Below are 288,358 nucleotides of genomic sequence, written 5' to 3' on the forward strand. Positions count from 1 at the left end.
AAGATTCTACTTTCTCCCCACTCTGAAAATTTAGATAGATAGAAAGATTGATAGATAGATAGGTGGATGAATGGATGAATGATGAATGGATGGTTGGATGAGGTTTGGATGGATGGATGGATGGAGATACAGGCAGATAGAGAGATAGATAGATAAACTCCTATCAAGAGTTATTTTGTCCCTGTAACCTTCTATCCATGATAACTCATTGCCTTATTCTATAGAGCTGAGTAAAAACTAATTTATTACATCTATCTTCTAGATGACAGGTCTACAAATAATTAAAATAGCTATCATATATTTTCTTCTGAAGGATAAATGCCCTTCATTTTTTTCTCAATGAGTGGAGAGAGAGAGAGAGAGAGAGAGAGAGAGAGAGAGAGAGAGAGAGAGAGAGAGAGAGAGAGAAACAGAGAGAGAGAGAGAGAGAGAGAGAGAGAGAGAGAGAGAGAGAGAGAGAGAGAGAGAGAAAGAGAGAGAGAGAGAGAGAGAGAGAGGGAGAGAATGATGATATAGATATAGATATAGTTAGATGTACATTTCTGTCTATAATCTTGAAGAACCTCTCCAGATATCTAGAATTTCTTAAAGGTCACTAATAGCTACTCAAATTTCATGTAGGCAAGTTCTTTGAGTATTTTGGCTCAGAATTTGTTTTGGAGGTGAAGACTTGAACTCATTGAAGGCAAGTAAGTCCTTTTTTTAGTCCTTTCTCACTTATTTGGGGTTTCAGATTTATCATCCCATCTACCCCAAGTAGCAATACTATTTCTCAACTATAGCATCGATAGCCCTTTTAATTATATTTAACATTTTAGAAGTGTTGAGGTGGTACAGGTATGGAATCAAGACTTGAATTCAAATTCAGTTTCAGACACTTACTAGCTAGGAGACCTTTGGCAAATCATTTAACTGCTATCTGTCCCAAACAGACAATTATAACACCAATCTAGAAGGATTTTTATGAAGATAAAATAAGATAATATTTGAAGTGCTTCCAAGTCATAAGGTATATACAAATGCTAGTTCTTATTTATTTAATGAAAATTTAAGCTAAATACTATACTTTAACCTTACCAAAAGTATTGTTTCTGAGCTTAGCAACTCATTTGTATTATCTTTAGTTACCATTTCTTACTGCCATCACATGGTCTTTTAGTATCTGAATAAGTTGGTGAAGTAGTTGTATAACTGCACCGGACTAAATTAGATTGCTGTCAGAAAGACCAGAATTCAAATCTCACCAAAACTAATTACTAACTGGGAAAATACCTTAACTTTTCTCAGCCTCAGTTTCCTTATTTGTAAAAAGAACAAACATAATAGCCCCTACATCACAGAACTGTTAGGAGAATCAAATGAGTTAAATATATAGTGTTCTGCCAACCTTAGAATATTTTATGCATTCTATTATTTGTTGCTGTTGTTTTTATAATTATCATTTGTTGTTAAGATAAACATAATTTGTTTTGTTGTTGTTTAGTCATTTCAGTTATGTTCGACTCTTCATGACCTCATTTGGGATTTTCTTTGCAAAGATACCAGAAGGGTTTTCCATTTCCTTTTCCAGCCCATTTTATAATTCAGAAGACTGAGACAAATAAGGTTAAGTGACTTGCTTAGGGCCACACTGAGTGTCTTAGTAAGTGTCTGAGGCTGAACTTAAACTCAGTTCTTGATTCTAGTATCCACTGCACTATTAACTGCTAGTAGTAGTAGAAGCAGCAATAGTAGTAGCAGCAGCAGCAGGAGCAGCAATAGTGATATTCAAGATCCTTTAGTTCATCTCACACATTTTACAGAAAAAAACTTTGGCCTATAAATAGAAAGATATTTGCTTAGGGTCATCCAGCTAATTAGTGATGGTTAATTTGAACCAAAGTCCTGAACTATTGACTCCCAATTCAATTCTCTTTTCATTATGCTTTTTCCAACCTTAATACCTTTCATATATCTACGTAGTCAAGAAATGATGAAGAAAAATTCTACATATCATGAGCCATTGAAGAACCTTGTTCAACCTGTTAGTCTAAACATAAGGGCCATCTCTGGACCACAGGTCACTTGGTACAATTTTCTTATTGTTGCTACATAGCCATTCATTAAATCACACATATGATAGCAGAAAGAGACTATGAGTCAAGAAAACAATGGAATAAAGGTACAATATTTTATGATCCATTCAGAGGAAGAAAGACTTTGCTCATGTCTGATTCTTTAAGACAATAGTCATTGGCTTGAGATTCTTGTTTCTTCTGAAGATTATTCATCTCCCCTTTCATAATCACTGTTAGGATAGGGGAACTAAGTCAATAATATTTCTACAGACCTTTGATTTCTAGAAATAAGAGTTTACTCTTTGAATTCATGCGTGGGCCATTGAAGCTTCAATAACACTGGTTTTGTATTTAAAAATAGTCATCACATTCATTTCAGGTACCATAGAAATATCTTATTTAAAGTGGGTAAGTCCACATTGTGGACAGACAAGAAGCCAAAAGGGGCTAGTCCTACTTGCCAGTAGATAACAGGTATCAGTAGCATGTACGTCAATAGTTCTTCTCCAACTAGTGGCCTAGCATAGGATCTTCCACATAGTGGATGAATTCTGTGAAAATGTCTCTCTTCTCTCATCCATAAGGCATAAGAATCTTAGAGCTAGAAGGCATTCCAGAAGCCATGTAGTCCAGCTTATAGTTTAAATGTAAAACTCCTCTACAGAAAATTTCAGGAATGACTGCTATAATCCATACCTGTCATATCAGAATAAAAACACCAAATGCTCTTGTATTAAGAATAACAACACCAAAAAAAACCAGACTCAGGGAGGGTCAATGACTCTTGCTTCCAAAACTTCCATGATAGACTTCATTAGCACTGTCAAAAATGAAGTGGTTCTATTCATTCATTCCATGGGAATCCATTAGAATATCAAGGATTTGATCTATTCCTCTTCTCTTTTTTTTTTTTTTTATTCACCCAGATCTTATCATTCTGCTGGATCCCCTTAGAAGATTTCAGTTCAGTTCTGGTCCACATCTGCTTTTATCAGTGATATTTGTTCACTTCTCACAGAGGCCTCTTCTCTCTCTTGCAGACTTTATAAGGATGTTTCAATTTCATGCATCTAAAACAAAGCAATGAACTCAATATCAATTCAACAACTGCATATAATTGTAGAACAATCTAAGACTGACAGAAATTCAGTTTTGAGTTTTCTTTAAACGGGAAAGATAATGGAGATCTGTTGCATTCAATTTCATACACCTAAAACAAAGTAGTGAATTCAATATAATTCAACAACTGCTAGACACATGTAGAATAATGACATAATAAGATCTAGATTGTAGATCTACATTAAAATGTAGAATAATGTAAACTGTTATAAATTCATATAGTAATAGGTCTTACATTATCCTCTTGGTTGTGCCTTAAATAGGACAATAGAGATCTTTTACATAATCTACAACTGATACTTATGTGAAATAAGCAATAAACTTTATCTTTTGCTGAGTGAAATGAGCAGGACCAGGAGATCATTATATACTTCAACAACAATACTATTCTGATGGACGAGGCCCTCTCCAACAATGAGATGAACCAAATCAGTTCCAATAGAGCAGTAATGAACTGAACCAGCTACACCCAGCAAAAGAACTCTGGGAGATGACTATGAACCACTGCATGGAATTCCCAATCCCTCTATTTTTGTCCGCCTGAATTTTGGATTTCCTTCACAGGCTAATTGTACACTATTTCAAAGTCTGATTCTTTTTGTACAGCAAAACAACTGTTTGGACATGTATACATATATTGTATTTAATTTATACTTTATGGGAAATGAGTGTAAACTGTGAGCATTGTTTTGTTTTGTTTTGTTTCTGTTCCCAGATTATTTTTACCTTGTGAATACAATCCTTCCTTTGCAACAACAACAACAACAAAATCGGTTCTGCATATATATATTGTACCTAGGATATACTATAAGATATTTAATATGTATGGGAATGCCTGCCATCTAGGGGAGGGGGTAAAGGGAAGGAGGGGAAAAACTCGGAACAGAAGGGAGTACAAGGGATAATGTTGTAAAAAAAAATTACCTATGCATATGTACTGTCAAAGAAAATGTTATAATTATAAAAATTAATAAAAAAAGAAAAAATTATACTTTAACATATTTAACATGTATTGGTCAACCTGCCATCTGTGGAGGGGGAGGGGAAGGAGGGGAAAAATAGAACAAAAGGTTTGGCAATTGTCAAGGTTGTAAAATTACCCATACATATATCTGGTAAATAAAAACTATTTTAAAAAATTTATATATATATTAGAAGTGATATGACACAGCCTCAGAGAATATATGTGAAAGAGAGTCAGATTTAACATCTTTATTCCACTAAGCTATCCTTCAAGGACATCTGGGTTGTCACCTAAAACTCTGGGGGGCTATCTTGCATCTGGACCCCCCCAAATAAACACTTTTTTAATTCAAAAAAATTTAAAAAATAAATAAACTTTATATTCCCTTCCTTTTTCTCTCCACAATGGTAAAACAAAATCAGCTCTGTCCTCTACTTCTAAATCTTCATGTGCTGGCATTGAGATTGAACCTGTGATTTCATAGATGGAAGGAGCTCCCCAGATGAGAAAATCCATGAATGTCTTTTCCTTTTTTGCAACTTATATTCTTAAGAATTTGGCTAGAGTACTGAAAATTTAAGTGATTTATCTAGACTTAGAGAGCAAGTATATATTAGAGGAAGGCTTTACACCTAAATCTTCCTCGTTCTAACCCAGCTTTTTTCCACTATACCAATAATAAAAAGAAAGTGCATAGTTCAACATGTGGTTTTGTTTTCAAACATCCATTAGTTATTGTGACTGTGTAATCTTAGTCATGTTTTTTTTTTCTTTGTTTTTTTGAGGCTGGGGTTAAGTGACTTGCCCAGGGTCACACAGCTAGGAAGTATTAAGTGTCTGAGACCAGATTTGAACTCGGGTCCTCCTGAATTCAAGGCTGATGCTCTATCCACTGCACCACCTAGCTGCCCCTTAGTCATGTTATTTAACTGCCTTGTGCCTCATTATCCCCATCTTTAAAATTGCGATCTTTTCCTCCTATGATTCTATATGTTCTAGTATAGTGCTTGAGAGATGGGAGTAGGAAGAGACCTACTAATCCTCTCGCCCCACTCACCAAAAATTACACTGAACAACAAAAGAGTAGGATCTTCTTCCAAGAACTACAGGATACCAATCTAGGAAAGAAGACTTTAGAGTATATGAGAGAGATGGGGAGGGAAAGTATCATGTGATCATAGAGGCAACAAACTTAACACTTTCTTCATGATATGACACCGACAGTACAGTACTCTGTTTATGAATTCTGACTTTTGCAATGTTGTTTCCATAATCCCAAAGCAGGGATACTACTTTGACCATTATAAGAGTCTGTTCATTTTACCTCTGATGGGAGTAGGAGGACAGAAGGTAGTAAAAGCTGGAATTTGCAGCTATATACTGCCAACTGAGGATTCAATTTAAAAAGATATGCTAAAAGTGAACTTTTCCAGGGCAGTAAAGTAGATATTGACATGCATTTTCATCTCCTTTTCTTAGAATTCATAGTGTGGGGAGGAACAAAAACAAAACAGAACAAAAGGTACCAGAACTGTTGTCATGAATGGTCCTGCTAGATTTCTGGTCTGAATTTCAATGCAATGCTGTCCATGCCATATTCCTTCTTGATCCATACCTCTTTCTTACATAACAGTAGATAAAAGCAAGGAAGAGACTTAATAGCAATCCAACACCGATTCCAACTGCAATATATTTTTCATTAGAATCCACAGCATATGAAGTTAATGTTAAGTGCTCACATCTTTCTCCAGTATAACCTGTAGTGCATCTAAAATAAACATGTTTAAAAATATTAATGGTAAAGGTACAAAAGAATTAATTTTCAATGAATTAACAAATGCTTGAAATATAAGAAAATTTCTTGAGCAGGAACTATAGATAGGAAATAATTCTCAATCTATCAAAAGAATTTGAAATCATTTTATCAAGGTCTCAAGTATGCTTTCTTTGATCAGAAGGAAAACTTAATGTTCGAATAAAAATCTGGTATCTAGTCGATGATTTCACTCTCATAAGGAATTCTTGGCTGAAGAAAAGTGCCCTCATCAGTGCAGATATCCAAGTTCTCTAAAACCTAGTCTTAGAGAATGACTTGAGTCAACATCCAGTCTAATCTCCTCATTTTACAGATAAAGAAACTGAAGACCAGAGATAAGTGTCATACTCAGGGTCAAACACACTACATAAGTATGAGTTGGGACATTTCGTAGCTCAGAAAATCATAGATTTGGAGCTAGAAAAGACCTCAGAGGTCACTGAGCCTAATCATCTTATTTGACAGATGGGGAAACTGAGACCCAAAGAAAGAAGAGGTGCCTTCATCAAAACTCACCCAAATAAGAAATGGTAGACCAGGATTCAAATCCAAGTCATTTGGCAGCAAAGCTATCCACTATAAATATTCCTCCAGATAGAGAGATGAAAACTCAGAGAAAGGTGAAATAATTTTGGACTCATAGAATATATACTTGCCTCTGTGAGACATTGGTTGAATCATTTCTTTTACCTCAATACACCTCTGTTTCCTAATTTGTAAAATGAACAGGTGAGATTCAGTGACTTTTCTATCTCTTATCTATGATTCTACAATCTCAGGAGCTTGTTCAAGCACCAAAAAATACAACTAATAGCCGATTATCTCTTTAAATTTCCATCCACTGCTTGTTTCACTATACCAAAGGAAGCTCAGGGTCTTCAACTGTACATTAATAGCTGCTGCCTGACTACTTTAAAAAAACTACCATTGATGGTGTAGTGGCTAGAGAATTGGCTTTAGCAGCATAAAGTTTTGGGATTAAGTCCTAGTTTTATAACAAATGTTGAATTCATAGTGGGTATTTAACAGATATTTATTGAGTTATACAACTGATTCTTAGAAAATCACTTAAGCTCTCAGTGTTTAATGCCAGGCAATTCTCTAAGTTAGAAATTAGAGATAAGTTGCTGATGCTCCCACAAGAAGAAATCGTAGGTCTGAATTTCCCCCTCTCCATCCCTAACTCACAAGGGTAGTTGGGAAATGGCAGGATAGCAAAATGCTCTTGGTCATTGGGAAAAGGTACTGTAGAAATTCACTCTAAATCAAATTCCTGATTTCTTTTTTTGCATCTCCTTATGTTCCTTTGAGTAGACAGGTTTGCCAGTTGATATAAAAGACCACCAATGGAGCATGATGTTATTATGGGGTGGGAGGGAGGAGAAGTAGGATTGAGGGTTGTGTTCATTGCCTTTACCTGCATATGGCTTTCCTGAGCTCATGATGGAATGCACAGATACCATTGATACAATAGCTATGATGGTCTGCAAGACAAGGGTGAGAGAACTTCAAAGCTATGGGCCCTTCTGTGTATTCAGCTGAGAGAAGGAAATATGAAAATAAGATTAAGGGTTAGAAAGTCAGAGAACCGAGGAAACCCCCTCCCCTTCACTTACCTCCACCCCTTTTAAATTTCCTTTGGCTATCTCATCTTTTGAACAAGTGATCTTGTAACAAGTGGTGCTCAGAGGGTGGCAATAATCCTATCCAGGCTAGTCTTTCAACAACTAAGGATGGGGATGGATTGATTTTTCTTTCAAGTTCAAGTTCAGAATGAAAGGCACTTAAAGTGTGTGTGCACAGACTCACCAATAGATGGCACCATTGATTCTAAAGTGGTACTGAAGACCACTTTACTAATTATTTTCTTTATTAAAGAAATGGAAATTAATGTGATAACAGTTTTCTTCTCTTTTTATTTCCATATATCAAAATCTATCACTCACTATAATATGAGATGTTTAGTTCAGTTCCATAAATCTTCTAAGAAAAGGACAAAGTACTCTTAAAACTGCAAGGGGGAATTCTTCTAGGAATTGACTCTGAAATGAGGACTAACATGTCTTATTTTTCTTCTCCTTTCTTTCTTCTTTAACCCTCCCCCCTCTGTCTCTGTACATCTGTCTCTCTGTGTGCCTCTGTCTCTCTGGCTATCTCTCTGCCTGCCTGCCTGTCTGTCTCTGTCTCTGTCTCTCTGTTTCTGTCTGTCTCTGTTTCTCTCCCTCCATCCTTCCCTTCCTTCTTCCCTCTTTCTCTGTCTCTCTTTCTCTCTCCTTCCCTCCTCTACCCCCACCCATACTCATAAACATTCAAGATATTACAATAAAAAGTAGAAAATATCTAATTTTTTCATGGAAACCATTATTGTGACCTAAAGAGCTAAACTTCATGAACTGGTGTAACTATGAAAAGAAGCAAAAAAAAAAAAAAAATTATTGGAGATTCACACTTCTACACAGAATAAATGAGTATATTGCTTTGCAGTGTAGCAAATGCAACACAAATAATAGCAGGGTACAAATTTTTCTTTTGAGCCTGAAAGAACTATAACATTGTATTCCCTGAGGAAGAAGATAAGCACAGAACAGACTATTTCTGTGCTTTTGCAATATTTTCTAGATAACTCCTGGATAGGATGGAGAGGGACCACTCCCAATAGCAATAGTTTGCTCATATCATTCAAGGAAAAGCAGAGGATTTGACAAAAAGGATAATCATTGGCCTGGTGTGCCTACTCAGAAGAATTGTTATAAGACATAGCTCACATCACATTGGCTTTGGAGTCTGGGAATCAGTATTCCAATATCATTCTATCATTCACCACCTGTGTGACTTTTCAACAAATTTCTTAACTTCTCTGGATTTCAGTTTCTCTTTTGAGGAAAATGAGGGAATTGAACTAAATGATCTCAAAGATCCCTTCCAGCTCTGACTGCTATCATCCTAAGTTATAAAGTTATTAGTAGAACTTTGCCTTGATCCATGTCCTCTTTGAGAGCACAATCCTCATTTACGGAAAGGAAACTTAAAAGTGTTTTTTTTTTCCTAAGAAACCTTAGAACCATGGTCCAATTCTTTAAGTTCCTTCAAATCCAAAAAAACCTCACTCAGTGAATATTACCTTGGGGTGAATTCTTTGGAAATAGGTGACACTATCTTATACATGAGATCTTTCTGAAAAATCACTAGTGAAGCTATCTTTGAATATTATTATACATAATAATATACTATATATAAAGATATAGATATATTTCTTAGTTATTAGATAGAAAAAATGCCAGACCAAGTTTTGTTTTTATTTTTGTTATTTTTTCTTGAAATGTTTAACATGATGAAGGTACTAGTAAAGTCTCAATTATTGTCTCCTGGGGTAGGTGTGGGAGTTTAAAGGAATTGGGTCTCGAAAACACAGGTTGTATGATTGCTCACAGATATCAATCCCTTTAAAAAGATGCTGACAGAGGTGTATCTGAAAATTACCTTTAAAATACTTATAAGTAGTTTTGTCCAGTGAGGATAATCTGTGCTTCCGATCTAATCTTTTGATTTGATGTTTAATTTTGAGGAAAGGGAAACTGTTCTTATAGGAGACATTGTACTAGAAAGAACATTAGGCTTAGAGTTCAAAGTCTGAAACATTCTTGATAACTATATGAAGATGGCTAATTTGCTTCAACACTCTGAACTGACTAGATGATTTTCCAGTGCTTTCCAGCTCCATTATTTTTGTAGCAACACAGACATATCAAGAACAGTAGCTCAAAACTACCTAGTTCTTGTTAGGTGATTGAGAATGGGAAGGAGAAAATTAAAGAAAAGGAGGTATCACTCTTCTGGAGCATTGGTTCTCAAAATGTGAGCAAAGAGACCCCAAATGTCTGCAGCATCTAAATTATTTTTATAATATAAGTAAGAAATTTTCCTTTTGAAAACAGTAATAGATATAATCTATATAAAAGCTCTATCGGGAGTTCTTAATATTTTTCAAAGTTCAATAAACATACAAGTTGCTTCTCTAGAGAAAGAAAACACATAAGAAAGATGGATATATATTTCTTTTTTAAGAGCCAGAAAACACCAGTGCTCTAAAGTAAGACAAAATATTGCCAACTTTTCTTCACAAATGACACAAAGCATTGTATTTAAAGAATAGTCTTAGGACTGCTATAAAATCATAAAATGGGCTATCACTGACTAAAACTGAAGCATACTGCTGGTTATTTGAGAATTTTAGATGAAAACCAAGATCTATTTGAACAAAATGGTCTCCATTGAGAAAAACAAAATGCTGCTGCCTACAAAAATGTATTTCTTGCAAAAATAACAGGTTATTGTCATGTTTGGGTGTTTAAAAGGAAAAAAAGACAAAAGCAAAGAGTTTAAAAATAGGTTTTTATGATGTTAAACTATTGGTAGAGTCTAATAAGTGTTTATTTTGGGTTATATGTGAATGAGTGTATAGCAATATACATGCATATGTAAGTTCATGTACACACATGAACTCATATCTGGTTACATCTGTACATGTATGTGCCCTGACATGAAGGTATAATTTCATAGGTGAGGGGATTTCCCAGGAAGGAAACTGCTACAAATCAGAATGGTGATTTTCTACTTCAATATTAGGAATATACATATTCCGAAACCAAATATTTAGAAAGACCCTCCTCTTCTACTTGCCTGCCAAGTTATGAGATCAGGATATGGTGTTTCCTCTCTGCTTGATAACATCACTAACCTTCAAAGCAGCATGGAGAATGTGGCTTGCGTGAGAACCATAAAAACTTGTGCTCAGGTCTTGGCAGGTAACAAGCGTTCCAAGTTCACCTCTGAGAGTTCAAACAGGTTTGAAAAAATGCTGATGCTCAGAAGCTGCCAGTAGTTATTGTAATCATAATTAAAAGATACACGGGAGGTTGGGTAGTTAGGGAGCTCTGCAGACACTAAGAGTACTTTCTGAACATGAGGAGAAAGTGGATTCAGTTGCTGACTTTCTTCAGAGTACCTTGGCTGCAGTGTTTCATCCCATACTAAGTTGTGATGCCAGTTACACAGAACGCTAAAATGGTAAAGGTCTTTGCTCACCAAGAGAGAAGACTTGGAGACATCCAAGTTTTAAGGGAACTACTGGTTTCAGATTTTCAGTAGGCAATTGTGCAGCCCTTCACCGCCAGGTCAGTGATTTAAGCTAAAATATGATGTTCTTTTCACATGTTTTGCAGCCCTTTGCTCTAAATAGAATAGAACACTCCCAGAAGACAATATCTGGCCAACCCGCCTATTAAAGGAAAGTATTGAACCTTAAATAATTGACTCTGCTTTCATCAGAAGTCTGCTTTCTTTAACAGTAATTAAACTATCACTTGAAATACAAATATAAGGAAGAAAATACCTTCTGTTTTGTTAACTGTCCAGTTACTTTGTTGGCTTGTAATGGGTGTAGTTACAGTAACAGCTGCCTCTTTACTCAATGATACCATGGCTGTGTTAGGGGGAAAAAAGAAAAAGAAATCTGACATGTTAATTTCCCAAAACAACTTGTTTTATGTCTATGAAGGACATCTTGGAGTTATTCTCATTCAGAGTGTTTTAGAGTTACTAGGAATTCACTTGAAATTGAAGGAAAAAGACGCAAACAAATTAAAATGGCCTTATGATTTTATTCTTTTATTTGAAAAATATAAAATGATCATTCTAATAACTCTATATACTATGTAAGTATAGATATATATCTCTCTATATATACATATATACCTTATATGTATCTGTATAACTAGGCATATATAGACATAGCTATGCATAAAATACCTATATTTATATATACATAATATAAAATATACATATGGAGCTTTACATAGGTATAGATATAGTTATCTCTATATATGTATTTAAGTATCTATTTCTATATAAACATATAGAGGTATAGGTACATATATTTGGTGTGTAGAAAGATATAATATTTGCATGTACTAGTTATGAACTGATTCAGGTACCTGAGTACAGTTATATTGAAATAAGTTAAATTACTGACATTATTTTAAAATAGAATCAGAATAGGTTTTGAAAGAAAAAAGTCAAAACATCAGGAAAGCCACATTCATCAAATTAAAACTGAGTCAGTTAGTTCCCAGAGTCCCTGCCCTAATCTTTGTCACAAGCAAAAGTTATTGGAAGTTAACTTCTTTTTAATTAAAAGAAAATTAATCCCAGGCATATTTCAGACACACAGAGAGACTGAAGTACAAGAATGCCTACCATTTAGCAGAATGTACAATGGAATTCCAAGTGCCATCTCTTGCCGTTGATTAATAATCTCTTTTCCTTTTCTTTCCCGACTGACAGGTTGTTCTTTTTATTGGCCTCTCTCTGTCTTCCTTGTTTTTATATTTCATGAAACGTCACCTGGCAGTTCTTACCAATCAAAAAAATGTATGTCTGGCAACAACATAAAGCCTTCAGGCACTCATGCATTATTGAGGAAACCAGCATTATCTAGCTGTGGGATCAAGTTTTCTTTTGAAACATTGGTTTCCTGTTGCCTATGGGCATAATTGCAAATGTAAAGCCAGTTTTTAAAAAATTTCTCCATTTTCAAGTGAAACTGAACATCGTTTGAACAAAATGCTGTTTGTGTGAAGGAAGACAAAATGATGCTGTTGCCTGTGAATATGGATTTCCTGAAAAGATAGACCACGGTGAGGGTTATTATCAAGTTTGGAAACTCTAGAAGTAGAACAACTTGCCCATTAAACTATCCAAATGAAAAAATAATAACTTACATTAAGACCCACCAATAACTAGGAGTCCCATAGTTCATTCAAGCATACAGTGCAAGCACTTTAATATTTGTGAATTAAATGGAACTATCAAAAATTGTCAATGTGTTAAGACAGAACAAACCAAAATTTTAATTTTATTTTTAGCCAATTTATTTTGGCAGAGACTATTTTAAATTCTCTAAGCTTCAGATATAAATATATTTTACATATAAGCAAACTATTTTACTGTATAGATGTTTTATAAATACAGCAACATCTATCTTCATACCATAATTTTTCTCTATTATGATCAATAATAACAACAAATATTTTATGATTTATAAAACTCTTTCCTCATTAGAAGCTTAATTACTCTTTTTTGGAAACAGAACAGGATACTAGATTCAGATGTCAATAGTGACTAAGTATGCATCACAAATATTAGCATGGAGAGAAGCAATGAATCACTAAAGAGAAAAAAAAGATCTCATTAAGATACAATTAATAGCAATATTCGCTGATTCATTTACTACAGAAGTACTTGAATCAGAACTTTTAAAAAATATTTTGATAACTGTATTTCAATAGAATCAGCTTCCTTCATATATTTTTTTATTTTATGAATTTAAAAATATTATTCTCAGAAGCAGTTCATCAATTTCCCTAGGCTGCCAGGAATTCCAGATTTGGTGTTTATTCTGGAATTCTTCATTTAGCTATAACATTCAGATTATCATTGGTGTTGATTTCACCTAAATGACTAAAAATTTGCTCTTACCATCCAAAGCATTGATTGAAAAACAATTCTGCCATGATCTCTCATCATTTTAAGGATTTTCCATAAGTTCTCTTTTAATTCCATCCAACTGAACAAATGTTTATTAATAAGTGCCTATGTCTGAGTAAACTACAAAATCCATCCTAAACCTAGAAATAGATTGATAATTACACAGTTAAGAGTAGTTTTATTTACCTTGTAAGAGTACACTTGTCAAAAACAGAAATGATACAAGCTGATGGTTCTGGTTGTGATGAGTTCTGGCCTTCTGTGGCACCTTCCCACCCAATAAAAGCCACTGTGGTGGCTTTTATTCCTGCTGTAGGCTAAGGCTTTTGCCAGATCCGAGGAGGAAATGAGAGCCCTCCAAGCTGGAAGCTTTTATATGAGATTGATGGGTGCTGCCAGGTGTTGTCATGAGTAGAAAGTCTTACATTACTATTTTTGTGTGTTTGTTAATTTTTTGTGAGGCAATCTGGGTTAAGTGATTAACACAGACTTATACTTACAGATAATAAGTGTCAAAAGTCTGAGGCTATATTTGAACTAAGGTGGTCCCGTTTCTAGAGGTAATGCTCTATTCATTGCACCACCTAGCTTCCACAGTTTTCCATTATTCTTGAAACAAAGACACATTTGTGCTCTGGTTACATAAATGGCAAGGCCTGCTGTGCAGTAGTATCCATTTGTTCCCACATGTCTTGAATTGCTTACTGTGCCACAAGATCTGCTTAAACACAAGTAGTGTATATAGGACTGACTATTTTGATTGGAGTCATCTTTAGTAATGCAAGACTCAGAACTCTAATCTAGGTTGAAATACAATGTGTAAAGATTTGAATTAAAATCCAGCCTCAGATATTTAATAGTTATGTGATCCTGGGCAAGTCACTTAACTTCTATCTGACTCAGTTTTCTCAACTTTAAAATGTGCTAATAATAATACTTTTCTCAAGGTTGTTATAAGGATCAAATGATCCTTATAATAAATCCCTTCCTTCCTTCCTTTCCTTCCTTCCTTCCTTCCTTCCTTCCTTTCCTTCTTTCCTTCCCTCCTTATTACAAAAATGACTATCACTGCTTCAACTAAACCCTGGACCAAAACCAGAGATTTTACACTCTTGCTCCTGGATCTTGTGGAAGTTATTCCAAGACTCCTCCCATAGTTTATTATCTTTCCTGAAGGTACCTTCTCTTAAGGGAATGAAACTTTCTCAAACCATTGTCTATGATAGAGTTCTGTCCACTCAAACATAGGACTCTAAACTTTCAGTTAGTGTTCTGGACTAGGCCTAGTTCAATCTAGTCTTACAATTCAGCTTCAGAATTGGAACATGAAGAAGCATTTGTGAAACACATAAAATCCAAATAAAAATAAGTTTACTTTACAATAAGATTTTTTATAGTGCTTCTTTTTAATATTTTTTTTATTTTTTTACTTTATAATTATAATTTTTTCCCACAGTATATATGCATGAGTAATTTTTTTATAACATTATCCCTGGTATTCATTTTTCCAAATTATCCCCTCCCTCCCTCTACTCCCTCCCTTAGATGGCAGGCAATCCCATACATTTTAAATGTGTTACAGTATAACCTAGATACAATATATGTGTGTAAATCCAATTTTCTTGTTGCACGTTAAGTATTAGATTCCATAAATTTTTTTCCACAGTATATATGCATGAGTAATTTTTTTATAACATTATCCCTGGTATTCATTTTTCCAAATTATCCCCTCCCTCCCTCTACTCCCTCCCCTAGATGGCAGGCAATCCCATACATTTTAAATGTGTTACAGTATAACCTAGATACAATATATGTGTGTAAATCCAATTTTCTTGTTGCACGTTAAGTATTAGATTCCAAAGGTATAAGTAACCTGGGTAGATAGACAGTAGTGCTAACAATTTACATTCACTTCCCAGGTTCCTTCTCTGGGTGTAGTTATTTCTGTCCATCATTGATCAACTGGAAGTGAGTTGGATCTTCTATGTTGAAGATATCTACTTCCATCAGAATACATCTTCATACAGCATTGAAGTGTACAGCGATCTTCTGGTTCTATTCATTTCACTCAGCATCAGTTGATGTAAGTCTTTCCAAACCTCTCTGTATTCATCCTGCTGGTCATTTCTTACAGAGCAATAATATTCCATAACCTTCATATACCATAATTTACCCAACCATTCTCCAATTGATGGACATCCATTCATCTTCCAGTTTCTAGCCACTACAAAAAGAGCTGCCACAAACATTTTGGCACACACAGGTCCCTTTCCCCTCTTTAGTATTTCTTTGGGATATAAGCCCAATAGCAGCAATGCTGGTTCAAAGGGTATGCACAGTTTGATAACTTTTTGGGCATAGTTCCAAATTGCTCTCCAGAATTACTGGATTCTTTCACAACTCCACCAACAATGCATCAGTGTCCCAGTTTTCCCACATCCCCTCCAACATTCATCATTATTTGTTCCTGTCATCTTAGCCAATCTGACAGGTGTGTAGTGGTATCTCAGAGTTGTCTTAATTTGCATTTCTCTAATCAGTAGTGATTTGGAACACTCTTTCATATGAGTGGATATAATTTCAATTTCATTATCTGAGAATTGTCTGTTCATATCCTTTGATCATCTATCAATTGGAGAATGGTTTGATTTCTTATAAATTAGGGTCAGTTCTCTATATATTTTGGAAATGAGACCTTTATCAGAACCTTTAACTGCAAAAATATTTTCCCAATTTGTTACTTCCCTTCTAATCTTGTTTGCATTAGTATTGTTTGTACAGAAACTTTTTAGTTTGATGTAACCAAAATCTTCTATTTTGTGATCAATAATGATTTCTAGTTCTCCTCTGGTCATAAATTCCTTCCTCCTCCACAGGTCTGAGAAGTAGACTATCCTCTGTTCCTCTAATCTGTTTATGATCTCATTCTTTATGCCTAAATCATGGACCCATTTTGATCTTATCTTGGTATATAGTGTTAAGTGTGGATCCATATCTAATTTCTGCCATACTAATTTCCAGTTTTCCCAACAGTTTTTTCCAAATAATGAATTTTTATCCTTAATGTTGGTATCTTTGGGTTTGTCAAAGACTAGATTGCTATAGATGTACCCTTTTTTGTCTTTTGTACCTAATCTGTTCCACTGATCGACTGGTCTATTTCTTAGCCAATACTAAATGGTTTTGGTGACTGCTCCTATATAATATAGTTTTAGATCAGGTACACCTAGACCACCTTCATCTGACTTCTTTTTCATTAGTTCTCTTACAATTCTCGACCTTTTATTCTTCCATATGAATTTTGTTGTTATTTTTTCTAGGTCACACAATAAGATATTTTGAAAGGATATCATCACAGATTCAAATGAATGGTGCTTTTTGTTCACTTCATGTTCACTATGTTGACAATACTAGGTCAGAATGACATTTTGTACCACAGTGGGAACTACACCAGATTATTTTTGAAAACACTCAGGCAAGAAGGATCAACCAATCAAATCCTAAGGACAGTTTCTCTGCTCCCTTATGGACAAGTGGCCATCATAACTTGGATACCATACCTACCAACATCTGACTAAAATAGACTTCTGGGGACCTAAGCATAACATACCTATGAATTCACAATAATAGAAATAGAAATAGTATATTTGGTATTTGGTTTGGTTCATTTTTAACTTATATATCCCTCTAATGTGGATTCTGCACACTAAGTCATCAGAATTCATCATAAACCATTAGCATGCCTGTCATCATGGTCAAAAGATTTTTCTGTGAAAGTAAGATGAGGCTATTACTGTAACAGTGACAGTGTTAAGCAGCATAATGGATGAAATGCTTGACCTGGAATCAAGAAGACCTGATAGCCAAAGGGCTATCAAACTGTGCGTACTCTTTGTCCAATAGTGTCCCTACTGGGCCTGTATCCCAAAGAGATCATAAAAAAGGGAAAAGGACCTACATGTGAAAAAATGTTTGTGGCAGCTCTTTGTATAGTGGCAAGGTATGGGAACATGAGCAGATGCCCATCAGTTGGAGAATGGCTGAATAAGTTATAGTATATGAATGTTATGGAATATTATTGCTCTATAAAAAACAATCAGGAGGATGATTTCAGAGAAGCTTAGAGAGAGTTATATGAACTGAAGCAAAGTGAAATGAGGAGAACCAAGAGAACACTGTACATGGCAAAAAAAAAAAGATTATGTGATGATCAACTCTGATGGACTTGGCTCTTTTCAACAATGAAGTGATTCAGACCCATTCTAATAGGCTTGTGATGGACAGAATCAACGGCATGAAAAAAGAGGACTGAATGTTGTGGATCACCACATGATAATTTCACCTTTTTGTTATTGTTTGCTCTCTTTTTGTTTTCTTTCTCATTTTTTCACTTTTTGATCTGATTTTTCTTGTGCAGCGTGGAACTATATACAGAAGAATTGAAAATGTTAACATATATTAGATTGCTTGCTATCCAAGGGAGAGGGGTGAGAGGAAGGGAGGGAGAAAAAATTTAGAACATAAGTTTTGCAAGGGAGAATGTTTAAAATTTTCTTTACATGTATTTTTTAAAATAAAATATATTATTTTACAAAAATTAAATTGAAGGAAAAAAGAAGACCTGAGTTCAAATCTGATCTCAAATCCTAGTTGTATCACTTTTAATGTGCTTGTCTTAGTTTCCTCAATTCTAAAATGGGGATAATAATAGCACTTACCTTACAGGACTTTTATGAAACTTAAATAAAATGATATTTATAAAGTGCTTGGCACAGTGGCCTGGCATATGGTACATAAATGCTTATTCCCTTCCTTCCTCTTCCTCAAGGGGTGCCATAGATGAAATGATATACTTTGAGTGAGAAAGATATATTCAAATCCAGCTTTAGACACTTACCAGCTTTATGTCTGTGGGCAAAAATTACCTATCTTCCTCAGTTTTTCCTTATCTATAAAATGTTAGTAAAAAAAAAAGTACCTATCTTCCAAGGCTGTTTTGAAAGGAAAAATGAAATAATATCAATAAAGTATTTTGGAAGCTTTAAGGGCCATATAAACAGTAGATATTGAAATTGTTATCTCATGAATCTAAACTCCAATTTCTTCAAGGATGTTACATCTAGGCCAACAGCATGAAAGATAGGAAACTTTTTCAGAAGGAAGACCCTGATATTTTCCATCACAATGCCATTATTAATAGTTTATCCATCAATCCATATTCATCTGGAATTGACCATAACATTTGAAGAGTCTGGGCATCTTACTTTACAAGATGAGCTGTGGCTTCTGCATTACCTGAATTCAAACAAAGATGGACCCAAATTAAAATCCCAAATAATAAATCTCATGACCTGACTTAAAGCAGGAAGAAATTATTTCTTAACTTAACTTTAATAACAAAAAATTCATAGTTTCAGCATAAGACATAAAAATCATCAAAAAATACACCCATTAAATAAGGTCTTTTCTAAAAGCCTCTAGCTTTTTTATTTCCTCTTGGCTTAAATAAAACTATCACATTCTGAAATTCTATACTATAGGTAAAAATGCCAATACAATTTTTAAAAATTGATTTCTGTTGCTCCAAGATCGAAAGTCTCCTTGTTTAATAGCAATTCTAATGGTCTAGGGATCTAATTAAAGTCTTTTTCCTAAGAGGGCCATTTCTCTCCTTGATAGGGAGATTCTAGGCTTGAGAATTAAAACATTAACACTTGCAACATCAGTATATTACAGCACTTGAAAACCCTATCCCCAAAGATCTGCTGATAGTTTGCTATTTCCTTATTCCCTTCCATTTCTCAATATTATATGACTAGTAAATAGTGCAAATAGACTTTGGAATGTATTATTTAGTTTCCAATTGTCTTCTTACTGTTCACAGATTCTCTTATGATCAATAATATGTATATGATAAAAATGATTATGAACTGAATTGCTTTCAAGTCATATTTATAACTAAGTGCTAAAGAATTGTCTAGGGGAGGTAGTAGAGGCTTTTGGATTGTGGTGAGTACTTTAAGTTCTTTCTGAGTAATTGCTCAGCTTACTATCCAAATAACAAATTCAGGAAAACTATGTATCCTTTCAGGATGCATGTCAATCTATAACATTGAAAAATGCAAAAAGCATTTTCTTATTTATTATAGACTATATTCTCAGGTTAAAAATTGATAAAGCCTTTCTTGTTCTATCATATATTCTTACAAAATATGAGGATTTTTTTTCTTTCCCAGAGGGTATAAGATTGTAAATTTTCACAGAACTTCCCATAGATATTCAATCACAGCAGTGGAGAATACAGATTACAGTATTTGTGAACCATGGAAGGTTCCCCAAATATCTGGTAATTATCTGGGGCCAGGGGCTGCCCTGACATAATTAAGCAATAAACATTCTTCACTTAGGAGTGCAAGGGTATGTCTAGGTTAATTTATACACCATTCCATAATATTTCTATTTACATATTTTAGGAGATTATATCCACAAAAACTAATTCCATGAAAATATTAAGCATGTAACATAATAAAAATCAAACCCATAAATTTATAAATCCATAAAATAAATCATGTCTGACTTCTTTGAGTCATGAATTCCGTCCCTTCTTAGTGTCCATTGCAATTTAAATATATACAGATGGAGTAGGATAGAAATGAACTTTTCTCCTTTATCTCCCCTCTTTTTGCTGTAGAAGTGGTAATATTAGAATGTGGAGGGAAAAAAACTCTGTCCTGTTCAGGTTTAGAAGCTTCTTACTCAGAATCTCTACTTCTTTATTCTTCTGTTTCTCAGAAGAAAAATTGCTCTCCCCCCACACTCATGACTGATCAGAGATAAAAAGAATTCTGTTTAGATCAAGTGTTTTTAATTTTTTTGTGTTGTTGATCCTTTTAGCAGTCTGATGAAATCCATGACTCCTTCTCAGAATAATGTCTTATGTCTTCAGATGCATAAAATGAAATACATTGGATTACAAAGGAAATATATTATGATACAGTTATTAAGCTATTTCAAGTGCTTTTAGACTTTAAATTGAGAACCTGTGGCTGGATAATCAAACTTAGAATGCAGAAACAAACATTTCTTTACCAAAAAAAATGTGGAATCTATTATTTTGCTTTGAAAAGCAACCCTTTCCCCCAAATAAATATAAAAACAATTTTTAAAGTTTTGAGGTTCAAATTCTATCCTTTTCTACTCCCTTCCACCCATCCCTGAGAAAGTAAGCAATGTGATATGGGTTATACATGTGTAATCATGTAAAACATATTTCCATATTCATCAGTTTGTAGAAGAAAACTAGAACAAATCAAAATAAAAGAAGGAAGAAAAGTAAAAATAGTATGCTTTGATTTGTATTCAGACACTGTCAGTACTTTCTCTTTAGGCAGAAAGTATTTTTCATTATGAGTCCTTTGGGATTGTCTTGGAACACTGTATTGCTGAGAATAGTTATCAGCACAATTGTTCATTGTAAAATAGTGCTGTAACTTTGTATAATGTTCTCATGGTCCTGATCACTTTAGTCTGCATTTGTTTATGCAAGTTTTCCCCAGGTTTTTCATCCTGCTTGTCATTTCTTACAGCATTATAAGATTCCATTATAATCTTATACCATAATTTGTTCAATCATTCACCCATTCACATGGATGGGCATGCTCTTGATTTCTAATACTTTGCCACCACAAAAAGAGCTGTGATAAACATTTTTCATACAAATAGCTTCTCTCTTCCCAATCCCAACCCCATCTTTAAAAAAATCTTTTTGGGATACAGATCTAGTAGGGATATTGCTAGATCAAAAGGTATGCACACTTTTATAGTCCTTCAGGAATAGTTCCAAATTGTTCTTCAGAATGGTTAGATCAATTCGCAATCCCACCAATTAAAAAAAAATTCTGACAGCACAGCAAATACTTATTATATGGCAGGCACTGTACAAAGCACTGGGAATATAAAGGGAGAAATAGCATTCATTTATTAAACACTATGTGTCAGTCATTGGGCTAAGTGATTATAAATATCATCTCCTTTGATCCTATCAACAACTTTGTGAAGTAGGTGCTATCATTATTCCCATTTTACAGTTGAGGAAACTGAGGCTACAGAAGTTAAGTGGCTTAACTATTACTATAAGGTCCAAGACTGGATTTAAGCTCTGATACCTAGCTGGAAAGTTTTTTTCTCTTCTGTAAACCTTTTTAGTTTAAAATTTTCTAATCCTACTCCTACAAATACTCCCATCCCCACCCTTTTTCTTCTCTATCTACCATACCATCTGGGAAAGCTTGTTGGGTCACCCAATCTTATCACACAGGTGGGATTTGTCTTAATCTGTTCATTGATCCTATGCTCCCAAAGGGCCATGAGCTAGTACTGGGCAAATACAAAATACATGTTTAAGGTTCTAGTGTGCTCTATATCTTCTCTTTTCATCCATGTAGAACCATTTTGGTTGGTAAGTTTTTTTTCCCTAAACATGGTTTGGAACATGCTATTCTTGAGGGGACATAAAAATATTTCATGGCCCTGGAGACACAAAGACAAACCAAAATTGTCTTCATCCTTGAAGAACTTGAATTATCACTGGGACATTATCACTGAGGGGAACAAGAGGGATTATACACAAACAAGAAAAAAGCAAATAGGTTCAAAGTAAGGCAGGGGAATTTCAAAAGTGATAAAAAACTAATCATAAGCAGAGGGGTTAGAGAAAAGGCTTCACTGATGATGTGGCACTTTAGCTGCCCTTCAAATAAATCAGGGATTGATTCTACAGGTAAAGAAGAGGGGGTCTTAATCTCCTGATATATGGGACAGTTCATGAGTAAAAGCAAGAGAAGCAGAAGGCATGAGATCACATAGGAGGAATAACTAGGAATAACAGTATGACTAGGATGAAGATATGGTGAGTAATATGAAATAAGACTGGAAAGGTAGGTAGAGGCCAGCCTCTGGCTTCCATCAGTCCCTCTCCTTTTTTGGTGACTTGTACCATCAGTTTTAATGAAACACAGTACCTTTCAACATAGGAATTTCAATTGCTCATATCTCCTGTCTTTCTCTGGAACCTGTTCAAGTCCTGATAGGTTATTGCTGGCATCAAGAATGAACTTGTTAAACCCTCTGTCACTTGGCAAGAACAAGCTGCAGGAAGTTAAAGTAATATAAAATGCTTGCTCATGTTAAACATTCCTTTTTTCCTGTTGACATTTCCACATTTGATCTCTATGTTTTGTCAGTACATGATGGTCATTTCTAGGATACTTATTACTGGCAAATACCATGCTGAACTGTTATGAAATGGCTAGAATTGATGAGTTAGAACTAAAAATCATTTGCAAGCACTGAATAGAATCTCAGATGTCCTGACAGGTCCAGGAAATAGATAGTAAGTCTGAGATATGTATTTTCATTTTAAGCTAAAGAAACTGGCACAGAGAATCAAGGATATCTCTGTATGCAAAACCCCTGAATCCTAAAACTCAATTAAGATAAAAAAGCCATCAGATGAAACTTCTTCAGTTCTTCAAAGATCATTAATGAAGGTATTTGTAGCATTGACACAGATGAAAATCTCTTTCACACATTAATTGGCAAATTTTCTGAGATGTCATGGTAAATATTAATGGTAACAATGATAACCATCTTTGGTTATCTCTGAATTTAATGAAGTTAGTCCTTGAATGAGAGAATCACAGTGCACTTTTGGGTTGACACTCAAAATCTTTTCTAGTTGGTTTCCAGTAATACAAATGATAAATCAGGAAGTCAGGAAGATCTTAGTTCAAATTTTACCTAAGTTGATTACTTAACTGCAAAATTGGGCAAGTAATTTAACTTTTTCCAATCTCATCCAGAAAATGAGGAAAATAATAGCATCTAACTCATATAGTTGTTGTGAGAATCAAATAAAATTAATGTAAAGTGTTTTGCTAACTTTAAAATACTCTATGAAGTATTTTATCTTTTATCTTTATTGGTTTTTTTCTCCTTTATCATTATTGTTGTTTACAATATATATTGGTTCCAACATAGTACTATCATTTTGATCCTTTTTTGAGAATGAAAGATAATAATCAACCATTGTTTCCAGCTTGACACAATCTGTGCCCTACAATCACTACTTTTGAGAGCCCAATCTATATTATATTCAGAAGGTATAACTCCAAAGCACCACAAAACTCTGGACTTTGTCCTGAGCTAGATTAAAATTTAACTAGGAAAATATTCAACAAAATAAAGAAAAATATAGTTTAATTTAGAGAATGTTAGTTTGTGATTTTCTAAGTCAATATGAAAAAGGCAGGAATTCATTTCTATTTGAGTTTGACACCACTTAATGATGATTGGTCAAAAGAACTAGGCATATTTATCTTGGGGAAGAAAAATTAAATGGGAAATGATAGTTGTTTTCATACATGTTTGGTCTTTAAGATCATGGAGCAATTCATAGAAATAGCAAGGAGGAAAATGTGGGCCTGATGTCAGGGCTGAGGGATGGGAAGGAAATTCCTAACAATGAGAGCTGTCCAAAATGGAAAGAAGCATCCCAATTAATTCTATTACAGAAATCTCCATCATTTTTCATTTTTGAAATCATGATAATAGATTTAATGAGATTAAAACATCAACTTCATTAAAAAAAGCCAAAGAAATTAAAAATCTTAACAAAAGTGGTCCTCTTCAATGGAGGTTCTTTAGCATTTTTGTGGTATTTTTAATTAATATTTTAATCAGTATTTTTATGGTAGGGATTCCTTTCCAGTGCAAGATGGCCCTTCTAACTGTAAAGTTCCATGATTTTGTAAGAGTTGATAGTCAGAGAGAGGAATTTCTGAATTCAGGGACAAGAAAGATCAGCATTTAGGAAAAGAAAACGTTGTTGTTGTCCTTGACTCCTCAGTCTAATCCATATACACAATTGGTTGTCTAATCTTATTATTTTTATATCCACAATACCTTTCTCTCTTCACTACATCTATTCCTTTTCTCCCCATGTACACAACTACTACCATAATTCATGTCTTTATCACATTACCTGAATTATTGCAGTTACCATCTCATTGGTGTTCCTACCTCCAATCTCTTTCAACTTCAATTGTTCCCTCATCCAGCTGCCAAAAGAAGTTCCTAAAGTGAAAGTGTAACCATGTATCTCTTCAATAAACTGTATACACTATTACATCTGGGATCAAGTACAAACTTCTTTGGTTAACTATAAAGCCCCTCATAATCTGGCCCCATACTCCCCTTTAAACTTTGTTACACGTGGTTTTTTTAAACATACTTTTTTCCATATGCCTGTCCCTGTTCCTGACACAATGTATTGAGAAATATGAGAGAAGGGGAAGGCAGTATTGGAGAAAGTGATCAGGGAATCATTGTCTTCTGAGGGAAGCCAATTTTCTATGAGTGCAATAAAGAAGGGATTTCAGAGGAAGAATTTTAAGAGAAAGGGAAGTTTATTAATAATAAAATGCAGCTTCCAGAGAGTACAATGTAAAAGAAGAGGAGAACAAACATACGATTGAAGAGGGTTAGGGTTAAAATGGATGGGAACAAAGGAGTAAGAACCAGTAATAAAAGAAAAGAGGTTTTGCTTAGGGATTGTGATTGAATCAAAGGAATAAGAACATATTTAGAAACCACAGGAGCTAGGTAGCATAGTAGATAGAGACCTGGACTTGGAGTCAGAAAGATTTGAGTTCAAATATAGCTTCAGATTACTTACTAGTTGTATGTTACTTACTAGTTACTTAACTGTTACTTACATTTACCAGCTATATCCTCAAGCAATTATCTTCATCTTCTTCCTTTACTTCCTTCATCTGTAATATGGGCATAATAATAGCACCTACCACAGAGGGTTGTTGTGAGGATCAAATGAAATAATATTTGTAAAGCACTTAGCACAGTGCCTGTCTCCATGCTGACTATTAGGTATCATTTGATTGGGACTATCATTCACAAAGATTCCGGAAAATAATAGAGATTGCCATCCATGTATTCTCTTTCTTTTAAACATCCAGCACAAAGGGAAATAGGTATGAGATCTGAGATGATTAAAAAAAAATTATCTCAGGCCACAATGAATTCCCATTTAGCATCAATTTATTTTCCTCATCTTGATCAGCAGGGGATGAATGATGCATCCAGAAGGTATTGTGCACCTGGTTCCTGTTTGGTGCTGGTATCTCAGGTCTTGCAAGTCTGACATGGGGCTCTTATAGTAGGAAGTCTTGTTTCTAAGTCTCTAATCAGTGCTGTCTTATTATTTTTTGTCTTACTATTTTTTAATGGTTTCCCTGATGACTGTAGCTCCTTCTGGGAAGGCTCTCCTATGATAATTATGAAAGATTGGCTAAAAAATGATTGGTAGACATATTTAGAAAAGAACAGGGAAAAACTGAGTGTATAGCTATGACTGGGTCTTATTTCATCTTACACATAGTTTTCCATTAGAATATTTCTTCTTTTAAAATTATATATTAACTGATAGCTTTAAAATAATATTAATAAAAATAACAGATTCATAAATTTAGAACTGGAAGAAACCTTCAATATAGTCCAATATTCTTATTTTATGAATGAGAATATTGAAAAGTAAAGTGACTTACCAAAAATTATATATCAAATTTGACAGGATTTAAACCATGGTCTTCTTTAAATCATGACAGAGAAGTCATATTGACTCCATAGGAGATTTCTTGATTAGTCCTATCTTGAATTTAAGAGAAGAAAAAACAAGTCATAGTGGAAAGCTGTCTTTCATCCATCCATTCATTCACTAACTTAATAAGGATTTGTTATTGTTGCTGTACATTCTTCATTCTTAAAGAGGACCAATGACATCATGAAGGTGATGTCTTGACTTGCAAGTGAATTGGATTTGTGAGGCAGAGCTGTGCATAATCATTAGCATCTCTTCCAGAGTCACCTGAATCCAGTGACAAGATATAAGCCTAGATGACTGCTGATGGCCCCAACTGGTATTTATTGAATTTATACAGTGTACTCTTTGCTGCTCCAGGTGGTATAGGGAAGGCAAAAGAAGTTTAAGACATGGTGCTTTATCTCAACTATCTTAAACAAATAATATTAAGTATCCACTTAAAAAGGCCAAGATCTCCTGCTTTATCCAGAACCATTTCCAGTCATCCTAACCTGTATCTTACCACTGGATAAAGAGAGTTCTGGAGGAGAAAGTGAGGCTGGTGATTTTATACAGATCATCCTCATTTAAATCCAATTCACTTACATGCATTTTTTTTTAATTTTTTAATTGCATTAATGCAATTAAATGCATTATAGCATTACCTCCCTGATGTCATGATACTCCTCAAGAATGAAGGACAAATATCACCATAAGGAATAGGTAGCTAGGTAGTGTGGTGAAGAGAGCACTGGTCATAGAGTCTTCCTGAATAAAATCTGGCTTCAGACACTTATTAGTTGTGTGACCTTGGGTAAGCCACTTGACCCCAATTGCCTCAGGGAAAAAAACCAAATTGTTACTCAATCTATAGTGATAAGTGAAGCATCAACCAGACTAACAATGTTATTTCTTGGCTAATATAGGAAAAGTCAGATAACAGACATCAAGTTCTAGTCACAAATAATTGCTCTTTAGATACCTTAATTCATAATGTCTGGTGACAAATACCAGATCAGTTATCTCTACAGCATCCCAATTAGCCACTTTGGTCATTATAATTTATATACACTTTCAAATGTCAAAGTCATGCTAACTTCTTCCATCATAATCACTTTATATGCTCTTCTCTGTGCTGGATTAAAAATCAAGTTTTAATAAGAGCCAAATCCTCTTTAACCCATGATTTTCTGGTGCTTTTATATGAAAAATATGTGTGTATATATATATATATATATATATATATATGTGTGTGTGTGTGTGTGTGTGTGTGTGTGTGTGTGTGTGTGTGTGTATAGTTATGTGGTTAAGAAAACACATGGATTTTTTGACATTGTATTTTAAATTCTCTCTCCGTGGTTAATTTTTGATTCATATTTGTAGCTGCATTGCTTTACACATACATATATATATACATACATATTTATACATATATATGTACATATTTATATGTATGTGTACATGTCTGTATATAACCTTCTTCACTATTACCCTAGAGAAAACCCTCATTACCTCTTTCCTGTTCTATTGTAATAGTCTGCCAGTTGGTCTCTCAGTCTTCCCTCTTTTAATCCATCCTCCACTCAGCTACTGAATTAATATTCTTAAAAGTCTGACCATGTTACCTTTCTACTCAACAAATTCCCTATTAAATCTAGGATTAAATATAAAATCCTCTGGTTAATGCTACACATAGTCATTAGAGAAATGCAAATTAAAATACCTGGGAGGTTCCACCTCATACCTATCAAATTGGCTAATAGAACGAAACAGGAAAGTAACAAATGTTGGAGGGGATGTGGAAAAACTGAGACACTAATGCATTTTTGGTGAAATTGTAAGTTGATTCAACTATTCTGAAGAGCAATTGGGAACTATACTTAAAAGGTTATAAAATTTCCTGTTTCCCAGCAATACCAACACTACATCTATATTTCAAAAAGATCAAAGGAAAAGGATCTAAGTGTACAAAAATATTTATAGTACTCATTATTGTGTGGTGGCAAGGAATTGGAAATTGAGGGAATATCTATTAATTGGGAAATGACTGAATGAGTTGTAATATATGATTGTGATGAAATACCATTTGTGCTATAAGAAATGACAAAGGAAATAGTTCAGAAATCCATGGCATATCTTTAATGAACTGATGCAAAATGAAGTGAAGTGAGCAAAACCAAAACAACATTGTTCTTAGTAACAATGACAATGTGTGATGATGAGTTGTTAAAGATTTAGCTAATCTAAACAAAACAATAATCTAAGACAATTCCAAAGGACTCATGATGAAGAATGCTATCTACCTCCAGATAAAGAATTATGGAGTCTGAATGCAAAACAAAGATTATTATTTTTACTTTATTTTTCTTGGATTTTTTGGTCTGTCTTCTTTTGTAACATGGTTAATATGGAAATATTTTACATGATTGTATATATATATATATGTATATATACATATATATATATAATCTATAGCAATTTTTCTTCTTGATGAGGAGAAGAAAGGGAGAAGGAGAGAGAATTTTTGGAACTCAAAATTTTAAAACATGAATGTTAAAAATTGTTTTTACAATTGAGGGAGGAAAAGATGGAAAAAATAAAGCCCATCACAGTCTGCATTCTTCTTACCTTTCCAATCTTATATTTTATCCATTCCACATATTCTATGATCCAGCAATATAGGCATTCTTCTTGTTTCCCACATACAATATTCCATTTCCTGACCCCCTGCCTTTTCAGTAGGTGTCCCTCATGACTTTATTTTTCCTTGCCAATATACTTGATGGCCCCTCTTTACAAGAATCCCTTCCTTTTGTCTTTCTATTCTCTTTCATGACTCTAAATTCCATATATATATATGTATGTATGTATATATATACATACATACATATATGTGTACATATACATATAATTATTTTCTATTTTTCCTTTATCCCCAACTAATAATCTTCTCAATGGTAGGATCTTCCCTCTCTCCCTGGCACAATGAAGGGTGAGGATTTGTTCATTTATTTATTCAAACATATGTATATCATTTCTTTAAATAAATATTTATTGATTTAATAAATCAATTTCTTTTAAAAATCAGTTTTTAAAAGAAATTTTGAATCAGTTTCTTTAAAAGAAATCCTTTTGTTTGACTATGCTGCCTCTTATAGACGTACCAATGAATTTCCTTCTCACTTTTTTTTTTTACCAGATTCTTTGAACACCAAATGTTTCCATTCCTTCATTAACCCTCTGCAAAATGATTCTTTTCCCCCCTCCCACCACTCTGGGAAAACTATTCTCCCAAAGGTCAATACTGTCTCTTTCTATCTATATTCAGTCTTTCACTGTGTGTTTCATAAAGCTGTAACTAAACAGTCCATGTTTGCAGCAAATACTTGAAAATGAAGGAGAGATATAAAAGGCAGAGAGGAAGGCACCACAAGGGAGTTGCTTGAGGAAGTCACCAGAGGAGGGGTGATGATGGATTGACCAAGGAAGACCAGCTGAGGAAGGGTTTGGGGTGCTTACCTCGATCACATGGGCTTTTGAGGTGGTCTCTGTCTTGTGCAATATGTGTTGGCCAGCTAAAGTCAGTGAAGGGGAAGCATAGCCTGGTGCCCATGGAATCTAGCCTTTTGTCTGAAACAAATGACCCCTGGATGCTTAAACTCTTAAAAAAAAATAGGCAATACCTGTAAAATATGGGAGAGGAGGCTGTGAACTCCTTTGAACGGGAAGGTGAGGAAAAGAAACATTTATATTTTCCTCCTATGATGTCAGGTACTATGTAAAATTTTACAAATATCTCATTTGATTCTCTTAGCAACTCTGAAAAGTAAGTATTGTTATCCCCATTTTGCTGTTGAGGAAACTGAGATTAAACAATGTTTAAGTGATTTCTCCAGAATGACAAATTAGTAAGTGTCTGAGTCTGAATTATAAATTCATGTCTTCTGATTCTAGGCTCCATCCATTTTGTACCTAAGAGCCCTTGCTTTTGGGATGCTATCCCAGTGATCACTAGATTTTGGAAGAGTGATATAATTGTGGTGGGATCCTTGTGGATGACAATTTAAGGTTGACTGAAGGGACAGAGATATTTATAACAGAAATGTTTATACTATGGATGTGAGGATCATAAAATGGAGACCACAAGGTGCAGGACTGATAGACCAGAAGACCCCTAAGAAAGAAACATGTTCTTCTAAACTTTGGTACCCTGGAGCAAAATCCCAATCATTCTACCCTTGTTAAAGCTCTATCTAGTTAATCATTCCTTAGATCTGGAAATTCTTCCTTTGGTTTCTGTGATTCTTTCCTTGGTTTCTGTGCTATCCTATTATACTTATTCTCTTCTTTCTTCTAATCACCCTTAATTATATTTCCTTATTCTTTACCTTCTTTTTTCTTCATTCAAGTTACTAACACCTTCAGCAAAATGCACTCTCATACATAGAAGCAATAACCCTGTGGATATAAAACATTCACAGGCAGAGGAAGAGATCTTAATACTCTTAGACCTACATTTCTATGCCTCCAAGTTATCATTCAGCTGTTTCAGTCATGTCCAACTCTTCATGATCTCATTTGGGATTTTCGTGGCAAAGGGTTTCCCATTTCCCTCTCCAGCTCATTTTATAGATGAGGCAAACAAAATTAAGTGACTTGTTCAGGGTCACACAGGTAGTAAGTGGCCAAGTCCAGATGTGAATTCAGGAAGATAAGTCTTTCTGATTCTAGACCTGGCACTCTATTCATGGGACCATACAGCTGCTCCTCTACTTCCTAGTACTCCATCCCTATATATAGAACTGGATTTTGTCATTCCCTCAAATAACACATTCCCAAACTGGACTCATTATAGAATTTCAATGATGAGAGAGATATTATGGATAATATAATTAGGGATTAAGAATAATATTTTTCAGATGTGAAAACAGTTTCAGAGTAGTGAAATTTCTTGCTCTAGGAAGTATTAATTCATTCTTTTTAATGTTGGGGCAGCTAGCTGGTGCAATAAATAGAGAGGTAGGCCTGGAGTCAGAAAGACTTGAATTTAAGGCCTAAGACACCTATTAATTGTGTGATCTTGGGCAAGCCTGGCCAGTTTATCTCAGTTTCATTAATAGTAAAATGGGGATAATAACAATATTTATCTCTCAGGGTTATTAAGAGGATCAAATGTAAAGCCATTAGTAGTGTTTGGCACATAAGAGGTGCCATATGATAATAATGAGGTTTTCTCTTATGCTTTATTCATTCTATTTATAGGAGCATTACCGTATTGTAGCTTTTCTCCTCAAATCTAGATTTTAGCAGCCTCCTAGCTGGTCTCTTTGCCTCTACTTTCATTTATTCTAATCTATGTTATAAAATGTTTCCTTCTTAGCTTTTTTTCGGGAACACCATTTTAATCATGTTATTATTCTGCTCCAGACATAGGGAATGGTTCCTTGGGTTATCGATGAATTAAAGTTGAAACTGTCTGGCATCCAGGGCCCTCTGTAATCCAACCCCACCCTACTCATCCAATTTTATTTCCCAATAATGCCCATACATCCTCCAATCCAGTCAGTCAAGCTGGTTTTCTCACTATCCTACAAACATGTCAAGTTCATTCTTGCCTCCACCCCCCCCCACTCCCTGAAATGTTCTACTGCTCTTTCTCTGAGATTATCCAAATCCTGTCCATCCTTTAAAGCCCAGATCAAATCAGTTAATAGAGATCTGAAAATTAGTTTCATCAATGTAGAGAAGAATAAAGGTTCCTTACATAGAGCTATACACTTCTAGCTTCTAGACCTCCTCAGCTAGGGCAAAATTCACAATGGACTCGATCTAAGTCCTTTTGGGGTTATTGTCAAAAACTAGATAAAATGCCCCTAAAAGATCAGTGATCAGCAATATTGATTTGAGAAACAGGTTGAAATACAAGCAGAATGACCTAAAAGCTGGTAAGTGACCTTTCTCTGAAATTATAAAGTTTCATATTTGAAAGACACCTCAGGAAGGGTTTAACAAACCTCAAACCAAATTTCCTTCCTTATATGTTGCAGGGAATGGCAGCAAGAACACACAATTTGGAGTTAAGAAAACCTGAATTCAAATCCAGTCTTAGAAACTTCTTAGCCATGTGACCTTGGGCAAGTAACTTAACTGTGTCTGCCTTAGGTTCCTCAACTATAAAATGGGGTTAATAATTGCATTTATCTCCCAGAGTTGTTGTGAAGATCAAATTTTAAGGCACTTTGCACAGTAGTAGGTATTTAATAAATGCTGTCCCCCTCTTTATTCCCTCTTCCTTTTGGCACTTTGACTTCGTCATCTAGAAAAGCAATTTGAACTAGATGACCTCTAAAATCATGGTTGATGTTACAAATATCATCATCCTTTCATTTAAATACCTTCAGTAAGCAGGAACCAACTATTCACTGAAGCAACATATTCCATCTTTGGATAGATGGAAGGGAAGCCTGAAGAGGCAGGGTATAACAGAGGAAACCCGAGCTACTGCAGCCACAATTTTGAAGGTGTAGAGGGATCAATTCTCACAAAATCTGAAATGCAAAATGATACTGAATGCTTGGTGGGATAGCCATTATTATTCCCTTCCCCCCCAAAAAAATTAGTGATCAAGACAATATCAGTAATAATTGACTCATATTTCTTTTTTTTTCCATTTCTACAAAATCTTTAATTAGCTACACACACATTTTGACAGCATCTCTGAAGAAGGCATGAGAAGGGAACAGTCAGGCTTTCATAAATGATATTCCATAGGAGACCACATCTTAATAGTTACACAAGAGAAAGAAAACAAGATCCTATTGTGTAGACTGTTGGCTATAAAAGAAAGCATCTGATTCAGTAGAGCAAAACTCTCCCTTAAATGCTGTCCTCTGACTAGGTGTCTCCCATGTACATGATGAACTCATCCAAGATTCCTTTAAGGACATGGCTGTGAATATTCTCAGAAACCTGTCACCTGACTGTAAATCCTTTATTATTTCAGCATCCTGAATCTTAATCTTTTTAGTGAACCAGTGTTATTCACAAGGCAAGAGCAGTCACTGCTTGTTTTTTATTAAATTAAAATTAAAAGAATAATCCATTAGCAGAGAATGCACAAGGTTTTGTGAGCTGCCCAATTCAGAACCATTCCAAAAATGAAAAATAAATATGATGTAGAAATAAATAGCTTTGTAGCAAAATATAGAGGTTTTAATAAATAAGCCACATAACATCAGTCTTATTTTGGTGCCTTGTACCAGGAGCTGTCTAGTAAATGATCTTCTTGGCTGCCAGAAGCGTATTCCTCAGAAGCATTGCCACAGTCATAGGCCCCACACCACCTGGCACTGGAGTGATAAATTTAGCTTTCTTCTTGACTTCTGATGAAAGAAAGAAGACAGAACATAGGTTATTGTAACATTGTTTTGGTCATGTTGCATGTTAACATAAAAAGACCAAAGAAAGGGACTTCAATACGTTTTACAGATACTTCTTGTGGCATGAAGCATCTCTGTGTATAGAGAGGGAAGAGGAGAGAGAGAAAAAAGAGAAAAGAAAAGAGAGATAAGAGTCAGAAAGCAGAGGTAGAAAAGAAAGAAAAAAAGAGAGAGAAGAGAGGAAAAAGAAGAGATGAGAGAGACATAGTGAGAGAGAGAGAGACAGAGACAAAGAGAGACAATTCAAAATAGGCTTAAAGTTTCCCTCGGTCCTCTGCAGTGATCCATTCATTTAGAATAAACACTTGTTCATAATACAATTAAAAATAGGTTTTTCTTTATCTGGAGATAAAAGCTGGCCCCAATGTTTGGAATGCATTCCTTCTCACCTCTACTTCTTAAGTTCGCAATTTTTTTTTCAGGGCTCAGCTCAAATACCACCTTCAGCATGAAGCATTGCCTGATTCCCACAATTGCCATTACCTCTATCCATCAAATTACCTTGTTTTTCTTTTGTATGTATTTTTATAAAGCTAGTTTATAAAAAACAATATAAGGTTTATAAATCTTATAAAATAAAATCTAAGGTTCTTGAGAGCAGAAATTGCTTTTTTATGTCTTTATATCTCTAGCATCTTGTTGTTTACCCATTTTCTAGTTGACTCTTTCTGACTCTATTTGGGATTTTCTTGGCAAAGATACTGGTATTTTTATTTTTATTTCTATTTTCTATACTTCTCTAGCTTCAGCTTTGGAAAGTAAGGCAAACAGGGTTTAGTGACTTGCCCAGGGTCATACAGCCAGTAAGTATTTAGGAACAAATTTGAATTCATGAAAATGAGTCTTTCTGATACTAGGCTTAGCACTATATTCACTGTACCACCTAGCTACCTTGCATATAGAAGGCACTTAATATAAATTTGATTGCCTCCTCATTTCCTACTGTTTTTTTTAATTGAATACTTCCTCCCATAACAAACATTGTCTAATAAAATCCCAAACACTCTCCTTCCACAACCATAAAATGTATTTTCTGATATTAATTTGTTAACAAAAAAAAGGATACCATTGGGTTTCCAGCCTTTAAAAGATAAAAGTATATAATTGTAAGGAAAAACAATCAAAACTATATCATTGTATTAATCCCTTTTATTAGGAGAGAGAAAGAAGGAAGAAAGACAGTTGACCCAAGGTTGGAGACAACTGGGACAGCCCAAAGTCTGAACATTTCCAAGAGAGAAGTGTCCCAGCCCATTGGGATAGTTTTTCCAAGTCATTTGTCCCAGAAAATAGTTTTCCAGCATTCTCCATGTCTCCTGGAGAGAAACTAACCATCCCTATAAGTCACAATTGGTTGCCAAGCAATTTAGATTCTTTTGTCTAAACTTTAGATTCAGACTTCATTAAAGAATGCTGGGGCAGGGGTGGGAAGAAGCATCAATAATAATAGCTTTCCATTTGCTGGTCTACCATCATGAAGTTTGCAAACTAATGAGCATTACTGTTAACAGTTCAGGGAGTAGTTAAAAGGCAGAAAAAATTAGCTGCACCTTTTGGAAGGGAACATGTTCCAATTATGAAACAGAGAAATCAATAGTAAGACTATCTGTGATAATCAGGAAAATTAAAATGATACTTTTCACATATTACACATCTGAAGATATTTGTATTTCTTTACTTAATAAAGCCCTTTGTTGGCCATTGACATCCCTTTATCCAGAGCCTTTCCTTCAAGATAGGACCTATAGGACTTTGAATCTTTTCTGACATTAACTTCTAAGAATCCAGAGATACTTCCATGCCAAAATGAGTTATCAGAGCAAGACTTTAATGGAGGATTATTTGAAAATAAAGAGATAGAGAGAGCAACTTTTTAAACCTTAGAAGAACATTTTCTGAAAGTATTTTTTATCCAAACATGATATCCATAATCCAATATATTTTTAAGGAATGGGACTAATCAACCATGACTGGTTGCATGTTTTTTGCTTGATTAAGGATCAAAATCTATGAATAATAACAATTTTGACATTTTAAGCATTCTATTTAAATAATTCCATTCACTAAGAAATTATTAATTTTATCCTTACTGCTACTGGTTTGCTAAGTGCTAGGAAAACAAAGACAAAAAAGAAATAGTCCCAGATGTCAATCAGCTTAAGTAGATGTGTTCATATAATTGGAGAAGAAAAAGGCAAACCACTCTAGGACTTTTGCAAGGAAAACCATCCAGTCTATATCCAGCCTGCCTCTAAAATTTTTAGCTCTATTCTTTTTTTCAACTATGAATGATATTTAAAATGATGTAGTTTTTGATTTAATCCATATAGTAAAATCTTGCCTATCAGATAAAATGTACCATGAAATGACTTTAATTATAAAATAAAAGTGGATTTATATATTAAAAAGGACTAAATCATCATCATTCATGAAAGTAAAATTTTACCAAGGACTACACTAAGATTATATCTTTATTCTTCCAAAATTAGGGGAAGCTTCTTAGAGGAAAAGGGTATTAGACAGAATGCTGAAGAAGAGGAAAGCAATGGGGCACTGAGAAGAAAAGCACTGTCTCTAGAATCAAAAATCTAAGTTCAATTCCAGTTTTCCAACTTAGTAATTATATGATCTTGGGAAAATTATTTTGACTGTCTCTGATTTTTATAAGAGGATTGAAAGAGATGATCTCTGAAGTAGCTTCTAGCTCTAAATCAATGATATGATGATAAGTAGAAGAGTGAAAATAGCCTCTAAAGCAAGTTAAATTCTCTTAAATATCACAAGGTAACTCTAACTACAAAGTAAAGAAACCGAGGGAATGAGATTTAAAATATCACATCAGAACCACAATGCTTTTTTTTTTTTCATTTTGTTGAGTTCTTTTTTCACTTATCAAAAGGCAAGTTGGGTGAATGAAAACAGTACTAAACTTAGAGGGACATGAATTTAAATCCTGACTTTAACATGCATTATCTGTGTGCCTTTGGACACCATCATTTAGTTTTTCTTGGCTAATTCTCCATTTTGAAAAATGAGTCACGGAATGGTGGTGTGAAGTCAAGATGGTGGAATAAAAATAAGTCTTTTTTTTCTAGTTTTTCTAGTTGTCCCAACAACCTAGAAAATACTCCAGACCACACTTTGATGGGAAAAACTGAGTCATTTTCCAGCCCAGGACAGTTTAGAAGATGTACAGAGTTCTGCAGATAATACAATGAGAGCTGACCAGGAGCATATCATGGCAGCAAGTGGAATCAGCATTAGCAGCAATGTTGGTAGAAGCTCAAAAGCCAACAATTATAAGGGACTGAACAAGTGTGTAGGAAAAAAATGCCAGAGGACTCCTGTTTTAGCTGTGAATGGATCCAGACATTCTGGAGAGCAATTGGAACTGTACTTAAAAAGTTATCAAACTGTGCATACTCTTTGACCCAGCAGTGTTAATACTGGGTTTATATCCCAAAGAGATCTTTAAGGAGGGAAAGGGATCCACATGTGCAAAAATGTTTGTGGCAGCTCTTTTTGTAGTGGCAAGAGAATGGAAACTGAGTGGGTGCCCATCAGTCGGAGAATGGCTGAATAAATTGTGGTATATGAATGCTATGGAATATTATTGTTCTGTAAGAAACAATCAGCCAGATGATTTCAGAGAGGACTGGAGAGACTTACATGAACTGATGCTGAGTAAAATTAGCAGAACCAGCAGATCATTGTACAGGGCAACAACAAGACTAAGACAATCAATTCTGATGGGCGTAGTTCTCTTCAACAATGAGATGATTCAAACCAGTTCCAATTGTTCAGTGATGAAGAAAGCCATCTACACCCAGAGAGAGGACTGTGGGAACTGAGTAGACAACAACATAACATTCTCCCTCTTTCTGCTGGTGTTTGCTTGCATTTTTTTTTCTTTCTCAGATTTTTTCCCCTTCTTTACCCAATTTTCTTGTGCAGCAAGATAACTATAATAAATATGTATATATAGATATTGGATTTAACATATTTTAACACATTTACCATGCATTGGACTACCTGCCATCTAGGGGAAAGGGTCTGGGGAAGGAGGGGATAATTTGGAACAGAAAGTTTTACAAGGGTCATTGTTGAAAAATTACTCATGCATATGTTTTATAAATAAAAAGCTTTAATAAAAATAAATTAAATAAAAAGAGAATATGATATAAAGAATTGTAGTTCTTTCAAAAAGAATGATTTTTAAAAATCCTTATTTTTAAGAAAAAAAGAGAACATAATGACATGAAAATATCAAAAGCCAAAACTTCCAAGAAAATTGATTACACAGAAGACCCCAGAAAAGTTTAAAGATATTAAAAAGAACAAAACACTGGGAAAAGAAATGAGAACAATAAAAGAAAATTATGAAGAAAGAATTAACATGAATAGAGCATCAGCTCTAGAATCAGGAGAACCTGAGTTCAAATCTGGCCTCAGACACTTAACATTAACTAGCTGTATGACCTTAGGCAAGTCATTTAACCCCAATTGCCTAGCCAAAAAAAATGACAGCTTGGGCAAATAAATACAGAGAAAAATAAAATTGGATTTGCCAAGTGGACATTAATGACTTCATGAGGCATCAAAAACAATTTTAAAATAAACTCAAAAGACTGAAAAATAGAAGAAAGTATGACATATCTCATAGGGAAAAAAGTGATATGGAAAACTGATCAAAAAGGGATAATTTAAGAGTCACTGGACTATCTGAAATATCTGAAAGACACGAATAAAAAAATATCTAGACATCATATCTCAAGAAATTATGAAGCAAAACTGCCCAGATAATGTGAGAACTAAAGGGAAAACTCAGAAATATCAAAAAATCAAAGAAAAAGAAAAAGCACATAAATGTATAAAAATATTTTTAAATAGCTCTTTTTATATTACCAAAGAACTGGATAATGAAGAACTGCTCACCAACTGAGGAGTAACTGAATAAGTCATGATACTTGAAGGTAATAGAATAATACTGTGTTGTAAAACCTAATTGAATTGCATGTATTCTTAAAAAATTAAATGAATGCTCAAAATTGTTTTACATGTAATTGGAGAAAATAAAATATTAGATAGAAAAAATAAATAAATGATGCAGGAGATGGTTTCAGAAAGACCTGGAAAGACACATATCTCTACAGAGAAAACTGATGGACTTAGATAGAGTATAGATTGAAGCTTTATTTTTCTCTACCTCTTTTTCATTTTTTCTTTAGCTAATGTTAAAATTTGTTCTGTGTTACTTCATATTTGTAATGAATTGTGCATTTCTTGCCTTCTTAATGAGCAGGAGTACAAATTGGGGGGTGATATAATCTGGAGCTTAAAAAATTGAATTTTAAAAAATCTTAACCCTGATTTTAAATGAAGTAAACTTAATAAGAAACACTTGCAAAATGGATTAGGAAGGAAAGTCCAAAACTATCTTGTTTAAAAGAAATACTCTTAAAACATAAATATTCCCTTTGGATAAAAACAACAAAAACAAAACAATGAAGGAGTTAGACTACATGACTTCTAAGAGTCCCCTAGATCTAGGATAATTCTTCCCTTCATTTATGACCTCTACTTAGTGTTTCACAGCTAGTCTTATCAAAGTAGCACTCTTCTTAGGTGTCAGCTACAATGAACATTACTTCAGAAAATCTGAGGTGTAGCCATATAACGGATACCTAGACATGCTGGTGTGAGTGGGTGAAACAAATATTAGGAAGCAAGATTGTATGACCATGGCTTGGGGCTACACTTAGGAATAGAAATACAGTTAAACATTAGCAAAATCATAAATATAATAAATTATATTGATAAAAAATGAAAGATAGTAACAAGGAGGAGAGCCAAAGTCATATTTCTCATTAGATGTACCACCTGCTTCTTTTTCAACTAGTGTATATTTTCTTGGCAATCTACTTTCTTTCCAAATGTAACCAATTTGAAAATCATTTGAACAATCAGAGATTTTTACAGTGGAAAGTTAAACATTTGCCTAAGTGTGTGATTTAATTAGCTTGACTGACACTACTAGATCTTTTTTTAAATTTTCTTTAGGAGCTCTAGCATAGGTGGTGATAATGCCAGAACTCATACAACTTAAGTGAAAAAGAAAAGTACAAGATAATGTCAAGACAACAAATATTTATTAAGCACTTACTATTTGCTGGATACTGTGCTAAGCACTTGGATTACAAAGAAAGGCATAAACAGTTTCTACTCACAAGCAATCTAAAGGGGAAGACAACCGAAACCGACAAAATGCAATAAGTAATATATAAGAAAAAAATTGGAGATAACTAACATCGGGAAAGTACTAGAATTAAGGGAGATCAGGAGATGCTTCTTGTAGAAAGTGTGATATTAATTTGAATTTCAGGGAAGCCAGTAAATAGAGATGAGGAGGCAGATAATTTTAGACAGGAGACATAGGAGATGGAGTACCTTGTGTGAGGAAAAGAAAGGAGATCAATGTCTCTAGATCACAGAGTACATGGAGATGTATAAAGAGTAAGAGCTATAAAAGTGTACAGGGTTTAAATGCAAAATACAAGGCTTTTATATTTATTCTTGGAGGTAATAAAGAATCACTATAATTTACTTATGGGAGAAGAAGATGACAGAATAATACCTATGCTACAAGAAGATCAGTTTGACAGCTGATCAGAAGATGGGTTGGAGTGAAAAGTTACTTGAGACAGTAATACAAATGAGTTTGCAGTGTCAGAAGACAAAAGGGTGAATATGAGAGAGACTTTATAAAGGTACATTCAAATGGTCTTGGAAGCAAATTGGATATGGGAGACTGAGATAAGGTGAGAGAGAATAAAGAATTGAGGATGACACTTAGTAAACAACTACTCTTTATCATCAATTTCAAAAAAAATATCATCAGGTAAAAGTGAAGAAACACCAACAAATATTATTTTAAACCATTGTTATTTCCCCATTCCCCTTTTTAAGCAAAATCATTTAATCAGTGGGATAGGATATGGCAGCAGCAAGCAGCAATTAAGTTTTTTCCCTAACAGGAAATGTAATCATCCATTAATTAAATTGATTTAAGGATTGAGGACTGAGTGTACCAAGAGTTAGCTCCTCTTCATGTCTGACATAGTCTTTTGACAAGATATTTATTATAGAAAATGGGAAAGTGAGACGGAATCAATGCTTTTGCTAACCAAACCTTTTGCTAAATATTTTATGAAAAATAGTATAGTATAATCATGGATAGAGAGCTGACTACTATACCAAGATCTGGATATAGATTCTGCCTCTGGTGAATTGGGGCAAGTCAGGTAAGATCTTAATGCTCTAGGCAATTCTCTAGGATTACAAATTGAAGTGAAGATGTCAACTTTCATTGGTAATGAGAGTTTCCTCATCTGAGAGTTCCCTGAATGAATGAAATCATAGTTTCAGTTCCTAATTCCTAATAAGAAGTGATTATAATGAGATGATTTTATTAAAAGACTGTGAGATTACATTTAATGAAATATAACATTCATTTGGGTTGGGCTTTTTTTAAAGAGCATACACATTTAAAAGATCTTTCCTTAATATGACCGATTTTATTTATCTAAAACCATGGATATTATTTGTAATTGAGAACAATAGGATCAGGACTATGGGAAGAATACCCACTGTCTCCATTTTACTTGACATAGCTAGTATAATCTAAATATGGGAAAATAAATCAAAGCAATAAAGATATGAGAATTTTAAAAGTAAATAAATAAAATTAAATTAAAAGTTGCAAGGAAACTTTGAGATCAGTCAATCCCCTCACTTTATAGAAGAGAAAAATGAAGTACAGAGAGTAGTTCAAGTGACTCACTTAAAAGGATTCTGGGAAGATTGCAGAGTAGGTAAAAAAAAATTCCAAGCTCTTCAGATTTCCACCACACACAATACAAAACTGTGCTTCAGGGTGAACACAGACCAGTTAAAAATAAATAAGGATTAGGAAAGAACAATGGTACTCCTGGGACAATCAGAGAAAATCTGAAGAAAGACACTAGGACTGAGGTTTGGCCCTGTGAAGTGTAAACATAGTTAGGCTCATTCTCCTGAAACAACAAGCAGCAAGCCCTGGGGTTAGCTGGGTTGAGAGGTAGCCTCTGCCCCAACCACTGGAACTTTCACTTCCTAGACAGCGTGAGGTTTCCAGTATGTGACTCAGAAAAGATTGAGGGAACTTCTGCTGATAAGGAATGACAGTCCCAACTGTGCTGTAGAAACATGGCCTTGGGTGAGAAGGAATCAGCATACACAGGGTGAATGCAAAAGCAGTCTGGCAGGGAGACTGTTGACTGTAGGCACTTACAGAAGGGGTGAGTTCTTGTTTTAAGACTGGGAAGGGGAAGGAGGACTAAAGGAGGACCTGAGGCCATAGATAACATCACTAGGACTAGGGATGATTACAAAGAGCTTATTAGCTCTTATTTTTAAAAATTAGAAAAGAGAAAGAACCCAACCATAGAAAATTACTACAGAAATAGGGAAGATTTAGGTCTTCAGAATAGGTCTCTGAAGTAAAATTAAAATAATGAGAGTTGAAAGAAAAAGAAGGAAGAAGGAGGAAAAAGAGGAAGATAGAGGAGGAGGAGAAAGATAGAAGAGGGGGAGGAAGAGGAAGACAGAGGGGGAGGAAGAGGAGAAAGATGGAGGAGGAGGAGAAAGATGGAAGAAGAGGAAAATAGAGGAGGAGAATAAGGAGGAAAAAAGGAGGAGAAGAAGAAGGAGAAAGAGAAGGAAAAGGAGTAAAAGGAGGAGGAGGAGGAAGAGGAGGAGGAGAAGGAAGAGGAAGAGGAGGAGGAAGAGGAGGAGGAGGAAGAGGAGGAGGAGGAGGAGGAAGAGGAGGAGGAAGAGGAAGAGGAGGAGGAGGAGGAAGAGGAAGAGGAGGAGGAGGAGGAAGAGGAAGAGGAGGAGGAGGAGGAAGAGGAGGAGGAAGAGGAGGAGGAGGAAGAGGAGGAGGAGAAGAAGAAAGACAATCCAAGAAAAGAAAGATTATAAAAATAAAATCAACCAACTAAAAAATGAGATCTAGAGTTTTAAGAAAAAAATTGACTCTCTTAAAGTTAGAATGGAGCAAGGGGGGAGCCAGTGAACTTATAAGAGAACAAGAAATAATAAAAATATAAAGAATGAAAAAATAAAAGAGAATTTGAGGCATATATTAAGAAAAGCAACAGATGTTGAAAATAGATCAAGAAAAAATAAGAATAATTAGACTATCTGAAAGAAACAATCAAAAAAAAAAGAATCTTGATACAATAATACAAGAAATAATTAAAGAAAATTGTTCTGCAGTATTAGGAGAAAGTAGACATAGAAAAAAAAATTCACTAATCACCCCTGAAAGGGATCCTATGAAGAAAACCTACAGAAATATTATTACTAAATTTGGAAACCCCTAAATTAAAGAGAAAAACTTAACAAGCATTAACAATAACAACAACAAAATAATTCAAATATTCTGGAGTTACAATTAGAATTCCACAAGACTTATCAGCAGCAACAATAATAGACCGAGGATCTTGGAATACTGCATATCATAAATCAAAAGAACTAGAGTTGTGGCCAAAAATATCGTATCCAACAAAACTAACCATAATTCTTAATTAAAAAAAAGAATATTCAATGAACTGCCAAACTTTCAGAATTTTGTTACAATCCTGCCCCAGGTGAAATTAATAGAAATTTTGACATATAAGAAAGAACAAAAAATATTAGGTAAACATCAAAGGCTAGTTTCAAAGGGCTCAATAAAGACAAACTGTTTATGTTTTATACATGGGAATGTAAACCATGTGTCTAAGACTATCATAAGTAATTGGATAGTTCAAAAGAAAGATTGGGCTAGAGCTGAGTGTGATATGATTCTAAAAAACATGTAGGAAAAAACAAAAACAGTAATTATGTCACACAAATGAGGTACAAGAGAAAGAATTAATACAGAGGAATTAGATGAGGAAGAGGGCTGATAGGTCTGAAATCCTACTCACATAGGGAATGGGTTAAAGAGTGGCTAATCTAGAAAGGTATAAAACTTCAAATTATATTTTAAAAAAATTAAGAGGATAGGAAATAAAATAAGGTAAGGTATAAAAAGCTGTATAGATAAAGGGGAATGGGAAAAGGTATATAAATTAATGAGAATTAGATAAAGAGGGAAGGAAAGAGTGGGAAGAGAGGATAAAGGAGGGACCTTTGGGGAGGAGGGAAGTTAATTAATGGCAAAGTAAATAGAAGCAGCAAGGATAAGAAACAAGATACAAACACAATAATAATGATCAGAAGCAGAATATATTAGGGGAACACGGGTAGTAATAATTGATCTCAGGCAAATTAAAGTTAAAATAGAATCTGTGAAAAGAAAAAAATTAGGGAAATTACAGGATGTCAGCCATTGTTTTAGCCCATTTTAAAACAATTAGATAGTATAAGGTTGAAATATTGCTGTGGCATAGGAAATGATGAGTTGATAGATTTAGGGAAAAAATGGAAAGACTTGGACCTGAGAAGGATGATGATTTATCCATCTTTTGAGAAATAGAGAACAAACAAGTACAGTACAACCTTACATAGAAGTATATGTATATATTTGCATATGATCATAGCTATCTATATGTATATGTATATATATATATATATATATATATGTATATATGTAGGTATATATATACATAAACATATCTGTACTTAATTGTAGCCTGCTAGGGGGTGGTAGGATGTGGGAGAATATGAAAAAAAAGAATAAAGTAAAAAGTATATAGCTGAGAAAAAAAGTAAACTCTCAAGGAAGCAAAGAAAAGAAGGATAGTTCTGGATACAATCTGTTCTATTATTATGTATACTTTCTTGAAATGAAAAATTATTTTTACACATTTTGAATCCTCTCATATTCTGCTGCACATTTGACAATTTTTTGATTTTTTTCTTATTTTTGAATTTAAGTTTTAAACAAATAAATGCATTTTTTAAAAAAGTGACTTACATATGGAAAGAAGGAAACAAGTATGTACTAAGCACTTACTCTATGTCAAGCACTATTCCTATACACTTTATAAGTATTGTCTCATTTAATCCTCACAACAACCATAAAAGATAGATGCTATTATTATCACCATTTTACAGTCTGAAGAAGCTATCACAGTATCATATAGCTGGTAGGTGAGGACATATTTTAACTTTGGTTTTTGTTTGTTTGTTTTATTCCTTACCCACTTTTCTATCTACTTTGTCACCTAGTTGCCTGAAGGTCACACAGGAATTAAATGACAGAAGCAGAATTTAAAACTATGTCATCTAACTTCAAGTACATTTTTTCCTACACCTAAATGCAAGGATAAATCTCCATTTGTATAGAGTAAAAATATAAAACCCAAATAGGCAAATGAGGAGGGAAATGAAATAACTAATGGCCTTGGCACACTAGTATATACAAAATAAATTCACAAAATTATCACTCTTTTCCTACTAATAGAAAAAGATAATAGGGAAATTTCATAAAGAAAACAACAAATGATTTTAAATAACTGATAACTAACTAAATCCATGCAGAATTTTAAAATAAAACCATAAAGCAATTTTTATAGAAAGAAAAAAAGGACCTAAACAATAGAAGAGAGATTTAATGTTAAAACTTGGCCTGTGTCACCATAACAAAAATGATAATACTATCCAAATAATCTAAAGATTTTGTGGCATATTGAATTATCAAAGCCTAATTTATGGAGTCAAGAGGACCTGAGTTCCTCCAAATAAAGAAGGTAGAAAGGATGATCTAATTCATAAAACCAGAAAAAGTAATCATAAGATTCATTTGGAGCAATATCAAGGGAGGAGAAGTAGGAAGAAGGGCACTTGGCACTAACAATTCTCAAAATATACTACCAAGCATTAATGATTTAAAAAAAGAAGAAGAAGAAAAAATCTATCAGTGGAATATATAAAGCAAAATATAGATATAAATGAGATCAACTTAGAGTGTGACAATACTACAAATACAAATAACTGGGGAAGGGACTCTGCCTTTGACTCTAACTACTACTACTATGTTGTTCCAACAAATATGTTTAGAAAAATATCAGAGCTGATTTTCAACTACTATTATTCAACTGAGAAAACTGATTTCACTTCAGGCTGCTACTAAGAAAAACACAGATGCTTTCTCTTCTGCAGTACAATAAGTTAGCAAATATTACATTATCAGAATTCATTTTTATTGGCCAGTCTTTCCCTGAGGGCAGACTGACTTCCATCTGCTTGAGTTTAAGCATAGCATATGAGTTTTCTAAGGATCAATCTAAGTACAAAGAGGTTCATGATTAATAGGCTAGTCACATTTTTGGGGGGAAATGAGGAAAGGATGGTAGCATATATATAATAAAGTCCCTCAGTTTCCAAAATGCAATAAATAAAGACATTAAAAAAATACATGAGTCATTTTGTTGGAATGAAACCAGTGGCAGTAGCCAAAGGCCCTTTCCTAGCATCAATGAATTTGAATATCAACTAGATAACAATTTCTCAGAAGACTTCTCCCCTTCCCCAGCATGAATCAGCACCCATCCCCAAGTCCAGGTTCCTCTTTCCATAGTTGCAGTGCTCCTTCCCTCCCCTCCCCTCCTCTCTCTCTCTCTCTCTCTCTTTATATATATATATATGCATATATATATGTATATATATATGCATATATATATGTATATATATATGCATATATATATATAAAATTTACACATACAAATTTTAAAAATATTTATATTTTCTTTCTATATTCCATGTATCCTTGTACTAAACTAGGGATAAACACTGCACATGAATTGAGCTGTCATGAAACAAAGAAAAGTATTAAATGTTCTTCAGTACAGAATGGCCCCCTTTCACTTTTGAAAGTAACAAGAGAGCAAGGCAAAGTTCGAAGAAGACATTAAGAATCACCCAGTTAGAGTATTGATGAACTTTAGTGGGTTATTTGTAATCTAAATATGAGCTCCTTATCAGATGACTAATTGGTGAAATTATTGATGGAGAAGATGAATTTTATCAATCTTGACATTTTGCCATAAATTAAGTCAGAAGAAAGGCGGAAATTTCAGGCAAATGGGAGTATGCTTCATAGATTTTCCTTGTAGAGAAAAGAGTTATGAAGGTGTTTTATGGGAACTCTCAAGATGATATGATCTAAAGAAAAATCTACTTTCCTGGCTTGTGCTCTGGTCTGTGAGTGACTACAAGCACTCTTTTCTGTCCTGGAACTGTGAGGAGAATTCCCTGCTCCACTGTGGCTATAAGTTATGACTAGTTGTTTAATCCCTTTTTTCATCTGTGGACTGAGACCTTGAGGAGCTGCTGCTGTTGTTGCTGTTGATTTAGTGGCCCCCAAGATCTATTTCTGGTTTGCTGGTTTCCCAAGGCTCTCTCACCCTAATGCAACAGACTTTCCTACAAATTTTCTAAGTTTGATGAATGTAGGCTAAGAGATATGATTAACTGACATTACTCCCATTGATTCAGAGGCTCTCAAGGAGTGCGTTTCATTCTCCCCCAGTGTAACAAAACTTTTCTGTTGACCTTTTAAGTTGTCTTCAGCTGGAAAATTGTTTCACTCCATGTTTTGTGGATTCTGTAAAAGTACTTGTGTTTGCTCACAAATTAGTACACAATACAGAAAAGTAGTAAACACATCTCAATTTAGATTATACCTGCTTGGAATAGCTCAAAACTTACAGGTCCCCAGAATTATCTCTCAAAACAACTGCACAAAAAACAAAACAAAATAAAACAAAAACCTGATACTTGGGCAGTACCACCTCCACTTGAGAAGTAGAGCCCCATTTTAGCATAAAATTAAAAATCAAGTAATAGGTTGGAAAATTAGCCAACAGAAAATAAAATTCTGACCATAGAAAGTCACTGTGGTGACAAGGAAAATGAAAACATATACTCAGAAGAAGAAAACAAAGTCAAAGCTCCTATAATCAAAGTCTCCAAGAAAAATATGAATTGGTCTCAGGCATGGAAGAACTGAAAAAAATGGAAAATCAACTAAGAGAAGTAAAAGGAGGAAGAGAAATGAAAGTGATGCAGGAAAATTATGAAAAAAAAGAATCAATACCTTGGTAAAAAGGGCACAAAAATACTGAAAAAATAACATCTTAAAAATCAGAATAACAAAATGTCAAATGGCAAAAAAAAAAAAGGCACAAAAATTCAATGAAGAGAGGAATGCTTTAAAAAAGGAGAATTGGCTAAATGGGAAAAGATATACAAAAATTCACTGAAAAGAAGAACTCTTTAAAAATCATAATTGGTTAAAATCAGAATTACACAAGCCCACTGAAAATATAATTCCTTAATTGTGCAAGTAAAAGCTAATAAGGAAGCTAATGATTTAAAGAGATGTCAATAATCAATCAAATACAATCAAAAGACTAGAAAAACAAAAGCAAACCTGAAACAGCAGACCTGAAAAATAGTTCCAGGAAAGAACATTTAAGAATTAATGGACTATCTGAAAATCATAATAAAAAAGAGCCTAGACAACATCTTTCAAGAAATTGTCAAGGAAAGATGGCCTGATATTGTAGAACCAGAGGACAAAATAGAAATGGAAAGAATCTACCAATCACCTCCTGAAAGAGATCCTAAGATGCAAATTCCCAGAAACGTTATAGCCAAATTCCAGAGCCCCCAGGTCAAGGAGATACCATAAGAAACTAAAATGAAACAATTCAAGTATGGTGGAGCCACATTCAGAATTAGAGAACATTTAACAGCTTCTTCCTTAAAGGATCAGAGAGTTTGGAATATAACATTCTGGAGAGCAAAGGAGCTAGAATTATAACTAATAATCACCTACTCAGTAAAACTGATTGTAATCCTTCAGGGGAAAATATAGATATTCATTAAAATAGAGGAATTTCAAGTATTCTTAATGAAAAAACCAAAGCAGAATAGGAAATTTGATTTTCTTTTGTGTGCGCTTGTGCGCGCGCATGTGTGTGTGTGTGTGTGTGTTTGACAGAAATAATTTTTAAAATTAATTTTATAATTATACCATTTTTTTGACAGTACATATGCATAGGTAATTTTTTTTTACAACATTATCCCTTGTATTCTCTTCTGTTCCGAGTTTTTCCTCTTCTTCCCTCCATCCCCTCCCCAAGATGGCAGGCACTCTCATAAATATTAAATATCTTACAGTATATCCTAGATACAATATATGTGTGCAGAACCGAATTTTGTTGTTGTTGTTGTTGTTGTTGTTGTTGTTGCAAAGGAAGAATTGTATTCGGAAGGTAAAAAGAATCTGGGAAGAAAAACAAAACAAAAACAAAACAAAATGCTCACAGTTTATACTCATTTCCCAGTGTTCTTTTCTGGGTGTAGCTGATTCTGTCCATTATTGATCAGTTGGAATTGGATTAGCTCTTCTCTATGTTGAAGATATCCACTTCCATCAGAATACATCCTCATACAGTATCATTGTTGAAGTGTATAATGATCTCCTAGTTCTGCTCATTTCACTCAGCATCAGTTGATGTAAGTCTCTCCAAGCCTCTCTGTATTCCTCCTGTTGGTCAATTCTTACAGAACAATAATATCCCCTAACATTCATATACCGTAATTTACCCCACCATTCTCCAATTGATGGACATCCATTCATTTTCCAGTTTCTAGCCACTACAAAAAGGGCTGCCACAAACATTTTGGCACATACAGGTCCCTTTCCCTTCTTTAGTATTTCCTTGGGATATAAGCCCAGTAGTAGCACTGCTGGGTCAAAGGGTATGCACAGTTTGATAACTCTTTGGTTATAATTCCAGATTGCTCTCCAAAATTGTTGGATTCTTTCACAATTCCATCAACAATGCATCAGTGTCCCAGTTTTCCCACAGCCCCTCCAACATTCATCATTATTTGTTCCTGTCATCTTAGCCAATCTGACAGGTGTGTAGTGGTATCTCAGAGTTGTCTTAATTTGCAAGTCTCTGATCAATAGTGATTTGGAACACTCTTTCATATGAGTGGAAATAGTTTTAATTTCATCATCTGAAAATTGTCTGTTCATATTCTTTGACCATTTATCAATTGGAGAATGGCTTGATTTCTTATAGATTCTCTGCATATTTTGGAGATGAGGCCTTTATCAGAAACTTTAACTGTAAAAATGTTTTCCCAATTTGTTACTTCCCTTCTAATCTTGTTTGCATTAGTTTTGTTAGTGCAAAAACTTTTTAATTTGATGTAATCAAAATTTTCTATTTTGTGATCAATAATGATCTCTAGTTCTCCTTTGGACACAAATTCCTTCCTCCTCCACAAGTCTGAGAGGTAACCTATCCTATGTTCCTCTAATTTGTTTATTATCTTGTTCTTTATGCCTAAATTTTGGATCCATTTTGATCTTATCTTAGTATATGGTGTTAAATGTGTTTCCATGCCTAGTTTCTGCCATACTAATTTCCAGTTTTCCCAGCAGTTTTTGTCAAATAATGAATTCTTATCCCAAAAGTTGGGATTTTTTGGTTTGTCAAACACTAGATTGTTACTTTTATTCACTATCTTGCCCTGTGAACCTAACCTATTCCACTGATGGAAATTTGATTTTCAAATACAAAATAGAATAGGATAGTATTATTATCTAAAATAATAACATTAAGAGATGAGAAAAAACTCTGAGAGAAGGGAAAAAGGAAAGGTGGAATGGGATAATGACATAAAGATGTCTGAAAGAAATTTTACTGTGGAGGAGAAAATAGAGAAAGCACATGAATCTTACTTTCACAGGAACTGGCTCAAAGAAGAAATAAATACACACTCATTTGGGTGTAGAAATCTATCTTACCATATAGGAAAGTAGGGATGGAAGAAAATAAGAGAAAGGGGGGCTGATAGAAGGAAGAACAATTTTGGAGAAGTATAACTCAAAAGCAAAAAAAAAAAAACAAAAACAAAAAAAAAACTTGAGAATGGACTGGGTAAAAGGAGAAATGAGTAGGTTAAATAAGAGGAAAATAGAATGGAGAAATAGAATACACAGTCGGTAATCATTATTGTGGGGGAAAAATTACAGTGAGTTTTCTAATAAAGACTTCATTTCTCAGATATACAGAAAACTAAGTCAAATTCGTAAAAATAAATAAATAAATGAAACAGCCATTCCTCAATTGACAAATGGTAAAGGATATGAACAGGCAGTTTTCAGACAAAAAAAAAAAAATCAAAGCTATCTATAGTCATATGAAAATGCTTTAAATCACTATCGACGAGAGAAATGCAAATTAAAACAACTCTCACCTACTACCTCACACTTGTCAGATTGATTAATATGACACAAAAGGAAAAATGACAAATATTGAAGGGGATGTAGGAAAATTAAAACATTAATATATTAATAATGAAGTTGTATACTGATTAATTCTATAGAGCAATATAAAACTATGCCCAAGAGACAATAAAACCATGCATACCCTCTTGATAAAACAATACCATTACTACATATGTGTATCCAAAAAAGGTGAAAAAAATGAAAAGGAAAAGGACTTAGTTGTGAAAATAAATATGACTGCTCTTTTAGTGGTGACCAAGAACTGGAAATTGAGGGGATGTCCATGAATTGGGGAATGGATGAACAAGTTCTTGTATATGATTGTGATGGAATACTATTGTGCTTTAAAAAAAGATGAACAGGACTCTCTCAGGAAAACATGGTATAACATATGAATTAATGTGAAGTGAAATAAGAAGAACCATGAGAACATTGTACACTCTAGCAGCAATATTGTATGATGTTCTACCATGAATAATATTGTTATTCTCAACAACACAATGACTGAAGAAAATTCCATATGACATGATGAAAGATGCTGCCTATTTCCAGAGAAAGAATTGGTAAAGATATGTTGATTTTTATAGCTATTTTTGGTATTTTAATTTTTCTTAGGTTTTTTTTTGTCTGTGTTTTCTTTCACAGAATGAATTATCTGGCAGTGTATTTTGCATAATACACATGTATAAATTATATCAAGTTACTTATCTTCTGAGAGAGGAAGATTAGGAGGGAGAGAATTTAGAAATTAAAATTTGGAGAAAAACAAATTTTAAAATGTTTTATATATATCTGGAAAAAAACAAAATATTAACTAATGTTGAAGAGAACTCAGAAAAGACATTCAACTAAGCAGTCATCCCAAGACATTTAAGGATGAAAATGGGACTTGACTACTTTTCTGACCTAGACCTTATGTTTAGGTTTGATATTAAAACAAAATGAGACATTTATTAATAATGAATAGATCACATTTTATTATTTTGAAGTTGATTAAAAATAAAGAGAATAAAGACCCCCAATGTCCTTATTGTGACCTGATGATGAAAAGGAATGCAAATCTGCTACGTTGTTGGTGGAATTGTGAATACATCAGCCATTCTGGAGAGCAATTTTGGACTATGCTCAAAAAATTATCAATCTGTGCATACCCTTTGATCCAGCAGTGTTACTACTGGGCTTATATCCCAAAGGGATCTTAAAGGAGGGAAAGGGACCTGTATGTGCAAGAATGTTTGTGGCAGCCCTCTTTGTAGTGGCCAGAAACTGGAAACTGAGTGGATGCCCATCAATTGGGGAATGGCTGAATAAATTGTGGTATATGAATGTTATAGAATATTATTGTTCTGTAAGAAATGACCAACAGAATGATTTCAGAGAGGCCTGGAGAAACTTACATGAACTGATGCTGAGTGAAATGAGCAGGATCAGGAGATCATTGTATACTTCAACAACAATACTATATGATGATCAATTCTGATGGAAGTGGCTGTCTTCAACATTGAGAGGATCCAAATCAGTTCCATTTGTTCAATAATGAATAGAACCAGCTACACCCAGTGAAAGAACTCTAGGAAATGAGTATGAACTGCTACATAGAATTCCCAATCCCTCTATTTTTGTCCTCCTGCATTTTTGATTTCCGTCACAGGCTAATTGTACACTATTTCAAAGTCTGATTCTTCTTGTGCAGCAGAATAACTGTATGGACATGTAAACATATATTGTATTTAATTTATACTTTAACGTATTTAACATGTATTGGTCAACCTGCCATCTAGGGGAGGGAGTGGGGGGAAGGAGGGGAAAAGTCGGAACAGAAGATTTTGCAATTGTCAATGCTGAAAAATTACCTATGCATATATCTTGTAAATAAAAAGCCATAATAAAAAAAAAAAAAGAATGCAAATCGGTTTAGGAAAATGTTTCCTCATAGGCACTATTTTCAAGACTTTATGTTAAGAGCTGGAAATATAATGGCAAAAAATAATCCCTATCTTCAAGACAATTTACAAATTATCAGGGATAAATATTGGTATCATAAATTGAAAATAATATTAGAGGAAAAAGATAACATTAATAGGACAGGGAAAGTGTTATTTTAGAATGTGGGACTTTAGCTGAAACTTAAAAGAAGCCAAGGAAGCCAGGAAGTGGAGGTGAGGAAGGTTCTTTCTAGTTCTAAACTCTGATAATCTTGTAATTTGTAGCTTTACTTATTATATTCATTATAAGCAATGCAAAACAATATAGCCAATGGACCATAAAATGATAGTGATATTTCTAGCCTTAAGCCATAGTGAAACAAATTGACCTGACTTTTTTATTTACAAGGCATGGAGAATCTATGACTTTTCTTTCTATTTAGCTGAAACTTTTTTCTTTTTCTTTTCTTTTTAAATTAATTATTAATGCTTTTTATTTACAAAACATATGCATGGGTAATTTTTCAATATTGACCCTTGTAAAACATTCTTTTCCAAATTTCCCCCCTTTCCTTTGTTCCCTCCCCTAGATGGCAGGTAATCTAAAACATTAAGTATGTTAAAATATATGTTAAATCCAGTATATGTATACATATTTATAGTTATCTTGCTGCACAAGAAAAATCAGATCAAGAAGGAAGAAAAAAACTGCAAAAGAAAACAAAATGTAAGCAAACAATAACAGAGTGGAAATGCTATGTTGTGGTCCACACTATGATCCCACAGTCCTCTCTCTGGATGTATATGGCTCTCTTCATCACTGAACAAGTGGAACTGGTTTGAATCATCTCATTGTTGAAGGGAGCCACATCCATCAGAATTGGTCATTTGTATAGTCTTATTGCTGCTGTGTACAAAGATCTCCTGGTTCTGCTCACTTAATTTAGCATCAGTTCATGTAAGTCTCTCTATGTCTCTCTGAAATCCTCCTGTTGGTCGTTCCTTTCAGAAAAATAATATTCCATAATATTCATATACCATAACTTACTCAGCCATTATCCAATTGATGGGCATCCATTCAGTTTCCAGTTTCTTGCCACTACAAAAAGGGCTTCCATGTGGATCCCTTTCTCTCCTTTAAAATCTCTTTGGGATACAGGCCTGGTAGAAACACTGCTGAGACAAAGGGTATGCACAGTTTGATAACTTTTTGAGCATAACTCCAAATTGCTTTCTGTTCACAGTCCTACCAACAATGTATTAGTATTCCAGTTTTTTTCACATTCCCTCTAATATTCAATGTCTAGTTTCTGCCATACTAGTTTCCAATTTTCCCAGCAATTTTTGTCAAATAGTGAATTCTTATCCTAAAAGTTTTTGGGTTTGTCAAACACTAGATTATTAAAGTCATTGACTATTTTGTCCTGTGAACCTAAACTATTCCACTGATCAACTGCCCTATTTCTTAGCCAATACCAAATGGTTTTGATGACTGCTGCTTTATAATATAGTTTTAGATCTGGTACTTAGCTGAAACTTTTAATTATGTCTTTTGCTTTTGTCTGTAATAAAAATGTTAACATTAATATGATTTAGTCATCCAGTAGGGTAGAATGACTCATAGGTGATTGGATAAGGATTTAAGATTTTTTAAGAGTATCAAGAGTTCAATTAAATTGAGTGTGTAAAAATAGTGTTATTTTTGCCTTTTTTTCCCCCTTCTATTGAACCACCAGTTCGATGAAAAATTAAAAGGAATCCTTCAGGCACTTTGATTTTTTATCTATTCCCTACATCATCATCATGGCAAAAAGAATTAATAACTTAGCAGTCAGCTTTTTTGTGGTAAACTTCTTCATACATGGAAAAACACACACACATAATCTTTCACTGGGCTTATTTTCCAAACAGCAGATAGAACCTTAGAAATCCTGCAATTTAGACTACTACTTTCAAATAACTTAACTAGGATTAAGAGATTAAGCAATTTTTCCAAAATCAAATAGGGAGTAAGTAGTTGGAATGGGGTTTGAACCCAAGACTTCTGATTCCAGATGCAATTTTCTTTTTACTTTATTACACTATTTTTAATAATAAACTTTTATTTTCAAAATATATGCAAAGAAAATTTTCAACATTCACCCTTGTGAAACTTCGAGTTCTGATTTTTCTTCTCCTCAGTCCTTCCCCTAGATAGTGATAGTAAGTAATCCAAAATATGTTGAATGTGCAATTCTTCTATACATATTTTCACAATTATCATGCTGCACAAGAAAAATCAAATCAAAAAGGAAAAAAATGAAAAGAAAACAAAAAGCAAACAACAAATAAGGTAAAAATACTATGTTGTGATCTACATTCAGTCCCCAACAGTCCTTTCTCTGTATGCAGATGGCTCTCTCCATCACAAGTCTATTGCAATTGGCCTGAATCGCCTCATTATTAAAACAAAACAAAACAAAACAAAAAACATATCTAACAGAATTGATTGTTTCTCTATCATGGAAATTCCAAATAATGAGTCTCTTTTTATCAATGTAAATTCCAAATAATGAGTCTCTACTGATGTAAACCAATATTTTCTCTGAAATTTAGTCTTAGAAAATGGTCTAGAGAACTGAAGGTATAAATGAGGGTCACACTTACAGTGGTGAGATTTGAACCTACCTCTTTATGGCTCTGAACCAAGCTTTCTATTCATTACATCGCATTGCTTTTCTTTGATTATTTTCAGCTCATCATACTAAGATAATTTCCTAAGATCAGGCAATTTCTCTCATAAATATTTAACTAAATGTAATATAAATATTATTATGTGACATTTAACTAAGTAAAACATCAAGTGCTGAAATAAATGTAAAAAACCACCTGATCTAACTAAAATATGATGTTTCATTACATACAATATTGAATGTTTTACATAAAGATAATATAACATGATATTTAATTAAATTCAATACTAAATACTTCAAATAATTATAAGAAATTGCCTGATCTAGGAAAAAAACAATGATAAAAGATGGAAATCTGGTCTGTTATGTTTCTGTTTTGTCTCCTTACCAAAAGCTGGATACCATTCTTTTCTGAGACTGTTTCTAAATTTCTAATTAGAAAAAATTAGATCAGCCTCTGCTTCTAGAAGCAGATGATACAAATCATTTTCTTCTAAAAGATAAGAGAAAGATATAACAATGGAAGTCAGTTTAGGCTTAAACTATGAAATGATAGGAATGATGGGCGAACAAAAAACTACAAGATTACACCAATGCCTAAATTAAATAACAAAATCTAGAAGTCACATACAGTCACAGGATGTAGCTAGATTACTCATGAAGGATACTAATAGGGTCCATTTCATTTTAATATTATTTTATTTTAGTTATTTTAATAATCCAATTGGGAGCAAAAGAAAATGAATATGATCCTCAACCATTTAGCATTCTCTTTAGTGCCTCATGACAGGGCATTTAGGGCTTAGGTATCATGACTATTCTGGGGACCATATGTTGCCACCTTTTTATACCATGGTATTTTAATTAGCCTCAATAAGTTATTTACTCCCTTAGTAAGTTGCTTTGACTCTTAGCAGCTAATGTGGGGTATAATGGTTAGAGGGTGGAACTTGGAGTCAGGAAACTCTGGGTTCATGCCCTGCCTATGATGTTTCCTAGGTTAAGTCACCTCCCCTCTCTATAGCTGTTTCTTCATCTGTAAAATGGCTCTAATAATAGCTATTATATCTACCTCAAAGGATTATCTTATGACTCAAATGAGATAGTGTACACAAAGTACTTTACAAATCTTAATGTATTCTATAAATGCTAGATATCACTATTAGTTATCATATCATCTTTCTCATTTTTGATGATGTGCCGATAGAAACAGTCCTGTGAGAAGTTGCTATCCTATTATTATGACTTATTCAAATTCAGTGTTCTATGGATAACTAGCTACTTGGATGGATATAACTGCTTAATATAGTTGAACAAAAATATCAGGATGAAAATGTAGGCTTTGTGGCTCACCTGCCAGCATGTGATTTTGAACTCCTCAATCATTTCTCTATCACTTGAATCAGATACGGAACACTTCCCCATGTTCCATATAATAAGAATAAAAATGTTTGCATAGAGAAGCAAATGATAAGGAAGTTCACTTAATGCTAAAAGCTCATGGAAGAAGTCCTATAAGCATGTTAATAAGGTTCCCTATAGAAAAGTTATTCTCTTTTCCTCAAAATTCTAACAGGACCTCCTACTCTTTATCTGGTGGCCATTCAGCAACCTCATCACCATCTGTTAGGAGCTCTTTCTTCTTTAAACACTTTCCCTTTTTTGTCTCTAAAAATAAAGTAGCCATTCCCATCTCCCCCATTCCACTTATGCTAATTCCCTCACTACCAATCATCTCAAGAAACACTGCCTTCTTAACTATTCCCTTTCTTTCTCTCATCTTCAATAAGTGATCAATCAATCAATAATTTAAGTGACTTCTATGAGATAAGCACTAGGAATATAAAGACCAAAAAAAAAAAAAAAAAAAAAAAGAAAAAAAAAAAAAGAAAAAAACTAAGTCCTTGCCCTCAATTTTCTTATAATCCACTAGAAAATGAGTTCCTAGTGGATTTTTTAAAATCACAGATCCCTTTGGAAATCTGGTGAAATCTATGGATCTTTACTCGGAATGTATTAAACACATACAATAAAATATGTAGTACAGCATATATGTTTGTATGCATGTGTGTGTTGCCCATGGCGGTCATATTATGTCCATATTGGTTTTGTCTAAACATGGTTTGAGGTGATCAATATTGCTAGAATCGCACCCCCCTCTCTATAAGGGAGATTTCAATTCCTATCAAGATGGGAATAAGAGATTGGAGCCTCAAAGCTGGCTCACATCCAAATAAAAAAAATCTATCAATCTTCCCTCCTAGGTAGGTATTGATGGTCTAGGGAAAATGACAAATGCTCTAAGCTATAAAAGGCTTGTTCCCATGTATCTTAGCTATTAGCATTAGAGAAATTATCTACAGTAGAATATTACATATATATAGTAGTAAATACTATATATATATATGTATATATATATAAAACCTCTGTATATGGCTGAGATACACAGATTCACAGATAAGTATATACAACATACAAAATACTCTAGGTACTAAAAACTGGGGCATCAGAAAAGATATCTTGAAGTGGGGGGACATTTCACCTAAAACTTGAAGGGAACCACTCCTCTAAGAAACAGAAGTGAGGAGGGAGAACATTCCTTGCATGAGGCACAACCTCTTAAAAGACATGCAAGCAGAAGTTAGACTAGCATATATGAGGAACAGTAGGGTATGTTTGAGGAGAATAGAATGTGTGAGGATAAATAATATTTAATCAGACTGGAAAGATTCAGTTAATGTCTTGGCTGATTTTGCTGAACTTTGCTTTGTTTTTTGTTCTTTGTTACAAGGCATTAACTTGGTATGGGAGGAGTGATATATTCAGAAAATAAGGGGATATAAAAGATGAATCAATATTTCTGGAACAATATTGAGAAGAATGTTAAATAGCAAACAGATATTGGAGTACAACTCTGAAAAGTGATGAAAATTAGATATTTGGGGTCATCTGCAGAAGGATTATTGTTCTGTACATGAGAACTAATTAAGTCAGCAGAGAAAGTAGAAAAAAAGTAGAAAGAAGGTCAAGGACAAAACCCTGGGACACTCCAAGTGGCCAAAACATGGATGCTAAATTTATTAATTTGATAAGTACATAAATAATTCTTGTCTTCTACATTCTACCTTAACCACTGCCTCCTAAAAACATGCCTAGAACTCCTCATTGTAAAACAAATGAAACACTCATTTGCCTGTATCTTTTACTTAATTTATCACATATCTCTTCTCCTCCTAACAGTCAAAATCCTTATTTTAAGGGCCATTACTCATTATTTCTGTTTCCTATTCATGTCTTCTGAATAGCCTCATTTCTTTCCAGAACTCCATTATTACCACAGTCACACCTGCTCACAAGCTCTAAGTGTTATCCTTGACTCCTTTTTCTCTTACTCCTTATATCCTATTACTTGTCACATCTCATAAATTCCCCCTTCAGAATATCTCGCAAATCTATTCCATTCTGTCCCTTCACACAAACACGACTTCCACAGATTATTCCAAAAGCCTCCTAATTTGTCTTCCAGCTTCAAGTCTGTGCCTTTTCCCATCTATTCTCTATCTAGCTGCAAAAGCTCTCATTGTGTCACTTTCTTGCTTAATAAATTCTAGTGGCTCTCTAATACTCTAGGATCATATATAAACTCCTTCATTTGTCATTTTAAATTATTATTTTTTCTATTTTTTACATTATACATGTGCATTCTTTTTTGCATATTTCCATGTAATATGGAGAGAGAAAAATCAGAACAAAAGGGAAGAACCATGAGAAAGAAAACAGAAAAGAAAAAAAAGATGAAAATACTATGTGTTGATCCATGCTCTCTCCATAGTTCTCTCGCTGCATGTGGACAGTGTTTCTATCCAAAGTTTACTGGAATTTCCTTGGATCACTACACTACTGGGAAGAACCAAATGTCTCATAGCTGATCTTCACACAATCTAGTTGTTGCTGTGTATAATATTTTCTTGGTCTGCTTGCTTCACTCAGCATCAATTTATATAAATCTTTCCAGTCCGTTCATCATTTTAATAGAACACTTTGTCATTTCAGTCTTTTCACAATTCCAATCTACCTTTCTGGGCTTATTATGCATTACTCCCCTTCACATATTTCAGTTTAGTCAAATTGGCCTATTTGCTGTTTCCCTCACATGATATTCTATCCCATCTCTCACACTGGCTGTACAATCTGCTTAGAATGCAATCTCTCCTCACCTCCACCTCTTAAAATCCCTAGCTTTTTCCAAAGTTTATCAGGATTCATTTTAATAAGTGTGCTGGCATCTCCATTTGGGTATCCCATCAGCATCTCGAACTCAATGTGTAATAAAGCAGGACTTCTCTTTCCCCCTAAATTCATACCCTTTTCATACTTCTCTCTTTCTCTTGAGGTTAATACCATCTTTCTAGTTAATGGATTCATTAACAGTTCTTACCCTCTATACTGAATCAGTTGTCAAATACTGTTCTTTCATAATTCTATCTCCATAATGCTTATCATATGTATCCCCTTCCCTTCATTCACATAGCCTCTGTCTCAGTCCAGGCCCTTATTACTTTGGAATCGGCCATTTCAATCCTGATTGATTAGTGACCCTACTTCTACTCCCTGCATCTTTGATTCCTAGGTCCTCCCAACTCTAAAATTTGATGTAGCTACTAAATTGATATTGTAAAGCAATGCTCCTCCTTTACTAAAAACAAAACACACAAAAAACCCTTCAGTGTCACCATTTTACTACTATACCACCATAACAACTGCTACTGATGATGATGATGATGATGATGATGTCAATTTTTTCTGCCTCAGCATCCTCAACTGTGAACTTCACAGGGTTGTTGAAAAGATCACATGAGATAATATTTGTAAAGTAAAAGTAAAACACAGTGCCTGGAACATTGATAAATGCTTATTTGCTTTCCCCTTCTCTCTCCTTTTCCATATGTTCCTTACCAGCATTGAAAAGTCTTTTATGAATGTAGACATATTAGTTTCTTTTCTTGATCAATTCACATATTGTTATCCTGTAAAAGTGCTATAGCAGAATTCTGCTCAAGAAAGGGGTCCTATAACCTTTTTTGATGTAATAGACCTCTTTGCCAATATGACGGTCTATGGACTCCTTAAATATTTTAAAATAACTTAAAGAAATGTTAAATTTTAGTTGGAGGTCAGTGAAAATAAAGATGTGATTTTTTTCTCCATCCAGGTTCACAGACCCCCTGAAATCTATCCAGGAATCCCATTTTAAGAACTCTTATTCTACTATTCCCAAAGGGCTATAAAATCATATATATCCTGTGACCTAGCAATATTATTAATAAGCATGAATCCCAAAAAAACTTTTTGGAAAAAAGTAAGAGTAATTGTTTGTACAAAAATGTTTTAGCAGTTCTTTTCTCAGTGCAAAGAATTGGAAACTACGTCAATTGGGAAATGGCTGAATAAATTGTGACAAATTATGATGGAATATTATTATTCTATAGAAAATGATGAACAGGATGCTCTCAAAAAACCTGGAGAGTACTTCATGCACTCAAGCAAAGTGAAATGTATTGTATGCAAAGTAATAATGTTGTGAGATGATCATCTGTAAATGACTTTGCTATTCTCAGCAATACAATAATCCAACATTACTCTGAAGGACTGATGATGAAAAAATGCTCCCAAAGAAAGAACTGACTGTGACTGACACAGATTGAAGTATACTTTTTTTTAAACTTTATTTTTAGGGGGTGAGGTGGGAGGGAAGGGAGAAAATATGGAACTCAAAGTTGTCCATGTAACTAGGGGAAATAAAAACAAAAATAAATAAACAAAAACAAAAACAAAAAACATTCCTTCTCTAAGGACTTGATATGATGGAGGAAAATGTGTGCTGAACTGAAATGTATTATCCAATAGTGTTACATTAACATGATATTATTAGAACCTGGTTACTTCCTGAGATACCAAGAGTGGGTAGACTCTCACGGTAGAAAGCTAAAACACATGACTGGAGTTCCTCTTCATGTAGTACCATAAAATGAAAATTGAATTCCTGGTAAATCTTGTATTTGTTTTGGATGAGCTTGGTATCCTTACATACTCCTGAAAAGCAAAGGATGGCTGCCAAGGACTTTCCTAACCTTCTCTGTGTGTGTTTCAGGCCCTCAGGCTGACCACTTGTTGAGCCAGACCCTAGAGTGAAAGGGAAGGGCCTTTGGCACTGCAAAGCTTGGCGGCGACTAATCTTATGACACATGATATGTTAATTTCCCAATGGAGAAACTGGACTCTTAAATTAAATATAAACTATACTTTTTCCTAAAATGTGGCTTAACTCCTGAACATAGTTATAATTGGTATTCCCCCCATATTCTTCCTTTCAAATAGGTTTCATTCCAGCCCATATGCCAGTATATTTAGACCAAGATGGTCTAATCTTTATTGACAGTGAAACATATGGGTTCCAACTCAAGAAATGTGTGAGCTGCCGTCATTGCTCCAATGTTGTGTATGTATGCCTTCGTATAAACTGTGTGTCTCAAGTTTTAACTTTTTAAAGCTAAGGGAAATAGGTATGGGATATATCACAGGAATCTGAATCATATTTACTTTTTTTTTCTTTTTTGTTTCAAAGAACATCAATTTTATGATCACCATCATAAATGACTGATGAATAAACCGAGGCCCAGTTCAAATTAAATGCTGGGATGAAATGAGGCATTCACACATCATTGAACACTTTAGAACGGGAAGTGTACTTTACCCTAAAATAGCAGGATATGAAGTAAAAATATAGTGACACATTTTTTCTACCTGTGGCCCCCTTTATCTCCATATGGAAATGAGTGTGTTATCCAGGTTGCTCTCATTTGTTTCAGAAATTCCCCACATTCTCATGTTATAAATGAGGAAACTGAGTCTCAAGAGGAAGTTATTCTCATATATTTTAGAAGAGGAAACCAATGGCTAAGAAGGAAAAAATGACTTTTTTCAGGAGAGATGGGATTTGAGCCTTTATATTCTGATTTCAGAATTAGTATTCCTTCCCTTATAGCATGTCTCCATCATTGACTTTTCTCCATAAATACATACTTTCTAACTTTATAGTTTGCTTCTATCATCCCCATGATAGATCATTTGAAAGGGAATTCTTTGTACTTTTCTTGACTGCCTCATCTGGAGATTGTTATTGGAGAGCACACACTATTTGTTGGTAGCCAGCCCTCTTTAATTCCTATGGGCAGGACATTTCAGTGCCCAGGCAATAATTTCATGCCTGTGAACTCATCTCTCCTCATATGACCTCTGAGGAATCCCTTGATTATATATAATAATTGAAAATAAAGATATGATGAGAGTACAGAGATAGAAGGTGGCTCATATTCATACTCACTGCCTCCACCCCTATAGCACTGTATGCTTGCTTTCTGTATACGAATTTAAAAATTAAGTCAGGCTTAAAGCATTTATTAATTACTAACTCCTCCCTTCCATGTTGGTAGATACTTCCTATCTATGAAGTAATTTATTGACTCAGACTTGGGTTTATATGCTAACCTTGAATTCTTCTTTCTCTCGATTCCCTCCTATTTCCGCCAGTTAAGGATCTTATGGAAGTTTCCATGATTATAGTACACCTTCATGGAAATGTCTCCATTTGCAAATTCAGTTCTGGTAACATTCCCACTTATTAGAAAATGAGATCATCTATTTATTACCATGATAGACTTCATATACTTGAAATTTTTATTATTTTCCATATGAAATCACTTTAAATTTTTTTTAATTTTCTTCATTGATTTTTAAACCTTTTAATAAATTAGCTCTGTAATTTTGGGCCAGTCACTTCACCCTTCACTCCTCTGATTTTGAGTTTTTTATTTGTAAAATATAGAGAATATGTTCTCTAGAGAAGAAGGGGATGAACAGAAGTGATTAACAGTTCCCAACATTTTTGTTCTATGAATACCCTTCAATTAAAAATATTATTTAGTATATTCTTTAGTCATGATATTCTTTACAGTTAATTGCCGCTTAATATACCAATAAAGAATTTTTAGTGCCAACCTTTTGGACTATTACTATGAAACTTCCAGAAGCTCATCAGTCCCTAAATCAGAATCAACAGTTTCAGTGGTCTTCTGATGTTTCTTCTAGATGTAATTAGCCCCTTCAAATTTATCTGTATTTGTCATATATTCTAGACCCTTGTTCTAAATTTTTAGAGTCCTGATTACTGATTAGACTTCTGACTGGCTCTAAGGAGTAAAACTAGGAGCTCTGGGCAAAAATACTGCCTCACAATTAGAGAAATATGTAAAGTAGAATTAATGAGTTCAGAAGATATTTGCCTTCTTGGCACTGAAGGTCAACCAATTAATCAACAAATGTTTATTAAGCACCCACTAATATCAAGAACTGAGCTAAGTACCAGAGTACAAGATAAAACATTAAACAATTCCTGCCTTCAAGGAGTTTTAGGGAAGACAACATATCTATATAGATCTAGATCTAGATCTATCTATATATCAAAAATATATGTGATAAATTCAAGGTAATTAGAGGGAAAAGGTACTAACCACTGGCATGGATCAAGAAAGGCTTCATATGGAAGGTGAAGTCAAGTCAAATCAATAAGCACATATAAAATATTTACTGTGTATCAACCATTGATTGGTTATTGATCTGAATTCTAAAAGAAACAAAACCTTAAAGAAACACGGATCCCTCCTCACTTGTGTTCTTGAGTATATTCTTGAGTCCCAAGTGTGCTTTGGGATACATGTGCTATGAAGTTCCTTCCAACTTTCAAATGTGATCCTTTTATTGATTAATTGACTGATGAACCTAAGAATTCCCTTATTCCACATTCCTATTTATATATGTTATTACACTTTCTTTTATAAAAGCACTACTAAATTATTTGTGGTAGTTGTTCTTGTGTTGTTTCAGTCAAGTCTGACTATGACCCCATTTGGGGTTTTATTGGCAAAGATATTGGAGTGGTTTGCCATTTCCTTCCCCAGATAATTTTACAAATGAGTAAGCTGAGGCAAACAGGGTTAAATGACTTGCCTAGTAGGTGTCTAGGGCCATATTTGAACTCAGAAAGATTAGTCTTTTTGATTCCAGGCATGGCTCTACATCAACTATGTTATCTAACTGTAACTATTCAATTATTTACTTATATTTAACTCAGTTCAAACATTATATTTTACATCAGCAGTGTTAAATATACATCCCTCTGGCTGTTTTTTAAGATCTAATTTGGAAATATTTAATGAAGTAAATAAAAATATAGAACACAGATGATAATATATTGTGATTTTCTAAGTCAATATACAGTCTACAGATACCTTTGTAGATGGTTTAATGGTCCCCATTTCTATTTGAAGTTGATACCATTGCTCTCCACAAAGCCTTTTTTCATTTCCTCAACTGAAATTCCTTCCTAATTACTTCATTTTTTTGGTATATACTTCTATACATGTAAATTTTAGGTCACCTAGTTGAATATTGTCCTTGCAAGAAGAGATTGATTCATTTATTTTTTGCATACCTAGTGTGTAGAAGTCAGTTAATAAACTTATATTAAGTGCCTACTGTGTGACCACATGCTAGACTCTGTAGATAAAAAGAAAATAAGACAATCTCTGCTCTCAAGAAAATCACAGCTTAAGAAATGCTTGTTGCTTACTGGAATTAATGGATGGATGAATAGTTGGTTTATTTATTCACCTGACTCTATGAACTCTGAGTTCATTTTTTCCTTACTCACTATTTTCTTATTAAATTAGATTTCTTTTCTTATAAAATGAACTAACTGGCCTCTCTTAAACAGTTTTCTTTGTTTCTTCTCATTTTTCAACTTGTCAAGACCTTTTTCAATTCCAATCTCAGATTTGCAAAATCTTGTTAATTAGTTGGCTCAATAATAAAAGAATATCAGCTGATCAGTATCTCATATTATCCCGAAACATTGTGCACATACACAGAAAAAGACTTTTTATTGAAATTACATAAAATTCCACAAAGATAACAAATTCAGAGGGGGTGATCATAAAAGAATTATTCAAAGGAGGGGGGATGCAAGAACCAATGATTATGGTCTGAGTTAGATGAAGAAAGGAGGACAAAGGAGTAAAAGAAAAGGATCAAATAATTTCAATTACAGTATATCTGAATTAATCACATTATTTCTCTTTCATTCTTTTTCCCTTTGTAAAATGGTAGGGAAAAAACATATGAGAGGATGTGATAGAAAGAATAGAGTTAATAATCATAAACTTTTTATGTAAAAGAGATTAATTTACCCATAAAATGGAGAAGGATAGAATAATAGATTAGATACATCAATGAACTAGTATTTACATGGACCCTATTATATACCAGGACAACTAGTTGAGATAATAGATACAGTGCCAGGTCTAGAGTCAGGAAGACAAATTTGATTAATTTGGGACAAAACATTCTAGAAAATATACCTTCAAATGTATCAATATGAGTAAATGCAGCCAAAAAGAATTCTGCTTTTGAGTGCTCTGTTTTTAACTAGCAGGACCTGTGTGTCTCTGCTGCAGCCTGGTTTCTCATACTGGTATCAGGAAGGCATAGATCAGTAGGATCATCCTAGTGCCCCCAAATCCATCCGTGAATTGATATCCCCCAAAGACCCTCCCTGGGAATTGTCCAACTTCTTCAAGATAATCTCAGACATAAGAGAAGTTTTACTATTAACAAGGTGTGCTTCAAATTCTCTGCCACTCATCTTAGATGAGTTGCCAGGCTTACAATTTTGGAAGTCTATTTTGTCCATTACTCCTCCCTATACTGATATGTCCTTCAACTTTTACACTGGGAAAATGAGTTAATATCTTTGAATGTGAAAGTAGCTGAACTAAAGAGTAATTTCATAACAAAATCAGAGATTTAGAACTAGAAAGGAACTTGCATGTTATCTGGTTTAAAAACTCTTATTTAATAGATAAATAAAGATTGATCATATACATAGAGTAATTTTTTCCTAGGTCATACAGATGGCAGAATCCTGATTGAAACCCAAGACTTTTGTCTCCAAATCTAGTATTCCTTTACCTACACTTCACGGACTTTATACATTGTTTTCTTTCTCTCTTAGTCTTCTCATTTTAATAGCTCAAAACCCCCCCACTATCATCAGTGTGGGATATTCTCTCCCCTCACTTGCTGTGGGCACAGATCAGGAACCCTTCATCTTTTAGTGATGACTTTCATGGGTTACTGTGGCCAAAATATATCTTCAAGTGATGGACAATTTTTAGTGTCAATTTTGCTGGATCACTCCTTAAAAGATAGTTCATCTAGGGCTATACTTTAAGCATTTTTAGCTTAAATCATCCCCAAACAAATGTATTATTTTTATTTCTAGATCTATTCCTTCTTCTGACTTCATTATTTCTGTTTATAGCACCACCAAGTTCAGTTGGAATCCTATATTAAAAATATTGAATTTATCTCTCTCCTTTCCTCTTCTCTCCTCTCCTTTTCTCTTCCTCCTCCTTCTTTTCCTTATTTCTCTTCCTCTTCTCTCTCTTTCTTCTCCCATCTCCTTCTCAAATAGTTACTAAATCTTAGCCATGACACATTCTGAATATTTTTTCATCTCTTCCCTCCTTTCTATTTTCATTACCACTATCCTAGAATCTACCTTCATTATCATCTCTCTGATTATAACAATCCAAGCCTAATAACCTGTTATTGTTAAATGCCAGATAGTCTCATTTTATTTAAATTGAATCTAAACTACCAGATTTCTCAGTCAAACCTGGGACAGAAATATATCAGGGAAACTGAAGTTGAGAGATTAAATGCTTTCACTAAAATCATATGGTTAGCAAATGTCAGTGCTGAGACTCAAGTTCAGATCTTTCAATTTCAGAGTGGTGGTATATACATTTAACTACATCTGTTTTTAATTTCTTTTTTTTTATATTCATTTTTTTGAAACACATTTGGGGTTAAGTGACTTTCCCAGAGTCACACAGCTGGTAGTAAGTATTAAGTGTTTGAGACTAGATTTGGTCACATCTTCCTGATTCCACGGCTGATGTTCTATTCATTGTACCATCTAGTTGCCCCTGTTTTTTATTTCTTTTAAGGAAAAATAGAATATATTCATTCCTTCACCTTATTAGAACTGTGTTAGACAGAGTCATATTTACCTTAGTAATTAATATACCATATTAACTTTAAAATCATTTAAAAGTGTTTCTATATAGTGTTTTCCCTCTTTAATCAGAACCATTTTAGACTGGTTTTTCATTAAATAAAGCTGTACTTAAATTGATTATCAAATAGTCCAAAACAAAACATTTTACTATTATGCAAGAGAGATTTATTCTGCTTATTACCTTCAAAGTCCACATCACCTACTAATTTTGTCCTTCCTGTTACAGGGTCACGGATATGGTTGATACCTACATCAATTACAGCAACACCTTCTTTTACCATATCTGAGGTAATTATCTTTGGAATGCCTGAAACAAAAAATACACAGTTGCAAAAATAAAGTTAATTTAGGCTTTGTTTTCAATTAAAATAGCAATGCTTCTAATGATTTTTTTTTAGTTCATAGATTATGATACTCTAAGTAAATGTTTCAAAAAAAGTAGATTTAACATATAGGTTACTTTTCATGGTAGGAAATTGGACTGTAGGAATAAATTTTAATGGTAAAACCTTGGTAATACCCAAGGTGGCAGCATGATATTCTAAAGAATAAACAAAATTTTTAATTTATGGCATAGACATGGGGTTATTTATAATGTAGTCTTTGTATAGAAGTATGTCCTATTTATAGAATTGGGGCATTCCTGAAAAACTGACTACAAAGAAAATTACATTCTCACTAATTTCTATCATAATTCTGTCTCTGAAAGCTGTTCTATAAAACAGTACAATTTCCCATATATTTTTAATTATGAGGAATTTTAGCAGCATTCTACATATTTTTCCTAATCTCACTAGAGAGAATGCATAAACTGTTGCTTTCCCCACTGACTTGGCAGTAAATTGGGATGAGAAAGTGGCAGGTATGGCTGTTGCTGTGATGGAGGTTCTGAAGAGACATAGTTGCACCACTGGAGAAGTCCTTATCCACCCTAAGCCTTCTCAACAATTGCTAAAGTTAATACCTTTCTCTACTTGCCACATGAAGACATGGGAAATAGGTATACAATGGAATCAAGTTGGGGGACATTCAGGAAATTAGTCAAAGCCTCTCAGATGGATAATGGTGCACATCTCAACATAACTCAAAGTTTTCAATAGTATTTTCTAAACTGCTTGGCTATTTTCCTTAATTTATTCTATTTCTTATCACCATAGTAGTAGATGACTCTAAATTAGTAAATGATAATTTTTCTACATCCTAAAAAGGCCATTATTTACCAAAAATCACCCCAAATATAAAATAATTTTCCACCATCTGATAAATTCAGTTGATGGAACAGAATTAATTATAGAGTCAACTTCACTTATATCATCTCACTTTGAGTGTCAAGTAAACTTTCCAGTGCAAATGAATAGAATATAGTAAAATGCATAGAAAGAAAGAAAGAAAGAAAGAAAGAAAGAAAGAAAGAAAGAAAGAAAGAAAGAAAGAAAGAAAGAAAGAAAGAAAGAAAGGAAGGAAGGAAGGAAGGAAGGAAGGAAGAAGGAAGGAAGGAAGGAAGGAAGGAAAAAAGAAAGAAAGAAAGAAAGAAAGAAAGAAAGAAAGAAAGAAAGAAAGAAAGAAAGAAAGAAAGAAAGAAAGAAAGAAAGAAAGAAAGAAAGAAAGAAAGGAAGGAAGGAAGGAAGGAAGGAAGGAAGGAAGGAAGGAAGGAAGGAAGGAAGGAAGGAAGGAAGAAAGAAAGAAAGAAAGAGAAAGAAAGAGAGAGAGAGAAAGAAAGAGAGAAAAAGAAAGAAAGAGAGAGAAAGAAAGAAAGAGAGAGAGAAAGAAAGGAAGAAAGAGAGAGAAAGGAAGAAAGAGAAAACAAGCAAGAAAGAGAGAAAGAAAGGTGGATGACATCTTATTTTCCTCATTGTCCAATGAGAAGATGAAATAACTTCTTCTATCTAAAAATGGCACAAAATATCAACTTGAGACCCTCTCAGCAAAGCCAGCACCAGGACAAGGTCGCCCGACAACATGGTCAGAGATGATCAGGGATGTCTCTCACAGGATTCTGTATCTGGACGCAGGAAGAGTAAAGAAAATCCCAGGTTGAGGACCTTGGAAGTACCAGTCAATGGCAGTAGCTAATAAATACTCCACATAATACCATCTAGCATGGTGCTGGTGCCATAACATTGAAACCATATCGATCAAGCCTCGAAAATCATTATAGAATCCTCTTTGTCTTTTAAACTCTGGTCCTTCCTACCTTTCCAGTCTTCTTGTACCTTAGTCTCCTCTGTTCATCCTGGGATCCAATGACACTGACTTCCTTGCTGTTCCTTAAACAAGACATCTCCTGACTCCAGGTATTTTTACTGGCTGCCTCCCCATACCTGAAATGCTCTTCCTCTTCAACCCCACCTCTCAGCTTCCCTGGCTTCTTTTACATCTCAGCTATAGTTCCACCTTCTGCAAATAAGCCTTTCTCAATCCTCTTTAATTTTAGTGCCTTCCTTGTGAGATCATCTCCAATTTATTTGAATGCATTCAGCTCATTCTTCTATAGGTTGCACTCCAGACTTTCTCTACCATGGCCTTGTATCCTTTGTGCTGTCTTACCTTATTAGAATGTAAGTTTCTTGAAGGTAGAGATTTTATTTCTTTGGTATTTGTATTCTTAATGCTTAGTACAGAGCCTGGTACATGGGAAGAACTTAATACTTGCTTGTTGACTAACTGACTACAGTTAGGTCATGATTAAAATTGAGTTTAAACAATACAAAATTTGATTTAATGGAAATTATTAAATAATACCAGGATTCATTGAGTGAGAGCCAAAATCCAATTGTTGTGATACATGTGAACTAATTGTATATTTTTGTTATTATATGTGTATATGATGTGCTCTTAATACCATCAAAAAAGAGCTCTTAGAAAATAGAAAAAAAAACTAAGAATACTTCATATGGAAGTATTGCTAGCTCAAGAAGAGGCTGGTTATTAAATTAGTAGAAAGATTATACTGTAATTGAACAGCATTTGTGGGGGCATAGTGAAACATTATAAAATAAGGAGATGAAAAAAATAAAATAAAATAAAATAAGGAGATGAAATACAAAGCTGTAAAACAAGAATGAAACAAAAAAATTATTCCTCTTAGCAAAGTAGCCATTGAGACCAAATCTTCAAATTTATTTAAAATACTGTAAGAGCTGCTTGTTTGGATAACTTTAAAAAATAATTTAATTGCATAACATTAAAAATTTTCATAGAGGCAGATAAATAATCTAATGCTTTGAAAAGAAATAATAAAAAATGAATACACTGACCAACAGATTTTAATGAAAATGAAACAGGTTCATTTTGAGAAAGAATGCCTTCCAAAATTTACATTTCTAAGAAAAAACTCAATTTGGATTTAAGGATCATCTACTACTTTTATTGGGATTGCTGAAGGAGATTTTATTAAAAATCAGTGTTCATTTATCAGTCATGAAATCATTATGCTCTAAGAAGCTATAACAATGACTCCCAGTTCTATGATAGTCAAATTAGAATGCATGGATGACTAAAGCTGTTTTCAAAGACTGCTTTTCAAACTATTTTAGCTCAGCTATTGAAAATATTGCAAAGTCCAACAATATCACATTTAAATGATTTCTGATTGTAGATAATTTTCCAGGATATCTAACTATACTTGGTTCATTATGTGAGGATGCATATTCACCATATTACATATAGTTTTCTGCACCAACCCATAGACATATGAATATTTAAAGAGAGACAATTCAGTATATGCTATTAAATATTTTAAACAATAACAGCATCTTCATCATATCATCATTGTGATATTTTACCTTTATGTGTGTGTGTGAGATAAATTACCTTTATTGAAATATTCAGTCATTTTATAATTTTGCTTTCTATAACTATTCTATTACAAGAAACTTGAATCAGTAATAGATTTTTTTATACTTTGTTGTTATATTACATGTAAAAAGAGATGCAAACTTTAAAAAAGTTTTCATTCTATATTCCATTGGGCTGGTACCAATGATTATTTTATATATAAAGATAGATAGATATAACTTCAAATAAAGTGGTTTGCAATAATGTGAACCATTTCACAGCATTCATTCATTCACACTCAATGGGACCTGGCTGTATGCCATTCTTAAATCTAGTCTCCCTCTTATATCTAATTCTTCACTTTCTCTGTCCCTACCTGTTTCTCTTGTTCTAAATCAAAGTGTGTATGTTTGTGTGTGTGTGTGAGTGTGTATATGTGTGTGTGTGTATTTCAACATTCTTTTATATGATTCAAATAAAAGTGAAATTGTAAAAGGCTGCCTCCTTTACCCCATTTTCCATGTTGGTATATTCTTTTTTCTCTGCATCCCATTCTTGTGAATCATCAAGTTACTCATGTCTTCCTCCTTTTGTCCCTATGTCCTGCTTTATATTTCTCTTTCCCTTCTTCCCTTATATTCAAAAACAGAATAAAACTACATACAGGCTTCTGTTTCTCTTATTCAACACATTCTGAAATACTTGAATACTAATGTCTTCAAGTAGGACACTTTTCTCCTTTTTACCCCCATGCCATCATAAGCACTATATTACTGTTTATTCATACTCTTACAATTGCGCAAACTTACTCTTTCTAAGTATTCCTTCTGATTTCTTTATATGCATTTCAAGTTTTCTATTGAATTTTGATCTTTTCATCAGGAATGCTTAACAAATCTATTTTATTAAGGATTTACATTTTACTAAACTTTACATGATAGTTTGTCTTTTGGAATATGGTATATATTGTGTTACTTTACCTCAATTTGCCCTAGATTTCCTGGTGCGACTCCTCTACCAATCTGATTGATCTAATCAAGAGGTTATTCACAGAAAGGTATAATCACAATATAGAGAACAGGAATTCTACATAACCTTGATTTTTTTCCTCTTCTGTATAAAAATAATCTAAATCTAAGTTCTTTGGACTGTAGTTTTCATTTAGGAGACTCTGCCATTTTCCAAAGCTTGACAAAATTAAGACAAAAACATTCACAGACAAGAAGCATCTAAAGGATCTTACTTTCTCTTAGTGATCCTTCTTGCATTTATACTATGAATATCTTCCATGACAATAAAATCACATAATTCTACAATCATATATTTAGCACTGTAAGGGCTCTTAAAGGCTATTTATGTAATCTCCTTATTTTACATTAAACCTCATTTGACAATAATATTCAAAGGAAGCTATAATATCTTTCAAGGAATCTTGCATGATTCCATCGCCTTGTTGGAGTTCTTAAGGTATCATTTTACTCTACTGAATCGTGTGTGTGTGTGTGTGTGTGTGTGTGTGTGTGTGTGTGTGTGTGGTTTCTAACTTCAACAAAAATAAAAATCAAAGGAATGACTTTGTATTCTAAATACTCGAGACAAACATGCCAATATAATGATCTGGCATATGGGATAAAGTTAGTAACCTTTTCTGGGACTCAGTGAATCATTTTATTGAAAGATGATCTCCAAGATCTCCAAGTCTAAATATATGATCCTATCTGGTTTACTTGAGAATATCATTTGCAAAAGTTTGCCTTTTCACTTTTACATTTTCAGCAAGGGTCCTCTTAATAACTTCTGAATATTTTGTAGAGATAGGAAAGTAGGACTGTATATTGATAAGTGTTGATTCTTCTTTCTTTAAGAAAAACTGAAAATCTGTCTTCCAGTATCTTTAATATTGTATGGCTTTCAGCACAGAGCAACTTTGTATAAATTTTATCTAACTGAGCTATTATTTTATCTTTTTAAAAAATTTCTATTTCATCAAATAGTATATGGGGAAATGTAATCTTATAGTTCAACTATGTTGCATCTATTGTCATTAAGGTTTGTTATAGGTATTTTAATAGATCATTTCCATTTTTAATGTTTATTGTTCTCCTTATAGAAGCATCCTTAAATACATTCAAGGATATCTAATCTAGTTAGGTTCCTTGCCAAGTTTTCTATATAGTTATTTTCCCTCCATTTTAAGTTGCTATTTTATTAATACAATAGTCTTCAACTATTCTATACCATGAGATTTCACAAGAGTTTCTATTACAAACCAATGCTGCTCTTAGAAGCCAAATATATTTACTTTGAAAGAAAATAAGATATTCATTGCCTAATGTTATTTCTAGATCTTTTTGATCTCCCTTTTATGATTACTAATCTTTAATTTGAAAAAAATTACAAACTTTTATGCAATGATTCAAGACAATTTCAATAGACTTGTGATGGAGAGAGACATCTGACTATAGGGACTAAATGTGGATCACAACATAATATTTTCATGTTTTTGTAGGTAGTTGTTTTTTATTTCTGATTTTTTCTTTCTTGGACAGCAATGATAAATGTGGAAATATATTTAGAAGAATTACTGGAGGGCAATCTGGAACTTTGCCCAAAGGGTTATAAAATTGTGTATACCATTTGACTCAGCTGTGACATTATTGGGTCTGTATCCCCAAGGAAATTATAAAGGAGGGAAAAAGACCCACATGTGCAAAAATGTTTCTAGCAAGCTTTTTTTGTGGTATTGGAATTGGAAGACAAGAATTGGAAAACAACTAGTTGCCCATCACTTGGGGAATGGCTGAATAAGTTATGGCATATGAAGGTAATGGAATATTATTGTTCTATAAAAAACAATGAACATGCTAATTTTAGAAAAGGTTAGGAAAGATTTACATGAACTGAAGCTGAGTGAAACAAGCAGAACCAGGAATACTTTGTACACAATAACAGCAATGACCAACTATGAAAAACGTGGTTCTTCTCAGTGGTTCAGTGATTCAAAGCAATCCCAATAGACTTTGGACAAAAAAATACCATCTGCATCCAGAAAAAGAACTAAGGAGATGGAATGTAAATCAACACATACTATGTTCACTTCTTTTTTCAGTTTTTATCTCTCCCATTTTTTTTCCTTTTGCTCTGATTTTTCTTTCCCAACGTGATTCATAAAGCAATGTGTGTTAAAATAAACAAATTAATTTAAAAAAGAATTGCACATGTTTAACCAATATTGGATTATTTTCTGTCTAGAGGAAGGCAGGACAGAAAATTTTAAAATAAAATAAAATGCAAATTTTCAAAATATAGCTATTTCTCTTCCTTTATTTTGTAAGCCATCTTTTTGTAACAAAAATTTTAAAAATATGAATGATTTATAGTCATTAAACTTTTTAAAGAAATAGTAAATGAATGTATCAATGTCTGTTATTTTATCCATTTCTCATTTTTTATGCCAAGAGGTCAGTTTGAAGTTTGCTTAATTGTGTACTATATCTTCTTTTCTGGCTTATTCTTTTTTTTTTTATTTGAAAATCATTTTGATCTTTGATTTAACAATTCAGTAGTCTGATGACACCTAGAAAACTGATTCAGAAATGGTCCCATACTACTTAGTCACTTCTTTCTGTTAAAATATAACTAATTCCAATTTTTTGTGTTGTTGAGTGATTTCCACCTCTTGTAATTAGGACGAATAGATTTAAAGCATCTGTATAATTTATAAATCTTTGGCATTTGTCAGCCAATTAACACTAGCATTTATTAAGCAACTATTATATACTTCATTTCTTTCTTCAAAACCATGTTTTCTAACATATTTTAAACTTCATAAATCTAACTTTGCACTAAAGTTTTTGAATATTCAATTGGGGGAAGGGTTATCAAGTGCTTCCTTTCATTTTTCTGCTTCTTTATCCTTTCTTACTGGTCACTTGTGATTTTTTTTTTTATGTTGCTCTTTCTATAAATGAGGATTATGAGTACCACAATATATGGTGACCAGCTGTCCTGAATAATAACATTTCATTTATATTCCAATACCTCATCATGGATTAAAGGTAACCCTGACTTCTTGAAGACCATACCAACAAAGCAAAATTCCATAAAGCACCATTATATTGGAAAAGTTTTAAGTATAGACAGTAATTGAGTGATTCTCTTTTCAAGAACCATCTAAGATAAATATGGAGAAGCACATCAACAAGCAACTTAGTAAGGAAGCTTTTCTGGCTCTGACAACTCATGGAAAAGGAAAAAATAAGAAATGCTCTTAATCTTGTGCTATTACCTCTGCCTCTGTAGTAATGACAGCAGAACATTTGGAAAAGGGGCAAAGAAGTTAAGAATCATAGAGTTTTTAGATCATCAACAAACTTTCATGTGACATTGGCATCTAAATGTTGGATTCTTCTCCAGTAACTAGAGAGTAGACATATTGTCAGAGAAGCTGAATCTTGTTATAAATGAAGAAGGAAGAAGGAAGTTATAGATAAGTGAGTGGATAACTCGCAGGTATTGTATAAAGTAGCAAAAGAAAAGAATTGGAAAAGTGAATTTTATTACACACCCAGAAGGTACAAAACATATTACTTCATGAGACATTTGGCCATCATATATTATAGCAGTAATGTTATATAATTACAGAAAGGCCACCATGAAAATAATTGTTCATCAACCTTAGGGGTTGATGACTAAGTAGTAGAAAAATTCTATGAAGTACTTGATAAGACTGTCTAAATCATATCAACATCCACTCTGACACTTAGTGACTTTGATGCAAGAGTAGCAAAATGTGAGGATAGGGAGAAATATATAGCAAAATATGGTCTATGAGAAAAAAGTGAGACTTGTATTTTAACCAAAATTTTGTGTTACTGAATAATTTTATTTTTAAAAAGTTAGCAACAAACAGAAAAAAATGAAATCAACTACATTATAAAAGATAAGAAAACGCTTATCATAAATGCAGGTCTTCCCCATAGTCTAGTCTGGCACTTACGCACACTCAGACCTCTGATTCATTGAAACAAAGATCAAATTTGTAATCATGAAGAGAAAATAGTAATGGAAAACAAATACACCCTACAAATGGAGAAAGCTAAGTGGTATGGTAGTAGGGCCTGAAGTAAGAAAGACTTGAGTTCAAACAGTTCCAGACACTTACTAGCTCTGGGATCTTGGATAAGTCACTTACTTAGTCTGTACCTCACTTCCCTCATCTGTGAATAAGGATAAAAGCACCTATATTATAAGGTTTTTGAGACTATGAAATGAGACAATATTTATAAATAAATGTTTCTTTTTCTTATTAATTGTTATTATTAAGCTTTAGCCTTGAATTATCTAAATAAACCACTGAAAATTAAAAATGGAAAATGGACAATATGAATAATATCAACACTAAAATAATTTTATCCAGAAGTTAAATGAGTGTTAGTTAATTGCTGCCACAAGGAAACCAAAAGAGTTCAAAAATTGCCTTAATCAGGAAGCATTTTATTTGATTGCCAAAAGGAGAGAAATGACTGCCAAGGGTAACATTATAGTCCCTGAGGTGCTTACAGAGGAAGTGGGAAAGGCACTAAAGAGAACAAAGGTGGGAAAAGTTATTAGATTTGATTGTTTATTTAGAGGACATCCAGGTTGGGAATGATACAATAGGACATAGAGAGACTGATTTTTAGGTTATTTAAAAGAAGAGAAGGTACTAGAAATATGGGGAAAAAATCTTGATCGTTTTTTATTTAAAAAGAAGAGCAGGAAAAAGAAAACAATAACTACTGACTTGTGCACCTTCTCTCACATATGTACAAAAATCTTTATGAGAATCATGAATAAAGAATATACTCTATTAAGATATTAATAGGGAACAAGCTGGCTTTTGCAAATATTACTTAACAAAAGACCATATCTTTACATTATGGGACGTATTGTTTGTTGATTACAAATATATATACATACATATATGTGTATATATATATATGTGTGTGTTTATATATATATATACATACACACACACACATATATATATGTATATATATATATACACACACACACATATATATATATATATATATATATATATATATATATATATATATGTATGACATGATCTTAAAGTTTATTTCATAAAAAAAGGTATTTCCCATCCATGGATCATGACCATTTAGGATTCTAGAAGATATATCAACAGAAATAAGCTTATTCTCTCACCCTTTAATATTAAACATCAGGGGAAGGGATCTTTATTTTTATTCCCTTTAGGAAGATATATGCTCACCAAAAGTATAGGAGAGATTTAGCTAAAAATTCATGTTGAGGATTCTCTATGGCTGGTCAGTCTACAAAATCAGGGTTTCTTAAACTTTTTTTTCCATTTACAACCCCTTCTCACCTGAGAAATTCTTATGCATCCCCAGATACATAGGTATATGAGGTATAGAAACAAAACATGTACTCATAAAAAAATCATAATTTTGTTATCTTCTCCTTCAATGACCATATGGAGTTGTGACTCACAGTTTAGGAAGCTTTGGTCAAGATAACTTCATTTGTAGACAGCACTATGCTGATCTAGTCCCCAAGACAGTGCAGAACCTCCTGGAATAGGTCTGTAATTGTCCAAAAGAGTGTAGTACATCCATTCATATAAAAAAAGATCAAGTGAAGGAAGTTCATTCATCACCCAGATTTCAGCATGAATCAAATGTGCCTCCAGTAGAGCTCCTTCAATAGTACACATATGGCCAATTCTCAGTATTTTTGCTCACTTAACTTTTGTGACTTTAAACATTCACGTGATTTTATTAGTAATATTTTTTTCACTTTTGCATCAGCAACACATTTCAATTTACTATGCTCAGTAAAGAACAACAACAACAAAAAAAGCAGTTTGGTGAACATAAGTTTGTGGAACACCTGGCATCCTGCTAGACATTTCCTGATCTTGTTTATCCTACCACTATAAAGAGCTCCCTGTGCATTTGTTGCATATTTATATTGTTTGTCATTAAACTTCAAGTTTTGTGTTACATTTATGTTCCCAAAGCATAATTTAAGTCCTTTGGGTTCTAAAGTGATTTCAAGACCTCATCAGTTTCAGTATCTTCCAACAGAATCAACTAAAGGCCCAGTAATCTAAGAGGAAGACCCATGGTAGAGAGGTTTACAGCAGCATAGTATATAAGACAATACCTTCATACCACTATCTGACACAATGAAAGGGAAGATTCAGATTAAGAAATGTTTTATTTTAAGAATTTTTTATTGGCTGTATAATATTTCTAGAATAATAGATTTCATGTGTTACAGAAAATGAATATTGTCTAAAATTAAAAATGTTGAATTGTTAGCAAAAAAGATAATTTTAGGTAATTACTAGTAAGAAAAAAATGTTGTATATGTAACCAATTTTATTTTGTATACTACATTTTATGAGTTATTTCTATTTCTATCTAATCTATTTCTAAAATAGGAAAAATTCCTATTATTGGAATTAATGCTTTATTACAAAGAATTACATGCAGAAAAGCATATTTTCATCAATCTTTAGTGAAAGATTACCATTTTAGATAGTTGTGGATACTGAACCTTTTATTTTGTATAGGTTCAATGTATCAATATTTGTGATTTTTATTTTTGCATTGTTTTCTAGGAACATTATACCCTCATGAGAGTTGAAGATTAATTGCATATCTTAACCAGATAATATGAACAGTTATCTGGGCCAAGATTTGAAAATGAGAAAGATTGATAAACTGCTTTGGGAAATTCTGAAGTACCACAATTGACACCAAATTTTCCCATAATAGGCAAGTTTTTAATCCAAATAGTTTAATGGTTTTGTATGACAAGATATGAAACCTGGCTGATCTTGAAAAAAAAAATAACCACCATACAGAGGACAATAGAGAAGTACATAGTAGGTGTGAATAGGCTGCAGCATCTAAACAATGAGGATCACTGAAAAAATAGAGATCAAGGATGTCATCAAAAAATTATATGACAGAAAGGGAAGGGTTGGTCTCAAAGAATGTGGCCGGATAAACAAAAGATTCCACTATAGTCCTCTGAAATTGTGAGAAAGTAAAGAGGACTCCCTTAGGAGGATTTTGATGAGTTCACATGGGGATGGGCTACAATCTGCATCACTGAAGGAACTCCCAAATTGAAAAAAATCACAAGTCTTTTTGAATGTCTGCCTTTATTAGAACTGACAATATATAGAACTCCTTAAACCCCATTGTAGAGAGGTCTAGCAGTGCTCTTTTTAAAAATCTAATTCTTTTCTTTAAAAGCAAAATACTGGAGATTTAAGTTATACAAGAAAACATTCTCTTTGGAAAGATTTTATGTAGTTTCCTATAACCATGTAACAGTTGAATGGCACAGAGAGTCAGCAGGCTGCTTTCTGAAAAGTTCAAATATATGGTAAAAAGGAAAAAGATAATAGCAACCTGATACAGTGTTAAAATAATTTCTAAATCTCTATTGATGAAAGCTAAATTGTAAATTTTGATCTCTAGTGGAATGGAGTCAACTTTAGTTTTTTCTGCTCTCATCTTCTGTCTTGGAAGAGAGTGAGGGCTCAAGTAAAAGCAATAATTTTGGAGTTGAAATTAAGAAGGCCTGGTCTCACTCTTCCCCCAGATAATTACTAGCTTAACCTCTGCGAGAATCTATTTCTATTGTAGATGACTACAAAACAGAGTTGATCATCCTAGGGCCTATATTGTACATCTCAGAGTGACTGTAAAGAATAAATGAGGGAGTGTAAGTAATGTGTTTTGCAAACCCTACAAGTCACATGAATTCCACTGTTATTATATATATTTTTGCACCATGAAGTATTCTGGAAGGCACACCCACAGCTCTACCTATCTTCCTAATGGAGGTAGTTATCTTTTTTTTTTATTTCTAGGGATCTACAGATAGGTAGAGTTTCAGAAGTCATAAATCAGGCTCCTAATTTGACATTAATAGCATTTCAAAGCAGTTTGCATTTGTAGAGGGCCAGAATCAGATCCCCAAAGTGCTTAGCAAGAGAGAAGAATTTCAAATAGGGTTCCTCAGCTGTTAAATCTTGCCATAGCCAATTACTGCTGTCTCCAGAAAACTTCCTCTTTAATGTCTGGCCATCTAAACCCATCCCACAGCAATCATTTCCGTTTCTAAGCAAAAAAAATAATGCAACGTGGATTCTGGGCCTATTCACCTAGTGAATTTGGTAACATCTGCATTAAAGTCATGCATACCTTTAATATTATAATTGAAAAAAAGTCTCACATTACGAATATAATTATATGGCAAAGCCCAAGGCAGTTTTATGTAGGAAGGTTTGTTTCTTTTTTTCCCCAAGCCAATTAATTCATCTATGAATTTATTTCTGGCAGAGGAAAGAGGTCTATTAATTTGGAATTTCAAAAGTAATTGTGGTAATTATTATTGGGCGGCATCTTTTCATTGAGGAAACCCAATAGGAAGATGCCTATAGTAGCCAAAAATGTCTCTGGATGAATGAGGCAGCTGGTGGAGATTTCTCTGATTGCAGGACAGTCACCAATGGCAGAGTTTCTCTGAATCATATGCCCTTAAAGGTAAATGCCTCTCTATTAGGAAAGTGTATACTTGGGAGTCTTACAGCAGCATCTAAAAACTAAAAAAATAAAGGGGGGGGGTGGGAATCTTATATTGAGATCAAGAAATCAGAATGTGAAATCCAGAGCCCTCTGTCCCTCACTCTGGGCACCCTGGGCTATCTGTTCCTTGAGTAATAAGGATCCAAATCAGACATCTTCCATGACAATTCAGCAGGTTCAGAATGATGAAATAATGAAATGAATCTCCAAGGAAAGACTGCCCTTGTAGGATCTCCCAAGAAGGCCACCTTTGCTGCCACCAAGTGGCTCAATTAAAGCCTTCCTGACCATAGGAAGCCCCATATTTACCTAACAATTTAATTAGAGAAGCTCAGAGTTGTGCAGGCATTATCTAATTAACCTCCACAATAACTCTGTGAGGTAAGGGGAGGATTACTTATTATCCTCATTTCACAGAAGGGAATTTTAAGGAGCTGAGAGGATGGGTGGTTCTTGAGCTCCCAGGATGATTCAGAAGTGAAACAAGGAATAAGATCCAGGACTCTCAGGCAGGTGATAAAAACAGCATCTAGACTTACCATGATGGCTCACTCAGGTGAGATGGTCCCAGGGAGTGAGGGTTAGAAACAATGGGAAACGGATGAATGTCACCTACAGAGATGCTCATAATCTCACCGCCCACTGGAGGAACTGCTTTCTGTATGTGCCTTATGGGTTGCTCCAAAGTATTTCAGAAAGCAAAGAAACCCTAAAGATCATCTAATCCAACCTCCCTCACTTAACACAGGAGGAAACCAAAGCTAGGGAGTGGGGTGTGGGAGGAGAAGGGCAGATGACCTACATATGCTTTTGTAAATTCATTTTATCTCACTAGCATGAAACTGACTTGTAGGTTCTCCTTATCTTATTAGAAATGCTAAAACACACATTTATATGCAGAAAGCTCTTTCAGTGCCCAGCACACGGTAGGCACTTAATTAAAATGTTTATTGACTGAGAGGCAGCCTGGCAGGATGGAGTCATGGACAGAGAGTTGATCCCGGAATCAGAAAGAGCTGGGGTTTTATACCTGCCAGACTCCTATGGGCTGTAGGATCCTGGGGAAATTAATTTTGGTGCTCTAGGCATTTAGCTAAGGCTGTAAGTTTCAGAGAAGCTGCTGGTCTTTGTCTATAGTTTCTTCAACGAAGAATTCCATATACCAATGAAAGTACAAGTCCAGTACACACAAATGTAAACATATATTTGTATATGTAATATACAATTACATATGCTATACAGAGAGGAGGGAAGGAGACAGGAGAAAAGTAGAGAAAGGTAGAGAGAAGGAAAGAAAAAGTGGAAAGAGAGAAAGAGAGGGAGGGAAAGAGGAGAGAGATAGAAAGAGAATGAGAAGAGAGACAGGCAGACAGAGAGACAGAGACAGAGAAGCACTAGATAATTAAACAGATAAAGAGCTAGACCTGAAGTCAGGAAGACCAGAGGTAAAATCCAGCCTCAGAAACCTATTAGCTGTGTGATCTTGGCCAAATCATTTATTTTTATTTACCTCAGTTGTCTTACCTATAAAATAGGAATAATATCCACCTATCTCCCAAAGTTTTTGTGAAGATTAAATGAGATATTTATAAAGTATTTTACAAACCTTAAAGTGTTATTACAAATGCTGTTATTAATATTAATTATTAGAATCTGAAGGCACAATATGCTATAGTAAAAGAATGTAGCTCTGTAATTAGAGGAACTAGATTCAAATACTGCATCTAATGCTTACTTCTTGTGACTTTTTGCAAATCTTTTAACTCCCTGGGACTTAATTTCCTTTTCTGTAAAATCAGTGAATTGAAGGTCTTTTAAGGTCACTTTCATATCTTCATCTATAGGGAATCCTTTTATTTGAACCTTATTGAAGATATCCTCCATGAAGTTCCCTTTTTTATGCCTTTATTGACATTACTAAACAGAAAACTATTGAAAGAATTAGCTCTTCAATTCCATTCATCAAGATTCTTATATCATCTAAACATATGAATGAGAGATAATTTGTCAAAGGATACTCATCAAGGCTGAATTTTGTTCTGCCAAGTCAAATGCCATTTTGTAATCAATGAACAAAAATCACAATGTTATTCTAGATCCTCTGCATTTTTCAGGCAGTTACATAACAATACAGTATGACCTGCTGTGGAAAATGATTTGTGTTAACTTGGGTATTTCCACCTCATAAGATATCCCGAATATCTGTATAGATCATTTTATAAAATTCAGAAAAAAGACAAATGAATTGGTAGCTATTGTTGCCCTATTTATCGTCTTTGTAGGAAATATTGTCTGTTATTTTTTTCTATTCTTTTGGTTATTTTTCTTTCCTTGAGATATACCATAAAATAAATATATCTGCAATGCTTTCAAACTTTGTGTGTTTGGTTTAGTTTAATGTTACTGACTTCCTCTTAAGTGACATTTTGGGACCTGAGATACTAAAGTTCAATTGTGATGAATCCATTGTCAGTGATAATGCAAATCCATACTTATAGTCATACAAAAAATCTGTTCCACTTTGTGCCTATTTGTTCTCTTTCCCCAGTTTTATCTTTAAATGCTTTTGAGAAGGTTTGGCTTAAGTTGAGTTTAATATAGATTTATTTTCATTTCTATCACTTTTCATTATTTTCTAAAAACAATTTTGCTCATGATCTTCTATTATCTTCATCTGTAACTTTTTTGCAAATGAATTTGCAAATTCACCTACTGTTTCTTTCAATAGTTGTATCTTTCCTCTTGGCAAAAAAGGTAATACATTTGCTGGCAAAGGAAATTTCTGGATTCATTTGATTCCTTCATCTTGACCACTTTCTACCAGTGATAACCAAGGCCAACAGATGTGCCTTTTTCCATTCTCAACTTTCAGTAGGGATGACTCATTGGATTGAGTCAGGCTTAAGCTGTTGTAATTATAGGATGTCATTTTATCTTTATCCAGTCTTTTAATTTGATGTTGATTATGACCTTTGTTCTAGGCAGTCAATTGTCTCATGGCACAAACAATTGAGAAGTATGATTTTAACCAATGATTTTCTGTCTGTTAAGGCACGGACAATTTCACTTTGTTTTCGTGATGTAGTTTATTGTTCACCATGTCTAAGTATCATGTCCAATAGGAATGCTATGCAGACATGAGCCTTTTGAAATCTATAGTTTTCATTTCTCAGAGCTGAGCCATATTTTCCAATATCCTCTCATCATCCTTCCCTGTAGAACCTTCCTAATGAAATCATCAAGTGATAATTTATATGTTAAGTCGTTTTAAGTATCTTGTCAGGTGTTTCATTGACTTTTTTTTTTTTTTTTTTTTTTTTTTTTTGCTTCATTGACTTTGAATGAATTGCTGAATGAAAAACCATTTATAGTACTATGTTAATTATGTGAATATCCATAGGAAAAGTGAAACAGTTTCTGCTCTTAAAGAGATCACAGTCTAATTTAGTAAGATAATACATCAAAAAAAAAAATTCAACTCCAGGGCAGATAGAAGGGGCAAGAAGTCCCACATGCGGCCCGCTAATGACGTTTATGCGGCCTGCCAGGTTCTGGCAAATGGGCTGAGGGGCGGAGACAGAGCGTGAGGTTTTATTTTTACTATAGTGCGGCCCTCCAACAGTCTGAGGGACAGTGAACTGGCCCCTAATTGAAAAGTTTGAGGACCACTGAGCTAGAGAAAGCAGAGTTAACATTATGAAAAGATTATTGTTGGTGATTCTCTTTTCATCTAATTAGTGTTAGCAGTCTTGGTACCTTATCTGCTGATCCATAGAGTCTAGATTGGTGGGGACAGACAAGAAGGGAAGACAACCTCTGACATCTGGGATGCCCCAGGGTCAAAACAGAGAGAAAAAGGAAGAGAAATAGGGAAGTTGCCTCCATTGGCAGATTACACCCATTTTTCATTTCTTTTTTGGGTGCATGAAGAAATCAACTTCTTGGTTAGTCTCTCAAATAAAGATCTCTGAGCCACCCAGGTTCCCTTTCCTCACTAAAAAAAAATATTGGAGTGAAAAACATTGAATCCTGATGGTTAAATACTGAAATGACTTGTAAGTCCATAGGATAATATTTACATTTTAGTAAAACATCAATTCCTTAAAGCTCATAATTATGATGCTTTAATTTTAGCTTCAGTATCTGACATATTTTCATTTTATTTGATTTGCTTTGGACTAAACCCATCTTTTTTCCAATGGGGATACTCCTTTCAACAATGCAGAGCAGCAACTATTCTGCAACTTCTCTCCTTAGAGACTTTCCTGGAAGATTAGGAAACTTGCCCACAATCTCACTGTTGCCTAATACTAAATGCCCTATGTGGAAGTTGTATTCTTCCTGACTCCCAAGAATAGTTCTCTGTCTTCTATATGATGTTGCCTTACTAAATGTTTACTCATTAATTAATAATTAGATCATGCTTTTAAACAATTTAGATTCTCCTAGTAGAAATTGAAAAATGCTTATTGATTGATATTCAAAAACTTTTGGCAACAGAGAGTCCATTACCTTGGAATAGAGTAGGTGCCATTTTTTTCTACATTCCTAATTGTAAGAAAATTGGTCCTTGTATATTGAGTGTTCCATTTAAACTTCCTAGATTGGCACTGACAATACTTCCTTGATTAATCTGATATGTTGCTCTTTTCTTCCAATTGGCTTGAAATCCTTATAGTTATAACCTGAGGTACCTTTGCTTTCCAACAGAGACAAGCACAAAATCTCTAGAAATGTCTTTGTTTAACTGCATCTTCCTACTCACACATACTTTAGGATGGAAGAGGATTGTTGTTATTCTCTCTAGCCTTTCCTCAATCAACCACTGCTCAAAGTCCAAGGATAAAAAGAACTCAAGTAAAATGAACATAACATCAGAAGTAAAAGCATTTTGGGGGAGAAAAAAAATTAAAGAAAGATGGGACAATCACGTAATAGTAAAAGTTGTGTTTTGGTTTTTTTTCCATGTATAGTCAAAATGGTGGAAAGGAGTAAAAATATGTTGAGGAATCTTTTCTAGATTTTGATATGTACCAGAAAAAAATATATTTAGTACAAAACTTGAACCGCCTATCAAGCTTCCAAATTTTTTTGAAATTCTGAGGCTTTTCTTTGAAAGAGAAAATACATGTAAAATTGAAACAAGGCAGAGAACCCCAGAATCTCAAATTTGGAAGGAATCCTGTCTATTCAAGCCTGTACCTAGGGAATAAAAATCCCTCAATCACCAACATATAAGTAATGGCTCAGCCTTTGCTTAAATATTTTTGAAGGGACCAAAAAACCTTTAGTCCCTGAGATAGTTCATTCTACTTCCAGTGATCCATAACTGTGAAAAGGCTTTTCTTTACATCAAACCAAATTCCTCTTTGAAACTTTTACACACTGTTCCTGGTTCAGGCCAATCAAAACAAATCTAACTTCTCTTCAATGGGGCTGTCAAATACCTAATACCTAATACCAAATACCAAGTGCTAAATACCTAAAGAAAATTATTATGTCTGTTGTTCTCCATGCTAAACACTACCAGTTCCTTCAAATGAATCTGATGCGCCATGAATCCAAGGCTCTTTTACAATCCTAGTTGCCCACTTTTAGCCACTTTTTAGCTAATCAACTTTTAAATTAAAATGTAGTATACAGAAGAAGCTATAAAATTCCATATGTGACTAAATATACTTCTCCCATTTTCTATTTGTGGAAATAATTTTTTTTTTTGAACTTAGCCCATGGATCTAACTTGGGAAGATCTGTTGGAATCTTTGTTCTGTCATTTGTTCTGTGCATTAGGTATCCCTCCCACCTTCCAGTCATTGGCAAATTGGATAAGCATTATCTAGACCTTTATCCAAGACATTGATTAAAATGTTAAACAACACAAGGTTAAAACACAGTTCCCTAGGGCATCCTTCCAAGTTGAAGGATTACTTTTGCAGTCTACCATTCAGCCAGCTTTGAATTTATCTAATTGTGCAGTAGTCTAGCCTACATTTCTCCATCATTTGGTGAAAATATGAGAAATCTTGCCAAATGCTTTGTTAAAATCTTGGTAAATACTCTCCTGACCCACTAACCTCAGCGTTAGCAAACTATGGAATGAAGACCAAATCCAGATTGTTTTTTTAAAAATATGATCCAATCACTTATACATGACTATTAGCCCACTGGAAAAAATGAATCTTGTCTGACATCACTTGCTATTGATGAAGCAATATTTGGTTCTCTGTGATCACTGTTTCCTTTTCTAGATGTTGTCTAACATTAAGTGACACATTCATTCTAAGATGTTCCAGAAAGCTCCCATCATCCCAAGGGAAACTCCTCAGCTCTTGCCTCTTTAAACATTACAGTTTGGTGGAACAGGAATGAAAACTTTACTGGGTATAAACAAGAGATGACTGAAAATTAAGCAAATGAAGACACATCTTGAGAATTCAGATCAGACGCAAGAGGAACTCCAAGCTTCTTCTGGGAACAGTTTGTTCCCAAAGAAGAAAAGAATACTCCAGAGAACATCATTTGAATAGTCTAAGTTGTTCATTTCTAAATTAGTTGGCTGGCATTAGAGCATGGTAGAAAAAGAGACGGGCTGGGCCCTGATTTAAGCATCAGGTGAAATACCTGGGACTGTCACAGAGCTAGGGAGTGGTTCCCCAGGGTGGGGCTGCAGAGAAAAAGAAAAAAAAAAATTAAACAATGAGCAGACTTTATGAATACAGTAGTCTTGATTTTTCCTTATCTGCAAAATTAGTCCATTTGACTAGATTTTTAAGTCCCTTCCAGTCAGGAAAGCATGTCCTTTTGTAATTTGGTTAATCTATAATGTTCTAAATTGTTAAAATGAAAGAAAATTAAATGTGTCGCTATGGAGAGCACAGACTGGCTCAAAAGCTTTCTCCTTCTCCCCAAGAGATGGATAGTCATATCTAACCCCTTACAGATTATACCTGTATATAACAGCTACAGTGGCATAGTACACATAGAAAGGTGGACTTTAACTGAAGACTGAATTAAAATCCAGCTTTAGTCACTAGATGTGGCAAGTCATGTAATCTCCGTTTGCCTCAGTTTCTTCAATTATAAAAATGGAGATAATAGCACCACAGGATTGTTGTGAGAATCAAATAAGATAATATTTAGAAATTTAACACAGTCCTGGTATGTAGATAAATACTTATTTCCTTCCTTTCCCATTCCTTTTTCCCCATGGTTGTTTCAGGGTATATAGCAGTGGTCCTCAAACTTTTTAAATAGGGGTCCAGTTCATTGTCTCTCAGACTGTTGGAGGGCCGGACTATAATAAAGACAAAAACTCACACTCTGTCTCCATTCCTCAGCCCATTTGCCATAACCCGGTGGGCTGCATAAGCGTCCTCAGCCTGCCACATCTGGCCTGCGGGCTGTAGTTTGAGAACCCCTGGTATATAGTCTTCTTTCTGTCCAGAAAAGAGTTGGACCTCAACCCTAAATATCAACTCTCTCTTTCCCCTTCCCATCCATTAAGGAATAGAAAATTTGCTTAAAATACTAGTGAGTACAAAGTTTTAGTCTAGGGGTAAAGACTTTCGGTTCCAAGTGGATATATTTCTCTGCTCTCTGGAGAAGGTAAAAAAATTATACAGGCTATTAACAAAATCATAACAAGATCCTCTTATAGACATGTAAAAAATCAAGCCTCCAAATCGTAAATTAAGTCCAATTGCTTAGAGCAGGCTTGGATCCCCTAACATATCTTAGTTTTAAGTATCCAATCTAGCCACTAAAATCTTTCCATTTGTTCTTCTTTTATGCAATTAAATATACACATAATTCAAAGGCAATTGATATGGATCCTGTTTTTAGCTAGGGCAGGTCAGTATAACATTATTACTGAAAATGGAAAATAGACAGTTTAAAAAGTTTAAATCTCCAACTTTTCAGGGGAAAGGGAGAGGAGAAAGAAAGATCAATCCTAAAAGCCACTTGCATCCTCAGGGTAAAATTGATTTACAATATTTCAAAGGATTCCTTCAAAGTGCAAAGAAGAGTAGTCCCAGTCACTCACAAGACTCACCAGTAATCCCCATTGAGATCTTCCCATTCAACTACTGCTGTTGCTGATGCTATTCTCTAACTCCAGTGACAGAATCCCTTTCTGGATGTCTCCCTTGTTCTTTTTAAACTCATAAAGAAATTCAAAGACATTCACTTTGGTAGAAATCCTACCTCCAGCTTAGAATTTTTAATAAATAGTTCAGTCTCTTCTCAGGTTGGGAAGATTACAAATCCTAGAAATCCATTTAGCTATTGTAAAAATCTCCCTTTCTGACCTGCAGGAATTGATTCCAAATATACAGTGGTATCTTCTCCACTGAAAGCATTTCCTAGATTTGGTATATGTATGTATCTAAACTTATATAGTAGTATATAATCATATAGACAGTGGAAAAAACCATCTTATTAAACCTAAGAAACTTGGTGGAAACCTACAGGTACCAGGTTTACTCACTCCCATTCAATTATATCTTATACACTGAGTCATGAACAACAATGCTTGGGAGCTCAGTCATGATAACTTCCTCTTCTTTTTTTCATAACGTTCAGTTTATGATACTATGGAGGAGAGCAAGCAATCTTCCTTAGTGTTTCAATAATTTTTTTTTTCTTTTTAGTTGGACCATTCACTGTTAGATCCTGTTTTTGCCCATCTAGTGGTAAGCTTCTTCATGAATTCTCACAGAACCTAAGCTGGAAAATTCCCATAGTGATACAAATATTACGGGAGCACAGTCATGTCAAAATGAAATAAAAACAGAGGTCACTAAGTCATATATGGACTTAATAAATCACATACTTTACCTGTTCCTTTTTTTTAATAAATAAAAGCACATGAAAATAAGATAGGAACTACATTTTCACATGATTCTGACTGCACTTGAGATTACTGTTGAGATTATATAGTTGACATCTCTGGTGTATTTATTCAGTATATAGGCCACTTCTTCCACCTTAGACAATTTTCTGTTGTGAAGTCATGGGCATGTCTAACTCTTTGTGATGCTATTTGGATTTTTCTTGATAAAGTTACAGGAGTGTTTTGCCATTTCCTTTTTTAGTTCATTTTACAGATGAGGAAACAGAGGTAAACAGTGGTAAACAGAGGTAAAAAGTGTCTGAAGCTAAATTGGAACTGAGTCTCTTTCAGTCTCCAGACCTATCACTCTATCATCTAATTGCCCCTTAGTGAAATTGAGTGAGACATTTAACCATTTCGTGCCTTAGTTTCTATATATGTAAAATGGAGGAAGCAGACTTGATACCCTTAAAGGCCCTTACTTGATCTAAATCTATCATATTATGATCTTATTCTTCCATACGCAGGTGTTTTGTTTTTTAACCATAACAGAACTAAAGTTTCTCATTGTTATTTTTTAGTAATTCCTTTCTCTTGACAAGTAATCCCATTTATCTTATTGAGTGTGACTGTATGAAGTGAGTACAACCCTCATACCTAAAGTTCAAAGGACCGTGTATAATGAACTAAAATTGCCTTCATCCTAATAGCCCAAGAAAGTCCCCATTGTTATCTGACCATGGCCTCCAGCGGATTCCCGAGGAGCCCATTGTCAGAATCAGTGAATCATTCTTTTCTCCACTACAGAAAATGTTCTCGTTTACATAATTACCCTTGGATTAGAAGTGCACCAACTAGTTTTCATCTAGAGTCCACACTTCAGACTCCCTAAGGGAAAGGAGGTGAAACGAGATTGTGAGAAAATAGTTTATGAATATGCAATAATAAAGGGCAGGTACAAAGATTTAGATTTGATCTGCAAATTAATTCCTGGTCATCAAAGTCATATAACAAATGTCCCAAGAGTCTGGGTCTGTTCCAAAGAGCCAGTTGAACTACATTTTTGGCTAGAAACCCATCTGGGACTCTGTCAGAAAGTTGTGGAGATGAAGGGATAATTTCTTCTCCTTTACATGAATTATCATTTCTTCTGCATGGCTTGATGAGAACAAGCTTTTCATGCTTGACACACATTACGAGAAGAAAAATCCAACAGAGTGGACTTGATGGGGATGGGGAAGAGGAGGGAGGGAATAAGCATTTATGCAATGTCTACCATGTGCCAGAAACTGTGTTAAGCACTTTCTACAAATATTATCTCAGTTCATCTTCACAACAGCCTTGCAAAGTAGGTGCTATTATTGTCTTCATTTTATAGATGAGGAGACCGACGCAAAGGAAGGTTCATTGACTTGCACAAAGTCATGGAGCTAGTGTTTGAGACCAAATTTGAACTCTTCTTGACTTCAGTCCAAGTGTCCAATATTCATCATTTCCTCACCTCTTTCCTCCTCTTCTCTCTTAATTACAGAATTCCCAAGAACATCAAAAGTTACTCTTTATGGACATTGGATAATGAGACTAGAAACTATGCCTGTGTAAACACACTTTGCCCCTTCAATCTCCCCCTTTTCTTCCCAAGTTGGAGAAAGAAAACCTTAACCAGTTGGTGCCAAGGAAAATACCTGCATCTTCCAAAAGTCATGACGGCAAAAATCAAAATATGGGTGGATTACTCTGAGCAATCACTGGAAATTAGACTCATCATTTCTCCTGTGAGAGGTCTGAACTTGATCTCTATGGTTAGCTTCCAATCTTAAAATTATATGATCCAATGAATAAGAAGTGACATCTTATCTCCCCCTTTTCCAAGATGATTCTATCTAATTCTTCTTTTTTTTCTTTAAAGAACTGAACAAACATCCACCATCATGAACATTTGATTCTGATCTTTTAAAAAAATTAACCAACATTTTGGAATTGGGGGAAAAAAAACATGACATGTTCAGAAAGCCTGACAGCTGTTAAAGCTTAGAAAATATATAGGAAAGGAAGGAAGGGATATGTTTTTATATAATCTTTCAAAAGCCCTGCAGCCTTCAGTATCTTAATTTATGCTCATTTATAAGTAGTAGTTCTCAAAGGAATGGGTCCAAGAGACCCTCTGGATGTCCTTTTTACTTTCAGGGAGTTGATTAGGTTAAAACTACTTTTATAATTACAATAATAATATATTACTTACTAATTAAAATACTTCATCTTTTCCCAACTCCATAGTTATGTGAGGCTGTGTTTATTCATATACTTAATTTAAAACAAAATATCACCGTAGTTAGAATGCAGAAGCAGATAGGGAAAATCCAATTCTCCTCTATTCAGCCAAAGAGATTTACCAAAATGTGACAAACACAACACCACTTTTCCCTCAATATTTCGAGGGAGAGAATACAGGTAGTTTTCATTAAATTGTTATTTATGTTCACATACAAATGATTTGTTATTGTTATTTTAAATTAATAAATAAAAATTTAAATATATCACTTAAAATTTTTAATACCATAAATAATAAAGAGATGTAACCCATAAATAAAAGTTCTTTGGAGTTCTCAACAATTTTTTAAGAAAGTAAATGGGTCCTACAACTAAGCAAGTTTGAGAAGCACTAACAAATCACATAAGAGGGAGAGAGTCAGAGGCAGTTGTGGCAGAGAAAAGAAAGACCCAGACTCAAGTCCTTCTGCCCACTGGCTACAGGATCCTGAGCAAGTCATTCAGACAGACAAACAAACATATATGCCTACAGAGAGATCGATAATCTCATCAATTTATTTATTTATTTATTTCTCTATTCATTTATTTATGCTCCCATGGCAAATTATATAGTAAAGTATCATGAGATGGTTTTTCAGGAGTGCATAGATCTATATATACCCACACATACACATATGAAGGATATATACACATACACACATATGTGGGGATATATTCACACATACATGTGTGTATGCATGCAAACATGTTCATATACTCATATATGTATGTATATATAACTATTGCATGTATACATATATGCCCTTGCTATATATATATATATATATATATATATATATATATATATATATATATATATATATATATATATATATATATATATATATATATATTCACACACATACATGTATTCACTTACTGGTGGGTATGTATTTATGTGTAGATAAATACATGCATGTACACACATGTTTATACATGTACACACTTCTTTATATATGTATCCACATTTATGTATGTATATGTCTTGATTATATGTGTATACACATGTGCATGTATACATACATATACATATGTATGTATATATATATTCTATAGAATGGTTTTGAAATTGTTGTGGGAATCATATGGGATATTTGTAAAGTCCTTTATAAGCCTTAAGATGTTACAGAAATACTTACTATTATTGTTATTTTTGCTGTTTGATCATATCCCCATCCCTATTTGTATAAAGAAGCCACAGATGCTTATCATTTTCACTGAAGGCATTTTCTAAAATTAAGAGACATTAACTCACAGAGAACAGAAATTATAGTGAAGGCATTCAGGGGAAATTTTCAGGGTCAGCTGGAAAGCTCTCGAAGGCTACAAAAAGGTGGTAAGAAGAAGGGTTTCTTTTTCCTCTTAGAGAATTATCTAAGTTGAAGAAGGGGCAGGATCCCAACCTGGCTCTTGAAATGCAGGCAACTTCATGAATTTCTTCCAGGTGTGAGAGGCCCAGATAAAGTTGTCATTAAACAATCATGCACCATGAGACTTCCACATCCTACAACAAAGATATTCCTTTCAAGCTAGCTGCCTATGAATTTTCCTGTGTGAGCTATTAACCAGAACTCAGATGCTTTTCCAAGAAAAATAACGCAATTGGTACCAAACCTGTGGCTCAGGGAGCGAATGGTGTTCATAAACCTCATCCCATTGATGACTGATTGTAGGTCTGATGAAATCATTTCACTTTCTGCTAGTTGTTACATGTTAGGAAGTTCCATTCAGCACTACACAATCTGGATATACTGCAAGAAGGATAACGACTGTTGTGAAGGGTCACTTCCCACACTAAAAAATGTCTCTCTTCCATTTCAGGCATTGGAATATAGTCACTATTCCTCAATTATGTTTGTGCCTGAACCTGCAGGTGCAGGCACTGAGTCACTGGGCTTGATATCATGCCATATTAAGCCCTGGTGAGAAGATACAAACAAGGCACTCAGGGCTCCCCAAAAATCCAAAGGCTGAAAATGCTCTGGAGAAGGTTCCTACGTGTTCTCTTCTTCTTCACCTTCTGGCAAGACCTTGTGAGGGAATGACCTCCCTGTCAATGGAGGAGTTCAATCAGAGTTCCACTTGTTGGAATGACCATGTAATTAGGGAGTATTCTTCTTGGTTTTTCAAGCATAGAGAAGCAAGAAGCCCAGGGATCAGTGGGAAAGGGTGCAGAGAAACACATGAAAATATGAGTAAGAAGCTAGAAGAATTTCAAGCTGTGCCCTAACTTCTAGAAAATAAGAGAATGAATTAACAGACCTTTAGAACAATTACAAAAAATAATCATACCAGGTGAACGTGCTATAGATAAATTAATCATGAGATCAGTTACAAATCACAAACATAAAGGAATATCATCTAATTTTCCCATATGTTTTCATCCACATCATTCTAAATGATATAATTTAAATCATTCTAAATTCTAAAAATAATGAAAAATTGAATTCAATTAATCGAACAAGTTAATAATATTAAATATTTATACTTGCTAGGTGCAAGGATACAGAGAAATGAGAAAGCCATCCCTGCCTTCAGAGAGCATTTAATTTATAGGATGACTAAAAGAAAGAAGTGGCCATTGGAAATTTTAAAAATAGGGAAATAATATTTTTATAATAAAGTTGATGCAACAGCCCCTTATATAAAGATATAATCAAACATTTTAAAATCAGCTAGTAAAGCGGTCCCAGATTATAGGATTATAGCTCTAGACCCATAAAAGACATTAGACCTTATCCATCCCCTTCATTTTGTAGATAAAGAAAGTGAGCCCAATGACACAGATAGTATCTGTTAGAAGGGAAAACTAAGTACTTTATGAAACTCCTTTTAACACAATTTTTCTTACATATGTAGAATTGATTCTCTAACCTGGACAATGGACGGGTAAATGGCTAGAACCAGAGACCGGGAAACTCATTTTCTTGAGTTCAAATCTGGCCTCAGACATTTAACAGCTACGTGATGAAGTTACTTCCCCCATTTGCCTCAGTTTCCTCATCTATAAAAATAAGCTGGAGAAGAAAATGGCAAACTACTTTATTATCTTTGCCAACAAAACCCCACATGGAGTCATGAAGAGTCAGTTGTGAACAACTCAGACGATAGGATAAAATGATAAAAATGTAGTCATCAATGCCGACTACCTATGTGACTCAGAAAATTGTCTAATATTCCTGGACCTCAGTTTCTTCCCTTGCCAAATGAAGAAATCAGCTAGAAGGTCTTTGAAGTCACTTTTGGCTCATGATCTTAGGAATTCTGAGTTAAAAAAAAAAAAAAAAGCTAAATTGTGTCCAAGTAGAAATCCGGAAGAGAGAAAGAAGGGAGAAAAAAAAAAAACGCCTATCCAATTTTTAATCTTTAATTTCAAATTCTTCTTGCTGAGGATAAAGAAGCTCATTCCAAAGAATGGGCTTTAACCATGGGCCATTCTAGTTGAGAGATTATCCAGTGAGGGGCAAAGAGGACCAAAGTAGCAGAAACTGGTGATTTCCTGCTTGTGTTAAGTCTTCTGTAGACCTAATAATAATAAGAGAGAGGTCCATTGTCTTCTCAGTGTATAGATTCAAGAAAACATATAACCTTGTGAGGCTGATTAAGACAGATAATAACTAACCACTTCTGGTGAGTTAATGACATTTCTTGAAAGAACATTAAAAAAAAAAAAAAGATTATGACAACTTGGACAAGAAACTTAAGACCATAGGAGAACAGATTGTATTTTATTTATAACTTCTTTTTGAAGAAAAGATGCCAAAGAAAAATTTAATCTGGGAAGTTAACAACTGGCCAAGAAGGTATATCAGAGAATGGGACTTTGAGTTTTAACTACAACTTATAAAGGTCATAAAGTTCTAGTCAGCCAGTCAATAAGCATTTATTTGGTGCTAACTCTGTTTCAGGTACTATACTAAGTTCTGGGGATTCAAGGAAAGGCAAATATATTGTTTCTGCCCTCAAGGAGCTCATATTTAATAAAGAAGTTCATATGTGCATAACTATATATGTATAAGACACATAAAATATACATGAAAGGAAATCTTAGAGGGAATTCACTCCCATTGGAGAACTGTGAAAGACTTTCTGAAGAATGTAATATTTTAGTTTAGTCTTAAAGGAACATAGGGATTTTAGGAGGATGAAGAAATAAGGAAGAAGATTCCAGGCATCAAGGACAGGTAGCACAAAGATATAAAATTAGGAGATGGAATATAAGAAATAGCAAGTAGACTAAAGAGCTAAATGGCAGGCTCTGTGGATTGGAATAAAATATAAGGAAACTAGAAAGGTGGGAAGAAAGGGGTTAGCTTATAAAAGGTATTCAATGATGAATAAATATACATGTGCAGATATAGATAGATAAATAGATAGATAGATAGATAGATAGATAGGGAACTTTATATCAAGATAAGCTATGACACCTTATACACACAAGAATAAGTAGCTTCTATTTCCCACCTACAAGTTTAGGATGCAACATTGTTGTATGGGTCAAATATTTCATTTCTCAAATGTTTTCATTTCCACATATTTATGTATATTTATTGTATATTTATGTATATTGTATATTTATTTGTGTATTTATGAAATAAAAGGCCAGAACAAAAGGGAGTAGTACAGGATACACTGAGCTAAAGGGAAAGGCCATAAGCACCATGAATTAAAGGGAAAATATTCCAAATTATTTTATTGTTATTAGCTGGATCACTAGTTTAGAGTTTAAGGAAATATTTATTTCAATATTTACCATGAAGTCACTAACAATTATGAAACTTATAAAATATATGTGTTTATAACATACTTTTAGGTACAGTTAGATGAAATTCTAATATGATATCTGATAGCATGGCAAATAGAGTGTTATGAGTAGAGTGAATAAGACCTGATTTCAAATTCGTCCTTAGATACTAGCTGCATGACATGGGGGAAGTTATTTAGCTTCTGTCTACCTCGATTTCTTCATAGAAAAATGAAGGTAACAATAGTACCTGTCCTCTCCCTGCCCCATAATTATAAAGACAAAGAAGATTAATTTTGCAAAGCTCTTTGCAAATATTAAAACAGGATATAAAAGTTTACTGTTGTTGGTTGTGGGTGTTGTTGTGATGGTAGTAGTGTTATTGTTAGGTAAGAAAGGAAGGAACAAGCATTTATGAAGTGCCTACTGTATACTGTGCCAAGTGCTTTATAAATATCACCTTGTTTGATCTTTATAATAACTCCTAGGAGGTAAGTACTATTATAATCCCCATTTTACACTTGAGGAAACTCAGAGAAGTTTAGCAATTTCCCCAGAGTTATACAGCTAGTAAATGTCTGAGGCTGAATTTGAACTTTGAACTCCTTGACTGTAGAGAGTGGGTGGGATTTCTATGTCTTAGTTGAGTTTATCTGGAATTTAGAATTTTAAAAAAATTTTTAAAATTTTTTAAAACCTTAGGCATGTCTTTTAGTTCCAATGCAATATTTCAGATTATTTTACTTTAGGTTATTAAACCCCATTAATCAATATAACAAAAGTTGTAGTGCAGTCATTCATTTGTACACCAAAATAGTTGCATGGGTATTAGTTGAACAATCAAATATAATTTTTGAATTTTATTAAATTGATGAAAATAATAAAGCTTAGGCATTAGACCTATGAGATTATTGGTTTTAGGAATTTCCATTAAGGACTCTCACCAATGCAATATGATACATTTTCTGCCATTTAGATTCTTGGGGGATTGCCCAGAACAGTGGTGTCAAATTCAAATAGAAATGAAGTTCATCAAAACATATTTGAGAATCTATGAAGGCTATATATTAACCTAGTTTTAAAATACAATTATGTGTTTCTGGTGTTTGGCCATTTTAGTCATATTTGAGTTTTAGTGACTCTATTTGGGATTTTCCTGACAAAGATAATCAAGTGTCTGCACTATTTCCTATTCCAGCTTATTTTGCAGATGAGGAAACTGAGGCAAACAGGATTAAGTTTTGCCTAGAATCCCATAGCTGGTAAGTGTCTGAGGCTGGATTTGAATTCATTAAGATGAGGCTTCTTGACTCCAGGCTCAGCACTCTATCCACTATCCACTGAACATAAAATGTAATATTATCTATGTTTTATCACTTTAAATGTTTTTTCAAAAATTTTCCAGTGACATTTTAATCTGTTTCAGGCAACAGGAGTGCAGTCTCTGTGTGTTTTGACACCTGTTATTTAAAAGATTACAAAGTTAACCGCCATCCATGGCCAAACAACCAGCATATGTTTGTCAGATGGGGGATTTGAATCTAACGCTTCCTGACACTATTTTATCCATTACACCACATTACCTTGCATTGGCAATGATGATAATAATAATTGTTATTATTAAAACTTCATATATTTGATTTTCCCTAGTCCATTAGCTAGTCTAATTTGCTTTAAGGGGTTATGGATCTCATTTAGGACTTTATTATTTCATTTAAAAGTTTATCATCATCAAGCAAGGCATAAGACAATGAGGCATGTACTTGCTAAGTTATTTGCCATTGTCAGAGAATTTCCAACACAAAGTACAAAGAGAAAAGGGATTCTCTAAAGATAGTGAGGTCTTCTAGATTCTCCTATATACAAGTGGCATTGTATTGATTGCATAATTACTTGGAAAATTTCACAGCCTCCTAAATGTGATTCATAATCACTTAACAACTTAACCTAACTATTGGACCAGAAAAAAAATGCACAAGTGCATGGAGAGTATTTGATATACAAAAGAATTGACCCATTTGTACATATCTCATACAGACAATGAGCTATATCCAGCATCCATGAGGAAGAAAAGAGTGGATTGTATTTAATTTTAGAAATTACATAATATTAATGGAAAATGTTATTCATATCCAGAGAAAGAACTATGAAGTATGAATGCAGATTAAAGCATATTATTTTCATTGTTTTTTGGGGGGTGTTGTGACTTTTATCTTTTGTTCTGTTTCTTCTTTCACAACATGACTAATGTTGAAATATGTTTTCATGATTACACATGTATAAACTTTATCAGATTGCTTGCCATCTTGAGAGGGGTGGATAGAAAGGGAGGGAGGGAGGGAGAAAACTTGGAACTCAAAATCTTATCAAACTGAATGTTTAAAACTATTTTTACATGTAATTAAAAAAAAACAAAAATATTATTTACAATTAAAGGAAATTACACAATACTTTTAATGATTTTAAGCTTCTTCTTGAAACAAAGGGCTGTATTTTAACATCAAAACTCTTTTGGTGATGTCATATGGTTGCAAGTTATGGAATAATACCATTATCTCCACAGGATTAAAATTTCAGGTCACCCAAAGGGAATGGTAAGATGAATGAAAGATATAGATAGGCGGTAACATATAACCAACAAAGAATTGCACAGAAGAAGTGATGTAAATTATTCCATCAAAGAGATATATGATCAGATAAAGGAGGTGATTCAATAATACAGAAAGAATAAGGGATAATCAATGATCAATTAACATCCATAAAATGTCAAACTAGAAGATCACTAGACTATGAGGTCAGTCCCCTGGAAGATTTAGAAAAGGATGTGGACAAGAGCTGAACAGGACTTCAACTTGTTAGATTACAATCAATGCCCTGGAAGAGAGTAGTCATATGGGTTAGTTCAAGGATGCTAGGCTATCAGACAAGTCCCATGGGAAAGGAAAATAGGATTTGAGAATCCTTTGAGAATTTGAGAACTTTCTGAAGAGGGAGAAACTTTTTTTTTTTCCCCCAAATTTTAAAAATAAATTTAATTTATAGTGAGCATGTATGGCATAACTTATTGGCATTTCTGAGGGATGACACAAAAAATAAAGTGGTCTTCTCTGTAGGCATGGTTATTTTAGCATATTTTTAAAAATAAAAAACCAGAAAGCCATATACTTATTTTTAGTTGTAACCTAAATATTTAGCAAGACAAGAATTTGCCCATTATTTCCATTACTAAAAATTTTAGTTATCAATTTCAGAAACTTTTATTACATACTCAAAAACTTTAGCACCCCAAGAGCTTAACTCATCCAAGCATATATGGCTTTATCATGGTTATGTGCCATATGTCTCCAGGCTACACTAATTTTCTGCACTTTTCTTTAGCCTTTGGCTGACCCACTTATTTTCATTGTCCCCATAAGAAACTCCAGTCATATGTCGAGATGGCCATTCATGAGAGCAGGCTCAACAAATGAATGGCTCCTTGGCTGTGAATTGAGCCAGTAAGCCAGTTATGATTTAGCACCTGTTCTTGTAGGCACATAGAATGACAAGAGACAGAAACCACTTCTCTTCACTCTCCTAATAAAGTTGCCAAGTTGTAAAAGTTTGCTGGTTTCCAAGCCAAAACTTTGAAAAAAAAAAGAAGTGTATAAGATCCTAAAGCAAGACCTTAGACAAACAATCTAGCCATTTAATGCATTAGTTTTAGATAAGAAGAGGGAGAAACTTTAAGCAGAAAAGCCAGGGAAAGAAAAAAGTGGCAACAAACCAGGAAGAAATAAAAAATCGAGTAGAAAAATAATATATTAGATGACATTTAGAGTCCTTTCCCATTTTAGTGATCTATTTTTAAAGTGCTTAGGGCTGAAAGCCAACAACATCTAATCCAAAGTACTGCAAATTGTACCCATTAATGCTAGGTCTACCTAGTTAAGCTTCTACCCTTGAATCTCTGTCTCCTCAGTATCCTGACATCTTGAATATCAGGTTGCCCTGTTCCAAGTTGTTGGTCCCAAAACAATGTCAGAGTGAAAACTTTATTGGGAACAGGAAGCCTTTTGATGGAAGTTTTTCAGGTTGATTATGATAATGTTGGAGAAAAAAGCAGAACACTTTAGATGAGTCATTTGGCTCTATATAATGGAGATAATAAGAATATCCCACAACTTGCTCCACTGAATTGCCCATTTTCTCTTTTAAATACTGCAGTGTACCTCATTAAAGGGTTGACCCTAAAAATTCCATGGCCATGATTATGAATCTACTTTTCTTAAACTAGTCATTTTTGAGCATTCTGAGAATGAACTGAATCCTATACTTCTTAATTAAGTTGGGCAGAAAGTCTTTGGGAGAAGGTTTAGAGAGTGATGTTTGAAAGAAGTGGAGATAGTTAATCTTCCTTGGTCCTGAAGATTCCATTTGATTAAAGACTTTCCCTAATTTCATAGAAATAAAATGTTACATGAAAGAAGCCAAGTTTAAGTATATTTTGTACTCTGTCTAGTTTTCTATTATCTGTGTTTTACCAAATTCAACATTTGCAGCAAAAATCAGCAGTAAAAGACTAATGTCCAGAATATATGGGGAAGTGAAACAAATATATACAAGAACAAGAGACATTTCCCAGAAGATAAGTGGTCAAAAGATATAAACCAACAAATTTCAAAAGGAAAAATGCAATTTATCTAGCAATCATAGGAAACAAAAATGCTTGAGGCATTCTTACTAAGAAATGTTAATTAATACAACTTTGGAGTTTTATCTTGCATTCAAAAACTCGTTAAACCACAAAAGAGGAAAACACTGGGGGGGGGGGAACTATATAAATGAATTAATATTAATACACTGTTGGTGGAACTGTGGATTGACCTAAATGTTCTGGAAAATAATTTGGAATTATAGTAAACTACATATGTCTTTAACTCAATAATCATAATAGTCCAAGAAGTTAAGGCAGAAAGAAAGGTCTCATATTTTAGCACCTTTAGTGGGAACGGGGTAGTAGCAAAGAGCGGGAAGGAAAGTAGATACCTGTTCACTAGAAAGTGGCTGAACATATTATGATATATGAATATAAAGGAATATTACTGTGCCACATAAAATGATGAACATGAAATTTAAAGTAACAGATTTATATGAATAAAAAGCAACACAAAACAAATAAAACTAGGTCCATTTTTATGATAATGACAATTATGTAAAGGAAACAACATTGATAAACTTCAGAACTTAGAGTTATGCAGAGACTTATTGTGACTTCTAAAAATGATGGTGATATATATTTTCTGCCTCTCAGCAAAGGAGACAGACTATGTGTATAGAAAGAGTAGTGCACTTTAACTGGATTTGTTGGCTGTGAATATTTATTATGAGGAAAAGTTCTATGGGGGCGGCAGGCATTGGGAAGTAACAGTTATGTAACAATAAGAAAGGATCAACTCTAAAACATTTTAAGAGAAAAAAGTTAAATATTACTTTGGCAACTATGTGGAAGATGGATTGGTGAGGGAAAAGACTAAAGACAAATTAGAAGGCCATAACAATCTATTTAGATGGCAATCCATTCCAAAGAGTCAGCATTTCTCTTTGTTACCAGAAAAATGTAGCAGGAAGAGATAAAAAGAGAAATTCCATTTAAAATAAATACTTGCCAAGATACACAAAGTAACTATGTGAACACAATTATAAAATATGCTTTAAAAAAGAAAAAAAAATGTAAAAAACCAAGGGCCAACATTATCCATAATGGAGATAATAATAATGCCCTTCCAATGAGATCAGGAATGCAGCAATGATGTTCATCATCACTATTGCCATTCAGTAACTAGAAAGTGCTAAAAAGGATAGTTATAGAAATGACAGAAAAAATTAAATAAGTTTGTGGCAAAAAGGGAAAAAAACATTTCTTCCATATGATGGTTTACTTAGAGAAACCTAGAGAATCAATTAAAATACCAATTGAAACAACATGAGCAAGACCATAGGACATAAATTAAACCAACACATATTAGGTTGATTCCATCACAAATTTAAGTCTGGCACTCTATCTCCTTTACTTACTATCTCCATATTCTGCAATATGAAGGAGCCTCAGATTTCCATATCAAACATTCTTGGGGATAAAAAAGGTGAATAGATTAGTGGTTTCATTAATACAGGGCATTCACCATTGAGAAAACTACCTTGACCAGCACAATAGTTTTTATAAACACAATAGTCTGTTTAAATAGCTTTTATGGTCTCAGGGAGTTTCTTAAAGCATTGAAACATTTGATTTGCCTGGGATCAAACAGAGAGCATGTAACAGACTTGAATGCAAGTCTCAGTGACTTTGATGCTGGCATTCTATCTACTTCACAGTCCCTGCCTCTCAAATCTTCTTAATAACCTCAAATCATAGGATCAAGTTCTCCCATTTCACAGATGAGGAAACTGAGGGCTAAGAGGTGAAGCTGTTCATTCACCGTTATAGAGGTAGTGCCAAGATTTGAAACCAGCTTTTCTAAATGCATGTTTTTTTATCCTATGCTCTCCTGAAGTTTTCTTAAACATTAGTCATTTTAAAGAAAAAAATGGCAATTTTGTATGAATTTGAGTACTTCAAAGAATAATTTTCACATTTTTATGATCCTCTGACAGTCTTCCATAAATGATCTTAACTTTTATTCTCCCCTCTCCACTTCCTTCAATATAAGCCAATTCAAAATATTTCATCATCACATTCTTCATTGTCATCTCCTAGGCATTTTATCAATCTCCCTGAAACATCACAGTACTCCTCCTCTTATTCTTTTTTTTTTTTTTTATTTCTCCCAGATGGTATTGCTTCCATTTATGCTGACAATCAAGTTAGGACAACGATCCAATCCTGCCTGTTTCAATTATGACATTTAAGATTATGATCTCCCTGTCTCATTCCTAAATCTTTTTGTTTATTTCTCACATATTTACACAGTAGCTTATTTTTGGGGGGAGAACCTATAGCTTTGTAACCACAGACCCTCCAAAGTAACACTTCTCCTATTCTCTCATTCCCATCCATACAACCCCAGGAAATTTAATCTCCTTAACATTCAAATAAGCTCAAGGCTGTGCAGGCCAGTCTGCTGATTGAAGCATGTGTACCAGTCTCACCCCTCTATAACCATTAAAAGACTAATCCCTCCCTGCCTTTGAACCTCAGGTAGGGCCAGGGACTATCCACATATCCAAGAATCCCCCATACACACACTTCTTGTTCAGGGAATGATAAATCAGCAGCACCGCTGCTAATATGAAGGATATCACAATTCCTGTAGCTCTTTTCAGCATTCTTGTGATTGATCCCCAGGCTACCTAAAGAAGTCACTCTCAGCTATCAGCCCCCCTTTACTGTATCCCTCTCAAACCCTGCACATTCTCTCCCTTTACAACCATTTCTCAGCAAACTCTCTCCTCCTTTGAAGTTCACCTCAGCCAGGTATGTTACTTAACTCAGATCCTGAATGCTGTGCTCTATTGGCCCCTATGCCATTTTCCCACCTTTCTCAAGGAATTTATCCACTGGTTCATAATCTTGCTATCTTCCACAACTTCCATCTTCTTTCTTGGACACTTGAATTTACATTTGTTTTTTCTTTCCTTCAAATTCCTTTGCTTCCTAGATCATCCACCTCCTCAACTCCCATGAACTGTATCTTATTCCACTATTGTTCCATATAAGTATGGTAATTCAGGGGTATGCTGGAAGCAGCTCATAAATGTCTGATCATTAAATTTTCAGTACAAGCATTCATACCCCAGAAATTGGCAAATGATCAAATGGAGCTTGACTTATTGTTATGTTGATTGTCTAAGCTTAAGAAAGAAATGGAATAAATATTAATAATGCAGGGTAAACTTAAAAGTGTTTTATGAATTTGGGGTTTGTTTGGGTTTTTGTTTCACTTGTTTTTATTTTGTAATTGTTATCGTTTTGGAGAGTCTGCCTTTCAAACATTTCTCTAGAATACCACTGTTTATACCCCAGATCTTACCATCAATCAAGTATCTACGTCCACTATTCATAATGTTGAAGTTAAAATTTAAAATATAACTTATCAAATTCAGCATTTGATTGCCCTTTATGTCCCTGCCCACTGATCTTAAGGCTACTTGTGTCTTTCCAAATTCTAGACTTTGATTAAAACTACCATCTACCTTCTCTACTGTCCAACAGTGGATAAATGAAGTCTCACAACTTGTTTAACCCAACTTTAGATTTACTTTATTTAACCTTACTTGGGTCCTTCCCTCCTGCTGCATATTGATCTTTTCATTTTTCTCCCATTGATCCTTTACCACATTCTCCTCAATTAATATTCCAAGTCCTCTCACTTAAATTCATTCAACTTACATGATCTCTACTCTTCCCTTGGCAGAGGACCTCACCAAACTCTGTACTCTAGATCTTCTCATGTCATTCCTGGAAGTCAGATCCTTTATTCAGTTTCAGATGCAAAGGGAGTCCTTCTTGCAAACACTTTTACTTATGTCCCCAGTCTCATCTTCCTTCTCCTCTAGTATGTTCCCCTCTAATCTCCCCCACTTGTCCCCAATTTTTAATATTTGCTTATCTTCTGGATCCTTCATTACCATTACACAAATCTATCCTGATCAACTCCCATCAAGATCACAAGAAAAAAGGTTTGCTTGATCCTACCATTCTTTCAAATTATAATTCTATGTATCTCAAAGTTTTCACAGTTCAACACCTAAGCAAAACTCCTACACGCACCCATTCCACTTATTTCTCAACCCTTTGCAAATGGATTTCCAGCCTCATAATTTAACTTAAGCTACTATTTCTCAGTCTACTAGCAATGATTTATTTGCCACATCTAATGATCTTTTCTGTCTTTATCCTTATTGACTGTTCCAAAGCATTTGCCAGTGTTGACCACTTCCAACTAGTCATTTTTCTTTTTCAAATCAACAGCTTTTGTTTTATATTATCTTCATTCCCAAATGATTCTTTTTCCTTTCCCTGTCCACGAAATATCCTTAGTATTAAATATTTTTAAAGAAAGAGGGAAAAATGTGATCTGTTCAATCCTTTTTCTCCCTGTATTTTTCCTAGAAAGAGAAAACCATAAATGATAGAACTAAAAAGAATAAATGAGAATTGATACCCAATGAACTAAAAAGCATTTATTAAGTATTTAATATGTGTCAAATCTGGGCATATACATACATGCATACATACATACATATATATATATATGTGTCTATGTATGTATACTCATATTATATATGTGTATATATATACTTAGTATGTTATATTTTATATATCATATATGCAATATATATTATAATACATCATGTTAAACATAATATAACATTAACTATGGACACATATGTGTATATAGATCATATAAATACACATATAATTTGTGTGTGCATATGTGTGACATATTTCATGTGTGTTTATATAAATATGTAAAACAGATATACATGTAATATATCTATTATGCATGTCTATATTATTTATAGGAACATACATTATTATATGAGGAGGGTGGGTGGTATAGTTGAGTGCCAGACCTTGACTCAGAAAGTTGTTGTATAGTCATTTCAGTCGTGTCCACTCTTTGTGACCCCATTTGAAGTTTTACTGGCAAAGATACTGAAGTGGTTTGCCATCATTATTTGCCATTTAATTTTTCAGGATTCAAATCTGGCCTTGGACACTTATTAGCTATATGATCCTGATTGTCTTAGTTTACTTTTCTGCAAAATGAGCTGGAGAAGGAAACAGCAAATATCTTCAGTATCTTTGCCAAGAAAACTCCAAATGGGGTTACAAAGAGTTGGGCATAACTGAAGTGACTGAAGAAAAAAAATATTATATATATAATATGCATATATATTATATATACACACATATACATGCATAGGTGTATATAAATCATATGCATATTATATACACATATATAATATGTATAATGTGTAAGATGTGTGTATGTGTGTATATATGTATATTTTAAGTGTAAAAACAAGTAGTAAGAGAAATTAGCCCATTTATATACTATAAAGGGAATTTTAAAAATCCCCTAGCCCACAATTTCATCCACTAGTAATTCATCAGATTTTCAAATCTGTGTTTACATCAAAAGAACACTAAGAAAGGTGATTTAACAATCCACTTCTTTTATTGAATTTCTCAAGTTTTCTTTGCGAATGAATGGTATTTTCCCTCATTGGTGGAATGTATTAGATGGCTCTCTTTCAGTGCTTTCTGTCTTCTTTTATCCTTAGTCATGGTCTTTGTTTAGGAACAAAGGAATACAACTCGTTTCTATTATCTTCATACAAAATATCTTGGGGCCAAGATTAAGGGAAAGGTATGTAGCCAATATTCTATACATCTAATTAGTGCCCTCTGGTGGTAGGAGTATGTCAAGGTCAAAGCATCCTGTATCTTTATCAAGGTGGTTTCCATGGAAGGAATTGATTTGGACTCAGAGACTTTTTATAGCTAAAAGGAATCGTAGAGATTAATTCCTGCCTTTGGTACCCTAGAGTACCAGAAACATTTTATAATAGTCCAAGAGCACAGATTCTTATATTTGTTGAACTGTGTAATTATCTTATTTTTATTTATTTATTTAACTAATCACTACCAGAATACTATCCTTGGGCTTTATTTTCAAATGGGAAATATAAAATTTATTCTAGGATTACAAAAGAACTATAAAGATAATTAAAATGTTGAAAAATAGATATGGGGTTGAAAATATTACTTTACAGCTGATTTCTCCTCTTTTATTTTGAAATCCATGCTGTACCTATAGATTCAAGTTTTTCTATTCTGTCAATTATTTCTTTATATAAATTCTGCTTTCATAATCCCTATTTCTCTTTTAAACAATTCAGGAACATTCTGCTATAGTTTTATGCTCTCCTGAGCATCTACAGGATCTTCTTTTTCATAAGATTCTGATTCATTTTCCTTAGTCTTATATTCTTATTCAAAGATGCCTAAAGGTTTTCTTCTAACCTAAAGGCCGTATTTCCATTGGTAATTAATATCTCTACTGATTTATTTACTTATGTTCAAGAACTTTAATTGCATTGTCTTCTTAGAAAAATTTTTGGTAACTTTGGTTTTTCTTTCACCTTATTTTCTTCTATTGCCCACTTTCTGACTCTCTCCCTATAAGTCTATTCAACAGTTTCAAAGTGTCTTAGCCTCTCCCACCCTTAATGATTTATGGTTTGCCATCATTACTCTGCACCCCATGCAACTTTGGGAGAAAAGAACTAACTTTAATTGAATGCTGGATACTTTTCCTCAGCCTTAGTAGAGTGCTGCTCCCCCTCCCACATATGTTCTGTCTCTGCTCCCTCTGTTCCTCAGTTTTCTTGCTAAGTGCCAGGTAGTGCTGCCATGTTGCCATCACTTTAATAAAATAATAACGTTAAATAACAAAGATTAAGAACTGTGGAAGCACACTACATTCCATCACCACCACCACCACTGTCCCTTTCCATTACCTCTTTAGGCTGTATATTGGGAATTTAGGCTAAAATTCTTAGTCCAATCTTAGTGAAAAACAATTTTTATCTATCTTTAATATGAATTTCAAGTACTTTGCACTAACTCAGGAGTCAACCAACTATAAATAGGTCAATCTGACCTTCCACCTGTTTCTGTGCAGCCTGTAATATGACATCGTTTTAAATTGTTGAAAAGTATTAAAAGGCTAATATTTTGTGATACATGAAAAATTATATGAAATTCACATTTCAGTGTCCATAAGTAAAGTTTTATTGAACATAACCATGATCATTCACTAATGCATTTTCTTGGATTGCTTTTCACCCTACAAGGCAGAGCTGAGTAGCTACAATAGAGACTATATAACATTTTCATTCCTCCCTACTGCTGGTCAGCATACTAAAAATGGCAGTGATAATTATAATATGTCATTTTCATTGTCAGGTGTCACCATGCCATGACATTTTACTTTTTTATTATCAAAATATACCCACTATTTCAAGATAAAAAAAGATGAAACAAATTATTATGACTTTTTAAACCCAGGAGAGAGACTGAAATTTTTCTGAATGAGAAAGACTACCTTCAACCACTACAGTAGTGGTTTTAGAATGGCTTTAGGAATTATCTTTTACTTTTTTACTTTTTTTTATTTTTATTAATGAAATCAGCCTAAAGTTATTAGAAAAATAGTACTTGTATATAAAACCTATACTAAAGTTAAATCAATTCAATGTACACTAATATTTGAATCCCATGTCTGGTGATTTCAAGAGTTAAAACAAAAAGCAATATCTCCATTTCCCCCCCAAAAAAAATTGCAGCAGAAGTATTTTCTAATTACGATTCCAAAAATGTTTTTTTAGATCTCAATACAAAAACAGACAAACAAACAAACAAACCAACCTATTTCATAACACATTTTAACTGTACAATTAGGAAATTTTTGCCTAATCTTCAACTAGAAATGATTAATGTGCCATGTAATGACACACTAAAAGCAAATATCAAGAAAGGAATCTAAATAGAATTCTATGTGTAAATGTCTTCCAAGTAACGAATATGTGTAATTAAAACTGGATGTTCAATGATTGGTAGCAATACTTGGCAGTACTTACCAATGTGGAAAGATATTTTTAATTATAAAATACAGAGCCACTTAGTAGTACAGTGGGTAGAGTGCTGGAATGGGTTCAAGAAGAACTGAGGTCAATTCCATTTACAGTCTGAGACCCAACGCAAATAATTTGACCTGATTGCCTCATTTTCCTCATGTATGAAATGGAGATAATAAATAATACCTACTCCACAAGATTTTTGTCAGGATTAAATGAGATAATATTTATCAAAGTGTTTAGCACAGTGCTTGTCACATAGTGCTACATATCAGCTATTAATATTATTATAGAAATCTCATCACATAGTGGATTAACAGGTAAATATTTACAATTGATTTTGATGATAGGGAACACCAACCTTGAGTTCTGGTTAAGTGAAATGTTCTCTTCTCCCCAACCAAAAAAAAAAATCTATTCTAATTAATAGACATCTAGTATTAAAAAATAGGTGCTTAATTACTATTACATTTTGAATTTTACCAATATTATTTACAAATATTTTGTTCATCAATAAAAAACTTGTGAAAACTTAGTTTTTTCTCATTATACCTACATAATACCCTTGATTTTGCCTCTTGACCAGCAAAGCCTAAAATATTTATTAAATGGCTATTTATTAAAAAAATTTTCTGATCCTACATTATGTTTCTTCCCCATCCCTAACCAAAAATCTAACCATTTTTTTCTGAGAAAATTGGGTGGATGTTCAGGAAGGAACTCTATTCCTTGAGGATGCATGTAAGATGGTGATTATACTTATACATAGGCCAAAGGTCCTTTTGGTAAGTGTATTTAAGAGCAAATTCTTCTGCTTCTAATCCTTAAGTAGATCAGACTAAGAGAAGGAAGAAGACTTTGATGACTTCAGTAACTTGTCAAAACTTTTGGGTTCACCTAGCACCACATTAAAAAGAAAATCATTGGAAGGAGTCAAGACGGAATTTAGGGAAAAGATTCTCTGAGTGCTTTAACATTTTAAATAATTATTGTTATTCTGAGACTATTACTCAGTCTTGACCAGGGAATTGTGCCTGCAGTTTAAGAATATTTTAAAATTAAAATTAAAATTTAAATATTTAAATATTAATTAAATATTAAATGTTTAAATTTAAATATTTCAGTTTAAGAATATTTTAAAATTTAAATTTAAATATTTTAAATTTTAAGTATTAAAATTAAAATTGTAATTCTAAAGTGGTTTGTGAGAAAAAAGTTTTTGAAAACAGGATAAATTTCTTTCCTTTGAATTATTTCCTTGTATAAGCAGAAAATGCTTGGAACTAGTTTTACTTAAATTAATAGGATAGTTTCCACCAAACTCATGATCCAAATTCAAAGCATAGAATTTTTTCCCATTGAACTTACCTGCAGCTACTATGATAATATCAGCCAGTTGTGTATGAATCTTGAGCTGCTCTTCTGGTGTATATCTATGAGTTATTGTTACTGTTGCATCACCTGAAATAAATGTATAATATTCCCATGAATATTTACCAAATTGTGGCAACCACATATTTAATCCTTATGGAGAGAGGCAACATAGTTTAGAGGATTAAGAATAGCAATTGAAGTAAGAAAAAATTGGTTTCATATCTAGACACTTTTCAGATGTGCAACCCTAGGTAAATCAATTGACTCTTTGATTTCTCTTCAACTTCTAAATCTATGATCCTATAACTACAGGAAAATAAAAGATTATATGTCATAGTGAGAAAATGTTTTGCTTAAAATCAGGAAAATCTGGATTTAAATCCCACCTCTCAATTTAATTAGCTCTGTGACCATTGAACAAGTTACTTAACAACTCCTAGCCTCAGTTTCCTCATATGCTTTGTTGTTGAGTCATTTTCCAGTCATGTCCAACTCTTCCTGAACTCATTTTGAGATATTCTCGGCAAAGAAAGAAAAGAGATTTGCCATTTCCTTCTCCAGCTCCTAGATGAGAAAACTGAGGCACATATATATGTTACTTGCTTAGGGTCACACAGATGATGTGTCTAAAATCAAATTTAAACTCTAGCCTTTTAGACTCTAAGAGCAGTGATCTAACCATTTTAGCTGCCCCTTTCCTCACTTATAAAAGGGGGATAAAGATATTTGTAATAAACACTTCATAGAGTTATGAGGCTGAAATGAGACAAAGAATATAAAGTATTTTTCACAATGTAAAATGTTCTATTATTTTATTATATTTTAAATATACATAATCTAACACAGTCAATAATGATATTCTATATATGTATTATAGATAAATATGGATGTGAATATGAATATGGATAGATAGGGATATTTACACAGATATATCAATTATTATTCAAAGCCTCTTTGGAAATGATAATTCCACTCATGCTTCTTTCCAGTAGACATAAGAAATGAAGATACTCTGCTCCAAACCAGGAAAAACTACCTAATTATCATTTTGAAAGAAAAAAATGTAATCAGATGGTTGCTATAAGGAGACAGGAATCCTTGAAGTCCCTGATATGAATGTGTTCTCATACATAAAGGCACAGTTAATACCAACACAACCATAGCAAGGGATGAAAAGAAGATATGAAATGGGAGACATTTTTCTGCTTAAAGTTAAAGTTATTAATAAAGGATAAGATAGTTCATTCATTCAATATTTATATTTTGGAGTAAGGGAGGAGAATTTTAACTTCTGCCACTGAACTGACTATATGCAGAGGCAGCTAGATAGAGCTCAGAGATACAGTGAATAGAGTGCTGAACTTGGAGTTAGGAAGACCGAATTCAAATGTGACCTCAGACACTCCCTATCTTTGCATTCCTGGGCAAGTTACTTAACCTTTGCCTGCCTCAATTTCCTCAAGTGTAAAATAAGAAAAATAATAGCAACTATCTTCCAGGTTTGTTGTGAGGATTAAATGAGATTCTATTTGGAAAGTACTTTGCAAAGCATAAAGTGTGATATAAATGCCTGACATTGTTGTAGTTGTTATTAATATTAGTGCATTAAATCATTTGTCTTTCTCTGTCTTATTACCCCACTTCTACATTCCATAAGGCAGGAATTGCATCTTATAAAATCTCCAAAAAAATCATAATGCTTAACAAATGAACTTGGGAAATTTGATATATTTTTGGTAATGTTGTTGATAATGGTGAACATGCAGAGAAGAAAAATAAGACCCGTTTACAGAGGACTTTACATTTCATAAGATGATTTCCTTACCAAAGCCCTATGACATAAATAGTATAAGAATGATGATTTCCCACTTTACAAGCATTTGCCTTGCACCTACTATGGGCCAGGCCCTCTAGGAAATGTTGGGGATACAAAGAGAGACAAAAGACAATCTCTTCCCTTGAGGTGCTCAAGCCACTTTACACAAATAAGATATAGACAAGACAAATTGGAGAAAATCCACAGATAGAAGGCACTAATAGTAAAGATTTTAAGAAAGCCCTCCAGTAGAAGAGGGGATTTTCTATAGCACTTAAAGGAAGCTCCCCTTTTCAGGCTTCATCTGTGACATCAGAAAATGAAGAGTTAGACCCCCCCCAGTTCAAAAGTCTTCTGCCACAATGAGAAGGAATCTGTGACCTGTTTTTATCTGTCCTGAGACATTTCTATGGGAAATCCTTCTTACATCAGCTCAGCGATTTTACTGTCAGCGTTTTCTCCTGCCCCAACTCCAATTCCTGCCATTTCTAGGGGTTTCAGGAAGTAAAAATTAACTCTCGTTGGAAAAAAAATTGGGGAACTAGCCCTAAATTAATTGGAATTCAAGCTATCTTTTTAAAAAATTGCCGTTGGCTTTAAGACAAAAACTGGAAGAGCACTAAGTTAAGTTATGATGTCTGGAGATTTTTCTGGTGAAGAAATCAGAATCCTGAGCTGATTATGGTCAGACCAGACTTTGCTGATGTCATTTCACTAAGTTTCAAATTGAATAAATTTAATCCAGCTTCAAGAACTCTATTAGTAATGAATGAATATTTACTGAATATAATTACTGCTCAGACAGAACTGAAATTTCCAACCATGCTCTCAGCAATTCATTATGTTAATAATATATGTCACCACCCTCTGAAGAACTCTGACAGAGGTGAAACACCCCTGGTTTACCTCATTTGTAAAACAGTGGTTTTGTTTCTAGCAACAGAAATTAAATTATGCTGTCTTTAATAGCCTCTTTACTATATGAGAGCATTTCTCATCCCCCTGACAATGTAATCATAGAGGCCTATTTGTGCAGCTACAATAAAGCCAGGTCCCATTTTCCCTTTTGTTTGATAAGTCATCACCATGGATCTAGATGAGAATATTTTTAAAATTAAGGCAGAAAAGAAAGATAGAAAAATAGGTTCAAAAAAAAAGAAAGCAAGGGAGGGAGAGAAGAAAAGAGGAAATGAGAAAAGAAAGAAGTAATGAAGGAGGGAAAAAAGGAGGGAAGGATGAAGGAAAGGAGAAGGGAGGGAAAGAAGGAAGGAAGAGAAGAAGGGAGAAGGATATTTATTAAAGATTTATTCCTCTATGCCAGGCATTTTGCTACATGGGAAATACAAATACAATTTTAAAAAATCTCCCTCCCCAAAAAAGGGCCATCCCTCTGTTTTCAAAAAGCCTACATTCCATGGGAAAATTAATTGGAGGAAGAAAGCTAGAAGTAGGTGAGAGTCTGTGCAGGAAAAGACTGAGGTGGTTTACTTCTAGGTAAATTAAGGTAAAAAGCTCACCTATCAGAGCTGAAGACATTAGAAATGGAGAGCTTTCTAAACATGGATTGGTATGCTTTGAGAGGAAGACCACAATACTAGAGATCTTTAGGCAATCGCTAGATGCTTGAGGATGTTACAATTCAATTATAGATTAAACTATATAGCTCTAAGATTTCATCTGAGATTTTGGGAATCCCATCTTTCATATACTCTTTAGTTAAATGACAATAGATAAATTATTAACCAAAGTCCCATTTTCCTCATCTGTAAAACAAGGATAATAGCATCTGTAGAACCTACCTTAGACAATTGCTATGTGTTAAATTAGATAGGACAGAGACAGAGACAGATAAATAGAAAGATGGAGAGATAGAAAGCAGACAAATATTACAGTAATGCTTATGAATACCGGTTATGATCTTCATATCATTATTAAATGGATAAAATAAAGTATTAAGGTGGGAAAACTGATTTTAAGATTTGTAGGGTCCTGGAATCATAACTCACCATTCCACAAACATCCACTGTATATTCTGGGCCTTGGCTCATGTTATCCCCCTAATTAGTATGCCTTCTTCTGCCTTCTGAAAATTTGTGTACAATTTAAGTCCAGCTCATAAAGTCATGCATATCTTTCTAAATACCAGTTTTATCATCCCTTGCTAGATAATACACTACCTAAGAACAGGAACTGTATCTAATTTATCGTTGTAGCTCCCCATAGCTTAGCAAGGAGAATTTGCTATGAACATGAACCTGATAAATGTTTCTGGAGTGAAATTTTTCTATTTGAAATAAACTTAAGTAGTATGAATAGAGAATTATTAATTAGGGGGAGTGCTGAAGAGAAAACTTGTATAAGTTTAGTGTAAATAACCATCCACCTAAATCCAGACTGTCCCAAAAATCTCAGTGCAAAAATGTTAAGATATTAAATCTTCATTAAAATTGTGGGGAGGTCTTATGTAAAGTAGTCATTACTCATTAAATTCGATGAGATGAAGAGCATCAATGTAAGCTAGAAATAGGCAATGAAATTAAAAACCATCAGAAAGCACCATTCAAAAAAACCCTCATTCTTCCAGTCACTTTCCTGAGGGATCTCTTTTGGAGGAACTTAAAATAAGATTTTACATTATTATTGTCACACACACACATACATATGTGTATGTGTTTATCATGTATAATTTATATAGGTACACATGCACATAAGTACTTATATATGTTCATTATATAAGTATGTGTGTATATATGCATGTATAATATACACATATATGCATGTGAGTACTTGCATATAAACATATAAAATATATACAGATATATTTACATGTATGCATTTAAATACATATGCATTAGGTGGGTATATATGCATGTATATTACAACATATACATATTTACACTGAAGTGCCCACGTGCATATATGTGCAATATATGTAGCTATGTGTCTATGTATACATGTATACACACATACATTTAGGTGCTCACATACATAGGTATGTGTAGGTAGGTGTGGATGTATAGCATATTTATGCATACACTTAAATATTTGCATATACACATATATAGGTATATTATATATGTATAACATATATAACATATAATATATGACACATATGATATATATATATGCACATTTAGGTAGGATATATATGTATATGTATATGCATGTATATATAGATACATATGCATATTTAATGGTAAAAGTCAGATTCTGAAGTCCAAACACAGAAAACATGACTGGATTTGGAGTTTGGAGACCTGAGAACTTGAATCCAGATCAGTTGTCTAATATATGGGACTGGGCAAGTCATACTATAATTTCTTTATCAACAGGCTATAACTAATAAGAGCTACATGAGAGAAATGGACACATTTCTATTATCACAAGACAGTCATTCTGTCTTCTGTCTTGGTAGACAGCTGTCATACACCCTGTCTTGCCATTTTTAGCTTCCTCCCAAGCTCAACTCAGATTGCAGTTCCCACATAAGGTCTTTCCTGACATTTCCCTACTTCCCAAGTGTTAGTGTTCTTCCCACTTAACTTAAAATAACTTTCTATTTATTTTGAATAAATGATAAAGCACTATAGTATCTACTATATATAAAACACTAAGCTAGATGCTGGCAATAGAAATACAAAACTGAGACAGTCTTTTCCCTGAAAACGTTTAGATTTTAGTACAAAGAGACAATACACAGACTTAGAAGCAGACCTGAAATGAAGGTCTGGATTTGCTGTCAATTAGCTGTGTGACACTAGGATATCAGTTCATTTCTCCAAACTTCAATTTTCACATCTGCAAAATGGATGTTAACTATTCTACCAACTTGATAAGATTATGAGGGTCAATAACATGTATAAATGATTTATAACTGTTGTTCTTAGATGTCTGATTTTTTTGGCAAAGATGTTAATTTGCTATTTCCTCCAGCTCTTTTTATGGGTGAGGAAAGTGAGGCAAATGAGATTAAGTAATTGCTCAGGATCATACAACTAGGAAGTATCTGAAGTCAGATTTAAACTCAGGAAGATGAGTCATCCTGATTGCAAGACCAGCACTCTATCTACTATGCCATTGAGCTGGGATTTATAACTGTAAAGTATTCTATTAACTTATTATTCATCCTATATTTGAATGAGTCTACAACCCCCTCCAAAAAAATAGAAATAAAGTAAAACATTAAGATCATATAAAGAAACAAGAATGTAATTTTACTTTTTTATATCAAATATGTACATCTACTTTGAAAAATAAATGAGATTACTTGAATAGAGTAACAGGGGACATACCTCCAGGTCTCTCGTGTTCTCCATCAGTGTGTAAAAGCATAGTAATAGGCATTCCTACATTCTTGGATCTTCCAACCACAACTACGTTTTTCCCAAATGTTTCGATTCCTTAAAATACAGAGTTTGATTTAAATGTAGAAAAAATAATGAGAAGCAATTTAAGTAGCTAAAAGGTCAAATTAAAGTATTACTCTATGATCTAAAGACATAAATTAAATAATTCCTCTCTGACTCGTTTATAATGTAACATTTTTTCTATTTGTTTACATTTATTTTCATACAACTAGGTTAAATTAGCCCATCTCAGAATTTCTCACTTTGCTTCAAAGAACCATATATGTTAAAGTTAATCATTGTGATGTAACTGAAAAATTGTATTTTGGTGGCTTATAAATGAATTGTGCTGCACAAGCCAAAATAATGAACTACATTATACTTTCAATGATCTCAATTATATTGAACCCAAACCTATGTAAGGATAGGAAAAAGCCAAACTCCTAAAGGGAATATTTGACACAATGTCCAAGCATTTAAGTTCTTAGCTTTAATGATCCTGATTATCTGTGTGACTTAACCTCTTTGGCCTTCAATTAAGTCAAGTTTAAAATATGTAGGTTGAGCAACACTATCTCTATAGTCTTTCTAAGAATCTATGACTTTTTCCCAAAAAACTTTGTTATTTTTACATTATAGAATAGTGTATTAGGAAGGGGCTAGATACCTTCAGAAGCTGGAACACAGAGAAATGTCAAAAGGGAAATAAAAAATCAAGAAAATCCCCAAATATTCTGGGACCACTTAGAACAGAAGTAAACAAATTGTCCTATACAGTATAAGCAATAATGGAATTAAAACAAAGAGTAACAGTTGACATTCACAATGATAGTCCTGAATTATAAAATCAATTTTGTTTCCAAGCAGGCATATATAACACACTTTAGGGGAGAAAGTATCTAAAATTTTGAAATAATTTTAGTGATTTGGAAAAATCATGTGGAGAACTTCGTTCTCAATGATATAATCAGCAGTTTGAAAGTGCAGTAGATAGAACATTGAACTTGTTAGAAAGTCCTGAATTCAAATACAGCCTAGCTGTGTGACTCTGAATGAGTCATTTAAACTTTTTGGGTCTTAGTTTTCTCACCTGTAAAATGAAGTTAATAATAGCATCTACTCCTCAACTTATTATAAGAACTAAATAAAATAATACTTGTAAAGTGCTTTGCAAATTTTAAAGAACTATATAACTACATAGTTATTGCTATGTGAACTGATAGAATTTAGTGGTGGAAGAGACCCCTAGAATTGTTTTAGCTAAATTACCTTTCTTTTAGGGATTAAGAAATGAATAGCCATAGATGTTAACTTCCTAAGGCTATAGCATATAAAATATAAAAGCAAAGATGCAAATCCAGGTCTTTTCTACACTTTAATCTTCTATCCATTAATAAAAGAAACAAGAAAAGAGAGTTCAAAAGTAAAGAACAACAGTCTAGATGACCTATATCTTCTATGTATTATTTATATCTTTCTATATAGTTTTCATTATTCTAAAGCATATTTTTTAGCCATCATGATGAATGTTTGGGAAAAAAGACTGCTGGGAAAATAATTGCAGCTTATTTATAACATCTGTTGAAGAGGATGAGAAAGATAAATTCTCTAAGAACTAAATAATATTCTACAAATCAAATTAACATATACTTCAAAAATGATAATTTCAGAGCAAAGGTGGGATAAAAACTACTTGGAAAATGTAGCTCAAAGTATACATAGATAAATGTATATATGTATATATATATAATAGATATATATACAGATAGATGATAAACAGATAGATGGTAAATGGATAGATAAAAAGGTAGACAGACAAACAGATACACAGATAGATAGATAGATAGACAGACAGACAGATAGATAGATAGATAGATAGATGACCAAAGAGTTGTAAATTGTACAAAAATCTGATGTCCACATAACACAAAAAATTTCAAGAAGAAATTTAGGAGACTTTAGACATGGTAAATAGCTGAATAAATATGATAAAAATGAAATTCATTAATGAAAAATATTATTGATGAGAGAATGATTTTTATATAACCTCTCTGTGTATGATCAGGCTTATTAAGAAAAGATCAAAGCAATCTCAGAAGACTACAAAAAAAAGATACGGCAAGCAATTAAAATAACTCCTCTTTGACCTATTTAAACATATTATTTATTGATGCTGAAAAATTAATAATCAATATTCATAAGGAAATAAATGATAAATAAATAAGAAGATCAAAAGAGCCTAGAAATTGCCTCAGACAGCAAATACTTGATTTTTTAAAAAAGCAAATGGAAATACATGGTAGCCAAGGGCAATTATATGTAGTACATAAATTTCTGAGTAAAATATATTGGATGGGAATGAAATAACTGGGATGAGGACAAATATATGAAATACAAAGATCCATCAAGATTTCTATGACAAACTATTCTTCTATCAATGGCATCTAAATAATAACATTTCCACTCTAACAGTGCCTATAAGAAGAAATAAAAATGGCACTAAAAATTAAAAATTTGGAAATAACACTTGGACTAGAAATAATATACAAAGAATTCTGATTAATGGAGACAATCCAACTTTGAGGGTATTAGGAATCTGTTTTCTTAATAACTAAAGGAGGAAAAGATATCAAATACTTGAAAAAAATCAAGCGTTGAAAAAGGTAATAAATAAAATGTCAATAATTGCTAATCAACATGCCTACTTTCTTCATAAGAATAATTGACATGTGTATGAAGAATTAAACTCTTTTTTGTGCTTTGGGCTCTATGAAAGTCTGGAGAAATCTATGGATTCCTTGAAATAATGTTTTAAATATATAAAATTATAATTATATGTAATGTGATATGTGTATATATAACATATAATTACATATAATTTAATTATAAAATATATAGAGATACTTAAGAAAATTTTTTGAAAGGAAAAATTCATGTGCTCCAGATTAAGAACATCTTCTTTAATTGATAGAGGTCTGAGAAGGAACCAAGAGGCTTTTACAGGTGGAAAGTCCATGGGCTCTACTTATATCTGCAAAATGTTAATAGATTTAGAATAAAATTTCTATCACAAGATGTGATACAGTACAATGGTAGGATATTACACAGGATGAGAAGATATGGATAGAAGCATCTGTATTGATAAAAGTCATCAATCTGTGAAAGTATTTAAGTATCTTTCAGATTAACACTCTCTATATCTTCCTGTTCCCCCCATTTCTCAGGATTATGACATTAAGTCTGATGTTCAGCAGTAAATGTCTATCAGTCATATATATTAGTAGAACTTACCTATTCATTCAATCATTTTTTGAGTACTAACTATATAAATAGAATGTGTAAGAAGCAATAGTTTAGTTTAGTATTTTATATTCATCCTCAAATTATTTTTTACCTACCTGTTCTTTTTATTATTTCCCAAACAGCACAGGCAGTAGCTGGTATCATAGAATGCTGATCCAGACATAGTCGTCCAACATTGACAATATGAAATCCATCCACATCTTTTCCAGGTGCAATTCCATTACAGACTGTCCTTTCATCTATGTGATCTGAAAAATATTCAAAATTGGCTCATTCATTGTAGTGGCAAGGAATTGGAAATTTGTGTGCCCATCAATTAAGAAATGGTTGAATAAATTGTGATATACAAATGTAATGAAATGCTATTGTTCTGTAAGAAATGATGAGCAGGCTGATTTCAGGAAAAGACATATGCTAAGTGAAGTGAGCAGAACCAGAAGAACACTATACAAGTAATAGAAAGATTGTGTAATGATCAATTATGATAAACTTAGTACTTCTCAGCAATTTGGTGAACCAAGACAATTCCAATAGACTTAGGATAGAAAATGCCCTCTGAATCCAGAGAAAGAACTATGGAGACTGAATGGAGATTGAAGTATATGGAACTCTAGATAAGGAAACTTTTCACCAAGGGAGGTTGGTACCTTCTCTTCAATTTATAATTTAATTGCTTCAGGCACAGCGATGTTAAAAGATCCTGTCCAGCCAATGTGTGTTCACTTTTTTTCCTCTCTCATGGTTTTTTCCTTTTGTTTTTTTTTTCACAACGTAACTAATATGGAAATATGTTTAAAATTATTATAGATGTATAAGCTATATCAGATTTCTTGCTCTTTTGAGGAGGAGGGAAATGAGGAAAATAAGGGAGGGAGGAGGAAAAAAAACTTGGAACTCAAAATCTTACAAAAATGAATGCTAAAAATTATCTTTATATGTAATTGGAAAAAATAAAATACTGTTAAGTGAAAAAGAAAAGGTTCATTCATTTGGGAATCCTGGGAATCAAATTGTAAAGAATCATGTTAAGCTCACTCATGCAGGATTCTAAAGTTTTATGAATCATTTCTTTTTTGTCACTTTCTTGATATCACAAATAATTTAAAAATATTTTAATCACAATCCACTTAATGAAAATAATGATAAGGACAAGTCAGGGCATCTTTTTGATGTCAGTTTCCTTATCTGTACAATTAAAAGTTGGAACTAAACAATCTCTAGGGTGCCTATCAGTTTAAAATTCTATGATAATATGAAAATCCAAAGTTAGAGACAAATCAGACCAAAAATAGTTTTGGCCAATTATAAAATATCTCTTTACTCTGAAAGAAACCACATAATTGATCTGGGCCTTAATTTTACCCATGATGGTTAGTTATCTTAGAAGCATTTTGTTACTTTAGAGGATTGTCATGAATTTCAATTGGCAGGTATTTGCTAAGGTGAGCGTCTAGGGAAGAAAGATTGACAAATGTTAAGGAATTTTTTTGCATCATTTTAAGTATTTACTCATGCCAATAAAATGCTTGAAGAATTTATATTCATAAATCATTAGCATAATGTAGCCTTAGACATATTTACTTATTACTAAAATAATTAAATATGGGAGGAAACTAATATAATCTAAGTCATGAATGAACAGAAATGATCACACATAGGCTACCTGTGGTGTCATTGTCTTAAATGAATAATAGTTGCACAAATATATAGCATCAAATTATATGATCTTATTACTCTGTATTAAGTAATTTGTATTATTTATAGCCTAACTCTTAACCTCTTAACAAAACAGCACACTTGAAAAGGTCAAAATGAAGTTGTATCTATTATATTAAGGTTCCTTTGTTAATTATATATTCTATACTAGTCAATCAAGTTTTGCTTTTGACATACATTGGCTGTATTAACCTGGACATGATTTTTAACATCTCTGTGCCTGAAGCAATTCAATTATAAATTGAAGAGAAGGTACCTTTTCCCTTGGTGAAAAGAGTTTCCTTATCTAGAGTTCCATATACTAATGAAATCATAAATGTGAACAAATCTTTTTTTTTTTCAAAAGGCCATAGCAATTTTTCCCATATGGTATCCCCCCTCTAATTTGGCCCTTTTAACTTTTAGACAAATATAAAGCATTCATTATAATGCATTAGTAAATCATACAATTTCTCCCATAAGCCAATTACATTTATTGGTATTAAATGATGAAGATTTTAATGATATGCAAAAATAAGTAGCTTAAATACTATATTTTTAAAACTAGTATTTCTGGATAAGAAAGCATGAATTTTTAATTTTCACCAGAACATGAAGCATTGAATCTGAAGTTAAGAAGACCTGATTTTAAATCTGGCCTCAGAAATTTACTAGTTGTGTGATCCTGGGCAAGTCACTTAATCCTCTTTGCATAAGTGTCTGTAAAGTAAGGTCAATGAAATTACCTACCTCCCAAGGTTGCTATGAAGATAAAATTAAATACTACTCATAAAGTTCTTTATAAAACTTAAAATACTATATAAATGCCAGCTATCATTCTTATTAGGCACTTGAATAATTTTTGTTTTTATTCAGCCATATTAGTAATATCCTATTCTTCATGACTTCTTTTGAGATTTTCTTGATTAAGATATTGGAGTATTTTGTCCTTCCCTTCTCCACTTCATTTAACAAAATGGAAACTGAGGCAGGTTAAAATGACTTGTCTAGACTCACACACTGTAGAGTATCTGAGGTCAAGACAGGTATTTCTGATTATAAATCCAAATAACTGATCCCCCTCCCATTCATCTATGAATTATTTTTCCTAATTTAATTAACTTTGTAAATAATCTGCACTTGGGATCATGCCATATTAAAATCAATGATTGTTAACTGTGATGGACTTGGATCTTTTCAACAATGAAGTGATTCCAGGCAATTACAATAAATTTGGGGTGGAGTGCAAGGGATAATGTTGTAAAAAATTACCCATGCATATGTACTGTCAAAAAATGTTATAATTATAAAATAAAATTAAAAATTAAAAAAAAAAATAAATTTGGGGTGGAAAGTGCCATTTGCATTCAGAGAGAAGACTTTGGAGACTGAATGTGGATCAAAGAATGTATTTTCACCTTTTGTTGTTGTTTTGCTCATTTTTTTTTCCTTTCTTATGTATTTTTTTCCTTTTGATCAGATTTTTTTTTTGCTTAGCATGATAGATATGGAAATATGTTTAGAATTGCACACATTTAACCTATATCAAATTGCTGTCTTGGGGATGGGGGAGGGAGAGAAGAAGAAAAATTTGAGACATAAGGTTTTGCAAAGGGAAATGTTGAAAGAATATCTCTGTGTGTATTTGGAAAAATAAAATACTATTTACAAAAGTAAAAGATTTTTAGTAGTGAAAAAAAATCAGTGATCTTCCTTTAAAGTTATAAATCATTTAAATTTTTTTTTAATTTTTAATACACATTGCTTTATAGTTGAGAGAGGAAAATCAGAGCAAAAAGGAAAAATAATAGAAGAGGAAAACAACAGAAAAAGGAAGTGAACATAGCATGTATTGATGTATATTCAATCTCCATAGTTCTTTTTTCTGGATGCAGAAGGCATTTTCTGTCCAAAATCTATTGGAATTCCTTTTGGGTTAATCATCGCACATTCTTGCTTTTATTGTGTACAATGTATTCCTGGTTCTGCTTGTTTCGCTCAGCATCAATGCATGTAAATCTTTCTGGGCCTTTCTAAAATGAGCTTGTTGATAATTTTTATAGAACAATAATATTCCATTATCTTCATATACCACAACTTATTCAGCGATTCCCCAATTGATAGGAATCTACTCATTTTTCAATTCTTTGCTACCACAAACATTTTTTTCACATGTGGGTCCTTTTCCTTTCTTTATGATTTCCTTGGGATACAGACCCAGTAGTGACTACAAGGTCAAAGGGTTTGAACAACTTGATAGCCCTTTGTGCATAGTTCCAGATTGCTCTCCAGAATGATTGGATCATTTCACAACTCCACCAACAATGCATTAGTATTCCAGTTTTCCCACATCCTCTCCAACATTTATCATTATCTTTTCTCAGCCTGAAAGTTCTGGGGTAATATCTCTGAGTTGTTTTAATTTGCTTTTATCTAATCAATAGTGATTTAGAGCATTTTTTCATATGACTATAGATTTCATCATCTGAAAATTGTTCATTTATCAATTGGGGAATGAGTTATTTTTTTTATAAATTTGACACAGTTCTTTATATAGTTTAGAAATGAGACCTTTATTAGAAAATATTGGCTGTAAAGATTTATTTCCCAGTTTTATACTTTTATTTTAATCTTGTTTCTGTTGGTTTTGTTTGTGAAAAAAAAAAACTTTTTTTAATTTAATGTAATCAAAATGTAATATAATCAAATGCCTTTCATAATGTTCTCTAGTTCTTCTTTGGTCATAAATCCCTCCTTTCTTTGAAAGATATGATAGGTAAATGATCCCTTGCTCTCCCTAATTTGTTTATGGTATCATCCTTTATGCCCAAATTCATGAATCCATTTTGACCTTATTTTGTTGTGGGGCATAAGACATAGGTCTATGCCAAATTTCTGACATTACTTTCAGTTTCCCAATAATTTTTGTCAAATAGTGAGTGTTTTTTGTTGGGGGGGGAAGGGCAGGGAGTATATCAAACACTAAATACTATAGGCCTGCATTATTGTACATTGTATATCTAATCTAATTCACTGATTCACCACTCTATTACTTAGGCAGTACCAAATGATGACTTCTGCTTTATAATATAATTTTAGGCTTGGTACAGCTAAGCCACCATCCATTGTATTTTTTTATTAATTCCCTTTTGTTCTTCCAGATGAATTTTGTTATTATTTTTTCTAGTTCTAGAAAATAATTTTTTGGCAGTTCAATTGGTATGGCACAGAACAAGTAGACCGCTTAGTCAAAATTATCATTTTTGTTATATTAGTTTGGCCTCCCCATGAGCAATTGGTATTTTCCCAATTGTTTAGATCTGATTTTATTTGTGTGAGAAATGTTTTGTAATTGTGTTCATATCATTCTTGGTTTTGTCTTAGCAGGTAGACACTCAAATATTTTATCTCTACAGTTATTTAAATGGAGTTTTGTAGAAGGCTCTGGAAAAGTATACTTGAAACAAGGATACTTACTCTAGTTCACACATACTCAATATACTGTTATGATGTAATTGTAATAGGGTATTTAAGGGCTAAGAGAACTATGGACAGAGGCAGTCAGTCAGAGTGAACAGACTGTGAAGGAGTCAGACTGGGACAGATTTCACCTCTCCAGGGGATATCTCAGTGAGTTTCTCTTTCTATCTCTTGCTGATGGACTTTGTCAATAATATATAAAATGCTGATGATTTGTGTAGGGCTTATTTTATATCCTGCAACTTTATTAAATCTGTGAATTGCTTCAAATAGGTTTTTTGATGATTTTCTAGGATTCTTTAAATATATCATCATATCATCTGCAAAGAGTGATAGTTTTATTTGCTCACTGCCTATTCTAATTTCTTTACCTTTTCTTATTGCTAAAGCCAATATTTGTAGTACAATGTTGAATAATAGTGGTGATAATGGGCAAACTTGTTTTACCCTGATCTTACTGGGAATGCATCCAGCTTCTCTTCAATACAAATAATGCTTGCTGTTGGTTTTAGATAGATACTGCTTATTTTAAAGAAATCTCCTTTTATCCCTATGCTCTTTAGTGTTTTTAATAGGAATGGATGTTGTATTTTGTCAAAAGCTTTTTTTCTATATCTATTGAGATTATCACATGATCTCTGTTGAGTTTGTTATTGATTTGGTCAATTATGGTAATAGTTTTCCTGATATTGAACCAGCTGTGGATACCTAATATAAATCCCACTTGGTCATAGTGTATTATTCTGTTGATTAATCGTTGTAATCTCTTTGCTAATGCTTTATTTAAAAATTTTGCATCAATATTCATTAGGAAGATTGGTTTGTAATTTTTTCTCTGTTTTGGCTCTTCCTGGTTTAGGTATCAATACCATATTTGTGACATAGAAGGAATTTGACAGGACTCCTTCTTTAATTATTTTCTCCAAATGGTTTACATAGTATTAGAATTATTTGTTCTTTAAATGTTTGGTAGAATTAATTTATGAATCCACTTGGTCCTGGAGATTTTTTCTCAGGGAGTTCATTAATGGCTTGTTCAACTTCTTTTTCTAAAATGGGGCGATTTAAGTAATTTATTTCCTCTTCTGTTAATCTGGGAAATTTATATTTTTGTAAATTTACATTTAGATTAGGTTATAGGATTTGCTGCTATTGAGTTGGACAAAATAGCTCCTAATTATTGCTTTAATTTCTTTTTCATTGGTGGTAAGTTTATCCTTTTCATTTTTGATGCTGGTAATTTGTTTTTTTTTTTTTTTTCTATTCTTTTTCTAATAAAATTAACCACAGGTTTATCTATTTTGTTATTGTTGTTGTTTTTTTTTTTCATAAAACCAACTCTTAGTTTTATTTTTTGTTGAATAGATTTCTTAGCTCCAATTTTATTAATCTCTCCTTTGAGTTTCAGAATTTCTAATTTGGTATTTAACTGGGGGTTTTTAATTTTTTTTTTTTTTTTTTTTTTTAGCTTTTTAGCTGTTTGCCCAATTCATCAATCTCCTTTTTTCTCTATTTTACTCATGTAGCTATTTAGGGATATAAAATTTCCCCTAAGAATTGCTTTGCCTGCATCCCATAGGTTTTGGTATGTTGTCTCATTATTGTCATTCTATTGGATGAAATTATGGATTAGTTCTATGGTTTGTTGTTTGATCCATTCATTTTTCAAAATTAGATTATTTAATTTCCAATTGGTTTTTAGTCTATTTTCCCCTGCCCCTTTATTGAATCTATTTTTTACTGCATTGTGGTCTGAAAAGGAAACATTTACTATTTCTGTCTTTTTGCATTTGATTATGAGATTTTTATGCTCTAATATATAGTTGATTTTTGTGTAAGTGCCACCTACTGTTGAGAAATAGAGACTTTCTGTCTCTATTCAGTTTTCTCCAGAGACCTAGGTTTTCTAGTATTCTATTAACCTTCATAGTTTCTTGTTTATTTTGTGGTTAGATTTATCTGATTCTGAGAAGAGAAGGTTGAGGTCCCTCACTAGTATAGTTTTGCTGTCTATTCATTCCTGTAACTAGCTTAAAATCTTCTCTAGGAATTTGGCTGCATATGCATTTAATATGTTATTACCTCATTATTTACAGTACCCTTTATCAAGACATACTTTCCTTCTTTATTTCTTTTAATTAGATCTATTTTTACTTTTGCTTTATCTGAGATTAGAATTGCTAACCCTATTTTTTTTTTTTTTACTTCAGCTAAAACATAATAAATTCTATTCCAGCCTTTTATCTTCACTCGGTATGTGTCTCTCTTTGTCAAAAATGTGTTTCTTGTACACAATATATTGTAGGATTCTGTTTTTTAATCTACTCTGCTATTCACTTCTGTTTTATTAGAGAGTTCATTCCATTCACATTCAGTATTATGATTACAGTTCTATATTGCCCTCCATTTTATTTTCTCCCCTGTATATACTTTTGTTCTTTCTTTCCACCCTGATTTTTTTTCTGAGTCAACAACAAACATTTATTAAGTACCTACTGTGTTCAACATCTTATAAAATACACAATGAAAAATTTTCTCAAATATATTTCTCTTTATGTCTCTTTTTTTTGTTTTATAATTATAAAATTTTTGACAGCATATATGCATGAGTAATTTTTTTATAACATTATCCCTTGTATTCATTTTTCCAAATTATCCCCTCCCTCTCTCTATTCCCTCCCCTAGATGACAGGCAATCCCATACATTTTACATGTTTTACAATATAACCTAGATACAATATATGTGTGTAAATTCCATTTTCTTGTTGCACGTTAAGTATTAGATTAGAAGGTGTAAGTAAGCTGGGTAAATAGACAGTAGTGCTATCAATTTACATTAACTTCCCAATGTTCCTTCTCTGGGTGCAGTTGTTTCTGTCCATCATTGATCAATTGGAAGTGAGTTGGATCTTCTTTATGTTGAAGATATCCACTTCCATTAGAATACATCCTCATACAACACTGAAATATACAGCGATCTTCTGGTTCTATTCATTTCACTCAGCATCAGTTGATGTAAGTCTCTCCAAGCCTCTCTGTATTCCTCCTGCTGATCATTTCTTACAGAGCAATAATATTCCATAACCTTCATATACCATAATTTACCCAACCATTCTCCAATTGATGGACATCCATTCATCTTCCAGTTTCTAGCCACTATGAAAAGAGCTGTCACAAACATTTTGGCACATACAGGTCCCTTTCCCCTCCTTAGTATTTCTTTGCCACCCAGTTTTTAGTAGTGTTTTTCCCCCCACCTATCCCACCCACTACTTTGTCTCTTATCTCTCTTCCTCATCTTCTTTGTAATGTTTTTTTTTTAATCCACCCCACCCATTACTCTTCTATCACCCCTTTCAACCCTTCTCTTACCTTTTCTCCTATTGTTTCTGCCCTTTTTTTCTTCTGCCTCTTATCCTGCTTCTTCCCTTTTCTTTCCTTTTTCCTGCTACTTTTTCATAGGGTTAGATAATTTTTTATACCCAACTGAATGATTGGGTTGTTTCTTCTTAGACTCAAAACTGATGAAATCAAGCCCTTCTTTCTCTGGATTGTAATAGGTCTCTTGCTCCTCTTCATGGGCTCTAATTTGTCCCATTACACCTCCCCTTTGCTCTTTTTCCTATACAGATCTTTTTCCTCCCCATAATGTCTTTTTATTTTTATTTTTTGGATATCATCACATCAGAATCCATTCACAACTCCATCCATGTGATGTCCCCCTTGGCCTGCCCTAGTGACATACACACTTCTCAAGAGTTACAGATATCATTTTCCCATCTAGGGATGTAAACAGTTTAATCTTTAAATAATATATATTTCCTCCCTATTTACCTTTCTATGCTTCTCTTGAGCCCTGTATTTGTAGATTAAATTTTATGTTTACTTCTGTTTTTTTCAATAGAAATGATTGAAAGTCTTTTACTTCACTGAAGATCCATTGCCTCCCCTGAAAGATAATGCTGAGTCTTGCTGAGTAGTTAATTATTACTTGTAATACTAGGTCTTTTGCCTTATGGAATATGGTGATTCCAGGCCTTCCAATCCTTGGAGAAGCCTCAAGATCTTGGGTAATTCTGACTATTGCTACTTGATATTTGAATTGTTTTTGTCTGGCAGCTTGCAGTATTTTTTCCTTGAGATTGTAGTTCTGGAGTTTTGCAACAATGTTCCTTGGGGTTTTCCTTGTGGGATCTCTTTGCAAAGGTGATTGAGGGATTCTTTTAATGAGTACTTTCCCCTCTGTTTCTAGAATATAGGGACAGTTTTCCTACAGACCACTTAAAAATACTATACAGGCTCTTTTTTTTTTGGTAATGGCTTTCAGGTAGGCCAATAATTTTTAAATTGTCTCTTCTGGATCTGTTTTCCAGGTTGGCTATTTTGATGAGGTATTTCATATTTTCTCCCATTTTTTCATTCTTTTTAGTTTGTTTAACTGATTCTTGCTGATTCATAGAGTCATTAGCTCCCATTTGCCCCATTCTAGTTTTTGATGTATGATTTTCTTCAGTATGCTTTTGTATCTCTTTTTCTATTTGGTTAATTCTACTTTTAAAGATAGTGTTTTCTTCAGTGGATTTTTTTTTTTTTTTTTTTTTTTTTTTTTTTTTTTTGGCATTTGGCATTTGGGAAATTGTATTTTTTAAAGAGTTGCTTTCTTTGGTCAATTTTTTCCCTTCCTTTTCCAAATTGTTGACTCTCTTTCTCTCTTTTGCATACTTCTCATTTCTTTTCTCATTTTTTCTTCCATATCTCTTATTTGCTTTTTAAGGTATTTTTATGAGCACTTCCAAGAAGCCTCTTTGGGCTTGAGACAAATTTATATCACTCTGTGGACATGTTATCCTCATCTTAGTTGGTGTTTTGGTCTTCCCTGTTACCATGGTACCTTTCTAGGTCAAGGTTCTTTTCTATCTCTTGCTCATTTTCTTTTCTTTTATTTAGTATTTCCTCTTTTTTTTCTTTTATGGTTGAGCTCTGCTCCTGAGGTCCCAATTTTCCTGTGCCGCCCAATGCCTTGGCTTTGGCTTTTGTGTTTGCAGGAGGTGATTTTGCCTTCTCTTTTCAGGAAACAGCTTGCTTTCCCAGAGTTTGCTTTCTGAACTGAGACTAGAGGCTGCCCCATTGATCTGATCCTCTACTGAGTCAGGACTGAGTCTTAGTTGCTGATTTGGCATTCAAAGTCTGTTATCTTCAGTTAATGTCCCCTTTACTTTTGGAGGATCTCAGTGTCTCTCTTGGAGAATTCAGGAATGGGAGTAAGGAGTTTTGAAATTCCCAAATTCTGTCTGAGTTGGGCTGAATTCTCTTTTCACCCCCATGAGACTGACCTTTCTTGAAGTTTTTCCAGCCTATCTCGAGAGTGATTTCATTTCATCAGACTTGGTTTCATGTGGTTTTCAAGGGAAACTGGGAGAGCTTGAACAGCTTCCTGGCTTTACTGCACCATCTTGGCATCACCCCCAAAAGTGTAATAAATCATTTTAATATAAATTTGATCTTGCTATTAAAAGTAGTTTTACTAGACCATATATTCAAACCATTAAAGTTTCATTAATATTTTATTTTTTATTTAATAACTTTACAATCTAATCGTAAATCAGAGGCTGTCCTGTACTCCTTTGAATTATTCTTTAAACATGTGATGTATCCCATAACTAAAGTTCAAGCAACTCAGTATCAAGGAGTGTGCCTTAGTACCTTGAACCAAACTAGGAAAAGAATATGTACTTTACAACTGCTTGCTGAATTTGGTGAGATCTTTCTGATTTTAAATTTTAAAAAATTAATGTATTTTTGAAAGTAAGAAAGAAGAGAAATATCCTGGGAAGTGGAAAAGTGGTATAAAAAAGATATCAATTGAAATGTATTTAAAATAAATTAGTCACAAATTTTAAAATATTGTACTAGATTTTCTTTCATTAAAAATTCCATTTTTAAAAAAATTTTGAAAATCAACCATGGGAATTTGTCACATGCCCAGATCACCTCAGATAGCATCTCTCCATGAGAAAGATCTTAGAAAATTGCTTCTAGTAGAATCATATAAGAAAAAGACCTTGGAGAGACTAGAGCACTAATGGACATTAGTTAAGTAGCTTTGATCAACTGGACATGTGATGAACATGAAGTTTTTTTTTTTTTTTATTGGCATTCAAAGTCTGTTATCTTCAGTTAATGTCCCCTTTACTTTTGGAGGATCTCAGTGTCTCTCTTGGAGAATTCAGGAATGGGAGTAAGGAGTTTTGAAAACCATAGGAATCCAGAAGTTAAAGTATAGATTGAGTGTCTTAGCCTTGATGCCCCAGGGAGCAAGAGGTGATTTTTCAGAAGTGACTTTGAGGGTCAGGAAAATTATTAATCAGCAGTCATGCTATATCTGGATGTGAGCTGGTGGGATCCCATGCTATATAGAACAGAGCTAAGTTTCTAATCTATCTGGAGAATAAGATGATGCAAGGAAGGATGCCCCAGAGGAATATTTGCAAATTTGTTCTTGTTATATCTTTGAGATAAATATCCTATTGTTTGGTGAAAAAGGAATCAATTTTTAGGGTTAAATGGAACTCAAGTGCTAGTCACTTGCCCCCCAAGGGTAGATAAGAGAAGAAATTACAGCTAATGAGAGTTCTACCTCATAGTAGTAGAGAAAAAAAAATTGCCCCACATCTCATACCCTGCTCAGGCCGCCCTGGAAACCCGAAGAGTGATGTATGTAGCTTGCCTGGCTTTGAGAGAGGGAACAAGAGAATTCTGTCACAGATCAGAAACAAAGCCTAGCTAACATTCATCTCAAATGGAACAGCATTGCCATCTAGTGTTCAATTCTGATAAAAATCACTTGGAACAAGAAGGACATTTATTTCAACACTTTCTACAAAAATAAATGATTTTTTTTTTTTTTTTTTTTTTGGCGAAAGAAAATCCAGTATAATACTTTAAAATTTGTAACTGATAATTTATTTTAAATAAATTTCAGTTTATATCTTTTTTATGGCACTTTTCAATTTCCCAGGATATTTCTCCCCCTTGTCACTTTCAGAAATATATCCCTTATAACAAAAAAAAAAAAAAAAAATTAAAAGATTTACTTTTTAATGTTTTGTTGAATTATTCCCCCCTTTTAGCAATAATATTCTGTGTTCCACTCACCCAATGCCTCTGCAAAGGAATAGATGAAGTGCCTTCTTATATGTCTTCTCTAGGACCAAGTATAATCACTATGACTTTCTAGCATTAGTGTTGATTGTTTTACTGTTATTGTTCTTTTCAAGTACATTGTTGTAATCATTGTATATGTTAATTTTCAGATTCTTCTTATTTCAGATAAATTTTTCCATTCTTTTCTGTATTCATATTAATAATTTATTAAAAATAATATTTCATTACATTCATGCAAAACAATTTGTTTAATCACTCCCCAAATGATAGGCATCTATTTTATTTCCAGTTCTTTTCTAATGCTAATATTTTTGATGAAAATATTTTGGTATATATAGGGTCCTTAAATTTTTCTTTCACTAAGAATCCAGCCATTCTGGAGAGCAATCTGGAATTATGCCCAAAAAGTTATCAAACTGTGCATACCCTTTGACCCAGCAGCGCTACTACTGGGATTATATCCCAAAGAAATACTAAAGAGCGGAAAGAGACATATATGTGCCAAAATGTTTGTGGCAGCTCTTTTTGTTGTAGCTAGAAACTGGAAGATGAATGGATGTCCATCAGTTGGAGAATGGTTGGGTAAATTGTGGTATATGAAGGTTATGGAATATTATTGTTCTGTAAGAAATGACCAGCAGGAGGAATACAGAGAGGCCTGGAGAGACTTAAATCAACTGATGCTGAGTGAAATGAGCAGAACCAGAAGATCACTGTACACTTCAACAACAATACTGTATGAGGATGTATTCTGATGGAAGTGGAAATCTTCAACATAAAGAAGATCCAACTCACTTCCAGTTGATCAATGATGGACAGAGGTAGCTACACCCAGAGAAGAAACACTGGGAAGTGAATGTAAATTGTTAGCACTAATATCTGTCTGCCCAGGTTGCATGTACCTTCGGATTCTAATGTTTATTGTGCAACAAGAAAATGATATTCACACACATGTATTGTATCTAGACTATATTATAACACATGTAAAATGTATGGTATTGCCTGTCATCGGGGGGAGGGAATAGAGGGAGGGGGGGTAATTTGGAAAAATGAATACAAGGGATAATATTATAAAAAAAAAATATATATATATATAATAAAAAAAATTTTTTCTTTCACTGGCCAAAACAGTACTACATATTTTAAAAATGTATTTTTGAAAGTGAGAAAGGGGAGAAATATCCTGGGAAATGGAAAAGTGGTATAAAATTTCTGAAACAAAGGGTAGAATCATTTTAGTGTTAATGATATAATTTAAGAACCCCCAAAGTCTGATGCTATTTTATCATGTGATCCTGGGTTCCTAAAAGATAGACCAACAAAGCCTATATTAGCTTAAAGGCAAGGAGACTTGATTTCTGCCTCTAAATCCTATGATTTCCACTATATAGAAGAGCTTAAGTTTTGGAAGGATTGGGTTTTCACCCATAGGAACTAATGAAATATAGAAGATATAGTCTATATTTGTCACAAACATTTTAAATTTATTTTCTATTGCTTCGTGTTGCCATTTTGCTTTGAAAAAAATCATCTGTCTGACAAAAACTTTTATTTCAGTGTGAAATATGGCTGAGATCTCCACAAATTTAATCCAGGGAATTAACTGGTTAAGGGTAAAAGAGCTCCCTAGCATTTCTTGAACTAATTGTAAATTCAGAATAGATCCTCTTAGTGTTTGTTGATGAATTTACAAATTGACTTGATGCAAATTTTGCCCTTCTCTGTCTTCAATATGAAAGAAACAAACAAAAAACTATACACCAGTTTTGTACTTTGAAAGAGTAGTTATTTTACTGGTGTGGCTGTCTCCTCCCTCTAAAAATATAGATTATATCTTCTATATAGTAAATGTAAAATTTCCCCCAAGATGTATAATAAAAATTGTATTACCTGGCAAAGGAAGTTGAACTAATATACCACTAACTCTTGAGTCCATGTTCAGTTGCTCAGTTATGTCCAAAAGTTCTTCCTGAGAAACATTTTTAGGTTTCAGGATGACCTCACTACCAATGCCTAGAAGAAAACATACAGGAGTCAGACAATAACCATACAGGTTATTTACTGAATGTGAGTGGGACAATGAGTCAATTTCAATACTCCTTTCTAGGCATTTCTATTTGTCCTATTTGTTAGATACTCTAATTTATTTATGTCTCCTGAATTCATTGTCCTTTTTCCCTTCCTTTTCAGAAAGTGAGCTTCTTTCTGATTAGAAACATTTAGGTTGGACTTCAATGATCACTTTTTCTACTTTAGCGACTTTTTCTACTTAATAACCCCTTTTTGCCAAAGAAATGTTTACATGTTCCCAGGCATATACGTATGTAAAATAGGTTTACAAACCAAACATTTACTGGTAATAAATCATAATTTCATAACTCCTACATTTAATTATTAGATCATATATGGGATCACAAAGTACAAAGAAGTTGGGTTCCAGTTAACTTTTGCTGTTCCAGGTTTCTTCTGATGTTGATTTTCCATAATCCCTAGATACAGGTAAAGACATCTACCCAGAAGAATGCATCAGTCACACTCTAAAGTATATTAAGCTATACTTTTTAATCAAAGAAAATTAAGTAAAACTAGTGTAGAAAAAGAAAAAATATTTGATTTTTTCTGACTTGTCTTGTCTCTTACATTCTCTTTAACCACAAAGTACCAAATAACATATTAATAACTGCCTGTATTTTAAATAACAGAAAATATTTTAAAAATTAAATCTGTAAGTGTGCCCTGCATGTGAAGAATATATGTGAAATGTTTAATAGATATAGGTGTTCTTATGAAATTCTTACTTACCCACAGCTGTAGCAGCTTTTATTTTATTTCTTACATAAGTATGGCTTGCTGGGTTGTCTCCTACCAAAACAATACTGAGATGAGGTTTTCTGTTCCCAAGAGACACCCATGATTCTACCTCATGACATATTTCTTTACAGATTTGTCTGGCCATTTCAGTTCCTGAGATAATGGTGGCTTCACATCTATAAAAATAGGTAAGCAAAGAAAAGATGCACAATTAAAAAAAAACAGCATTGATTGCTCAATTAATGAGATTTATTAAGTACCTACTATTTGATGAAGAAAGTCTAAAAGTTAAAGAGAAAATAATTATTCATTCAGGTCGTAAACAACATATGTGAACGGTTAGACAAATTATAGGAGGGGAGAAGGATACAAGAATGTAGATTTAGAGTTAGAATGGGTCTGTTCTAGAGAATTTCTATTACAGTCTACTCAATGTGCAGATAAAAAAAATCTAAGCCTGGAGAATCAAAGTGATCTTTCCAAGATCATGCTAGCAGAAAATGGCAGAGCCAGGAATGGGAGCCAGGTCTCCTGACTCAAAAATATACATAACTATAATATATATATGTATGTATATATGCATACATATATATGTTTACATTATATATGTGTGTGTGTGTATATATATATATATATATATATATATATATATATATATATATATATATATATATATATATATATAATTATGATGATAGCCTTGGGCAGAAGAGGAAAGGCCTGAATTGGGAGCAAGAATGGATATAAGAAAATAGCCAGGTCAAGTTGATACCACAGTGTCTAGAGAATCCTAAAATGAAATTGTCAAAGCCTTTGATCAAAACAAGGAATTCAATTGTAAAATCAATAGTAGATCAGGAAATAATGCACAAGTTGGCCTTGGAAAATTCAAGACCCCACAAATTCAAGATCCTACTTCTGTGTTGAAGGAAATCTGTGGTGAAATATAAAATTCCCACTACTGACCTAGATACATCCAAATACTGTTGCATCATAACTTTTCTACTTATAGCCATAGATGACCAAGTATAGTTCTGAACAGTGATCTACTTTAGGGATGAAATAGTAGAAATATAGCAAGTCAAGGCTTCCCAGGAGGAATGTACTATGGTTTCTCTCTTGGAAATAACCATTACTGGGGAAATAGATAAGTGAACATAGTATTGGTGTCCCAAATTTGCTGCTGGTACCTTAATTCTAATATTTCTTTTTGAGGTTTAATGGCTGCAAACATCATAGTCAACAAAAAGGCTAGCTTAGCAGTACCAAATTTCAGATTATATTATAAAGTGATAATCATGAAAATAATCTGGTTTTGACTAAGAAATATAGTCTTGGATCAGTGGAATAGTTTAGATATACTATATATAAGAGTAATTGAACATAATAATCCAGTGCTGGTAAGCCCAAAGATCCAAATTTAGGGAACAAGAAATCACTATTTAACAAAATTTGCTGGTAAATTAGAAAGTACTCTGGCATAAACTGAGCATAAATCAACATTCATACTATATACCAAGATTAGATCAAAATGACTACATGCTTTAGACATAAAGGATGATATCTTAAGCAGATTCAGGGAGCAAGAAAAATTTTATCAGCTAGATCTATGGATAAGGGAAGAATTTATGACCAAAGAAGAAATATTGAGGATCATGGGATGAAAGATGAAAAAAAAATAATTACATGAAATTGAAGTTTTTGCACAAACAGAAGTAATGGAGTCAAAATTGGAAGGAAAACAGGAAACTGGGACAAGAGGAAAGGGAGATTTTTAAAGCAAGTTTCTCTGATAAAGACTTTACTTTTCAACTATAAAAACAAAAATCATTCCCCAATTGATAAATGGTCAAAAGATATAAATAGGCAGTTTTCAGAAGAAGAAATAATATTGTAACTTACTCATAATTAAATAAAGGAAAATTAAAACAACTCTGAGGTGCCACCTCACAAATTCTGGAAATGATATGAAAAAATTGGGACATTAATGTATTATTGGCAGAGTTCTGATTTAGTCTAACCATCCTATAGAACAATTTGGAATATTGCTCAAAGGGCTATAAATCTGTGCATACCCTTTGACCCAATAATGCCACAACCTGGTCTACATCCCAAAGACATCAAAGAAAAAGGAAAAGTACTTAAATGTACAAAAACATTTCTAGCAATTCCTTTTGTGATGCCAAAGAATAGAAAATTGAAGGGTGTTCAACTGATGAATGGCTGATCATATTGTGATGTGTTATTGTGACATAAGAAATGATGAGCAGGATGGTTTCAGAAAAATCTGGTAAAACTTATTGGAAATGAAGAAAAGTCAAGTCAGCAAACCAGAAGAACATTGTATACAATAACAGCAATATTGTAATTGATCAATTTTGAAAGACTTAGCTCCTCTAATCAATACAATAATCCAAGATAATTTCAAAGAATTCATAATAATCATAAAACAACAGTAATAACAGTAATAAAATTCTATCCACCTCTAGAGACAGAATTGTGAATTTTGAATACAAAGTATTTCCCCCCACTTTTTGGAGAAATGGGAACAATATAGCTAATATGAAAAATATGCCTTATATTTTTTGAGCTGACATTATATTGCTTGCCTTTAATTGGAGAGGGGCTAAAGGTGGAGAGAAAATTTGGAGCCTAATTTTTTTTTTTAAAGAATGTTAAATGGAAGAGGATTCTGGGAAGATGGCAGATTAGGTCAGAAAATTCCAAACTCTCCAGATTTCTCCCACAAATAAGAAAAAAAAATTCCTCAGGGAAAATATACAGCAACTAAAATAATAGAATTGGGGTAAAACTCCTAGGACAATCAGAAAAGATCCCCCCCCCAAAAAAAAAAAAGATACCAGGGCTGAGGTTTGATTCCTGTAAAATATAAACACTTCCAGGCTAGTTCAGTTGAAATGGCAAGTGGAGAGCCCCAAGATATTGGGATATAATCCGGGGCCTACCTTCAGGGACTTTCACCTCCTAGACAGTGTGGAGAGTTGGGCATCTGGGGGAAATCTGAGGGAACCTCTGCTGATAAGGAATACTAGGCCCAACTGTGCTGCTGAGATGCTGCCTTGGGCGAGAAAGAAACAATGAATAACAGATGAATGCCAAAGCAGTAGGGCAGGAATGCAGCCTACTGCTGGCAGTTACAGGAGATAGAGTTCTTAGTTTTTAGTTCCAGACCACAATTGAGAATTAAAAGAGGACCTAATGTCAGAGGTACTATCTCCCATACCCCAGGATTAGGTGTAATCTTATTTTGTATAATTAGGTAAAAGAGAAAAACCCATCCATAGAAAGTAACTATGGGAATAGGGAAAAGCAGCCTTCATCTTCAGAGGAGGATATTGAAATAAAAAATCTTCTTCTATCCTAAAGAGTAATGTCAAATGGTCACCTGCCCCAAAAAAATTCAAAAAAAACTTTTAAAAATGCTTCAAAAATCAAATGATTGAGGAAAAAAACTAAGAATAGAGCAATACAAGAAAAACAAGATGATTTTGAAAATGAAGTTAAACTACTAGAAAAGAAGATCCATAATTTTAAAGAAGAAAATGACTCCTTAAAAACTAAAATTGGGCAAGGGAAAGCTATTGAAGTTATAAGAGACCAAGAAATTATAAAACAAAATGTAAAGAATGAAAAAATAAAAGAGAATTGAGACATCTCATAAGAAAAATAACAGATTTGGAGAACAGATCAAGAAGAGAAAGCCTAAGAATAATTGAACTACACTAAAGCGATGACCACTAAAAAGGAATCTTGATGTAATAATACAAGAAATAAAGAAAATTGTCCCTAAGTGTTAGAACAGGAGGGAAAAGTAGATATAGAAAAAAATCCACTGATCAACACTTGAAAGAAATCCCTACAAGGAAATTTTTTTAAAATTGTTTAAGTATAAGAGGAGTTCATTTAAGAGAGTAGTTCACTTAAAAAGATCTGGAAGTTTCACTAGGATTGAAATTTCAACATAAGTCTACAGTGTGATGTCAACCCAAAAAGCTAATTCAATAATTGGGTGACATTAAGAGTGTCCGGGGTTTACAAGGCTATAATTCCATGGTCCTCTGCCCTGCTCATTCCACAATAATATTTTCACTTCATGGCACCACATTTTAGGAAGGATGTAGATAACCCAGAGAATGTCCAGCAGGATAATCAAGACAATGAAGGATCTTGCGATCAAAACATAGAAGGATTGGTTGAGGGACTGGGGGTGTTTAATTTGAAGAAGAAAATTCTTAGGGGTAACATGATAGCAGTCTTCAAATATTTGAATGGCTGTCACCTGAAACACTAGAAATTGGAATGGAACTCGGAAGGCAGAACTAGAATGAGACTTCATGGTAAAGTGAAAAGAGCACTGCTGTTTGAGTAAGTGGATCTGGGTTTAAGTCTTACCTTAGTTACTTACTAAGTAATTTTGGCAAATCAGTTCACCTTCCTTCTTCCTTTACCTTCCTTACCTTCCTCCTCTGTTTAATAAAAGTTTGGGTCTTATCCCTTCTAGAATATAAGGGTTAGGAGCAAGGTAACCCTTGCAATCTGTAAAAATCCCATAAAACTTTTTGGCTCTCCCTTCATACCAGAAGTCTGGGTTATTATGGTATTAAAAGATAAAAGATGCTGATATTGTATAATACTATACATATATTTTCTGCAACTTTTTCTGAGTCATATGCTGGCCTTTGCATGTTGTCTACAGCTTAGGCAAAACTCCTCCAAAATTCCCATTTAATGTTTTATGCTAACCTACAATATATCAGAACTGTGATAAGGAAAGTTATGATGTAGAAGAGATAACTGTAAATGGTCTCCAAAGTCCCTTCTGGTCATTAATCTATGATCTATGAATAATGAGCATAATGGACAAAGAAACAAGTTTAGGCTCTAAACAAATTTAGAAAACATTTCTAATAGGGAGAATTAGCCACAAATAGAATTGGCAGCTAGGTGGCTCAGTGGATAGATTGTAGGGCCTAAAGTTTCTGAGTTCAAAAAAATCTGGCTTTGTACACTTATTATTTGGGTAAGTCATTTAATCCTGTCTGCCTTAGTTTCCTCATCTGTCAAATGAACTGAAGAACACAGCAAACCAGTCCAGTATTTTTTCTAAGAAAACCTCAAATGGGGTCACAAAGTGTCAAATATTACTGAAAATGAGTGAACAAGAAGTAGCATAGCAAGGCAGCACAATGATCATTGCACTAGAGTCTGGAAGAGCTGAGTTCAAATTTAACTTGAAACACATACTATTTGCCTCAGTTTCCCCCACTATAAAATTGAGATCACAATAGCAACTACTAAACAGAGTTGTGAGGATCACAGGAGATAAAAATGGTAAAGCATTTAGCACAATAAGTGCTATTTAAATGTTAGTGATTATTATTGTTATTGGTGGGTAATAATACCCTCTTTATTAAATATCATTCAGCAAAGTCTGGCTGACCTTTTGTCATGCTGAACTAGGGGTGCCTTTTGTTCCCCTAAGACTCCACCAAACACTTATTAAGCATCTCTTATGTGAAGAACCACCAAGCTAAGCACTGTTTAAACAATCCTCAGGGAGCTTACACATTTAGTGTGGGTGTGTAGTAAAATAAATAACTGTAAAATACAGAGCATCCCAAAAGTCTTAGTGCTGTTTTTATTGAGGATACAGTTACACTTCCATACAAGTCTTTTCTATTGCAAGTAATTTTTTTAAAAACAGCTGCTATTCCTACTATCTCTTAACATATAATTAGCAATATCAATTCAATTAACAAGATCATTCAGGCAGCTCTCCAATTACAGCATAAGAGAAGTAGCCATTTCATTAAAGAAATAGTTTGGAACAAGGCAACTCCTGGAGGCATTAATCCACTGCTGACTTAGGCTAAAGTACAAGTTATCCTTATCTTTATTGTTTTATGTACTTAAAACAACAGCTACCATTTGCATAGTTCTTGGCCAGATCCATGACATAATGGTTACAATACAGGTTCTGAAGTCAAAAAGTCAAAATCTTGCTGAATTCAAATCCAGCCTCAAATATTTACCAGTTATGTTATTCTGGGCAAATTATGAACCCTATTTGCCTTAGTTTCTTTACCTATAAAATGAGCTAGAGGAAGAAATGGCAACTAACTCCAATATCTTTGCCAAGAAAACTTCAAATGGATCACAAAGAATAAGGAATCACTGAAACAATTCAATAACAACAAATTTTAAGAGAGGGCATGAACTAAGCATTGAAAGAAGCTAAAACTCCAAATGGTAAAAGTGAGGAGGAATATAATATCTACTATTTTCTAGACACTGTGCTAAGAATGTTTACAAATGTTGTCTCATTTTATCCTCACAATTGCACTGGAAGCTAGGTATTATTATCCCCATTAAAACAGTTGAATAAACCAAGGTGAATAAAGGTTAAATGATTTTCCCAGATTCACTTAAATACTTAGTGTCTGAGGTGGAATTTGAACTCATAGTATCTTGACTCCAGACCCAGTTCTCTATTCAGAATTTTAACAATTGCCTCCAGTCCTATCCCTACTTTGTCTGAGAATGCAGGCTATCAGTAACTGTTTTTAACATTATTAGTACCTAGTCCCTGCCATATCCAGACTCTACCTCATTCCTTAAATTTGATTCAGTATCAGATTAAAGTTATCTACTTAACCACTTTTTCAAGCATTAATTATCTTCCTATTAGGGAAAAGCTTCATGTAGTATAAGGCTACTCATTTTATAAACCTTAAAGTGCTATTATAAGAGCTAGATATTATTTTAATACATATAATGCCACATTATATAATATTGTCATTTATTATGTTATGTATATATTATGTCACATAATATATATTAATATTATTTATGATAGGTTGCATATTATTTGTTTTCATTACTACTATTACTACTACTACCATTATTATTATCAGACAGCATCTTCTTAGATCTTCATTTGGGTTCAACATATTCAAGATTTAGTACAATCTTAATTTTAGTGGGGTCTTAGTTTTGTGTGTGTGTGTGTATGTGTGTGTGTGTGTGTGTGTGTGTGTGTGTGTGTGTATGTGTTTTTTTTTTTTTAACTGGCTTTGTTTAATTACTCTCCTTCTGGATATAGAGCCTTTTCCATGGAAGACATAGAGAGTCTTTGAAGCATTACTTTGTAAATTTGTTCTTTTTCTTGTTCTTTCTGCAGGAAGTTCTGTGGACTGAGAAGACATTCATTTTGTATGGGTGAAGTAAGAAGAGAGGTGAACTACTGAGTTTTTTCCAGGTAGGTGTTGGACTAAAAGATCTCTGGTATACTGTCTGCTTCTAAGATACTGTGATTTTCTCTATCAAGAACCTTATAGGAGAAATACAACCAGAGCATCGATAAAAGTGATAGTAAGTGGAAAGGCTCACTATTGATAATGGTTATACTGGTCTCCATAAAACTGTAGATCTAACTACTTCAAGCTAAGGGATTGAATGAATTGGTTCTTTGGGTCATTAAATATATCATAAACCTCTAGGATGCTTCAGCAGATTATTAAAAGTTCTGGTAAGGCAAGATTCCTGGAAATGGAGTAGTAATATAACTTCCCCCTTAATCTAAGGAGATAAAGGCTTGTTATGAAGGTAAATGTCCCTAATTACAGAATGGGTTTCACCCTGTGTATATTCATGCAGACTTACCAATAACCTAGCATAAACTACAAGAACTTCATCTACTTCTATTCAAATTGGTTATTTCACTTATTTATCAAATAATTGGTGCTAGTAAAGACAGTGGAAGATAGTCACATATGGCAACTACATGGCAACTATCTGGAAGATGTTGTCTTGACAAACCATCATTTCAAAATGTATATATCTTGTATAATCTGAAAGATTGCAGAAATTTTAGGGAATGGCCACTATCCATAAAAGTCTAAAAAGCTTTTCATTCAAGAAATATTTATCAAGAGTTATTTATTGTTGTGCTAACTGCCCAAGATATAAAGACAAATACAAAAGAGCTCATCCCTCAAGAAGGTTACATTTTATTAAGAAGAAATAACAGGAATGTAGATAAACACATAAAGACATACACATGAAGTGCATAGAAAGTAAATGCAAGATAATTTCCAGTGAGGGGAGAACATTAACTAGGAGAATCAGGAGAGGTCTCATATAGGAGGAGGCATGAGTTGAACACTGAAGGAAGATAAAGCTCTACAAGGTATAAGAGGAGGAAATACACATACACACACACACACACACACACACACATTTACATACACATCACAAATGGGGCACAGTTTATGCAAATACACAGTCATAAATGCTATAATGTCATGTATAGGAATTCTGGGCTGGGTCTGACTCAAGCCATAACCCAGTAGATTACTGGGGAACAGTTTGGAATGAATGAGACACTCATAGGTCATTAATATAAGGACATTTTTGTACCCACTGCAAGAGACTATTCAACAAGGATAGGCATTGAGGACACTTCAGCCTAGAGAAGCTCCTGTCTCAATTCATCAAGGCTCCAAGTGCCCCTGAAGCTTCTTGTGGCTGCTTTCTATTCAGGAGATGCTTTCTACATCAGGAGATATAAAAAGTAGGAGCTTTTTTATTCTCCAACTGATAAATGGTCAAAGGATATGAACAGATAATTTTCAGACAAAGAAATTAAAACCATTTCTAGTCATATGAAAGGATGCTCTAAATTACTATTGATCAGAGAAATGTGAATTAAGACAACTCTGAGGTAGCACTACACACCTCTCAGATTGGCTAAAATTACAAGAAAAGATAATGGTGAATGCTGGAGGGGATGTGGGAAAACTGGGACACTGATACATTTTTGGTGGAGTTGACTGATCCAAACATCTGGAGAGCCATTTGGAACTGTGTCCAAAGGGCTATCAAACTGTGCATACCTTTTGATCCAGCAGTGTCTGTATTGAGCCTGTATTCCAAAGAGAACACAAAAAACAGAAAAGTACCCACATGTGCAAAAATGTTTGTAGCAGCCCTTTTTGTAGTGGCAAGAAACTAAAAACTGAGTGGATGCCCATCAGTTAGAGAATGGTGAAATAAGTTATGGTATATGAATGTTATGGAAGAAACAATTTTGTACGAAATGATCAGCAGGATGGTTTTAGAAAGGCCTGGAGAGACTTACATGAACTGATGCTAAGTGAAGTAATTAGAACCAGGAGAATATTGTAGAAGGCAACAAGGTTATGTGATGATCAGTTCTGGATGGACATGGCTCTTTTCTACAGCGAGGTGATTCAGGCCAGTTTCAATGGACTTGTGATGGAGAGAGCCATCTGGACCCAGAGAGGACTATGGGAACTGAGTGTGGATCATAACATAGTGTTTTTACTTTTTCGTTGTTTGTTTGGTTTTTGCCTTTCTCATTTTTTTTTTTTTCATTTTTGGTCTGATTTTTCTTGTGTACCATGGTAATTGTGGAAGTATTTGCAGACGAATTGCACATGTTTGTTGATGTCTAGGGAAGTGGGCAGAACAAAGGGAAAATAAAAAGGTTTAATAAAAAAACAAGAACAACAACAAAATAAGAGTTTTTATTTCCTGAGTCAACTGAATATCAAAGAATGTTTCAATACTTTTTAAAGAAAAGCTAGATAAATTTGCATGGGGGGAAGATTAAGATATTATTCCTCTCACAAGAAGAAACAAACAGGTCAGTCTTGCTGAAACACATTATGTGTAAAAGAGAGTAATATAAAATAAACCTGGAAAAGTAACCAGTCTGATGGTCAATAAACATTTAATCAGAACTTAATGTGCACCAAAAACTATGCTAATATGCTATGGGAATTCAAAGGCAAACTTTAGAACTTCAGAAAGTCATATGGAAAAGACCTTAGAGGAAGACACTAGAAAGTTAGTGGTTAGACTCCAGGAAAGAAAAATCATTTTTAGAAGGTAATATTTGGAATGAGTCTTGAAGGAAACCAAGGAAGTCAATGGGAAGAGATGAGAAGGAAAAGAATATAGGAATGGGTGAAATTTTAAAAGAATAAAACTAGAAATGTAGGAAAAGGTCAGATTCTAAGAGATTTTTAAAAGATAGATTTTATATTTGTTCCAGAAGGTAGCCACCAGAAGTGAGTAGGAGGGTTCCAATAGAACCAGAGTAGCCCTATACCTATTTCCCAGCAACAAATATTAGTTTTTCCTAAAAAGTAGCAAAGCTGTCCCTGGAGCCTCATTAGCCTCTGTTTCTTTTGACAGTTTTCTAATTACCTATAGGTATAAAAAGTCCCACTCATGTGAAATTGGGGCTCCTCTAACTTGATCAATGTTTGAAGACCATTTAAATTACCATACTGTTAGGATTACTAAGTGAGAACTCGGGTTGTCTGGATAGTGACAAGGTGAGAATTCAGGTTGGACAATTACAAGGTGAGAACTCAGGTTGACTTGATGGAAGGAGCAGGCTCATTGGCTGAGGTGGTTCTTCCCAGAAGCCCTTGCATTATCCCACGCCCATTCTCTGGGAGAATAAAAGAGAGAACAGTGGGCCTGGAAAGTGAGTCTGCCTGGAGAAGGATAAGAGCTGGAGGAGATTCAGAGCCAGGATTCAAGGAGAAGTGTCTGCATTGCATCAGGCCTGACGGGGCTCTCTGCAGGAAGGGAAGTCACTTCTCTGGACAAGAGTTAACAGCAACTACATGGAGACAACGGTTCACTACAGGAAGAAGAATCTGTTGGAGAGATTTGAGTAGAAGACACAGCAGATCTCTTCCCAGAGAGTGATCCGGCAGCTTCTAGAGACAACAGCTCGTTACACCATACCCTGACCTACTTCATGTAGATACTCTACATGAAGTAAGGAGTAGGGTGGAGAGGCAAGGCATAAATCTATGAAAGCTAAACTTTCTTGAATATCCCTATCATAATTTGGGTTAAGTGAACTTCCTTTTGTTAACTACTCAGTGATTTATAAGCACCTCATTTCATCCATCAAGTCTAAAATAACAGGATTCCTATATCAAAGCTGACCCTAACAGGAGGTAGTCCTGAGTTTTAGGAAGATCCCCTTAGCAGGGAAAGACTTAAGGCAAAAAGAACCAAAACCATGCTATTGAAGAGTGTAGACATGAAGAGATGATAATCATGTTAGAGAAGAGAAGGAGACATGTATGAGAGATGCTATAAAAGTTAAAAAAATACTTGGAAAAAGATAGGATACGAAGAGTGACAGAAATTGAGGAGTCAAGGATAATATCTCATAAGTTTGGTAAGTAGGAGAATGAAGATGCCCTCAACAGAAATAGGGAAGTTGAGGTTTGGGGATAAAGACAATTTGATTATGTTGATTTTGAGACGTCTATTGGAAATCAAGTTAGAGATGTGCAATAAGCAATTAGAGGTGAGAAATTTCAATCCTGCCAAACTGTTATTTTCTTTGTTTTTTACACACAACCCTCAACTTTTTCATCTCGGATTTTGCACTCATTACAAGTTCCACAAGCCCAGAATCTAGCTCCTTCTTCCCTCAAAATCCCTCTGTACCTTTAAGATTCAGTTCAAACACTATCTTCTTTCTGCATGAATCCTTTCCTGATTCCTAATCTTTGCTTAACTATTTTGCATTTATTTTAATGATTAAATCTATATTTTGTTGTTTGTATTTGCATGCACTTGCCTTTCCTATTAGAACATCGGCTATTATTCAAGAGATCCTGTTCAAAGCACTAGAAATACAAAAAAGGCCAGAATGCACACACATACAAACACAGACACATATACAGGTATCTATATACATACAAATAGACACACATACATACACACATAAAAACACATGACCATATATACATATATTCCCTTTTCTCAGGATGCTCACTTGCAATTATCTCTAGAAATTTCAATATACATTTAAAATATAAAAAATACATTGGGATATCACTTGGAATCTATTCCCAGATTTAGAAAATTTGGTCAAAATCAACCTTCTCTTTTTGCATTCAGGTAAGCAATACAATCTGCACTGCACAGACTGTTGGTACGTATGCAGCCTAACTGCTTACTTTTATAAACAAAGGATCCTACTGGTTCTTCTCAATAGATGATGCTAAATCTTAGCCCATTGTCACATCTATGATCTTATATCTTTCTATAAGGTTTCCTTGCTTATCACTTCAGCATTAAGTATGCAAAGAATGACAAAAATGCAAATGAATTAATTTTTAATTTGAGTGATTCCATCTTAGTTTTTAATAAATCACACAATTGAATTAATGTGCTGAATAATGTTTGAACAGATGTTTCTTTCTACAGTTTATTGCTTGTGGGATCCCTGAAAATAAAAAAATGTGTGTGCATGTATGCCTGTGTATGTGATGACCTTTCTTTGTATCCCCAGTGTTTATATTTGGAGGAGGGGATATAAATGTGTATTGGCCCTTTTTTGTGTTTGCAATGCTTAGCACAATGCCCGGCACATAGTAGGTGCTTAATAAATGCTTACTGATTTGACTTGCTAATATCAGACATAGTCTGTTTTACTTGTTTGTACTACGTAACCCATGTCCTGCTTTGTCTGCACCTATATCTCCTTAAAGCAGAAGTTTTCTAACTAGGATGTTGTTTTTCTGTACTACCATGCATCCTATAATTAATGTGGTCAATTTCAATGGAATAAGCATTTTTATTACTTTTTTATATGAAAGAAAGTCTCATTGAGTTTGTATGCAAAGATGCAATTTCTATGTATCTCTTTTGAATCACAAATAAAAGGGGGAAAAAAATGTTCCCTAACAATGACAAAAGAATTTAAGTGTCATGCAAGAAAGGATTAAGTCTTCCTTTTTACCTCTTTCCCAGCACTTAGTACAATGCCTGGCACATATTAGGCCTAACATAAATATTTACTGATTAATTGTAAACCTTATTTCACTTTTCTAAGTGTATCCCCATAATCAAAAAGGTGTCTGGTGTAGTTCTTAATAAGTGCTCATAGGCACTTAACATTTGTTTGTTGTTCCCCTAAATAAAATACAGCAAGAATAAATAGCAATTTCTTGTACTTTTTTTTCTTTTGCCTGATTTTTCTTACACAACATGACAAACATAGAAATATGTTTAAAAGAATTACACAGGTTAATATCTGATTGCTTGCTGTCTTGGGGTGGGAAAAGTTAAAAGAAGGGGAAGAAAAATTAGGAACACAAAGTCTTATTAATATTGAAAACTATCTTTACATGTATTTGGAAAAATAAAATACTATTGAGGGGAAAAAAGTAAATACTAAGTAATAAAACCTATTTTTATATAATGTTTTTTCATCTAAAAGGATTAGCTCAGTGTTAGGATTACTAAGTGAGAACTCAGGTTGTCTGGACAGTGACAAGGTGAGAATTCAGGTTTTCTGGACAATTACAAGGTGAGAACTCAGGTTGACTTGATAGAGGGGGCAAGCTCATTGGCTGGGGTGGTTCTTCCCAGAAGCCCTTGCATTATCCCACGCCCATTCTCTGGGAGGATAAAAGAGACATGCAGATCGGCCTGGAGAAGGATAAGAGCTGGAGGAGATTCAGAGCCAGGATTCAAGAAGAGGGTCTCTGCATTACATCAGGCCTGACGGGGCTCTCTGCAGGAAGGGAAGTCACTTCTCTGGACAAGAGTTAACAGCAACTGCCTGGAGACAACGGTTCACTACAGGAAGAAGAATCTGTCTGAGAGATTTGAGTAGACACAGCAGATCTCTTCCCAGAGAGTGATCCGGCAGCTTCTAGAGACGACAGCTCGCTACAATTGGCGCCCAACGTGGGGCAAGGACATTTGCTTATCCTGACAAGAGGAGCTAGACCAGACCTTCGCAGCTCAGAAAGCTGGATTGTATTTAAAGAGGCTGTGAGGTTGACATCCAGCACAGGCTCAGACATTGGCAGGTCATCAGAAACTGAGGGGCCTCTAAAAGAATTATCATCAATATCAAGAAGTCTGGGTGATGACTTCAAGGACTAGAAAGAGAGACTTTGATCTGGGTGTTATTTCTCAACAAGATTGACATGAACAGATCATACAAAGCACTCCCTGAGCCATTGGCAATCCTTTGCTGTTTGTTTCATTTACATGCTTGGCCTTCAAGCAAATAAGATTACATTAAAATAAACAGAAATTAAGTGTGTGGCTGACTTTCAACAGTAGGGTAGCTATTTCATTTTCTGGCTAATCCTTTCATTTTTTTTCAAGCAAATCAAAACTTTGTCCCCTAAAATGCACTTAGAAATTAACAGAAAGTGCCTTTGTCTGATAATAAGTTCCAGGCCCATTGTTCAGCATGTAATTCACTTGTTTTTAATATCCTATCTTTACTGTAGATGTTCTAAAATTAAATTGATTTTAGGGCTTTATGACCAATAGAAGGTAAAAGAAAAAAGTCACTATACTCCCTATCAGTTCACTGGAAGCTCTGTTTATCATGGTTTAATGCATTGTAGCTTCAGGCAAATTCAATTATTTTAAACTTAATCTACTATTGGCAATATAATGTTCAAGCTCAGCATCATTAAATTTGGAATAAAATGAATCATTTATACCCTTCTGTGAGGTAATATGTTGTGTGATTTTTTAAAATTAAAAATACCCTGACTTAAAGCAGTTTTCTTAAAGCATCACTATTGAAATTGTCTAACTATGATGGGTAATTTCACCAAAAGAGACTCTCTCTTCACAGCACAGAAAGCTAAATTTACCTTTTCAGACTCTAAAGGTACAACATAGTAACTCTCAAAACAGCAACAGTCTGGTAGATAAAAACTAATGTTGACTTTTGATTGAGGAAAATTATGAATGAAAAATTACATTTATTGAATTATTACCTTATAATAATTCATAGGAGTAACCAGGTAGTCTAGAGTCAGGAAGAATCATCTTCATGAGTTCAAATCTGGAGTTCTAACTGCCCCAATATCTTAGCCAAGAAAACTTCAAAAGGGGTCTTAAAGAGTCAAACAAAACTGAAATGACTGAACAACACATTTCAATTAGTATACTAGACATTGAAGTTTTAAATAAAAAAGCAAGACAGCCCTAGTTCTCAGGGAGCTCACATTCCAATAGGGAAAACTAACATCTATGAGGATTTAGTTATAGGAAAGATGGAAAGAGCCAGTGGTCCCCACACTATAGAAACAAGGTAGATGTTAATGTATCTTCTTCAATGTCATTCCCATATACATTTCTAACACTGAATCGCTTGATAATAAGTGTCAAGAACTTTATTTTCAAAGTAGCTAGAACTACTGAAGAGCTTCTATAAGGGTTCATCAACACTGGAGAAGTCTGGATAATCACTGTAAGAGTCAAGCTGGAAAGAGGGACTTGAATGTGGGATTCTGGGAGTCTTGGATTCATGATCCTAAGTTACATTTGCTGAGGTTTGGAGGGGAGATGTAGTGGTTTTGAATGGATAGATTCACGAAAAATTCAGCTTTTCTTTTAGGTATTTTGCTCTCTCTATTAATGGTGCTTGGAAGATTCCTTCAAAGGGATTGTTTCATCAAATAACAGTTGTAGAGACTGGTTTGAAAGCAATGTTAATAATAGACGGATATGCACTGAATAGGGGGAAAAGTTAGGGGATGCAATAGATAGAGCACTGGGCTTGGAATTAGGAAAACTCATCTTCCTGAGTTCAAATCTGGTTCAGACAGTATTTATTTACCTCAGTTTGCTTATCTGTTGAATGAGCTAAAGAAAAAGGCAAATATGGAAATTATATAGCAGCTTAGACAACAAAAACTAACTCACTTATTAAGAAATTAACATTTAATTCCCAAGTAAACTTTTTTCTAAATCATAGATAGAAAGAAATCATCCAGCTGAGAATCAAGACACCTTTTTTCAAGTCCAGGCTCTGTTACTGACTAGCTGGGAACCTTAAGTTAGTCAGAAATGCTCTGGTATTCAGCTTTTATCATCTGGTAAAAATGAAATTAAAGTATCTGAGTTTTTCCAGCTCAAAGGTTCTAAAGTCTAATAATGGTATCTTGAAAAAGAGGAAGAAATAGCAATTTGATATGAAAACCAGCAATTTGTTTTTGTCTGCCTGGCAAGAGTATTATCAAGACACATTTTAAAAATAAAGGGAATGATGTGCCAGATGTAGAACAATAACAGCTGCGTGCAAAAGACAAAAAAGAAACGAAACAGAGAGAGAGAGAAAAAGATAGTGAGGTGGGAGAAGAGACTGACAGGTTAAAATGCTCATGAATTAACAAAAAAAAGAAAAAAAAAATCCAGATCTTTAAAGTGTTTAATCAGAGCCCCTCTCAGACCAGCTTCAACGGAATCTGCTGCAGAAATAGAAGCTGACTAATAGGTTTGGGCCTGAGAATAATCTTACTATATCATTATTCCCCTTTAAGGATTTTACCCTGGCCCAATAAGATCAAACTGAGAAAGGAGGGAGGGAATGAAATGTGTTACTTTCAAAGATGGCCCAGACCTTCAAGGCTCTATCCAAAAGATTCCCTACATTCCATCCACAAGGATATCAATTTTAGAATTGGTATCATTTTGATGGAGCATGAGAATTAGCTATCTTCTCCCTTTTTTTTTGTTTTTTTTTTTTTTTTTCTTTACTAAGGGAAGCAGGCTAAAAAGAGATTTAGTGACTTGCTTAAGATCATTCTAGATAAGGACAAATAAAAAAACAACTGAATTCAATAACCCAGTGTTCAATAAAGTCAAGAACACAAATAACATAGAGACAGAGTCCAGATTGGATAAGAAGTGCTAGAAAAATTAAAAAGCAATTTAACAGGAAGAAAGTTTAAATCAAGATGTTATAAAATCTACAATACATTTAAAATGGATATGGGACCTGAATATTAAAATGTTATACCATAATTATCACAGGCCGCCTTTTCTGCTTTGGCAGCCTATCTTCTATTTATAAATTGTGTTTAGACTTGTCATTATGTATAATTGTAAAGCATTTCTTATTTTCCATGATTTATTAAGAAAGCAGACAGAAGGTACATATGTGTATGTTTGCATAATTATGTATATGCTATAATAGTACACACACATATACATATAAAATATATATAACATATATGCCATAGTTTATTAAAGGCAGGGAACATATATGTGTGTATACATACTATATATATATATAATGTATGTGCATACATATATATTTATATATGTATTATAAATCACATGTAATGTGTATATATAAAACATGAATGTGCATATGATGTATAGGGTAGTATATGTATATTTCTTGCATAGGTATATTATATATACATAAGAAAACATATATGTACATTTTATATATACATACATGCATATAAGTGTATACTTCCTGCCTAAGTTTATATATGTATGACTAACGTAATATGACTTGCCCAAGATCATACAGTGAGTATCTGAGTTCACATTTGAACTCAGATAGATGATTCTGTCCAATTCAGGATCAGGACTAGACCATTATGAAAGGTCCAGAGTAATCTGTCCAGAGTAATCTTTCCAAGAATGAATGTCTTTTGCCTTCTTTTGTATCCCAAGCACTTAGCACAGTGTCTTATAAACCTTTTTAAACTAAGAAAGACTACTATAACCCTGCAATTTAGATTCTCACAACAAATGAGGAACTGAGACAGGAATTAAATGACTTGTCCAAAGTCAAGCTATTGAGTCTCTGACCAGGATTCTAACTTACACTGTCCTGATCCCAAGTTCACTGATGTATCCGCTATACAGGTAAAAAAGTTTTTTTGAATTCTTGAATATTAAATGACTTAGTTTCTTGAAGACACAACAAAAACCTCATTTTCCCATGATAATGTTCAAAATAAATTATCAGTATAATCCTGAATTTAAGGACAATGCCACTCATAAAAATAAATAGACCTAATTTTGTTGTCCAATTTATATTTTTAAAATTATTTCAAATGATTGCTATTTCATGAAAGAATGAAAGAATTGTTTTAACATGGCTTAGTCACAGTGTTCTATCAGATCCTCAAAACTCAGAAAACAAACCTAAGAAAACATTTTATTTCATTTAAATAGCTGAAAAATCTGTGATGTTTGGTTTCTATTGCTGTGTTGTTTAAAGAGAATCAAAATGAGCAGTGTGGTGAGGTTTGTCAAATGAAATAAAGGTCTCTTTTTAAGAGATAAAATAATATTTTTATTCACATTCCAGGACAATCAGAATCATATTTTACACTCATATCTATCAGGAAAAATTAAATTCCTGACAGTTTTATTCTATTATTTTAAAAGAAGCAAACAATAACAAAGCTGGGGATCAGTGGGAAGGGAGGAAGACAGTGGTGGATTCTGGAAGGTGGAATCTCTTCTCTCTGCTGCTCCTACAAGAGAAAAGAGAAACTAATGAGCATCAACACACTGTCTTGTACCTTCCCACTTAAGACCCACAATTCTACTTCCTGTCTTATTCTTTTGGCCAGCCTTTTCAATTGATAGGGTGTTCAGTGTTCATCACCAAAAATAGAAGATTGAACATTCAGCCTTCAAAAAAAAACATACAAAGTGATTCAATAGGAAAAATAATTTTATGTGAATCACAGAGAAAGGATGTTACCCTAGAAAATACCATCACCAACACTTTAAAAAATTTTATGTGCAATTTTAACATATATGTAACCTCATCACCAATCTACATCTCTTAATAAAGACTATGGCAGAAATTTTCAACCCTGATACTTAATCCATTCAAAGACACCTCATTAAACCTCTGAGTCTGTTTCCACATCTGTAGAATTGTGATAATCATACTTGCTGTATCAAGTTCACCTTGAAGTAGCTGGAAGCAACTACAGAACACAATAGACAGAAAGCTGGATTTGGAATCTGAAAGATCTGAATTCAAATCCTACCTCAGGCATTTACTATTTGTGTGACCCTGGACAAGTCACTTAAAATCTCTCAGCTTCAGTTTCCTTATCTGTAAAATGGAGATAATAATAGTACCCACTTCATTAAGGTTATTTTGATCAAATGAGCTAATATCGGTAAAATATCTTGCAAACGTTAAAGTATTATATAATGATAGCTATATTATTATATGTACAAATGAGTTAAAGTATGCTAGATATTTTAAAGTTCAAAATAATTACTTATCATATAACTTGAAAAAAATCATCCTTATTCTAACATAAAAGACAAGCCAGAAACCAACATAGAGGACTAAAAGCAGTTATCAGCAAATTCTTGACAGAATAAGTGTGACTGAAATACTTTCTTACCTCATATTACAATTGTATTTCAATGGTATCCATTAAATGAAAATTGAAGTAAATGGATCAATCCAGGGTTACATGGTCACAGAAAAGAGATATCCAGACCAATCAATACATAACTGAAAATCCAATGGAGACCTGAACTATTGCCAAATTCAAATACAGGCTTGTGGAAACATTTAAGGCAAGCAACTCTCTCCCATCCATAATCCAACTGTCCAAGGAAAACTCATTTAAACAACCACTGCAGCCTTTGACTTCCAAACTGCAAGCCTAAGGCAAACAACCAAGGGAAAGGAAGTGAGAGTGGGAATGAAATTAGTAGTATCAAAGCAGAATACTGAAGAAACTATACTATTGTTAGCCCTGATCTATTGCAAGCAAAAATTACTAAGTGACTTTGTTTAATTATATAAGGAATCATGACAAGGGGATGGCAAAAAGATAATATCTCTCTGGGCTACAATTTTGCATAAGGCCAAACTGGGGGGAAAAAAAAGTCTTATTGTGTGAAAGAAGGATTTAATGTGGGAGAAGGGGGGAGAATTATTTCAAATTAGGAAGGTACCTTCTAATAATCTCAATGTATATAGTCACTAGGCTAGTCAGACTTAATGGCAGTATAATATAGTTGAAAGAGTCCCCTAAATTTTTACAATGACGAGCTGATAAGTCAACAAGAATGTAAATGTTATTATGTAGGAGGCACTGTACCAAGCTCTGAGGATACAAAGAAAGATGACTCATTGTCTTCAGAAAGCTTATATTCTCAGGGGAAAGGCAAGGGATAGGCTTCCTATAACAGGGAGCAGAAAGGGGAAAGCTAGGTGGGCTAATGGTAAACTATACCTGAGTCCAAATGAAACAAAAGTAAGCTTCCCCTATTGGGGCTGGGAGATCCATGAGTGGAGAGGAGATGAAAAGTAGGATTATGAGTCACTCAGGAAATGTTTTTTTTTTTTTTTGTTTGTTTTGTTTTGTTTTGTTTTGTTTGCTTGGCTTTGGTTTTTGAGGGGTATGAGGGGGGCACTAATATGTATGTCCTGGGAATAGAATGTATTTATAAATAACTGTTAATAATAAATTATTGAGTTAAATGGGTCAATGGAACTAACCAACAAGAGACTTTATGGAGAATCAACAACACATAAATCAAATATCAATTCATATGATCTTGACAGACTACCCCAGTTTCTCTAGGTAGGTATCTGCCAGATATAAGGAACTTGTCTGATTCCAAATCAGCAGGAAGTTTTCTATATCAATTCATGCTAGAATCCTTTCCTTTCTCAAATTCTGTTTCCTGACTTCCTTCAAGGCTCAACTAAAACTCCTCCTTTTACAAGAGGCCCTTCCTGATCCTCATTAATGTTAGTGTTCTCTGTAAAGACTTCAGGAGCCTCCTCACCACATTAGTAATCTTGTACCTGTAATAAAAGTCTCACTTCCCCACCCTTCCCAGCAACCAGTGCTGAACCTTGATCAAACAGTCCTAATGCCCCAGTGCCTGGGCCTGCTTAACCCAGAGAAGAACTCTATTTCACAGTTTGAGATACTTAATTCCATTCAGGATCCCAACGGATTTGTCTTTTGTCCATCCATCTTCAATAATACATTTTCTACAGATAATTCTTATTATTTGGTTTTTAGTTTTAGTTTTAGGTTTTTTTTTTTGTTTGTTTGTTTTGTTTTGTCTTCTGGCACTTCACCTCCTCAGCCATACCAATTTTCTTCTCAGAAAAATCAGCTGCTGTCCAATACTAGAACTAAAAGTTCATCTCTACCTTCAATTTAGAAAACAAAGGCTGGACTATATGCTCCATGCTCATCTTTCCCCTGACATCAGTGCTGTAACTACCTCTTCCTCATCTTTCCCCACTTTGCAATCATTCACCCCTCAGGCTTTTGTCCTGACAATATAAGTGATATAGAAGTAAAGTTTTTATCTTTCCCTTTACTGCTCTTTGGAATCTTAAATCTCATTCAAATTGATGGGGGTTGAGGTCCCTTTAAGATTCCTTTCTAATTGCCCAACCCATGGTTGACTTTGATTCATAAATCCTGCTCAAAGGCACCCTTTGAATATCTAGGCCCAGCCCTACTATCAGCTCAGCTTCCCCCAGCCCTCACCTGATCCGAGCTAACTGAAAAGCCCGCCAGAACTGGGAACTGCCCACAATCTTTTGGGTATAAAAGAGGTGAGCAGGAACTCTCTCTTTGCAGGAGCCCTCCCAGCCAACACATGGTATCCTTCCAGCCATGTAGGGGTTCCTACCTGCCCAGCGGCCACCTCCTTTCTAACTGAACTTTACTTCCAAATTTCTACAATAAACCTTTTATTTATCAATCTAGATTTTTGGGCCTGTAAATTCATTTTATAGGGGACACCGCGCCTCATGGGATTATCTATGCGCCGAGAAATAGGGTTCCCCCTTTCCTTTCCCTCATTAAAATAACAATGAAAAAATTTTCCTTCTATAATTATGTCTAATCTGTATGTATAACATTTATAATATGACTATTTGCATTGTTGTCCCCTCTCCCATCAGACTATGAGCTCTTCAAGGGCAAGGGTCTGTGTTTACCTTTCTTTGTATCCCCAGCATTTAGCAGAGTGCCTGACACATAGCAACTGCTGGAGAAGAGTATGAGAAATGCAATAGTGATTACTTTTTGCCATTTTTACCACCACAACATTTCTCACACTCTTCTCTTTCTTTACCACAGAACCTCATTACCATTACCCTCACTATTGTTACAGACCCTTCATTGTCCTTTCCATCCAGCTGCAAGGGTGAAATTCTCAATCAGACTGCTGATCATCCTCTATTCAATGAGATCCAGTAGTTTCATATTTCCTCAGGGATCAAATACAAATTGCTCAATCTAGTATTTAGAGCTAAATCTCTATTTAGAGCTGTAACAAACCTTTCTAATCCTAGAGATTTTCCTCAAAGGAATATTTCATACAAGTTTGTATTCAAAGAAAAGACAATTAGCAATTTGCATGAAGTAAATGCCAAATAAATGATTCAATTACTATCATTCCCTTTGTTTCACTTTGGGGTCTAGACAAGCAGACTTTCTTGCTACATACCCATTAAACACAACATCTGTCATTTCTGTGTGTGTGTGTGTGTGTGTGTGTGTTTGCACAGACTGTCTTCTATACCTGAGATATATTTCCTCACTTCTTTTTAGAATCCCTAGCTTCCTTCAAAATGATGCTCAAATACTTACCTCTGAGACTTATTCCCCCAGGAACTAATACCTCATACTTCTTGTTAATTTTTGTACATATTTTTATAAACAGGTGTGTTTCCTCATATGAAATGTTAGGTTCTTGAGCACAGAGATTTTCATCTTTTTCTATCCCTAATGTCCAACACTGGGACCTGATACACAACAGATGATAAATGAATGCTTGTTTATTTCAGTTCTGACATTCTGACTCTGAATTGGACTCATCAGCAGTTATGTATACATGTGTCATTTTCTTCTAAACAAAATGAGATAGATATAAGACTTTGCTATGGATGCTTTAGGAATTTCTCTCAAAGTCACCAGAATACATAATACTCTGTAATAGAACTAGATAGCTACATATTATGGAAAGAGCAAAAGGCCTGAATTCAAGAAGACCTGAGTTTCAAATCTGATCTCAGATACCTACTAGTTGTGTGATCCTGGACAAGTCACTTAAAATCTGTTTACCTCACTTTCCTCAACTGTAAAATGGAGAAGATATAAATAGCATCTGCCTCTCAGCATCATAGTAAAAATCAAATCATCACTTAGCAGTGCCTAGCACATAGTAGGTAATATGGACTTACTCTCTTCCCTTATCAGGAAGAAACATATCCTGATATTATCAGGCATAGCCAAGTCCCATACTCTCCTGTTTTTAAACAGTGAAGAAAGGATGGAACTCTTTATCAGCCTCCATTGTCTATTCCTCCAACTTCTGACCATCTTTTAACAATCATTGAGATCTTCATATCTTCAGACAGGTTCAGAGACCTGATTAGCCAGGTGGATTCCACCTGGCTCCTCCTTGATCCCTCTTACTGAGCTATCCAATTCTTCCCTGGTACTTTCCCTACTCTCCTGAGAAACCCCCAAGGTTATATTTTCCCTGTAAAAGATGTGCTTATGAAGAAGATGTTTGCCAAATCCTTTTCAGTACTAAGCTGGCAAAGAGGTACTCTCCCTCCTCAGAGCACCTTTCCTTTGATGGTGTCTTTTTCCTTACAATAGCTAACTCTAGTTAGTCTGCTAAATTCTTTTATGAATTTGGATTGCCAGTGAATAGTGTACTTACTCCTTATGCCATATTCTTTTAATGGCTTTTTCCAAATCTCTTTCTTAGATAACCATCGCTCTCCTAAATCCATTTCATATTTACCATCCTGGTGCCTATTTACCTCTTCACTTCATCTTCTCTTTAAATAAAATTTTCTGTGGTACAGAGAAAGCCCTTGTGAATTTGTCATGTGTGTATTTTGAACTAGGAATTGCTACTCTGACCTCATCAGTAGGCAGTAAAATAAAGTATGTAAAATAATTATTATTATCATTTCTCACTCCACCCCCCCCCCCTCATTCTGGGTAAGCTTCCAATGTTTCTCTTTCTGAGTCAAGCTGACTGAGAACAGAGCACCCAGAGCATGCAACATAGGTACCGTTGGAAAAATCTCTCCCATATACATTTACCCAGAGGTCCCAGATCACCTGATGGCTGCCCCAGGTTTACTTTAGAGGTTAAAAAAAAAAAAATCTATATTCCAGAGCAATAAACAGTGATTGAGACTCTAGCCCTTTTCTTTCTTGGGTGGAACAATGAGACAAGTTGAACAGATATGAATTACAATGCAAACAGATTTTGTTACATTGTATTTCCCCCAAACCTCTTGCCTGACTCTTTCAAACTTTCTTGTTATTCTCAAAGAGTCATCATTTTTCCACTCATCCAGGCTTTTACAATCCTAGGATCATCTTAGACTCATCCAATATAGAGAAAGCATTAGTTGTCAAATGAAGTTGATTTTACCAATACATCCCCTAAAACTATCTTCTTCTTCCTAATCACATGACCACCACTCTAGTTCAGGTACTCCCACCTGGACTGTAGCAATTATTCCTATTTGAGCTCCCTCACCCATCTGTCACTCATTTCCAATCAGCAACCCACTGTCAAAGCACAAAGCACAGGTCTCACATTCATTCCTTTATCCAAGAGATACCAGCAGTTTCTAAAGACTCAAGAATCAAATATTTAATTTTTACCTAGTTTTAATTTCTATTTTTGTACACTTTACTTCAGGGTAACTAGGAGGTGCAGTATATGGAGTGCCTTGCCTGGAGGCAAGAGGATTCTTTTTCCTCAATCCAAATCTAGCCTCAGCGATTTACTCGCAGTATAATCCTGCGTAAATCACTTAATTAATCCTATTTGTCTCAGTTTCCTCATCTGTAAAATGAGCTTGAGAAGGAAATGGCAAACCCACTTCAGCGTCTTTGCCAATTGCTGTTCACTTTGCCAAGAAAACCTCAAAAGGAATCAAGTGGAAACAATTTTATTATTACTAGTCCTTCCCCCTCATTTTACAAATGAGGAAACCTAGTTTCTAGTTTCCTCTTTTGTAAAATGAGAGGGAAGGACTAGTAATAATAAAATTTACAGGGCTGCTGTGAGTCAATGATATAATTAGCGGAACTGCTGGGTGGCAATAAACAGAAAAAGCCTGGAGTCAGGAAAACTATAATTCGAATTTGGCCTCCGACATTAAGTGTATAATGTTGAGCAAGTCTTGCCTCGGTTTCCACATTTGTAAAATTAGCTGGAGATGGAAATAGCAAACCACTCCAGTATTTTTGCAAAGAAAACCCCACATGGAGTCAGGAAGAGTCAGCCACGACAGAACATAAACAATAAAAGTCTTTATCCTAGAGGGCTGTCCTCAAGTAAATAGATGTAAACCGATATAATACATAGTAAACATATTATAGATACATCTAAAAACATGCTCTTTTTTTTGGGGGGGGGGGTAAAAATGTGCTCTGCTTTATCAATAAATCATTCAATATTTATTAATCCCCCACTGTGTACCAGACCCTTTTCTAAGCTCTGGGGCTCAGAAGGTAGTAAGAAGCGACCTACGTAAGGGCAGGTACTCCTATTAGCCCAGGAACTAACTCCGAGGTGCGTGGATTTGAACGGCTTAAATTCAGTGTATTTCTACAAAAGGCACTTTGGGTGGAAGTGAACTTGGAGAAGTGCAGATGCGGATTCAGCCAGCGCCCTCTCACAAAGCTCGACGCCCCCCGCTCCGCTCTCTCGCCTTCCAAACGTGACCGTGACCGTGACCGTGACCGTGCCATGGTCGGAGGCAGGCGGCCGCGGAGGTGGCGGAACGCGCAGTGCCCAGGGATCTAACCACTACAGAGACTGTAACAATCCTCGCCGTCAGCATTTCCCATTTCCTCCCGCGCCGGGCGTAGCTCCCGCGGTGCGGACACGCTCCCGGTCACGTTCGCCGGCACGCCGCCTCGGCTACCCTATAGGCCCGGCCTCCAGTTCTGACCCCACCTTCCCTGCCGCTCCTCCTCCCAACGCAAGAACACCCCGAGGGGTGCTGCCGTGCAATACGGGGCGCTGGGGCCGCTCCCTTACCTGACGGCGCTGCTACCGAAGCCCCGGGACACGGAGCCGGCTTCCGCTCGTCCGACCCAGAGGGAGAGGCCCCGGAGCAGAGCCCGGCCGCCCGCAGCGCCCGGCGCCGCCATAGCCTTGGCCTGGAGCCACCCAAGCTCCGCCTCCTACTCTTCCTCTCGGGCCTCGGCTAACCCGAGCTCCGCCCCGCTCGGCGGCAGTGCCTTGGGTGTCTGCCAGCCTCCCAAAGACTCGCGGAGGAGGGGGCTGCCCACTTAGTGCGGGAGACGCGGAAGGAGGGCTTGCTTCTGCGGGGATTGTTACCCTGGCCGACCCGCATCTCTTTGTTTTCCGTGCAGAGATCAGAGGCGGGGAAGTTGGGGAGGGGCTCTCGCTTTCTCCCTTTGGACCCTTTCATCAGAACCGAAGGTGATCTTTCCAAAGTTCCCAGTGATCGCCAAATCTTCTCGGTCACTCCGTGGCTCTGGGCATTACTGATCACCGCCTGCATTTTGTGATGTGACTTTTCCTCTCTTCTGGCCCTCTTAAAGGGGTCGGATGTATCTCTCCCAGATGCCCACCTCCGCTCCTCCACCTTCCTTTTACTTGCATATAAAAATACATAGTGACTTCCCTGATTGTTTTTGTGTCTGTATCTGCTAGTTGCTTAAGTGACTGAATGTCCTGATTGGCCTACCACCCTGCTAAAACTATAGCTAGCCAAAGCCTTTGTGGTTCACATTCTTTTAACAATGTAGCCCCCACTAGCTACAAGATTTAAACCTCCGTATACAGGAGAGGGCTTAGAAGCAAAAGCAACAGACCCAAAAATCAGTAACAAAGATAATAAGAAAACTACCATCATTTTCATAATAACTTTAGTATGGACTCTAACCATAACCTATGGCATAAAAAACCATTGTTATAATTCAACTACAAAAACTAATGACCAACCTACGTAAAATGCACCCACTTCAATCCACCACACCAGACTAATTCTCAAAAAAAAAAAAAAAATGTTGTTTCATATGTCTAGAAAAAAATTATTTGGAAAAACAAAAGCATCAGAATATCAAGAGAATAAATGAAAAACAAATAGTAGAGTGCTCCTTTTCTCTGTCTTCCAAGCCTAAAATACTAGACATAAAGAGTACTTGGTAATTGTGGGTATGATAATCTGGGGTGTATTTTCAAGTTCTCTAAATTTGTATCTCAACATCACTTCGAGTACTAACCATCCTCTATGCAAGAATTTCCTAAAAGTCTTAACCTCAACCAGCACATAAGAGCAGCTAACCTGAGTGCTACATTCATGAGCTTTCTGAGACTGTGACAAAAATTTATTGAATATTTTTGGCCTGCAGAGAGCCTGTGAGAGGTACTTAGAATTGGTAATACAACGGAAACATATGGAAGATCCTTGAGCCGGGGAGGTGAAGCATCAGTGTCTATAACCAAGTAGCCAAGAGCAAACAGAGATTTTTGTCAGCGAGTACAAACCAATAAGCTGTTAAGTCCATCTAATTGCCAGAAAATGGAAGATTCTAGAAATACAATGTAATGAATGAAACAATTTCTTCTTGCAAAAGAATTTACATTCTCTTGAAGTAGATAACAAAGGAATATATGTGTGTTTAAATATGTACATATAAATGCATACATGTATGTAAGTACAAAATAAATATAAGGCAATGAATGCAAAGTAATATGAAAAATAAAGAGGGAACTAGCAGTTGACCAGACTAGGAAAGATTTCATGCAGAAAAAGAAAATTTCATGTGATGAGAAGAAAGTACACTCTAGGGATGGAGAGCAAATAGTAAAAGGCTAGACTGAATAGACTGACCATTATATGTGAAGGTCAGAAAAAAAGTCAGTTTTGTTAGATTATAAAATAGAGGAGAAAGAGTAATGTACAATGAATCTGGAAAAATGTTGAGCCAAGGTTGTGAAAGGTTTTTAAAACCTGACAGGGAATTTGTTTGTAAATCTAGATGAAATAGGGAGCCAGACTATTGAGCAGGGGATTGATGTGGACTTTTTGGAAATCACTCTGGGTACATCTGTTATACTTTCTCAACCTGATTTAGATGGCATTTCTTTTTTGTTTATTTTAATCTATTTTTCTTTTTCTGATAAATCATAAAATTAAATATAGAAAAACCACTTTGCAGCTTGTGAACCAAAGGTATTCAACAGATGGGGCCTGAAATGTGGACTTGGCCAGTATGGAAATTTATTTTGCTAAAGTATGCATTCTATCCACTGTACCACCTAGCTGACTTCCCCAATTATATGCAAATTAAAAAAAATTGAGTTCCAAATTCTCTCCTTTTCTCCATACTCCATCCCCATTGAGAAGGCAAGCAACTTAATATAGCTTATATATGTGCAGCCATTGTTTAAAGTTTCAAACAAAATGTAAAATGATTACAAATTCAAAAAGAGTTCTTGGAAGAGACTAAAAAAGAATTTTAAGGCAATTGAAATAGATTTGTGATGGAAAGTGCCATCTACATCCAGAAGGAGAACTGTGGAAACTGAATGTGGATCGAGGTATTGTGTTTTCACTTTTTTTGGTCATTTCTTTGCTTATTTTTTCCCTTTCTTATGGTTTTTCCCTTTTGACCTGATTTTTTCTCACACACATGATAAATATGGAAATATGTTGACAATAATTACACATGTTTAACCTATGTAGGTCAAACTATCCAAAAGTTATGATCTTTTAAAAAAGAATATAGGCATTATATTTCAATAAATGATTAAGAAAAATTGAAGTAATGGCAATTTTACTATTTGGTAAAACTGGCAAGCAGTCTGGCAGAAAAGAGTTATAAATCAGTATCTTAAAACACTTTTTAAGATAAGGTCAAAATGGATAAATGACTTAGAAATAAAGGGAGACATCATAAATAAATTAGAACATGGAACATTATCTATCAGACTTGTTAATAGAAGAATTAATGAATAAACAAGAAGAAAGAATTGTGAGACATAAATGGATATTTTTGATTATGTTAAATTGAAAAGTTTATGCAAATAAAATCAATGTTACCAAGATTAGAAGGAAAGCAGAAAATAAGGGAGAAATTTTATATAGACAATTGCTCAAAAGCTTCATATCTCAAATGTATAGAAAACTTTGTCAAATTTGTATGAACATGAGTCATCCTCAATTGATGAATTTCAAAAGACATGAACAGCAAGTTTTGAAGGAAGAAACCAAAGCTATATATATAATCATATAAAAATGTTTTAAATGGGGGCAGCTAGGTGGCGCAGTGGATAGAGCACCAGCCTTGAATTCAGGAGGATCAGAGTTCAAATCTGATCTCAGACACTTAACACTTCCTAGCTGTGTGACCCTGGGCAAGTCACTTGACTCTATCCTGGGGGGGGGGGGGGGGAATGTTCTAAATCATTATGGTTCGGAAATGCAAATTAAAGCAAGTTTGAGGTACTTATCAGATTGGATAAAATGATAGCAAAAAATGACAAGTGTTGGAAGGGATATGGACAAATGAGATACTGATGCATTGTTGATAGAATTATGACTAATCCAGCCATTCTGGAGAGGTATTATGGAATTGTGCCCAAAGATTTATTAAACTGTGTATATTATTTTATCCAGCAATACCTCTAATACATCTATTTTCCATGGTGATCAGGAAAAAGGAAAAGAACATATAAATTTTAAGATATTTATACCACCTTTCTTTATGGTCGCAAAAAATTAGAAACTGAAGAGATGCTGGTCAATTGGAGAATGACTGAATAAGTTGTGGTATATGATTCAGATGGAGAGCAAGTTGATTTTAGGAAAACACGGAAAGACTCGCACAAAACAACGAAGAGTTAAATAATGAAGATAATGTATACAGTAACAGCAATATTGTCTGAACAATAAATATAAATTACTAGGCTATTCTGAGCTATTTGAATATTCAAATCAACTAACAAAGGATCTGTGAAGGAAGATATCTATCTCTCAAGAAAAAATTGATCTATAGAGCTAAGCATTATGTACTTTTCATGTGTATCTGTGTCAAATGCTAGTGCATGTTTGGGAGGGATGGAAGGAAACAGCTTAGAAATTAAATGTAACCAAAAATGTTTTATTTTTTAATTTTTTGGTTTTGGTTTGGTTTTGTTTGGTTTGTTTTTTTGCTGAGGAAATTGTGGTTAAGTAACTTGCCCAGGGTCAAAACAGTAAGTGTTTGAGGCCGGTTTTTAATTCAGGTCCTCTTGAATTCAGGGCTAGTTCTCTATTCACTGCACCAAAATATGCTGCAAATGTTTTATAAAAGAAAAAAAAATCAGGGAACAGGTACAGAAAATGTTTTAATGTTTAAAACTAAAGTCACTAACCGCCAATAGAAACTCCAAGCTTCAAAAGTATGAAAAGCATGGGGGGTAAGGAAAAAGGAAAGAGAAAAGTATAATCTGGGGATAATAAGATGACAGGCAATACAGAATTAGAAGTTTTAACTATAAATGTGAATGGGATGAACTCTCCCATAAAGCAGAAGCAGATAGTAGGCTGGATTAAAAGCCAGAATCCTACAATATGCTGCTTATAGGAAACACATTTAAAGCAGGGTGATACATACAGAGTAAAGGTAAAAGGCTGGAGCAGAATCTATTATGCTTCAGGTGAAGTTTAAAAAAAAAAAGGGGGGGGGGATAGCCATCATGATCTCAGATTAAGCAAAAGCAAAAATTAATCTAATTAAAAGAGATAAGCTCAGACACTTAACACTTCCTAGCTGTGTGACCCTGGGCAAGTCACTTAACCCCAGCCTTAAAAAAAAAAAAAAAAAAAAAAAAAAAAAAAAAGAGATAAGGAAGGAAACTATATCTTGCTAAAGGGTACCATAGATACAAGCAATATCAATATTAAACATATATGTACCAAGTGGTATAGCATCTAAATTCCTAAAGGAGAAGTTAAGAGAGCAGAAAGAAGAAATAGACAGCAAAACTACAATAGTGGGAGATCTCAACCTTGTACTCTCAGAACTAGATAAATCCACAAAATAAATATGAAAGAAGTTAAAAAGGTAGCTAGAATATTAGAAAAGTTAGGTATGATAGATCTTTGGAGAAAACTGAATGGAGATAGAAAGGAATACACTTTCTTCTCAGAAGTTCATGGAACCTATACAAAAATTGACTTTAAAGATATATATATATATATATACCATATATTAGGACATAAAGACCTCTAAATCAAATGCAGAAAGGCAGAAATAGTAAATACATTCTTTTCAGATCATGATGCAATAAAAACTACATTCAATAAAAAGCCAGGGGAAAATAGACCAAAAAGTAACAGAGCAAATTAAAAACTCCCAAACAATAAACTTGAAATTCTAAAAACAAAAGAAATTAATAAGATTGAAAGTAAAAAAAACCTGTTGAATTAATAAATAAAACTAAGAGTTGGTTTTATGAAAGAACCAACAAAATAGATAAACCTTTGGTAAATTTGATTAGAAAAAGGAAAAAGGAAAATCAAATTGTTAGTCTTAAAAGTGAAAAGGGAGAATTTTCCATTAAGGAAGAGGAAATTAGAGCAAAAAAATAGGAGTTACTTTGCCCAATTTCATGCCAATAAATTTGACAACCTAAGTGAAATTGATGAATACCTACAAAAATATAGGTTGCCCATATTAATAGTGGAGGAAATAAATTGCTTACATAGTCCCATTTTAGAATTATTAACCAACTCCCTAAGAAAAAATCCCCATGACCAGATGAATTTACATGTGAATTCTACCAAACATTTAAAAAACAATTAATCCAAATACTATATAAATTATTTGAAAAAATAGAGAATAAAGGATTCCTACAAAATTCCTTTTATGGCACAGACATGGTACTGATACCTAAACCAGGTAGGACTAAAACAGAAAGAAAATTATAGACAAATCTCCCTAATGAACATTGATGCAAAAATCTTAAATAAGATACTAGCAAAGAGATTACAGAAAACCATCCCCAGGATAATATACCATGAGCAAGTAAGATTAATACCAGGAATGCAGGGCTGGTTTTATATTAGGAAAACTATTAGCATAATTGACTATATCAATAACCAAATTAATAAAAATCATATGATCATCTCAATAGATGCAGAAAAAGCATTTGATAAAATCCAACACCCATTCCTATTAAAAACAGTGATCATCAAAACCATTTGATACTAAGAAAGAGACAACTTGATCGGTGGAATAGGTTAGGCTCACAGGACAAAACAGTCAATAACTATAGCAATCTAGTGTTTGACAAAGCCAAAGATTCCAGCTTTTGAGATGAGAATTCACTATTTGACAAAAACTGCTGGGAAAATTGTAAACTAGTATGGCAGAAACTAGGCAGTGACCCACAATTAACACTGTATACCAAGATAAGGGCAAAATGAGTTCATGATCTAGACATAAAGAATGAAATTATAAATAAATTAGAAGAACATAGGATAGTTTACCTCTTAGACCTGTGGAGGAGAAAGGAATTTGTGACCAAAGAAGAACTAGAGATCATTATTGATCACAAAATAGAAAATTTTGATTATATTAAGTTAAAAAGTTTTTTACAAACAAAACTAATGCAGACAAAATTAGAAGGGAAGCAATAAACTGGAAAAACATTTTTACATTCAAAGATTCTGATAAAGGCTTTGTTTCCAAAATATATAGAGAATTGACTCAAATTTATAAGAAATCAAGCCATTCTCCAATTGATAAATGGCCAAAGGATATGAACAGACAATTTTCAGTTGAAGAAATTAAGATTATTTCTAATCATATGAAAAGATGCTCCAAATCATTATTGATCAGAGAAATGCAAATTAAGACAACTCTGAGATACCACTACACACCTCTCAGATTGGCTAAGATATCAGGAAAAAATAATGATGAATGTTGGAGGGGATGTGGGAAAACAGTGATACATTGTTAGAATTGTGAATGAATCCAACCATTCTGGAGAGCAATTTGGAACTATGCTCAAAATGTTATCAAATTGTGCATACCCTTTGATCCAGCAGTGTTAATACTGGGCTTATATTCCAAAGAGACCTCAGAAAAGGAAAAGGGACCTGTATGTGCAAAAATGTTTGTGGCAGCTCTTTTTGTAGTGGCCAGAAACTGGAAATTGAATGGATAGTCATCAATTGGAGGATGGCTGAATAAGTTATGTTATATGAATCTTATGAAATATTATTGTGCTGTAAGAAATGACCAGCAGGATGATTTCAGAGAGGCCTAGAGAGACTGAAATGAACCGATGCTGAGTGAACTGAGCAGAACCAGGAGATTATTGTACACAGCAACAACAAAATTATATGACGTGGCTCTCTTCAACAATGAGATGATTCAAAGCAGTTCCACTTGTTCAGTAATGAAGAGAATCAGCTACACCCAGAGAGAGAACTATGGGAAATGAACATGGACCACAACATAGCATTCCACTCTTTTTGTTATTGTTTTCTTGCATTTTTGTTTTGCTCCTTAGGTTTTTTTTTCTTTCTTTCTAAATCTAATTTTTATTGTGCAGCAAGATAATTATAAATATGTACACATATATTGGATTTAATATATATTTTAGCATATTTAACATGTATTGAACTATCTGCCATATGGGGAGGGCATAGGGGAAAGAAGAAAAATTGGAACAGAAGATTTTTCTTTTCTTTTTTTTTTTTTATTTTATATATATATATATATATATATATTTTATAATATTATCCCTTGTATTCATTTTTCCAAATTACCCCCCCTCCCTCTATTCCCTCCCCCCGACGACAGGCAATACCATACATTTTACATGTGTTACAATATAGTCTAGGTACAATACATGTGTGCGAATATCATTTTCTTGTTGCACAATAAACATTAGAATCCGAAGGTATATGCAACCTGGGCAGACAGATATTAGTGCTAACAATTTTCATTCCCCTCCCAGTGTTTCTTCTCTGGGTGTAGCTACCTCTGTCCATCATTGATCAACTGGAAGTGAGTTGGATCTTCTTTATGTTGAAGATTTCCACTTCCATCAGAATACATCCTCATACAGCATTGTTGTTGAAGTGTACAGTGATCTTCTGGTTCTGCTCATTTCACTCAGCATCAGTTGATTTAAGTCTCTCCAGGCCTCTCTATATTCCTCCTGCTGGTCATTTCTTACTGAGCAATAATATTCCATAACCTTCATATACCACAATTTACCCAACCATTCTCCAACTGATGGCCATCCATTCATCTTCCAGTTTCTAGCTACAACAAAAAGAGCTGCCACAAACATTTTGGCACATATATGTCTCTTTCCGCTCTTTAGTATTTCTTTGGGATATAATCCCAGTAGTAGCGCTGCTGGGTCAAAGGGTATGCACAGTTTGATAACTTTTTGGGCATAATTCCAGATTGCTCTCCAGAATGGCTGGATTCTTTCACAACTCCACCAGCAATGTATTAGTGTCCCAGTTTCCCCACATCCCCTCCAACATTTGTCATTATTTGTTCCTGTCATCTTAGCCAATCTGACAGGTGTGTAGTGGTATCTCAGAGTGGTCTTAATTTGCATTTCTCTGATCAGTAGTGATTTGGAACACTCTTTCATGTGAGTGGATATAGTTTCAATTTCTTCCTCTGAGAATTGTCTGTTCATATCCTTTGACCATTTATCAATTGGAGAATGGTTCGGTTTCTTATAAATTATGGTCAGTTCTCTATATATTTTGGAAATGAGACCTTTGTCAGAACCTTTGGAACAGAAGATTTTTCAAGGATCATTGTTGAAAAATTACTTATGCATGTTTTATAAATAAAAAGCTATAATAAAATGTATGAAAAGCATAGGAACAAAGTCCTAGCTTTGCTGAAAAGTCACCAAACTTTGTGAATCAATACTATAGGCAAAATCTTTGCAGGTGTTGAGAAATAGAACAGACCCTAGGAAAGCCCATGCATCTGGGACTGAGACATATTGTCCACCAGGGGAGTTAACTAGATATTAGAAAAGAAATTAGTCCCCTGCCATGTTTACCCTGGTGGTGGAAATACTCTGAAGCTCTAAGAAAATGTGAAGTTTAAAAAGAATCATGTAGAATTTGATGGTTTCTGGAGCATGAAGGAATTTTTTGCCCAAGCTAAGTCAGAAATCAATATAAGAATGAACAATTATATAAAGCTGTAGTTCAAAATCATTTTTATCATCGGCCAGCAGATGGCAGTAGAAGATAAGTTTTAGAGTATAATTGCTAAACCCATGATTAAGATAACTTTAAGATGATACCATTCTTGCCAGCCTCAAATTACTCAAGTTTGGAATCATTGTCCAGGGGTTACATTGTCTTGACTGAATGATCATCCAGGTAAATATACAAGAGCCTACTGGTTAGCAGTCCTGGACCTTAGACCCTGCTTCACATCCCAGCTGATCTTCAATCCTATTTAGCTGGACTGCCCCATAGGAGAGGGGGAAGTAATACCCAAGGTGACTCTCCAGATCCCTTAGGGTAAGGTACTAAAGGACTTCAAATATTGCGTTACAGAGGAGAAAAGTTGGTTGTATGTGTCCGTATGTCAGAGTTGGGCAGAGACATGGTCGTATCTATTCAAGGGAAATTATTGTAGGAGCTGCATTTAGGGATGGATTGCGATGGTGAGAAAATAGAAGTAAGGAGGCTATTTGTGCTGTTGCAATAGTCCAGGCAAGAAATAAGGAGGATCTATTAAGGTGGTGTATTAAGTTGTCAACTGTGTGAATGGAGAAAAAGAAATGGATAAAGGTAAAAAAAAAGATTAAGATTTATAAATAAAAACATTACAAAATAACAACATGGGGGTGGAACAAAATTTATTAAGCATTACATGAAATTTTTAAAGCTGTAGGCTGTAATAAAGTTCAAATGAGATAATTGCAAAGTATTTAGCTTATATAAATGTTTATTATTATTATTGCACAAAACTCTCTTGCCTCACCATTTGTTTCCTGTCTGAGCTCTGTGTCAAAGGTATCAGTCTCTTAAAGGAGAACTATTTTCATATTTAGAACAGACTCCTCTCCTTCCTGAATACCTTGTGCCTTCATTATTGTTCCAGTAAACAACAATTAATTTCCTTGAATTTCTCACTGAATTTCCCTGAATTTCCTCATGTGCAAGTCCCAAGATGGCTAAGAAGTCTTACTTACTCCTTTACTCATAAGAACCAAACTTGATTAATCCTTTTAAAAATGAATGGGAGTAGCAAGTGTATTAACTTTACTAAACCATACAGCCTCTCTTTCTTTTAAGATTGAGGAAAAATTAATGATACAGGCATATCTCTATAACTATGAGTGAGAAAGTAAGTACTGATATATATTAATAGAGCAAGTTTATGCATTAGGAAGTTGCTAAATCAACAAACTCACAGATCTAAATAAACAACAGCAATGGATTGCAACAAAGACTAATAGTCTTCTCTCCTCTTGGTAGAGATTGATGATGTCAGGTCTTGGCATTTCATGGTGTGAAGGAAGATCCCTAAACCACAATGTCCTTCTTCATTATAATTCAAGGGGCACAATGGCTCCTTTCTTAGAGACCAAAGAGTGGGATACCTTTACTGTAAATAAATTTGGATGGATTGACTTCAATTTAATTTTTTGTAAATATATAGTCACAGAACTCATCCTTTTTTCTCATTTATGGCATAAATTAATATATTAAATAATATAATATAATTACACATTCTATATATTCATAAATAATGTCATAGAATACATTAATTTGTACAATTATAGTGTCTAGAAAGGAGATGTGTGTCACAACCATGCTCTCAGTTGGGAGGAAAATGATTAGAACTGTTTTTGCTAATCACACCTAGTAAATATTTCCATGGTAACTGGTCTCCATGACACTTCCATGTAATTAGAAATCTAGGTAAGGTTTATTGTTTCCCTTCCCAGGCTTAGGAAAATTATGCTGCTCATGAATAGCTAAGTGAAAAACATGTATTAAGCCCCAAATTCTTCTACTTTCTTCATTTTTAAAGAGATGACATCAACTTACTGTGGTTTCCCACCTTCCCTTTCTTTCTTCCATTCCCTCCTGTGTTTTCAGTTGACTGCATTTTCAATCATCATCTTTCCCCTCTCCTCCAATCTCCACTCTCTATCAATTGGAGTATTTCCTATTTTCCTCAAACATTCTATTTCATCCCTTAAAAACAAAAATTGTCAGCATACTCTATTATCTTCTCAATGTTTTGTTCTTATCTGTCCTCTTTTTTTCAGTCAAATTCTTTGATTATACCACTTCTCCTCCTCTTATTCCCATCTCACCCCCTTTCAGGCTGGCTTTTGAGCTCATTAATCAACTACAATTGCCCTTTCCAAACTAACCAAAGAACTCCTAGTTGTCCAATCTGAGGATCTTTTCTGTCTTAATACTTCTTGACCCATTCAAACAATCTTTTGGTCACTGATCACTGATCACTCTCTACTCCTGGATTCTCTCTTCATTCTGGCCTCTAGTTACAAAATTCTCTTCTATTTCAGTACCTACCTCTTCATTCATCTTCTTTACTGAATTTCTATTCCTATCATCCCCCTAACTTGGGGCAATGCCATTAACTCCCATAGACTTAAGAACCATCTCTATGCAGATGATTCCAACATCTATGTATTCAGTTTAAATCTTTTATCCTGCGCTTCAGTCCTGAATCATGAATTGTATATGGAAAATTGCATGCTGTAGATCTCAGAAACATCTCAACTTAACACATTCAAAATGGAGCTTATTAACTTTCCTCTTAAGTCCTACTTTCTCCCAATCTTTCCTGTTTCTATTGGAGAAAGCAATATCTTTGCAGTTCATAATCTTGACATCATCTTCAACTCCTCTGTCTCCTTCTTAATCTTAAAAGAAAGAGTCTGAGTTGTTAATACCCTTGCCACCATCACTCATCTTTTTCAAGGACAAGAGAAACAACTTTGGTTGTCACAAAGGGCAAAGTATTTGGACTTGAACATGACTTGATTCAGTGAAATTTAATAGGAAATTCAGGGAATTTCACTATTGTTTAATGGAGCCAGTGAAAACACAATGGTAATGAGGAAGGAGAGGGTCTACTCTGTACATGTTCATAGTTCTCCTTTATATGACTGTAAAACCTTTGGTCCAGAGCTCAGGCAAGAAACAAATGATAAGGCAAGAGAGTTTGGTGCAATAATAACAATAAATATTTATATAAACAAAGCACTTTGCAATTATTATCTCATTTGAACCTCATAACAATCTTGGAAGATAGGTGCTATTATAATGCCCATTTTACAGATAAGGAAACTGAGGCAAACCAGGGGTTTGGATCATATCATTACTAAGTGCCTGAGGCACTGTTATCCATTATGCCACCTAGCTACCCAGGGTGATAACTTGGGCAAAACCTCTGCAAGAGCAAACACCAAAAGAAATTCTGTGTGAATGCAAAGTTCTCCAGATTTCATGTTTCCATAACTAGAGGAGGAGGTATATCCATATTTGTAATTTCTGAATCTTTCCTCTAATGTCTAAACTTGTGGATGCTACAAGTTGAATGTTTATTGGCAACTGTGCTTCATTTTATATACTTTTGCTCACTTAAGTGAAGAGGTACAAAGAACTAAACAAATGAATCTGATTCACTTGCTGCCAGAAATGGTAAGTAACTGGAAGAGCAGCTAGATCTTAAAATTCTATGATTTGGGGACTTTTGTTCTAAATTGGTTAAAACTTATTTAAACCTGGCAGAAGTGATAGATGTCTGGTAGATATAATAGGAGATTATCTTTTATTGATTCTATGCCAAAGAATGAGAAACATGTTTGGTTTTGAGGGAGAATCCTCATTTTGTTTTGTTTTTCTTTAGGGAATTGCCTCCTAACCTGAACTTTTATGTAACATATTTGAATTTATGTTAGTATCAGATCCACTGTTGTAATATATATTTTGCTTCAACTTACATTACTTCATTTGCCTTCAATTTATATTAATATATGCTAATATGAAATCATTTGAGTCCTAGATAGGACATATCATAGTGAAAACACTACAGTTGCAAGTTACTAAAGTGGAGAAATAGAGGTTACTATTCAAAGATTTTCTTTTGCTAATATTGCTATTATATAGTCTTGGTGGTTGGTAAGTTTTTTTTTCCATTTTATTTAACACTGGATTTTAATTATGGCATTTCTGGGTATTCATATTATATTGCTTTCAGAAAAGAATTATTATATTTTTTCTATTTTCCCTTTGCTCTCTTATTCTAAAAATACAGTATCTTCATTTTATTTGATCATGACTTTAGTTATTCTTAAATTTTCCTTGACATTTCTTCTAGGCCAGTTACATTTGATAGTAGATATATTTATGTGCCCCAATTTTTCAGATTTTTGATTTTGTTATACTCTTCTCTTATTCTCAAGGAAGTTTACTCCATTCCATTTTTCAGTGTGTCCTACTTAGATAAGATGAAATAACCCCAACGAGCATCAGATTTAGGATGTGGAAATAATAGTCATTCTCAAACTACAATAGTATTAATTATAATTTTATTAAGACTCATCAAATGATACAAATAATGGTTTTTGCCTTGTCAGAGGGGCAAATCCAACTATCATAACAACTGAAAAGAAAATGGCAAATCACTTTAGCATTTTTGTTAAGAAAACCCCAAAAGGGTTTTTCATATTTCATATTTCAGATATGACTGAAATAGAAATACAAAAAATGAGTACTTTTGTGGGTAACTTTGTTAAGGACACCCCAGACATTAGCCATGACCAAGCTGTGTTTTAGAGGTCCTCATAAAGGATTCTAGGGGAGGCATTAATGACCTCAAAACAAACTGACCCTGCTAAAGATGAGTGCTTCCTGGAATGGTCCTGTACCTGTGTAAGGTCAGAATTCCTTGTGGGGACAACATGGTTGTGGGTGACATTTATTTTATTTTATTTTCTAGAATATTTTCTACATAATCTTTAAGGCAACAATAAATCATTGGTAAAGTTCATCATCAGACAAGCAACACAGCCAGTCTTATACTTAGAAATATCAATATGGCCGCTGTGTGGAGGATGGAGTATAGAGGGAGGCCAATAAAGGCTGTGTGGTACAATGAAGTAAGAGTTGAGTTTGGGATCAAATGAGATATAATTGAATTCTTAATATCTGTATAATTTTGAGCAAGATCCTTCATCTCTCCAGACCTTATTCTTATCATGTGTAAAATGGGGAAAACATGGGATGACAAAATTTCTAATATCCTTTTCAGCTCTAACTGTATGATCCTACTTCATGTGGTCATTTTGAAAGGAAGTCATTTTAAAAATAGAATATACTAGTATAATTAAAAGCACACTTTTTTAAGAGTCAGTAGTGCAACATTGGACACTATACCTTACTTGAATAAATTTCTTCCTTTGAAAAATAAGAGATTCAGGCTGGATTCTAATGGTTAAGATCTCTTTCATCTTTTTTAATATGTAAAGAACCTAATTATGTGCATTTTAATATTATCTAACATAGTCAGTTTTACAGGGATGTAAGAATGAAGCTAAATCAGCATCTTGCCAACTATCTTCATTTTCCAGCTGAGAAAACTGAAGTGTGATGATGTTGTGACTTATCCAATCATTTGTTCATGTTTATACAGAAAGACAATCTTGAGAACTGTTAATTGCACTGAAATAATTAATTATTAGTTGAGTGATTGATTTAATTTTAAAATTTTATCTTTCCTCAACTCTACTTTCATATTTGGGCATCTAGGTAGTACATGGATAGAGGATTGGATCTAAAATCAGGAAGACCTGACTTCAAATCTGATCTCAAACACTTACTAATTATATAATCCTGGGTAAGTCGTTTGCCTCAGTCACCTCATCTGAAAATTAGGTGGAGAAGGAAATGGCAACCACTCTGCTATTTCTTCCAGGAAAACCCCAGATGGGGCTATGAAAAGACAAAAATGACTGAACAGCAACAATAACACTTGTAGATTTATTTTTAAGTATAATCAGGAACAATGTTGGAAATAAGATGCAGTCACAATACAAAGACAGAAATAATGTATTTTTAAAAAGAACAAAAAATCTACTTTTCAGAGAGAAAACATTTTACTTCTTTGAGTCTCACTTTTTCTTAATTGTAAAATGTGGATAATTCTTAGACTACTTATTTCACAGGTTAGAATAAGGAAAGTGCCAAGAGATTTGTGAATCTTAAAGCACATTTCTTTTGCAGTTGAATATATAAATGCAAAATATTACCAAGCCAAGCAATTGTTTTCCCCAAAAATGTGCTTTTGCAATCATTGAATTAACATAATCTTTTAATGACAATTCCCTGATGTTTTAAATTTTCTAATCAAAATTTAATTTGTGGTAATAAAATTTAGATTTAGAATGATCTCATGACCTTAACTCATTTCTATGCTTTTATATACATAAATTACTTAGTAGAATTTCCTGTTGGCTACATTGCTATGTCTCAAGGCACTCCATTTTGTTTTTTGGAGAGCTGTTTTTCCTAACATAAACATAATTTTTTTCCTCATTGAAATTTCCACATATTACTCAGTTTTCTACTGACAAGATCAGAGAGAACAAATCTAATTTTACATGATGGTTAAACATTTCTGGTTCCTTCAACTAATCTTTATTTGACATGAAGTCAAGGTCAATACCATTTCCAGAGTGACATTGCCCCCAATAAGTTCCAAGAAGGACAGGGCATAGGACAATCACTACCACATTGCTGAAATGCAGTCCAAGATTGCATAGTGGATGTTGGGCAAATTACTTGAGAAAAGAAATTATTTTGATATGTTTTCATTTTGAGACAACAATGATCTTGTGTATTTTTCTACTGAAACTCCACTGATTCAGAGCTTCTGACCTTCACCAAAGACAGATGGAAATAATTTCCTTTCCTTTATTTACTTCTCTATCACTTGAATGTTAGATTTCTTAACATACAGATATGTTTTAATGTTCTGCTTTATGTTTTTAATTCTATGGTTTATAAAAATGGGAATTTTTCCAAGGATCAGGAGAAGGAATTTTTAACTGATAAATCAACTTTTTCTTTCAAGTTTATCTCCAAACTAATGTCAGAAGGAGTGCAAATGAGCCTGTAAGATTGGAGGATTGTAAAAAATCCACACCCCAACAATGGTTTTTTTTTAAACTTCTGGTGGGACCTGGTAGTTTTGTCCTTAATTAATATGTTGATGTACTGAGAGACAGAAATGTCCCAGAAATAGAGAAAATCTTGGAAGGATGTGGAATGCTACAAGACAACTGTAAATCTTACATGTCACAAAATATTGAGAAGTATATCAAAGAGATGGAGACAAACATGCTTCAATGGCATAGGAGCCCCCTTGATTTGAACCTCATTGAAAATCTATTGACTTAGAAAAATAGACTATTCTTTAAAATACAATTAATGTAATGGTTTAGTTTCATTATAGAATGTATATTAAAAATCTTTTGAATTTTTCATGATTACCAAATCATGAAAAAACAAATTATTATGGCAAAAGGAACATATAATACATGTTGAAAGTTTTCCAATAATAAAGCAAGAAGTAAGTTTTGGTATGTCCAATAAATTTAATTATTTTACTTTGGCCCAATTGATTTGTGAACTACTAAATACAGTATTATATACTTTCACTTCCAAATTATTTCTTCTTGGAATTGGGATGAATTACAGAATGATCACTATCTTCATATATTTGAAGATTTGTTTGGTCAGGTGGTTCAGTGAATAGAGAGTTGGTCCTGGAGTTCGTCTAGTCTCAGAATTTTTTAAATTGTATGACTCTGGACAATCACTAAACCTCAGTTTACCTTGGTTTCTTGATCTATAAAATATGATAATAATATCACCTACCTCCCACAGTTGTTATGAGAACCAATTAAAAAATTTGCAAAAATCTGCAAAACTTAAAGCACTAAGTAAATGCTAGTTAATATTGTTGCTGATGATGTTTTCAGTTCAGAGGGCAGAACTTGGAACAAAATCTGAAAGTTGTAGCAAGGTGGGTGTCTATTTAAAGAAAAATCTTTTAAATTATTTCATCCATCAAAAAATGGACTGAAACACTTCAGAAAGTAATAGGGTTCCCAGTCCTTTGAAGGTCTTTCAGGAGGATGGTAGGTGACCATTTGTTATGGATACTACAGAGTCTTCTAGAACATTCTTCTTAAGACAAAAACTGAACTTGATGATATTTGAGGTTACCTGCAACTCTCAAAGTGATTATTTAAAAATTAATATGAAATAGCTCTGAAGTAGACTTCAACTACACTGGTCTAGCTAACAGTGAAAAGTCTTAATACAATTCCAATCATATGAATGAATCATATATTCACATTGATTAAAGATAGGAAGGAACCTCAGCAACCCAACATCTACTCAAGGTACTTCCATTCCAACTTAACTGACAAGTTGTCACCCATTCTTTGTCATCCAATCTACTTCAGACATTTTCTCTGTCTGTTGGCCATGTTGGAATGCTCTCCCTTTATCATCTCTTCCTACTGGCTCTACCTCAAGGCCCAGCTAAAATCCATCTTTTACAGGAAACTTTTGCTGACCTCTCTCCTTAATTCTTGTGCTTTTCCTCTGTTGATTATTTTTAACTTAACTTGTTAAGTTTATTAGCACTTGGTTGTTCCCATGTTATTTCCTACATTTGACTGTGAGTTCATTGAGTTCACTGTCTTTTACTTTTCTTCATGTCCTACTTAACACAATGCTTAGCACATTATATATATATTTAATAAACATTTATGAACAATTAATTGAGCTTTATGAACAAATACTTAATAAAAATTTGGTAATAATCATTCAGGTAGCTTAGTGCTGGACCTGGAGTCAGGAAAGCTTGAGTTCAAATCTGGCCTCAGTCACTTAGCTTTGTGACCTTGAACTTGCTACTTAAACTCTGCTTGCTTTCATTTCCTTATCTATAAAATGAAGATAATATTAATATTCCAGAGGGATTAGGAATATAATATTTGTAAAATGATTAGCATAGTGCCTGGCATTTAGTAGGTGCTATATAAATGTTAGCTACTGTTGTTTATGTGGTAGTTACTATTTAACTGACTCTAGGGAAAGAAAATCCTAAAAATTATAAATGCAGCCCATCACTGTACTTCTTTGGGTTTTTTGTTTTTGTTTTTTTGTTTTTTTGTTTTTTTTGTTTTGGTTTTTGTTTTTTTGGTTTTTGTTTTTTTGGCTTTCATATCTCATGCTGTTTATTTTTCAGAACAACTGCTATCTAATGAAGTTCTTCTCCCATCATGTACTTGTAATAATTTCTATACTCTAATGTAAGACCTGGAATTTATTCTCATCCAATTTTATGCTAGATGTCCAAGTCAGTCAAGATCCTTTTGGATCCTGACTTCTGAACATATTCACTGCATCAGCTACCCTTTACAACTTTGTGTTTTGTTCAATTTTGATGAGTCTGGCATCTGTTCCTTTATCCATATTATTGATGAAGATATTAAATGGCACTGGCAGAAGCAGAGATCTCTTCTGTGGTACAAAGGAGAACCATTGTGTGAATTCAATTATCCAACCACTGTTGGATATTAATGTATCATCTGCTCCATCTTCTCTACAAAAAGAGTATCAGATGTTTTATCAAAAACTTTTCTGAAATCTATTTAGATTTAGATCTATTCCATTTGTGGCATTTTCCTCATCTACCAATTTAGTGTCTATCATAAAAGGAATTCTGTAGATAGGAAAATATTATAAGTGACACTGTAGGCTACAGATGGCAATAGTGTTGATTTTATTTCATTCTGTAGAGCCACTCACAGCAATTAGAAAAACAAATATCCCAGGGGAATAATGAGATATTTCCTAACCTAAATATTACATTTACTGTGGTTAAAATGACACATGTGGTACAATTACCACAAAACAAAATAATGTAACTTGGATTTTGTTATTGCAAGAACCACAGAATGCACATTCATGATTCATTTGACAATTTTGCCTGTGTGTTAATTTTTAACATCTGTTCAAGAACAAGTTACTTTCCAGTAAAAAAAAAAAAAAAAAAAAAAAAAAAAAAAAGGTTTAGAATTAAGTCCTTAAAGATGTTTTCCAAAATTCCAAAGACAAGAAGAAATAGTGTTCTAAGTGGGCTCTTTTGCAATAGTTTGGTCAGTCACTAATTTTATAGTCAAAATTTTCATCTGTTAACCTGTCTTTTAATGTTGATTTCTTAATAAAGTAAAGTTCTTCAAATTGGCAACATTTCTTTTTTATTCTTTTTTAATTAATTTTTATAATTATAATATTTTTGACAGTACATATGCATAGGTAATTTTTTTTACAACATTATCCCTTGTACTCCCTTCTGTTCCGAATTTTTCCCCTCCTTCCCTCCACCCCCTCCCCTAGGTGGCAGGCATTCCCATACATATTAAATATCTTATAGTATATCCTAGGTACAATATATATGTGCAGAACCGAATTTTGTTGTTGTTGTTGTTGTTGCAAAGGAAGAATTGTATTCGGAAGCTAAAAATAATCTGGGAAGAAAAACAAAAAAACAAACAAAAACAATGCTCACAGTTTACACTCATTTCCCAGTGTTCCTTTTCTGGGTGTAGCTGATTCTGTCCCTCATTGATCAATTGGAATTGGATTAGCTCTTCTCTATGTTGAAGATATCCACTTCTACCAGAATACATCCTCATACAGTATTGTTGTTGAAGTGTATAATGATGCCCTAGTTCTGCTCATTTCACTCAGCATCAGTTAATGTAAGTCTCTCCAAGGCTCTCTGTATTCCTCCTGTCGGTCATTTCTTACAGAACAATAATATTCCATAACATTCATATAGCATAATTTACCCAACCATTCTCCAACTGATGGACATCCATTCATTTTCCAGTTTCTAGATACTACAAAAAGGGCTGCCACAAACATTTTGGCACATACAGGTCCCTTTCCCTTCTTTAGTATTTCCTTGGGATATAAGCCCAGTAGTAGCACTGCTGGGTCAAAGGGTATGCACATTTTGATAACTTTTTGGGCATAATTCCAGATTGCTCTCCAGAATGGTTGGATTCTTTCACAACTCCACCAACAATGCATCAGTGTCCCAGTTTTCCCACAGCCCCTCCAACATTCATCGTTATTTGTTCCTGTCATCTTAGCCAATCTGACAGGTGTGTAGTGGTATCTCAGAGTTGTCTTAATTTGCATTTCTCTGATCAATAGTGATTTGGAACACTCTTTCATATGAGTGGAAATAGTTTTAATTTCATCATCTGAAAATTGTCTGTTCATATCCTTTGACCATTTGTCAATTGGAGAATGGCTTGATTTCTTATAAATTAAAGTCAATTCCCTGTATATTTTGGAGATGAGGCCTTTATCAGAACCTTTACCTGTAAAAATGTTTTCCCAATTTGTTACTTCCCTTCTAATCTTGTTTGCATTAGTTTTGCTGTGTAGAAACTTTTTAATTTGGTGTAATCAAAATATTCTATTTTGTGATCAATAATGATCTCTAGTTCTCCTTTGGACACAAATTCCTTCCTCCTCCACAAGTCTGAGAGGTAAACTATCCCGTGTTCCTCCAATTTATTTATGATTTCGTTCTTTATGCCTAAATCTTGGACCCATTTTGATCTTATCTTAGTATGTGGTGTTAAATGTGGGTCCATGCCTAGTTTTTGCCATGGCAACATTTCTTTTTGAGAATAATGTGTCCAACTACTTCTGGTCATATTATCAGGAACATTCCTCATAAATGAACTACCAAAAAGTCACTTTTGAGATACCCATACATTAGTAGCCACTAAAAATTACAGCTGGTAAGCCCCTATCATGTTATTTACTTTTACCAACTAGCCAGAGGGTATATTTATTCAAAACATTCAAAACCAAACCACATAGAAAATAAAAAGTCAAGAAAGATTCCTCATGCATATATGAAAAATGCATTCCTGCAATTTTTCACTCCTTCAATGAAGTAGAGTGTCAAAAAGAAGTATGTAAGGCTCATTAACAATGTATATTTAAGGCATACACACATTCAGGAAACATGCATAAAGAGCAGATGCTAGTAATCTGTGTCCAGAGTACACACATAGGGGATGCTTGTGGCCTGAGCATGTATGTGACCAACTCATTAGTGCCTCCAATCTTGAAGAGCTGCCAATGTCTGTTGTTTCTTGAGGCAGCTTGATGCTGGTCTTGGAATCAAGAAAACTTGAGTTCAAATCTAGATTTAAGCACTTGTTAGTTGTGTAATCTTGAGTAAATCTTTTAATCTCTATTTGCCTGTTTCCTTATCTGTAAAATGAGAATAAGATTAACATCAACCTCAGGGTAATTGAGAGGATCAAATGATCTAATATGTATAAAGTGCTTAGCATAGTACCTGACACAGAGTAGGTGCTTAAAATAAATGCCTATTCTTCTCTCCTCTCTAATGGACAATATCTCATGACATCTTCCTTGGTAAAATTATCTCTGACCTTGTCTAAAATATCATCTGAGCTTTATCCCTCTAGGACCATCTAACTTTTCTGGTGACTAAAAAAGATAAGGACAGGCTGATAACTGTTTTAACATATAGCCAGGGCTATGATCTAACATACCTAGTCAAGAGCACCCGCAAAGGCCAGCCAGAATATCCTGATTCTAACAGTAAGTCTGTTCTTTTTACCACCTCTATTAGGTACTATGGATGGAGATCTTGGCTCTAGACAATCACCTAACGTAGCAGTAGGAAAGTCCTTATAATTTCTTTTCAATATTAATATCCCCCATACCATATCATAAAGGGATATAAAGCTTATATAAAGATGTCAGTGTAAATAAATGTAGAAATAGAAAAATAGTAGATAGATAGATAGATAGATAGATAGATAGATAGATAGATAGATAGATAGACAAATGTTATGTGAATAGAGATAAACCTATGGGAACTGAGGGAATTACCATATATAGAGTCATCTACATTCAGAAAGAGGATTGTGGGGACTGAATATGGATCACAACAGTATTTTCAACTTTTTTGTTGTTGTTTGCTTACTTTTTTTCCTTTTTGATCTGATTGTTCTTGTATAGGATGATAAATGTGGAAATATATATAGAAAAAAAGAGACACTAGGGATTATCTATTGCTGGAATGTGTATTCCCAGCACTTAACACCATGTCAAGCAGATAGTAAGCACTTAATAAATGCTCTAGCTTTCAAAAAATAATATAATACATATATATATATATATGTAGAGAAAGGGAGAGGGAGACAGAGACAGAGAGACAAAGACAGAACTACAAGATAATGAGATATAATATTGCAATTTTCCTAGGGCTAAATATCTATCTTTTAACATTCATGCATTAACAGCCTCTTAATTTAACTATCATAGCTATATATCAGTTTTTTGGAAAATTCATTATTCATGTACAATCAAAGTAATAAATCGAGGCTAAATTCTTAGGATGCTACAAGTATGTTGGATCCTTTGGAACATGAATTATTACTTTATAGTTAGTTAAAATTTTGCAAGGCATTCTGGGGACCTATCTACAAATCCTAACATAGTTCTTTGGGGAAATAAGCTCAGCTCCAAATAATTGACTCACAAACATTTAGGGTTACCTTTTGTACTCCATGTGTACTACTTTGTAGACTAATTCATTTGTAAGTTTGATACCAACTATTGTTGTTCATTCTTCTTTCCTGAAAAGGACCAATGACATCATGGAGTTACTCAACAGATATTGAATTGGATTTAAGTGAGGCAGAGTCATCAGCCTCATTTCTCTTCCAGAGTCATTAAAATCCAAAGACAAGACAAAGGTCAGGATAACTGGTGCTGGCCCAGGATGCAGTGGATGACCTTGATGTCTTTGATGTCTGACCAAGCTTTAAACATTCTACAGCATTTGCTTCAATTGCTTTCATGGTCCTTGGAGCAAATTGTTCTCATCTCTCCATCCCACTAGGGATTCTTTACATGTTCAGGGTACATACTCTAATAACTCACTGACAGATCTGAGGCTTCTCCTTTACCCTCTGGTTGATTTAGCCCATCTGCTGAGGCAGTTTTACCAGGCTGTGGCTGTTGCACATCTGACAGCTTCTTGAGGCCACAGGTAAGAGTTGGGTAACTATGTCTACCAAAGGTGGATGAGCTCCTCTGAAAAGGGCTCAGTAAACCCTCATGGTAAAGGTTCTAGTCCTCCCTAAACATAAGACAGGAAATGAAAGAAGCCACTTTGAGGAAATTGGACAAATGGGAGCCTGGGAAAAAAGGGACTTGTTATATGTAAGGAGATGCCAGGTGAACTGGCAAGAAAACTGCCTACTTGGAATCAACAGGTACTGACTATACATAAATGTTAAGAGGTGGAGTTTGTGTTCTACAAATAGCAATATTATATATTATCATTAGCACTCAGATTTGGGCTTTGATCCTTGAATTTAAAAATAACTTTTGGCCTTCTCCCCACTTGCCCCACCTTCATCTAAGTCTATTGAGAAAGCAAATCTTATGATGTCTGCACTGAGCAATATACTGGCATAACTTTCCAAATTTCTCTGTAGGACATATTACATCAAGAATCTTTTAAAAGGCCAATAACCAAGCTCTCAAAATCAGCAATTCTGAAACACACCCTAAAATTTTATTTACAAGAAATATTTTTCTGGCCAGAAAATTAAATCCCATGGTTATATTGACAAGGAAATTTGAAATTCAAAATCCTGCTTCCTATTACAGGATTTTAAGTTCATAAAGATTATTTATGAGCTTGCTTCTTTGTACAATTGGAAATACCCACATTTGCCATTTTGTGTGTGTGTCAATATGGACTTGATCATTGTTTCAGCTACTGCCATGTCTTGCACTGAGGAAATCCAGCAAGGGTCACAAGAGTCTGCCTTGTCTTCAGAAAAGGGAGCAAAAAAGCACAAGGTAGTCAAACACTTGAGACATGTCTGAGAACTCTCTCAGACTAATTGGACTGACAAACATATCTAGTCTATCATGTGCTTCTGCTGGAGCTGCCATCCTGAAAGATGGAAAAACCCTTTCTTTCCCAACTTTTTAAAGAGAGGAGGGAGCAGAAGGAAAGAAGGAGAGAGAGAGAGAGAGAGAGAGAGAGAGAGAGAGAGAGAGAGAGAGAGAGAGAGAGAGAGAGAGAATATGAGAAAAAAGAGAGAGAGAGAATATGAGAAAAAAAAGAGAGAGAGAGAGAGAGAGAGAGAGAGAGAGAGAGAGAGAGAGAGAGAGAGAGAGAGAAACACACACACGAGGGGAAGTAAGGAGAGGAGGGGAGAAGAGAAATAGGAGATAGATGGAAGGAGGAAGGGAGAGACAGAAAGGAAGAGGAAATGAAAGAGAGAGATGGAGAAATAGAGAAGGACAGATACAGAAAGAGAAAAAAGTGGAAGAGTTCAGATAGCATAACAAAGCAAGACACAATGAGATAAATATTTGGAAGTCTATCTACCAAGGCAAAATCAAGAACTATATAAACAGAATTACAAAACTGGAAACTGAAAGGATGCCCATCAGTTGGAGAATGGCTGAATAAGTTATAGTATATGAATGTTATGGAATATTATTATTGTTCTATAAAAAATGATCAACAGGATGATCTCAGAATGGCCTGGAAAGACATACATGAACTGGTGCTAAATGAAATGTGCAAAACCAGGAGATCATTATACATGGCAACAAGAAGATTATATGATGATCAGTTCTGATGAACATGGCTCTTGTCAACAGTGAAGTGATTCAGACCAGTTTCAATGATCTTGTGATGAAGAAAGTCATCTGCACCCAAAGAGAGGACATTGGGAACTGAATGTGGACTACAACATAATATTTTAATTTTTTATTGTTTGCTTGCATTTTGTTTTCTATCTCATTTTTCCCCTTTTTGAGCTGATTTTTCTTGTGCAGCATGATATTTGTGAAAATATGTATTGAGGAATTGCACATGTTTAATATATATTGAATCACTAATATATGTTGAATATATTGAATTAATATATATTGACCCAGATAGGAAGGGAGGGGGAAAATTAGAACACAGGATTTTGTAGGGGTGAATATCGAAAATTATCCATATATATATTTTGAAAATAAAAAGCTATAATTTAATAATAATAAAAAAGAACAATAACCAAAAAAAGAGCAACAGTGAGACAGTAACAGAGTAGAGAGAGAAAGAGATACAACATGACAAAGATAAAGAGACATGGATGGGAGAAAACAGAGACAGAAAGAAAGATTTAGAGATTCACTTTAGATTACTTTTATATATTAGGGAAAGAACAGCTCATCTCAAAAGAGACTTTTTCCCCAATGCCCAGCTAACCAATCAAATTGAGGGAATTCAATTTTCAGGGGAAATGCCTATACCTTTAAGAGGAAGTGTGTCCCTTACATACTTAGAAGGGAAAACACCACATTTTGTGATCTCATGAAGACCATTAAGAAAGCTGTCAAATTGATCATCCTCTCTTATGTAATCCGCTTAGGTATGGAACTATAAGATAATATAATATTTCCAAAGTTACTTGTTTGATTTAATTTTTATATCCCTTTTGAGAATAATCTGTAAGAATTTTAAAAAATAAGGTCATATCCAATTCCAAATCATAGGATGCCCAGAAAAACATGTTGCACTTATAATATTGTATAGTTGTCAAGTTGAATTCATATATATTATCACATTAAAGAATAGTCAAAATTATATTTATGTCTTATATCCTTCAACTATATCTCTCTTTAAGCTTTTCTTTAAACCAAATACATTTTATATGTGTTACATATTCTTGCCTTTTCTTTTCAAATGAATATTTCCTATTCAGCCATATTTTTCTCAATAGTTGTTCACTCTTCCTGCACTTTTGTACTTTTACCCCTAAATAACTTCACTGATCCTTTGCTCCATTACTTATCCTTCAACCTAGGTATCTTTTTTCCCCTTCAAAATTAACTGAATATTTTACTCACATCAAGAGAATTATTGCAAAATACTGGTTTTTCCCTTTCTCCTCTGAACAAAGATTTCAATATTTTGTTGTTTTGAGATCTCCCCCCCAACCCAAGGAATTTCACAATTTCATTTTTTTATATAATAGTTGAAGCTCAATCAGAATTTCTGTCATTTTCTTAGTATGTAGAAGTAGCTTCAGTGATGACCAATTGTCCTAATTTTGTTAAGAAAAAAGAAGACTTAGAAAAATTAGACTCTGGTAAAATTGGAACTCAATTCAACTGCATTTATTGATCAACTATGGCCAAGGAAAGATGTTTTTCCCATTTATTTAATGATTTTTAACATTCTTTTTTTTTTAATTCTGATTTTCAAATGCTATCCCTCTCTTTCCTCCTTCTCTATCTATTTAGAAGGCAAACCATATGATAGGAATTATATTGTGAAATCTTGCAAAACATATTTTCATACCATTTTGCAAAAAAAGAAAAACAAATATTTTTAAAAGCAAAAAAAGTATGCTTCAATCTGCACTCAGAGTTCATCAGTTCTCCCTCTGGAGGTAAATGGCATTTTTTATCATACACTCTGCAATTGTAGATCACAGTATTGCTGAAAATAGCTAAGTCATTCAAAATTGATCATTTTGCAATATTGCAGTTATGATGTACAATGTTCTCCTGGTTTTTCTCTTTGCATCAGTTCACATAAGTCTCCTCAAGTTTTTTTTTCTAAAACCATTCTGCTCATCATTTCTTACAACACAATAATATTCCATCACAATCATATACCACATTTTATTCAGCCATTCTTCAATTGATAGGTATATCTTTAATTTCCAATTCTTTCACACACATACACACACACACATATATTATATGCAATATATATAGATATAGATAGCACAGTTTAATAGCTCTTTGGATGATAATTACAAATTGTTCCCCAGAATGTTTGGACTAATTCATAATTCCACCAACAGTGCATTAGTATAATTATTTTTTCATATCCCTTCCAGAATTTGAGGTTTTTCTTCTTTTTTCCTCAGGTTAGCCACAGTGATAGATGATTTGTATTTCTCTAATCAATAGTGATTAATAACATTTTTAATGTGACTATTGACAGCTTTCATTTCTTCTGCAAATTGCCTCTTCCTACTCTTTGACCTGTTTATGAGGAACGATTCTTATCTGGGCTAGTTGTTCCAACTGATGAGATAGAAAAATGGATTAACACTTCTATGGTGGAGCTATTAGGGAAGCTATGAGCCACTTCAGATAAGTAAATCTAAATTATATAAGAAACAAACAAATCACAAAGCAATTTTAGGACCATGAATCCTTTAAAACTTGGGGGAGAATAAAGAAAAGCTCAAGTTGTACTTGATATGAACCTTTGGAAAGAGATAAGAATTCAAAGTGGTAAAGGTAAGGAAGGAGAGGATTGTAGATATAGGAATGAATTTGTGGAGTTGTAAGATGAAAAGCAATATGCACAAAAAAATTAGGTCAATTAGAATGGAACAAAAAGTATGTGAGTGTGATATTAAAGAATATAAAATAAATTATTATGAATGATAGGCTAGAGCAGATGGTGGAGATTTTAAAGGCCAAATAGCCACTTTTGTATTTGATTCCAGACACAATAGGGAGCCATGTGCTTCTTATATTAATTCAGTGATACATACATATATATATATATATATATATATATATATATATATATATATATATATATATATATATATATATATATATATACACAATATAATGTAAAGGATGAATTAATGACCTGAAATTATATAGGTCAGTAACAGAATGAAGCAAAATGAAAGATGAAAGAAATATGGTAAAAATAGAATTAACAAGACTTGGTAACTGATAGGTTATGAGAGATGATCAGGACTATAATTTCCTTGACGGCAGATAATGTCACATATATTTATATCCCCAGAACACTGCTTGGTAAATAGAATCATTAACTGCTTATTAACTAACTTTCAAACCTGGAAGCCTGATTTGAAGATTTGGCAGCCTCAAAGGAAGTAAGAAAAGCTTGTTTAGATGAATTCCATTTTTCATGTGGTGAGTTTTAAATTCTTATAGAACATCCAAGTAGAAATATCTAGCAGCAAGAAAGGTAATGCAGAACCAGAGTTCAGGAAAGAGCTGAGAGCTAGATAATTAGACTTTGGAGTTATCTATTGATAACACACTCATACACTGGAGATGAATAAATAATTCAGCAAAGAAGACTGAAAAGGAAGAGAAAGACTGTTAAGAGGAAAACAAGGAGAAAGAAGTCATATTAAAATTCAAGAAAGGGATAGGAGCCAGAAGGAAGGTATATTCAACAGAGTCTAAGCTACAAAAAGCAATGGGAATGGGATAAGGCAATTGAGTTTAGCAATTAGCAAATTAACCTTGGAGAAATTAATTTTGATTAAATGGTGAAATTGAAAACCAAATTGCAAAGCACTTCACAGGAAGAGGAATGTGGACAATAAAGCTAAATAGCTTTTCCCAGTTTAGTTGTTTAAAAGTAGTGCAAATTTACCTTAAAGGAATTGCTGGCTCAAGATTTTTCAAGGTTTTCTGATCAGGATTTTCTGGAACAGAAAAGGAGTCAATGTTTGTAGAGAGATTAAAAATTAAGAAGTTAGAGAAAACATGAAGCAAGTTCCTGAACTAACCATAGTTAGATCATAGTCCCAAGTAGAAGAGGGTGACATCAAGAGTTGTTTTTTCATCAGAATAAAGTAATGGAAAAGAGAATGGTAGTTGACATTAAAGGCATTCTATGTGTAGAATGGAGAAGTGTTTTCATAATGATATTCTCTATTTTTTCTATAAAATATGAGGCAAGAAAGGAGCTTTCCTTAGAGCATGGAAGTAATGTAGTTTGATAGAGGAAAGAAAGGAAGGAAAGTGAAAGGAATGAAGGAAGAAGAGAAGGGAAAGAGAAAGAAAGAGGGAAGAGGATGGAGAAAAGGGAAGGAAGAGGTCTATTCTGCCTTTCTTTGAGTCACACACAAGAATAATGTCCTTCCCATACATGGTACACCCATGTCTATACACATGGGCCTTTATTCATATTCCTATATGTATATACATAGATATATTTGTTGGTCATTAGATAAGGGCCTCACATCAATAGTACCAACAATCAAAATAAATTGTATTGATGAGCTCCACACTGTGATTCTTAACATTTCCTCTCCTAGAACACTATAAAATATACTGCAAGATATTTCTAATCATTGAAAGAATGTGTCCATTCACACAGGAAAGAGTAAGGGGATAAAGAGTATCTATTGCTCAACTTTTGTCATAAATTTAGATGGGCACTACAAAAATTGTCTTTCAGAAAGTATATCCAGAGCAATTAATTCAGGTGGACAGCAAGTTGGGCCTATAATTCAAGTGGAAGAGTGCAAGCTGGTTGCTTTTGCAAATTTGCAAAGTTCTTTTATTGGCTCCAAGCTTCTTTTCAAGAAAATAAAGGCTCATTTTTAAAAAAATACTAATATTTGTCAATATTTTAATTTGGCAAGGAGATATGGAATACAACTGCCTCCAAAGAATTCAAAATAGTATCATTCAGAGAGCAAAAGAGAGGTTCATGGTGGGTGTCAGCTGTAAAATAGGATCAAAAAAGAACTGCAATGATAGGAACAGAAGATGAACTGCTCAGATAACAAGATCAAGAAAAATCAGGTGGATAGCCAGAGTACCTTACCGATATCCTCACAAGCTCAGAAGGAGAAACCAACAAAGGCTTCCAGCCTGTTGAATGCAACTTTTCTGGCAAACTTTTTGGAAGATATGAAAAAAACTCACGTTGGATAGGCAAGCATGAATAGATTGCCATGACCGGTTGGAATTTCTTAATTAATTGTATCACAATATACATTGAGTATTTTCTTCAAGTTACAGTTTTAGTAATTGAGTCAAAAAAAAAAGTCAATGAACTTACCTAGTGACATATGTATTTTTTTCTTTCATTGGAAGCGTTAGGATTGGAATCCAAATCTATCCTTGGCCCAATTATTTATTTATACATTGGATTTAATTACCTATTGTGACTATTATATCAACACCTTCAGTGTTGATATAAACTTCAATGATTCCCTATTCTTTTTAGAATCAAATATAAAATTCAGCTTTGTTTTCAAAATCCTTCCTAACTTAGCCTTTGTTCCCCTTTCCATTCTTATATCTTATTCCCCTCCACTTACTCTAGGGCCTGGGTAACATCAACCTCCTTGCTATTCCCAACACACATCATTTCAGCTCCGTTATCCAAGCATTTTTGCTGTCATTCGCCTTGAATGATCTTCCTCTTCATTTCTATCTCCTGGCTTCTCTGGCTTCATTCAAGTTTCAGGTAAACTTTAACCTTCTGTAAGAAACCTTTCCTGGCCCTTCTGAGAGGAAGAAGAAGGAGGAGGAGGAAGAAGAGGAGGAGGAGGAGGAAGAAGAGGAGGAGGAGGAGGAAGAAGAGGAGGAGGAGGAGGAAGAAGAGGAGGAGGAGGAGGATGAGGAGGAGGAAGAAGAGAAAAAAGAGAAGAGGAGGAGGAGGAAGAGGAGAAGGGGGGGAATGTCACATAAAATATAGACTTTTTTAATTTACAAAAAAAGTACTTAAATTTTTAAAAATAAGTAAGACATTTGTATTTGGAATAGAATGCTTAAGTTGGTTTTGTTAACAAATGTAAAATACATTTCCAATTTCAACTTTTACAAGGAGAAATGAAGAATTAAACAACTTGGCTTCATGTGAAAAGCAGCAGGTTTAGAAAAATATTTATATAATTATTGGCAAAAATGTTATTTATTTTTTAATTATACACTTACATCAATTCTCCACTTGTCATTATTTTCTTAACCAAATATGTACACACTTACATTCCTTTGGTTCCAGTTGCATTTCTTCTTTCCCTGAGATTTTTCCAGAAAAAAAATACATTTATTATCATAATTAAAACCAATGGTGAATGAAAGTCACAGCAGCTGGATTTTGTTGGAAAGGAATATACTGTGAGAATTTGCACAACTTTGTGTAAATTTCATGTGAGTGGAATGTGTGGGAATAAATGTGAGTAAAAAATGCAAATTGAGAAACTTGGGAAATAACCTTAGCAATAATCTACCCTTGTTATACAATCTATTTCTTAATGACTCTTTTAAAGAAATATTTGCTATGGTTGTTCTTCCTGCTCGTTCAACATTTACAGTATTTCTCTACCTTTTCCCCCTACTCCCACCCTCAAAAAGATCATCCAGCAACAAAGTAAAATCCACTGATTTATTTAAAATAAAAATATCAAAACCAAATGAGTCCATGTTCTTATGTTACAGTGATATCTTTAGCTTTTACTTCATCTCTTCCTTTACTTATAGGGAGACTGATATGATCAAAAATATGTATTTATGAAATTAATCTGATAATAGGGTATAGGATAGAAGATTAGAAGACTACTAAAAATAGTACTGACAGTGGCTAAATAATTATTTAAGATAGCATAAGGAATTAGAGTGAGTCAAAAACAACTTCTTTATAGCTTACAATATAGCTTTATTGTCTAAATTTATGTCCTTTTTCATATCTGCCTTCTGCCTTAAAGCAAGAAATGACCTTTCTTTATAATGCTAGCAATATGTTCCTCCTACATGGAATACTACCTCCCATTCCTCACTTGCCATGATACAACTTGGCTTTTAAAATCCTACTAATAACTTAAAGCAAATATTTATTAAATGCCTACTATATGCTGGGCACTGTGCTAAATACTGGGAATACAAAAAGAAGCAAAAGATAATCCCTGTCCTCGAGGAGTTCACAATCTAAGGGAGGAAATAATGAGCAAACAAATATGTATAAACTATATATAAGATAAACAGGAAATAACAGAGGGACTGGGAAAGGTGTGTTGTAGAAAGTGGAATGTAGGAGCAAATATTTACACACATGAGAAAAGAGTAAAAGAACAATATGAGGAGGAAAATGAGAAGGAAGATAAAGGAAGAAGAGGAAGAGGAGGAGGGAAAAAAGAGGAGGAGGAGGAGGAGAAAAGAGAAGAAGAAGAAGAAGAAGAAGAAGAAGAAGAAGAAGAAGAAGAAGAAGAAGAAGAAGAAGAAGAAGAAGAAGAAGAAGAAGAAGAAGAAGAAGAGTGAAGAAGTAGAAGAAAAAGAAATTCAGAAGGAAAGTCTCATAGAAAAATGGAGACTACTTTTTAATTTACAAAAAAAAAGGATTTAATTTTTCAAAAATAAATAAGACATTTGTATTTGGAATAGAATGCTTTAGTTGGTTTTGATACCAAATGTAGAACACATTTCCAATTAATTGTATAAATGAATAATGCAGAAGACTAAATGTTGAGATTTAGCCAAGAGCTAACATTTGCTAAAATCATAAATTAGGGCAGACGTGTATTTCAGGGAAAAAACAGAAACCCTCTTCTAGAAATAAAGGATGCAAAAACTGAAGATTGGAAAATGTAGATCAGTTTACATCCCAATCCTAAAGAATGTTCAAAAACTGAACAATTGCTCTCATCTCACAGGCCAGCAAGATTATTTTTTAAGATTCTATAAGTTAGGCTTCAGCAATATGTGAACTGAGAATTACAAAAGAGCAGGCTTTTTGAAGAGGCAGAGGAACCCTGCATGGCATAGCTTTCCATTGAATTATTCAGGTCCTCTGCCATAATTAGGCAATGATCCAGGAGAGGGAAAATATGTTTAAAAATTTTAAGAGAACAAACAGTTATCCCTAAAATATGATTCAAGTCAATTGATCCAGGTGGACCCTGACAGACTTGATTATAGTACCATGATCAGTGATATTTGAATGACAATGGAAGATTGGAGAAGTACATAAGTGCAAAGTCCTGATTTTACAAAAAGGGATACTGTACTATATATACTATACTATGTACAGTATAGGCTTTGATTCCTAAGAAAATTCTTGAAAAGAAAAACAATGCTTAAAAAAAACCAGATGGCTTTGCAAGAAGTCAGGCATGCCAGACTATTCTCATTTCCTTTTTTGATAGGATTAGTAACTTAAAAGTTGGGGAAGTGCTGAGGACATAGTTTACCTAAATTTCAGGAAAGCTTTTCATAAACTGTCTCATATTATTCTTATGGAGAAGATGGAGCATCTTCATAAATTAGACAGTAAGACAATTAGATGGATTTGAAACTAGTTGGATTCTGTACAAATAATATTAATGCAAACAAGATTAGAAGGGAAGTAACAAATTGGGAAAATATTTTTAAAAACAAAGGTTCTGACAAAGGTCTCATTTCCAAAATATATAGAGAACTGACCCTAATTTATAAGAAACCGAACCATTCTCCAATTGATAAATGGTCAAAGGATATGAACAGACAATTCTCAGAGGAAGAAATTGAAACTATATCCACTCACATGAAAGAGTGTTCCAAATCACTACTGATCAGAGAAATGCAAATTAAGACAACTCTGAGATACCACTACACACCTGTCAGATTGGCTAAGATGACAGGAACAAATAATGATGAATGTTGGAGGGGATGTGGGAAAACTGGGACACTAATACATTGCTGGTGGAGTTGCTAAAGAATCCAGCCATTCTGGAGAGCAATTTGGAACTATGCCCAAAAAGTTATCAAACTGTGCATACCCTTTGACCCAGCAGCGCTACTACTGGGCTTATATCCCAAAGAAATACTAAAGAGCGGAAAGAGACATATATGTGCCAAAATGTTTGTGGCAGCTCTTTTTGTTGTAGCTAGAAACTGGAAGATGAATGGATGTCCATCAATTGGAGAATGGTTGGGTAAATTATGGTATATCAAGGTTATGGAATATTATTGTTCTGTAAGAAATGACCAGCAGGAGGAATACAGAGAGGCCTGGAGAGACTTAAATCAACTGATGCTGAGGGAAATGAGCAGAACCAGAAGATCACTATACACTTCAACAACAATACTGTATGAGGATGTATTCTGATGGAAGTGGATATCTTCAACATAAAGAAGATCCAACTCACTTCCAGTTGATCAATGATGGACAGAGGTAGCTACACCCAGAGAAGAAACACTGGGAAGTGAATGTAAATTGTTAGCACTAATATCTGTCTGCCCAGGTTACATGTACCTTCGGATTCTAATGTTTATTGTGCAACAAGAAAATGATATTCACACACATGTATTGTATCTAGACTATATTGTAACACATGTAAAATGTATGGGATTGCCTGTCATCGGGGGGAGGGAATAGAGGGAGGGGGGGATAATTTGGAAAAATGAATACAAGGGATAATATTATAAAAAAAAGGAAAAAGGAAAAAAAGAAACTAGTTGGCAACTGTCTACACTTAATGATTTCTAATGTTTCAGTGTCAGCATGGCAAGAGATATCCACTGAGACATTCAGGGTTCTGTGTTGTTTAGTACTTTTATCAGCAATTTAGATGAATGAAATTATAGATGAAATGCATCAAATTTACAAATGATAAAGCAAGAAGGAATAGAAACAAGGGGGAATATCTCAAATTATATTATAAAAGAGAAAATCTCATCTTCTACAGAAAAGTTTCCCTGACACCTGTCAATTCTAGTACTTTCTCTCTTTTAATTATTTCCTATTTATTCTGCATATAGTTTGCTTTGTATAGATTTGTTTATGTGTTATTTCCCCTATTGGATTGTAAGCTCCTTGAGGGCAGGGACTGTTTTTGCCTCTTTTTGTATTCCTAGCATTTAACACAATGCTTGACATTTAATATGCTTAATAAATGTTTATTGAATTGAATTGAAGCTGAGATAGAGCCATGAAACATTTCAGCCAAATTAAGCTTCCTAGAGAACCACAGCAGGAATAATGAAGAGCACCAAATGAAAGAATGGTTCAATGATCCTTAAAAAAAAAAAAAGCTAATGAACTATTCTTTTTCATCCAGGATTGCACCAGAAGGCAAGACCTTGTCTACATAAGTCCCACTCAGAGGTGTGTGAGGAAACTGGGTTAAAGCCAGGAACCTCCTGGCTGGGGGAATGTTCCATGGGACAAACCCCAAAGTCAAAGACTTCCTATTCAGGGACTATATCAAGAGTCTAGGTCTAAGGTCAATAGGACTTCCCAGTTGGAATTGAATCTGAGGCTGAAGTTGATATGATTTCCCTATTAAGCACTGTGTCAGGAATCAAAACTCCCTGGAATTCCCTAGATTTCCTGCTCCAGATCTAAATCCTGGGTCAGAGCTCTAGTCTGAAAAGATGGAAAGAAAGTAGCTTCTTGGAAAAGCATATCAGCAGAATGGTGGGATGAAGACCCAGTTAACCCATCCAGAGAAAAGGCTGGGTGGTATCAACGTGACAGTAACAGCACACTACAGATCCACTACAACATGTTCCAATCCAGATTTGCCTATTTATCCACATTTATATCCACTGTGCCCTTTGGGATATCCATTCTTCCCTTAAACAATTTCCTTTCATTTTTAGACTTCTTCCTCTTTTGCCCCATCCTTCTTCTGACACTCACTGAGGGATGGCTCCCCACAAACCACTCAGATGATGCATTCTTACCAGTTTCCCTCATATCCTCAAACTTATTCATGCTAGTAGAAGCACAGGACTGCTTGTTCCTCATTTTTCTTCCAGTGACATCACTTAGCAATCTCTCCTGCTTTGAGTTCTGCTCTAATCAGATGTTATCACCTAGTCCAGATCCTGAAACCCCAGGACATTGTCTCTCTTTTCTCAAGGAATTCTCTGCCTAGTTCACAATTTCCTCAACTCTTACTAGTAAATGTAATAATAGCTTATACTAATAGATATGTTAAACACTAATTTCCCAGATACTCAATCTATGTAACTCTTATGCTCTATTTCTGTATTCAAGCAATTAACAAACATTTATTAAGCCTTTACCCTGAGCCAAGCACTGTGCTTAACACTGGGGCTACAAAGAAAATCCAGAAAAATTCAAGGTGTTTACATTCAAATAAAGAAGAAAATGTGCATGGAATACTTATAGTAGATAGAAAGTAATCTCGGAGGGGAAATCACTAGCATCTGGCAGTGGAGGAGGAGGAACCAGGAAAGACTTTCTTAAGAAAGTGGAACTTCAGTCAAGTCTTAAAGGAAAATGAGAATTCTAAGAGGTGAATGTGATGGGAGAGACAATTCTAGGCATATGGGACAACCAATGCAAAGGCTCAGATAGATGAAGTATTTATGAAGAATTTTGTGAAGAATTTTAAATAGGCCAGTAAACTGAAACATAGAGTAACATATGAAAGAAATATGGAAGAATTAAGAGAAATTAGAAATCATTAAATATAAAACAGAGGAATTTATATTTTATCCTAGAGGTAATAGGGACAAACAAAAGTTCATTGAGCATGAAGTGAGGCGTTTTATGAAGACCAGGATTTTAGAAAAATCAATATGGCAGCCATGTAGAGGATGTATTGGAGTGAGATGAAAATTGAGAAAGAGAGCCCAATTTAGAAGCTATAGTGATAAGAGATCTAGATAAGAGGTGATAAGGATCAGAAGTAGGATGGAGGGTATGGATATTGAAATAAGGGGACATATTGACAACATTTTGCAATTAGTTAGATATATAAGATGAACGAGAGTATGTAGTTGAAGATTACAATGAGGTTGGGAACCTGAGCAACTGGAAAGCTGGTAGTACCTTCAAAAGTAAGGACTGTATTTAGGAAGAATATAAGTTTGTTTAGGATAGTTTGAGTTTGAAACGCCAACAAGACATCCAACTCAAAATATACAATTGATAGGCAGCTGATAAAGTACCAGAGCTTCATAGTGACTAAGGCTGGATATATTTTGATCTGAAAAACACATGCATGAGATGATAGATATGATAATGATGATAATGTATCCCATAACATAGATAAGATTACCAAATGAAAAATATAGAGAAGAGAGAAAAGGGCTCAAGGAGGACAGGCCTTCCATTAATGATCCTGCCAGTCCAGCAAAGGAGATAGAGAAGGAGCAATTAGAAAGGTGGAAGAGAAGAAAGAAAAAAAGAATATAACTAAATCGCTCAGAGAGAGAATAACTATGCCTTATGCTTCAAAGAAAACAAAAAAAAGTGAATTAATAAAAAAGACTGTTAAAACTTTCAATTAAGGGAAAATTAGTGACTTTGGAGAAAATAAGGAAATAAAAAAAAATATTTATTGAGTGTTTATTATGTGCCAAGAACTGTGTTAAGTACTGGAGATAAATACACAAAATGTAAAAATCTCAACCACCAAGGAGCTTCTAACAGAGTATATATGGGGGTTGGGTATTCTAGGAGGGATTTTTGGGTTTGGAAAATTACTTGTTGAATAAATAGATCCATAGAAGGATAAATTGACTCATTCTTTCCAGAAGAAATGACAGAACTGATTTGATTATGCCTCACAAGCTGGGGAAATGGGTGGAGCATGGGGTATATGTGTGTCAACATGGCAGCTGTCGAGAAGATGACCAAAGAATAGAGTGAGTCTGGGTCCAAGACAAGATTCAATAGATGTCTGATACTGCAGTGTTAGTTTTCCATGAGTGAAATATAGGTGAGAAAGGGAAGACCCAGGCTGATAACATTGATAATAGCACCTAGTTCAAGGATGGGGATGACCTGGGAATGTTAGATAGATAGATAGATAAGATAGATAAATAGACAAAAGAGAGGAAAGAGCAAATAAAAAAGAGAAGAGAGAGAGAAGAAAAGAGGGAGTGAGGGAGAGACAGAGAGATAGAGAGAGACAGAGAGAGACAGAGAGAGTGAAAAAGAAAGAGAGACAGAGAGATAGAGTCAGAGAGAAAGAGAATAAAGAATGGGGTCAAGTATACCTGTAGAAGTATTTGATAAGGATAAGTGCCACATTTTCAACAGTATCTGAAATAAAGGAGAAAATAGTGAAGGATGAATCAAAGTATTGTGAAATAAGGATGGAAGGATAAGAGGAAGCTCTTGGTGATTGACTTCTATTTTTAAAAATAAATTATGAGGCAGGGCCCTCCACTAAGACAGTAAGGTAAAGAATGCTCTTAAGGTTTGAAGAGTAAAGAGAGGGTCTAGAACAATTATTGTAGTAGGATAGAAAATTAAATGAGGAGTTAAAGGATTGCCTTTCTTCATTTGGGTCCCAGTTGAAATTGTGTAACATTTCTATGTAATGGATCCACATGCCAAAGTCATATTACTTCTAGTACCAGTTAGCAGTGAATAAGTAATAATAGAGGAGACAGATAATGGAAATGATCCAAAGTTATACTTCAGCAAGTGTGAGTCATGATTGGATAAGGGAGAAAAGGACTCAAGAGCAGAAGAAGATAATGTAGAATTGAATTAGTTTACTAAAAGGTTAAAATAAAGAAGGGAAGAAAGTATATCCAGGACAGGAGGATAACCTTAAGAACAACTGAGAGTGGGAAGTATTGGAGATCAGGATAGAGATGAAGATTAAATGTAAGAATAATAAGAAATAAGAAGAGATGAAATCATAAGGTATGTTTTATATAAAGGAAATTGATTTTTCTTACTCATGAAAGTGGCATGTGAGTGATCAAGGATATGATCATCACCAAGTATAATTGTGGGAGAATGGAGGAATATGTCATAGAAGTTGAGTGTAATGAGAAACTGGGAGGTTGACAGAATTTCACATACGTCATAGTCACCTTGGGCAGATAGGTGGTGCAGTGGATAGAGCACAGGTCTTGGAATCAGAACAACCCTGTTTGCCTCAGTACTTAATCTGTCAGATGAGTTGGAGAAGGAAATAGGAAAGAATTCTAATATCTTTGTCAAGAAAATCCCAAATATGATCACAAAGAGTCAGATATGACTGTAACAACCCCAAAACTGCATAGTCCTCTGATATAAGAACAGATTCTGGGGTGAAAAGAGATACTGTGAATCAAGGCCTGAATGTATTGAGAAAGGAATGAAGATATCCTGGGGTTAGTTAAAAATACACCAATATATGGATTGAGTAATAAACTCATATTGAATGAATCTTAACGAGATATTGACAAATGGTAAAAGGAGGATCTGGCAAGGAGTGGTGGTGAGGAATATTTAAATTCCTTTTCTGGTCAGTCAGCCAGTGTATATGAAATGTTTTCTGTGTGCCAGGTTAACCACTGAGTATACCCAAAGGGAAAAAAAAGGTGGGGGGAGAAGGAGGAGATAATAATATGGTCCTCCCCTCAAAGAGGTTACATTCTAATGTAGTATACAACATGCAAATAAGTAGAGATAGTGTATAAAGGGAAGGTCATCTTACAGAGAAGGTGATAAAAATTGGAATAAGGGGACTAACCAGCTCCAGGAAAATCCTCATTCAGAAGTTAGAATTTCAGCAGAGTCTTGAAAAATCCAGGAAAGCAAGGAGGCAAAAGTGAAGAAAGAGAATTCCAGATATGGACAGCTAAGGAAAAGGTATGGAAGTGAAAGATGGAGGAACAGTAGACAAGCCAACTGGGTTTTAGATTTGTGAAGGAGAGTAAAGATAAAGAACACTAGAAAAGTAAGAAGGTGTCAAGTTGTGAAGGCATTTAAAAGTCCAAATGGGTAATAGAGCTGGGGAAGGGGTGATATGAAAGCAGATATGGCCAATACTAGAAAGAATTGTCAGGATAGAGTGTCTAGATGAGACTAAAAGATTGAAGCAGCAAGAGAAGAAAAGGTCCAAAATAAAGGGAAGTTTGTTGCTTTTAGAGAATTTCAGGGGACATAATAAAAAGGGCAGATGGAGCCAAAAAGGAATTTTCTTTTGAGGACCAATGTTGAGGTAGATTAGGATAAGAGGGGAGAAGAGGGTTTTAATGAAGGTAAATGATTATGATGACCCTTCTTTTGTTCCATAAGAAGCCTGCTATTTGTGTGCATGTATGTGTGTGTGTGTGTGTCTCCTTTCCTCACTCTGCTCCAGTATAATCCCCAAAGGGCAAAAATTCATTTATAATAAAATAAATGATTCCTGAGCAGTTCTGTTTAGAAATCTAGAGCTGGATAGAATTTTGTAAATGCAAATAAAAGAGAGAAGACAAATAGCTAGGTGACACAGTGGATAGAGTGTTGGGTCCAGAGTCAGAAAAACTCATCTTCCTGGGTTCAAATCTGACCTCAGAAACTTACCAACTGTGTTACCCTGGGTAAGTTACTTCATTCTGTTTGTCTCAGTTTTTCCATCTGTAAAATGAGCCAAATAAGGAATTTACAAACCACTTTAGTATTTTTGCCAAGAAAACCGCAAGCGGGGTCACAAAGAGTTAGAACTGACTAAAAATAAAAAGTGACGAAAAACACTTGCAACAATTTTAGAAGGCTTGATGATGATAGTGCATTTACATAATAATTAAATAAAAGATATTCTTGTCCCTCCAGAAATCTACTTTCTTTTGGGTAGATAAAAGAAAATTTAAAGTTTATTTCTTACCTTTCAAAACTTATTGGAAAGAAATGCTGTATGACCAGACAAGGTATACAGAATGTGAATAAAAGACAAAACAGATAATTTTTTATGGAAAACTAAAAAATATTTACATGAAGAGAAACAATATGCCTAGAAATTGAAAAAAGATATGGATTGGTAAAAAAAAAAATCAAATATCCCTGATAAAATCATGATAGCCAACTCTATAGAAAGAAGTTGATACAATTCATAAGACAAAAAAAAAATAAACAAACCCACAATTCCCCAGTTGGTAACTTGTCAAAATATATGAGAAATAGTTATTATTTTAAGTAAAGCATCAACAATTATATGAAAGAAATCCTACCAATTTGTTGTAATAACAGAAAAGAAAACAAAATTGAACAATATTTAGGTTGCTTAACTTTATTCTCATCAAATTGATAAGGAAGATAAAAGATGGAAATGGTCAATATTGAAAAGGTCATGGGAAATAGATCTACAAATATTGGAGATATGAAATAATTTCAACATTCTGGAAAAAAAATTTTGAATTGCGTGAGAAAGGTTAACTAAATTAATCACATTGTTTGATCCAGTTATCCCATTACTAAATTTGTATTCTAAGAAAAATCGATAACAGAAAGCTACCCCAAATAATCATATAAACACTATCTGAATTGCAAAAAAATGGAAACAAAATGTATTAGAGAAGTATCCGAAAAAAATATGACATATAAATTTAATGAACCTGAATAAATTATGATATATGAATTTAATGAAATGAAGAATGTGAACAAAACAGAAAAATGTCAGAAGATATAGATGAATTAATACAAAGTGATAGTTTTTTTAAAGCATATAAAAAGTGACTATAATAAAAAAATAAATAAAGACAACCCCAAAAGACAGAAAAATTCAGGGCAAATGTCATGTTGATTATGATTAATTGATATTGGAACATGCTTTTTTGCTGCTTGCTAAGAATGAGCAAATTATAATAGTATAGTAACATGTAATATGTTTCCAAATTTTTATATTAGATTATTTTTCGGAACTGAATTTTAAGGGAAACTAGTATGGATATGCATTAAAAAAAAACCAAAAAGAAAATAATTTGGTAAAGAAGTACAAGATGACCTCAATTAACAATGTAATGCTATAACATCTAATTTGTAATAATTATTTTAAGGAAATGCTTTCTTGGGGCATAACTGCTAAATTAATCTTCCTAAAATACTTCATCATGTCACTAATTTTCCTAAGGGTCTAAAATGTTTCCCTACCGCATTGTCAAAACTTACTTTGCCTCGTTTTCTCTCCATTCAATATTATGGACCTAATTTACCTCCTATTATGCTTTACTATATATTTCTTCTTCCTTGATCTCAGGTGAATGAATATTTCTGAAAAAAGAGTTCCTAGAAGACTGAGAGACCATTTAGAAGCAATGAAAATCAGTATCAGAGGTCAGTGGAGTGATACTAGCCAATAAAACAAGCACCACTTATCTATGGTAAGATTGTCTCCAAGGATGGCCATAGCTTCAAGAGTCATGAGCCTTTACAATGAGAAAAAAAATACTGATTATGGATTCCATAAAAATCCCAATGTTCAGGGCCCATTAGACAGCTAGGCCTTGGGGACCCTCATGAAAATTCCATGAAAAGAGAAAAGGACTTATTGGACCAGAAGGTCAAAGGTACCTTTTAACTATAATTATTTTTTTCTTACAACCATTGTACTTTATTTATAAGCCAGATCTCTCCAAGGACCTTGTGTGAGCAAAAAAGAAAGTTTTGGGGGGACATGTTCTTGTTTTGTATAAAGTCCTTTTCTTAAAAAAATGGAAGTTTAAAATCAATTTTTATTAGTAATTGAGTTACACTGAATGAGGGCTCATAAGCAATAACGCTACTAAAACACTTTCAGAATTAGAACCCTGTCCTCCAAATACCCAACCATCAGTCAAAAAGAGCAAGGGGAGCATCAGGATATTTAAGAGTAGACTTTCTGAGGACAGTAATCAGGATATCTTGTAGTTGCTGAAGAAACACCATTGTTGCTAATATGATGTCACTCATTTTCAGCCTACTTGTACAGAATCTTGAGTTGATTCTGTTGCGTAATGAGGTCAGAAGCAAGGTTGCAAAGAACTGAAAATGAACAAAATGACACAAATTAATATAGACAGCAATAAATAAAGCAAAAAGTATAAGGAGCCTTTTCCTCTTTTTTTTTTTTTTTTAATCTTTCTTTTCTTTATTGAGGTAATTGGGATTGAGTGACAGCTAGGAAGTGGTAAGTATCTGAGCTAGATTTGAACTCAAGACCTCCTGACTCCAAGCCAGTGAGGAGCTTTTCTTTAGAGACTAACTACAAAAGAGAATGGAATATAGATTGTCCCAAAAAATCTAATTGCATGATTTTGTCCCCTGATGTTCTTAATTTTTTTTCCTCAAAAGTATTTTTTTAAACACATGTAAAGATAGTTTTCAACATTCATTTTTGTAAGACTTTGTGTTCCAAATTTTTCCTTCCCTCTATTATTTCCCCCTTCCCCAAGTAGCAAGTAATCTGATGTTAAATACTTTTATTAAATTATTTTAAAAGTTATTAAATAACTGATGTTAAAATCCTTTAAAACATATTTTCATATTTGTCATGCTGTGTAAGAAAAATCAGACAAAAAAGGGAAAAAACATGAAAAAAATAAAAAAAGAGGAGAAAATATTATGTTTCAATCCATACTCAGTCTCTATAGTTCTTTCTCTCTGAATGTGAATAGTTTCTATTTCAAGTCTATTGGAATTTTAGTGCATTTTAAAGTTTAATAGATTTTAAAGCTATTAAAGTTTAATAGCTTATTAGGCTAGTGATAATCCAAGAATTATCTTAATGAAACCAGAAGACTGTTTCTCCATTAATTAGACACTTTCTGTTCTCTGTTCCCCAAATCAACTGAATACATATGCCTGAAAACTCAAAAATTGTTGTGAAATCTAACATGAAAAAAACACAAGATAATGGGTCTTCTAATAGAGAAAATTAGGAATACAGAGCCAGTTACCTCCCACTGTCTTGCAAATAAGTGAGGTTCTCAGGAAATGGCTATTGATGAATTTGTCAACCAGACCAGTATTAACTCTAACCTGTGAATAACTGGAGCTGAACAGAGCAGACTAGATACAGGAAAATCAGGAATCAAACAGGAAACTTCATTAATTTTAGAGTAAGAAAAACACCTCCTTCTGAGAAGGAGGGCTTATTATGCTGAGGGAAAAGCAGGGCTTACCTACATAAAAAACACAAATGAGCTAGATTATGACACAATCATTCCTAGGTCTTCAGTAGTAGCCCAACAATAGGCTCAGGTATGGACAATGCAGGTGTTCTGAATCTTGTGGAAACACTCTCCAAGCTTTAAGGGTTGTCAAGCCTTATGATCATTTATGGGGATACAGAACCAGTGTTAACATGATGAGAATAGGAGTGCAGTACCTGATTTGGTTCACTTGGCAATTACAAGAAACAAGAAGAATATGTCAAAAGATGTGATGGATGACTTTAAGATAAACAGTTATTGCTCTCCAGCCTTAGGAAATAGGGAGAGCACCAACAAATCATAAATCCTTCAGTGAACACCTGGTGCTGATCAGATAATAAACTTTGCCAGAGAGTGAGATCATCCAGGGTGCAAGGGATTATTATGCCAAGGTAATTCCAAAGTCAACCTGTTTACTGGGTTTTAGCTATGGGAAGCAGGGTGCTCCAAATATCTTGACAAATTAAATGATCCTTTGTAAAATTATTATGATAATAGTTTGAATTGAAAGGGATCTTAGAAGTTATCTAGTTCAATACCTTTCATTGTATAAATTAGGAAACTGAGGCACAAAGCAAATAAAGGATTACCCTAAAATCACATAGGTAGTGCTAAGATTCAAATGAAGGTCCTTTGACTCCAAATTTATTCTCCCCCCCCTTTTTTTCAACAATTCTACATTTTCTCTATCTATTGTTGTTCCAAGGCAGATAGTGGAGTGATTGCAATTTCCTTCTCTAGTTCATTTTATAGATGAGGAAACTATAGCAAATAGAGCTAAGTGACTTGCCCAAGGTCACACAACTGTTAGTTTCTGAGGCTGGATTTGAACTTAGTCTATCATGGTCATGCAGACCAGGCTGACTCCAGTCTGGATATTAGCCACAGGCAATAGTGGGGGCGGGGGGGGGGAGGAGGGAGAGATAATGCTAAGGTAAAATTCACATCCCTTCCCTAACCTTAGTGTAGATAATGTAGTCATGGAGAAACATTCATCAGGACATACATGAACTTCATATTCATATGACTTTTGATGAAAAACACCAAGTCATGTTCAATCATCCCTAATTCATTTATTCCTTTCTCATATGGCATAGTTTTAATTCCCTTAAACATGACAATCCAGCTCATATCTCTTTTTGTTTCATTTTTTCCTTTTCTCATGCTAGAGTACTTGATATAGTTCCCCCATCTTCACCTCTGAGTTTTCCTGATTTCAGGAGCTTCCCATCCCATTCCCATCCCTTGATGGGATGATCTTCTTTCAGCTTACCTGTATGTACTTTGGGCATTTCACATAGATATGTATTATTTACAGACTTTCACCTTCCATCAGAATATGAACTCCTTAGGGCAGAGACCATGCTTTTTGCTTTCTTATGCTTTGTTTTTCTCCTTTCTTCAGCCCTCAGTTCTGGCATGTAATTGTGATTAAAAATTCAAGTTGACTGATTGACTGTTAGGACCTCTTCTTCCTCAAATCTAATACCCAGAAGTGAACAAAATACTCCTGAAGTCATCTGACCAGGACAAGTGCAATGGAACCATTTCCTTTACTGAAAACCATTGTAATCTGGTTTTTTTAAAATCATATCATATTAATCAATAAACTATCATAATCTGGTTTTCAATGGTGACTAGTTACTTTACATAGCCTTTTTTGCATAAATGTCTGAAATTTTTTCCACATCTAACCTAATTCAATGTAACTGTTTTTTTCAAGTATAGGAATTTATATTTATATGTATTATTTTTCCATAGCATCAGATTTGGTCCATTATTTCATTTTGCTAACATGTTTTGAGATCCTATGTCAGTCATGTAATGAATTATATTAAATAGCTCTTTCAGTTTTGTGTAATTATAAATTTGATAAGAATGTATTGAATGCATCTGAAATTACCTCTGAGTCTAAGATACCTACCCAAGTAGAATCTTGTGCCAGAGATATCAGAAATAAGCCTGTGTTCCTTGGATAACAATGTCATTTTCTTGGCTCAAGCCGCAGCCTAGAAACCTGGGAGAATTTCTCTTAAATAAGAAGAGCAATATAACAATTCCCCATTTTCAGGCATACAGTTCTTTTATTCTTTAACTTGTTCAGTGCAGACTGATTTACTTTCAAGGATGAGAGGCTTTACAACTGGAAGGAACTTTACTAATCATACAGACCAGCCCTTAAATGAGGAGACTGATGCAGAGGTAACCAATCAAGCTTGAAAAATCTCCCTAAGAGGGTGGTTCATTCTGTTCTTGAGGGGAAAGAAGAGTAAGGGTAAGTCAGGTAAAGACATGATGAAACAGTTCCATGAAGAAAGCCTGGTAAGCTTCTTCTAGACAATTAACAAAGGGAACAGAGCAATCCAGACAATTAACAAAGGAGCCAGACTGAATAAAGGGAAATAGTTGGATTAAAGTTGTGTGGTAGGTAAGGTGGAGGAGGAGATAAAGAAAGATCAGATAGGTAGCATTTCTCTATAACAAATCCTCTGGATCTCCTAAATCATATACAACCTCCAGACTTTCTTGTAATAACCTATGCATGCCTTGGAGCCTGTTTGTAATGCTTTTCAATTCAAGGAAGAAAAAGTGGGAGTTTAGAAGCTTCTTTCAAATTTAGGAGGGCTATATAAACTATTAATAAAAATGTTGAATATAATAATCAAGAAGACAGAACCACAGAGGGCCTCCCTTCTATTTGACACTAATCCTATCCATCAATTTTATTGAGGGCTGGTTGTTTTATAATAGCAGTCAATAATTTCCTTTATAACATGTCTGCTATATTTCCTCTTCTGTCCTCTAACATTATCACTATTCTAGTTCAGGCCTTCTTCATCTCATATTTTGACAATTAAAATAGTCTTTTGATTTGTCTCCCTTCCTCAGATTTTGCCTACAATCCATCTCCACTTAGCTGTTGAAGTGATCTTCCTAAGGCCTCTACCCCCACCTCCAGCTTAATATCAGCTTCCTATTGTTCCAGAATCAAACTTCTTCCATTTGGCATTCAAAGCTCTTTATAATCTGCCTTTTCGCTATACCTTACCAGCCTCCTTGCAACTGCCATCTTCTAATGAATACCATAATTCAGTGTCCCTTTTTTGTTTCTGCTACGAGATACTCAAAGTCCCAACTTTGGGACTTTATAGGTGCTTAATAAATGCTTATTACCTCTTCCCTCCCTCTTGAGAGCAAAGATTATCTTTTATCATTCCTTGTATCCCCACCATTTAGCAGAGTATCTGACATATAATAAGCATTTAATAAATGATTGACTAATAAAAGCTAAGATTCATATAGTATTTTAAGACATGCAAAGTGTTTTACAAATATAAGCTCTTTTACTGTCATGATAACTTATAAAGTAGATAATATTATTATTCTCATACATATATTGAAACTGAAGCTACACCAGAGTTACACAATTGGTAAAGCTTCTGAGGAACGCAGGACTTCTCTTCTTCTAGTCATATCACATAGTTGAACCAGTTTCAAATTCACCTAACTGTGATATCATTCAGACAATTTTTTTTCATTTGTCAATAAAATCAAATGTCAGAAAAATTGCCAAATACCTTGCTAAAATCCAGAAATTAATTTCTACAACATTCCAAAGGTCTATCAATTACATTCCCCACAACACACACTTTTTGGTAGTTTTGACTTTTATTTCATAAACTTAGGGAATTTTTAGAGTGCAAATTCCATCTATTAGTACCTCAGCAGGTCTTCTGAACCATAGAGTCTTAAAGAAGTGTTTGGAATCTTTGAGAGGTTACAATTTATTAGTTAGAGGTAAGAAAACATCAGGGGCTTGATATGAACTTAGGTCTTCTTGAATCAAAAAGTGGTCCTCTATCTAATATAACACATTGTTTTTTTGAATCATGTCAATCTAATAACTGCCATATCAGTGTATAAGCCCTCTGGGTCATTTCTCCCTACCTGCACTCATATTGTTCAGCTGAAATTCTCAGAAGATTGGTTGACTACATTATTAAAAATAGTTTTTCCTCTCATTAGAAGTCTTTAAACAAACTAAATTATTTGACAGGGATATCATAGAAGGAATTTTTTCAGGTTTTTATGAGACTAGATGGTCTCTAAGACCCCTTCCAACTTTGAGATTCTGTGATTCTAGAATATATCTTCTTTTTTAAAAAGCCTTTTATTTTCAAAACATATGCATGGATAACTTTTCAACATTGACCTTGTGCTCCAAATTTCCCCTCCCTCCCCTGACTCCCTTCCCAGATGGTAAGTAATCCAATATATGTTAAACATGTTAAATATATATAAATCTAAGATATGTATACATATTTATTCAATTATCTTGTTGCACAAGAAAAATCAGATCAAAAAGGGAAAAAATGAGAAAGAAAACAAAATGCAAACAACTACAAAAAGAATGAAAATTTTATGTTGTGATCCACATTCAGTTCCCATAGCCCTCTCTATGGATGTAGATGGCTCTCTTCATCCCCAAATCCTTGGAACTGGCCTCAATCATCTCATTGTTGAAAAGAGTCACATCCATCAGAATTGGTCATCATATAATCTTGTTGTTGCCATGTACAATGATCTCCAAGTTCTGCTTGTTTCACTCAGCATCAGTTCATATATGTCTTTCCAGGCCTCTCTGAAAACATCCTGAAGATTGTTTCCTATAGAACAATAATATTCCATATACTATAACTTATTCAGCCATTCTCCAACTGAAGGGCATCCACTCAATTTTCAGTTCTTGCCCCTACAAAGAAGGCTGTCACAAACATTTTTGCACATGTGGATCCCTTTCTCTCCTTTATGATCTCTTTGGGATATAAATCGAAAAGAATTGATAAAGGATATGCTGCTGGGTCAAAGGATATGCACAATTTGATAGCCCTTTGGGCATAGTTCCAACTTGCTCTCCAGAAGGGTTGAATCAGTTCACAATTCCACCAACAGTGTATTAGTGTCCCAATTTTCCCACATTCCCTCCAACACTCATCATTATCTTTTGCTGTCATCTTAGGCAATCTGAGAGGTGTGGAGTGATATCTCAGAGTTGTCTTAATTTTCTTTTCTGTGATTGACAGTGACTTGGAGTACCTTTTCAAATGGATAGAAATAGTTTCAATTTCTTCATCTGAAAATTGTCTGTTCATATTCTTTGACCATTTATAAATTGGATAATGGCTTGAATTCTTATCAATTTGAGTCAATTTTCTATATAGTTTAGAAATGAGGCCTTTATCAGAACCTTTAAATATTAAAAAAAATATTTTCCTAGTTTATTGCTTTTCTTCTAATCTTGTCTGCATTAGCTTTGTTTGTACTAAAACATTTTAATTTAATATAATCAAAATGATCTATTTTGGTGTTCAGTAATGAGTTCCAGTTTTTCTTTGGTCAGAAATTTCTTCCTTCTCCACAGATCTGAGAGGCAAACTATCCTATGCTCTTCTAATTTACTTATAATACCATTCTTTATGTCTAAATCATAAATCCATTTCGACCTTGTCTTAGTATATGGTCTTAGGAGTAAATCAATACCTAGTTTCTGCCATACTAGTTTCCAATTTCTCCCTGTAGTTTTTGTCTTATCCCCAAAGCTGGGGTCTTTGGGTTCATCAAACACTAGATTACTATAGTCATTGACTATTGAATATATCTTCAATAGATAACACAGAAGCAAAATAGAAATAAAGTATTTCCATTTTTTTCTTTGCCTTCCATTAATGTTAGTCCAAGAGAATATCCCCATCTCTTTCTTGATCTTACAGTCATGCCTGACTCTTCATGATCAGATTTGGAGTTTTCATGGCAAATATTCTATAATCATTTATCATTTTCTTCTCCAGCTCATTTTATAGATGAAGAAATGGAGGCAAACAAGTTTAAGTGATTTGTCCAGGGTCACACAAGTAGTTAGTATCTGAGACCTGATTTGAACTTATGAAAATGAGTCTTTTGGATTCAAGCCTGGTACTCTATCCACTGTTCCACCTAGCTAGCTGCTCCTTATTTTTCTAGCCTTTAGCATATATCTACAACAGCCTTTGGATTTTTTGGGTCCTTGCATCTTTTTTCAATTCTCCATTTAAGTCTTATCCTTTCTGAAACTATGAATTCTTTCCCAGGCCTGGTTTGTCACTAAAACCATCCTGAGAACAATATCAGAGTAACAATTCAAAGTTCAACTGGTTGCGTATTGTTTGGTCTTTATGACTGTTGGGAAACTGAAAGATTGACTGGCCCTATTTATAAAACAGAAAAACTTACCCTCCTTATATCCCCATTTTCTTAACTACAAAATAGGATGTTGAAATGTTATGAATAATAAGTTTCCCCATGGTTGCAGTAGCAATGTAAAAACTCTAGAGATAAGATAAAAAGACATTTAAGAAGTCCAAAATAAAGCAACAATTCTCATAATAATAACTTATTACAAGGACCTCCTGATTAGTTTATTACCTTCTAATCTCTTTTTTTTTTCAGACTTTATATAGATGCCAAAAAAAATTCTCACAAAGCATGAATCTGATGATGTCACTGCCTTGCTCTGGAAACTTCAGAAAACTCCCTAGGTTAAATATACATCTATTTTCATTAGATTCTGCATTCCATCTCTTAACTCTTATCACAGATGCTGTATCTGTGCCTGGAAACGAATTACCTCCTCAACCCTATGTCTCAAAATCCTCTGAAGGTGATTTTTATTTCTTGTCACTATTTCCTTATCAATTTTACGTTCATTTCTTAGACCCCCCCACCCCTATCTTTGACTACATCTGTTTTCCTGTTTAATTTAAAGTATCTCTAGACCAAGTTCCTTGTTTGATATATAAGGCTAAGATTAATGAGATATCTGTACCCTCATTTTTGTTTGTATAATTTTCAATCACCTTAATTAAAAGAAATAGCTATTTGTTGCCTTCTTCTTTATTTCTTCCTTTTCCTCCTTAAACCTACAAAATGGAACCAAGCCATACTCAACCACTAAAATCATATTTTTCTTCCTTTCTTCCTTCCTTCCTTTCTTTTTCATCTTTTTTCATTCCTTTGTTCCTTTGTTTCTTTGTTCCTTTGCTCCTTTCTCTCTTTTTCTTCCTTCCTTTTCTTCTTTCTTCCTTTTATTTCTTTTTAACAGTTTTAAAGAAAGTGGAATTTTAAAGGGAAAGTTTATTCTTCTAATAAACTATCAGTATTCCATTATCATGTAAACCTTTCTAATTACTTAAATATATTTACCTTTCTAAATTATTTTCATCTTTCTTGTTTGCATTTCAAAGATTTCACTAGTCTCTAGTTATTTCATCAGGGATTTTTGAAAATCCTTTATTCTACTAAAGGTCAATTTTCCTTAACATTGGAATCCCTATTTTGTAAACTAAGTTATATTGTAATCCTTTATCTTTTGCTTTGGGGATTTTGTATTATTTTGTAATAAGATTTCCTTATTACAGTAGTTGCAACATGGTCTTTTATGATCCCAAATATGGTTCCTCTGGGGTTTTTCAAGTATTTTTTTTCTTTGACCCATAAGTTCTGGATTTTGGCTGTGACTTTGCTGGGCATTTCTCTCTGTCTCTGTCTCTATCTCTTTCTCTCTTTCCCCCAAGCCCCATTTCTCTTTTCAGGAAGTAACCAATGTATTCTTTCTCAATCCAATTGATTCTATGGTTTCTTTAGATATAGGAAGTTTTCTTTTATGATTTCTTGAAATAAGATGTCCAGATATTTTTTTTGGTCATTGTCTTTGAGAGAGAGAAGCCATTCTTACAATTACATATTCTTCTAGTTTTTCAGTCTGTTGATTTTGTGGTCTTTAAGTTTAGGTCACTTCATTCTATTTTTATTGGACACACTACTTTGATAAGATTTTCCGCTTATCATCCAAAATATTTATTCTCTTTTTATTTTTCCCCTCAAGTTCTGGAATTTCACTTTTCAGGCTAATCTTGAAGTCCATTGTTTTTACTCTCTGAGGTTCTATGTTGTTTTTGTCCATCTTTTGTTTTTGAAAACCAATGGAGGAGGATTCTGGGAAGATGGTGTAATAGGTTGGTAAATTTCAAGCTCTCCAGATTTCTCCCATAAACACAACAATTTTGTACCTCAGGATGGACATAGCATGGTGAAAAATCAAGAAGACTTGGGAGAAAAAGGGTCCTCCTGGTACAACCCAGATCTGAAGAAAGATCCCAGGTCCAAGATTAACACATGTGAAATCAATCACCTCTAAATTAGCTCCATAGAAACATCAAGTGGAGAGCCTCTGAGGGAGTTGGGTGTGGCTGGAGCTTTAGCAGGAACCACAGAGCTTTCACCTCCCAGATAGCATGTGGAGTTGGGGGTCTGAGTCCAGTAAAACTGAGTAAATCTCCCCTGATTAGGATCAGCAGGCCCAGCTGTGCTATGGAGACAATGCCCTGAGTGAGAAGGAACCAGCAGGGCAGGAATGCTGCTGGTTGTGGGCATTTGCAAGAGGGTGGAGCTCTTGGTTTGGGGTTCCTGGAAAGAAAAGAGAACTGAAGGGAAACTTGAGGCACCATCTTCCCACTCCACTATTAGAGGTACTTGCATCAATATCTCTTATTTTAAAAAAATGAACTGGCAAAGAAAAAAAAACTCAACCATAGAAACTTATTATGGGAAGCAGGGAAGACTGGGGTTCATCATCAAAGGAGGACACTGAACTAAAATAAAGCTTCCACCCCAAAGAGTAATGTGAAATGACTCCTGCCCAAAGATAATTTATAAAAGAACTCAAAAAAATTTAAAAATCAAATGAGAGGCATTGAAGGAAAAACTAAAAAAATAAAATTTAAAAAGAAATCATCCAAGAAAAAGATTATGAAAAAAGATAACCACCTACAAAGGAGATATAGAGTCTCAAAGATGAAAATAAGTCTTTGAAAATTAGAATCAGGCAAGGGAAAGCCAGTTAAGCTATAAGAGATCAAGACACAACATAACAGAATATAAAGAATGAAAAAATAGAACAGAATGTAAAACAGCTCATGAGAAAAATGACATATCTGGAGAACAGGTCAATAAGAAAAAAAAATAAGAATAATTTTACTTCCTGAAAGTTTTGAGCAAAGAAAGAATCTTGACCTAATAATGTGAGAAATAATCTAAGAAAATTGTCCCAGAGTAATAGGAGGGGAAAGCAGAAATTCACCAATCTACCACTTCAAAGAGATCCTTTGTGAAAATTACATAGGAATATTATTAACAAATTTAAAACTCCCAAATCAAGGAGAAAATTTTGCAAGAAACAAGGGAAAAAAATTCAAATACACTGGAAGTACAATTAAGAGTGTATAATACTTATCAGTAGTCACAATAAGAGATAAAAGGTTCTGGAGTCACATCTATCAACAATCAAAAGTACAAGACCTGTCAAAAATATTATACCCAGCAAAATTATCTATAATATTGAATGGGAAAAAAAGGCATTCAACTAATTGAAGATTTTCAGGGCTTTCTATCAACCAAACCCAAACTTAATGGGGAATTTAATATCTAAGAGCCAATATCAAAGATCAGTTTCAAGGAATTCAACATTGACAAGTTTTGTTTTGTTTTGTTTTGTTTTTTAACATGGGAAATAATATATGATCTTTTAAAGATTGAAATCAATAAAAGGGTCGCTCAAAAGAAAGACTGGAGCATAGTTAAGGTAAAAATGGTAATTATGTAATATATATAAGGTATAGAGGAAGAATAGACACAAAGGCATTAGAGGGGAAAGGAGGGCTCATAAGCTCTGAAAACTTACACCCAATAGATAATGGGTTAAATAGGCAACACTACATACTTGCCATGAAGAGGGGGAGGGATGGGCAGATGGGAAAGCAAAAGGTGTGGGAAGAAGACAAGGGAGGGATCCTTGGGTTGTTAAATAACTTCAAGGCAAATTAAGGAACAGAGTTAAAGCAAAGAGTTAGTAGGGATAGGAAAGATGTGTGTGTGTGTGTGTGTGTGTGTGTGTGTGTGTGTGTGTGTGTGTGTGTGTGTGTAGCAGTGGGAGTGTGTATAGGTTTATATACATAAATATATCCTTTCTTAACAAAACCTTCTCGGGATGATGAACAGATGGGAATTAAAGGGGGGAAAATAAAGTAAAAAAAGTAGCCAGCAAAGAATAAAAGAACAATTTATAAGGAAGATAGGCACTCATGAATTTAAGTTTTACTAATATGTATACGTTCTTGAACTAGTAATTTGTTGTTCTATATTTTGCATCCTCCCTATATTTTCTATATTTTGTTTGTATTCCTTTTCTGATGTGTTTTTTAATAAAAAAAGAAAAAAAAACAATGACATCACAGCGTTCGTATCAGGTACAGTATGTTCATCTGTGATTGATCAGAGCAATATGAGTTTGGAAGGCACTATCATAGATAGAACACAAGTGGTTCTTTAAAACAATTAGAGTGGAAGTGACTCTGGATTTGTGCAGCTCATTGTTCATGGAATACAGCATCTTTTTTGATGTGAGCATAATATACTGGACAGTCCTGTGCCTGTGTTTTCCATGTCTAACAATAAATACAAAAGTTCTTCAGAGATATCCTCAAACTGTCCTTATATTGCTTCTTTTGGCCACAAAGAGAGAACTTAGTAGGTGTGAATTCTCTATAAAATAATTTTTGGGGTAAGGTTACATTTGGCATTTGAACGATGTAGTCAGTTCATTGGAATTGAGCTGTCTGCAATGGATTTTGAATGCTTGGCAATCCAGCTTTAGAATGATCTTCACTGGCTGTATAATCTTCAGAATCTTACTGAGACAATTTAAGTGGAAGTGGTTCAGTTTTCTGCCATGGCACTGACAGACTATCAAGGTTTCCTGGCATACGACAGTATAGTCAGAACAACAATTCTGTAGACCTTCACTTTAAGATGTAGGTTGATACCTCTTCTCTCCCACACTTTCTTTTTGAGCCTCCCAAATGCTGAGCTAGCTCTTGGCAATATGTTTATCAACCTCATCATCTACAGTATAGCCTCAAGAGTGTATTGCCAAGCCAAAGAGATAATAAGGGGAAATTTTATATCTCCAGAGGTTTACTTGCATAAAATCGAGAAAGAAACGATCAATAAATTGGGATTGCAAGTAAAAAAGCTAGAAAAAAACAAACTAAAACCCCCCAAATATCAAACTTGAAATTCTAAAAATAAAAGGAAAGATCAATAAAATTGAAACTAAAAAAAAACTATTGAATTAATAAATAAAACTAAGAGTTGGTTTTATGAAAAAACCAATAAAATAGATAAACATTTAGTTAATTTGGTAAGAAAAAGGAAAAAGGAAAATTAAATTATTAGTCTCAAAAAAATGAAAAGGGAGAACTATCCACCAAAGAAGAGGAAACTAGAGCAATTATCAGGAGTTACTTTGCCCAACTTTATGCTAATAAATTTGACAGCCTAAATGAAATGAAGGAATACCTACAAAAATATAGATTGTGCAGATAAATAGAAGAGGGAACAAATTACTTAAATAGTCCTATTTTAGAAAAAAGAAATAGAACAAGCTATTAATCAACTCCCTAAGAAAAAATTCCCAGGACCAGATGGATTTACATGTGAATTCTACCAAACATTTAAAGAACACTTAACTTCAATACTATATAAACTATTTGAAAAAATAGGGAATGAAGGATTCCTACCAAACTCCTTTTATGATACAGACATAGGACTGATACCTAAACCAGGTAAGATGAAAACAGAGAAAGAAAATTATAGACCTATCTCCCTAATGAATGTTGATGAAAAAATCATAGACAAAATATTAGCAAAGAGATTACAGAAAATCATGCCCAGGATAATACACTATGACCAAGTAAGATTTATGCCAGGAATTCAGGACTGGTTCAATATTAGGAATACTATTAACAAAATTGAATATATCAATAACCAAATAAAAAAACATATGATTAATTATCTCAGTAGATGCAGAAAAAACATTTGATAAAATCCAACACCAATTCCTATTAAAAAAAACACACAAGAGCATAAGAATAAATAGACTTTTCCTTAAAATAGTCAGGAGCATCTATTTAAAATCATCAGCAAACATCATATGTAATGGGGATAAACTAGAACCATTCCTAATAAGATCAGGGGTGAAACAAGGTTGTCCACTATCACCATTGCTATTCAATATTGTATTAGAAATGATAGCCTTTACTACTGGGCTTATCTCCCAAGGAAATACTAAAGAAGGTAAAGGGACCTGTATGTGCCAAAATGTTTGTGGCAGCCCTTTTTGTAGTGGCTAGAAACTGGAAGTTGAATGGATGCCCATCAATTGGAGAATGGTTGGGTAAATTATGGTATATAAATGTTATGGAATATTATTGTTCTGTAAGAAATGACCGACAGGATGAATACAGAGAGGCTTGGAGAGACTTACATCAACTGATGCTGAGTGAAATGAGCAGAACCAGGAGATCATTATATACTTCAACAACAATACTAGATGAGGATGTATTCTGATGGAAGTGGATATCTTCAACATTAGAGAAGAGATAATCCAATTCCGATTGATCAATGATGGATAGAATCAACTACACCCAGAAAAGGAACACTGGGAAATGAGTGTAAACTGTTAGCATTTTTTTGTTTTTCTCCCCAGGTTATTTTTACCTTCCGAATCCAATTCTTCCTTTGCAACAACAACAACAACAACAACAAAATTCGGTTCTGCACATATATATATTATATCTAGGATATACTATAGCATATTTAATATGTATGGGAAAGCCTGCCATCTAGGGGAGAGGGTGGAGGGAAGAAGGGGGAAAATTTGGAACAAAAGGGAGTATAAGAAATAATGTTGTAAAAAATTACCTATGCATATGTATTGTCAAAAATGTTATAATTATAAAATTAATTTTAAAAAATGCTAGCCTTGGCAATAAGAGATGAAAAACAGATTAAAGGGATTGGAGTAGGTAATGAAGAAACCAAATTATCACTCTTTGCAGATGGTACCATGGTATACTTAGAAAACCTCAGAGAATCAACTAAAAAAAGTATTAGAAATAATTAGAAACTTTAGCAAAGTTGCAGGATACAAAATAAATCCACATAAATCATCAGCATTCTTATACATCACTAAAAAATCACTAACAAAGAGAAATTCTATTTAAAATAACTATTGATAATATAAAATATTTGGGAATTTATCTGCCAAAGTAAAGTCAGGGACTATATAAGCAGAACTACAAAACACTTTCCACACAAATAAAATCAGATCTAAGCAATTGGAAAAATATCAAATGCTCTTGGATAGGTCGAGCGAATATAATAAAGATGACAATACTCCATAAACTAATCTATTTATTTAGTGCTATACCTATTAAACTCCCAAGAAACTATTTAACTGAACTAGAAAAAATAACAACAAAATTCATTTGGAAGAACAAAAGGTGAAGAATTTCAAAGGAATTAATGAAAAGAAAAGCAAATGAAGGTGGCCTAGCTGTACCAGATCTAAAACTATATTATAAAGCAGCAGTCATCAAAACCATTCGGATTGTCTGAAAAATAGACTTGATCAGTGGAATAGGTTAAGTTCTCAAGACAAAATAGCCAATGACTATAACAATTTAATATTTGACAAAGCAAAAAGCCCACCTTTTGGGATAAGAATTCACTATTTGTCAAAAACTGCTGGGAAAACTGGAAACTAGTATGGCAGAAAGTAAACATAGACCCACACTTAACACTGTACAGAAAGTTGAAATGGGTTCATGATCTAGACATAAGGAATGACATCATAAATAAATTAGAAGAACATAGGATAGTTTACCTCTCAGATTTGTGGAGGAGAAAGGATTTTGTGTCCAAAGAAGAACTAGAGAACATTATTGAGCATAAAATAGATAATTTTGATTTTATTAAGTTAAAAAGTTCCTGTACAAACAAAACTAATGCAAACAAAACTAGAAGGGAAGCAATAAACTGGGAAAACATTTTTACATCCAAAGGATCTGATAAAGGCCTCATTTCTAAAATATATAGGGAATTAATTCAAATTTATAATAGTTCAAGACATTCTCCAATTTATAAATGGTCAAAGGATATGAACAGACACTTTTCAGATGAAGAAATTGAAACTATTTTTGTAGCCATATGAAAAGGTGTTCCCAATCACTATTGATCAGAGAAATGCAAATCAAGACAACTCTGAGATATCACTATACACCTGTCAGATTGCCTAAGATGACAGGAAAAGATAATGATGAATGTTGGAGGGAATGTGGAAAAACTGGGACACTGATACATTGTTGGTGGAATTGTGAACAGATCCAACTATTCTGGAGAGCAATTTGGAACTATGTTCAAAAAATTATCAAACTGTGCATACCCTTTGATACAGCAGTGTTACTATGGGGCTTTTATGCCTTAAAAAAGGGAAAGGGGCCTGTATGTGCAAAAAAATTTTTGGCAGCCCTCTTTGTAGTGGCTAGGAACTGGAAATTGAATGGATGACCTCATCAATTGGAGAATGGCTGAATAAGTTATGGCATATGAATATTATGGCATATTATTGTTCTATAAGAAATGACCAGCAGGATGATTTCATTCTTGTAGAGACGAATTGATGCTCTGTGAAATGAGCAGAACCAGGAGATCATTATATGCAGCAACAAGAAGATTATATGATGATCAATTCTGATAGAAATGGTTTCTCTTCAACATTGTGATAATTTGGACCAGTTCCACTTTGCAATGATGAAGAGAATCATCTATACCCAGAGAGAGAACCATGGGAACAGAGGGTGGAGCATAGCGTAGCATTCTCACTCTCTCTGTTTTTATTTGCTTGCATTTTGTTTCTTTTTTCTCAGTTTTTTTATTTTATTTTTATTTTTTATTTATATATATATATATTTTTATTTTTCTTCCTTCTTGATCTGATTTTTCTTGTGTAACTGGATGGCTGTGTAATACACATACACACACACACACACATTGGATCTGGCATGTATTTTGAAATATTTGACATATATTGGACTGCCTTCCAGGTCAGAGAGGGGATGGGGTGAAGAAGGGGAAAATTTGTGGCAGGGGTTAATGTTGGGAAAATTACCCATGCACATGCTTTGTGAATAAAAAGCTTTAATAAAAATAGTCATAATAAAAAAAAGAAAAAAGTGTATTTCCAACATAAATGAATTTATTCACAGCATTCAAAATTTCTCCATTTACTGTGATCACTGGTCTCACATATGGCTGGTACAGTGCTGGCTGGTGGAGGACTTGGCCAAGTCCTTTGACATTGTCATTCATAAGGACCTGTGGAAAATGATAGCTGCCCAGAGAAGTTCAACAGTTCTATATGCCAGTTTCATGATGGAATGCTTACATGGGTTCTGAATGAAAGACAATACTCATATGTTTTCCCAGTCATCAATGAAGCTCCATGTATATTTATTATGGAGTGGCTCTATTCTTTGATGCTTTCCTTAAGTCATAGTATTCTTTCATTTTATTGTAATATTTTATTTTGTTTACTCACATTCCCAGCCTCAGTTTCTAGATTTGTAGCTTGTGCTAAGACTAGACTCTTCTCTTTCTTGAACTCTTGGAAGAGATGATGAGACCCTGCTTGGTCCTGTCCCCTCTGAAGTCAGAATGCCAATGAAGTCAAAATTCTGGTTCTGAAAGTTGAAATTCAGTTTTATTCTTTGCCAAAATCCCCGAGCCCTCCAGTAGCCCAATACAGATACTATCCCCCTCCTTGTCTCTTTCTCATTGCATAATCCCCAACAGGGCATTAGCCCTGCCTTCTGCTATGGCTCTGACAGACCCTAAATCAGATATTGCAGACTGTCCTGGTCTGCTCTTCTCAAAGGTCCCTCAGGTACCTGAGTGCTGCCTTCACATTTTATCATCTACTATAGTAAAAAAACAAAACAAAGCAAAAAAACAAACAAAAAAACACTACTGGCTTCAAGTCTCTTTGAGTCTCCTATGTCTTGCCTTCCTACATTATGATTTAGCAGAGGCTAGCTCTGTCCCCTTCTGCTGTTTTGAATGACCATGGTATTAGTTTTACTAACTTTGGGCCCATTAAAGCAAACTTGCCTTTTCCTCCATGTGAACTGAGGTCCTATTGAGTCCTAGGAATGAAAGTCAAAACATGACTCATTTGATTACCACAATAACTTTGTTGAGGTAGGTGCAATTATTATTCCCCTTTTACAGACGAGGAAACCTAGGTGAACAGAGATGAAATGACTTGCCCAAGATCACACAGCTAGTAAGAGTCTGAGGTCACATTTGAATTTATGTCTTCCTGACTCCAGACTCTATCCACTGTACCACCTTTTTGCCTCATTAAATTAAAACTATAATGAATAAATCAATGGAAAGCAAAAGTATCAAACATGAAAAATATGTGGCAATTAATTTTTAAAACTTAAAATTTAATTTTTAAAGTATGAGGCACTTATTAGACATTTACTGTGAATATAGTTCACAATAAATAGGGGTTCTCCTACTAAGTGGTAAGGGTACACTGAGCAAAGTCAGACAGTCCTTCTTAAGGAACTCACATTCTAATGAAGAGATCAAATATGTGGACAGTTTCCACCATAAGTCAGGTAAAAAGGTTCCCATGGTGCAGCTGCCAAACAGGTTATCACACCTCACCTTTAAGATCATTATTTAATGTCACAGTTCCCAAGGCTCTTGTGTTTAAGGTTCTGAACTGTGATCTGAGGAAAGATAATGGTCAAGGCAATGTTGGTGATTTGACTTACCTAACATGGCTGCCTCTTTTCTCTTTTTTGGGATGCTTGCTATCTGATGTTATCCTGGCTCTCTTGCCCTAGTGGCAGTTGGCTAAATAATTGATGTGGATGAATGACCCCTTGTCCAGTTGATTTTCCCAGATAATGGTTGTAAAGGCTGAGTTGAAAGCAGAAGTCTTTCATCTACTAGGAAATATTGCCACTCAAAGTGCTCCTGTGCTTCTCTGATTCTTGGTGACAATTCTTAGTTAGCATTTGGTGATGGTGGTGATAAAAATGAGCTCTTTTTCCAGAATGATTTAGCCCTACAATGCAATTTTAAAAAATACTCCTCCAATTTTGCTTCTGTCTGGGAGGGATTTGACTATAGTCAAAACAGATTATGAAGGATATGACAAGAAACTGCTAGAATTCATGGAAAGCAATACACCCAGAGAACCATGCAATAATCAATAACTGTACAACATACATCAGCAATTAGTCTATGAATAGACAAGAAAATATGAAGTCAGTGTATGTACAGTATAGTACATATCCAATCAAAACTTATCTCCAATAAGTTAAAAGTATAATGTGTTTACAATACTAGTAAGTACATTGGATTGATCACAAAAGAGAACATTATTACAGGTAAAAAAATTAAAATTTCATCTGACCAGGTTAAAAAGAACATTAATAATAGTCTGAAGAAGAGATTAAAAATTATAAAGTACTTTGTACTAGTGTATAGGAGTCTGTATTGAATTTCATCTATAAAGAAGCAGAACAATCTGGGAGTACATTAAAAGTGTAAGAACAAAGAAACATTTCAAACTTGAAATCATGAAAAACAGCCCCCCCCAAATAATCTACCAGAAAAACATTTTAAATGAGCAAAAATGATTTAAATTTTCCTAAATAAAACAAATCCAGAGTGAGTTACATACACAAAGCCAAATTAAAATGAGACGAGAAAGGGAAGGAAGGAGAAGTATGAGGAGAGGAGAAAAAAGAGAAAAGTAAATGAGAAGAAAGAAGAGAGGGGATAAAGGAGGAGAGAAAGGGAGAAGAAAGAGAAGAATGAAATTAAAAGAGAAAGAAAGAGGGAAATAAAGGGAGAAATCCACACAAGGCAGTAATACAGGCTACCCAACTATTGGAATGTCACATTTGCAACAGAGATGCTTACTTTATCCACATCCAGTTTTCTGCAACCCTACAACGATGCTGTCTATTGATACTCAATCAGCAGGGATGTGTAATATATAAATTTAACCCTAGATGGAGCTATACTCAAGTCACCGCCCAATTGATTTATCCCAGCATTTATAAGCTGCGGTTTATCTTATCACTAGAATCTGGCTGTCTACACACTTCCAGCTCACTTTTCCCTCCAGTTGTTAAGAGTTTACACTCAGCCAATGCTGCCTCCAATGTCCTGGTGAAAACTTTTCCCTGGCAGTCCTCACTTCTTGTTCCTAAAGAAATGAAATTGAACCCCAGACCCCAGTATCCAAGTACAATAATATCTTATGATGTTTGTCTCCTTTTCAAAGTTATAATTAACTTTCATTTTAACTTAGTTTTATATTTGGATGGAGAAAATAGGAAGGAAATGCCGTGGGGTTTGTTTAAGTCAGTATAATCTAGGGAAGATTTTAAGTTCCAACAACTTCCTCCCTAACCCTATGCACAAACACTGAAGATTCCAGACTTTTGTCCTGTGCCCTTAGAATAAGTCATTCAAGAACTTTGGAATACAAATAAGATCTTGGGAGAGAAATCTGGAGACCAGTTTTCTAGTCTCAAGTCTTCAGTAATTAGCTATGTGATTTCAAGCATACAATTTGTATTTAAAATGTTCTTTTGAGTGGTTCATAGTTGTTTTTATTGATCATTTGTTAAGAAAAATATCTTTTGAAGAACTGGCATGGTGGAACATGCTTTTGATGTGTGCTACTGAAGGACTTTGAGTGACCTAAGGGATAGAGGAAAGAGCTCAAGAATTCTGTGTTTAGTGGTCCTTCATTTTTGGAAACTCTCCATTCAGGTGCTGGATTGTGAGGACAACCAGTAGAATTTATTATCTCTTACAAAGTTCATAATGAAAATTATCATGTAATATTATTATAATATAAAATAAATTATATAGTGCTTTTTATTGTAGAAAAAGAGCCTGGACTGGTTGTCAAAAGACCGTTGTTCAAATTTTAGTTCTTTTCCACATTCATTGTAGGCCCCTCAACAAATTATTTTACTCCAAGGAAATACTAAAGAAGGGAAAGGGACCTATATGTGCCAAAATGTTTGTGGCAGCCCTTTTCATAGTGGCTAAAAACTGGAAGATGAATGGATGTCCATCAATTGGAGAATGGTTGAATAAATTGTGGAATATGAATGTTATGGAATATTATTGTTCTGTAAGAAATGACCGACAGGATGAATACAGAGAGGCTTGGAGAGACTTACATCAACTGATGCTGAGTGAAATGAGCAGAACCAGGAGATTATTATATACTTCAACAACAATACTAGATGAGGATGTATTCTGATGGAAGTGGATATCTTCAACATAGAGAAGAGCTAATCCAATTCCAATTGATCAGTGATGGACAGAATCAGCAACACCCAGAGAAGGAACACTGGGAAATGAGTGTAAACTGTTAGCATTTTTTTGTTTTTCTCCCCAGGTTATTTTTACCTTCCGAATCCAATTCTTCCTTTGCAACAACAACAAAATTCAGTTCTGCACATATATATTATACCTAGGATATACTATAGCATATTTAATATGTATGGGAATGCCTGCCATCTAGGGGAGGGAGTGGAGGGAAGGAGGGGAAAAATTCAAAACAGAAGGGAGTACAAGGGATAATGTTGCAAAAAATTACCTGTGCATATGTACTGTCAAAAAATTATTTTACTTCTTAGAATCAGCTTTCAAATGAGAAAATTGAACAAAGTGACTTTCAAGATATTTTTCCTTTTTCTTTTTCAATTATATTTATTTTATTTTAATTTATGGAATAAAACAAGAATTTTCATAAAACAGTTCAACAAAAAGAACAACAGATGGTTATACATGAAATTGCAAATCCATTATGTACAGCTTGCTATATTTAAATATAAGTATGTACACACACCCATATGTATGTACATGCTTTCCAATTTTTATACTTTATGATTAGATAAATTAGTTATTCCAAGGAATATCAGTCTCCCTTTCCCTCTCATGGCAGAATGATCCTCAATGGGGACTGAGTAGTAAACAAAAAAATTAGTAAATAAAGGGAACGGTTACCTGGAACATTTCATTTTTCTGAATAAACTTGGCTTCCAGTTGCCTACTATACCAAAGAAAAGGTGTGTTTTCAGAGTAATTGTCACTCTTTCCCTGAGGTAATGAAAAGATCCCAGAAGAGATGGAGATCAAGAGAACTGGGCTCTAGTCCCAACTACCACTCACCTGAGGCACATAATTTCCTTCAGTTTTCACAGTAATAAAATAAAAGTTCATTTATCTTTTCTGCTCTTCTGTTCCCTCCTTTGTAAAATAAAAGAATTAGGGAGAAAACACCTAAAATCTTTTCTAACTCTAAAGCTTAATGAGTCAAGTTATGGATGATGTGTCATCTTTTCTCTATGAAAATACTGCTGCTGACTCACAATGGATGAAGTGCTTGGGCTTACTATTTTTTCTAGTAGTGGCAATGGATAAAATGGACGCCATAATATCTTTTGGCAAGATAGATGATTGGGCTTAGCACAAGAGGACAGAGAAAAATTGATATTTTTAATAGATGGCCTTTTCTTATCTTTCTGGTCTTCTAATACTTTATTCTGAGGGCCATCTTCAGTTGTCCTGATCTATATCTTGTCACAGGACCCACATGTCTCTGGAAGAGAAAGAGATTATAGACTTTGCACAGATCTCTCTCACTTAAACCCAAATTATTTACATGACATGCATCACCTGCTTGATATAATGTCCTCTTTAAGAATGAAGGGAAAATAATGACAACCTTCTCCTATGCCAGATGCTCTGAGATACAGTGATAATGGCCTCTTTGGATTTCTCTTCTCTGGACATGTCCACTTTTTACAGGAAGCCTTTTCTAATGTCTCTTAATTCTTATGCCTTCAAATTTCTCCTGCCTATAGTTTGTTCACAGTTGTTTGCATCTTGCCCATCTCCCATTAGACAGTAAACTTCTTGAGAGCAAGGACTGGGTTTCTTTTTGTTGTTATTTTTCCTTTTTTTGTATCCTTATTACTTTGCACAGTGCTTGGCACATATAAAATACTTAATAAATAAATGCTTTTTGACTTTCTTATTTACTTGATCCAAAGAAAAAAAGATAATCTTGAATTCAGAGATTGTTTCAACTACAAGAATTATCCAGAATCAGTCTTATTGTTATATACCAGAGTATCAAAAGAGGGAAGAAGTATTATTGTCAGAGGCAGGGAGAATTTTCTTTTATATGCCAGAAAATGTAAAAGAAACTAGTATAGAGAGAATTAAAATTTCCTTTCTCTAATGGGACAAAAGTATCTTCCTTCGCTTCTTTCCTTTCTCAAATAAGAAAGTTATGCTGTTTGGCCAACCATCAGGTAAGTTTGAGAATGAGAATTGAGCTACATCTGGGGAAAGTTTCCTTCCACTTCTCATTGGAAAGGAAGCTGTTCATGTCTCTTGATTTGGGGATCTAAATATTAAGAACCAATCACTTATAAGGGAGGCCAGATACTATAATTGATAAAGAGACAGATTGTCAGACAGAGACAACAAAAACACTAAAGTAGATAAAAGTTAGATATGTGAAAAATCAGGGTCTAGATTATATGGGTTTGGACAAAATATCTCTCTTTGTTGTGCCTCAGCTTCTTCATGTATAAAATTACAGGATTAGGCCAGATTACCTGTCATCCCCTTCAATTCTAAGGTGTCTTAGCATTTCCTATATTTATACACACTTCTACTGCTTTCTTCTTGCCGAAGTTGAGGTTTTTCCCTTCTCATTTTGACTCATAATATAAGTTTCTATTGTTTAAATTGAGTAAACGAGTGCCTTTGGAATTTGTAGCATGGAGATAAATCCCTAGAGTACACTCAAGCTTTAAAGACAGGCTTCAAAGACAAATGAATGCATTAAGTAAAATTACATGACTAATTATAATTCCTGATCTGTGCTGGATTTACATAAATTCAAAACAGTTCTCTACGAATTAAGGTGAGTCTTTCTTAATTAGATTTTATCAGAGTTGAGTCTTGGCATGTTCTTTAATCCTATCTTTATTGATGGAAAATGTCATATGATCTAGTTAGAGAGGCAATTTGAAAATAGTTGGTCAAAATATGCCTTTGACATATTAGCTTGGTGACAATGAACAATTCACTGAATCTAACATAACTTCCTCAGATGAAAAAATGATCTGAATTGGTATGGAAAATTCCAAAAAACAATCTAAGCCTTTGATTTTGATCTACTATATACAAACTTGATGGGTAATGTTAGGTCTCAAGTATTGTATCTATGGTACTCATGACATGGATTCAAATGTTAAACTTATTATCATTTAATTTCCTATTAAATAAATGGAATGAGTGATGTCGATGTTTCAAATCCCCAGTTAGTGAAAACAATATAATCTGATTGACATTTGTAGGATTATGAAATGCATTAAATGCATAGAAAAATAATAACATAAAAATGTTTTCCTCTTTATATCATAAAAACCACCATTTAGGATGCATTCTCCCCACCTCCAATAAAAGAAACAAAGAATGGACATTCTCAAAATAGTTTATTTCATAGACTTTGCAGTTATTTGTTAACAATAAATATTTAAATCTTCTTATTTTAGGATATAAATAGAACTAAGAACATTGTGTATTTTTTACACTAAACATGACAGTATGTCATACAAAGAAGACATTAAATGTCTATGGGATAATTAGAACATTACAGTTCTCAATACTTCAAATATAAATATATAATAAACAGACAATGTCGGATAGTTATCATAAATAATGTTTTTGGTCATCTGCCATCTGAATGTGGTAACTCTTTCTCACACAAATCACAGCCCACTTTAAATAGATACATAATAGATGATTCTCAAAGAAGTTGAAAATATCACATTTAAATGACAGATATAGCACATGAAGGAAAAGTGGAATAACTTTGGTTTTGTTAAAAGTGAAGAGAAGACATTAATTTAACAACTAGTTTCGATCTCACTTGTAAAAACTAACAAACAAAATAAATAAGGGCATCATAATAAAGAATTCCCAAACAAATCACAGATGCTTGGTCTAAAGTAGTGGGATTCTTCTGGCTCTTTGAGATCCATGTTCTCAAAATGGAGTTGCTTAGGCTTTTCAAGAGACCATCTTCTGTTTTGAAGTTACTAGTTGGAGTTGCTATAAAGAAGAAAAAAATATTTGATTAATTTCCTGAAATCTTGAAGTAAAATAGAATTCTCTGGATTCCTGCCTAATGTACCCAACCTGCCTATAACTTAACCTACACAGTCTTAGTCAAGTAAAGAAAACCCATTTGGTTTTGCATATGTTGATTAAAGTCATCAGGTAACCGTAGGGGGAAGCACCCTGAGGAGTTGTGTCTTGAATTTTAGAAAATTTAGATTCTTAAAGGGTGAGTAGATTTTGTGTCTTACACTTGCCAATTCCATGTCATATGTAAGGCACGTGGGCAGCCTGGCATAGTAGACAGAGAGCTAAACTTAAAGCCAGGAAAACCCGAATTCTTGTCCCATCCGTGACACATGCTGGCTGTTTGTCCTTTGGAGAATTACTTGATTCCCTCAGAGGTCTACAATAGCCTCCGAAATCCCAAATTCAAAAGGTGCCCATTTGCCTTGTTAAAGAGAATCTCCTGCCCTGGGAGTTCATGGTAGCAATGAATTAAGTTTAATATCTATCACTATGGTAACAAATACCATGATTTGAATTTGAGAGTGGAATAATGAAGTCATAAAAGAATAGATTAAATTTCAACCCTTAAGGTAAAATCCTGACTTCATCTCTTTCAAAGGGATGTCTATGGGATAATTAGAACATTACAGTTCTCAATACTTCAAATGTAAATACATGAGAGGAGACGGTTCTGACACCAATTTAGGTATATCGAACTGATAGTTACCCTTTCAGAGCTTTCTGCACTACTTTCTTAACCTGGGGGGCCTCGGGGTTAAGGCAAAGTACTTTTCCATTCTTCAGAGTGGCTCTGCAAAGAAGAGGAGAGAAATCATGAGTAACTGATTGCTAGGACCAAAAAGGGCTGAATTATGGAGGGCAGAGAGACTGGACGCTGCGATTAATTGTCTGAGCCAAACTTACAAGACTTCAAGGTTGGAGCAGTGGGGACCGGCTGGGATCACCTTCAGGCTGGCGAGGGTCTTGTAGGAAATTCCCTGCACGGTTTGCAGACACTGGCAGCGTAGCTCACTGACCACGGGCGCTCCTGATGCAGAGAAAAAGGAGATAACTGTTCAGGATCTTGGGTGTGGGCCAAGCACTGCATCCAGAGACATTCGTTCCTATCACCTCGAGCCAACCTAGCGTTCCGAGCCTCATCTGCGCAGGAGCACCACCCTTCCCAGTCCCCACCTCCGCTGGGGCGCACTTGGACCCGCAGCCCACTAGCAAAGGCAACTTCCCTGCAGCCCTTCCTCTGGCCTTCGCTCCCCTCTCTTACCGCTGGCTAACCGGACGGAGGGCCTCAGGAACCCCGACAGCAGACAGAGCAGGAAAAGACAAGAAATCTGGCGGAGACTGCGGCTCATGGCGGAGGACTTGGGTGTTTGAAGCTCGGAAGAGGAGAAAGCGAGAGCTGACTGTTCCAAGACTCCTTGGTTCTGTGGCGCCCCATGCTCCGGCGACCGCTTTTATCCACTGGGGTCCGGGTCAGGAAGCGGGAAAACCTTCTGTCCGGGAAATTCCCGGTCTCTTGGGCCATGTCCTGACTCAGGAAGAAAAGCACAGAGCTCGCCCCGGGAAGGGGGAGGGAGGGGCTGGCTTCCCGCCAGCCCCCCCGGGCACAGGCTGGAGCTCAGGGCGCGCCTGCTGCGCTTTAGGGGAGCGAAGCGTGCCGGAGTCTGGAATCGAAGATACAAGGTGAATGTAGCCGTCTGGAACTTATCACTTGGTCGGGAAAGAGAACCAAGGATGTAGATTGTTCTGGGGAGGGTAAGTGGGAGGTGGGATGGCTTCGTGGAGCCCAGAATGCCGTAGTCATGGCTTGGCCACTTTCCTCGGGAAGTGTATTCGTTGTATTTGTTCCCAAATGTGTAGAGTGGCAAAGAGAGAAAGAAGGACGCAGGGACGAAGTTCTCTGGTGGAGAGAAGCTTCGGCGGATAGATAGGATCCATGCCTTATATCTGGATATTTTGTTGAGGCCTTGGTGCGAATTAAATTCAGGTTAATAATTCAGACAGTGCTGCCTAGAATGATAGGCAGAAAATCTGGGTTGGGATGGTGCCAGAACATCCATCCGATCAATATGATGTGTGTCAATCAACAAACCACAAAAAGGGAGAATGGGGGGGAAGCATTTATTAAGCACCTACTATGTGCCACTCACTGTGCTAATCGCTTTACACTTATCTCGATGGATCCTCACAACCATCTTGGGAGGAAGGTGCTATTATTACCCCCATGTGGCTTTGGAAGAAACTAAGTAAAGAAGGTTAAATGAGTTGCCCAGATAGTAATTGTCCGAGACTGGATTGGAATTATCTTTTTGACTCCAATCTAGGTGCTCTTTCCACCAATAAGTGCTTATTTTGAACCAATACCCAAAGGTGAAAATGATGGTTTCTGCTCCCAACCAGATTACGTGTGTGTTTGTGCTTTGTGACTGAGGAATCTAAAATTATATGATATTTCTAAGTCCCCCTAAGGTTATATGAAAATTCATATTTTCACATGAATAAATAAGGAGTTTGTTAGATATGGTTCAAATGTTTCTCTGAATGACTTCTCTTTATTATTTTGTTTCTTCCTCTCTCTGTCCCTCTTACCTCTCTCTGTTCCTCTCTGTATATCTATTTGTCTCTGTCTCTGTTATCTCTATCTCCATCTGCCTTTGTCTTTTTCTGTCCCTTTCACTCTATCTCTTTCCATCTCAGTCTCTGTTTCCCTTTCTTTGTCTCTGTCTCTTTATCTCTGGATGACTCTCCCTGTCTCTCTTTTCTCTCTTTCTTTCTCTCTCTCTTTATCTCTGGATGACTCTCCCTGTCTCTCTTTCCTCTCTTTCTTTCTCTCTCTCTTTTCTTGTCTCTGTCTCTCTCTGTCTCTGCTGTCTATCTCTTTCTGTCTCTATCTCTCTTTCTGTTTTTCTCTGTCTCTCTGTGTGTGTCTATCTGGAGTAGGAAAAGGAAAGGGGAGATATTCAAATTGAAGGTGAGATAGAAACAAATGAACTATACATACATTTTATACATATACAGATCAAAGACATTATTTATCTACTTAGAAATCCTATAGTACAAGGTGGTGCTGAGTTCATTGTTTATTTTAGGATTAATGTGGTAATTTGATCTCTTTGCTGCAAAACTTCCTCTCTGAAAAAGTGGAATTTCCAGCAGAGGAGCTGGAACCAAAATTGTTTTAGGAATGTACAGAGAGATTGAGTTGGTATTTTAGTGATTACAGATTTAAAACTAGAAGCACCTTCTTTCAGTAAGCAGGATTATATGAAGTAGATTGATACACTGTCACAGAGCTCATTAGTTGCTAATTAGGCAGAAAGAGCACAATTACAGGAACTGGGGTTTAAATTCTGCCTGCCAATGATAGGAAATACTTAAATTACCTTAGACAAATCAATTAACCTCTGTTGTTTTTCAGTCATGCCCCATTCTGCATTATTCCATTTCTTTCTTCATCTTATTGTACAAATGACTAAACGGGGTTAAATGATTTGCCCAGGGTCACAGAAGCTAAAAAATGGATGAGGTCAGATTTGAACTCATATCTTTTTGACTGTAGGGCCAGTGTTCTATCCAAGGTGCCACTAAGTTACCTCAACTTCAGTTTACTCATCTCTAAAATAAGGGACTTGGACTAGCTGACTTCTGAAATTCCTTCCCAGTCAAGACCTATCATTACATGTTCTGAAGACTTGAGACTATATTTTATAATTAACCTGAGTCGGTACTTTTGTTTCTTCTCCTTTTAAAAACAAATGTTAGTGATCTTGTTTGCTTTGGCAGAAAACTAAAATATTGAAGTTAGTGGGAAGGGCCATTATATTCAAATGGCCAGTTATGTCTTACTTTTTCAAGATTTAGGGACATAAACCGAGGTTTAAAGTAAACAGCATCAAGGAATTAGCTTGAAATACGCTATCATTTGACTGATTTGGTAAATTCCTTGCTAGTTTTTAAAGTTATCAAGATTTATGTCTGGAATTCTGTGTGAAAGAATTTATTGCACTAGGAGATCATAGTAAACTATAAAGTAGATGTTGCACTGGGTGTGTTTCTTTTCAGTATCTGCATACAATATAAATTTTCAAAATTATATCACTTTTGCTGCTTTTCTTCATATTGGGAGATTCAAAAGAACTTACTTTCTGCTACTGAGTTGCTATTGTAAAATAAAAAGGTCACTGCTGTAGACAAAAATAAACAAATACATGTTAGAATAGCAATTCACTAAGTAAGCCATGTTTTCTCAAGAATTCTTTCCATAGAAACATTTATGAAGAAACAAGTATACAGAATAAATTGTAAGATCATCTCAGAAAGATGGCACTAAGATTAAGGAGGATTGGGAAAGAATGCATGATGTCCTAAGTTTTGTGATATATTTTCAGATCAGGAGAGATCTGATATCATATGGCATTTTTTAAGGTAATAATAGAAGGATTCTTTGGGTCTATCGTTATAGATAAATACCGTGTATACTCTGAAATGTCATATATTGTTTTCAGTCATATCTAATTCTCTGTGATCCCATTAGGGTTTTCTTGGCAAAGTTACTGAAGTGATTTGCCGTTTTCTTCTTTAGTTCATTTTACAGATTAGGAAACTGAGACAGAATAAAGTGACTTGTGTAGGGTAGCATGATCAGTAAGTGTCCAAGGCCATATTTGAATTCAAGGAGGTAAATCTTTCAGACTTCAGCCCTTGCGCTCTATGTACTACAGCAACACCCAAATGTCTCAATCTGTCATGTAAATGTGAATTATTACAATTATCATCAAAGTAATTTCTTGTTTTTATCTGTAATGGATGGGGATCAAATAAAAATGGTTAAGCTGCCATCCTGCTAATATTATTTTATATTTAACGCTCTGCAAGTTATTGTCAAGATGGATAAGATACTTTTTATGACTGAATAATAGGATATAAGCTTATGTTCTATAGGAAGGAAATGAGCATTTATTTAAGTGCCTACTATGTACTGGGTACTATGCTAAGTGCTTTACAAACATCTCATTTTATTCTCCCAATAACCCTGGGAGGTAGGCACTACTACAATTTCCATTTTACATTTGAAGAAACTGAAGCACTCAGATTTGCTCAAGATCACACAACTTCTGAGTATCTGAGGCTGAATTTGAAATCAAGTGCTTGACCAAGAAGCAATTAGGTGGTATAATGTATATAGTGTTGGGCGAGTAATCTTCCTGATTCCTACATTCAAATCTGGCCTCAGACAATTATTAGCTATGTGTTCCTGGCCCAGTCATTTAATCCTGTTTGCCTCAATTTCTTCATCTGCTGCAGATAGTGGGGGAACTCTGAGTAAGGTATAAGACCCTTCATCCCAGAGGGAACCTGCTGACAATGTTTGGTTCAGCTCACCACTTTCCTTTGGCGTTCTCCCCCTTCCTGAGAAGTCAAGGAGAGTGTGACCACCTGTGTTCTACTTGAAATAAGGGATACTTACAGTAAGAGACATTTACATATCATATCAATAACAGGGTGCTTATAGTTAGCACATGCTCAGTGTGATGTGATGATAAAATGGTTCTCTAGTTGGCACAAATAGTGTGCTGCAATGATGTAATCATACCAAGATATTTGAGGGCTGAGAGGACATGAAATATGGTCTCCATCTTTGACCATTCTCATGAATCTTCTGCCTTCTTCACTCCTCTACTAAGACCAAGGCTGGTCCCAAGATCCTCCAGACAGCTAGTGCAGATGGTATATTTTGGCACCTCAGTATGGGGGCTCTAGAAAGCACACTACATTTTGGCGCCTGAAAAGGGACCTCCACACACTACATATGGTGCCCCAATATGGGGAATAAGAAACACAAAAAACAAAGAAGCAGCAATGCCCAAGAGCTGTTCGTGAGAAGGATCCTCCCAGAGTTCCTTCAATAACCCTCGGGAAAGAAAAGGGAGAAGACACCTGGTAAGACTTTTTTTATCAGGGCAATTAAATGAGCCAACTCATCAAAGGACTGATCCAGGAGACTGATAAGAGATTTATGAAGAAAGCCTGTTCTGACTATAGTCATCTTCTCCTTTTGGAAATTTGCCTCCATGACATCTCACAAGCTTCAACACCTGCTATAGTGCTGTTTACTCTCTCTGGCATGTGGACTCAGTTATCTTAGCATGTGGATTCAGATAACAGTTAATGCACAAATTTACTGACCATGCTGTGGGGGGGAAATAATCATGTTTCCATAAAACAAAAAATGGGGAATTGTTAAGGATCATACTTAAGTGAAGGGGCAGGTCAATTCTCCAAGAGCCTCCACAGATGTGAATCATAACACTCGAAAGAGTTGCAAAGCAACCTTTACTAACGCAGATGTTCCTTGTGGATTGGGAATGAAATAAATTGGAGGAAAGAGGGAAGAGGAGAGAGGTCAGACAACACAACTGCCTCTCAGTCTTCTTGTATCATCATCATCCTCTCACATAAAGAGATCCATTCTTCAGGTCTGAGTGACTTCAGCAGTCACTGGCAGGTGGCTCCCAATTCACAACTGCAGATGTGAGTAATGATTATCTGCAATAAATATCTGATTTTATACAACTTATTTGCTAAATTATCAATATTTTTTTTGTCTTATGGGTTGCTATGGCTAAAAAAATGGCCCTCAATCCCATTCTTCTTTACTATGATGGCAGAGGAGGAGAAGGGGGTGGGGAAAATTTATAAGAATCACACAATTTTTAAAATTTTATTGTGACTATAGGTGCTCTAATTTTGAGATATTTAACCAGTAATAAAGTTGTCATATTTGTAATATTGAATCACATTAATCTCAATATTCTAAATCAATAAACTAAACCAGAAGAGGAAAGAAACTTGCAGCTAAATGGCAAGATGATGCATAGATATTATTTGAAAGAGTGGGGGGAAATGGTTTTTACCCTGCACCTAAAGATAATAATTTTAAAGACATTTCATCATCACATATTACAGTGCTTCCAATAAGTACTTGTAAAATAGGCAACCCCCAAAATAATTGGCCAATTTAATAAAAGTGGGTTCATGAATCCAAATTGCTTTCCAAAATAATGAAACCAATTTATAATTCCTCCGTTAATATCCTTGTTTCCCCACAAAATTTTGAATTTTGTCCTACTTCCTTTGATTTTGTCAACTTTGCCAATCTGAAGGATATGAGTTGGATCTGAGAGATGCTTTCCTTTCTACTCACCTAATTATTAAAGAATTGGATCATTTCCCTATATGGTTGTTAATGGTTGACTATTTATCCCTAGAGAATTATTTATTCATATCCTTAAAATATTTGTCATTTGGGAAAGGACTGTTATTCCTGTAAATTTGGAGTATTTTTTCATATCTTAGAAGTGAGATCTTTTGAACTTTGATCAGTATAATCAATCCTAGTTTCAGAGCACTTATGATGAAGAATTTTATTTATTACCTAAAGAGAACTGGTAGACTTAATAGGAAGAATGGGACATATTTTTGGACATGCTTGAATAAACAATATATATATATATATATACTATATTTTATGTATATGAGCATATGTGAATACATATACATATTTGTAAAGAGAGGTATGTATAAATATATGTATCTATCTATTGATATTTGTTTTAAGACTTATGTCCTTTTCTACATCTCAGTATGGAAAGGCATAGGTAGAAGGATAAGAATTAAAAAATATTAAATTACTATCAATGATTTATATTTATTGAACTAAAGTAAAAATAATTGCAATTACGTACCAAGAAATGTACAGAGAAATTCTACAAAGAACTTCATAAAATCATTTGATCAATAATTATTTGTTAATCACCTACACTGTGCCAAGTGTTGGGGACACAAGGAATCAATGAAATGATTGTTCATGTAAAGGACTATATGTTTAATGATAAGAGAATATGTACCTATGTAAAATTGGTAGAATATATATTTTTTAAATGATCATAAGGTAGTTTTAAGAAGGAGGACAATAATAGCTATGGGGACTGGAGAAGTCTCCAATGGAATGTAGCTGACTTTTGGAGGAAACCAGGGATTTTGAGAGATAGAGGCAAGGAGAGAGAGGATTCCATGCATGGGGAAGAGCCAATACAAAGATGCAGAGTCAGGAAATAAAATGTGGGGTGCACAAAGCTATCAGAATAATCAATTTTTAGGATGTTTAGAAAATAATAATGTGTACAAAGCCTGGAATAGTAAAAAAAAAAAAAAAGACTATAAAGAATTATAAATACCATGAAAAAAAGTTCATATCCAATTCCAGAAATAATGGGGAACTCATGGATTTTATTAATTAGGAGAGAGACATAGTCATATCTAATCATTAAAAAATCTCTCCGTGACAATTATATAAAAGATAGATTGGGAGACAGAGCCAAGATGTTAGAGTAGGGGCAGAAACCCATCCAAGTTCTTCTAATATTATCCTCCAAATAGCCTTAAAATAATACCTCGCATAGAATTTTGGAGCAGCTGAGCTAACAAAAGGTCAGAGTGAAACATTTTCCCAGCCGAAGATAACTTAACATGTTGGCAGGAGGATTTATGACACCAGAATGGGGACCAGCCAAGAATCTAGCAGCAGTCTTGGAGATGGCTATGATGGCAGCAGTAGCAGCTTTGAGAATCTTCAGCCTAGAGATGGTGAGAGAGTCAGACAAATATTCAGAAGGAGAACACAGGGAAACCTTGGCTAGAACTGGATGCAGTTGACACTGATTGACAATTCTCTTGCCCATTCACAGTATTGAGCAGCTGTTCCAGGATAGAGAGGAATACTGGTGGTTGATCATAAGGGAACAGGTGGCCTGGTTAAAGTTCTAAAGCAGAGAAAAGCACTAGTTCTTGAGGGAATCAGAGTCTTTCCTGTGTAAAGACCAGAGCACAGATCAGAACAGCAGGGGCAATACTTCTAGGATCATACCACCTTAATAGCACCAAAAACCTGCAGATCCCCAGAATTTAATCAGAAAATAAAAACACACAAAAATTTTGAAGTTTGGAACAATGTCTCCATAGCCTCAATATAAGCAGAGCTCAACTTTCACACAAAGTAAAAAATCAAGAAATAGACTGGGGAAATGTGCCAACAACAAAAATGGCTGAATAAACAATAATGTTTGGTAAATTTAATAAAGCATATATGAAACTTTGTATTTGAGGGGTAGTATGAGTTCTGTCATAGGAGGGTGTTATTTTGAGATTCCTATCTTTATGTCCCTGGAAAAGCAAGTGAAAGGAAAATGTTTATTTCCCCAGAGACTCCAAAGGACTATTCTGGATTGGACTTGGACAGTGAATTTAAAAAAATATATATCCTTCTCTATATAGTGGGGAAGCAACATTTTCAAATAGGGATTGCATAACTGCTTCCTAAAAATGCATGTGGTAGATGCTAGGAATCCATTTATGGGATAATAATGAGAAGCAGAATATATGTAGACTTCCTTTAAGTCTACCACATAGTTAGGAGAAGCCTTTCTCAACTAATTACGTGGTCAAAACTATCTGTATCTTCAATATGGCCCAGGTCCACACTATGTGAGTCTAAGTGGGGAGGAATGAAGTGATTCCTTCACTAAAGGCTTCCTGTTATAGAATTATATTGTAGAAGGAAAAGGGTGGTAAGGTCTACTATACCCTAGTGAAGGCTATATGATATCTTAAGAAACGATCCTGCTTCTTTGGACTTCTTGTTTATTATCCTTTTTCATTCTAACTCTATGGAGTGAAAATACTAATCTGCAAATCATTGGGATCTAGGAATCCAAGCTGGACCTTGAGTCCAATCTGTCAATCAATGAACATTTATTAAATGCTTACTATACAGTTAGATGTCACAGTGGATAGAGTGCCAGATGTGAAGTCAGGAAGATTCGTTTTCAAGAGTTCAAATCTGGCCTCATTATTTCTATCTGTGTGATCCTGGGCAAGTCATTTAACCCTGTTTGCCTCAGTTGCTTCTATAAAATAAGCTGGAGAAGAAAATGGTAAACTGCTACAGTTTCTTTGCCAAGAAAACCTTAAAAAGGATCACAAAGAGTTGGATATTACTGAAATGCTTTGAATAACAAGTGCAAACCATGAGGAACAGGTCAATGAATCATTGTGTTAAGTTCTGAGATTACAGAAACAAGTAAGGTAGCCCCTGCTCCCAAGGAGGTTGCATTCTAATAGGGGAAGAAAACACATAAAAAGGGAGAAGAATTGGAACTGGAAATCAATATGGCAAGACATGGCAGAGGGTACTTATGTGTCATTATGGCTTAGAAATTTCCAGGGAGCTATTTGGTAGACCTGGAAACAGGTAAAATAAAGGGAAAGCTTGCCAATTAGATCCTGGATCCCAGTATTGACTCTCTTTGGATATCATATTTGTAATTCAGGGATTTGTCATCTGTGAGTTTATAAAGGATAGTGAGCTTCTAGTGTGTAAGTCTAGCTATTTAATTGCTTCTAAGAATCCAGTAAATGCTAAACTTTTGTAACCCACCACAAGTTTTATAATTTCTATTTTTTCATTGCATATATTGCATGAATCAATGAGTCTGGATTTCTTTCTAGTGTTGGCACCTGATCTTGAATTACTATCATAAACTCCTCCATTCTATAAACAAATGTGCATGACTCAACCTTTTGTTTGACATTCTTTGTTTACATGTGGTTGGTTGAATTCATATGGAAGTTATTTATAAATGATCTTTGAGTTCTACTCTGAAATCTCAGTCATCTCGTAGATGTTAGGGAAAAGGGTGTAGAGGGCAGGAACTCTGAAAAATTTATACTTATATATATATATATATATATATATATATATATATATACACACACATATATGTATATACTTATACTTAAGACTCAGTATGATTGATGTAATCTTACAACAAAATGTTAACTCAGTGAAATTCATGAGATAATGGTTCCCTAGTGATATAATGATTGGCTTATAGTCAGTATGATGAAATGATGTCATTGTAATAAAATATTTAAGAAGTCAGTGTCAGACCGAAGTCAGAGACTGAGATGTGCAGACTGCTGACTGGCTGACTGGAAGAAATAAGAGATTGTAGACTGGCTGGCTGACTGACTTAGACTGCTGATACAGACTGGGAAACTGAAGAAGACAATAAAGACTTTGGACTTTATTCCTGACTATTCTCATGGTGATTATTCTGCTGAGACCAAGGCTGATCCCAAGCCTCTCCAGAAGGCTAGCCCGGATATTACAGAAAGGTGCTAGTAAATGTTTAATTAGCAGCTCTCCAGAAAAATAATATACACATACTTTCAAATTTTATCATTCACATTTCCCATATTTCTTAAGTTTAGATAATCAACAAAACAATAAATCAAGTCCTGAATTGAGCAGTAAATGTTTGCACTGAAATTTTAACAACTGACTCTTGTAAGTTGGTACAAGAAGCCAGGTGGTAGATAAACATTTTTAATTGTATTCAGTAAATCTGGTAACAAAGAAATAATGTCAGTCTTTACAATTATTTTGTGAATATTTCTTTAAAGTTTTAAAATGTTTATAATTTGCTCTGAGAGGATCTCTCCATTCTCTTCCTCCTTGATGAGGAAATGATTAATTCTCTAATAGCTATCATTATAGTAATGAATTCTGGATTTCATTTATAATATTCAGATTTTGTTCACTTATCTTTTAAATTCATTTTCTCTCATTTTATGGTACAAATATGAACATCTGCATGTCTATGTACCCATATTTGTATATATATAAATACATTTTGTGTGTATATATACATATACATATATACATATATATATGCAGATGTGTTTTTATGTTCATCAGTCCATGAAGACTGATATTCTATAGTTTTCTATTGATTTGAATGTATTCTTCCCATTTAGATTTAACTTCAGGATGCTGATCATCTTCTTAAGTCTATAGCCAAACCTCAATTAAAAAAAAAAAAAAAAAACTAACCATTGTAACTCATTGAATATAGAAATATTTTGGGGAGCTAATGATAATAATGTTGGCAAATATCAGATTATAACAATAAAAAATTAAAAACTTTTCACCTGAAATATTTTAAGTTGATGAAAACCTATTGAATATATGGAGGAGAGGAAGTGAAAAGATTCAAAGAAATAGCTGTTTTACCTACAAAATGTTTCTATATTCAATGAGTTACAATGGTTAGTTTTATTTAATATTAAGAAGTTAGCCTTTAATTGAACTCAAGTCAGTATAAGTTATTTTTTAATTATAACTAAAAGAAATTAACTATCTAATAATTTTTAGAGTATAAGGGATTTTTAAATAACACTTTCATCTAGAGTCAGTTTGATTTCTAGATTGAAGAGCAAAGACTTCAGTTTCCATTCTACCTCAATGTGCATTAACACTGAGTTTAATTTAGATTTTGATGTCATTGGTGAAAGTTTCCATGAGATAAAAAGCTACTTGATGTGCTATACAGTAGTAGTATATAATTTGATGTCATGTACATATATCAAATGATTAACATGACGGTTTGATACAATTTTCTTTTTGGCTTGAAAATCAAACTCAGTTCTTCTATTCAAGAGTGTTTGTTCTTGTTCAGTCTTTCAGCTGTATCCAACACTTTACAACCCCATGGACTACAGAAACCAGGGTCTTCTAACCTCCAGCACCTCTTGAAGTCTGTCCAAGTTCATGTTTGTTGTTTCCATGACACTATCTATCCATCTTATTCTCTGCTATACTCCTACTCCAACATCAAATGTAGTCTCATCCAATGTCTCATAATAAAGACTTTTAAGGAGTAATAATAATGAATTTAAAACAGGGTACTACCAAAACAAACTTAAACTGTGTCTGGCTGATGTCACCTTTTATGCTAATTCTTCATAATAGTATTGTATGGGTAGTTCTTTTTTTAATGAAGAAGTTTTCTGTGTAAATATTAAAACTGTTTTCACTATGCCTGAATCTATTTTATATATTATACATACATTTTATATGTATATTATACATATATTTTATACATGCACACACACACACACACACATATATATATATATATATGTATATATATATATATATATATATATATATATAGGACATGACAAAGATATATCTAATCCTCCATGACTTTATTTTGGATTTTCTTAGTAGAGATATTGGAGTAGTTTGCCATTTCTTTTCCAACCCATTTTACAGGTGAGGAAACTGAGAAAAGATAGAAAAAGAGTGGCCATGCATGTATCTGAATTGCTTTTGCTGGCTTACCAGTCACAAGTCTGAGGGAGGAGTTCTTCATCACTTGTGTGTTGAATTTTGGGACTTAAGTCACCAGGAAGCTATAGCCTTGGTCATTCCAGCATTGGCCATTTGGACCAATTATATCTCAAGGATGCTATTAATTTAACTTTAAATGTAAGACTAGCCTGGCCTGATTCCATGGACAAAGTCCTGTTAGAATCAGTTATTGTTCATTAGCTTTTGAGTGACTATATCTTTGTCATAAGGGAAGATTTACAGAGATAGGAAAGAAAAAAGGAGTTATTCTGAATCAGTGTGAGATAAAACCAAATTGCATTACACACATTTTTTAAAATTACGCAAATATTATGTGCTATCCATTCTGCCAAGTTGCCGTCTCAGCCAGGAAGACCTGGGCTTAAGAGTAGGAAAAATGCCATTTTCTAATCAGTCATTTCTTATCCTTGTTCAACTATTTTTTGTTGCTCAATTGTGCTTGCATAAATCCTATTAACTCCAATCTGTGGTTTCTTTGAAGGCTCTTACAGAGTCACTTGTGCATTTTATAAGAGTAGGATTTCAGTTAAAACTAGATACCATGAATTTCACCGTAACCATGTAAACCTCAATATGATGAAATATACTGAAAAGAAATGAGTGAAATTTCCCTGACTGGTAGCATCCTAGTCAGTCCATATACTCTGTGGAATTCTCATTCTTTCTTCAACCACATTTGGTTGAGAGTGCCAGAGTCAATCTGCATGTTAAATATCAACAAAGTTTAATCCACTAAATAAAAAGAAATAGAAGTTTGCATTTTTTTCCCTGCAATGCAATGATGCATTTTGCTCACCAAGCTTTCTGCTTCAGACACTGCTGTTCTAGGTGGCTCTGTGCAGAAAGGTATTTTACCTTACCTCCTATCTAGTTATTCTGTCTTTCTATTTACATGTCTATTACCTTTTGTGTGGTATGGAGGCTAAAAAGGAGAATCAATGCTAAGATGGGGGTGGGGGATGACAGGAACAAATAACGATGAATGTTGGAGGGGCTGTGGGAAAACTGGGACACTGATGCATTGTTGGTGGAGTTGTGAAAGAATCCAACCATTCTGGAGAGCAATCTGGAATTATGCCCAAAAAGTTATCAAACTGTGCATACCCTTTGACCCAGCAGTGCTACTACTGGGCTTATATCCCAAGGAAATACTAAAGAGGGGAAAGGGGCCTGTATGTGCCAAAATGTTTGTGGCAGCCCTTTTCATAGTGGCTAGAAACTGGAAAATGAAGGATGTCCATCAATTGGAGAATGGTTGGGTAAATTATGGTATATGAATGTTATGGAATATTATTGTTCTGTAAGAAATGACCAACAGGATGAATACAGAGAGGCTTGGAGAGACTTACATGAACTGATGCTGAGTGAAACGAGCAGAACTAGGGGATCATTATACACTTCAACAACAATACTGTATGAGGATGTATTCTGGTAGAAGTGGATATCTTCAACATAGAGAAGAGATAATCCAATTCCAATTGATCAATGATGGATAGAATCAGCTACACCCAGAAAAGGAACATTGGGAAATGAGTGTAAACTGTGAGCATTGTTTTTTTGTTTTGTTTTGTTTTGTTTCTCTTCCCAGATTATTTTTACCTTGCGAATACAATCCTTCCTTTGCAACAACAACAACAACAACAACAACAACAACAAAATTCGGTTCTGCACATATATATTGTACCTAGGATATACTATAAGATATTTAATATGTATGGGAATGCCCGCCATCTAGGGGAGGGGGTGGGGGGAAGGAGGGGAAAAACTTGGAACAGAAGGGAGTACAAGGGATAATGTTGTAAAAAAAAAAATTACCTATGCATATGTACTGTCAAAGAAAATGTTATAATTATAAAAATTAATAAAAAACAAAATAAAAAAAAGATGGGGGTGGGAGAAGATTCCACAGTCAGACCCAAAAATCAAGTTGATAAAAAGCCATTTTTTTGTTTTTTGATTTTTGTTCTAGGGAGGAGACATTGGTATGGGCTACAAATCGAGGGTATTGTGTAGGACTTCTTAGTATTTCCATTGTTTGATATTATTTCATAAGGTTTTTTTTTTTTGTGTGTGTGTATGTGTATTTAAGCTTACAGAGGATTTATATCTTATCTTTTGAACTCACCTTAAGCTTTCTATATGTAGTGCATAATTCCTTTTTCTGAAGTTTTTAATTTGGAGATGTATTACTCTCTCATCTTATCATATTACTCTCTCATCTTGCCATCGATGTAATTGATAGTCATCTTTTCTGATGGTAGCATGGGTTTTTCCATTATATCTTGGACACATAACCTAAGGAAACAGAAAGCATTTCCACTGTTGTCTTCAGGTCAACAAATGACTCTCCTTGGTATCCTACCTCATCAACTTGTTATACTCTTCTGACACTGATTTTTCCTGGATGATTGCTTACCTGGCGACATCTGTGGATCTATTTTCTCAACCTTTGGAGGATAAGCAGCATCTTCTTCCTTCCCTCCTTGTGGGACTTTCTCCAACTCTCCAAACTCCAAGGTCAGAATTCTCTCTCCCTCATTACAGTTTTTTTCTTTTTTCTTTTTTTTACATACTTAATATATACTTTTAAAGGAACATTTTAGCACCCCTAATAACTGGAGTTTGGAGGGAAATCACTCACACCCCTCTACCTTTGCTTCTGGCAGAAAGGCAAGTCTGTACTTTGGATGTGATACTCAATTACTTTCACTCATGACTCTTTATGGACCTATTTGAGATTTTCTTGGCAGAGATATTGGAGTGTTTTATCATTTCTGATCCCAGATCATTTTGCAAGTAAGAAAACTGATGCTAGAAAGTTAAGTGACTTGGCCAAGATTACACAAACTGGGTTTGAACTCAGGTCTTCATGATGTCAGAATAGGTCAGGCCCTATTTTCTATACTACACCATTTAGCTGCTCTCACTTTAGACATAAGTAGCAGTTTGGGACATGTCAGAAGTGCTAACTTCTAATAAAATAACAGTCCTTGCAAACTCCTTCCTGTTCTCCACCTGTCTAGTAAATGAGATCCTTACCCTTTCAAGCTGCTTAATTCTAAAAATATCTATATCTTTCCCTTTAGCATCTTATTAACACCTTGAGAGCCTCATTAATATCCTATTAAGGGCTTGACAGCTACATTCAACTATGTATAACTTAGGGCACAGTGAATAGAGCCTTGGAAAAAGAGATTAAAGTTGAAATATAGTCTCACAGACTTTCTAGCTGTGTGATTCTAAACAAGTCATTTAACCTGTCTATCTCAGCTTCTTCAAATAAACAATAGATAATAATACCACTTATCTTTCAAACTAACTCTAAGGACCAAAAGAGATAATATCCATCAAGTGTATAGTACAGTTCCTGGCAGGTAGTAGGTCTCATTAAACAATTGTTTCTTCTTTTCTTGTTTGATTTTGCTTACTTTAACTTACCTTGTTTAATGCCTTTATTCTCTTGTCATGTGATTTTGCTTAGTTTAACTTATCTTGCTTTAATGTGTTTGTTCCTCTCTTTTCATCCTTTTTATTCCTACATCTTCTCTTCCTCCTTCATTTCAATCTTTTCTTCTTCTTTTCTTCTTCCTTTTCTTCTAAGGCATTTAACTTTATTCTGCTCATGATCTTCAGACCATTCTCCCCAAATTCTTCTCCTTTTAAGTTGACTTTTCCTTTTCCCCCAACTTATCAAATCTTCTCCTCTCCAAGTTGTATCTCTTTCTGTTTTCATAATTCCCCAGCTTTTCCAATAAATTTTATAACTCTTTTTCTCTCTTCTTCTATTTTAGCCACACAATCTCTCTTTCAGAAGTCAGAAATAGAAACATTAGTTCATACACATTTAAATTATATGATGAAATAGTAAGAAAGGCATCTAAGAGCATGAGTGGGTGCAACTGGCAGCCTGGAAAAGATATAAATCTGGGTCCAATTTTGCCAACTTCTGAAAGATCAGACATGTCTTCAGTACAGAAATTGGAACTTGACAGCTAGCACAAAGATTGAAAATTAAAATGAAAGAAATTGGTCCTGGACCTCTAAAGGAGAACCCTAAAGGCTTGATGGTGAGGTTATTAAGATCCATATACAGAGAACGTGGGATGAGCTTGAATGCCAGTTGGACAAGATATTAATGTCAAGTTTCACCTAGGGAGAATCATCTTTAGGCAAGAGTTGGTACATATGTTTTGGCAACCATCCTAGATGTCAAACTAGATCAGGAATACTATGGACAGGCCAAGAGAGACTCTAGAATGGTACCTAGAATGGGAACAAGAAGCCTTCTGAGGAGCCAACTGCTTATCTACAGGCAAGATTAGAAATATCTTGATCCTGTGTGTTTTCTACTTTGTTCCCCTAAATTTCCCCTAAATACTTGGCATCTTTCTTACTATTTTGTAATTTGAATGTAAATGAACTAATGTTTCCACTTCTGACTTCTATAAGAGAGATTCTGTGGCAGAAGAGGTTGGAGAAGAGAGACTGAAATGGAAGAAGATAAGGAATTATAAAGTTCATTAGAAAAGCTGAGGGATTGTGAAGATGGACAGAGATCGAATGGCATCCTGAGGAAGCAGAGAAAGATAGAAAAAGTCCTGAACTTGGAGTCTAAAGAACTGGATTCTAGTTCCACCTGTTCCACCAAGAATTGGATAAACAGCCTTCTGGGTAAATTGAGGGGCTTAGATCAGGTGACTTTTAAATTTTAATTTCTGAAATAAAATAGTTGGTTTTTGCTTGCATTTTCGTTTTCCTTTTTAGTTTTTTTTCTATATCTGATTTTTCTCATGCAGCAAGATAACTGTATGGATATATTTACATATATTGGATTTAACATATATTTTAACATGTATTGGAATACCTGTCATCTAGGGGAGAGGGTGGGGGGAAGGAGTGGAAAATTTGGAATAGAAGATTTTGCAAAGGTCAGTGTTGAAAAATTACACATGAATATATTTTGTAAATAAAAAACTATAATTAAAAAAATAAAGATACAAAAAAAAAAAGAAATAAATAAACATTAAAATCCTTCCAAGATGAAGTTTCTTGATTTTAAAGCTAATGTGGTGCAGTGAATGAGCCCTGGCCAGAAGAACTGAGTTGTAGGGAAATTCTAGTCCTTACTAGATGTTTGACAGTAAGAAAGTCACTCTTACCTCTTTGTGCCTAATAATACTGACAGAAAGTGGGGCTGCATTTCCTGTTGAGCTCCACATTTCTTCCCTCTTGTTCAATCTCGTGTTTCTATAGGGCTTTGAAGATATGACAAAGCATTTTACACATAATAACCTTGTGAAGGGGTGCTGGAGCAAATAATCATAGCTTCCCATGAGATTTTCTCATCTGTAAAATGGAACAGAAAATTCAGCAGGAAATGCAGCCCAATTTCTGTCAGTATTATTGACATGACAAATTTATATTGGCTAAGCTTTAGACAGACTCTGGCTAAGAAATAATTTGGTTCCCCCATTGAACATCTGTGTATTCAGTCCAAAATTTTCACATAGTTTCTTAGAACTAAGCAAAACAAGAAAGTACTTACAGTTATGAAAACAAGACACAGTCCCTTCTGAGGCATTGACGTAAGTGTGTGGAATGTGGAGCCTCATAAAATTTGGAAGGCTGAGAACTGTGAGTGTTAGTTGTGTATGACTTGACTCCTAGGGTCCTCCTAACTCAAAGCAGAAGGTTTCAAAAGGGAAGTGGTTTCCCCTTTGCACCCTCCACTCCCAAAGTTCATTCCTCATTTCAGAAACAATCTGATCCTTTTTAGCACTTTTTTAGATTCCTCAAGAACAGAGACCCAAACCAGCATAGTAATCTGCTGTCTCCCTCTGTTCATAGTGTATGGCAATGAGGACAGGATGATGTGAGAGATTGTTGCAACAGTATAGATGGTGAATATGGTTATTGGGCCATTTTCTAGTGTAATAATACTCTGGTTTGCTATTTCCTTCTTTAGCTCATTTTAACAAATGAGGAAACTGAGGTAAGCAGGGTAAAATGACTTGTTCAGGATCACACAGCTAGGAAGTATCTAAGGTCAGATTTGAACTCAGGAAGATGATTCTTCCTGACTGTAGGTCCAGCATTCTCCATCACACCTAAGCTGTTTAAGCATAATAACATATATCAATATATATATATATACATATTATCCATATATATTATGTATTACATATATCAATATATGTATATATATATTGATATATGTAATACATAATATATATGGATAATATGTAATATAACATTATAATGATATAATATAATAATATATAATGATATTATAATATCAGGAATAGGCAGATGATGATTTTATTGTACCCTTGTATGACCTCCTTTAAAGGATTGTATTTACTTCTGGGTACCACAATTTAAGAATGATATCAATAAGCTGGAGACAGTCAAAGGAAGGCAGAGAGATTAGGGGAGGTTCTTGAATCCATGACAGATGTGGATCTAGTGAAATAGGGAAGTATTTGCGTATGTTAAACCTAGAGAAGAGAAGACGCTGGGAAGTAGGGACAGGGCATATAAAATATAATAATAATAATGACTGTATTAAAAATAATTATGGATAATAATGGTTATTGGTTTTATTGTTATTGATATTGTTTTATTATTTATGATTTTATTTAAAATATTATTTTTATTTATTTCTATTTAAATGTATATTTGTTATTAGTTGTCCAAATTATCAAAAAACACATAACAGAATTGACAAGTCAAGAGGGACCACAGTGGCTATCTAGTTTGATCTATGCATAAAAGAAATCTGTACCATAACAACATGACCAACAAATATTTGCACAGGCTCTGCTCAAACCTCTCCAGAGCAACAGAAACCACCACTTCTAGAATCAGCTTTTATGATGACAATGATTTTTTTTTTTTTACATCAAGCCTAAATTGGACTCATTACAATTGACATCCATAGTTCCTGCAATTTCCATAGTTCCTGCAATTACAATCATCTCTTCTACATCACAGGAGTTAGGGCTGCAGAACACCTCTGATCTAAAAAATCCATAGAAATCTTTTTGGTCTTTCCAAAAAAGAATTTTTTTTTCTTTTATAGGATATTTACAGTAAATATTAAATTGGATTAAATATGTGGTCATAGGCTCTGTGTTATGTGCTGGTTTTCATCTGTTGTCTGTGGCTTCTATAAAACTCTCAAACATTCTTTTTTAGTTTCTTATGCCAAATTGCTCTATATTGAAACAGTGATAGAAAAGTTGCTACATGGAAAGGATAACTATATGGCTTCTCTAGAACCAAAGAGAACAAATCTAAACTCTTTTCCATTTAAAAGCCCTTCAAATATTTAAAGATAACCATCCTGCCCTGCCCTCATCTCCCAGAGTCTTCTCTGCTCTAGGCTGAACATGCTCAGTTACCTCAACAGATCTCTCTCTCTCTCTCTCTCTCTCTCTCTCTCTCTCTCTCTCTCTCTCTCTCTCTCTCTCTCTCTCTCTCTCTCTCTCTCTCTCTCCATATACATATATATATATATATATATATATATATATATATATATATATATATATATATATATATATATATATATATATATATCATGGATTCAAGAATCTTCCCCAGTCTATCAGTCCCCCTTTGAATTATCTTCAGCTTATTGTTGTCATTCTTAAATTGTGACACTCAGAATTAAACACAATTCTCTAATTAAACACATGGTCTAAATGGGATCATCACCTCTCTATTCCTGAAAATTAAGGCTCTGGATTCAACCCAAAATTACATTAGTTTTTTGAAGTGTCATATCACACTAATAGAGCTTGGAGTCCGCTAAAACCCTGAGATATTTTTTTCAGAACAACCACTATCTATGTTCCCACTATTTCACACTTGTGAAGATGATATTTCTGGACCCAAGTGTAAGATTTTATTTATCCCAAATGAATTTAATCTTAATCAGCCCCATGTTTTAGGTTCTCAGAATCTCAACTCTACCATAGAGGGTATTAATGATCCTTCCCATATTTATCTAAAGTGTTAGCTGTTGTTATTATGATTATAGTCTGGAAATTGGATGAGTATGCCATCTTTCTCTTTTTTCAAGATCTTTCATAAAAATGTTAAGAACACCAGGACCAGAACTGGAGCATTCTACTGGAGACCTCCTAACTACATTAATGTTAAGCTATTAACAACTACTCATCAAACACCCAACAAGTGCCAAATCCACATCTTCCATCTTCTCCAGCAGAATGGTATAAGATGCCTGAAGGTTTTGCTAAGTTCAATAATCCTGTCAAAAAAGAAAACAAGAGTAGTTGGCCATAACCCATTCTTGGAACAGCTAGGTGGTACAGTGGGCAGAGTTCTGGGCCTGGGATCAGGAAGAATTGAATTCAAAGCTGGCTTCAGATACCTTTTATCTGGGTGGGCCTGGGCAAGTCACTTAACCCTATTTGTCTGAGTTTCCTTACCTGTAAAATGAGCTGGAGAAGGAAATAGCAAACCAGTCCAGTGTCTATGCCAGAAAACCCCAAATGGGACCATGATGAGTCAGATATGGCTGAGAAGCTACTGAACTGAAATCTAAACTATACTTAGAAAAACTTAATTGTTGTCCTTCCTCATTGAAACAGTGCAATGCAAACACAGTCTGAATTATTGATATGGCATGTTTATTTATAACAATGTTTATTTATAAAACAAGACACTCTCTAGGGCTTTAAGGTAAAGAGAAAATACTGGTCTCCTGTAGTCAAGCACATTCTCATCAGGAATCCCCTATACCAAAGAAATCACAGGTCAGTTCAAAAACACAAATAGGAATGTTTAGGATTGTTATTTTGCATTATTTCTATGGCAACTTGAATGGTGATTTTGTCAACTTTGTTCATGCCTAGGAATCACATTTTTCTTTTGAGGTTACTCTTTTTCTAAGCTTTCCCCAACCTCAGTTTATAACCTACATAATAAAGAAATTGGGCTAAACAACCTCCAAAGTTCTAATTCCTTCCATGAAATTATTATAAGGGGAGGAAGAAGAAGAGTGATGGAATTAGTCGTGTGGCAAATTGGGAGTCTATTACTAGAAAGGAAAGATAGTGGTTAATTGAAGGAGTTGGTTTTCTGATTTGGAGCATATATAGATTTGCTCTAAGTAATTTCAATCTGCTAAACACATATTGAAGATTTGGAATTTGATTGCCTTCATATTAAAGGATTTCAGGGCTTTTTAAAAGCCAGGACCTATACCAAGTCAGTCTTTTTACTGCCTCATAGTATTTTGGGAGACAGAAATATATGTATAAGGAAAGAGACTTCAGGTCTTCCCCATCCCAGGCCATGATGTGGCCTGAGAATATAGAACTCTATTCTTGGCATCTTTACATTTTGTCCTACTTGATTTTAGACAACAGTGATTGAAGATCTCAATATTCTTGTGAGCTTTGAGAAGTATAGAAAGTAAACCATCAGAGTTCAGCATATAGTCCATGATGGGATTAACCAGAATCCAGACAAAAAAAAAAAGCAAAGTACTAAGGGAGTTCCTTGACCCAGCTCAGCAGTAGCAGAGATGCAAGACATAACCATTTATCAATTGTGCCTCAAATGGAAATAAATTGGTGAAATGAATATTGAGAAAATTTCTTATGTTTGAACCCACCCTTCCCAGGGACTGAGGTGGAATAGGAGAGAATGTGCCCTTGGGAATAAAAGGAAAATATTTGTACTTCTGGTCTTGCCATATCTTCAAAGTAAATATTTCTTTGTTAAAAGCTAATTGATGTTAATTGGAACTAGGGTAGTAATCACAGGAAGCTGATAAAGTGAGAGGAAAACTACCAGAAAAAGTCATTAGCTGATAGCAGAAGAGGAGTAATACCCCAACAGCTGAGGGATACCCCTAGAACCTAGAGGAAGGAAGAAAACAAGCATTTAAGTGCATACTATATACTAATATGGACAGATAGGTAGTAGAGTAGTTAGCCTGAAGTGAAGAAGACTCATCTTCCTGAGTTCAACTCTGTTCATAGACACTTCCTAGGTGTGTGTTTCTGAGCAAGGCACTTCACCATGTTTGCCTCAGTTTTCTTATCTGCAAAATGAGCTGGAGAAGGAAATGGCAAACCACTCCAATCCAAAATGGAGTCATAAACAATCAGACACAACTGAATATTGATGTACTAGGCATTGTAATAAGCACTTTATGAATTCATTTTGCACTCAACCGATATATTTGATGCTCATCACAGCCATGTGAAGTAGGTACAATTATTATTCCCATTTTACATATGAGGAAACTGAAGCAGGCAGGAGTTAAGTGATTTGTTCAAGGTCACCCAGCTAGTAATTGTTTGAAGATGGACTTAAATTCAACTCGATCCGACCTGCGAACCAATGATCTATCTGCTGCAGCTACTTAGAGGCTTCTAGATCTGGGTAATATGTAACTAATCTCACTCTGGAAAAATAAGATCTACACTACACTAGAATATCTTCCAACCACTGCCTTCACCATCTCTTGCTACAGCATCCTCCATATCTATTCTCCCTCTCGCTGACATGGGTGACATTCTTGTTCATGCTGTGTCCTATACTCAACATGCCTAAAACAGAACTGATCATCTTGCCCCTTACACCTGTCTCTCTCCAAACTTTACTGCTGCTGTCAGGGACACTACTTTTATCTCAGGCACCCCTTCCCTTTATCCCACCATAGCTAATTAGTCAATTCTATCTTCATGAAAGCTCTTTGATCTGTCCTTATCTGCCTACTGCTATCTTGATGCCTTTGTCACTTCTCACCTGGACTAGCAATAGCTTTCTACTTTATCCAGCCAAATAATTTTGTCTAAGTCACAAATCTGGCTTTGTCTTGCTTAAAGACCTTCAATAACTACCACTGTCTCAAGGATAGGAGTAATTAATTTTTTTGCTTCATCATGGACAACTTTGGCAGTCTGGTGTAGCCTATGGATCCCTTCTCCCAATTTTGTTTTTAGATGCATTAAATAACACTGTAAACCAGATATCACAACTTTATGAAACATACTTGAAACTGGATTTATTACAATAAAATTAACATATTGTGGGATGCCTATTCAGGTGCAAAGGGTTTACAATCTGAATAGAAGCTTGTATATTTATAAAGATAAAAAATATATAGAATGACAAAGTAAACCAATTATTTTGAAATGGATTTATGAAATGAACTTTTTTTAAAAAAGCAAATTTGTGAAACATATGTGAAAAATATGTGAAACATAACTCTCAAGACTACAAGTTTCTCTGCAAACCCACCACCTGGCTCCCACCTATATTTTCATTCTTACTACACAATCATACAGCCAGCTCTTAATAAGAACTTTACATCATATTTCCTGCCTCAATTGCAAAAGTTAATTCTTATTCCTGGAAAGTTGTCCCTCCTTACATCTACATCCCAGAAGTCTTCTTTTGTGGATGAGATGCAACTTCTTCCATGAAGGACATTCTGATTCCTCCTCAGTTTTCATTTACCTTACTTTTATTGTTCGATTATTTCAGTCATGCCTAATTCTTTGTGATCTTATTTGGGGTTTTCTTGGTAAAGATACTGGAGTGGTTTGCCATTTCCTTCTTAATTCTTAATTTTTATCTAAAGTAAATGAATTAAAGGAATTGCCCAAAGCTAGTTAAGTGCCTGGCATTAGATTTGAACTCAGTTCTTTCTGATTCCAGGCCTGGCACTTTATCCACTGTGTCAGCCTAGTTACTTCAGTTATCTTATACCTTATACAATTAGGTAGGAATCCAATTAGTGGCAATAATGAAATCCATTTGGGCTACATTATTGAATTTGCCTTACATATTTCCAGTAGGCTTGAACCAATCGCCATATTTTGCACATATTTATAACATTGAATAGTGCAAATTGAAATAATTAAACCACTTCATGAAATTTGTTATTTACAATGATTGGGACTTGGCTCCTTGTACTTGACAGGATCATAGGATCAGAGATTTTGGCTTGGAAAAGATCCCAGAGGACATCAGGTCCAGCCTCCTAATTTTACAAATGAGAACAAAGTCCAGAGTAGTCAGATAACTTTTCCCAAGCCATTCAAATTGTAGGAAGTAGAGATTATATTAAAGGGTCTTCAAATTCCAAATCCAAATTTCATGTTATAACTTTCCAGTAGAATGTAAATTCTTTGAGAAAAATATCCTGATGTTTCTCTTTGTATTTCTGAGCCCAGACAGTGCCTTTCCTAAAGTTATCACTTCATAAGTATTTGTTGCTTTGAATTGAGTTGGAAAAAAAAAGATATTTAACCTGATTTAAATAGTATATTTCATTGTCACTTTCTAACTTTATTAAATGAGCTATTGAACCAGTTTTCCCAATCACTTATTTTTCTTCATTATTTGACAATTTCAGTTGATAAGCATCATTATTTAGTTTTCTATGTACTTATAGCTTGGATAGATAAGGAAAACTGTTTACAGTGATTAACATTTTTTTACACACTCTTTCAACCACAATATGTCACAGTGAACTGAAAAGATTCTTTCTTCCTTCTTTCAAAAACACCTATCCCAGTGCCCAGTTTTATTATGACACTTGTGTAGATTAATTCTATTATCAAATTTTCCCAACAGAATAAATTGCTTGCCTTCTTAATATAGATAAACAGAACTCCACAAAAGCAATCTACTCCATGGGAAACATTCAAGGAACAACCACAAGAACACAACAACAACTAACATTTTATAGTGTATTAAGGTTTAAAAAGCACTTGCATGTTACCCCATTCCACTCTCACAACAATCTTGGGAATCATCCCCATTTTATTGATGAGAAAACTGAGTCTGAGAAAGTCTTACCTAAGGTCACAAAGCTGACAAATGACTGAGACCAAATTTGAACTCAGATTTAAAATTCTGGGTCCAGGTTCAGTACATTATGCAATATGCCGCCTAATTGCCCCAAACCAATGACCCTGGGTCAAAGTCAATGACCTCAGTCTTGGAAAGGAAACAAAGACTTAAAACCTTGAAAGAAAGGGATTGGACAATTCCATGCGGAAAGGGAACCAAAAAACTCACTAAACACTTAGTGAGTTCTTACTGTGTGCTTATCACTGCTATGAGATACATAAGGAAAGAATGGCATAACCCCTTCCCTCAGTGAGCTTGCACTTAGGGAATGACACAAGAGAGAATGAGATAATAACAAAAGAGGGATGCAAAATGCTCCAAAAATTTGAAGAAGCAGAGAATAGTTATTCAAGCTGGGAGAAATGAATGAAAGAAATGGTACCTGTGTTAGACTTTGAAGGAAGCCAAGGATTTTTTACTTCCAAATTATATCAATAAGAATTTATTAAGTACATACTATATGTCAACATATGTTGTATTTATTCCCAAGGAACCTCCTTCAAGGAGCTTCCAGCCTAATAGACCAGTACAACAGATGAACAATGATATACATAAAATATTTACTTGGGATACATTGAAGATGATTTCAAGGGGGAAGGTGATAATATTAAGGAAGAAGAGGAAAGATGCAGAGAATGGGGGAGGGATTGGAGAAAAGTTTTGAAAACACAGAGGAGAGAGTGCATTCTATTCTGGATCAGATGAACATCAGAATGTAAAGCTTTTGGGATAGTGCAGCTTCAGACCAAAGAACTCCCACCAATAAGGTCCAAACTCAAAGCAATGTACCTGTGAGTGAGAACAGTCCATCTGCAAGTTTTAGCAACAGATATTGTTCTTGTTGTTCAATTGGATCTTGCTGTTCATGACCTCATTTGGAGTTTTCTTGACAAAGAAACTAGACAGCTTTGTCATTTCCTTCTTCAGCTAATTTTACAGATAAGGAAACTGAGGCAAATAGGGTTAAGTGATTTGGCCAGGGTCACACAACTAGGACTTGTCTGAGGGCAGATTTAAACTCAGTAAGATGAATCTTCCTGATTGCAAGCTCAGTGCTCTATCTGCTGTATCATCGCCAGAGGCAGGGAGTAAGCCCTATTGCTAGCTGTTTAATATTTCATTTTTCCATGCAGACCCTTCCATATTATGTGGCATTCTACAATATGTATAGTAGAACTGATATTCTCCCAGAAGCCCTCAAAATCTCTGAAATTGGTCCTAAGGAGGATGATCTTGTACTAAGATGATGTTACTGAATGGCTTTGTTGTCAAAACAAATATTCAAACTTCAGTATCAAGATAACATCCAGAGATATAATAAGCAATTAGAAAGCATAAGAAAATTTGCTAGTCATATCTAGGTATAAGAGAAGAACTTATGACCAAACAAGAAATAGAGAGGATACTAGGAAATAAAAAAAATAATTTCAATCATGACATTAAAAGGGCCTTACAGAAATAAAACCAAGGCAGTCAAAATTAAAAGAAAAGCAGGAAATTGGGGGTGAGGGTATAGTGTTTAAAGCTTGTTTCTCTGATTAAAAACTTCATTTTTCAAATATATAGGAAACTGAACCAAATTTATAAAAATAAGAGCCATTCATTCCCCAACCGATAAATAGTTAGATATGTATAGGCATTTTTTTTTTTCAGAAGAAATCAAAGCTATCCATAGTCATATGAAAATTCTCTAAATCAGGATTGATTAGAGAAATGCAATTAAAACAATTCTGAGATATTACCTCATTCCCACCAGATCAACTAACATAAAAACAAAGGGAAAAAAATGCCAGTAAGGATATGAAAAATAGGGACACTAAGAGACTATTGGTGGAGTTATAAACGGTCCAACCATTCTGGAAATATAACCAAAGAGCTAACTGTACATACCCTTTCATGCAATAATACCACTAATACTATGTTTATAGCTCAAAAAGATCAACAGAAAAAAGAAAAACTAGTTAATCTAGGTTGCACAAAAAAAAAAAAAAAAAACAGACCTTGGAAGCTAAGCCTGAAGTGCAAGGTGAAGTGCTTGCTTGCCCAGACCTTAAATTTTGAAAGCCTTAGGCTCAACTCTCTCTCTTTCCTGAACTTACAACCTATCAGTATCTACTCTCCTATCAGTTGTCCCACCCCCGTGGTCTCAGCCAGGAGTGCTGGGAATCTCAGAAAGTCACCTTGTTTTGGCCTTGAGGGAAAAGCCAGCTGCATCCAGGATTTTCTCACCTGGCCCAATTAATTCATCTGATACAAATGACTTGGTAAGTGCTATCATCCTCAGAGCCTGTCCAGAGTTCCATATAGGTCTGTTGAGTGTCTTTGAAATCCAGGGACAAGGCTCAAAGGGAAATATGTATTTTATATCAACCCTGCATGTCTTGAGTATTCTGACATATATTTAACAAGGGTTATTCAGTTTGCTTAGTTGTTAAATGGGGACAAAAATCCTTCTTACTTATCTTGATACCGTTCAGCTATGAGAAAGGAATTGTTAAAACATTGTAAATGTCAGAAACAATGTTTACTGCTTATTATCAGCTAATTTGCTACTGTAGCTGTTCAAAGAGTGAGGAATGTCTGGTATTTTAAAGAAAGGTGATTTTAAGATATGAAGTTCATTCTAAATGGAAGGGAGAAGACTCTTCACAAAGACATGGACCTTGATTTGTCTGTTAATGTGTGTTAAGAAGGGGGAGAGAGGAGGAAGTGAATCTACTAAATAGTGTATATATATATATATATATATATATATATATATATCAGGAAAATAATTTAAAGGAAATTAACACATGGCACATATTAATGTGTTATATATGTTACCATATAATTAACATTTATTATGGTATTAACATATAATAATTACCATATGATTGACACATTTTAAATCTTAGTGACACATTAAATTATTTGCGTTTTCAAAAATATCTTTCCCTCTTTCAATTTTTCTCAGCTTAATATACTCTTCTGGAAAACAAGGTGAAACAATATAGTATTTTCACTTTTTTTGTTGTTTGCTTAATTTTTTTTTCTTTCTCATCTTTTTTCCTTTTTCATCTGATTTTTTGGTATGTAGCATAATTGTGAAATATGTATAGAAGAACTGTGCATGTTTAACCTATATTGGATTACTTGCCATCTAGGGGAGGGGCTGGGAGGAAGGGAGGGAAAAAAATTGGAACACAAAGTTTGGCAAGAGTGAATTGTTGAAAATTATCTATGCATATATTTTGAAAATAAAAAGCTTTAATAAAAATAAGAAAAAAATGAGGTGATAATAATAGCACCTGCTTCACAGTATTATTTTGAGAATCAATTGAAATGACAGTGAAAATACTCATGCATTTTAATGCATGTTTTAAATGCATTTAAAACATTTAACTCAGCTTTCTCTAAGGTCAAGCTTGGATCTTATAATTGCAGAACTGTTTTTCTTTCTTTTTCTTTTCTGATTTTTCTATTTATATTGCTGCAAATACTGTGTATGCTATTTTCCTTATTTTGATTACTTAAATCTTCATCAGTGCAGACATCTTCCCAATTTTCTCTGAATTCTCCATTAGTATACTACAGTTTGCTGAACTATTTTCTTACCAATGGATATCTGCTTTGTTCCCTATTCTCTACTACTACAAAATGTGCTGCCATGAATATTTTTGGTGCACTTTAGACATTTCTGTCTTTGGCATTCTAATGGTATGTGCTTAGCACTGAGAAATGAAAGTACATTTTAGTCACTTAAAAAAAAAGTTGAATTAATTCACAAATCAATCCATTTTTACTTTTGCATAAAATAATTTGTTACTTTAGCCATTGGATTGTGATTATTTTTTCATTACCAAAAAAAAAAAAAATTGGTCTGGGAGTACACTGTTTCCATCATACCCTCAAAGATTGCACAAGGGAACATAGAATTTGCTCTTTCCCATCAGGATAGCTAAGTAGAAGACAGCCTTAGGTGATGAGTGAAAGCTTGTCAGCCTTCCCGGAATAGATTAGCAAAGGTGCTTATACAACAACAACGAAGATAAGACAGCAACATCAGTTTGCTCTGCAAATTTCACAATTTGGCGACCTTTGAGCTATACTTAATTATTTCTAACCTATTATTTATTATTTATAACCAAATATTTATGCATGGGTAAATGAAAGTTAAGTTTAATGTAAACATTAAAGTCATTTTATTCAAAAGACTTTTCCTATTTCATTAGAATACATACCACCTTTTCTGCTTGACCACACATATATAGGCAGTAGAGTAGGAATTTCTAAAGTATCTTCAGATGCAGAAACATATTTGAAGAACATAAGAGGTACATGGAAAATGGTTGACAACAATGTGGTTAGAGTGAGAAAGACCCTCCAGCAGGTGGATATTTAATAAAAGTTTATTGATTAATTGGATATAATTGGATACACAATTCAAGAGCTTTGGAGAATGAAGAGTATCAATTATATGCATTTATTAAGTATCTATTCATAGCTAGTTACTGGGAATACAAAAAAAATTATGCAATCTCTAGCTTCAAAGATCTATTGGGTAAGAAAACATGTATATATAGGGTGTCCCAAATGTTTTTTTTTTTTTTTTTGCATACCTTTAGTAAACATATCTCTCCATGTTTTATGCTTCACCTGATGTCAGAGGATCATTAAAGAGTTTTTACATTTTCCAAGGAAACATAACAATATTGATGAATGGGTGGGAGACACTGTTGGAAAAGAACTGTACAGTAACATTTTATTGTACTAAATTAAATGTGTTGTTGATGTTGACAAAGTATAAACACAATGGTATTTTGTATTTTCATCTTTTAATTAGTTGTAAGATGGTGAAGAAGAAAATGAAATACATTGTTGACTATCACTTGTGAAAACTTGTTTGATCTCTACTAAAGGCCTCATTGAGAAAGCTCTTGATATGTGTGTTGAAGACTATTATAAAGATGCTATATAGACTCAAGGATAAGCATATAGATGAGCAGTTACTGATATTTCTCTTGTTCTCATCCTTTTTTTGGAATTAATAATGTCTGAGATGACAGATTCTTTTATTTTTCACTTCTTTTTGGAAGTAATAAAAATGTCTCAGGGCCTAAATTCTTGGACATATTCCCCTCATTCATGGATACTTTCAATATCAGCCTCTCAATACAATATCACCAGTATAGACATTTAAGGTTGAAGGGTCCAAATTACTGTCCCTACTGTATTACCTCCAGCATCTATCTGTATGTACTAGTAAAATCCTCTCAGCATACTTAAATCCATTTTAAAAGATCCATATTAATTATTTACAGAGAAGCATATCACCTGGTCATCTGGCTATGAATTTTTTCCCATAATAATTGATAAAAAAGAAAGTTTAACATGACCCTTGGTTTTCTTACAATCCATTTTTGCTTCTGCAATGATGGTGTTGGAGTGATAAGAAAATGAGGAAAGGATATTCTACTATCCCAGTGATGCTAGTCTCCTAGCTATTCCTTCTGTAGCTATTTCATCTCTTGAATCTATGTATTTTCACTTCTTGTAGTTGCTGTGATTATTTATTTGTTTTTCAGTCATATCTGATTCCTCATTATTCCTTTGGGTTTTTATTTTAAAGATACTGGAGTGCATCCTACAAAATTTCTTTTATGACACAGACATGGTACTAATACCTCAAACAGAGAAAGAAAATTATAGACCAATTTCCCTAATGAATATTGAGGCAAAAATCATAAATAAAATATTAGCAAAGACATTACAGAAAATCATCCCCAGGATAATACACCATGACCAAGTAGCATTTATACCAGGAATGCAGGGCAGGTTCAATATTAGGAGAACTATTAGTATAATTGACTATACCAATAACCAAATTAGCAAAACCCATATGATCATCTTAATAGATGCAGAAAAAGCATTTGATAAAATCCAACTCCCATTCCTATTAAAAATATTAAAGGGTATAGGAATAAAAGGACTTTTCTTTAAAATAGTCAGTAACATCTATTTAAAATCATTAATAAACATAATATGTAATGGGGATAAACTGGAACATTCCCAATAAGATCAGGAGTGAAAAAAGGTTGCCCACTATCACTATTACTATTCAATATTGTATTAGAAATGCTAGCTTTGGCAATAAAAGATGAAAAAGAGATTAAAGGAATTAGAGTAGGTAATGAGGAAACCAAATTATCACTCTTTGCAGATGATATGATAGTATACTTAGAGAACCCCAGAGATTCTACTAAAAAGCTATTAGAAATAATCCACACCTTTAGCAAAGTTGAAGGATACAAAATAAATCCACATAAAATCATCAGCTTTCTTATACATGACTAACAAAATCCAATAGCAAGAGATACAAAGAGAAATTCCATTTAAAGTAACTGTTGATAGTATAAAATATTAAGGAATCTATCTGCCAAGGGAAAGAAAGGAACTATATGAGCTAAACTATAAAACACTTTCCACACAAATTTAGTCAGATCTAAACAATTGGAAAAACATCAAGTGCTTTTGTATAGGCTGAGTGAATATAATAAAGATGACAATACTACCTAAATTAATCTATTTAGTTAGTGCTATGCCAATCAAACTCTCAAGAAACTATTTTACTGATCTAGAAAAAATAACAACAAAATTCATCTGAAAGAACAAAAGGTCAAGAATTTCAAGGGAACTAATGAAAAAAAAAATCAAGTGAATGTGGACTAGCTGTACCATATCTAAAACTATATTATTAAGCAGTGGTCATCAAAATCATTTGGTACTGGCTAAGAACTACACTAGTTGATCAGTGGAATAGGTTAGGTTCACAGGACAAAATAGTCAATAACTATAGCAATCTAGTGTTTGACAAAACAAAAAGCCCCACCTTTTGAGATAAGAATTCACTATTTGACAAAAATTACTGGGAAAATTGTATTTATTTATTTAGAATTTTTTTTTCACAGTATATATGCATGAGTAATTTTTTATAATATTATCCCTTGTATTCATTTTTCCAAATTATCCCCCCTTCCTTCCATTCCCTCCCCCCGATGACAGGCAATCCCATACATTTTACATGTGTTACAATATAACCTAGATATAATATATGTGTGTAAATACCATTTTCTTGTTTCACATTAAGTATTAGATTCCGAAGGTATAAGTAACCTGGGTAGATAAACAATAGTGCTAACAATTTACATTCACTTCCCAGTGTTCCTTCTCTGGGTGTAGTTATTTCTGTCCATCATTGATCAACTGGAAATGAGTTGGATCTTCTTTATGTTGAAGATATCCACTTCCATCAGAATATATCTTCATATAGCATTGAAGTGTACAGCAATATTCTGGTTCTATTCATTTCACTCAGCATCAGTTGATGTAAGTCTCTCCAAGCCTCTCTGTATTCCTCCTGCTGGTCATTTCTTACAGAGCAATAGTATTCCATAACCTTCATATGCCATAATTTACCCAACCATTCTCCCATTGATGGGCATCCATTCAACTTCCAGTTTCTAGCTACAACAAAAAGAGCCGCCACAAACATTTTGGCATATACAGGTCCCCTTCCGCTCTTTAGTATTTCTTTGGGATATAATCCCAATAACAGCAATGCTGGGTCAAAGGGTATGCACAGTTTGATAACTTTTTGGGCATAGTTCCAAATTGCTCTCCAGAATGGCTGGATTCTTTCACAACTCCACCAATAATGTATCAGTGTCCCAGTTTTCCCACATCCCCTCCAACATTCATCATTATTTGTTCCTGTCATCTTAGCCAATCTGACAGGTGTATAGTGGTATCTCAGAGTTGTCTTAATTTGCATTTATCTAATCAGTAGTGATTTGGAACACTCTTTCATATGAGTGGATATAGTTTCAATTTCATCATCTGAGAATTGTCTGTTCATATCCTTTGACCATTTATCAATTGGAGAATGGTTTGATTTCTTATAAATTAGGGTCAGTTCTCTATATATTTTGGAAATGAGACCTTTGTCAGAACCTTTGTTTTTAAAAATATTTTCCCAATTTGTTACTTCCCTTCTAATCTTGTTTGCATTAGTATTGTTTGTACAGAAACTTTTTTAGTTTGATGTAATCAAAATCTTCTATTTTGTGATCAATAATGATCTCTAGTTCTCCTCTGGTCATAAATTCCTTCCTCCTCCACAGGTCTGAGAGGTAGACTATTCTCTGTTCCTCTAATCTATTTATTATCTCATTCTTTATGCCTAAATCATGGACCCATTTTGATCTTATCTTGGCATATGGTGTTAAGTGTGGATCCATATCTAATTTCTGCCATACTAATTTCCAGTTTTCCCAACAGTTTTTCCAAATAATGAATTTTTATCCCTAATGTTGGTATCTTTGGGTTTGTCAAAGATTAGATTGCTATAGATGTACCCTTTTTTGTCCTTTGTATCTAATCTGTTCCACTGATCGACCGGTCTATTTCTTAGCCAATACCAAATGTTTTTGGTGACTGCTGCTATATAATATAGCTTTAGATCAGGTACACTTAGACCACCTTCCTCTGATTTTTTTTTCATTAGTTCCCTTGCAATTCTCGACCTTTTATTCTTCCATATGAATTTTGTTGTTATTTTTTCTAGGTCATTAAAATAGTTTCTTGGGAGTCTGATTGGTATAGCACTAAATAAATAGATTAGTTTGGGGAGTATTGTCATCTTTATTATATTCACTCAGTCTATCCAAGAGCACTGAATGTCTTTCCAATTATTTAAATCTGACTTTGGAAAATTGTAAACTAATATGGCAGAAACTAGGCATTGACCCAATGTATACCAAGATAAGGTCAAACTGGGTTCATGATCTAGACATAAAGAATGAGATTATAAATAAATTAGAAGAACATAGGATAATTTACCTCTCAGACCTGTGGAGAAGGAAGGAATGTGTGTCCAAAGAAGAACTAGAGATCATTATTGATCATAAAATAGAAAATTTTGATTATATTAAATTAAAAAGTTTAGAAGTGAATCAATAAACTGGGAAAACATTTTTACAGTCAAAGGTTCTGATAAAGGCCTCATTTCCAAAATATATAGAGAATTGATTCAAATTTATAAGAAATCAAGCCATTCTTCAATTGATAAATGGTCAAAGGATATGAACAATTTTCAGATCAAGAAATTGAAACTATTTCTAGTCATATGAAAAGGGCTAAAAATCACTATTGATCCAAGAAATGCAAATTAAGACAACTCTGAGATACCACTACACACCTCTCAGATTGGCTAAGATAGCAGGAAAAGATAATGATGAATGTTGGAAGGGATGTGGGAAAACTGGGACACTGATACATTGTTGGTGGAATTGTGAATGAAAACCATTCTGGAAAGCAATTTGGAACTAGCTCAAAAAGTTATCAAACTGTGCATACCCTTTGATCCAGCGGCATTTCTACTGGAGTTAAATCCCAAAGATATCTTAAAGAAATGAAAGGGACTCACATGTGCAAAAATGTTTGTGGCAGCCCTTTTTATAAGTGGCTAGAAACTGGAAATTGAATGGATGCCCATCAATTGGAGAATGGCTGAATAAATTGTGGTATATGAATGTTATGGAATACTGTTGTTCTGTAAGAAATGATCAACAGGATGATTTCAGAGAGGCTTGGAGAGATTTACATTAATTGATGCTAAGTGAAATGAGCAGAACCAGGAGATTATTATACACCGAAACAATGAGATTATATGATGATTAACTATCATGGATGTGGTTCAACAATGTCTCTTCAACAATGTCTCTTCAACAGTGTCTCTTCAACAATGAGATGATTCAAACCAGTTCCAATTGTTCAGTAATGAAGAGAATCAGCTACACTCAGAGAGAGAACAATAGGAAATGAGTGTGGACCACAACATAGCATTTCCACTCTTTCTGGTTATTGTGTGCTTGTATTTTTGTTTTCCTTTTCAGGTTTTTTTTTCTTTCTTTCTAGATCCAATTTTTCTTGTGTAGCAAGATAACTATATAAATATGTATAAGTATATTGGACTTAACATATTTTAACATATTTGACACGTATTGGACTCCTGCCATCTAGGAGAGGGGGTGAGAGAAAGGAGGGGAAAAGTTGAAGCAGAAGGTTTTGCAAGGGTCAATGTTGAAAAATTACCCATGCATATGTTTTATAAATAAAATGCTATCAAATAAAAATCAAAACAAAGATACTGGAGTGGTTCGCCACTTCCTTTTCCTAAATCATTTTACAGATGAAGAAACTGAGGCAAACAGAGTTAGTTAGGTAAATTTCCCTGGATCTCAGAGCTAGTATCTGAGGGGCTTTTAACTCAGGGAAAGGAGCCTTCCTGACACTAGGCCCAACACTTTATCCATTGTGCCCTCTATCTGCCCCATGTATTTTCACTGGCTGTCCTCAATGCCTATCTAGCATATTATCGCCCCTCCTCTCTACTTTCTATTTTCCAAGACTTTTTCAAGACCCACATAAAATTCTACCTTCTACAAGAACTCTTTCCCAGTCCTCCTAAATTCTAGTGCTTCCTCTCTATTGACCATTTTCAATTAATCCTGTCTATGTCTTCTTCAAATAAAGTAGTTGTCTCCCCCATTAAGAAATGAGCTCCTTGAAAGCTAGGTTGTTGTTTTTTTTTAATTGTGCTTTGGGTTTTTTTGTCTTTCCTTGTATTTTTTGCATTTAGCCAATAATAGATATTCAATAAATGCTTGTTGACTGACTGAATCACTTCATCTTTCCATTGTTAGTAATCCCAATTTTGCTTAGGGTACTCTAAAAGTAAGATCTTGTCCAACAAGTAGATGTATTGCTGGAGGAGCTGAATTATATCAATCTTGATATTCTTGCTGTTAAAAAGAAAAAAGAAGAAAGGACATTGCAGCTAAATACAAGTATAATTTGCAAATATTTCTTGGAGAATAAAAGAAAGTTATGGGGAAAGTTACAAACATCATATCAAGGCTTTATCTGGTCATCATGTAGTACAGTACTGATAATATCTATAAAAAGATTACCATGAAAATAATTGCAACTTTTGTATGAACAATCATGGCTGAGGATGGTGTCACAGAAATTCTATGAGGAACTTGAGATTCTCCACATAATTGGGGACTAAAACAAAAAAGTGAAACCCCAGATAGTTGGGGACTAAAACGAAAAAGTGAAACCCCAGATAGTTGGGGACTAAAATGAAAAAAAAAAGTGGGGAAAGTGAAGCTTAGGAAAAATTTATGGGAAATCATGGTTCATAAAAAAGTAATGAGTGAGGTCAAAGAATTGTAGAATGCACAGAAACATCATGTGATAGCATGAAAATTTTCTGTGTAAAAGATAATAAAAAAGCTCTGGGTATTATACGCACCAAATAACCTCATTAAATTAACTTAATTTTACTAGAAATAAAAATATTTATTATTCATATGGGAATTATCCCTGAGGTAGCTATCTTTGTACAATCAGGTAATTAGTCTATGAGTCAATAAGCATTTATTTAATGTTCAAAATATGCCAAGTTCTGTACTAAGTACAGTCAGGTCACTGATTCATTAGAAATAAGTTCAGAAGTAATATTCAAAAAACCAAGAAGAAAAAAAAGAGAAAATTATATGGTAAATAATTGAAAATATGTAATCCTTAATTATTTAAATGAGCAATTGAAAAGAGAAAATGGGAATTGTACCACAGAAATTACATCAACAATGTTCATTATAACTTTTTTCAGAAGTTTAACCAACTAATTTAATTGCCACCACCACAATGGCCAAAAGATTTCAAAAAACACCTAAGACAGCAAACATTTGATCCACATGGAAAAAAGTGGCTGATAAAAAAAAAGAACAGTAAGTTAAGTTTTCAGATTATAGATGACTAGGAGAGGTATTGTTTCACATATAGAAACAAACCATCAAAAGAAAAACAAACTAAAAGAAAACTTGGCAAAAAAAAGCCCTAGAGCTTCTTTAGATGGCATCATCTTTTTAGATGGCATCATTCTTTAGACAAGATCACAATGGCAACAATTTTACACATTATGGAAAATAGAAAGCAATGTGATTATCAACCAATATTTTTTTCCATTTTGTTTATAAACCAGTAAGGTTTTAAAATATCTAATAAAATTAATTTCCATGTAGTTTATTTCTAGAGAAAAAGTAAATAATGTAACATCTATTATATTAAACAAAAGAGAAAATCAGGAAGAATAATGACTGGTGACAACAAATCACTCATGAGAAAGCTGGGTAAGACAACGTGTGCTAAGAGAAAGACAACATAAATTAAATCTGCTTGTGAATCATAACCCAAGTGAAACTATTATATTTCTGCTTCTTATAATAATTTTGGATAAGGCAAGAAAGTAATTAGAAAAATACACAGATGTTTTATTAAACAGACAGATCATACTGGAGTCCAAGAAAACTAAATTGTAGACAAAAGTATAAATAGTTACACATTGAAAATTGGGAGATGCTACCACTCAGGGCTTAATTTATTGTTTTGTTGATTTTTTAAGCTTTAGAAATCAGTAGACAAAACACTAATAACAAATATTAATCTTAAAATTGTGTCATGAGAATATTTTTCTCCCCTAAGAACCAACCATTTACCAACAACTGTTAGCTTTCAAAACAGCTCCTTTCACAAATTATTTTATATATTTAGAAATGTCTATACTATAGAAATAGGTGGAATTATGACACTGTCCATTATGAGAACTAAAGACAAAATCATACTATTAGTTTTTCAAGATTTTATGAAAGAGAAACATCATTGTGTTCTTAAGATATTTGAAGTTTCCTATTCCTAAGGATTGGATAAGAAAATGGCAAACTACTTCAGTATCTTTGCCAAGAAAACGCATAAATGATCTATGGGATGAGAAAGTAAAACAATATGGTCTTTCTGTTCCCTTCTTATTCAATGTCTATGATCCTATGAATGATTTCTAACATTTTATTGTTGAAGATTATTGATTTTAAATGCACACCATTTATCATATTAAAGAAATGTTCATTTACTCTTATAATTTTTAAATGTTTTATCATGAATAGTCATATTTTATCAAAGCATGTTACTATGTCTACTGATATATAATCTCATGGTTTAATTATTATGTTATCATTATGGTCTATTACATTTCCAAATTTGCTTAATATTAAACCAAACTCTATATTTCTGGTATAGAATTAATTGACCATAATCAATTTGTTTAATATATTGACATAACTTCTTTGCTAATATTTTATTCAATATGTTTATATCAGGGCAGCTAGGTGGTGCAGTGGATAAAGAGCATTGTCTTGGAATCAGGAAGATTGAATGAAATTCACCTGAGATTAGAAATCCCTTGTAGAGGTGAGTTGAGTCACATAAAGGAGTATACCTCAATCTTCAGAGACTAAGATCTTGAAGTAAAAAAAAAAAAGGGGGGGGGGAGGGAACTCAATCCTCCCAAATCATTAGTTTTTAATAATCATCTTTCTTAATAGGTAATAAACAGATATGTAGATAGGTCCTCTGACTGCAAATCCAGAGCTCTTTCTACTGTATCAGAATGTTGATTTGTTCGCACCTGTGCCTGACTCAAATTAGTCTCTTGGGGTCTTAGTTTCCTCTTTGTAAAATGAGATCTGCAAATTCTCTTTCAGCCAGAGACATGCTAGGGCCAGCTCATACAGACTGGGGTCATTTGTTAAGTTTTCAGTATAAACATTTACATCTCAGAAATTCACTAATACTACCACTCAGACCTCAATTTTTTGTTTTGTTGATTGTCTAGACATAAGAAAATGATGGTGAAAATGTTGATATCAACTAAACTTAAATTGTCATGTATACATTTTTTTGGAAAATCATTGTTAAATATTTACTAACACACCACAGCTTCCAGGTTTAACTCTGTAGTTCTATAACTAGATGGGACTTAAGTTCTTTTTGTCTCTACATCAATGATACTGTAATTTCTGTGTCAATAAACTAGCCATCTGATTTGACTATCAAGACTATTTGTCTTGATAAAGGATGGTGTGGCTGAAGATAAATTGTCATAATGTATTAAATCTAAATAATATACACAGTAATTAATAACAAATGTGAATATTTTACCATTGAGATAATATAAATAGAATACAAAATAATTTGAATTTGGAAAATATTTATTTTTTTCCCCAAGAGAAATGAAACAGGTACAGTTAACAGGAAAAGAAAATTACTCATACAACATAATATTAATATAATTTCTTATAACAAAAAGGTAAAAAAATAATCGTGATCAACTCATAACAGTATAAAAAATACTTCCTCCAAAAATGTCTATGTTAAAACTCATCTAATTTTTAAGGAAAAATACATGAAGAATTGTTCAACTATATTATAAGCTCTCAAAACTGTCAGAAAGATATTATTGATTCTTACTAAATTCACTTTTATCATAAAATAAATCTGCAAAAATTAAAGTGTATAAAAGCCATAAATTGAGAATGTAATTGTTTCCTTAATTTCTAAATCTTTCAACTTATGTATGTAATACTCACATATGTATATATGATGACTAGCAATATAGGCACAGTTTCTAAAATATATTTATTCAACACCCAGCAAGATTCATATGTTATGACATTATGCCATACTGAAATAGACACCACATCTCTAAAATGACATGGAAACTATATATTTCTTTCTTTAAAACTCAAATACTTGGAAATTCCAAATAAAATAGCATATGACAGGTAAACTTATGACACCCTAGCTTTCTTGAGCATTATTTCTATACTGATATGTGAACCTTACTACATGTGCCTTGGAACTAGTTTTTATTTTATCTTCCTTGTCCTAGTAATCATTTTTTTTCCATTAAAACTCATTTCATATTCATAGATTAAGCTGTGGAATATATGTTGCTTTTCTTAACTCTTAAAATTCCTTGACTACAATAAGGTATTCCTAGATTACCAACCTCCACGTGGTGGAGTATCTTCTAAACAGTTGGTCAATTGCCAAAGGTTTAATTATAAAAGAATAATATGCAATATAAAAAATAAATAGGTCAAAAACTTTTTAAAAAAAAAATCAATGCCTGGGCAGCTAGGTGGCACAGTGGATAGGGCACCAGCCTTGAATTCAGGAGGACCCGAGTTCAAATCTGGTCTCAGACACTTAACATTTACTAGCTGTGTGACTCTGGGCAAGTCACTTAGCCCCAGCCTCAGGAAAAAAAAAAATCAATGCCAAGTTCATAACATGACCATGAGAATGCCAAAGGCAAGGAGTACTACCTATAAAGTCTATTCCTTATGAATGTTAAATCAGTGAGTGATGGCTAGTTGACTGTCTGGCTGAAGCATTTTCTTGTATTCTTTGACTTCGCCCCCCCCCAAAAAAAATTCCTTGAAAGATCTTCCGCTAAGGAATCCAAATTTTCTTACAGAAAATCATCACTTCATCAGTCTTTGTCAGTTCCACTGTTGAGAAAAAGAGAGGATAAGTCTAAATTTCAATCTGGAAACAAATAGGCACTGTTTACACTCATTAGAATTAGCAAATTTTTAAAAGCGCTGCTTTAAATTCATTGAGAAATGAACAGAAATATCAATAAACAGGAAAAAAAATAATTGACTTGCATAATGGGAAGCTAATCTTCAGGAAAAAAACAGTTTTTAAGAATTCACATTTACTTTAGTGGCATGGTTAAGTCAACAAGTACTGAATAAGTTCCTGCTATTCGCTAGGCTTTGTGATAAGAGATAAGGATGCAAAGAAAGGCAAAAAATAGTCCCTACTCTCTCACCACTCGCAGGATTACTTGGGGGGGGAGGGGAGAGGAGAGGAAGGCTAGGGAAGAGGATATTAGAGGGAATGCATAAAGATTAAGAGGGATCTGGCTCCTTTGCAGAAGGGATTTTAACTGAGATTTAAGGAAGTCAGTGAAATCTTGGAGACAAAGCTTCCATGGTGCCCTATTTGAGCTTAAGAGTTTAACTGATTTGTCCAAGGTCCTGAAGTTTTGGAGGCAGAATTTGAATCCTGGTCTTCATGACCCCAAAGCCCAGAGTTCTACTGTCACTACTCTGAGGGATGTGATCCTCATTTTTCTCAGCAGTAAAACAAATAGTTCATTTGTTCCAAATCTAAAATTTTACAATTGCATTGAAATATATTCGTATATATACGCTGGAAATATGGATTTACAGAGAGGGAGTCAATGTCGAAGACAGAAATTGAGATAGTGCCTCTGCCTTCATTTTCTCGTTTTCAATAAAATCTGTTCCTGACGAATGCGAGACGCTAGATTAAAGTAGGTTTGGAATAAGATGCAGTTGAGATCTATCTTTTAAGAAGAGTAACTAATCCTGGAAGGTGACGTTTTTCAGAAACTTACATTATTCAATACATACCTTAAGGAAGTCAAAGTTGGAGAATCATTATCTAAATATCTTTGGATAAATTTCTTCACCCAAGGGGCTTCAGGGTTGAGACAAATCTCAGTCCCCTTCTTCAAAGTGGCTCTGCACCGGAAAAAAGAAAAACACAGAGTGAGACATAGCCGGGGCAGGGGTTGCTGGGTTGGGGCGTTGCAAGGAGGGGAAAAAACACCTTTAAAAAGTAAGAGAGGGGCAGCTAGTTGGCGCAATGGATAGAAAGAGCACCAGCCCTGAAGTCAGGAGGACCTGAGTTCAAATTTGACCTCAGACACTTAATACTTCCTATCTGTGTGACCCTGGGCAAGTCACTTAACTCAGCAAGATTTAAAAAAATTAATGAGAGAACGCATGGACTCACATGACTTCGTGTGTGGGACAGTGGGGTCCTGCTGCGATCACTTCCACACTGGCTATAATTTTGGGATGAATCCTTTGTATGGTCTTCACGCACTTGCAGCGCAGCTCTCCAGTTGCGATTGGCTTGGAAGCTGAGCCACCAACAGAGATAAGCCAGTGGTTACAGTTAAGCCACGTATCCCAGTCCAACCAGTTCTCCCCAACCCAGGTCGCCAACCCTCTTCTTAGTTCCCTTTCTCACCATTGGCAATCCATGCTAAAGTAGCCAGCAACAAGAGAGGCAGCAGCCTTGACCGAAGGAGTGCAGAGCCTGCAGTGGCTGAGACGCAAGCACTGGAGCGCATGGTGACTTGAGTTTGAGAGTAGGAGCGCAGGTGGAGAGTTCTCCAGCTTTGTGCACCTCCAGGACTTCGGATGCCTTTTATCCACGTCCACAGAGGAAACTGGCTGCTCAGACATTTGGGGGAAATTCCCTGAGGAGAAGAGGGGTAGGGAGGTGGGGAGTATAGGGCGGGAGCTTCGAGGTAGGTGGAGGACTTCTTAGGAGCTGACCCGCCCTCGCCGGGAAGAAAGGCTGAGGAGCTCCAGCCCAGCCCAGCCCAGTTCAGCTCTGCAGTGAACTTTTACCCTGGGGAGATGCTGACAGAGATCAGCTGGGGAGCTGGCCTTTCCAAGGTACTCATTGCTGGTGGCGTAGTCTTTGGTGACGAAGAGATGCTCGGTCCTACGCCAGCTCACAGTGCCACCCTAGGGACCCAGATTTCTTCATTAACTTGGTAAGACTAAATCAGGGAAGAAAGGAAGAACAGGAAGAATGGATGGATGGAAGAAAATCTTGTTCCATGTCTTCGAGTGAAAAAAGATCCCCCACCCCGAACTTAAAAAAAAAAAAAAAAAGAAAAAAAACCCCTAAAAACTGAAAAACAATAAAAAGCCGAGAAACCTTCTAGTTCTCCCCTCTCCTTTCTCCCTCCTTTCCCCTTTCTTTCTTTTATTCCTTTCCCTCTCCCTTTCTTCCCTCAACCCTCTCCTTCCCTCAATCCTTTTTCCTTCCACACTTCCCCGGCCTAAACTATACAGTGATGTAGACTCAACCAGGCGAGTCGGACCTCGCTGGACTGTGCCAGAACATATTCTCCAAAATGGCCAGAAACCCGGCAGGGGAGCTGATCTTCGCCAGTGAAGACCATAAACTTCTGGAAAGTATGAACAAATTGACTAGCTCCAAGCATCTAGAAGCGATATTACAGTAAAAATCCTAAAGGATTTAAGCCAGAAATAGACAGCATTTCAGTCTTGACTGGATTAGATCATTTTAAGTGAGGAATGAGTAGCAACTCTTGAGCAAACAGTCCACAAATTGGATGCATATTCAGAGAAACTGGAAACAACGTACAATAAATTAGAGAAGCGATGAAAGAATTCTTTAGCACAAAGATTTTAACTACAAGAATGTTTTATAAGAGCTGAAATGTGTGGGATGGAATTTACAAAACTTCTATGATTGAATTTCATAAAAGGAAGAGATGCTGCGGATCCAAGGACAATTCCAGCCCTCACCTTTGGTTGGATGTATAACTGTGGTCACTCCTTGATATTTTCCTAAGCCTGTATCCTCAAGAACTTCATCTTATCTTGTGCTTGGTCATGTATCCAAGAGTCAGAAATCACTATCAATCCATATCTAGAGCAATTACAGATGAGAGAGACTAGTCCTTGTGTCTCCTCCTTCCTCATCCTCCCTTAGGGCTCCATCTTTATTTTTGTTCTGAATGTGACCCCTAACCACTTCATAAGCTATTCTTGAATTTAAATAATAAATGCTGATATGAAAAAAAATTAAATATCTTGTCAGTGATTTTCTTTCTCCCACCACCTTCCAGTTTTCCTTAGATTTGGCTTTCTTCAAAATACCCCTTTCGAAAACCCCAAAGCAGTAAATAATACTAGTGCATAGAGAGAAGTACAGAGCTTGGTTCTCATTTATTTCATAGACAACAAATCTGCTTCTTATGAAATAGTTTCCTATAGTCCACATATCAATTCTTCTTAAAATTAATTTTTCAATTATAAATTTTTTTTTACTTTCATACTCCCCCCCCAAGAAAGGAAAACAAAACTCTTTTAACAAAATAATAAGCCTTGTATTACCATGCATCAGCTGTGTCTAAAAATGTATCTCTCAGTCTTCATATTGAGTTCATCATTCTTCACCATTGGTCTTTTGGTATCATGATTGATCATTAATTTCACAAGATTTCTTAAGATTTTCAAAGTTGTGTGTTTTTAAAATTCTGCTGTCATTGTATAAATTGTTCCCCTAGTTCTGTTAAGCTCACTCTATCCCAATTCATACAAATCTTTTATAGCACAATGATATTGCACCACATTTATATGCCATAAATTGTTCAAACATTCCCCAACTGATTAGCACCTTCTCAATGTCCAGTTCTGTGTGACTACAGAAAAAAAACAAAAAACAAAAAACAAAACACTGCTCTAAATTTGTGTGTCTACAGATTCTTTTCCTCTTTCTTTGATTTCTTTGAGATACAAGCCTGTTTGTGATATTGATGGACCAAAGAATATGCAGAACTTAATAACTAGGGGGGAAGCCCACTACTGATACAGTGAATCTTTCATCTGCCTGAGGAAGTGATCATTGATTATGTTAGGAAGTACACTCTAGAACATGAGAATGGGCTGTCTCTGATGTGTGTTCACTGCATTCAGGAGTTCACTGCATTTTTAGACAATTTCTGTAATGCAAAAGAAAAAAAAAAAACTTTTGTTGACTCTATTTAACCTATCTTTAGGATAGATTCTTTTAAGCCAGATCTATAATTCCAAATGTACAGAGTACTTAACAATAAGGAAACTCACTTTTCCAATGCTGGTCATCACTGGCCAAGGAGAGATTGGGACTTGCCCAGAGCTACAAAGTTAGCCTATGCTAGAGGCAGGCTTCGCTGTGTCTTCCTGCTCATGAGGCTAGCTTTAAATCCACTGTCTTTAAATTTATATAGCACTAAGAAAATATTAAAACAATTCTAGGGAAATTAATTGTAAGCTTAAAGATATTAGGGAGCTTTTAAATCATAAGGCCAAGATACTTTCAAAACTGCTTTCCAATTAATTCCAAATAAATCCTTTAAGGTATGAATGAAAATGACACATTTTATATTCCTGGAAAACTTGACTATCAAGATAAGAAAAAGTTGATCCATAAGATAAGGCTTTTTATCTGACTCCCTGCTCATCAACTTCATTGGAAACTCTGATTTCCTCTTTGAAATGGTACCTTATCTGATATGCACCCCAAAATACTTCTTTGTGGATTAACTATTGAATAAAGAATCTTTACCCATTAGCATTTAGGGGGAAAAAAGAAATCTCTACTAAAAGTGGGAAGCTACATTGCCCAACTTAATCAACAAAAAGTGAGTCACCCAACGCCTGCAAACTCAGCTAACCACCAAATCCCTGGCTCTACCTTCCTTCTCTCTTGGGTCTGCTCAAGTCAGAAAGGAATGTAGCAAACCCAACATTCAACCTTGCAACACCAAGGAAGTGAAAATGAATGGAAGAGGAGGGGATTTTGAAAAGAGATAGTTTCTTTTTGGGAAAATAGAATTTAAGTTCTTAAAGATTCCGACATGAGCCTTTTAAACTGAGACAACTTGCCATAATGAGATAATTGAGAAGAAAAAAATCATCATGAATGAATGAGTGAATGAATGAATGTTACTTTTAAAATCATACTGGGAAAAGTGCTAGATTTAGAGTCAAATAGGCTCATTTCAAATTCTCCCTCTGATTAAGTAATATCTTGGGCAAATCACTTGACCTTTTAGGGCCTCATTTTTCTCATCTCTAAAGTGGGTTAGTTGAATTCAATGACTTCCAAGATTCTTTTCAACTCCTAAATCTAAGAAAATTTAATCTTCGTAGCCTGAAAGACAGCTAGTCAAAAGTACCTAACTTTAACAACCTCACTACAGAATAACATAAATATAAAGAGATATGAACATGAGGAGACTTAAAGTTATTTAAACAATCCTGCTCTAGTTTTCTAGAACCACTGATATATATATCCTATTGCCATGTGGCTCTCTATAAATTGAATCAATGATCTCCACAAAATTTTGGGTTGTGGACCATTATCAGTAAAACTTGTTCAAGCTTATATCCCCAATGTAGTGATATTTATTAAAAATTATAATGAACTGAACCAGCTACACCCAGCGAAAGAACTCTGGGAGATGACAATGAACCACTACATAGAATTCTCAATCCCTCTAATTTTGTCCACCTGCATTTTGGATTTCCCTCACGGGCTAATGGTACACTATTTCAAAGTCCGATTCTTTTTGTATAGCAAAACAACTGTTTGGACATGTATACAGATATTGTTTTTTTATACTTTATACTTTATACTTTAACATATTGAACATGTATTGGTCAACCTACCATGGCGGGGGGGAAGGAGGGGAAAAATTAGAACAAAAAGTTTGGCAACTCAATATTGTAAAATTACCCATGCATATATCTGGTAAATAAAAACTATTTTTAAAAATTATATACACGTCATTGATGTTCAATCATTTTGACTCTCTGTGGTTCCATTTAGGATTTTCTTGGCAAAGATACTGGAATGGTTTGCCATTTCCTTCACTAGCTCATTTTACAGAGGAGGTAAGTATTGGCAGCCATATCTGAACCCACAATGATGAGTCCTTTTAAGTCTAAGACAGACTCTCTATCCACTGTGCTACTTAGATGCCCATTTATTTGTACATGTACTACTGTGCCACTACTTATGTAAATTTTAAAACTTAGGTAAAACATAGAAATTTAATGAAATCTACCTCTTACAAGACCCCTGAAAGATTGCAGTACTGGGAGCCATGATTGGATTGGCTGAGACAATTGGGAGAGGGAAGGAAAGAGATAAGAAAAGACAAAGCTCTGTAAGAAATGACCAACAGGAGGAATACAGAGAGGCTTGGAGAGACTTACATCCACTGATGCTGAGTGAAACCAGCAGAACTAGGAGATCATTATATACTTCAACAATGATACTGTATGAGGATGTATTCTGATGGAAGTGGATATCTTCAACATAGAGAAGAGCTAATCCAATTCCAATTGATCAATGATGGACAGAATCAGCTACATCCAGAAAAGGAACACTGGGAAATGAGTGTAAACTGTGAGCATTTGTTTGTTTGTTTGTTTTTTGTTTTTCTTCCCAGATTGTTTTTAGCTTCCGAATACAATTCTTCCTTTGCAACAACAACAACAACAAAATTCAGTTCTGCACATATATATTGTACCTAGGATATACTATAAGATATTTAATATGTATGGGAATGCCTGCCATTTAGGGGAGAGGGTGGAGGGAAGGAGGGGAAAAATTTGGAACAGAAGGGAGTACAAGGGATAATGTTGTAAAAAAATTACCTATGCTTATGTACTGTCAAAAAATGTTATAATTATAAAAATTAATAAAAAACGAATATGAAAAAAAAAGAAAAGACAAAGCAAAGAGTCTTAAGGAAGACTTCTGAAGCTGTAGGTATGTGGGGGAAAACCAACATCCCAACAATTACTTGATTTCTCAATGCCTGTATCCCCTAGATATTCCTAATTGAGTGACTCATTAGGCAAGACAGTTCTCTCCACAGCTAAGCTGAAATTTCATCTAGCTCCTAATTCTTGTGTATTTTATCAATTAATATATTCAGTTTATCCAATTACTGTGTTATTTGTTTCCTTTGATAAATGTTTAATTTGTATCTATTATTTTCTTTTGATTAATAGTGAAAGGGGAAGCTAAACTGGCTGATATTAACTTATCTTCTAGATATGAGATAGAACGACTTCCTCCACTCATAGTAACCAGAAAAATTGGTGTTTATCCTGAACTCTGAAAAAAATCATACTCCTAGACTTCAAATATCTGATTTATAATAGATCACAATTCCAAATATAATAATCTCTTGAAGACAGGACATCAAGACTGATGACTCAGTACACTAGAGGTAAATTTCCATCTCCCCAAGAAATAAGTTAAGAATAATATTTTTACATATCCACACATATGTGTACATATATATTTATATATGCACTCTCTAATTATATAAAAATAATACACACACACATCCCTGTTACATGCAGGCCACACAAGTCTTTATTACAGGTCTCCTTGTTATATTAAAAAGATGAAATAATATAGTTTTCCTGTAGTTTGTAGGGAATACCTAAAGTTTATTGAATAGAGCAGTGATATTCTCAAATCTGAACTTTAGGAAAAAATACTTTGGCTATTGTGTGGTTGATAGATTGCAGAGAGGAAGACACTAGAAAGAAAGAAGTGTATTAGGAGGCTCTTGAAATGTTCCAGGGGAAGGTAATGAGGTGGTCCTGAGAGGAGAGAGAAAGAGAAGGATGAAAGATATTGTAGAGATAGAAATTATCAATAGGCAATTGTGGATGTGGAAAGAGGCCTTTATTTTTTAAGGTCCCTCCTTCAATCACTGATTTCCTCCTAGAAATTCCATTTTGAGGAAGTGCTTAAGCAATCCATGTTCATTCCTCATTTAATGTCAGTTCCTTGAACTGTAAAATAGGCATTAAAACACGTATAATCCACAACAAATTGTTTTCTATCTTGGAGAGAGGAGATGAAAAGAAAAAAGGAAGAAAAATTTGGAACTCAAAATCTTATAAAAATGAATGTTGAAAATTGTTTCTACATCTAATTTGAAAAAATAAAACATTATTTACATTTAAAAAATAAAATGTACATAATAATATATCTACCTCCAAGGTCAAATGACATGATATTTTTTAAATACTTGGTATAGGGGCAGCTTGTTGGTATAGTGGGTAGAGCATCAGCCCTGAGATCAAGAGAATCTGAGTTCAAATCTGGCCTCAGACACTCAATACTTCATAGCCGTGTGACCCTGAGCAAATCACTTAACCCCAATTGCCTCCCCCCCAAAAAAACAAAAACAAAACCAAAAAAAAACATACTTAGTATAGTACCTGGCACATACTGGATGTTTAATAAGTGTTCATTTTTTTCCTTCCAGTCTCTGACACATAACTACATATGGGGATCCTGTGAGGCAACTCTTTGGGCCTAGACAGAGAAATTGGTGAGCTTGATTAGGAGATGGGATTCCTTCTTTGAGAACTGATGTGCTAGACAACTCTCTATGTAAAAGCAAAAAAAAATTCAGTTTTCATTTCTACCCTTAGTTAACTCTAAAAACATTATTATTTATAGTCAGCCAATATCTACTGAGATTCTGCTGCTTATAAAACATGGCACTAGGTCCTATAGGGAAACAGAAAAGTAGTGTAAAATGAAGATTGCCTCAGGGAGTCTGAAGGAGAATTAAGTCCATATGAGAACTGTGTGAACAATGCCCATACATGATGAAAATTGTACAAAACCTTTTTAACTTAATATAATCAAAATTATCTATTTTTGTGGTCAAAAATGCACCTCCACAGATCTGAGAGGTAAATTATCATGTGTTCTTCTAAATTTGTTTATTGTATCATTCCACATGATGGAAGTTGAAAAAGTTTCTGTAGCCTGGATAGGGTTAATGAAGCAGGAAAAGGCAAAAAGATGTGACTTGCAACATTTGAAAGAACACATTTACTTCATTGAATAGCATGAGTATATTCAATCTTAAAATGTTAAGGAACTTAAATTTGATCTTCATTTAGTAATAGCTTATTAAATCTCAGAATACCAATGTCACGATTAAGAGATTTCTTTAATGTAATGTCAGCCAACCATTCAACTCTCAAGGAAATGCTTTTTGGAATCCTCACTTATTATAAGTTTCTTTGTCCTAAATTGGCTCTCTATACCGTTTTTACTTATTTGTCACTCTTGGGAAAAATCCAAAATATCTCCCTCAAGACATTTTCTTAAAGTAAACTAAAAGGTCCCAAAACTAGAAAATTATTCAGTATTGGAAGAAAAAAAATTATAGAAACAAAATTGTACTATTAATTTAGAATTGGAATTATTAGAAATAATTTGAAAGAAATGTATTTTGCTTAAGTTATAATGTCCCAAATATTAACAATGTTTGTTTCAAAATTGGTCTTCCCTAAACAGGAAGAAAGACCTGTAATTGTGTCATTTATGTATGGTATCATTTTTTGTTGTTAATATCTTAGTATGAACTTGTTTTACTTTGAATAGCCTAGTTTTAAGTTCATCATGAACTGAATATCAACAAAAAAAGACTATTTCAATAGACAAAGATCATATTTGTATATACAATTGTCATTTGTGGCTTAGTGAGTAGAGAGCCAATTTTGAAGCACAGAAAACCTGGCTTAAAGCTTTGTCTCTGACACATACTGCCTATGTGACTCCAGGTCAATTATTTAACTTCTCAGGATTTGACTAGTGGTTTTAATAGTTTTTTGGCCTCAGGACCACTTTACCCTTTTAAAAATGATTATTTAGCTGGGGTTTGTCTATCAGTATTTACCATATTCAAAATTAAAACATCTTAGTATTATCAAAAAAATAGTTTTGACATCAAAAAACTTCTAAAACAGACTCGGGGATCTCAAAGATTCTGTGGATCATGCTTTGAGAACTGAAGCTTTAGGCTTGTGACCCCTTTTCACCCAAGAAATGTTTACATGACAGCACTTTAAGAAGCTGTGCTCTAAGTAACTCTGTAAGGCAAGGGTTACTTGCCTTTTGATCCTTTTGGCAGTCTGGTGAACCTATGGACCCCTCAATATTATGTTTTTTGAATGCATAAAACATATAATATTAAAAAAGAAACCAAATGAACTGAAATAATTATCAAACTATTAAAAACAATTTCATGAACCAAAAGTTAAGAAGCTCTGCTCTAAGACCTTATCAAGACAGGTGTAGTTCTACTTGAGGAACATTTTCCCCCTTATATCACTGCAGATAGCTTGCATTTCTTCTTTTGAAAACTGCCAATTCATATCTTTTGATAATTTATTTATTTGAGAATGACTTTTGTTCTTATCTATAGGCATCAATTTCCTTGAACTGTTGGATGTTTATTAAAGAAATTTGCTTCAATTATTTTCCTACTTTACTATATTTCTTCCATTAATTTTGTATTTTATATAATTAAAAACATTTTATCTTTTTAATAGTTTTTCTTCCTTGTTTTCATCAAAACTCTTTCTGCTCATAGTTATTCCCTTGTTCCCTTCATTGTGACTTTTTTATACATAAGCCATATATTCATTTAGTATGTAATGTAAAATGTTTATCTATCTAAACCTAACTTCTGGAGTATTGCTTTCCAGTTTTCCCAGTAGATTTTTTTTTTTATCAGATATAGAGTTCTTAGCCCAAAAGTTGTTATTCTTTAGTTTCGAGAACACTGTGCTATTATTTTATTATTTTATGGACTCTTGATCTTGTTCATCTAATCTACTCCAGTGATCAATTTTTTTTTGTTTTAGTAACCAAGACCAAATTTTTATAATTTCTACTTTGGAGTATTAATTGAGATCTGGTAATGATCTTTTTTCCCTTAGAAAGTTCCTTTTTTCTAACTTTTAACAATTATTTCCATTTTAATTTTTTTTTCTTTTACAATGGTGTTAGGTAGAAGAGAGAAAAAATAGACTTTTGTTCATTAAAAATTTAAATGAAATTTTAAAACAATTTTATCCCTTGAGAATCTTTATTTCCCTACTTAAGAAAACAGAAGGAAACAGAGTTGAAATGACTTGCCCTGGACTTTGTCCTTTGCAAATTTTGATGCCTTTACAAGGCTTCAACTTAAAACTATATTAAAAACTCTGGAAGACCTTATATAAATGTTGGCCGTTATGACTATTATCCATTATTATCCATTGTCACTTTATCTTTTTTGATAATGTATTTTAATTAACTTTAGTTGGCTCTCCAAGGTTCTGTAAATAAACCATCACTTATTTTGTTTCTTCTTTGCTTATTTTCATTTCAATTTCTTCATCTTATGAAATCTTGCATTTCTAGAACTATATCAAATAATTATTCACTTATATTTTCATTTTTAAGAAATTTTAGATAGTTAATGCAATTAAGAACATAGATATTATATGAGAAATAGTTGAATATTTTGTTTATTATTATTTTTAATATACAGTATGTGACATTTATTATGTGTAGCAAACATATTATATATAATATTTATGATAATTATTATTAAAAGTTTTATTGGGTTAAATTAGAGACATATTGATTTTTAATAAGTAATACATTTCTTTAAAATTATATAGAAAGGCAGCTAGATGGAGCAGTGGGAAGAGCATCAGCCCTAATTCAGAAGGGCCCGAATTTAAATACAGCCTCAGACACTTAATGCTTCCTAATTGTGTGTCCCTACACAAGTCACTTAACCTCAATTGCCTTAAAAATATATATCAAATTATATACTGTACACATCATTTTTCCAGTCAAGAGGAAAGACAGCATCAAAAGAACACTGTATTGGAAATCAAAAGATTTGCTCCTCAAATCTATTATCTGCAACCAATATGATTTTGTACAACTTAATTAATCTCACAGTCACATTTTTGTTTCTTATACAAATAAGAAGCTGGGACAGATAATATCAATTTCCTTCTATTTCTGAATCCCATGATTCCATAAGTTTGTCCAACAATAGCTTGAGTATTGATATTTAACACTCTTTAAAATAAATAGATATGTTAAAATGAACAGATATTTTCCGATGTCATAGAGAATGCCCTGCATAAAGTCCAAATAAGTCCAAGGGATGGCAAGGTACTCCTCTTATTCTCATTTGCTGATGGCACTGTGCTAATTGTATAAAGTACATAAACATGATAAAGCTTTCTCAGCGGAATCTATATTAATTTGGACAAATTTATGCAGCCATTTACATGAGAAAACAAAATACACAAAAAGATATTTTATCCACAGTATAACTTATATTTATGTAGGTAGTTAATTGAATTATTCTATCATCATATATATTTGGAAAACCTCTACAGATGATAATATATGTCTATCTTTCCAGAACTAAATGAGAAGGGGAGAACAGATTGTTGCATCTGGGAATTGGGCAATGCTTTCAGTTATACCAAAGTGCTCCTTGCTATAAATTTTTATCTTACTAACACCAATATTGTCTTAGGAATTGTAAAATATCCTAGAATGCAATTATTTCAGCTAACAGTACTGTAAATAAGCCAATGGATTGTGGAAAAACATTTAGGAGGTTTAAGTAGACCAAAGTATGTTACCAATGGTAATTTTCTTCTTATTCAACTTATATTACCCCCATTATAATGAATGATAATGAATTAATAGTTATATAACAAAAGCCAACGTTTACATAGGGTGTCCCAGAGTATTTAATACACTTTTAAGCTGAGACCTTGTAGAGGCATTAAGGTTTGTAAAGGACAAAGTCCAGGGCAAGTCATTTCAACTCTGCTTCAGGTTTCATAACAGTAAAATAGGGATAATAATAGCACCTAGCTATCAGAGTTTTGTGAGGATCAAATGAAATAATAATTATTATTATTTCGCTTAGCACAGTCAATATTAGCTATTATTAACATGAAGTACTTTTCTTGTGCCATCTAATTTAATCCCCATAACAGTTCCGAGAAGTTAATATTAACCCCCATTTGACAGATTTAAGGTCAAGGGTCACACAGCTAAGAATTGTCAGAGAAAATATTTGAATTCAGGTATGAGAAAACAGATTTAGAGGCGGTCAGCCCAATATAGAGTTTTGAGGTATATATGTATATACATATACCTCAAAACTCTATATCATATATATATATATACACGTATGTATATATATATCTATATCTATATCTATCTATCTATCTATATATCTATATCTATATCTATATATATATCTATATATATATATCTATATCTATATATATATATATATATATATATATATATATATATGTCCACCAATAAAATCTCCTGTATAATTCTCCTACCTATTTTTCTTCCTGACTCCTTGACTCCAAGCCCAGCACTCCTCCCACTGCAAACCTGGTTCCCTCTAGGCATCTCTGAAGTGTGTGCCTATAATTTTGTGTGTGTGTGTGTGTGTGTGTGTGTGTGTGTGTGTGTGTGTGTGTGTGAGAGAGAGAGAGAGAGAGAGAGAGAGAGAGAGAGAGAGAGAGAGAGAGAGAGAAAGGCAATTTAGCAAAGCCTGAAAATGTATGTAGCATTCTACACCCATAGAAGGAAATTAAACATATTCCTCTACTCTTTCTCTTCCATTTAGTGCAGACTTTTTCCATTATTACTATTTAGCAGTCTAGAATTTGGTTTATTTTTTATCTAGTGGTGATTTTTCATTTGAATTCCATTTTCCAGTGTTGTACACTACATTTGATGCCTACAGGCCTGGATTCTCAAACACATGCTCATGGACTATAATCTTGTTAGAAGCAACCATCTTTCCAGGATAGGCTGATCATGGACTAAGTGTACTTTGCCTTAGGACTTAATCTAACAAAGCTCCAAGAGACTCATTGCCTGGTTGCCTAAATGCCAGTAACTTCTTAAGCCAATATGTTGATTCAAATCCCAGATTCTTGAAGCACTGAAATATTCTATCCCTTTAAATCTTATTTTATTATTCTAAGAAATTATAAAGTCTGTTTTTAAAAATAAAACTTTTCTAGAATTGGCTACTTTTATTCATCATTCTTTAGAACATTTACAAGAAATAAAAAAGCTGGTCCCCAAACTCCAATAGGAGTTACATAAAAGTCAAGATGAAAATTAAGGGGAAAATCCTCAAAATTCTGCTCTTCCTCTATGATGCTGAAATCTTATTCATAGAATTGCATGCCATGGATTTCATCTGGTGAGTGAAAACTGAGCTGTCTATTCTCAACTGTCATTATTCATTGTTGAATCAGTTCTATTTAAAAGCTAGACTAGTGGTTTTTCTTTTGGGACAGTGTGTTCCAGAACATGATTTTTTAAAAAAGGAAATAGTATATAAGTTTTAATCTGTGTCATATAGTATAAGAAATATTTAATATTTTAGAATCATAGAGTATATTATATCAGATTCACTTGCTGGTATATCTTTTTCAATATCCAGCTTGTAGCAGTGGTTATTATAACCAGAGTAAAGTCTTGAGGGATTTGCCAAAGAAGTTTCCAAAGCAAAGTTTGTTTGTTTGTTTTAATTTTTTTTTATGGTATTAAACTATCTTTCCAGGGGGAGCTAGTTGGCAGTGAAATGACTAGAGTGCTGAGCCTGGAATCTGAAAGAAGTATCTTCTTTAATTCCAATCTGGCTTCAGATACTTATTAGTTATGTAATCTTAGGTAAGCCATTTAACTCTGTGTCAGTGTCCTCACATGTAAAATGAACTGAAGAAGAAAATGGCAAACAATTCCAGTATTTTCACCAAGAAAACCTAAAATAATATCACAAAGAACTGAATACACCAACAAACTGTGTTTTCAGTATAGTTTTAATACAATGCTATTTGAAGGAGAGGGCAGAGAAAAAAACTATGCAGCCTCTTTTTGAATTAGGATTCTATGACTTACACAAAATATGGATTTAGTAAATATTTTCCTTCCTTTTGGAAACAAAAGATGGAAGATTTTAAAAGAGGCAATGATTAAGTAGTTTCATGAACCCTTCTCTAAATGAGGAAGAGTGAGTTTCTATTCTTTTTCCACTACTGACTTTCTGAGTCAGTGATGGGGTCAGGATAGCAATGTTCAAAATAAATGTGACGATTTTGCAATGGCGATTCTCTTTAGCAAAAGGTAGATTTATTTGGAGGAAAGGTTTACAGACAAAATTATGAGATACAATAGACACAAGGAATGGTAAATATGAAATAGAGTTGGGAGAGCATATAGTTAGAAAGGAAAAAAAGACAAGTTCCTCCAGGAGAACTCACAATTATTCAAGAGAAAGGAAGTACTCCACGGAGTAGGAGAAAGTCATTGTCTGACAGGTTGGACTGACCAGAGATAGCTAGAGTAAGGAAAATGGTGCTATTAGAAGGAAGGCACTGTGGGGGAGAAAAAGAGAGCTTCTCACAGTGGGCTTAGCCCTGAAGAGAACTTAGCAAAGATCTTCATCATAAGCAGATGTTTTATAAAGGAAATTCACACTTGGGGGCTTCTCAGGGAGACCAGAAAAGTAAAGGTGGGAACTCAGACAGAGGGGTCAAGAGCCAGACCTGGCACCTCAAAGGGAAGTTTAGGATTCAGATGGAATGTACCTGACTAAAAGTTTGATAATCAATATCTCAAAAGGTTGTTTAAAGATATCCAGAGGTTGGGAGATGGACATGGAGGTTGCTAAAGAGTTCCTCCCTAGATAATCCGGGAATTATCAGATATGATAATACCCTCTTCCCAACAGGGAAAGAGAGTAAATCATATCAGAGAAAGGCAAAAGTGGTTTGTGGGATTAAGGCAAGATTTCAAAATTGTATCTCCAGAGTGTTAGTGTCCCTTGCATAGAGCCCTTGAGTCTTTGAATAAACTTTCTCTTATGTCTGGTAAGGCACTCCTCTTTTAATTCCTAGTTTCCTCCAAACAGGTACCCCTTGTTCTAGGAAGATCTTTTTGACCAATTTGCTGTTAGTATTCTTTGCCCCTCTTTCTCCAATTTTCATGTGTAATACCTAAATTCTACATCACTATGGGCTTCCACCAAACATACATATTGCTTCCCTATACATGCTTCCAAAATTTAGTTTTCATTAGTTGGTCCCAATCCTTTGCACCTTTAAACTCGGTTACGGCTATTATTTTTCTCTAATACAATATATATTTCTGCAGGACATGGATATTTATGTATTGTCTTTGTATCCCAGTACCTGTAAGGCACAGAATTTTGCATGGAGTAGGCACTTAATAAGTGCTCTTTGCTTTTTGGAGACTTAAATCTTGATTATATATTATCCCAAAATAAATGCTTTCATGCCATGGGAAAGTTTTCTGCTATGCAAAACTTCAACTTTGTAAAATGAAATATTAAAATTTTCCCATTGTTTTAATTATATAGGTTTCACAATAAGGAGGTGTCTTCCTGAACTATACCCTTAGTGGTTTGCATTTTTTTCTTTTTTTATCATAGCTTTTTTATGTCAAAAAATAGAGACACAAAAGGAAGTTTAGGGGAGGGGAACAGCACAAACTTGAAACTTAAACTCATTGGAAATGGATTAAAGAGGAAATAATATACACATTCAGTTAGGCATAGAAATCTATCTTACCCTAGGGAAGTAGAAATGAAAGATGATAAGAGAATGGGAAGAATGTTGATAGAACAGAGGACAAATTAAGGGAGGTAATGATCATAATCAAAACAGACTGTTGAAGAGGGACAGAGTAAAAGAAAAGAGACAAGAGGAAGTGGGGGGAAATAGGATGGAGGGAAACACAGAGTTAATAATCATAACATGATTGTTAATGAGGTAAATTTACCCATGAAACTGAAGTGGATAGCAAAATGAATTAAAAACTGGAATCCAACCGTGTTCTTTACAAGAAACATATATGAAGAAAAAAGATAAGCAATTAAGGGATTAGAGCAGAATTTATCATGCTTCAGCTGAGGAAAAAAAAAAAGCAGAGGTAGCAATTATGATCTCAAACAAAACAAAACCAAAAAATAGTCCTACTTAAAAGAAATAAACAGGTAAACTACATTATGTAAGTACCACAGACAATGAAGTAATATCAATGATAAGGATGCATAGACCAAATGTCATAGCATTCAAATCCTCAAAAGAAAAGTTAAATGAGTTATAGAAAGAAATAGATAGTAAAACTGTGCTAGCGAGGGAACATCAACTTTCCCTCCTAACTAAATCAATCTAACCATAAAATAAACAAGAAAAAAAGTTAAAGAGATGAATAAAAATTTAGAAAATTTTTATATGATAAACCTCTGGGGGAGAAAAAAAATGAGTAAGAATAGAAAGAAGTATTTCTTTTTGTCAACTGTATATAACATTTTCACCAAAATTGGCCACGTATTAGGGCATGAAAACTTCACAGCGAAATACAGAAAAAGCAAATGTATCCAATTCAGATCATAATGCTATGAAAACTGTATTCAATGAAGTGCCATGGAAACATAGATTAAAATTTAATTGGAACTAAACAATCTAATTGTGAATAATAACCGAGTCAAGGAACAAATCATAGAAAAAAATCAATTATCTTATAAATAAAATGAAAGCAATGAGACATGTCAAAATTTATAAAATGCAACCAAAACAACATTTAGTGGAACTTCTATATCTCTAAATGATTATATGAATAAAATAGAGAAAGAGCAGGTCAGTGAATTGGTTATACAACTTAAAAAAAAGTAGAACAAGAACAAATTAAAAACCCTAATTAAACACCATATTGAAAATTAATAAAAACCTGCTGAATTAAGAAATAAAACTAAAAGGCAGCTTTACAAAAAAAAAAAAAAAAAAACTAATGAAATACCTTCATTTATTTGATTTTTTTTAAAAAAGAAGAAAACCACATTGCCAATATCAAAAACGAAATTCATCACCAATGAAGAAATTAAAGCAATTATTATGAGCTATGAGCTATTCTATCCTAAATTACATGATAATAAACCTGCCAATTTAAGTGAAATGGATGAATATTTACAAAAAATATTAATTGTACAGATAAATAAAAGAGAAAGTAATATTTAAATAAACCTACCTTAGAAAAAGAAATTGAATAAGCTATAAATGAGATCCCTTTTTTAAAAATCTCAGTAACATATGGATTCAGAAGTGAATTGTGTCATTTAAAGAACAATTA

General features: G+C 34.2%; 4 protein-coding genes and 1 long non-coding RNA gene across 7 annotated transcripts; all 5 read right to left on the reverse strand.

Moving 5' to 3' along the window:
- Positions 1–2,026: 2,026 nt before the first annotated feature.
- Positions 2,027–12,447, reverse strand: EPGN (epithelial mitogen). 2 transcript variants are annotated; one of them, XM_074273800.1, is made up of 5 exons: positions 12,212–12,447; positions 11,349–11,438; positions 7,374–7,494; positions 5,756–5,908; positions 2,027–3,127 (listed from the first exon to the last, which is right to left on the reverse strand). In XM_074273800.1, exons 1-5 carry the CDS (start codon positions 12,246–12,248, stop codon positions 3,070–3,072), a joined length of 459 nt encoding a protein of 152 aa, XP_074129901.1. In that variant the 5' UTR covers positions 12,249–12,447; the 3' UTR covers positions 2,027–3,069. The 2 variants fall into 2 exon arrangements, with proteins under 2 accessions (XP_074129901.1, XP_074129902.1); XM_074273801.1 differs by having other exon boundaries at positions 3,049–3,127; positions 5,667–5,908.
- Positions 12,448–32,810: 20,363 nt separating this feature from the next.
- On the reverse strand, positions 32,811–161,953 carry MTHFD2L (methylenetetrahydrofolate dehydrogenase (NADP+ dependent) 2 like). 2 transcript variants are annotated; one of them, XM_074276296.1, is made up of 8 exons: positions 161,562–161,953; positions 135,645–135,829; positions 134,733–134,855; positions 120,599–120,751; positions 117,147–117,254; positions 111,033–111,125; positions 67,914–68,039; positions 32,811–33,538 (listed from the first exon to the last, which is right to left on the reverse strand). In XM_074276296.1, the coding sequence occupies exons 1-8, from the start codon at positions 161,672–161,674 to the stop codon at positions 33,426–33,428; spliced, it is 1,014 nt and encodes a 337-aa protein (XP_074132397.1). In that variant the 5' UTR covers positions 161,675–161,953; the 3' UTR covers positions 32,811–33,425. The 2 variants fall into 2 exon arrangements, with proteins under 2 accessions (XP_074132397.1, XP_074132398.1); XM_074276297.1 differs by lacking the exon at positions 32,811–33,538 and adding an exon at positions 53,420–54,034.
- Positions 152,228–161,543, reverse strand: LOC141547762 (uncharacterized). Its single transcript, XR_012483616.1, has 3 exons — positions 161,049–161,543; positions 154,526–154,593; positions 152,228–153,997 (listed from the first exon to the last, which is right to left on the reverse strand). It is a non-coding gene; the product is annotated as an uncharacterized LOC141547762 (long non-coding RNA).
- A 65,933-nt stretch (positions 161,954–227,886) lies between the features above and the next one.
- Positions 227,887–230,100, reverse strand: LOC141545478 (permeability factor 2-like). Its single transcript, XM_074272538.1, has 4 exons — positions 229,820–230,100; positions 229,462–229,585; positions 229,265–229,348; positions 227,887–228,522 (listed from the first exon to the last, which is right to left on the reverse strand). Exons 1-4 carry the CDS (start codon positions 229,905–229,907, stop codon positions 228,510–228,512), a joined length of 309 nt encoding a protein of 102 aa, XP_074128639.1. The 5' UTR covers positions 229,908–230,100; the 3' UTR covers positions 227,887–228,509.
- Positions 230,101–268,866: 38,766 nt separating this feature from the next.
- On the reverse strand, positions 268,867–272,110 carry LOC141545677 (permeability factor 2-like). Its single transcript, XM_074272858.1, has 4 exons — positions 271,748–272,110; positions 271,508–271,637; positions 271,123–271,233; positions 268,867–270,189 (listed from the first exon to the last, which is right to left on the reverse strand). The coding sequence occupies exons 1-4, from the start codon at positions 271,848–271,850 to the stop codon at positions 270,171–270,173; spliced, it is 363 nt and encodes a 120-aa protein (XP_074128959.1). The 5' UTR covers positions 271,851–272,110; the 3' UTR covers positions 268,867–270,170.
- Between the last annotated feature and the right edge of the window lie 16,248 nt (positions 272,111–288,358).

The sequence above is a fragment of the Sminthopsis crassicaudata genome, chromosome 6, assembly GCF_048593235.1.
Source record: "Sminthopsis crassicaudata isolate SCR6 chromosome 6, ASM4859323v1, whole genome shotgun sequence".
In the NCBI taxonomy this organism is placed as follows: Eukaryota; Metazoa; Chordata; class Mammalia; order Dasyuromorphia; family Dasyuridae; genus Sminthopsis; species Sminthopsis crassicaudata.

Excerpts from the sequence above, each read along its gene's own strand:
- EPGN (XM_074273800.1), bottom strand. The coding sequence starts at position 12,248 with ATGGCACTTGGAATTCCATTGTACATTCTGCTAAATG. Across the intron at positions 11,439-12,211 it reads ATTGTACATTCTGCTAAATG|CCATGGTATCATTGAGTAAA; the intron begins GTAGGCATTCTT and ends CCCCTAACACAG. Across the intron at positions 5,909-7,373 it reads CTCAGGAAAGCCATATGCAG|ATGCACTACAGGTTATACTG; the intron begins GTAAAGGCAATG and ends TGTTTATTTTAG.
- MTHFD2L (XM_074276296.1), bottom strand. The coding sequence starts at position 161,674 with ATGGCGGCGCCGGGCGCTGCGGGCGGCCGGGCTCTGCTCCGGGGCCTC. Across the intron at positions 135,830-161,561 it reads TTCGGTAGCAGCGCCGTCAG|ATGTGAAGCCACCATTATCT; the intron begins GTAAGGGAGCGG and ends CTATTTTTATAG. Across the intron at positions 117,255-120,598 it reads GGAAATAATAAAAAGAACAG|GAATCGAAACATTTGGGAAA; the intron begins GTAGGTAAAAAA and ends CTGTATTTTAAG.
- LOC141545478 (XM_074272538.1), bottom strand. The coding sequence starts at position 229,907 with ATGAGCCGCAGTCTCCGCCAGATTTCTTGTCTTTTCCTGCTCTGTCTG. Across the intron at positions 229,586-229,819 it reads CTCCGTCCGGTTAGCCAGCG|GAGCGCCCGTGGTCAGTGAG; the intron begins GTAAGAGAGGGG and ends TCTCTGCATCAG. Across the intron at positions 229,349-229,461 it reads TGCTCCAACCTTGAAGTCTT|AGCCACTCTGAAGAATGGAA; the intron begins GTAAGTTTGGCT and ends TCTTCTTTGCAG.
- LOC141545677 (XM_074272858.1), bottom strand. The coding sequence starts at position 271,850 with ATGCGCTCCAGTGCTTGCGTCTCAGCCACTGCAGGCTCTGCACTCCTT. Across the intron at positions 271,638-271,747 it reads TTTAGCATGGATTGCCAATG|CTTCCAAGCCAATCGCAACT; the intron begins GTGAGAAAGGGA and ends TTGGTGGCTCAG. Across the intron at positions 271,234-271,507 it reads TGTCCCACACACGAAGTCAT|AGCCACTTTGAAGAAGGGGA; the intron begins GTGAGTCCATGC and ends TTTCCGGTGCAG.